Source organism: Leptosomus discolor, chromosome 22 (assembly GCF_034619465.1).
Source record: "Leptosomus discolor isolate bLepDis1 chromosome 22, bLepDis1.hap2, whole genome shotgun sequence".
Classification (NCBI taxonomy): Eukaryota; Metazoa; Chordata; class Aves; order Leptosomiformes; family Leptosomidae; genus Leptosomus; species Leptosomus discolor.
In genome coordinates, this window is record NC_141412.1 from 6,422,543 (window position 1) to 6,708,935 (window position 286,393).

The 286,393-nt window shown below is 45.7% G+C and overlaps 2 protein-coding genes across 4 annotated transcripts; one reads left to right on the top strand and one right to left on the bottom strand.

Annotated features, from left to right (window-relative positions):
* Nucleotides 1-49,598: 49,598 nt before the first annotated feature.
* On the top strand, nt 49,599-221,028 carry ARHGAP32 (Rho GTPase activating protein 32). Of its 3 annotated transcripts, XM_086476847.1 has the most exons (25): nt 49,599-49,702; nt 80,432-80,540; nt 97,504-97,595; nt 98,706-98,747; nt 99,106-99,190; nt 134,873-134,959; nt 151,986-152,123; nt 154,257-154,349; nt 155,700-155,822; nt 158,005-158,082; nt 167,532-167,613; nt 173,803-173,853; nt 176,383-176,457; nt 195,041-195,190; nt 205,157-205,259; nt 208,247-208,391; nt 208,688-208,770; nt 210,655-210,762; nt 211,706-211,851; nt 213,244-213,445; nt 213,878-214,023; nt 214,767-214,841; nt 215,416-216,276; nt 216,946-217,844; nt 218,773-221,028. In XM_086476847.1, the coding sequence occupies exons 1-25, from the start codon at nt 49,599-49,601 to the stop codon at nt 221,026-221,028; spliced, it is 6,333 nt and encodes a 2,110-aa protein (XP_086332973.1). The 3 variants fall into 3 exon arrangements, with proteins under 3 accessions (XP_086332973.1, XP_086332975.1, XP_086332974.1); XM_086476849.1 differs by lacking the exons at nt 49,599-49,702; nt 173,803-173,853; nt 176,383-176,457 and having other exon boundaries at nt 80,433-80,540; nt 216,946-217,673; nt 217,758-217,844; XM_086476848.1 differs by lacking the exons at nt 49,599-49,702; nt 173,803-173,853; nt 176,383-176,457 and having other exon boundaries at nt 80,433-80,540.
* A 45,426-nt stretch (nt 221,029-266,454) lies between these two features.
* On the bottom strand, nt 266,455-277,637 carry KCNJ5 (potassium inwardly rectifying channel subfamily J member 5). Its single transcript, XM_009950566.2, has 2 exons — nt 276,698-277,637; nt 266,455-266,810 (listed from the first exon to the last, which is right to left on the bottom strand). Exons 1-2 carry the CDS (start codon nt 277,635-277,637, stop codon nt 266,455-266,457), a joined length of 1,296 nt encoding a protein of 431 aa, XP_009948868.1.
* Between the last annotated feature and the right edge of the window lie 8,756 nt (nt 277,638-286,393).

Genomic DNA, 286,393 nt, shown 5'->3' on the forward strand with positions numbered 1-286,393 from the left:
GTTTCACGTCCTTTGATGTATGAGGATTTGGGATCTCTTCAAAATCACCGTTGCTTTAAATAGGCCCCAATATTACTTTGAAGCAAGATGAGCAGGGAAAGCAAATGACTGATGAGACAAATTTGCTTAAGAGCTTCCCATTTTGCCAAAAGATAAAACTGGTTTTCATCTGGCATTTCTAGTTTATAGTAAAACTGGTCAACAGGAGACCCACGTTAAGTGTGTCTGTACGCATGCTTCTGACCAAATAAATCACGTGCTTGTGGCTGTGGTTTGGTTTTTTTTCTCAATAAAGTTACAGATGCAGATTTCTAAAGCCCTTTTGTTGAAACAATTTTATTTTATAACAATGAAATACAGGGCTGTTGCTTTACAGTGTCGGCTTGTGGGGGGCATATCTACGGTGTGCAAGGGGATGTTTGCTGGTGGTTTTCTAACTGTTTTTCTGACTGTGCTCAAAGGAGAGCTTGAAGATAGGACAGTGTTGTCACCTGGTCTCTTTTGGTATTTCTGCGGTGCATGACATTGTCTTGTGTTTCACGTAGCCGTGGTTATAGTTCAGTTCTGGGAAATGACCTGTAAGTTGCTGGTTTCTCATGACCTAAGTATAATCTAGGTGGGATCTGCGTGTGTATATAAATAAAAAATATATGTAGCTTGAGTAATCAACTGAAAACAGCATGAAACATGTCCTTGATTCCTTACACACTTTGGATAGGCCTTAGGTGATGTGGCAATAATTGTGAAAATACTTGCATATTAATTTGCCTGCCGCTACTTACTTTAAGTGAGCGCGTGCCTTGCATTTTTTCAGAATGGTTTTCTGGGTCGGTGATTTCTTTGCTGAATTGCCAGAACCTCAGTCTGGGGAACGGACCCAAATATCAGGAAACTTTGGAGTATGACGTAGCTTTTTTTGATTGAGAGCAAAAGTGTGGTGATCTTCCGCTGTCAGAAGAAACCTAGAATATCTAGAAGCTAGTTGAGCTTTAGAGATACCAAACCCAGTGAACAGAACATGTCTCACCTGATTCCTTTTGGCTCTGCTGGAATTGATGTCTAAATGCAAGAAAAAAAGTAACTCTGGTACGTTTACTTTTTTAAAAAGTGCCATTTATCCTCGAGATTTCCGTTTTATTGAAGTGGTAAAGGTTGTAAAAAATGGAAGAAAAATACTTTATTCCGTCACCTGTATTTTTTTTGGTATATACTTGGCATTTGCTTTTCCTTTTTTTCCTCTCGTTTGTTTGTTCCTCCTTCTTTGATTGTAGAATCGAAGCAACTGTTTGTTTTTTCCCTTTTTTTTTTTTTTTTTTTTTTTTGGTGGAAATTTCTGCAGCTTTTTTGGTTAAACTGCCATTGAGTAGTCTTGTTGCTGTGGTCTTTGAAGAACTGGCCAGTGTGTTTTCATAGGTGACTGGAATGGGAGCGTATACTTTGGGTGCAGCAGGCCCGTCACGGTGCCTGACACGCTTGAAGTCTGGTCTGCAGCGCGACATCTGTGTGGTGTAGAATCCAATATTTTAAGTACAAAATCTGTTAAAGAATTTCTGTGGCTGGTCACTCGCCTACCAAGGTGAGTGGTGTTTCACTTTAAATCTGATTTGCCAATAGAAGGTATCTGTAATCTTAATTTTGTCAACATTATTTCTGAATGACAGAGTTTTAGGGAGTCTTTGAGTAAGTCCATGCTGTTCCTGACAGTTGAAATGTTATTGACCAAAAACATATTTGTGTTTGTTCAGCACGAATATACTCTTCTTGCAAGAGTTGCCATCTGTTTCATTTCATCTGCATCTGTGGAAACTCTTTTGGTTTTTCTTTTTTTCCTCTGGGTAGACTTATTATTTTCAAAATTCATAGTAGATGATTAGTAGTTGTGTGTTGTTTGGGTTTTTTCTTTCTTTTTTGTTTTAAATAGCTCATAGTCAATTCATCACTTAATATAATCATGTAATCGCACCGATACGCTCCTGGCAAGTCCAATTTAAAAGCAGCTTATGAGACTTCCTCTTGCATTTTTGGTTTTGACGGACACATTGAGTATTTGACTCACGTAGCTTTTTCCCAGCAGAGGGAATTTTTAACTCTTTCCTCCAGTGGGTTTGATACAATACACAATAGTAACCGTGCTCTGGCATAACTGATACTCAGCTCTGTTGTCATGTAACAAAGCTCCTCCTCGCCCTTAGTGTTTGGTTATTACATTAAGCTATAATCCATCAAGCTGTTTCAGCTGCAACTGATCTGCAGCAAGAGATTATCATCTTCTCGCTGCCTCTTGCTGTCCCCTCAGGTCTCCCAGTCCCTCTGCACATGTTGTCACTCCTTAACCCAGTTCTGCCAAAGCGCTCCAGGTTAGAAATGCCACCAGTCCGCTTCGGGAAGGCCAGGGGCGATGTCGCAGCTACTACCGTAACCTTGGCCCAGCAGTAATGCCAGGAGCAGTAGTATTAACTTCAGTGAGGATTACGTTTAATTTCTGGGTGTACCTTCCTGCAGCAGCGGCAGTTGTGCTCCTGCTGACTTCAGATGGATTTGAAATAGTTCAGCATTTAGGAGGAAGCAGGCATGGTCATGTAGAACCAGCACTGAAGTCAGCAACAGTGTAGGGGTTACGAGGTTCCCCAAGTGCTATAATTGAGGTCAACATGGGAAAACTTTTACAGGGAATTCCAGTCCCTGTAGTCTCTGAGAAAAACACTCCTAGTATGAGGGGAGATTTGCTAACAGCTAAAATCTTTGGTAGGATAGCCAAGACACTGCAGAAAGCTTTGTTTATTTGTTTGTTCCCTCTCCCAGGGAAATATACCTTTTGGAGATCATACTTAAAAAGGCATCTTCGTTTTTCAGGGGTGTTGATGATAGTTGATTACGTTTCTTTTTAGAACTGGCAAAGCACCGCTCTTGCACTTTTAAGTGCTTTTAAGTTTATTTTTTCCTTTGTTTGAGAAAAAAGTTCATTAGTTGACTTCTGATGTGAGGTTTGCAGAACTTAATGTAATGAACATGACAGGGCTTGAAATGGTACAGTGGAAAAAAAAATCCTTGCCTCAAGGTAGTTTTAAAAACAAATGAATTAATTTTCTGTGCCTCTGATGTTAATGTGGTGCTTTTTGTTACTCCCTGGAAAGCTTCAAGGAATGACCGGCTAACCTGTGGCCTTAGAAACACAGTGCCTTCATTTGTAGTTGAAATAATGTCCTAAATAAGATCTTTTCTGCCTTAAAAAAAAAAAAAAAAAAAAAAAGAGTGAGAAAGAGATGAGGCAGTTGTCAATAGTGGACTGTTTTAGTCACTGAATGGATTGTTTTTATGGCTCTTGTGTAAGTAAATAACGGTAACAGGTGACGGGAGGACTCTGGTACATGTTCTAGAATACTATTTGAGGTGATGGACCTGAATCAAGGAAGGATTTTTTTTAATGCACTGGCCGAATGAATCATTTTGTGACTGTGAGGATGTTTGAGCAATATGTAGCCTCTTGAAGCCAACATGTGTGGGTATTGTAAAGCTATTTGTGATTCACCTCTATTTCGTGTCATGTTAGTTATAATTCCTTCAGCCTTCATTAATGATCCTTGTGAATCCTTTAATTACGCTCTTTCACATAATTTGTACATTCACTAACTTTAAAATGCATCTCTGGGGCAAACAACGTATTTTACAGCACTTCAGAAAAAAAAATTATAATCCTTGTCATCAGAGTCTTGCATTTGAGTCCAACAGTACTTTAAAGCGATATTCTTCCTGACAAGGTTTTGTTTTGTGTTTTATTGTTTGCCCTGTTTTCTTGTCTTTGCTAATAAACCAGTTTGCTGTGTGTAAGTCAAATGATTTGAGCGTCAGATTTTTAAGAACCCTTTGCGTAGTTCGTCTGCAATAGAAGAGAAGCCAGCCAGCCACAGCGTGTGCTTACAGGCTCAGAGACCTGGGGCTGCCCGATGTGAGGACGGATTCTGCCGAGCTACAGCGACGACACGAGAAAGCGAACGCTCTGCAGTGTAGTAGGTTTTGCTACAGTTATATTTACAGCCCTTCACGCTTCTGGAGGTGCAGAAAACCGAACGTTTCAGCAACGATTTGCTTCATAAACCCTGTTCATTGAAGTTGCAGATGCACTTGGTTTAGGACTGTTCCAGCAGTTGCTGAACTCTCAACACTAGCAGCCCCATGGATGTCAAGGGAGCTGATGTATTTAACTTAAAGCATATGCTGAGCTGAAATGAGATGTAAACCGGAATGCTGTTGGATTTTGTGAGTTGTAACCTCTTCCTATGTACTTCTAGGAGTAAAAGGTCAATTTCTCCATGCTTGGTTTGCAGCTTGGTTATTGCTTTTTGTTAGCCTTTTGAGATTTAGATTTTTAATTTTTTTTTTCCTAAAAAAGAAACCTGGTAGTTCTTCCCCATCTCTGTCTGTAGTTGAACTACACAGAAATGACTTTACTAAGAGAAACACGAAAAAAAAACCCCAAACCTGTTTGGGAAACAATCTGAGCAGGCAAGACATCTCTCAGCAGACCATCCATACTTTGTGTGCTAAGTTCAGAGAGTATTTGGGTCAGAAACGTGCCATGTTTGTGTGACTCCACTGTGCTGACCTTTTGCTACTTTCTGTGGCCTTTGCTCTTTGCCTGCAAACCGAAGATGACTTTCTCCTCTCATCTTTTTGCCATAGCAGGCACTCCAGGGTATCCCCTCTTACCACCCATATTCTTGGACTTTATTCTGTCGTCTGCAAACTTTCCCCTTCCTAACCAAGTCAGAGCTCATTCTTTCCTCCCCAGCAAAGCTGTGATCTGCAGTGGCTCATGTTGTGATCCCTGTGATGGACAGGGAGTCTCGTGGACAGTGCTTGAGTCTTGTATTGTGCTGCTCAGACGTGGACCATGGAGCTCTTGCATAGGTGACAAATACAATTAGTCCCAATTTACAGATAGGCAGAATGATCTTCCATAAAATCACGTTGTTAGATCTGGGAAAATACTTTTACTCTGAGACCCTGTTCCAGCTCTTCAGAAATGCACCTGTTAGGCAACTGGGAGTACCTATGGCCGCCATCCTGATACGTTGCTGTGGAGTGTTACGCATATGAGTGCATTCAATAATCGATGCTGAAAATCTGCTTGAGTTTCTGTTCACTGAGCCTCAGACATTGGTCTGTCCTTGTCCTTCAGTTGCACCAAAGTTTAGGCCACAGCACTAGTTCCTTTATTTTCTTTCCCTTTTCTTTCTTGAAGCTGACGTTGCCTGACCATGCCTCTTTAAATGTAGATTATTTTATCTGACAAACCCTGGATTTTGGCTGCACCTTCTCTTCAGCGACTTGTGTATTTAAGAGGAGGTCACCACTTGAGCGTGAGAAAAAGTGGTTTATTGAATTGCAAAAGAGCATACTTGTCTCTTTGAATTCCTTTGAGAACAGCCGTACATTATGTGTACTGCTGTTTTGAATTGGCCCCGTGCATTTGGCAAGCACAAATGGAAGTGGGTAGTATAGCCGGAATATTGTACTTGCTCTTTGCAGTGCTGGATCCTGAAGGGTGGTGTGTCTTTAGGTTTCGTTGAAGTTACCGTATCATTAAATTAGTCAAATGTGTGTTTGGGTGTATTGGAAGTAGCTTTTAATAGACCGTGTTATTTCAGTGGTTTTAGCGATGCAGAATTTTTCACCCTATGTTCACCGTTGAATAAATCATGGCATTAAACCACTTCTGGTAAGGTAGAATAATTTATGCTCTGAAGCAAATTAAATATGAACTTTTTATGATTACCTTTGGAGACCTATCTCTGTTTAGCATGTTGGAATTGCGATCCCTGTTCACTAAGTGTTGCGATGGGGATGTTGGGCCAAAACAGTTGTGACTATTCGTGATATGCCAGTGCAAAGTTCTGGCCTCAATGACAGAGAAAAATACAAAATGTAAGAAAAGTATACATATTGAGGGGAGAATTCTCAGTATTGTTATAAAATTTAGCATTTATTTCGGCTTCCACTAAACATTCTAGGAAAACTTCATTTCAAAGACCACAAAGCAGCCCTGGGCACACAGAACTAATAGAAAATAATTTAAAATTATTGCTGAGAAAAACAAAATCTTTTCCTTTCTTTTCTGGCTTTCCTCCGGCTGCTGTTGGTGACATCAAAATAAACTCTGCCTTTTGGGCAGAGAGGGGATTTTGAGTTTGATCACGTGCTTGTTCCAGCTGCAAATATTTATTTACTCTGGGACTTGCAATCGTTTTTGTTTATTGCATGAAATTCCTTCTTCCTCGTTGATCTCCAGCATTCGCTATAAATGAGGTCTTCACACGTTCTCCTTCTCTACCTTTTCCGTGTGCACGTGTGTGTGTGCGCACAAACGTGCGTACGTGAAAGCTCTGCTCTGCACGTGATGGGAATCGGTAAGGCGTTGGAAGTACACGGATTCTCATCTGCTCGTAAAAGCCAGTGTATCTTGGTAAATGGGGCCTGGAGGCTTAGAAAGAAAATGTTTCTCTGCTTTAGTTCAAATCAGCTCATCTTTTATGATTTCTGTATGGCACACTTTCCATATTTAAAAGCTCCAGCAAATAGGGAAGCACTGTCGTTATTGGCAAACTAATCATGCCAAATTTATTTGGGCTTTCAAAGGCTTTCTCTGATGGAGCTGCTAAAGAAATTGGTCAGCCAGAAGATATGCAACAGGAAATAATAAAACTAATCTTTCGTTGGAGAGTGGTTTTAATTCATATGTTGTATATTTGATACTTAGAATTAAATAAAGGGGAGACTAGTAAGTGCAGCCTGTTCCAAAGGGAAGTATAAAAACAGGATAGGAATTTCCCTCCTGAAAAATACATTTCTGGGCTGGCAAGTAAGTCTTTTCTTTATTCCCAGGTTGATATTTAAGATCTATTCAACTGTGCAGCATCAGACTTGTTTTGAGGCATTTTCTGCCAAGTGCTGTCCAGGAGTTATTCTCTTGGCGTGCACGTTTATCTGAAACAGATATTTAACTGAAGTCAGGTACTCAAAATTATATAGACCCGTTTCAGTGAAATTTTGCTGAGGAAAGGTTAGAAAATGTCTCCCCAGCATAAAATAGTTGCTGGTCTCTTTCTCAGCTCCTTGTTCTTTGGTTTAAATACTAGTCTTTCATACCTGTATAAGCAGCTCAAGGAAAAACTACTTAATTGTAAGACAGATTTAAATCCTTTGAATGCCGCTTAACAGGGTGCTGCAGCTTCAAATTTTAAGATGATTTAACAACAACAAAAAAATCTGTGTTGGTTAAGCTGCAGAAGACACATGTATCGAATCTTTTTTCCAAAGTCTTTTTGTCATACTTGTTTGTAAATTGTTTCTTTCCTAGTGTTTGAGCTTCTGACTCTTCAACTACATCTTATCTTGTTCTTTTGCAAAGGGCATGCACAAAATATATAAAACTTGGCAGTTATGGCTTTAGTGCTGGAGCAGGAATTGGAACATGTTCCCAGCTTTCATGCAAAGGTTCTCCCTAGTGAAGTCTCAGTCCACTTCCCTCCCTTGAATCAGAATCCTGAAAGTAACCAGCTTGTATGTGATGGCTGGAAAAATAAATAGAATAAGTAGATAACCGGAAATTTGGGGTGGGGGTCAGGTTTGAAAGTTTTGTAGCCAGTGTGGGTTATCTTTCCCCCTTTCATTTAAATTAAGGTCTTTGACAGAGAATCCTTGCGTTTCACCGGTGGTACAGTCCTGAACATGCAGTTAAACTTTAGTAAATACTAATAAAAAGTAACAGCCCAAGGCGCTTTTTAATGGAAGATGTGTATTCCTTTCATTAAGACCATCTGTTTTTAAACACAGAAACAAATGACAGTGCTTTGTCTCAAAAACTTAGTCTGCAAAATATACCAACAAGAGTTAGTCTCTCTGCTTTATGATTTTGGGCAGCTCTTCTGTGAGTGGATGTCTTCATCTATAACAGGGAGACGGTAAGAGGGGGATCAGCAGAAAAAAAACCCAAACCAAACCCCAGGAAAGGATTTGTAAGGTTCAGTTGTGTAAAGTCTGTAAAATACTTGAAAGATCTTTAGATAGAAATATAAAACTCAGCTTCTGAAAAGGGAGCGTTTCAAAATGACTTTCACATATGGCTTTGAGGCCTGCACGTAATTTGTAGGGTTGAAGATGCCATTTGGAACTGAAGGTTGAAGTTACCGCTCTTTTTGATAACCGGTGCCAAGTACTTGGTAAAAATATGTCGGCAATGTCATGCAGCGTCTGCCCTTGTTGATGTTTTTGCCGCCACTTTTGATTCAAATGCAGTTTCCTTGTGTTTCCTTACCTTTGTGTCGTTCCTGTGGCTTTGGGAAGCAGTAGAGTTATGCAACAGGAGATACGTAGATTGCATTGAGAATATTCAGCATTCAGTGCACCATGTTTCAACAATTATTACGTGTTCACCACGCTGATGCAGATAGTTCCCAGCTTTCTGGTGGCTGCAGCTCTGTGTTTACGGGAGGAACTCCGTAGAGTCAGGCTGCAAGCACACCGGCACGTTTCCTAAAGATACAGGTATTACTTGAGTATGTTATTTATCTAGAATCCAGGTTGACTGTTTTCTTCTGAAATTGAACAGAATTTCTTCCTTTATTGCTTCCCAGCAATTAAGTTCCATCTTCCCACTAAAGAACAGCATAGAGTGGGATACAATGAGGTTAAAAGGTAGTAACAGGGGTGGAGGGATGACGCAGAATTTAGCTGAACGTGGTGCTGTCTCTTTTTCCTCAATTTACATTGAGTAACAGCAGAGTAGAAAGGACACCCGAAGGAAACAGATGCTTTCAAATGATAGCATTGTGAATTAGTACCTCCCAGTCACTGCACTGGAGGCACTGTGTCTCTGAGGCGTCAGTCCAAAAGCGTAGCTAGGTGATTATTTAATGCAAACTGCCTCTGAAGGTCTGGTCTTCTTCCCAGTCTATAAAGATGATTGAACCAGTGAATTTCACAGGCCAGTCAGCTTAAACTGTTGCATCTGTCTGGATTTTTAATGGAGCTGAAACCAGTTGAAGGTTTAGTCTTTTGTGGGTTTTGAAGAATTGTGTCACGATGGCACAGGACTGTAGGTATATGTTTATAACCTGTGAAGAACCACAAACCACATGCTATGAATACGCTACATAAAGCATCATTAAATGTTCTGTGATTTCTGTTAAATGTTCTGCTCTGACCTTTATAGTGTTGATGAGCATAGAAATTGTTTAATATATCAAAGTCTAAAAAAATGCCTAAATTAAAGGCAGCATAAGACCTTTCTGCTGAGTAGAGGTTTCATCCTAAGTGGCCATTATGCCTTGAAAGTACTAGGATTTCTTATTTTGGCATTAAATTCCGAGCTTTGGAAAACACTGCAGATGCTTTGGAGCTGTTTGCGAGGTACCATGTCTTTCAGACCTGGGAGGCAATGAATTGGAAGTTACCTGAAACAGATGTTGACCAGAACTCTGTTGCAAATTCTATCTTGAGCTCAGCGTGGATGTGGCAAAACAAAGAGAACTGTTCTTTAGCTGAATTTACTGAAGTTAAAATACATACCCATCGTTGCAAATTGCTGTGAGAGGGGTCAAATTTGCTTTTTAAGTGGGAAATCCTACTGGGCTAAGTCTGTTTGTTAAGGAAGATTAATGGGATGGGAGGGATGAAAACAGTATTTATTTTTTGAGCCTCAGAAGATGAGACACCTGTTTAAAAACCCAGCAGGGCCCGGAGGGCACTAATAAGCCTTAATGGCCCTGACCAGCCACACCTGGGGCCTCCACCCACACCCATGGGCCTTTTTAGGCCCTCCTCAGTCTCTACCTGGCCTGCACTGGGGGAGTGTTGGTCTTCTGCTGGGCTGCAGCCATGTCCGCGTCTGCCTCCAGAGCCCCTTGGTCTGGACCTCAGCCTTCTCCGGTCGCTGTGGTCCTGTCTGGTGTTGGCTGGCCGTGGCTCTGACCCTCCCCGGTGGGTTGCCTCAGCTTGACCTCAGACCTGCCTCGGCACCGGGATACCTCCTTGTGGTCTGGACTCTTGGTTGGACCTGGCCACCATCTCTGGGTCAGCCCTGCTCACCTCGCTTGGGTGCGGTGGGGCTGGGCCCTGCCCTGCGGTCTTGCTGCTCTCTGACAAGGCCAGAGGCACCTGAGCCAGGATAGAACTTATTTTAACTGTTTGTTTCTCAGAATCTGGGAGGAAGCTTATTTTACACGAGTAATTCTTAGAGGAATTCAACAATTTAACAGCTGAATTCAGCTTGGATATGTAACCGACCTATTGGAAACAGGTATGTTTCAAAAGGCTTTATTTTTAAGAGTCTTTCAGTAGTCAGCTTGCTTTCCCTTTTTCTTGGTCTTTTTTGTTAAGTCTAAATGCTTGGAATTAAGTATTTTTCACAGTTCAGCCTCACTGGTTCTAATGGTTGTGTTGAAAAAAGTGAAAAGCTTTCTGGAGAGCAATGTTCAAGCAGTGTATCTGTTAAGCCTCTTGCTCCCCCCCCCCCTCCACCCCAGCTTTAATTCCAAATCAGCATCTATCCAGATCTGCTACTGCATTTTTCTTAATCCTAAGAAGTTCAGGATTTTTTTTGTTCCTTCCAGAGGAATTTGAATTATTTTTGGTAGCACATGAGTGGAAAAGATGAATTCCTGTAGTGTAAATGCGAAGTCACTGCTATTGTCAACTCTCAGTGGGTTACTTGCATATAAATAAATTAAAGGGGGGGGAAGTAATCTTTTGTTAACGTTGCATTCTGTTGCTTGTGGGTGCTATGGTAACAGATGAGCGAGAGACAGTGCCTGCATGGTAAAGATTAATGGCAAAGCAGCAGAATATAACGACGAATTTAGACGAATTTAGCGGGAGGACGAAGGGAAGAGAGCACAAATCCTTTAGCAATGCTGTGAAATGAGTCACCAATTAAGCCCCAGATGAGGAAGGGCTTCCACATTTACTTACAAATTATTTAAATCAGATTTTGCTGATTATATTGAGAGCAGGAAGAGTGACAGACTGGAACTCTGGGGAGCAGTAAATCAGACTGAGTCTTTTTCAGGTGCTTCTTCCCCCTCCCCGCTCGAATCGGCTCCTTTGTGTAGCTTGGGAAGGTGGCATTCCTGTCCTGAATGACATTCCTGACCCTGGACCTTGCCAAGAAAAGTCAGGGGGGCAATTTCCCCTCCACTTCAGGGTTTTGGTCTGTAGAGGTGCGTTTTCCTGCTTCATCCAGTTAGGCTGAAAATAAAAGTTTTTAACCCTCTCTTTCTGAAGCAGATAAATGGTGAATGTTTTGACTTTGCGTTTTTCTTTTATTAGTATAAAGCACCTTTCGCACACCTCGGAGCTTGGCTGAAATAGCAGGCTGTGCCGTAAGTCGGGATTGAGTTGTGAAGGGAGGATTTTTTAGGAAAGACTGTGGAGTGTCATCCTGCGCTGTGCCTGGCTTTAGGTAATGCTTTGAACTTGATAAATGTGATGAGCCCGATTCTGTACTCAGCTGGGTAGTGGCCCCTAGTTCTTAAACTCACAACCTTAAACTTCTGTTGGGTGGCGGGATATTTTTCCCCCACGTGTATTCTGGCATGACTTCTATTATTCTGGATTATAGAGAGAGCTTTCTTTTTGCTCTTGGGGAGAGCACTTGTCATCTCAAGTTCTTCTTGGTGAAACATCAAGAGAGAATTCTAATTGCTGCTTCAGTGGGAGTGTTTGTGGCAAGTGGCAAGTCCTAGAGCACGGAATCTTTTCTGCAGAAACTTAACCCGAAGCTTTAGTGTTGTGGATGTTGTGTAATGGAAATGGTTCCAGAGGTTAGTAAACAGATGATTTACTGTCAGTAAATAGTGCCAGACAGTGTGAATTTCACAGCTGTAACGTTTCCAGCAATGCAGGGTTTTTAGAAGTGCTGGAGGGAAGGAATGGGACATGACAGGAAAGGCAAAGGGAGGGGTTTGCAAGAACAAGTGAAATGTGAGATGAAAAGCTGAAGTGAAAATGGTTGGAGTGGAGGCTATGTAGAAGGCTTGTCAGAGGAAGGGATAGAGGAGTGACAACAGGGTTATTTTTTGTTATTTTTTAACTTTGTTTTTATTTTGGTGGAGAGGTGAGAACACAAGATGAAGACTTTTTTTTGTTTGTTTTTGCTAGGAAAGTTAGGAGGTGGATGAAGGATCTTGTGTGAAGAGTATTTTGGCCAGACTAAAGGATCAAAAAAAAAAATGTAACTCAGCTGCACTAGTGAGAGTGAAAATCATTGGTACTGTGAGTGGTGTTTCCCTCTTAAAACTGAAGTGCTAGGAGAAGTAGTGAACAAACCGCAGAAGGCAGAAAAATAACTTGTTTATACTGCAGATACAAAGTGTGGAGAATAAAGTACCTCTGTGTACCCTGAAAGGGTGTCCTGCTATGACATGCTTTTGGAGATGGTGTTGGCACTATACAAAGCTTGCATCTATATTTTTTCCAGACTTCCATTTTGTTGATTAAGAAGTTAAAACAATATGGCATGACTCTTGTTAGAGCTGGGTGTGGGGTTTTCTGTGTTGCTTTGTGTGTTGGTATTACTCTTTCTGTCTGTAATGGGAAGCCCAGTAGCTGAGGCTGCTTCATGAGGGCGGAAATAGATGGTAGTTGGAACAGAAAGGGGGAAGAATTAACTGTGGTGAAAAACCCCATTTTTATGTATTCTCCAAAACTGACCAGAATTGTAGATACCGGGAAGTTAAATTTAGGCCTCCAGTATGTGCTGTGACCTTGGTGTAAAACGAGTACTCTGTCCCTCCTGGGCAGGGAACCTGTCCTTGCCATGGTCAGGAGTTTGTGGAAGGAATCTACTTTGACAAAGCAGGAGGCTTTGTGGGGCCTTATCTGTCCCGTTTGATGATCACAGCCTCTGGGGAGAGGTGGAGCAGGTCTATAAAGGACCGTTGATTTCTATTTCAGGACAGGCCTTGCAATAGGATGTGAGAGGGAAATACTCTTGGGTCTTTTACAGCCTAATTCTGGTTGCAGGAATAGCCTTATTTTGCAAGCTTCTGTGGTTTGAGATGTGCCCTGAAGGATAAGGCTGAAAGACTTCATTGTAGGATTAGTCCTGCCTGAGCTGAGGAAGGCAGGCCATCATCTTGCCTGCAACATCTTTGTTAGTCTTGGAAATAAATTTGTCGTTGTTTAAAGAAAAGTCTCATTAAATGATGTATTTTAAACAGTGCTGCTGTGCAAGTGATTAATAGTAACACCTTAGATTATTGCTTGACTTACTGTTTCCTTTCTCAGTTTCACTTGTATGAAGTATATTTCATCCCTAGGTGTGCTTTTTTTATTTTCTGCTCCATAAACCAGCATAGTGCTGCATAGCTGATTTGAGTAAGAAGCACCTTGTTAAAGGTGACTGTACTCTGAAGGTGAAGTTGAGGTAATTTCCTTGCCTTTGACAAAGTGGTCCCTTCTCTTGAGATCATTGTACCATTCCTGCTAAGGCTGGCTTTATTCCCTGGTAATGGCAAAGCAAAATTATTTCTGAAGCGTTGGATTTTTGCTTTGGAAATAATTTAAACTGAACCAAAGTGCAGACAGGGGTTTAGAAAGGAAAACTCTTTTTTAACATCTACAGATGATGACTCCTCAGCCTTTGTGTGCCGTGGATGGGGCATGCGGTGAGCTCTTGCAGTTCTCTTGGTGGACTGTGGTCACTTGCCAGTTTTGGCTGCCAGGGGAAGGAGTAAAACTGTGTATTGAGAGAGTTGAAGTGTTAGAGGAAGATCACACAGTTACTTATACCGTGGGTGCATGTGTTTTATTCGGTGAACTCCCTGTTTTATAATTACTGAGCTGCTAACAGTTCTGAAATAAGGGAGCTATCTCCATTCTGGACATGGAAAGGCAATAGCACAGAGGAGAAAAACTGTTAGTGTTTGAAGTCAATGGGGAACAAAGATGCTCAGCAAAGCCTTCCCTGGGTCAAACAACAAATGAGTGTAGAGCTTGAAATAGAACAGGGACGCTTGACTTGCAGACTGCTCTGCTGTGAAGTTACTCTCATTTTCTAGCAAGAATCCCGTTGGTGTTATTATAGTGCTGGTAATAAATTGAACCAGAAAGCGTTCATTTCCTGCTTTGCAGCGATTTCCACAGCATTTTCTCAGTTTTGAATGACTACTCCAAACAAAACATGCTGGTTTTTTTTAATCTGGCTCTGTGGGAAGTTCAGATTTTGACCCTTTGTACAGCACTTCAGGATGTTGATTGTTGGCTGGGTTGGTTTGGTTTTGGTTGGTTGTTCTTGGGTTGGTTTTTTTCCCATGATTGAGTGAAGGGACAGCGCACTGAAGGCGGCTGTTTTGCACGCTGTTCATTTTCACAGCTAACTGACAACGCTTCGGACTAAGAGAAATCTTCAGCCTTGGCTCTGCTTGTACTTGGGTTTGTAGGACTCCTGTTTGGTGGGGTTTACCTCTCGCTGCTGTGCTCGGGGCTGAAAGGCAGTGTATGCAGGGTGAAGCCTGGTCACAGCTGAGGAGATGGGTGTGGGTCAGATCAAGAGGCAAGTGAAATGAGTCAGGCAATGAAGCCGGGAGGGGTGGGTATGTTGAGGAGGGGCAGGCTTGTTGTCCTAATGATTAGGGGGGAATGCGACTTGATAAGCTAAATGAGCCAGTGTATGGGAGAAAGGGGCAAAGGATCTCCTGCTGGTTCTTACTGAAGGTGCTGAGTCCCTCCAGAGACCCTGGTGCTACCTGGAGTTCAGGGTGCTCAGTGCTCCTGGGGACCTGGCTGTGGAGACAGACAGAAGGCTGCCGCTGCCTGGCAGCTCCGAGGAGGTTTGACGAGATCAGCACAAAGTAATAGGCTCAATCTTTTCAAACTGCCTGAAATGTGGGTGGACAACTCGGTGCCTTTAATAGCCATTTGTTTTCTGTGGAAGGGGAACAGCTATTTTTGGCTCCTCGCTGTCATTGACCTTTAATGCTACGAGGGACAAACTGTAGAGAAAACTACTTTGAATGCCATAGTGTAAGCATTGTTCACTAAGGACAAAGAAAATTCCCTTTTACCTGGCGATTGCTTAATATATACAGGTATAGCAGCACACCTGGAAGGCTTGAAAAAGTTAGGCAAGATGAGACATGGCAAAAGCCATTTTGCCTGAACATGTTTCAAATTCCCTACTAAAGAGAAGCTGTATATGTGTTGCTCTCAAGAACCTCTTAACTGTTCCTGAGTCCTTTAACAGCCTCAGTCGGGCCGTGTTGCCAGCGCTCGGCTGGGCTTTGTACGCTCTCAGGAATGTTTTGTTACCAGTAAGAACGCGTTGTCTTCAGTCCCTGTGGTTTTGGTGTCCGACAGGGTCTGCAGGTAGTGAACTCGGGTTGTGCTGCTGAGGTGTACGTGGTTTCTGTATTGCTCTTGGCAAACCTTGTGCCCTTGTCAGGCGTGTTTGTGTGGTCAGAGTGGGCTTACAGCTGTGATGCCCTCGAGATTTGACATCACTCTTGGCAATTAACTAAAGGCCTCTACAGAGTCATTAACTATCTCAAAGTGCCAGCAATATCAGGATATAGGAGACAAACCTTCCCTTTCTTCCTGAATATAGCTCTAGAGTATGTCCTTTTAAAAAAAGGAAAGAAAAAAGATACAAGGATCGAATATGCAACCACTTCTAGCTTTTGCTGGTCTGAAGACATGGAGTTATAGATTATTTTAACTGCTTTACACTGCTTTTTATGTAATTTTATCTGTAAGAATCCGTTGTTGAAATTCTAGAATACCATATATCAAATTATCTAAAGCATTAATCAATTGTTGGGATTATTAGGCTTTTCTGGTGGCACATGTTCTCATGTAGGTCTGGTGCTTTCTCAGTTACCAGCCCTTAAGGGGTGTCTCTGATATTATTGATTCTTTATTTTTGATCAGAGAAAATTTCTAGCCAACATAGTTTTCAAGCTCTGAAGCTTTAAAAAAGGAGAGACCAGTGCTAATTGTTGCTGTCTTAGACATGGCTTTCCTGCAGTGCAGTTGCTTGGGGGTGTGTCGGAAGAATTCTGGAGATTCTAACAGGAGTCCAGAATGCTACAGGACAGGTTTTCAGAATGACTGAGTGACCCAGCCTCCTTTTTAAAAGGCAATTTCATTATTTAGTGTAAATTTCATGCTTTTTTTTTTTTGAGAAAACACCAGTGCCTTATTACATGTCTAATAAGGGCCAGATGCATTTCTCTGCTACAAAACTGAGGCCATGATGCAGAAGGGCACTCTGCAGTAGAGGTCTGTGCAACGTGAGGGAAGAGCAGATCTTCTGAGGTTAATATCTTAACTTCTATTAACAATTAGGGGGTGGGAGGGGATGTGTGGGGATTGGTGAGAGATCATGGGTAACGCTGCTTGGTACCACTACCAATGGGGCAACTGCAGAGTGCTCTATAACGAGCAGAAATGACAGTGCAACTGTCTAAAACCAATTACATTGCAAATAAACAATCTGTGTCATCTCAGTGGTGTTTATTGTCAGAATGGAAATGAATTTCAAAACCTTCAGGCAGAATGAGTGTAATGCAGCCGAGTGGTATGTCCCGCACCGGGCTGTTCCTGCTGCAGTTCCCAGCCCGTGCAGCTCAGTTTGTTCCCACAGAAATGGCGAGTGGTGTGCTTTTTCTGTCAGTTAGGTGACCCACTAACAGGTAATTTTGATCCATTAGTCTTTCTGCTGTTGTGCTTTGTTCAGTGGCGTGTTAAAAACACACCGAAGGAGACAGACTGTGATATTTTTAATTGCCGAGCTGTGTGCTGCCGTAAGGTGACATGGGCTGGGAGAGTGGCCCCGCGCTTCAGGTCAACGAGGCCTTAATTTTCATCCTGGTTTATTCCATTGCCCAAGTTACCTTTGTTGCCAGGATAAGAAACTACACTTATATGGATGTCCCTGTACAGCAGGGATGGGAACGTGTAGTGCCTGACTGGGATAAATGCAGTTAGAAGGCTGTGATACTCCCACACAACGTGGTGACACGGGAATTGTCAGGTTTCTCTTGTTTTTGTTCTCATTGACTGTTTACACACACTTGTATGTGGGCTGTCTGCCTGCCACCATGCTGAACTCCTAGCATGCGTGTTGCTGGTGCTGCTGCTGTGCTTTTTGAGATGCTGTTTCTACTGTAGTTATGGAAAACTTTCCCAGGTTGCATGGGTGAGACAGAAACTTGTGGTTCAAGGGAGCACCTCTGCATTAGTGCAAGGCCAGCATAGCTTTAATATAGAATGTGAATCCTCTAAGACCTGCTTTTGGGATTGTTGTGGACTTCCTAGCGTATCTGCCAGTTGTGAAGAAGTCAAAGTTGTCTTTTGAATATTAATCTTAAGTGATTTTGGGTTTGATTATTGCTGAAGCTAGCAGAAACTTTTCAAAAAAAACAGATCTGGTGTGTATAAGCCCTTCAATAGCAGAGGAAATTCAGAGCTTTCTGTTTCCTCAGGGGTCTGGCTTGATACATCACATCTGGGTCTTGAAATGTCATTCTGATGGTTTCTGCAGAGGGCTGTACAATGACTCTGTATTTCAGTTGTGCATTAAGCTTATTTTAGTCCTTGTAAAACCAAGGGAGGAACATACAGAATACCAGAACCAGCACGATGTCTTATTGAGACGCTTTCATCTGAGTGAGTAGGAGTTGCTCCCTTTTCTTCCTGTGATGCTGAGATTTGGCAACTTTAAACTGCAGCAGAGATTAGTGGCTGGGTCAGATGTATGTGGACAACAGTGTATCCTTTCAGAGCGAAGCAAACAGATGTGCAAGCAAAAATAATAAAAACTTAAAAATGACCCTTCCTCTGTGTTAGCCGCTGTTAGAAGAGGCGAAGCCTCCTGGGGGAGCTGGAGGGGAAGCCTACAGAAGTCAAGTTTTACTGTGCAGAGAGGCACTAGGGAAGTTCAGAGGTGTCCCGTTGCAGCAATAGCTCCCGTGATGGATTGACTGTTTCCTTGTTGTGTTTTCAGTGAGTCTTGAACCTTATATGAGCGTTTTTTTGGGAGGTGGTTTCTTTAATTGTCATCTTGGCTAGACATCCCCCGATGGTTTGTGTATTTTTGAATGAACACCAGGAATACCTTTACATGTAAGACTGTGGAGCGCTGAGGCATCCGTATTGTCATAGTAACTAGAACTGCAGCGCTGGCTTTCAGCCAGGAGCTGTGGTGATTCATGGCTTGAATGAAGGCGTCTGGAAATGAAATAAGTTTTGGTTCTGAGGTGAATCAATGAAGTAGTGTTTGCGTTTGTATTTCCCCCACCCCTCAGGAGGTATTTTGAACATCTTGCCCACCTATCCTTTTTTCCTTCTACGATTTTAAAAGACAGTAAGTGTTTTCTAACTGTGCTCAACATCTGAGCAGTAAACACAGCTCTGTGTGGTGAACGCTTACCTGTTTCTCTTTTTCATTTTAGCTGAGCTTTAAATTCAAAGAGTATGCAACCTGTAAGCTGGAATTTGGTAATCTAGCAATTTGATTTAATTATGGACGAGTTTGAGAACAGGTTTGTGTGCCATATGTGTGAATGTGGTCTCTGTGTAGGACACGAGAACGCGATAATTGCAGATCAGGGTTTCTAAATGCAACCTCAGTTTCTATAAATGTTGTTTGTGCCCACACTGAATCCTACGTTTTGTTGATATTTATTTATATAAAGTAATTGCAGCGCACGCATAGCAAATGTAGATGTGATCGGCAAGGCTATGTTACGGGCACACGGACTTTCGGTTGCTGCCGTTGCTGAGTACGACTGTCTCATCTTTGAGGAGTGCCAGAAGAATAGTTCCTCTTCCCGAAGTGGTGGATCCCTTCAGTGTGTTCACGTGATATGCTTCAGGAGCCTCATCAAATCCTGTAGTTGTGCTTAGTTATACAGGAATCGAGTATGAGTTTGCAATGAGAGGCTAAAATCACACTGAAGACCTGTCTGAAAAATGAAAGCCATTTATGAATGAAGATAATCCGTTGCTTATCTGCTTTGTTGTATTTGTTTGTTTTTAAGTTGCTGCTACTGTGGCCAAAGAATTGCGTTGCTCTGTTTTCTGGCCTTCATGGATTTGTGGGAGTGGATGGGTAGAAGATGCATTTACTTAAACTTTGGGAAAAACCTTGTGTCAGAATTTTTTACCGCTGTCTTTGAGTTAGGGTACTTTATCAATTCGTAAGAATCGCTCCTGTCAGTAATTTAAAACTACAGTGAACTAATTTAATAGGCTTTACAAATTTGAGTGCCATCTATTTTTAATGATTGCTTTTGTGTTTAAATCTTCTGTTAGTACAAGTAATATGGAACATGACCTTTTCCTCCATTTCTTCCTGCTCTTTTGCTTTAGTCAACTTTGAGGTTTAGGTGATCAATTTTTCTTTTAATCATTTTGGTTTCAGGGGGCTGTGCTAAGCTCTGGATATCTTTTCCCTACAATCAAAATTAGTTCATTTTGTTGCTGGAGCTGTGGTTTTGCCATCTGTCAGGAAAGTTACAAATTCCCATCCCGGTTGAACTCTGGAGTAGCTCTTCCACAGAGTATTTGTCAGTCAACAGGCTTTGATGTCTGGCATTTTGGGTTAGTTGCTGCTGAGTTCACTTATCCTGTGGAATTTTGTAACAGGTTTTTCAGTGCTGCTGTGAGTTCCACACCCGTGGTGTAATACTACTCTTGAAGTCTTAAGTCCGTTCTCCAGCTGTGCATAAATGGGAACGTTGACATCACGGGTTCAGCAGGGCAAAAGATTCAGCACGGGTGGATCTCCTACCCAGCTGCATGGCGGTACTGAGAACGTGTGGAGAAAGAAGAAACTGGCTACACGTTGCAGCAAAAATGTGCTGTCAGGAGGATCTGTTGGGACCAAATACTGCTTTGCTTTTCCATCTCAGAATCTGTTTCAAACCCTCCCCCTTCTGCCTTTTGAATAAAGCAAAAGAAGAAATTTGTTCCTTAACACAATTGTTCTATTATATTCCGAGGCTCATGTGTTTACAGCATGGACAACTGAGAGAGATTAGGTGTGGGGGAGAGGGGAAAAGGAAACCTCTGTGGCCCTTGTGTGCTTTTAAAAAGCATCTCTCTCTGTTCCTAAGGTGCCCTAAAATGACTCTTCTCTAATATGACTTGTTCTGTGTGGGTTTTTTTTCCCCACCCTCTATTAAATCACTGGGTCTGTTTTTGTTTGGGTTTTTTTTGGTTGTGTGTTTTTAAATATTTTGCTCTAGTGTAGATGCTTTTCAACAGGGGTTAAAAGCTGGGTGAGGGGTGTTGTCTTGCCAAAGTAGAGCGCGGTCCCTCTGTCTCCCTGCTTTTGCAGTGCTGTGTGCATACTGGCACTTCATTAGCCTGTGGTCTTTCATGGTGATTTGATATCATCATTCCAATTGGGAATGAATGTGGAGGAGGAGGATGAGGTAATCCTTCCTCAAAGGCATCTGTGGCTGCTAAATAACTTACTGCTGTGCTTCCTACCTCACCTGGTGAAACTGCTGTCTCATAGCTGCCATGGTAAATGTCTAGCTGTATAGCAAGGATTTAATTTGAGAGATCTTGGAGACATCATGGAATGCTGTTCTGTGGCTCTGTCTTACTCCAACTCACAAGGATGCCTGTCCTATCTAGAAAATATTTAAGAAGCCTGCATATAAATAGGTCTCAGTGTACCAGACAGCAACTAGAGGAGATGTGTCTAAAGCAGAGCAGTGTGCTGTTTTGACTCTCGAGGGAAGTGGCAGAGTAGCAAGCATTTGTGTGCTTTTATTATTTGCCCTTTAGTCAGATGGAGGCGAAACTAATCAATATTTTTAGTATGAAAGTAAATATTGGAATATAAAATAAACGAGAGACAAATTATGGCAATTATTGGTTCTTTCCTGAAAACTTTGGAGATATTTGATTAACATGTCTTATTATTTGCAAACAGACCATTAAACAGCAGAGCACATCATCGGTTAGGAGAAGAGATCGCTTTGACTTCACAATTAGGATAAAGGACAGTATTTCAAGGCAAAGAAGGAGCTGGGTTTTGTCTCTTGATAACCAAATTTGACAGAATAGCAGCTCTGCTGGAAATAACTTTATGCAGACCAATTCTTCTGTAAAGCTTTGTTTTCCTTTATCTCTAAGGCCACTGTTTGGAATCTACCCGATTCAGCTGTTCAGACTCCAAATGTGAAGTGCTTTATATGCTTTTATAATGTCAAACTGACAACAAAAACCCTGAAATGTAGGTTAGAGGTGGTTGTGACCTGATGGTACTATTTAAAATTAGAACTGTTGAGTTGTTTTGGTTGTGTTTTTTCCCCTACCCTGATGCTAGATTAAATTGCCTCCTTGATTTCGGCCAGGTCTGCACAAGGAACTGAGGTGACCTTTTTTCTTGTATTGAGTCCTGAAGTTTTTCTGAACAATTTTCCAGTCACTGGACCAGACTTCAAGGGGTTAGAAACCACCTCTGGCAGGATACATCTGCCCCAACTTGTACATTTAAAAATTGGGTGGCTGTGTCTGGGCTTCCTTTGTAGCTGATGCGGACAAATAAGCACCTCCCAAGGGTGACAAAGCTGACTTGTCTTGAATGCTTGCCTTAGGATAAGATTAATTCCCCCCCGAGCAGTGGTGTCAGGTTTTTTTTCCCTATTGACTATAAAAGTAATCTAGGGATGAGTAGCTTGCACTTAGATTTCTGACAGAAATAGTAATAAATGTGTAGCTCAGGAAAAAGAATCCCTGTATCTCTGAACACTGTTTGGAGGTGAAACATATTTTTTTAAACTCTATGCACAAAAACATTGAGTTTTGGAAGGGCTACAGGATTTCATAGCTAATCAATGCTTAATTTTCTTGCCTGTCTCTGAGGAGATCTTTTGCCTCTTATTGAGCTCTGGAAGTCTCTTTTGCCTCATGTGAGAAGAGTTGGTGAGACTGCAGGGACTGGGATGTGCTTGAAATAGTTGATGTAATTGCTCCTCATATACACTGAGGTTGTGTTTATAGTCCCAATCTATGTAGGTGAAGTGTGGCAACAACAGCAAGCTAGCGAGCAGAGACACGGGTTTCCTTTCCCGTCCTGCCCTTCGGTGTTGTGTTCCTGTGGGGTAGTCGGCATCTCTGAGCATCCTTGGGCTGCAGAGGAGAGCAGAAGGGGGTGGCGAGCGCAAGGCAGCTCGCAGCCTTCATGCAGGAGCAGCAGCAGGTCAGCAGGCAGGCTTGGCCCTGCTGGGGACAGCGTGGCAGAATTGGCCGTCTTTTCTCTTGAAAGAGATGAAATGCTTTTAAAATGGCTGCGCTCGGTTCTTTTCACTTCTCTGAATCCCGAATACTCATGAAGAAGCCATCACAGGGAAATACAGTGGAGGTTTCTCTTTATGGGCTGGGCCTGTTGAGGCAAGAACTGCCTTGAAACCTAATCCAAAGTTTAGCTAGAGCTGAAGATGAAAGGCAGTGAATTGTGCGCATTCAATAATTTCTGTTGTCTGTGACTTTATCCGAGGGGCCAAAGTGCAGTGCAGGTGACTTTGTAACTGTCTTGTGGTTCAGTGGTTGGTACTGGGCAAGTAGAACAAAGATTGATCACAGGATTGAACTTTTCTTGGGATTCATTTTCAATGCTGGGGTGGGATGAATTTGTAGTATCGGTGTTTGCTTGGTGTTTCCCCCTCAAATTCAAGGTAAAGTTGGACTTCTGGGAGAAGAGGCTCGTCTCATGTATTAGCCTTTTAAGCTGGTATAGCTGAATTCTCTGTGAGGATTGAGGTGATACATACCCTTACTGCTGTCAAGCCACCTCTCTCTGCTGTGTTTGACTCCATTGCTTTTACAATGTCTGTTCTAGAATTGGGAAGCTGCCTGTTTTCCTTTGGATTTGCAGCCTCCGTCTGAACAGCTCCTTTTATTCAAAGGAGCGAGTACATCGGAGTGCTTCGGCTGCTTTAGTTAGCAGGAAGGTATGGCGCTAAAAACATAACGGAGTCAGTGCGTAGCTACTGAGAGTTCAGCTGATAGATTTCATTCAGAAGGAAACTCTAAGCTGAGACAAGTCAAAACAGTTCTGAACAGTGCAATGTTGTTGTTGACATCTCTGTGTGTTTAATGGATGATTATTTCCTATGAGTACATTCATGAAGGCAAACGCTTTCTGTTTTCCAGCCAGAATTTCAGTTCTGCGGTCAGCGTGGCTTGCCTTTTGGTTGGGCAAAATATGAAGCACGATGCTTGTTGAAAACCACATGATCATTTTGGAGGCACATACTGCTTTTGTGATGTTCAAAAAGGAAGCCGTTCTGGTGACCTGCCTTATGTTGAAGAATTAATGGCACTTGCTCTTTTGCGTGTCTGTTGTCCGAGTTCTGCAGTGCCTCCACTGCGTGGGGTGTAAATCTCTAGTATAGAAAAATAGCTGAAAACTTGATTGGACTTTGATGAAAGGGCAGTTATGTGCGTATCAGTTGCGAATTTGTAGAGTTGGCAAGATAAAAATCATATATCTCAGTTGAGATAAGGGGGTGGCTATAATTCAAAACGGGCGGCGCTGGTTTGGTCAACTGTCAGAATGGGAAAACTGTGTAGTGATTCAAGCTGGGATGCTAGGGCTGCTTTTTTTAGTAGCTGCTGTCTTTAGCAGAAGCCTTTATCCTGATGTGGATGCTACTCAAGGCCAAAATCCCCAGTCTGTTCTCAATGGTGGTCCTTTTCAAGCATCACTATCCTTTACTAAACAAACCCTGTGTTTATGGGTGGTGGGGGGGAAGGACACAAATAAGAAAAGTCAGAAACAGGAGTGGTCCTTGTCACTTAGGGGTGCTCGTGGTAGGGAATAGCTGCTACCACAGCAGGGAAAACCAAAGAGAAGTAGTAGAAAATGGTGATGACAGCGATTGCTGCTCCTGCTTCTACTGCTGGTGTAAACAGTTAACACTTCATTTTGGATAAAGCCCAATCAGTAGCATTTTCCAGAAAAGGGATGACTCTGACCTACCATGCCTTAGATTAAGTGCTTCTACAAGCAACCACACAAAGTATGTTACGATGCACAATTTTTAGGGTGAGCAAGCAGGGAACTACCCTTCCATTGTTACTGTTGTGGTGGTGGTTTTTTCTTTTTTTAAAATCCTTGGTTCCTATCTCTATATCCTTTTCTCTTTCCTTGAGGCTCTTTCTTGCTCCAGTGCTGAACTACTTCTCTTGATGTTTTTGTGTTACTGCTCCCTGCTCCCCTTGTGTCCACATGCTCTTATTTCTTTGGGATGACACTTGATAGAAGCGGATGTGTCGGTGACACCATTCAGCCAGACCACGTTTACTACTGTGTCTGAGTGGCCTGACGTGGAAGCACAGAGCAGAAGCAGAACCAGATGGTGAACTGCTGCCAGAGCTCTCGGCGCCGCAGGAAAGATCCGCTCTCTGTCTGGCGGTGTTACAAGTTGCTGCGAGGGGGGCAAAGAAGTTGTCGACTGAGAAGTAGGGCACATCTGGGGTTATACAGCTGTTCCTGCCCTGCGTTGTCCCTCACTTGAATCTTCTTTTTTTCAGCTCGTCTGCGCTTGGAGCGTGTTGGGAGTTAACTCAAGGGTGTAAATGAACAGCTTTGTGCCTTTTTGTGCACGCTCACTGGCATTGTACAGCACGCCGTGGTGGTTTTTGGTGGCATGGGGTTCAGCTCAGAGCGAAGTAGGTGTGGATGCTTTGGAGCCCAGACCTCTTACAGTTCTGTAGTGCTGGTATCTTACACTTCACTGGTGGCTACCTGGACTGCATTTGTGTGCTCGTGTGTCCTCCTTCACTTCAGGGTTATTTTGACTGTGGTGCCTTCTCTCGTTTAAGTGCTGGAATCAATTCAAAGCCTTTCCTTTAAACACCCTGCACGCCGGAAGTTTCCTGTGCCTTGGCTGTATTTATTCATTCACTGTGGTGCTAGGAACTCGCTTTTCCTGTGAAAAAGACTATTTTCCTGAATTAGAACAAAATTTCTCGGAAGCCAAATGCAAAATGGGTGCAATTTAAAATGCAGAGAGGCAAAAAAGTTGTGTCTGGGCTGTAGGAAAGACAGCTACCCAAGGGAAGTCAATACTTGCAAGTACTACTAGCTCTGTTTTGACATGATCAGCAACTGTTTATGCTCTGTCAACTTGAAGTTATTTTATCTGAAGTTTGTCAAGTCAGAATGGTGTCTTACTGCTTTTACCGTATCTCCTCCACTTCAATGTCACCTCATCTACTACTTATTAATTCCGTTTCCAGCGCTCTTTCCATCCCTCATCTCTTTTCTGGCTTGCCAGACAGCACTGCAAAAGGATCAGACTCGCTTTCCATTGGAAGTCATTGCAGCTTAGTTCACAGCCAGGCTTTGCAGTATTAGTCAGGAAGACTTTTGGCAAAAGTCTGCTGCTGAATTTTGAAGCAGATGTGGCCATCTTCATCGAAGGGAGGTGTTGGAGTGATGAAATCCAGCGGGTGTTTTTAGGCAGATGCTGATACAGATAGGGGCACTGGGAGGCTTTTTTTTTTGCTATCCTTACTTACAAAACATTTTGTGGGCTTATTCTTCTTTGCTCCACAAACTGCTATCCGTTTGAAAAGTTACCAGAGAAATAACAACTTCAAACAAAGGAGGGATACGAAGCACAGAAATGTCATTTAAGTAACAAATTGGAAGTGTAGGACAGAAAGATGTATCCGTTTGGAAACGTATAGTGTTCCAAGTTCTGATTAAAACCCTTGTAGGTTTCTTCTGTTTCTCTTGGTCTGGTTGACTATAAAAGGGATTTTGGGACAACTCCCCTTCATGGACAGAGAAAATTTTGTAGCATAGATAAGAGTGTCTGGGAGGGAGAGGAAAGGGAGAAGGCCTGGATATAAATGAGTAAGAAGTTATTCTTGTGGCTTTTTCCCCCTCAGGGAATGTCTGCATGAGATTCTGAAACAGAGCTTTCTTCTATTTATCTTCACTCCTGGGATTTTCTGTGACACTGGGGGTGGCAGTGGAAGGGGAGGCTGGGAATGGTTGTGTTTTTCTCGAGTAGGGAAATAGGAGAGAAGAGGATGGAAGGTTGAAAAGAAGAACATGTCTCGCCAGGTTTGGGGATCTCGTTTGAACCTAAAGAAACTGCTGTTTTATGTAACAGCAAAATTCTGGTTTTAATCACGTGCTCATCATTCAAAGATTTCCAAGATAAGCATGTGAAGTAGGGAAGTCGTAATCAGCCCTCTTTGTAAGATGAAATGGGGACAAAGGAAAAAAGTGATATGCTGAATTTCACGTGAGCGTGTAATGGCAGTTAAGATTACAGGCAGGTCCTTCTGTCTCTGTCCCAGAGAGAACCTCATGAGCTCTGCACTCAATGTCATTTTTTTTTTGTTTTCCTCTGTAGGTGTCTCAGTAACTTGGAGTTAGTGGCCATAAGAGTACTGCTGTACCCAGAATCACTCCTTCAGCCCATAGCTCACTTTCTGTCCTGGTGAGCCTTTGTCAAATTACAGGTTTAAGGTCAAGTGCTTTTTTTTCTTTCAGTTACTGGGGTGTAGGGAAAGGGGGGCTACAGGAGACACTGTTTTGAGAGGAGTAATGTGCAGGGAGCTTACAGAGATGAAGCAGCTTAGAAGAGCAATGAAACGTGTAGCCACATAGGGTTTTGGCAATTGAATGTTTCAGTTTCTTCTTTATTACGCTTTTCCTTAGGTAACTCTATGCATCTGTTCTTGTAATGCTGTCTGCAAAAAGTTTTTAACATTTTTTTTAACTTTAGAATTTGCCCTCCTTTTAACTACTTTTTTTAATTGAAATCTGTACAAATTACAGTTAATTATAGTCAACTTGGAGTGAGGCCTAAAATAGGTCACATGCTGTTTGGAATAAAATGCACTGAAAACTGTGCACTATTAAATCTGTTTTCTTGGGCCTGAAATACGTTCTGAGGTGTTTCATCCTCCCCTGGCTGCTGTTCTTCCATTTTGTTCTTATCGGCCTGCTCGCTGGACAATAAAGCAACAAGGTTGGGAAAGAAAAAGTGTATGAAACTGTTGAACCTTCTGTCTTGAACATGAGAGGCTGAAATATTTTTTTGACTCCATCTATTTATTTGAGACCAACAGAAATTCTTCCTCAATGTTGTCCTATTATCCGATACCAAGGGGGAAGACATGCCATTTACTATCCCAGAACACAGCTAACATTGAACTTACTTCAGTCTTGTCTTTTTTTCCCCTGGACTTGCATTTTGGGTCCTGACTTTCAAGGGTCGTTTCTTCTCCCTCCTGTTTGGAGGGGATAATGACTGAGCTGCCTTGGTGAGTCGGCAGAATCCGGTTAACCCTCTCCCAGCACAGCTGATGCTGTCTACGGGTGTAGTATTTTATTGTGTAGAGGTGATGCACAGTCCTTGGCTTCTTGTTGTGCTTCATAGGAATTACTGCTTTATGCTAACTTTAGAAAAATTGTTCTAGATGCTGTTGAATTAATTGCATTGCAACAGCTTCACCAGTGACCTTGAGCAAAAGTTATTTCTAGCAGCATATCTTCTGCGTTCATGTACTGACTTAATGCCTGCACACTTCCGCAGGTTCAGCTCTTCTGCATCAGCTATTGTTTCACATAGCTGCACGTATGTCCTTTATGGGAACTAGTTATTATTTTAATTGTATGTGAGAATATGTATGCATCTACGTTGGGTTTTTTTTAGCATTATTGCAGTAGCTACTTGGAAAATTGTCTGCCAGTAAAAAGACAAGATCTAAAAAGCTGCATGTAAAGTAGAAGCTTACCTGCAGATATACCTAAGGAGTTGTTCTGAAGGCAGCTGCGCTCTGAAAATAGCTATGTGGACTTGGGTTAATTTGTTCTCTTTCCTGAGCAAGTGTATCTGCAGTGTAAGTAGAAGGGGGGTTTTGGGTTTTTTTTTCCTTGTCCAAACCTCTGTAGACCCAACTGTCTTTTCCTCTTGTTCTCTCCTCTGTCCCTAACCCCAATTTCTGCACCGTCATTTGTAACCGAGAGTCGTTGAGCCAACTTGCATGTTCAGGTAAGCCTGAGACTTAAAAATCTGTCCTCAGCCAGTACTGCAGCCCTCCCAGTGGATTAGCTGTTGGTAAGTAATTGAAGTAAGTAGGCAGTGCTGTTGACCTGGTTTTGTCACTAAAGGAAGGAGGCAAATCTGACCTTGTGCAGCTTTCAGGAGCTACGCTGTTGAGCCGAAGGCTGTTTACGTTGAGTTCTTTTTAAGGCTAAAGCTGTGGTTCAAAAATGGTCCTTTCCCAAGCAGTGCCGTTTAAATACGGTTCAAGATGCACACGCAGGCACCTAAAGAAGGTGCCCCGTGCAGCAGTCAGCCATTAACTTGCAGCTGACGATATGGTACAGGAGGCCTTGAGCATCCTGACTGCAGAGGGCTGAATTTCTCTCAGTTATGATCATCTGTCGGTGTTCTTTAGATTTGCACATACATGGCTAGCTGTACGTAGCAGGTTTTAATCTGTAGAGGTCGTTTTTCTTCAAATTTTATTGAAAACTCGCTAACTACAAAGTGCATTTGTTTTCCCTTGGCTGACATCACTGAAAATGGAGAAGGATTTACATATTCAACATGACTGTGGAGCATTAGTTCCTCAACAGTGCTGTCTCACACTTTAATGACCCCTGCTGATTGGGCTTCTATTGTTGTTTGCCTTGTCTTTCCAGTAGAGCTATTATGTTTCCTAATTGATCATAACTTAACAAGCTAAGCTTGGAGGAAAGAAAGAAGGCTGGAGCAGTTGTATTCTCCTTGCCATAGGAACCGGTTGACATAATGAGATGGTTGGTGATTTCATTCTGCTAAAGCTACAAAAAAGATTCATAATGATTTCCCATCCTTTACTAGTTCAGTCTGGGGCCTTTTTATTTTCAACTTGGGTATTTTGCAGCTGTGGTTTAGCAGGATCTCTGAGGAAACGAAAGCAATTAGAACACTTTAGATTTAAATTTCTAGCAGCATTAAGAATCTGTTAAGGTTCCCTTAGTCCAACAGGACTACGCTAGCGTGGGGTTGAGCTTTGCAAAGGCTGCTTGCGTGTGCCTCGCTGTGAACCCAGGAGCGATGCTCAGGGAAGTTGGTCAGGGGCTAAGTTATGGTTACGGTTAGCCCCATGTCCACATTCTTGCAAGAGGAGAGCAAAACATGTCTAGTCCCTGCTTACTTAATGGTAGGTCAAGAGGCCAGTCGTGCAAATCATTGCTCATTGTAGTCACTTCTGTATGGAAAATTTTGTAGGAGATTGTGTCCAGCTTTTTCTTCTCTTCATCTTTTCAGTTTCCTTGTGGTGTTCTTTGAACTTCTAACGCTGTAGGCCACAAAGACATTTTGTGGAGAACACAATCTTAGAAAAGAACACTTGATGGAAGCAACTTGTGCAAGAGAAATACTCTCTGTAAAAGGAAACCATTCATGGCTTTTAGCTCTTTAAACCCCCATCTTAACACTCCTGCTGGGTTCCTTTCACTGTAAAGTAATGCAGAGGATTAGTCAGCATCATCTAATTAGGCAGCAGGAAAGCAAAAATTTTGTTTAACCGACTCTGCCCTGATTCCCTTTCCATTCATAGGACTTGTCCATTGAAACCCAATGCAATAAGGACATCTTACTGACGGCATGTGAAATGTCAGAGCGGGCGTGAGGCGAGGCATACTTAAATGAGTTTTGCACCTGAGGAGGAAATTCAAGGTCGTCCTGTGCAGTTTGTATACCAGAACAGCCTTCCCGTGTTCTGTGCGAGTCTGCAGGTAGCTGAGTACCTCCTGGGTTCTTAATAGCTCTGGTGATTTGAGAGCTTTAATTCCACTGCATCCTTCTGAAAAGGATGGGAAGGAAAGAGTTGCTAGAGAGCCTTTCCTTCCCATTCCGGTAGATCTGGGCTGCTTCGGTGTCTGTATTGGATTTTGTGACATATCTGTGGCTGAGTACCCTTAAAAAAAACCCCCAAAAGCGATTAGCAACAGTACCTGGCAGGCCTGAAACAGGAGAGCACGTCCTGGATTCTTCTAGGGTAGGCTGATGGCGGAGTCTCAGGATCCAAGATAACTGTGTTTTAGAATATAACACACAGGGGCCAGGAGAAACAGCTTCTATTTGGGAGGTTTGTCTTGGCCCTTTGCTTCATAGAAGCACTTCAGCACATACTTAACTGCACGTAGGCCTACGCATTGTGTGCTGAACAGCTTTCTCTGGACCTCACTGAGGAATGCTGACACTTTGGTTCATGTTTGCATATGAGGACAAGATGGATTTTACTTCTTTCACAGTGGTTCACATAAGATTACTTACAGCTGAGGAATTTGGGAAGAACAACTCAGCCTTCTCTGAGTAGAGATTATTACTATTAAGTTTTGACAGTTGGGGCATTAGTTCTGCATAAAGGCAGAAATTGATCGTTTTGTAGTGAGCTTTAAAACAAAAAAGCAAAACATTTTTTCCTATTAGAAGACGGGATTTTTATGAGCAAAGAGTTGACACTGTCATTTTACATCGTCTACAGTGATGTCTTTTGTTTATCATCTGCAATTAACTGAAATAGCTTGGACATGTTAAGAGGACAGGGTAAAGGGAGTGTTCTGCCTTATTCTGTTGGAACCACTTACTGCTTTCTAGTGAGAAGTGACGTTGTTTATCAGATTCATCTTATTGCTGGTATTGATGACGAACCAGTAAATTGTTCCTAAGCCCTTATGACTTCTTGTGACTCCCAGTTTCAATGTAGTTCCTTGAAGCTGAGCCCACAAGCAGCCTTCTGGGGAAGGAAGCACCTGTCTCCAAAAAGCACTGGTTACTTGAACTGGAATGCCCATTTCGGTGGCTGTGAGTCTGTCTGGCTGTTCTGACCCTGTTACACAGGTGAGGAAACGGGTAAAATCCCCTCGGTGTTGTACAGTTGATGAGGAGCTCTTAGAGGAAAGAGCTGTCGGGAAGTGAAGAGTGGGTGACTTTGGTGACAAGGAGGCTGCAGCCTTGGAACAGTTTTGCTGAGCTGAGGGGATGATGTGTAGTGGAGAGGAGGAAGCCCGTGGGTGGGGTTCCAGGGAACCGAGAGCAGGAAGCAACCAGGAGTGAGCTAAATACAAATAAACCCCAAAAAAGTAGAATTTGAAGAAGTGAGAGAAATCCCTTTCCCTTTTACCTTTAGGCACTGTAGAAAGACATAATCTGGAGAAGTTATTTTTCCCTGCCTCCCACACCCCCTCAGGAACACCATCTGCAAAATATTTAACAGTCTATGGGAGTACCGGAGTAGATTAGAGCCTGTCTTTTCCCAGACTTTAGATGAGAGATCTCTAGGGACATGTCTACCTAACTTTCTAGTCAGCCTTCACTGCTTTCTTCCTTATTTTTCTTACTTTAAAGGAATGTCATCAATACAATAGTAAAAGCGACGTAACAATTCACTTAAGGGACTACAGTAAAAAAATAACTGTTTAACTAGTCTGACCATTGGAGACACCTTTGAAATGATGCTCTGCATGCGGATGAGGTCTTGGGTCTTCTTATTCTGACGCTGTTGCACTGCCAGGCATATGGCAGTGTCATGTGGAATCAGGATGACAGTTTCTGGTCTAGCAGTTCCCCTCTGCTCACCCGAGACCCCAGGACAGTGTTTAGCATTCTGAATCTTGAATATTGTATTGTCTTTACAGTCTTGTCAACGTTCTGGGACGAACTTTAGAAAGAGATCTTATTTTCACGATATTTTTCCTTCGTTATTATTTTTATTTTTTTGAGAGAAAGTGGAAGAGGTACCTTGTCTGAGGCAGTTCTGAGGTGAGTCACGTCTATATAAATAGAACTGCTGAGCACATCGGGTAAACTGCAGTGTGCAGAGGACAAAAATGCTTCAGAGGAAGGCAAGCCGCCTTGTTGAAATGATCACATAATTGTAAATGCCTGTCCTCTAGGACTGCTGCCAAGGGTACCTGCTACAGCATTTCTTCCTTCTCCCCCCCTTCCCTCCTTCAAGTGCAGGTTCGTTTTAAATTGTCATTAGCGCGTTCGTTAGCGCACTGAAGTTTCAGGTAAGGGGTGGAGACAGCTGCAATACAGACGTGGGTGCTGTACCTGTGCTTTTCTGTACCGTGAGTGAAAGCGTGCCCTTTCCTCGTCAGAGCTGATGCAGGGTTTGGAACCTCATTTCTTCCCTGTTCCTTCACTCGTGACAAATTTGAGAGTCCGTGTTTTTATTTTCTCCCATTTGCAATGATTTGCAGTGTAGGTAGAACTTGATGACAGTGCCTGTCTTCATTGGGAATGCTGTCTGCAGAACAGACACCTGGAGATGTTTGGTGCCAGTTCTGTTAGGGGTTGTTTGAGAAGAGAGCCTGTCCTCTTGCACTGACGTTCAGGATACTGGGAAGAACTCAGCACATCGGCTTTCTAGAGGCCTCAGTTTGGACTCTTCCAAAACAGAGGAAGCCCCTAGTTGTCATTGTGAAACTAAATTTGCCCCCAAATTAGGACATGGCCTGCTTTATATGCATAGTTCCTAACACAGTGTAGCTGAGCCTGCTAGTATCTAGCCGGGTGGAATCCCATGCTAATTCTTGATGAAATGCTTAAGGTTTTGTGTTCTCCTTTAATTTGTCACTCGGTCTTTATTTCAGTCATCTTGGACGTGTATTGGCGTAAAGCAAGCTAGTTCTTACGGAAAAAGTGAGGAAGATTGAGGACAGTGGAAATCTAGGCCGGAGTTAGATCTTGACTTATTTCTGGGGTAGGTTTTGCAGAAATACCCGGTGCGTACTGATGATGCATATAGAGTTCCTTTTCTCAAAGGCTTTACTTGCTCAAAGTCAGCTGCCTCCACATGACCTGTCAAGGTTTTGTTATCAGCCATTCATCCTTGGTCACTGGAAAAACTGATTGGTGCGACGTGAGTAACTAAGGACTCTGAAAAATCCTACTCTTGCCTTTGCAAACTGCTATTCGTGGACTTAATGAAGTGTGGGAATCTGACAGGTACGTGCTTGTTCAGGAAGTTGCACACAAAGAATTGAACCGAATCCAATGGAACTGAATTGGGCAGGAGTCCAGGAGTTTAGCCAAAAGAAAGGTGTCCCACCACCACTACCCCGGAGTGCGGTGGCTATGCTTGTGGTTTGATGTTGCCCCAAATCTATTGAAGCTGCAGGTTGCCTCTCTTTTTTTCCCCAGATGCTTTCCTTCCATACATTGTACCAGGCTGGGTGAATTGTTAACAGCTCTTGAAAGTCTGTAAGACTGTTTGCCTCAATCTGATCAAGGGAGGAACAGAGATACTGTTTCCTTTTACTTGCTTTCAAAAAGAGAGAAGCATGTCTTACTATTGCTGGGTTCCCTTTGTTTTTTTTTTTTTTTTAAGTAGGCCAGCACTAAAAATGGAAGTTATGATCCCAGAAATTTCTTTTGATTAGCTGCAAGTTTGAAGAACTGCGTGCAAAGGAGAAAGTGGGGGAACCGAGGAGACCGCAAAACACTGAAATAATATGTCTGTATACTCAGATGCCACATAATGCAAGAACTCGTGACTCCAAGGCAAATATGAAAATGGAATTAACGGTCTCTTGGTAATATGCAATGGGTTTTTTCTCTAAAACTTTATTGGATTTTTCTTTGTTTGTTTGCCTTTTGTTAAAAAGGCTTTTCAAGCTGCTGTTTGAATACATGGGTTGTATATATTTCTTAATTTCATCAGCCTTTCTGTAAAGAATTACTGGGAGAAAAGAAGCAATGTTTTCTCCTTTCTGGAAGTTCTTGGAGATTATTGTTTTGAAGCAAGCGTTCCTCTCCCCCTTCCTCCTTCATCTGTTTTGGGTTTTTTCTTCTGTAGGAGTGTCATGATACTCAACAATGATAAAAACATATGGAATTTTACAGAAACTAATTTAAAAATTTGTATCATTTTTGAAAGGTTCTCGCTTACATGCAGTGTGACACACCCAGGAGAAGTGTTTAAGGAGATCATTGCTGGCTTTAACATTCGATAGGATTCTTTAACGAAAAAATTAAAAATTACAAACCCTTTTCATCTTTTATATTTGTTCTAAATAGATCAAGTTACAAGGAAAAAACTGAACATTTCCAGCATCAAATACAGGTTTTGCTTTCCTTGTCGCCACAAGTAAGTTTGGCATGGAAAGCAAAGGGGCCAAGTTTACGTGGTAGCAGTAACTTCTGGAGGAGGAGAGCAGGAAGTCAGTCCACTTGATTATGGCCAGAAATAGGATAGAAAAAAATTCTCGAGAATGTTACTGAGTCTTGTAGTGTTCTCCTGTATAGCCTAGCTTAAAGGGCAAAATGAAGTACTGAACCACTGGGCAGGAAATCCTTAAAGGTTTTAATACGAGAACAAATCTGTGGATAAATCGCTGCTTATTCGGTGTTCTGTGCACAGAAATCCAGTCACGTCAAGGATAACATTTGCATTGGTCTGCTTTAAAAGCTTTAGGGAGGATAAAAGAAAAATGGGATCTGTAACATGAATGAAACCAACAAGGCTGATGGGTTGTTTTAGCTTGTGGACGTAGCTCTTTGTGCCTTTCTTTGTGCATCTTCTTCCTGAAGAAAAACACTGCCTGGCACAACTTGAGTGAAAAAGGTTTTCTTGCCAGCTCCAAGAATGCGGTGCTTTCATTGTGATCTGAAACGTGCTTTTGTGCATTGTTCTAGCAGGCATGCAGTTCAACTTCGGCGCTAAAGCCAGAACTGGAATAAAAGTTTTGTAGTGGCTTTGAAGTGAAGGAGCTATCTTTCCATCTCTGAAGTGGTGTCAAACATTATTTTTGTTGCCCTGGGAATGTTCTTGGAGTTGACGTTGTTACAGACAGGTTATATTACTGAAAGCATCGAATCTATCGCATATGTCTGTTGTGTACTAACTTAGATCGGGAATATTTGTAGCCATTTCCCTTCACTTTTCTTCCTCCTGTCTGTGGTAGTAAAATTATGCTAAGTGATTTTTATTTTACCACCTTTGGTATACATATTTCTGTGCTTTTTCTGCTTTGGAAGCAATATATTGGGAAAAACTAGGGGGTTTTTTGGGGCTTTATTCAGTTAGATTTGTTTATGAAAAGGAAAGGCTTCTGGCTGAATTAAGCATGACAGCAGCAGCAGGTTTACTGCTCTATTAAATTGAGAGGCGCCATTTAAAAGGCAGCAATTCAGGAGCTCTAACAAAAGGTCAATATGTTGGTCGATATATGCTGGGGGAGAGGTAACTTGCCACAGAAGCGACGAGGAAGGAAAAAGCGTTTGGATGTGCCGGTTTGTAAACCCGTGTGGGTTTTGCACTGTGTGAACCTGCCCAGTTGTGTTTTTTTCTGTAAATTCTGGTGTTTCAGCAGGCCAAAACTGTTCTTTCTGAAGAGTCTGCTCCATGTTTAGAGGCAGGTTTTTTCTTGTGTCTCTAACTTCAACTACGGTTTGGTTTGGTTTTTGGGTTGGCTTCTTCCCCTCCCTGGTACCTGCAGAATTCTCTGGAGCCTGGTGGCCGACCTGCCCAAACAGGGTTTCTCAAGGAGACGTTAATATTGTGGCTTGCTGAGTTCTGGTCTGTGTGCGCGCGGAGGAGTGATGGGAGGGCCAGCAGCCGAGGACGCAGCCGCTGTCCTCAAACACAAAGCCATTCTTACTAAAAACCTTTGTTTCTCAGTGTTTGGCATTTTCCTTTTTTCTGAGTGTTGTACGTTACCTTGTCGCAGGGGGAAAGGGGCAACAAGAAGAAAACTTGGCAATAACATCCTTTAAATCTTTATTAAAACCACTCCTAGTAAAACTATTAATATTTTTTAGACGTGCTTTCCCTGAGCAACTGTCGCTTTCAACACTCATTTTTCTAGTAAAAAGGCATTTCAAGTCTGTTTCATTTTCATAATCTTCATTTAAATGCAGTCCCTTGAACTATACAAGTGATAATTGGATACACAATTTACTAGTCCTGGAATGCTGGGTGTTTGGCACTAACAGAATTTGAATTAAATCAGCTCTGACTTCTTCTATTTGATCTGTAAAGACATGTCTGCAAGCTTTTCTTTAGTGATTTAAAATTGTGGGGATGGTCTTGATTTAATTTGCAAATACCAGGCTGTCTCATAGGTAAGCCTAGGTTGTATTTTTCAAGCAAATCCATAAACAAAAGCTTATCATCTGGACAGTGACCATTAGAAGCCTGAAAAAGTTACGTGTGTAACTGGTGCAATGCATCAGTAGATCTTTCATTTTCTTTATTTTAGAATATTTTGATTTCTGGAAAGCTTGAAAAATATTTTACAATAGGAAGTCCTTTTGTAAAATTATTCCGTGTTTTCCAGATAATAAAACATCGGGTGCGCAGAAAAGGATGCTGCTGCGAATTTGAGACCATTTGCAGAGGCATCAACTTTGGCACCAGCTCTGGTTTACTGTCACAGCTGTTATACCATGAAACTGTCAGAACCATCCCAGTAATAAACTTGTATGCTTAAAATCTATCTGATGCTTCCCAGAGATTCATCCCTAAGGAGTTCTTCACGGTGTTTATTTTCACGCTGGAAACAGGAACATATTTAACAGTTGCTAATAGTGCAGTAGTGTTTCCAAGACAGTTATAAACAAATTTCCTAATGCTTCCCTGATGGAGTGGTCACCTCTTGCTTACGGGGCACTGACGACAGCGGTTACGTTCTAGTGATTGCTTTTGATAGGCAGCTCTCTGCATCAGAGGCTGTCTTTGTGTGGTAGGGCACTTGGCACAGTAGGAGCTTCTAGCCAGTTCTGTAGTAGTATTGTAACATAATTACACTTGGTTCTCCAACTTGCTTTCTTCAGTTTGTCCTGCAACAAACACAAAAGGAGCATGTGACTCTTCCACTCTGAGTTTTTGTTGCGTGGCCTTTCAGTTTCATACAGTAAATGTCAATCTGCACGTTCAAGCTTTAAGATAGATTTGGTTTGGTTTGGTTTTGGGGGGGGGGAATGGGGATGTGACGTTTTTCAGCAGGTACTTTTATTTATATTCCAAAAGCAGTCTCCAAATCCTCCTTGTGGCAAACGTATGCTCTCTTTTTTTATAAAAATACTCATCTGTAAATATTGATTATGATAACTTCTTAGCACCAAATTACAGCCTGTCTATGCCAGGGCGTGATTCACCTCCTGCTGCATGGCAGTTGTCACCCAGGAGTCTGGCACTTGTTTCTTTTTATAGATTTGACTTGAACATAGTGATTTTTTTTTTTTTCCTCCCCTCTGTTCCTCTTACAGAAATTATGAGTCCCAAGACATCTTAAAGGCCACATGTGGATTGTTGAGACTTAAAAGTGACAGCCTGTTCCTCCTTGAAAGCAATCAGAGGTGGTGTGTCTGAACGTTCACCTGTGTGGTTGGGCAAACAGGCACAACAAGTGACTCCAAATTATCGGTGCCCTTTGAATTCCCCTGGGAACACACAGGCGTTCGCATCGCATGGCTGTAACCTGCTGTCCCGCGACCCTGGGCAGGCCCTGTGGGCCGGGGAGCCCTGCAGCGGGGGCTCCCGTTCGTCCTCCCCTCCCAAAGCTGTATGGCAGTACAGCCGCCTCGCTTCCCAAGCAGAATGCCCAGTCCTTAGGGTTCCACTGACAGGGGGACGTAGTTGACTTAACCTCCAGTTCTTGCACCATTGTCCCCCTTAAAATGGCATTGGAGGCGAGCTGATTGCTCGCTGTGGGGGATGTCAGTACAGGTACCTGCTGCTGGAGGTCTGCTCTTCATCTGCCCTGTGGGGCTCGCTGCATGAGGCTACGTGTTTCTCTGGCAATGCATCGTGCTATCCTGCTATCTAAAGTTATGTTATATTTGGGTTGAGTTGGGCACTCATGTCCTTTCGTAGTCTGTGAAAAAATCTACTCGTTGTTTGGTTACTGTTAGTCTTCAGAGGTGAGCTTAAAGGGCTTATTTTATCTTAACAAAATGTGCAGGAGGCTGCCAAGTCTGCCTTCCGTTCTGGCTCCACATGATGATTTTTCTCCTTGCTGCTTTATTGAGTGAGAGAGAGGAATCGGTAGGGGTGAACCAGCATGGGCTGAGAGAGATGGAGGAACAGAACTGGGACTTAGGAGGCCTGGACTGTCATCCCACAGTAATTCACTGTGTGCGCCCAGAGAAATCATTTAACGCCCCTTCCCTTTGTTTCTCTTCGGGCTTTTCTGTGCAACCTCTTCTGTTTTGTGAATGTTTCTGCTGGCACTATGGAGTTGGATCTGTGCTGGGACTCCGAGATACTATTGGGACTTTCATTGAATGAAAAAAGAAGTGATTTTATTTTGTTGTTCTCCTCAAGTGATAGCAAGAACTCAGGAAATCTTCTGTATTCTTTCTGATTTACTAATGTATCATTTGACACACCTGAAGTTTTGTAGCTGTTGAGCACTCGTGTTCATGGAATAGATGTTGGAAGACTGGAGATCTGTTTAAAATAAGTTGCAATGAATATTTAAGCAATTCTGTCCCTGTCACCCCAGAAGACTAGGGTGTAAGCCTTGAGCCGAGGTTGCACAGGTAGACTGTTTTTCAGGAAAATCTTGTATGCAGCAGGTTATGCTGGGTTCATTCTCTTTAATTTGTGAGGAATTTGATTTATGCCACCAGTGGTTCTTTACGAAATAAGGAAAGCACGTTTGTGAACCGAAAGAGAGGGCAGCCGATTCAGTGAGTTGGCTTTAGGGAAGATGTTTCTTGCCCACGTGTAGGATGTGACAAAGGACACAAACAGTGTTGTCCTCTTTTGCTCTTCTAGCTGAATTTATCTGCAGCCTTTTCTCTTTTCCCCAATAGCAGCATCCTTGCAGGCTCTGTTAACAAGCCCGTAATTGCAAACCAGGAATGAGATGGTTTTTTAACAAGCTGTGCAAGAATGCTTTTCTCTTCAGCTGGCACAAGGCAGGCTACAGGATAGCAGGCAGCACTGGAGCATCCTTATGTGTTCTTCATCTTGTAACTGTGTGAGGGTCTTGAAAAATCACTTGGGAACTTCAGGTGGTTGAAGGTGAAGTGGTTTAAGCAGTTGCCCATTATATCTGTGATGATAAACATCGGGGGGGGGAAGGAGTGGTAATAATTGTGAGCATTCCAGCTTGTTGCTGAATGAAGCCAGTCCGGTGTATGTTAGAGTATTGAGCATTGCATGTGTGTAAAATACTGGTTTTACCCATAACTAAGTAATCAACTACTACGTTGTGTGAACACGTACTATAAAAGGCTGTACTTAAAGTAAAAAGCAGCCCTGCTGCAGAAGTTTGAAGACAAAAAGCACATGAAATCCCCATTTTGTTCCAATTACTGAGAAAACGCTTTAAATCTATTTTCCAGTTTGCGTATAACTTGTTACCTGTGGATTTATGGATGTTTATAAGTGTTACCTTGTGGGGATGGGAGAGATTGGGTCTGTTTGCTTTTTAGCTGTGGGTTTTACACCTTGTGTGTTCTAGTGCATTCTTGAAACTTAATGAGGAAGCAACTTTTTAGCCTAGTGGGGGCAATTTCCAGTTCGTTTGTTTAAATCTTTACTATGGTGGTTCAGAGGCCCAGTGGCCGGGGCGTTAATGCTGTGCAGTGCAGCGCGTCAGTGGCTCTGCTCTCATAACGCTCTGCAAGAAATTACCACTGAACCACTTCCAAAATGTAATTATTTTTTTTTTTCCAGGGGAATTTTTAGTGCATCTTACAGCTCATTTTTCTAGCACATGTGCTTAACAGCTTCTCAAACTCCCTTTCCCACCAAACCAGTCCCCTGGTGCGTTAGGTGTTCTGGATGTTGGGCCTGGAAAGCGGGGCTGTAAGAGCCTTTTCTGTGTGTCCTTTTCCCCTGGACACAGCACTCTTGCGTTTCCTTGCTGCAACATGTACCCAAGCTTCTTGGATGATGTTCTCCATGCAAAACTAATGAAAAAATTTTCTAAAAGATTCCCCAAGCTCTTTCTCAATCTTCTTTTATTTTCTTGTGGTGCTTCATAGGTTTATTATAGTTTTAAACGTTTAGATTATACCCATAAGGAAAGCAATTAACCAAAATCTGTGCATCAATGGATTATAATGAGAGAAAATTAGATTTGTCTTTCATCTTCTTTTCGTTCCATCTGAGAAAAAGAAAAAAAAGTGTAATCTTTTCTTCATGTTCAAAACAGCCATTTTATTCTCATTTAACTGTACTGTGTTAAAAAGCTTTCAGTTTTTTTTTTTCTAAAAAAAATCCAGAAGCTGAACTTTGAGGAAAATACATTCTGTATTTTTAAACAGAAAACATTTGTTTCCAGTTTTTAATAAAACCAGTGATTTTTCATGAAAAGATGATTGTAAAAATGCATACTGGCTTTTGTTTGCATGTTCTTCTATCAGTAGTAGCCAGAATTAACCCTTACCTTCGAATGTCAGGAGACCAGCTAAAGCTTAGAGCTGCGGTGGCTTTCCTTGGGGGTAGGAGTAGGAGTAGCACTTCTTGCTTTGTGACATTTGTGTAGTGATGTGGGTGAGGTGCATTTCTGTGCCTTATCCGCTCCTACGTTTAAAAACCAAACCCTGGTGAGAGCGAAACGTTTTGTTGTCACTGGGATCTCAGTGATGTTGTCTTCCTAGATGTGGAGTCAATGTAGTGAATGAAAGACGTTGAATGACAGTTTCCACGAATATGGCTGTAAGCCTCACAAAACAGAATATTCATGTGTTTATAATGTGGGAATGTAGGAGAAGTTGCAGATAGAGAACTGGGACTGATCAAATAATCTCCCCGCAGGCAAAGATAAGCTCCTATCCCTGTGCAAGGAGAAGTTTCAGCCTTATTTTGAAAGATCGTGCATATTCTTTTTCTTTCATGTTGTTTGTTGCTTTCTGTCCTTCCCTTCCTGTTGAGCAGGCACCTTCTGCAAAGCACAGGCTGAAGCGTGGCCTCAGCCCTCGCTGTCACAGCTCGTACCACACCTCACATATTTGGAGTGTTCCAGCTAGTGATATTTGCAAGTAATTGAGTCCCACCAGTGCTGGGAGCAGAGCACAGCCTCTTCCAGAAGACTGAGCACTCCTATCCATACTGCTGTGTCTCCCCTCTCATTTTCTGCTTGACTTTTCTTTGCTACTCCAGCCCTGTACAAGGCTGTGATAGTGACGTCCTAGGTGTCAGGAGGCTCCTTAGCTGTTCCAAGTCATTCTTGAGCCTCTAACGTGGCTCCTTCATTGCTCGCTCTTTTTTTTTTTTACCTGCCAAAAGCATTATTAGCTTTAAGCAGTTGGGAAAAGCCTTGTGTAAAGGTGAGTGCCCGATCTGAGATGGCCTGCTTGATGCTCGTTAACCCACAAACTTTAAATACAGGTTTAATACCAACGATACTGAAGCGTTACCTCTGCCAGTCCTCGCTGCTGCCCTGTGGCGCAGAACTGTCTGGTGCTTGTGTGAGACTTCCAGCTGACTCCTTCCTCCTCTTCCTTCTGCAGCCGGGCTTGTTTCTCGCGCTGCCACAGTGCCATGTCTGCCGTTCGGCGGTCCCAGTTGATGTAACTGGATCTCTTTCACCTCTTAAGCTTCCAAACTTGCTGCAGAGCAGGGGAGAGACTGTGGGCCCGTGTTGTAGCTGGAGAAAGAATGCTTAGCATGTTTATTCTTTCCTCTGAAAATTAAGGGCTATCTCCAGCATGATAATGAGTCCCATGTCTGGATAAATTACCTGACTAAACTCCTCCCCTATTATGTGATCTGACACACGATATTTGCTGTGTCTTGTTAATGTTGGCAGTTGCAGGAGTCTGCAGGATTCTTAGTGATAAATGCTTGGTGGTGGCGGTGGATCAAGTCCCCTCTTGTAAGCAGCGAGCCTGGTGGGAGATCAAGTCCTGCACTTCTTCAAGCATTCTTGGTGAGGTTCTGTAATCAGGGAAGAAGGGCTTGTGTTTAAGAGCACTGGGTAATTGATTTAACCGTGGTTGGATGTTGTTAGCATTTCACTTGTCCATAAAGTTATTGGCATAAGATGTGGATTTAGGGACAGCACAAGGACGTGACTAAAAACTAAACCCAGACAGCACTTGTCAACTTTCTCTGACCCCTCTCTGTAAGTTTAACAATTGCAAGACTTGCTTGAAAAAGAGAGACTGAAATTTTTATTGTATCAGGGTAAAAGGGTTTCGTACAAAGCAACGTTTGGGAAAGGGAAAACAGGACATTTTATGATAATGAAAGAATGGAAAGAAGAATATGGATAAGAGGTTGTGGAGGGACTGGTATTTTAGGAAAAGGAAATGGAGGATGAATAAAATAACAGCAGGACAGCGATGTGGGAAAGCAGGGGGTAATAAGGAGGAGAGCAGGAAATATGAAAGGATGTGAACTTGAAAAAGAGAATGCAGTTGAGTAAGAACCTGGTAAAGGAAAGCCATGAAAAGAGATGTGAATAGAAGGGTAAAGTGAAAGTTTGGTGAGCTTCATGGTTTGGGTTATTTGATGTGGTTTAAGACAGACTTTTAACTGCAGTGGAGGAGGAATGATTCTGAAAGTGCCTTTTTACAGTATGAGAGCAAGGGAGAGGTTATGAAGAGTCACGGTAAAGATACCTTCATGCTGCAATAGTGTCCACACAGAATCCAGCTTCAGTCAATGAAAGCTTCATGAAGGCTCACACCTAAGATGCGGTGGCCTGACTTAATTATCACTCCTTAATCACTGATCTCTGAAGAAGTAGCCTACATTGTTTTCTGGATAAATATGTAGAACCTGGCATGACACTTAATCCAACCTCTGGGAGATTACACGGACATCTTTGATAATTTATGAGTAAGCATTCCTCTTCTGTCTTTTCCAGTTCCCTGCATTTCACAATGAGAATGTCAGCAATATCCTATACTAGGGAGGTGCTTGGGTGAAGTACTTGGATGTTAAATTGGAAAACAAAGGTGTAACTGCCTTCACATGATTTAAAAAAAAAAAAGAGTAGAACGGAGAGAACGTACAGATAGGGATACCTAAACCACGGTATTTGCAAACTTTAATGTCTGAACAGGCAAAACTGTAGGTCTGTTTCAGAGAGGGTCAGTCAGAATGAAAGGAGAATTATGACTGTGATAAGAACAGACAGTGCTAGAGAAGACAAAATTTCTCCTCTCTTTCTCTTCTTGCAGCTGTCTTGGGGGATATTTTAATTAAAAGCTTTCATCCAAGAGGGTACCGAGGTGAGATAGAGGCAGAATTATTACCAGAATGATTACAGTGTATTCCTGTGAGTCAAATCATGGTTGGCTAATCTAAGAAACAGAGCAGCATATTGCTAGCTTTGTGCCTGGGGGAAAAAGAAAACTGGAGTCCTTTGTAGGACTGTGTATTTAGATACTGGGTGCGTGACAGCTACATGATAGGTGCTTAATGGAATTCCCACCTCTCCGAGATGGGAAGCTTGCTGGTGGTACGCGAGCATGGAGTTAGATCGCTCCTGCTGCAGAGGACAGACTGCGTGATCCCATTAAGTACCTTTATGTAGCCTTTAGGTGAATGGGTCTGATGGCCTCGACTCTGACAGTGCTAACAGTTGACAGGCTTTTTTCAGCTCCTGTGATGAGAGAGGATCAGCCTGGGTGTGAAGAGCAGCTGGTTGAAACGGGACTTGAGGAAATGTGGAGTGATGCTCAGAAGTGAGAGGGATGGACAGGCCGGGGAAGCATTTGAAATTTTTCAGCTACGGTGCAACCTCTTCTGGTTATAGATAAATCACTTTCCGGATGTTCTTTCCATTTCCTTGTTACTGCTAGCCTCTTGTACCGGAGAAATAGTTGGTCCCTTCAGTGCTGTCCTTTGGGGGCTGAGAAGCATTATCTTTGAGGCCTTTGACCTGGTTGCAGTGAAACGTGCCTGTGCCGATTGCCGTTTGATCTGGTCCCCTATTACTCAAACTTTGATTCCAGACTTGGCCACCATCCACCACAGAGTGCCTCAAACAGTGCCTCTCCGTCACCGGCTAGGCACTCCAGTTGCATCATCAAACTTTAATGAAAAGACAGGGTTGCTGTCTCCCCCACGAGTTTTAAAGGTGGCAGAGTTCTTCACGGTAGTGTCAGGTGCCCAACCACCTTCTCTTCTCCCTGAGCCTGCCTCTGTTTCTCTCTGCTACTGAACCTGCTTCTGTTTTCTCCAGGTCTGAAGAAACCCCAAATGCGTGCGTGTGGTAATTACTGTACTTGCTTTCCTCTCTCGTGTCTCTGTTCACCATCCCTCAGGACTTTTTCTTGTCCTAGTAGCTTATCTTGCATTTTTTGTAGGCTCAGGAGAAACAGGTTTTCAAGTCCTGATCCAAAAATGAAGTGGAAACAAGTCCAAGGCATGAACTACTGAGCAGCTGTGAGGCTGCTGATCTGTTTCTACACAGCTAACTTCTGAAGCTGTAAATATTTAACAAAGCTTGCTGTTTCTTTTGTAGCGTGGACTTCTCTTTTTCCTTGTCCAAGACACGTTGGAGGGGAACACGTTTCAAGTACGCGCTCCCTCCCCTGCAGTGTTCCTCGTTCCCTGGCAGGCAGGCGGGCGGCTGGGGTACTGCCGGTGCTGAGTACGAGCAGGTGGATTGCAGACACAGCGTTGCAAAGCACCTCTGCAAGCGTGAACTTGTACTGAGCGGCAGCTTGCTCGGACTGTTTGACGGTGGAAGAGCAGCAGTGTGGGAATACTGAAATTAGTCACCTTGTTCAGCGTCTGCTTCACCAGGCTGGTTCCTCTGCACTTTGGAATAAAGTTTCACTAACAATAAGTTGCAGGGAGAACCTATTTTTTTTTTCTGCTCCTGGCAGGGATTCAACCAGTGAAGATTATGGTTCATGACTTAAAAGCACATGCCATGTGTCCCATGAAGGATTTAAAGTGAGGTAGCTGCTCCTTAGCTTCCTCTTCACGTGCTGTTTCTAGTCAAGCTGAGGTATAAGCATCCTATTGTAGTTTTACGCTTGTGCTTTTTATAGTACAGAATTCAGATACAGGTTTTAAAAGTTTTCAGTGTGGGTTTGACTGTGGATGTGTCAGTCTTTACTGCATTACTCTTGTGCAGAAGTGTCATAAAACATGTCATGCTGTGCGGATGCTACCGGTCTCTGCGCAGGTACCAGCACCTGCGCCGTGACTGGTGGCTCAGCCTGGCCTCGGGTTTGGGGGTAGGGGCAGGGCACTGTCCATTCTCTGTGCTTGCTTGGCATCTGTAGCAATAGCTGTGCTGATGAAGCTTCCTTGAATAGCCTGTGTTGTAATAAAAATTGCATTTGACACCTTTAAAAAAAAAAAAAAAAAAGGCTTGGTTGGGAGTTAGACACGTCCCCAGTGTGAGAGGAGTTGTCTGTCCATCTCAATCGCCCTCTTGCAGCCCTGCCCCGAGGTATTTATTTGCAGGGCTGGGTTTTTCATGGACATCCTGAATTTTTCTCCTTTTGATACCGTGTATACGTATACTCTGCAGTTTATTTATAAAGAAATCAGTAGTATACCTGGGGTAGATGAGTTGGCCATCAAAAGAAGAAGGTCTGTACCAAGGAATTCAGCACGGCAATACCCGTCATGGAGGTGTAATAATACATAGCTCTATAAATGGCCTTTGAAGATGATTAATTGTGGAGGTGTGCAGTAGTGGCAAGAGCCTTGTATTTTAAGTAGAGCCTTGAGCGTAGTGCTTGTACAGGAGAATGTGCAGGAATGCAAACTGCCTCTTGGACGGGGATTGGAAGGTGTCTGCTGCAGCCTGCCCAGCACTTAGGTTGCCTTCACAGGGAAGGCATGGCTTAAACCGACCCTTCAGAGACAAAAGGAGCGTCTGATGTGGTGAGGGGTTGAAAGACTTTTACATATGTCTTGTTAGTCAGAAATTGCAGACTGGTTTTCTCTTTCTTGCATTGTGATTCACCGAGTCGTTCCGGTGTTAAAAAAAAATAAATAACAAACCAACATCTTCTCATTTAACATGAGACTGAACAGGCTACGAATGACTGTGCTCGGTGGCTCACAGAAGGCAAATGTCCTGTCACATGCTTCAGTAGAGAGCAGTTTGTGACCTATGTCATCAATTAGCAATGAAATAGTTTTCATCTTGGGCTCGCAGCAAGATTTTTCTTTTAAATATTTCAGTTTCTTGGTTCCAGCTGTCCAGTTTGGTCTTCCTGTTTCCTGAACTTGCTTCAGTGCGTATTGAGCAATGCCTTAGCTAAAATTGTGGTTGCAATGGACGGCGTGAGCAAGGCGTTGCTTCAAGTCCTGGATTCAAAAATATATGTATCTCTCAACCTTGAAATACTTTCCCATTAAAATCATTTGCTTTTGGAATCAAAGCAGTCCTAGATTATCTTGTCATGCATACATTATTAATTGCAATCCATTTTTAATTGAATGAAAAATTATGCTAAAAGCAAGGGAGGGAGGCTGTCTCACAGCGTCCTTGCTCTCTCTTTGCCTAGATAACCTCAAGCAATCGAAGAGGTTAAACTTCAAATCCCCTCTTACTCGGCATTTTTGTCTTTTTAAATGGAGCGGTGTTTAAACTCTGAGAAGCTATCAAAGGAGGAATGAATGTGTTGGCAGAGGTGCCAAGTGGTATTGGAGCTGGATAATCTTATTCTTTAAGCGGTTGATGGAAGTTTCTGTTGGGAGAGAATTGCCTGAAGACAGAGTTGTTCTTGCAGTTTCCCAAAGTTTATTTAGGTAGTAGAAAGCTGAATTGTTATGTAAATCTAATTGTTGTTCTTGGGAGCTGTATCAACCTGGAAGTTAGTAAATTGGTCATGAGTGCCACTGTGTCATAAAACAGCTTTCCAGATTGGAGATTTGGCGTTCAATTTGATTCTGCACTACCCTCTGTTACCCCAAGGATTAGGAGATAAAATGTTTTCAAGCCCATTGCTAATTTAACAGCAAATGGAAGCTTGCAGTTAGTGATAGCATTCTTCTCTGTTCTCTTAATTAAGAAAAAAAAAAAAACCACCATACCCCAATTTGGGTCAAAGTTTTAATTTTGTTTTGCCATTATGATGACAAAGTGTAGCTGACTGGACACCAGATCCTGTCTGCATTAGAAAAATGATCCATTACTGGGAAAACTTTTCCAGCAGAAATGATCAAGCTCACGTGCAGTAAAGCTGTGTTAGTTTACCTCAAATCCTAGCGTGGTTCCGAGCCTGGTCTTCAAGGAGATGTCTTAAAGACCTTGTTAGAATGCGACACTTAGATGGACACAACGGTGTTTCTTAATAATTAGTGAATTCTTGTTAGCTGTGGAATAAAATACGTGCTGTTGTTTACCTATAGGGTCCAGAACCCCATAACAGTGATTGGCAGGAGCCTCTCTTGGAGCTGTACAGTAAATATGTTTGCTTCATTTTTTCCCCACAGCTACTTCTTGCTCTGCTGTTAAGCACAATAGTGGACCTTAAGCTGTAACAGATGCAGTGTGGACAGTATCTGTTGAGTTTTTATGCATTATGACGTTATAAAATGACAGCTTTGTTTTTGCTTTGTGTGGGTTACTGTTTCGTTCAGCTTGGATCGAACACTGATCGCTTGGACTAGGAGCTGCGGAGCTGGGTATTAGCTTCTCTCTGAAGCAGGGGGTTATCCTCTGTCTGTGGTTCCCTGAGGGCACAGCACAGTACTTTACTGTAGTGCAGCTGGGTGGTGAATTTCCACACGTTTCCTCACCTGGTGTTCTCATTCATGTCTCATTTGGGTCCTGGACCGCCGCGGAGTTCTGTTCCTGCCTCTGTCCCCGTCACCTTGTGCAGACATCTGCGCTTTCGCAGTGGGCTTCTGTTTTCTGCCTTTGTGACGTTTGCCTCCAGTTGCATTAACTTACCCACTCAAGTCAGAGAGGTCCAAATAGTGGTTTGGTGTTTTGTTGGGGTTTTTTTTGTTTTATTATGTGTTGGGTTGTTTTTTTTTTTTCCCCCTAGAGGGGCATGTTGTTTCCTATTCAGCTCTTCTATCTTTAGCTTGTCCCATTCCGGCACGTCTGTTTTGGTGAAACAAAGGAAAATTAGCATTGGGAGAAAGGGATTTAGAAACAATCATACGGCTTTCTAGGCACCGAGCACCGAGCGGGTATAACCTGTTTGACTTTGCTCAGGCTTTGCCAAGCTTGCATCTTCCCCTGCTCCTGTAACTGCTGAACTAATGCTTGGCACGACTGTGTCCTTATGCGTTAGGTCTAATTAACAAGGTTATTGTCACTGACTTATACAGCATTTGGCAAACAACATTGATCCGACCATTTAACACTTTAAAAAGAACCAACAAAAAAAAAGCCAACCCTAAACCCAACAGAGTTGTACTGACTGTTTTGTATAATTTGGGATTGTGTAGTCTCTTCTGTTCAATTTAGAACATAAGTGGTTTGGTTTTTTTCTCGAGTCTTTTGTCTTTCTAAACATGGTATCTCAAAGATACAAAGGTCCAAAGAGCGTACAGTATTTCCCACACCTGAAATCTTCACTTAGAGCTGATAACAGAGAACATTCTCAGCAGCCCTGCTGAGTTGAAAGGGACTAAGTGCAAAATTGGGTGTCTTTAGATTATACTTTGAGTTTCCGTGGGCTGTGTCCGGACAGACTCTAATATTGTTAGTTACAAATTACAGCTTGCGTGTTTGAGCTAGAGCTTCAGCAAAAAGTAGCGGTAATAATGATACCAGAAATTTGGGCTGTTTTACAGAAGTGAGACTAGCTGTACGTTTTGTACCAACACAGAAAGATTAAAATGACTTCATCAAGGTCATGCAGCAAGCTAATGGCAAAGCCAGGACTGAAAGCCAGTCATCCATCATCCGAGCTTTCCTCTTTTATTTGCTAGACCTTACTGCCTGTTCTGACCACCTAATCATCTCGACCGCTGCAGTGGTGGCCTGATGAAAGATTTCAGTCTTTTACTGGGATTTGAAAGTTGGGTAATAATACCGATTTCCTATGTATGGTTGAGTGTATAAACTAGAAAATGCGCTATCAGTTTTTACACGGCTCCTTTTAAAACCGGCTGCACAAACACAGGAATAAATGAAGCCTTGCAGGTCTCCTCTGGGAGCCCGGTAAACACTGTCCTGTTTTCAGAGAGGAGGCAGCAGAACGGCCCAGACCCTGGTGCGCTACAGCCAAGGCTGTACAGCCCGCGGGGCTGGGACCAGGCTCCTGCTCTGGTGCCTCCGGCTGGTCGCCTGCATCGGAGTTAGTGAAGTTTTCTGTCGGGCTGGGAACACCCGAGCAGGCGGGGGGGGGAGCCGCGGGCCGGGCTGGGAGGTGCGCAGGGGACAAAGGAATTCCTGTGCCGGCTCCAGCGCGGAAAGGGTTACAGCGGGGCGCCGGGAACGGCCTCGGGAAAGCGTGAGTCGGTGCGGGCGAGGGGAGGCGGAGGGGGAGCCCGGGGCTGCCGGGCGGCTGGTGCTTTTCCTGAGCGACCGCTCCGGCGGGGGCTGCGCCCGGACCGCGGCGGGTGCCCTGAGCGGGGGGCGGCGGGCGCCACCTCCGGCCTCGGCGCTTTCTCCCGGCCTCTTCCCCGCTCTCCTCGGCTGCCCCTGCAGAGCCGAACGAGTGTGAGCGAGTGTGAGTGTGAGCGTGAGCGAGTGTGCGTGTGCGCGCAACATGGAGGGAGGGACCGGAGCTGCCGCCGCCTTCCCCAGCATCCCCACGGCAGCTCTCACTGCGGGAACGGGAGGAGCTGGAAGCAATCTTGATGAATCTGAAAGGTCAGTACTATCAATAAATCACCCACAGATAAGCGCTCCTCCGCGGTGCTTGCTTTTTCCCTTTTTTTTCCCCCTTTTTTTTAACCCGTTTTCTCATAAATGGAGTGCTAAACCGGTACCGTACCTCTGAGCAACGCGATTGTTTCACAATTGGTCATAGCCAGCAAGGTCTAATAAAAATGTAGAGCATGATTTAAAAAGGCAAGCGTGTCCTTTTCGCGTAGCAAACGCAACTTCATTTTCATTTTTAGTGTATTTTTAAGCGTATGTGTATGACTGCGTCTCTTTTAAGTGGTTGAGTATTTGAATGGAGAAAGGTTGATTACCTCCTTCAATCGAATTACACTGTGTAGGTTATACTGGCATGTAGGAAGTATAATTTTGCATCCTGTTCTTCATGTGACAGGGGTCCTTGAGGCATTTTTGGGTAAAGTCTGTAGAATGTGGTTGTTAGCATGACTGAAACTGGCATTTTTTTTAAATCAAAAATGTAATACAGCCTGTCCGTAGCAGAGTAGACACATACTCTGTACTTTGGCTCTGTGAAAACAGCAATAGTCACCAGGGTTCCATGCTGAGCATATATATATATATTTTCTTTTTTTTTTTCCCCTCCTTTCTAATGGATGACTAAGTGCTGTTGATATGGTATGGGTTTAGGAGCAATACTTCTGGAGGGCCAGGTTATCGTGTAGTTAAAATTCTTGTGAAATGAGACAGTGCTGATTATCTTCACGGCAAATCATCTCCTTCACCCTAGGCTTGGATTTGTGCTGTGCCTGATATGAAATAAGCCTAGTGCTGTTGCAGTTCAATTGGGATTTTCTACTTCAGGGCTGAGAGTGCATGAATATTTACTGGTGGAAAAAGGGAAGGGAGTTGGGGAACCAGTATAATTAAAAACTCGCAGTCTCGGGCACGCTGTTACCACCTATCTGGTTTACGGATCGAGGCTGTTTCTGCCAAACTAAAAGTTATTTACGAACATAGCTGCCAGAAGCTGGAGATACAGGTTCTTATTTCACTGCATAATGCATTATCAACAAAGTCTTAGTAATTTATGCTAACTCCACCCTCTTCAGCTTACACTGCCAGAAACCGAAGGAGAGCAGCTCCTACCAGCACTGCAAAATTTCTCTGAATTTGTCTGTGTTTCCTTTCTTTCTCGAAGTATTTATCCTTAGGAAAGCTGCTACTGAATGTCTTGTCACTGTTGGTACTACATAGCGACTCGGGTACTGTGAGAAAGCTACCCTAGGTAATTTTGATTCCCTTTGCTTAGAAACAAAACTGCATTTAAAAATTAAATGTGTATAGTGTGCTAACGCTGAAGCCTTTGCGATCCCTGACTTCTTTTGTGGTGGAAGAAGCAGAATATGCAATATCGTGTCACCCCTGTGTACAGACGCACCGCATGCCATTGAGGATTTGGTAAATAGGAACTCCAAAGGATTTTGGTGTGAATCCCGTTGGGAATGTGTGGGGCTCCCTCCGAATGAAAGCTCTGATGTTTGTGAGTAGCTGGCAATGTCAGTGTGTGGAATACAAAGTCTGTGGCTAAAGACAGATGAAGGGTAGCAATGATTTGATACAACCTATGCAGTTTTTCTCCAAATGGGTCTTGTTTTTCAGGGAAGTCTGCAGATTAAATATGTTTTAGTTTTGGCAGTGATGGTCCCCTTCATTTTCACTGCTTGTGCAGATAGTCCTGAGCATGACAGAACTTGGTATTAGCTTGTTATGGTTGGTGCTCTGAAGGGGAGGTCTCTTACTCGTGTTCCCTTGGTGTCCTGCTTTTCAGCATAGAAATGAAAATTGTTATTGTTTCTTAGAAGCAAGACTTGCATTTAGTAGGATTAGAGAAGTATTTTTAACTTCCTACTCTGAGTCCAATGCTCCTGACTGATAGTTGGAGTGCAGGGAGTTTTCTGCTGATTGGTTTAAAAGGAAATCTAGACAGAATGAAATGTGCTGGTGCATATTTTCTGAGCGGTGTGTCCAAGGGTTGCAGAATCCTTGCCCTACCTGTAGCAGTAGCTTTGTGGCTGGAGGGCAAGAGGGACAGAAAAGAGCAACCCTCTGAGCTTGTGAAGGAGCGGCCGTTCCAGGGGCCAGCGGGGCCGGAACGCAGCCAGCGGAGCGGTGTGTGTGACGGGACAGATAGCATCTTCTGCCAGACGGTCTCTGGTGATGTACGTTACGTGTCACACCGGTTCTGGGTGACTTGGCGTGTCATGCTGTTCCCTCTGCTGGAGCTGCCCAGGGACTGCTGAACCGCCTGCGCTCCTCACCTCAGGGCACCCTCTGCACCCCCTTGCGCAGCCTTCCAGCGCTCCAGCAGCGAGGAGGGGGCTCTCGCCAGCCCCCCCCCCCCCGGATACTCTCCCTGCAAACAATCCCCGCATCATGTCTTACACAAGGAGGGGGAGATTTACCAGAGCATCAGTGAGCACGTCCTTTGCCTTCCCCAGGTCTTTTTGTAACAACCAGCCTATCGGATGTACTGTGTGACCTGTCTTCACTATTTATATCAAGAATACAAAAAATTGTTTAATCCCTCTTTGTCAAGCATTTTGGTCTAATCTTTTTGAACCATGTTTCTTCTTGTTTGTTGCTTTCTGAAAACTTCAGATGCTGGCAGCAGGGACGAGAATGTAATGTTTCAATATTCTGTTCCTGACAGTGGTCAATAAAGGAAAGTAAATCCCCTCTTTTTCACTGATGGTCCTATGTCATAAAAAGGAATGTTCTTCCGTTCAGTTGTTAGCCTGCAGAAATGGGGGGGGAGAGGGGGAACTCAGCCCAGAGAATGTGTGGTGGAGGAGAGAAGTAAGGTGACTTTGAAATGGTGCGTGTGATGGACAGGGAAAGCAGAACAACCGGGATGGGGTCTGAGCTTTCCAATCATGGGGGTAATGACCAAAGCTGTTGGGTCAGAACAGGGCAGGTTTCAATGTGTGTTCATGTAAAAGGGGGGAGAAAAAAAAAGGTAGATGCACACCTTTTGTGTGTTCCTCTGACTTTCCTGTGTTTTGGGAACTACACACAGCAGGAGGCAGTGGCAAGGGCTGAGAACTAGAGTAGGTATCTCCTCAGCTTCCTTCAAATTCTTAGAATGGCAACGTGCTGTTGTCATTAACTGTTTGTTGTTCTTGTGTATTTGAAGGAGCTTTCAGAGTGCTGTTCCTGGAGGAAAGAAAAACATTTGCAGACATGTTTGAAGTGTATATCTAGAAAGAACATTAAACTATAAACCCCACAACACTTGTGTGCATTTCACACTCGTGCTTGCTGCTTCGTTCTGGCCTGATGGCAGAGACCAGCGTGTGATTTCGAGCAGGGGTGATGGGAGGAAGTTGAACTGGGTACCCTTGCTTTGAAGCACCATTTGTATTCTCGCTTCTCTGTGTCCTGTGCTCATTCCTTCTGAAACTGTGAATGTGAAATCTGTTACCCCGGCACCTCTGGAGCCACCGCAGAGGTGATGTAATACCTGTTTTTCCGTCAGTTGCCTTTTCTTACACAATCCCTAATCTAATCTGGTTTTCTTCCTTCTTTGGGTAAAAGAGCAGTAAAAAGGCAGTACTTACTAAAAGATCTGTTAGTTTTCTTTCAAAACTGATAGCAACCAGTGTCTGGTCCGAGATGCTTTGTGGTGGCAAAGACCACGCTCGGTTCCAGGAGGTGGTGCTCACAGTTGGCAGCACAGCGTTCAGCAGAGCCAAGCGTGACCTCCGTCCAGCTTCCCGGGCCAGGAGCTGTGCGTATGTGCTGGATCATCTGTGTTAGATTATTGTCACGGCCTCCCCTTCCATTTATAAAGGGTTGCTGGGCCTTGTGTTCCCTTTCAGTAAGTCCCATGGCTGAATAAACTTCTGAAGCATCCAGAAGATGACAGTGCATTACTGCTTGTTGGGTTACATGCTTACAATTACTCCAGTTTCATTTTGAAGCTCCTTGGAGGTCTGAAGTCTCTGGTTAATCAAACTTGGGGAAAGACTTTTAACCTGACACTTCTCATAATGTTACAGACTAGAAAGCCCTTGTTACATTAGCATGCCAAGAGTTTAATGCAGCTCTTTGTTTTTTAATTCAGACAGTTCAAGCTGGGGGCAATTTTAGCTGGGTGATCACACGCATCCTATTGCTTCTGCTGAAATAAGATGACGGCTTTGTTGGACGTCGAGCTGATGCATAGGGGGGTGGTAGCAGCTTGCTTTCTCTTGGCGAAATAATTTATTGCAGTGCGTAGCCCTGATGGGAGTTAGCCACTCTTAGAGGGGGCAGTGGTGTTGTTACGACTCTCCACTTGATCTAAGTCTCTGGGTGCAGCTCGCTGTTGTAAACCAGATGTGACACACTAATGAACTCCAGCGATGTGTGTGTGTGTTTTTTTCTTTTCATTATGTATTACACAGCAATTTTCCTATTCGCAGCGCTGTTCAATAGTCAAGGATTTCTCAACGTTTTTTCCCCAGGGTTTATAAATTAGTGCTTCAAACCTTGTTCAGGATTGGAATGTAGCAGATGAGATTTCAGCCCTTAAGGAGTGTTTTAACCACACAAACACGCTTCAGTTTCTGGCCACATTTCTTCATTTGTGTATTACAGAAGGTTTTGTCCTTTTTAGAAGTGAAACGTAACAAGATACTGCGCAACCTTTTTTTCTGAAACATAAATACAAAATTTCCAGGCCTTTTCAGTCTGTTGTTCTCTGTATGTTTTCTTTTATTGACACTTTAATGGAATAACTTTACTTCCTGTGATAAATAAGTGTAATTTGTAAACGTACTCTGTATCTCTGTGCAGCTTGTTCACTGTCACTGTGGAACTCTTTTAGGACTGTGCCTGTGCTGATAAGTGCATGTCATGCTTTTTTAATACTTATTTACATAAAATACCCAACTGTTTCAGTGCATATGCCTAAAGTGACCATGTGAACATCTGTTTGTTTTTTTTTTTTAAATAAAGATGTGCTGGGAGAAAAGTTTTAAGAACCATATCTACGAAATCAAGAGTCAAAAGGTAAATAAAAAGAGTACTAGGCTCTGTGTTACTACTTTTTTTTTTTTTTGGTGGTTTCTGGGCAAATCTTGTAGTTCGGAGTGATGGGAAGAGGGACCACAACACAATATTCCCATGTTTTCTGTCAGAGATGCAACAGTAAGGCAAGAACTCTGCATGGCATCACACACCCAGCAAGCCCCTCGCTACCCTGGAAACAAGAGTGAGTTTTGACTTTGGGCCTGTGGCCTGGCACATTTGTTCATGTGTCTGAAACTCAAATTTTCTCGTGACAACGCTGCCACTGAGCCAACCCAGCTCCTGAAGGCTACCTTAGCAGGCCTTTGCATAAGCTAGACCTCCTTCCAACCCAACTCTTGGTAGCATTAGTCCAGGGGGACGTGCAAAGGGTAGGAGCAGATTTGAAGAATGTTCTGAAGTTAAATTGATCCCATGTGGTACACTGACAGAGAAGTGGGCTCGGTGGAGCGCTTTCCCAGCCAGAAGCAAGGCCTGGGTTGCAAAAAATAAAACAGGAAGAAGAAACTACAATGATGTCTTAATTTTGCAGTGTTTCATCTGATGCACAGTGTTGACAGCTTCCCTTTAAGTGGGGACTTTCCCAGCTTCTTACGCTACCGAGAGAGCTGCTTATGGGCACACATGAAAATACTTAGATTTTCATAGACTGAAAAGCTCCCTTCCCTATTAAGGATTAAGGGAAACAAGGCCAACGTTAGGTATCAGTTTCAGAAGACGGTTGTTCTTAAATCCTAGTATTTGTGGTCTCAGAGAGCCATTAAATTGATGCCCAGAAGGTTAACCAAATCTGTGTTGACTTTTTTTTCCCCTCTACAAACTAATTTGTTTAATACTGCCACGGTTGCTGGTAGCTTTTTGCAGGAGCAATATAATGAGATTAACAAGCCTCTGATCGCTTCCATATCTGATACTTAAATCCCCATGGGAAGCTGGGGAAGTGTCAGAGCTCTGTTGCTTTTGTATAGGGACTGAGCTGGCAGAGCTAGGAGTTGTTCTGTATGTGAGGTGTAGATTTGGTCGCTGGGATGATGGAGTAGCGAAGCTTCAAGCTGTAGCCTTGGAGCCAGCGTGCTTTTAAGAAGCAGAGAAGAGATGCTGAGGCTGCCAGTGTTCATTATTGGGAAGACAAACATACTGCTCCTTCCCCCTGTGATACTCTGCAGAGGGAAGCAAGTTTCATAGGGAGATAATTATGCTACTGGAAAAAGTGCTGTGACAGCTCCCAGTGCCACAAGTGGAGTTCTTGTGGGGAAAAAGCCATGGCAGATGTACCAATTTCTTCCCTTTTTCTCCCAGTTTGGGATGGTGTAGATGCATAGCGTTGGCTTGAAGCGCTTGGTACTTCCCTCCTTGACTTTGCTTGCCTGCTGCAGGCTCACAGGCACGGAGTTTGTGGTTTTCAAGTGCCACAGCCCACACCTGACTCGGGAATACAGATTGACACCAGAGTTGTGTTTTCCCCAGCTTATGAAAACACCCATGATTGATTGATTACGAGTGCAAAGTTAGAAACTTTTTCTTAAAAACAAAACCCAAATGAGGGAGAACTGTGGACAGCTTTAGTTAAAAACCAAAACAAACGAAAACTGCAACTCAGTATGAATTTTGAAGCAGCATTGTGCTCCTGTGCTTTCTTTACCCGGTGCCTTTAGTACTGTTGCTAAATTAACAGTTGCAATACACGTTTTGTGGAGATCTCTGCCAGTCTCCATGCTAGATCTCTCCTTGCACCTCCCCAGCTTACAGCCTCTGCGGTTTAACATGTATGTCTGACTTTTAATTAGTTACCCCCAGTTTCCCAGTGGTGTCTCTCCAGTTAGCTCAGTGGAGATGTTGCTTTTTGGCTCGTGTGTAGGACTGATTACTTGTAAGAATAATACCTCTTTTCTCCACGCTTCAATGTATATTAATAACCGCTAGAGACACCCGAATCACACAAAAACCTTTTCTCCAGCAACTGTCTCTGCTTTTGAATACATTCTCCTTTTCCAGGGCTTGACCACACATGGAACTTCTCAGGAACAGCTGCTCACAAATAATTCCAGATGCAGACAGACCCTGAACACAGTGTTATATTCTGTATTGGGCCTGTTCATGCTGACCTTTCCCAATCCCTTTTATTGCTTTTTAAGCTCAGGATTACCTCTTGGCTCATTTAAAATATAAATGCTAGATATTTCTAAATCTCAAAATTCACACACAAAAGCTGAAACTACTTTTATGCATTGCTCTATTCTTATCTCCATTTGTGGTTGGCAAATGGAAGGTGCTTTGCTGCTCGCTGTCCTGCTAACGCCTGTAGGATTGATTGATTGGGCTTAATGATCTTAGAGGTCTCTTCCAACCTAATGATTCTATGATTTGCAGGGTCTGCAGGGCCGTTGGGTGCACAGAAGCAATGAATACTGGACTTTGCTTTGTTGCTTATGAACTGCAGGAGAGAACTGTAGCCCCCTGAGAACTCGCTACTCAGTTACACGCTGAGGTCAGAACTGCTACTGTGATATGGCAAGGGAAAACCTGAACTTCTTGGCCACTTTGTGAATATAAAGATTTCCCTTGAAGGAATATTGAATTCAGCTTCTCGATTATGATTTTCCTTATTTCTCGTTGCTTTTTTTCTTTGGTGAGGAAATGTTAGAGCAAAGATAATTGTAAATCCTCTAAATTGTTTTTGGATGAGTCAACGTGCAGTCAGTGGAACGGTGGAATGTATACTTGACCACATATACACAGAAAACAGCCAGGAAAGCCACCAGAACGAGTAGGGCTGGAATTGCTTGAACCTTCTTGGCTGCTTGCTGTGCAAGGAAGAGCATGTGTAGCTATGCCAGCTGGAATGCAGCTGCTCCTTAAATCTGGCACCTAATGTTGAGTCCTGTCAAAGTACATAATGTTGAAGAATCTTGATCGGTTTGTTTGCAGACATAAAAGTATCAGTGAAGACTTGACTTGCAAGGGTGGATGGAAGCACTGGCGTGTCTCTCTGCAAGTCTTTCAGACTTGCCACTTTGAAGGTGAAATTTGAGTTCAAAAAGCTGTGATGGGTTAAAGTAGGGCCAACAGAAGAAGGGGAGGTATTCATGAGATGTCTAGTGGTTCCACAGATTATCGGTGGCTCTACTCCCATTCAAGCCTGTGCTCCATCAGCAATCTGCAGCTCTCCAGAATGACTCACACCGTCTGGAGTACAATCCTTTAAGAGAATTTGATACCACTTAGTGATTTGGCTATGCCCTTTTCCTCTGGATTCTGTGGAAATAGGTTTAGTGACACACGTGACTGAAAAGTGCTATATAAATGCAAATTCTAGTGTCCTTGAGAACAATAGCGTTAGCACGTGATGGTAGTTCATGGGGCAGAAACCTCCTTCTAGGCCTTTTCAGTACTTTCTGCTCCTTTGGTCCGTAGAGAGGATGTTAGAAACATTTGCTATGTTAGGGGTGCTAACACAACATAGCTGTGATGTTAAATTTCAGAAAAACATTACTAAAAGGAAAAAAGTTAAAGCTGGTTTAGTACATCTGATTTTTCTTTGACTCTTCTCATACCTTGTAAATTATGGCAGAAATGAACAACAGAAAACTTCGTTTTATTTTCAGCTATGTGTTTACTTTTGTGTTCAGTCCTGGGATCTACGTACAGTCGGGTTAATACATTTATTTTACTGGCAAATAGCACAGTCAGGCATCCATCGCAGATTAAATGATAAATGGGGAGAAGTGTCGGTAATATCATGAGGTAAATAATTGCCTATTTTCTCGTTTTCTTCCTTTACAACTGCTTTACTGGCAGATATGACTCGCTTTTTATGAGCCAATGTTAGATTGAGGAATGAGATGAAGTTGCGTGTAAGAGAAGGCCTGTCTTAAAACCGCCGTGCAGCTGCATTAGGAGCATGTCTCTACCTTCAGGAGACACCGGTGTTCTTAAAATCATGTGTATACACAATAGTAGAGTGAGAAAGGTAATATGCACTTGCACACGTTACACCTTTTTTTTCCTGTTCTCTCTCTCAAGAGAATGGAAAATAAGTTCCGTGGTGGAAATAGTATGGGTATCTTTTTGATGTTTGTGGCACTGTTTGGTGTCCTGATGCAGCAGACTGACATTTTAGAAGTTTGCAGCTGAGTCTGGTACTTGTTTGGTGAGAATATCTCCCTCTTGTCACATGTAGAGGGTTTTGATTTCTTCCCTGCCTGTTGGTGTTAAGATTTCTTTTGCGTGTGCTCGAGACCGGCCAGGACACGTGGCGATCCCGAGTGTGATGTGCTTCCCTTTCACCAGGGAGAGAAGCGAAGTCGTGGCCCAATGCTGACTCACAGTCCTGTGCTTGGACAGAGTGAGTATAACACTTAATTTAGAGAGATTGGAATAAAATTACCAGGGCTCCCGAAAGGATTTCTCCACCTTTTTAATTCTAGCCTCTCTTCCAGCTTCTTCCAGCCATTCATCATGTGACAATACCCCATCCTAGTGCTGGCCTGTGCTGCTTTGTACCGAAAGTGGTGGGTTTTGTCCTGCTTCGTTTTCTTGCAGGGGTCCCTACCTTAGTTAGGCTGTGTATGTTCGGTGGCTCTGGAGATTGAAAGACTCGTTTTAAAAAAATGCTGATCTACTAGAGTGGCTTTTTATCTATAATGACTGACCCCTCAAGCGTCTAAAAACAACCATCAAATTGCTGAAAAATCGCAAGATGGACTTTAAAAATTATGCCTTTTAAAGTGCGCTTTGAATATTTATTTTAAAAAAAATTTCCCTCCGGTTTGAGTTTTTAAGTGCAAGATGGGTCATATTGTTCACCTTTTCTCTGAAAGAAGCTTTAATAATTATAGTGAAAGCTGAGAATGTTTCTTCACTGTTTGACTCCATGACTGGGGCTTTGAAAATACAAAATTCTGAGACTGGCAGTGAAATGACAAGAAATTCCAGCATTGAGCCTTGCACGTTGTGTTCTGATGTACTTATAATTCAAGGTCACGTCCAGTCCCAACGACATTTATGCGGGTCCTAGTGGTTGGTCTGGCAATAAAAATATTTTCCCATTTCTCCTCAGCTCCATGGAAAACAGGAGGCAAGATGTTTTTTCTGTAGTTATAAATAAATGTTGCCTCTGAAGGGGCTCTTAAGAACAGGTTCACATAGAATGGTGTTGTACCGTGGCAGCATCTCCTGCTCTGTGCGAGGCTTTTGAAGTAAGAGGGTCAGCAGCTAACTTCATCGTCCCTTCTCGCGGGGTAAAGGTGGGGTTCCAGGTTCTGGGAGATGCACTCGGGTAACGCTGTCTGCCTTGTGGAGTTGTTCTTTGTCCCCTACAGGGAAATGACAGCAACATGTATGTGTATTTTTTCATTGTTCTTATACATCACCTTGAAGGACCCTGAAATATCGCTTTGACTTCCGAGTACCCGAGGCGTTTCGTGAGCTCCAGCCCCGCAGCAGCGAGGGGAGGACAAGGTGTTGATCTCGCTGGTGCAGCAGACTTTGCAAATGAGATTTTGTATCTGATTACGGCCAGCAATCTATCGACGTAGGATATGGCATTGCTAACAAATACCCATTGAGATGTAAAAATGTTGTTGAACACCAGCTGATGCCCACGCAGGCTTCTTAATTAGTACCTGGCCTCCTTTTGAATCAAGATATGCTTCTGTACAGGGAAAGTTTTTGCAAATCTCCAGTGGCTCATAAAAGAACAGAAGGTGACTTTTTCAGCCTATTCTCTCTTGTGCATACACAAAGTTTTCTTGGTGACTGCCAAGGAAAAAGTATTCTGGATGCAGCGAAGTTGAAAGGCTCATAGGAAAGAACTTCAGGCTGCTGCTTACTGGAAAAAAGGACTTGTGCAATTACAGATAGAACGTACGATGTGGTATTGCATGGAATTTTGAAAACAATACGTCTCTGGCAACTTACCCTGGTGTTACCTGCCAGAAGAAAACTGATTGTTGTTCAACTGTTGGGCCTCAAAGAGACAACAAATATTTCATACTGGGGGGATGCTATTGTGAGTGCCTGCCTGTTTGAAAACACTGGGACCTGTGTGAGACGATAGTATGTGGTAAAACTGCAGGATACATGGTGTTCCAGTACATGTTTTTCTAAAATGAGTCAAAAAGTTGAAGAAAACCGGCTACTAACTAAATAATACTGACTCAGAGCTGCCGTGGAGTCAGGGGGCACCAGGTTAACGCACCAGATGTGGCTTTCTGGAGAGTAGATTTATTTAGACCCTGTCACGTTAATGACAGGCGAGAGGTTGCAGTAACGCTGTGCTGCTCCCGCGGCTCAGTGCGCTCGCGGGAGGCGAGCGTCGAGCCCAGGAGAGGGAAAAGGTACTGGCAGGGTCACCCCCTTGCCAAATCCCAGGTGGCGGGTGAGCGTGACTGCCGTGCGCCGCGCCGGTGCTCAGCCCGACTGCGAGGTGATGTTACTGCTGAGGAGCTCTCGGCTGATGTTCCAGGCCCTTTGGCTACCAAGTCACGCGTGGGGAGCTCCAGCCTGAGCGTTGGGGTTGCTGGCAGTACAGTGCTCTGAGAGCTGCCTTTGTTTGGGGTTTTAAAGGTGTTTTGTTGTCACTCATCAGGTTATGGAAGTGCTGATTAGTAGGGAGAGCAGGGTCACGTGTGCAGCACTGGTAGCAAACAAGAAATACTGGTTTTGGAAATAACTTACGTCATCTTCAGGGCTGCTTAAAGAGGGGAAATAGGGAAATAGAAACTGCAGGTTCTTCTGATTATTTGTTCTATGCCCACTCTTGATAATGACTTCACCTTGGCATGGCTATTTCATAAAAATTGTGATGTAAGTATCTTTGGAAAAATATGTATTGGGGATTCCAAGGAAGCCAATAGACAGCGAATGTAACATAAAGCACGTTAGAACGTGTACAGATGTCACCTCTGATGAGGTGAAGTTTTGGTGCTTTTGCTGATTCCCTACGTATGTTATTCATATGCCTGCTGATCACCATGCCTTGTCTCTCAAACATCTTTTCCCAAACCTGGCCCAAACATTCCCCCTTTCCCACCTGTCCTAAAACACTCTGTAAGTTAATTAAATCAGAGAAGCAGTACCCATTAATGTTTGACATTTTCTGATGCTATGTACAAACAGAACAGGAAGGAGAAACACGCGCATCAAGGGATACCTCTTGCCACTATCACAAACCTCAGAACTTAATAAAAATGCTACTTTTTACTACCTATGTAGGCATCCTGAGCGTGCTAAAAGAAATTACTTCAACCTGACCAGCTCTCTGTGGCAGCACGCCGATGGGAAGTAAGACATCAAACCTGAGAAAGGGGTTGGTTCAGCGTTTTCTGTTATCGTTTCCGAGTGCCTTGCTTTGTGTGTAAGCGATGGGTGCTAGCTGTCTAGGGCGACCAAAAAAGCGGTGTCATGGTGTGAGCGCGGCCTAGCAGGAAGTTTCACATTTTGTGCGGTAGGAAATCGTCTTCTGTTCTAGCAGTGCCTTAGATCCGTGTGTACGTGCTGGGAAAACGAAACGATGTCGGTTTTGGAGAACATATTTAATTATTGCTGCATTTACAATGAAACAAGCGTGTGTTGAAAGCTTTAGGTATATCATGGGAGTTCAAGGTGATCTCGGTCTCCATCCAGGAACAGAAAGGGCTGTCGTTTTTGACTAATGGTGCTCCTGTTACATTTCCCAGAATGTAATGGGAGGCATCAGGTCTGGATGGTATTGCCTGTTCATTTACTACACGAAAAATAAAGCATAGCAAACTGGAAGAGGTTACTGATGTAGTTTAGGTATAATTTAGGTTTTGCTTGAAAGTTTTTTTTGTAGTTAACTGTGAGGATCTTAGGAGATTCATGGAAATGAGTACCAAGAGTTTTCCTGCAAAATCTTTGGCTAATTACCTGATTAATTTGATGTATTTCAGAGATAAGGACAGAGCAGCTGATTTCTTCTTTTATGTTCTGTTTGCCATAAAGAACAACTTGGGTAGCTATCACAAATGTTTTTCCAAGCAAGGAAAGAATATGTAAAAACCCCCTAATTTCTGAACAAAGTTCGCAAAAAAGCATTTCAGTGAGCTCATTTGTCTCTGGAAAGGAAAAACCTACGGAGGAGGGAGGGAGCTGTGGCTTGGGCTGTCACATGGAATCGGGTCTTCCTCTCTGAACTGCCCGTGAGCGTCAGGCTGGGGACGAAATCAGAGTGGAGAGGGAGATGCAGATAACCAAGGCATAACCCTTTGGGAAGCCACCAGCCTCCTGCTGCGTGAGAGCGGGGAGAGGAGCCTGGCTCGGAAATGACCCTTCTCATGAAGGAGAGAGAGATTCAGCTCCCGCATCAGACAGAAAGACTTCTAAAGCGCAAAAAGCGGCGATAGGAAATCCGTGTCCACATCCCGCTTAGGAACGCGGCTGACCTGAACCGCGAGTGAACTGCCGTCAGTTGGGAGCTCGCACCCGCGGCGTGGCTGAGGCAGGGTCATTCCTCACGTTGGGTTGAGTAGTTTGGGTTTCGGAAGCCTCGCTACCCTGCAAACAGGCCCTGAACCCGGGCTGCTAAGGGGCCTTGGCTTCTCTGTCAAGCTTGGTAGTTCAGTGCTATTTTTTTCTCCATTTTTTTCTGTTTCAGGCTCTTCAACTTTCCTTCTCTCCCTCTAGGAGCATTCTTCCTCTTTGGTACGGAGATTTAGTGGTGGTTACAGTCTCATTTTTGATGCACTGGCCTGGTGACAAGATGAACTTTCTTTCCTGAGCGTTAACAGTTGTGAGGAGCAAGGAGCGGGTGACTGGCGTTCCGGGACATTTTGGCTAGCTGTTCGGCTCCTGTGTAAGCCCAGTCTCAACAGGAGTCTTTTGGAAGTGCTGTCTGTCAGGCTGCTCTGTTCCCTGGAAGTTGTAGCATATCTTACAATTTTATTCCTTTGTTTGCTATGTTCTTACCTTCTTTAATTTTTTAACCTGTTCTCTCACGGCCTTCTCTTTTTGCTGAGTTTTATTTCATTATGCACTAAAAAAATCTCTTTTGCAGGTGTCAGTTCTAAAATCATCATGATTACTGAGAGGGGGGAAAAAGCTTGAAGAGCACTGTTCACTGCCACTTTCCTGGGCACTGAAATTAATGTGCACTGGTTTCAACAATATCTCATTTCTTTGGGAAGCCTAATAGCCCAGTCACTTCATTATCCTGCCTTTCTGCACAAGTGCCAACGTAATAGAAATGCTTTCATTTTCCAGACTACCCTTTGGGTGCTTGAGACAAATGATTTCAAAAGCTGATCCACACTTTCTTTTTTTTTTTCTCTCAAACTGAAAAAGCTATCAATCTGTTCATCACCTGTCCTTTTAGGTTAGCATATTGCACCTGCAACCCTTTTTAATGCCTTAAAAATAATCGGACAGTGTGCTTCCTCTGGTAGGTACTTTAACCAAATCGTTAAGGCTTTATTTGTCTATTTATGTATTTTACCAAGAGGGCATTTTATTACTGACAGCATGAGCCAGGACAATTACAGGTTGCAGTGAAATATTCCAACTTCTGATGTGATGCAATATGAACTGGAATGAAATGTTACTTTAGTCATACTGGAAAAAAAAAAAAAAAAAGCCAATTAATGTGCTGTTTGCTGTGTTACCTGTGAGGCACAAGTCTACCAGTTACCTCTTCCCAGTAACTTCTTCCCCCTCGTGTACATTGTTGTGTAGGGAGTGCCCTGGTAAGGAGGGATGTTGTGTTTGTGTGCAAACAGGTTGTCAGCGTGGAGTTAAACCAGTGTGTTGGCCATGGTCACGTTTTATGGAGAGAAGGCTATCACAAAGGAAAGAAGGCAGGCAGGACTCTTGGATTTTATTCCAGGCTTCACTGACTCAGCCAGTGCTGAGTCTTCTTGTGCATTATTTACACCATTTTTTTAAGCAAGGCTAATAAAAATACTTATTTTACAGGAACATTTTGATTTAATTGTGAAGAGCTGTGTGGCTCAAGTATAAAAATTTCTTCAGGGCAAAATTTTATTTTATTGCTGTTGGTCTTTTGAAACAGGATTGAAAGGTGGATTTAGTGGCTGCCTGTAATTTTCAGCAGGATTGTCCTTGGTCATTAGCTTCCCCTCCCAACCCCTTGAATGACAAGAATTCTGCACAAGGTGCTGGGGAGCGGTGGATGTTGACACGGGTGCCGGGAGGTGGTTGCTGATGTTGTGATTCTTGTCACTATGACTTCCTGGTTTTAACTGTAACTTACTTTGACGCAGCAGTCCAGGGTCCATCTTGATCCCTCGTTGCCAGCCATCCAGCTAGACAAATCCACGTGTTTTCATGTGCCACAAAGCCCCAGCTTTCCTTGCCTTGCAGGGTTTAATTTCCTCAGCAGTGGGAAGGGACAGCGTCCTGTGTTAGCCATAAAGGGGGGCGTGATGGCAGAGGAAAGCATTTAGAAAATCCTTCGAAGTACTGTTAGCTGTTCAGCTACCCCAGTCAAGTTTTCTGGCCTTTTCTCCCCTCCCCTCTGACTTTATAGTTCCTCGCTTTAGCCAACGTAGTACAGATGCATTCTGTGCATAGAGAAGGTGTTGGCATCCTCTCATCTTTTATTACCCTGATACATAAGCAAAATGGTGGCAGTGGTACAGAATTTATACTGGTGGAGCCATGCCAGGAGTCATTTTAAAGGCAGGGGAGGAGGAAGCAATGAAGTATGGTATTTTTCAGGTGATTGGGTTTGCGAGTGAAGAATGATACAAAGGAATTACGGTTACCTGATATATTTTTTTTTCCCGGCCTTGCAAAGCACGTAAGCATCTGCTTGAATTTCAGTGAACTTTACCATGTGGTTTGAGCCAGGCAGCTACCTGAATGCCTCGGTGTTTCTCCTCCAAACTGATGGGACAGTAATGCTTCAGTGGTAATTTAGGAGGGGAGAGGATTAAATGTTCTTGAAAAGCTATTTGCATAAAGGTTTGCAAAGGAGAGAATGAGTGCGAGAATGTGTTCAAACTGAGCAGTGAAATCTGCACAGCTTGACTTGCCTGATCCATCTGGTTGGACTACATTATCTATTTTAACAGATTACATTTAATCTTACCATTTCAGGGAGAGCTGTTGAGCCTCAACAGACATGGGAGAGCCGTCCTGTAAAGTTATGCAAGTAAAATGAGAGCTTAAATTTCATGCTAGTTTCTCAGGGGAACAACAGAGGAGGTGCAGAAATACCGTGTCATCTTTCTGTCCTGACCACGCTCGTTGGCTTGACAGGGGGTGACTTTGCCGCACTCCTGCTCCTTTCGGAGTTTGTGCTGGGTTCCCCAGGCTAGCATTTGCTGTCTGCTGGGTGCTTATCTGACTTCTGTCCCGGCTTTAGCTTTCTATCATGCAGCTCCCCGAGAAAAACACATTATCAGCCTACCCAGGCAGAGGTAGTGGCGAGGCAGGGGTTAAAGCCAGCTCAGTTTCCTGCTCCTCTGCTTGCTCAGGTGTGCTGCAACGGGTAATAAAGAATCGCTGGTCAGGAGAAACAACTTTCTGGGACTCGGCAAAATTCCAGGCTGGGAACTCTTCATGTTTTTCTTTATTTATTTTACTTATTTTTTTTAGGGTAGCTGTGATTTCTTACGGAAAAGCCTTTCCTATCTGCCGCGATATACTTTTTTTTTTTAAATTTTTCTTTTTTTTTTTTTTTTTCCTGCTGAGTCATTGCACAACTCAACAGTCGTTTGTGTGGCTTGCTTCCTGGAGTCTTGAATCGGTTTGTCACGTACCTTTCTTCTTTCCTCCTACATTTAATATAACTGCGCTCGTGTCAAGCACTTCTGCACAGTGGAGCCGCTTTCAGATGGTCCCGTGGTGTATCTCTGTGATCAGGGTGAGTGAGGCACGTGCTAATGGCAGAATTTCTCCTGTGCTCAGTAAGCTGTTATTCCTGTGATAACGTTAACGTTTTGAAATTGTTCATTTTCCTTACGCAGAGGCAGCCAGGGAATGCAGACGTATTATCTTGTAATTGAGGGGACAGAAAACCCTGTTTGCTTTTGCTTTTTCATACATCCCACTGCTGGCATCTGCTGAGGCAATTAAACACCTTTCATATTTTTCATCCCCTATAATGCATTAGAGGGCTCCTCTTTGTTATTCTTTGAATATCTTTTCAATCTTGACTTGTCTATGAATATGTAGTTTGTTTTTTTCCCCCTCTTTCTTTGTCCCCTCTTCCTTCTGCGTTTACAATTGGGTTGATGTTTCAGGGACTTTCTTGACCTGCCTGATGTAAAGCTAAAGAGGTTACCTAAAACCACGAAATAGTGAAACCGTGCAATTAATACATTTTGTTTTAAAAGGGTGAAAATTCCTAGCTGGTGTCTTTCAATTTTAAAATGTCCTTGTTCTCAGTCACAGATTGTTTCTGTAATGCTTATATTTTGTTACTCATAGTTTGCTTTTCAAATTAAAAAAAACCCACCCAGAAGCTTGCCCTTTTTTTTTTCCCGCAAAATGTTTGTATTTCAGATGCCCTCCCCCGCCCAGTTAATTAGAAATAACAACAACCAACAAAACTATTCTTTTTCCTGAGCTCTGTCGTTCCCAAAGGATTTGGGCGATGTTGCATGATGAAGCATTGCAGCACCTTTTCAACCTCAGGTCTTCAGCTCCAGCACTTGCAAAGCGAAGATAAATGTCCAAATTCTCTTCCCTCGGTATGAAGACACACACGTACCCATCAGGATGGGATGTGCACAAGCCCACGTGAGGCTTCACAGGACAGGAGGTGGCCAAAGTCAAAAGAAGGTGTCTGAGGAGTGTATTGGGATCTTGCTCATCCCCTCTTTGTGAAACGACATCCCGATGCAGGTGAACTAAACCGATGCTGTGGCTGAATGAGGCGTTTCCACCCCTGTCCCTTTTGTTAGGCCAACAGGAGCTCCTGTAGCCGTGTGCTTTGCTGCCGATCCGGTGGAAAGCTGGTCCTTTTTATTCGTTTTTCCTCCTGGTCAGCGCCTGTAGAGATGGGCAAGCACCTCTGCTGGCACCGGGAATAGACGTCATCGGACGGATGGGGGGAGATGGGGAGCTGCCCCTTTTGGAAGCAGCAGAGCCCTCGCTTGGCTGCTTAGGCTGTTGGGGAACCCTCATCGCTGGATTGAAGTGCTGTCTTGAAGCTGTGCTGCATAAGCACTTGGGTAACACTGGTCTCTGCAGCCCAGTCCTTCTGTGTTTAGTGGTCCTAGTAAGTCTTTCTGTACAGAGCTTTCTGCTTTCTCTTTTTTGGAAAGAAGTTCAGAAGGTAATGGGGAAAAGGAGAGGAGGAGGTATTGCACACAGCCGTAGCGGTCAGAGCCACGGGTTGGGAAACAGCAGACTTCAGCGCTCTCCTGAGCCTGTGCAACTGTGTTCTCGGAGAGAGCGCCCTAGTTATCTGTTGGTAAGCTGGGCTGGGCTCTTGTTCTCTTCTCATCAGACCAAAACATTTTGTGGCAAGGACTGGATGAGTGTGTGATCCTCGAGTCTGCACAGGAGGGTGTTCTTCTCCCCGAGTCTTGATTTTTTTCCTCCAGGCCCTGATAACGTGTTTGGTATTTACGTGCCTTGGGGTAAAAGCTGTGCTACTGTGAACAGTCTCTGTGGTTAGGAGCTGTGAAACTGAAGTTATTTCCTATTTTAGGCTCAGTCTTCCTCTGAAATGCTGGACAAGTTACTTGATCTGTCAGTTACTCTGGGCTTTTAGAAACAGGATGGAGTTTCTCTCTTTGCTCACCTCTTCTCTGCTTTGATGTAGACAGTCCTTGCCTTGATGTTTTATAGTCTCCTGGCATATCCAAGTACAGCATTTAGCATGATTGTGGTCACTAGGCACTAGACATTAGTGCTTATTATCAGAAGTCCTGATAATATGGGTTACACGTGGTATTTCAGTATTGTGCTCCTCTGAGTAGCCTTTAGAGTTAATGGTTTTGTTTTATGATGTGCCATCTCTCAGTCTCTCCTCCAAAAAGAAAAATAAATTTAAATTAGACTGAAGCCTTGGCTAATTGTTCTTTCTCTATTCATCTCCGTGGCAGCAGGAAACCTAGCAGCAGGGTTTCCATTCACAGCAGACATGCGTGCCAGCTCAAATGCTTCTGTACCGAAAATGCATGGGTGGGTGTTGAAGGTAAAAATGATTGGACAGTAGTGGTTGCAGCTGTATCCTTGAGGACTGGAGGCAAGGGAGATGGATGATCTCTTTCCTGTATGTTGGGGTTGTTTATTATTCACCGAAAAACACGTTTAACAATTGCAAATTCTGGGTTTTTTTGGTTGTTGAAGACTGCCTTAACAGTAGGTCTGTTTGGGGTGCTGACATCGGTTCTGCACCAGGTAAGAATGGAAACGTACTCTGAACCACCGCAAGGCGTTTTGACCCCGTAACACCTTTATCTTCTGGTCTGCATCCAGCTCTCCGGTACTGCTTCCCCTTGTCACCTCTACATCTTACTTACCCGCCCTGCCGCTGTCTCCATTTCCTCGTCCCGTGCGTCAGAAACGTGAGTGGCAGTTGGGTGGCCCAGGCAGGTTTGTCCTGGTTAGCGCTTTTCTTTTCCAGCCTCGTGTTCGCCTCAGAATGACCCGCTCTCTGCTGTCGAGAAATGATTACAGTATGGCTTTGCACATAGTATGCCCGGGTGACCCCCACCTAGTTAAATCTGCCCCTGATGTAGTTACAGGCCTCTGTTTACTTCTATTTAGCTGGTCAAGAACAAGCCAGTGGGACTCACAACGGTGAAATGTCTTAGTAGTGATCTCTAGACGTAGAAAGGACCGAGCAGCCTCTGATTTGCTGTTGATATCATTGAAATGGAGTGATGGTAGCACAGGTAGCAGGAGCGCTGTTGTAAATATGAGGTGAGGACCACCAGTCATTTAAGACTAGTTATTTAAGTCAGAGTAGCTGAAGCTACTCTTTATTTATTTGCTTGTGCTTATCTTTTATTATTTGTTCAGCTAATCAGGTTCTGGTGTCCCAGAGTTCGTTTCCATTCTTTTCGTGTGAGTATTCACTAGCAAGTCTACTTGGGATGGTTTTTTTGCCCTGGCTACTTCCCCAGGCCGTGCCGTAGCCACGCTGTGCAAACCTGCACGGGCACAGGCAGTTTTGTGCTGCGTTGGGGAGGTAGAAAGTGCAGCTCTAGGTAAGCGACTGGCTCCGTATGAGTGTGTTGGAGAAAGGATTTCCCTGCTAAGCAGCCAGCTGACTGGACAAGTTTTAAATGTTGGTTCATGTTACGAACAGTTGTCGCTTAATACTGTGTGAGGCTAATTGTAACTGATGAGATGATGGCGCTTGATCATTCCATGTGCTGAAAGCATCATTTTTCCAGTATATGCTTCTACGAGGCAAGATTAAATTTACCATGGCTTTGCGTTGGCGCTGAACTACAAACAAACAAGAGATCAGCCCAGATTAATGTCCTTGGATCTAGGTTAGGTCATTCTTTACAATTTTGGGGTATACTTTGATCTTCGCTGCATTCGGATCAGCTGTGAACAGATGGATTTTATTACTGCTTTGTGTTAGAGGAAGCATTTGAAGGCTCCAGCGAAAGTTGGAACTGCTTTGGCTGGGCAGTGGGGAAGACGTGAGAGGAAGGGCTGGCCCAGAAAAAAGCCATAGCTCTTAACAAACGAGACAGACAAACGAAGGAGATTGCAAAGGAAGCGCAGGGAGCATTAGTGCAGGGAACAGGCTTGCTGAGATGGTACCTGCCTTGCTGTCATTTGGATGAGAAAAGCGAGTGGCAGGAGTCTGAGCTGTGTTAGGCCAGGGTTGGAGATCATTCAGACCGTGGCCAGAGGGAGGGAGAGGGACACAAAGGCAGGACATCCTGCTGCCACTGGCCCACGAGGATTTTTTGTTGATGGTGCCCAAGTTTGGATTTCGCAGCGGAGCAGGAAGGGCAGGAGCAGCCATCGTTTCCCATCTCTCTTCTATGTTGAAACTTTGGAGCTGCTTTTAGCAATTTATTAATTGTAAATGAGAGGTTAGTACCGTTTTTCCCTAGAGGCGATTTTCTTTAATACTTTTATATTTGTTCCTGAATCAAACAAAAGAAATCCAAGCCAGGGCTCAGTGATCCTGATTTTTTCAGTGATTTCCTAATTCTTTTTCTTACACTGGGCAAAAGTGGTAAGAGAAAAACCTGTTTCTAAGGAATTTTTTTATTGACTGTCACTGTGTTCTTCTGAAATAAAATGCCAAGCACCTATTAAAACAATGTCTTTTATGTGTTGCCAAACGAAAAAGCGGGATTATTCAGTAATATATGTATGCAAAAGCATGAGGATTCTGTGATTATTTTTATAAAGCTTTTTAATAACTAAGAACATGTCTCAGAGCTTGTAAAAGCTGAATATTCCAAGAACTTATTCTTTTCATAAAGTGTTTAAAGAAATTCCAGTTATGCAAAACCTGAATGCAAATAATTGCAGCCTGGTTCAACGGAGCTCTTGGGTACCTGTTCCGGTCCCTTCTAGGCTATGAAGTACATATCTCTGTACCTATTTCCTTAGCTACTTTGAGATGGGTATTACTGATTTGAGACATAAAACACAACAGGATGAGACAAGAAGCAGTAAACCAAGCTGCCAAAACTGTGGCAGAAGAGCAGAACAAAAAGAAGGTGGGTCTGCTGACCCCCAGTTGCTGTTTGTCGCTTTCAAATATAGAGAAGATTTACCGGAGGTGGTTTGGGGTTGACCTTACAGTGTACCTGCAGAGCTGTGTTTTGAGGAGAAGCAGCAATAACAGGTTTTGGTTTATAGTGTGTTGGTGTTGGCTTCTCCTATCCCAGCATCGCTCCTTGGCCCTCGATGGAAGCGAAAAGCATCTCCTTCAGCGGTTAGCTGTTGGACACCTTGAAGGCACTTGCAACCTGAGCTGTGGTAGAACTGCCCTGGCTGGCTAAGGAGAGCGGGTCACCCTGGCAGCCAGCCCAAGGATGGCTGAGTGAAAGCGTAGGCAGTGCCCTCAAGCACTGGGATATTCTCCTGCGGGCTTGGGGGGCTTTGCTTTTGCAGCTGAGGGTCAGAAGGAGTTGTGCGATGAACAGTGCGTGCAGTGTCGGGGATACTGAGAAATCAGGTGGGGAAAAAAAAAAAGATGATGACCGAGACGAGAAGGGCTGCCTGTTGGACCTGAAGGTGTCTTTTTGCGAAAATGGGAACTGTCTGACCCAGACTTGCCCATTTGCCCACACATTTTAAATTCCAGGTGAGCTGATCTTGTTCGTGCAACTCTTCTTTGGCAGCTCAGAAAATGTTTGAATATTCTTGCAAATTAATAAACAAGGTGTGTATTTTGAAGTCTGAAAACTCAGGTAAACCCTGGAGCAAAGGTAGCTTAACTGTCTGACTATATTGGAGCTTGTATGAAAGCGTGTTCAGAGAGTTGGAACAGGGCAAGAAACCAATATGTTAATTAATCTCTGCAGTACTGTTGGCCTTCTCTGCGTCCCTCTGCAGAGAGCTAACGTGTCCACTCTGGCATTTTTAAAAATTAATCAAGTGATACTGCTCATTTTAAAAAGATCTTTATTTAAAGCTTCCTATCTTTCATTTAAAAAATGTTTTTCTAATGTCTTATATTCTTAAATGAAAGCTTAATGAAGAAAAGAAGGGTTTTTTCCTTCCTCAGAGAAAGATTTCTCTTCTGACAGATGGAAGAGGAAGGAATAGAAACCCCAGACCTAACAGTAGGCATGAAATGTTTTTTTGTGACCTTGTCAGTGGCCTTCTAGAGTTGAATAACAGTAATTAGTACTGGGGATCACACGATCCTTTCGGCTCTGTCGTAGCACATTGGTGATCTCTGACTTGGCTTCCCTGGGTGCAGGTATGGTTTTACCAGACTGAATTTGGAATTCGAAAATTAGAAAAGGAGGACATTCTGATACTGTAAAGTATTTTAAAACTATCTGTGTGGCTGCGATTTACGTGATTTGTTTTCGAAAACAATCACAATCAGCAAAATTGAATTAATCTGTAATAATGGTGATCCTGTTAAGACCTCTGTTCCCATAGCTTGGTGATTCCAGCCTTCTTTATTGGGGGACGCGTACCAATTTGCCCGTGAAGGATGGCAATCCTTCAAAGGTGCCTATGTGCTCCACAGCTGCGTAGCAGCAATGAGCTTTTTTTTTCTGTTTCAACTTCTACTCACCCATACTAGTAGTTCCCAGATGCCCGCAGATCCACAGGCCACGAGTTGAAAACCACTGATCTAAACTGCTGAAACTGGGCAGTAAATACATCCTGATTAGCACAGGGAGTGCGTGGGGTAATTCAGAGAAATTTAATTAGGTTTGTGCTTACTGATATTTGAAGGATATTTCATTCAAAATGTTTTAAAAATATTCTCTTATTGTAATATACTGTTACTCCATTAATTTTTCTTGTGCAGTGGCTTCCCAAACAATTGAATTTTGGCTCCCCGGCTATGAACTTCCATCAAAAGTAGCAATTACAGCTTCCAATGTTGTAGAATCCATCACAGTAAACCATTTAGTTATGCCAGGTTTTCATTTTGTGGTCGAGGATTGAATACAATCCATTTACCATTTGTTTATTTATGAGGTATGCTTTAAGCTGACCTTGTAAGTCTTCTCTGTCTTCGTGTGGTGTGATCCTTGAGACTGACTTCAGAAATCTTGTTTTATATAGTACAGATGGACATAATGTAATCAGTAAGGTGTTGACAAAGCTGATTTAAAACATGGGAAATTAAATCCTCTTTCAGGTCAGCACTGTCAGCCTTCAATTCCCATCTCTCGTTTCATTTTTCCTGGGGCTCTCGAGCTATCTCTGCTTTCCATATTGCATGATTATTTTCTTCCTTTCCACTGTATTAGTTTTAATTTCATGGACACGGAGTTTACTTGGAAAACTGGGTTGGGGGAGGGTATGTGCGTTTTGGGTTTTTTCCATCTCTCTCGTGACACTTCCTTTTATTTCTTTTTTTCTTCTCCTTTTTTTTCGAGGGGCTTGTGTGTGTGTGGATTGAGGTCAGAAATGAAGATTCATCGGTGTTTCTCACTTGATTCCAACTTCTTGCTCAAGTGTTTATAAGCTCCGGGCCACATCTCAGTTCATGTTTCCCAGTTTTTCCACCTTTCCTCGTGCAGATGAGGGGCAACCCGTGTGATGTGATGAGGCGTCTCAATTCCACTGTCACATTTCGTATGGTGACGTCCACAGTTCTTTACGTATTTTATTCTTTGCAGCACGGTGACTCCTCATCTTGCTGGAGTTATTTTTAAACCCTTCAAGCAGAGTTTTTTGAGGTATCTCTCTGTCGATGCTCCGTTGGCTTGCCTCTCTACGCTGTGATTGAGAGTTACGGGATTGAATCCTGGAAACTCTCTGCTTGATTACGTCGGGATGCTGCATCCAGGCTGTTACGCTGTGCCTTGAAGGGGCAATATGCTCAGCATTAGTTCGAGGTTTCCGCACTGTGGCTCACCTCTAGTGAAGCCCTGAAGCCTGAAGTAAACCCAAATCTATGAAATATCTTGTTCATTTTTGTGGTGGAGCCCAGGAGCACTGCTTCTGACTCTTGGACCTGCAGCACTGCATCACAATTCTGCTTTGATTGCTGCCTGCTGCTCTCCTCTTTCTTGAGCAGTATCTGTTAGCAGTGGTGGAGAGTGCTTACTGAAGACAAACATGGTTGCTAGGAGCAAGGAAGATGAGCCAAGTGGATGTACAGTTCCCTGCACATTGCATTTGCAAGCCATGCAGCGCTTGATCTGTAGTTCCTTTTTAGTGCCCTGGTAAAGTCTGTGTTATTTTGCCCTTTTGTGCAAATTATTTGAGCAGCATAAATACCAGTTTTTATCAGATAGTGTTTGAAGCTCGTTGGGTTTCAGTATAGATTTGTGTCAGCCCAGGCCTTATTTAAATCTGGCTTTTTGGGTAGAATTTTTATCTCAGAAAACATCACTTTCTGTGGAGCTCTAAATCCTCTTGAATTGTTGGTTCTGTAGGGCAGAGCTGTGCTTTTACGTTGGCTGAGAAATCTCCAGGCACAACAACAGTGCTGTATAAATAATACATAAACTAATAAATCAGTTATCATCGGCCCTCACCTCCTAAATTGAGGTCAGAAAGAAAAGTCATTTCAGGGAGAAGCAGCAAGGAAAGCTGAAATGCCTGATGTCCCCATGGGGGAGCACAACCTAAAGATCACACTTGGCATTTAATTTAAAAAATCTATAGCCAGTTCAAAATGAGTATCTGTCAAGCAGACAATTAACTATCTGCTATGAGGAGTCTGACATTCAAACTGCTTCATGCTTCCATGGTGGCACGTGGCTTTCAAACCGTCGGGCACCTTTGCAAGTAATTTGTCAACACCCTGGTGTCATCCCAGAGGAGTTCTGTTAATCTCCGTGTCATCAGCATCGAGATGACATCAAAGTCCATGACAATTGTGTTACTCCCGCTGCTGTGGTCTACCAGCGGGACCCGGTACGTGCCAAAGAACCTAAATAAGGGGAGTGAACGTTCTTGTTGGAATCCCACGATATTTTAAAAGTTTCTGTCCTTTCTCCTCCCAACCCACCTTTTGTGATTCCTTCTCTCTTGTGCAAACAGAAGGGTGGCAACCCAAACCCATAGGGGAAGTTACTCGTCTAGTGGAAGTAGTAGTTAATATTTACAGTATTATAAACAATCAGTAACTGCAGAGTTTATGGGCATCAAGCTGAATTATTCATTTACTCGTCCTATGAAGCACCCATGCTTGTCTGTTCCAGGTGCTTTCTGCTGTTGGGATACATCCCTCAGCGTGTGCAGGTAGGGCTTAGGGCTCGATGGGGAGCACGGGACTGTAGGGGAGCCCTGTCAGGGGAACAGCACCAAAAGGCTTCAATCCCTGATAAGCAGGTACGAAAACACCATAAATGGTGCAACCAGCAAATTGGATTTGAGAACGTGGCAAAGGGCGTGAGGTGTTCTCTTGATACAACTGTATCATGTACAGATGTACAAGCTCTGGCTTGAAATTCATCAACTTGACCTGCCGGAGAACTTTATAAAGAATGGGTGTGAATGCGGGCTGTGCCTTTTGTGAAATGTCCTGTAAACATTTGTTCCAGTACATTTGATTCTCAATTTACAATGAAGAGGGGTTCATTCATCTGAGGAGAGATTGTTTAATGGCCTCTGTACAGCCAGAACTTTTATTAATATGATAGTGTCAGATTTCATTTGAAGGGCATTCGGAGCTGCCGAGCAGTTGGAAGAAGTGGCATTTTAAATAAAACTGTACTTCTGTTCTTATGGCTGGTATTAAATTTTGCAGTGAATTTTCAGCCATTTACAACTCCCATGAAATAGCCAAATATAGGCTTCATAGACCAGAGCAGCCACTTTAATTTGTTTGGCCTTTAATGTTTACGAAAAAATATGTGTCAGTGTTTTGTGCAAGTGCTAGTGGTGTATTTTCCCCTCCTGTGAAAAAGAATCCGTGGCAGAAACAAGGTAATTAGTCTTGTTACAGCTTGACATGTGTGGTGAATCAGACATACGTATGTTGTGCTATTCATTTGCTCTATAAATTAAAATAATGTCAAATGTACATAATACACATGCATATAAAAACGTCTGTGTACGATTATACCTATGTGTAAGATTCCAAGCTCGTCTTAGGGTGAGGCCAGGAAAAATGGTGGCGTCTGACTGCTCGGAGCGCTTCTTCCCCTGGCTGTGTGGCTCTATGGTTTTACGTGCCCAAAGGACATTTTCTTTGGTGATCCTCTCGGGGATTGTGACCAGCGTGGCTCCTTCCCAGCCACACTGTCACCGGTTTCCTCATTTGGGGGCTTATAAAGGGGCCCCCCACAAAGTACGGGGCTGCATCTCTGAAAAGGAATGGCTGCGTTCCTACAGAAAGCCCAGGAGACGAGTGGAGGGTGTATGAAGAAATGATGCTGAGCCGTGTTGTTGCAGATGGATGCCAGTCCTGGGAGTCTTCTCATGGCAGCTTTTCCAGGGACCCCGGGCTTCGGCTGCATTCTCCGTGACATCCTTGAGAACGCAGAGTTCCTGCGAAGGCTGTTGAAGCAGCGTAACAACAGGAGTGTCTCGAGTAGCTGCTTCTCTTCCTCTTCTTCCCCCTTTCCAGCCCTGCTCCTGCCCCTGTCTCAGTGCTGCTAATTCACAAGGTTATTTTCCTTCATCTGGATCAGAGGCAGGGAGGAAAAAGCCACTAGACTTACTATATAGACTAATACTACCTGTGGCATCTGCAGCCTTCCTTGGGCTCTTGTCTCGGATGGCGTGGAATTAAATAGTTGCTATTAAAGATTAATAAGGGTTCAGACAGTTATCAAATGTTTGTGATTGTGTGGGAGAGAAAACCTTCAGTATCGTTTCCAAATGTTTTGTGGTACTATAACGAAGTATTTAATTTCCATCAGGAGTAGAATATTCTGTTAAACAAGTCTGGCAAATGCTCAAAGAATTGACTTGTTTTAAATATGCAATTTTACACGTGGAGCTTTTCTTGTTTCCAGTAAAAGTCCAGAACACCTTGAATAGGAAAAATAATAAGACTGTTTCAGGATCTCAGTGGGAAGGGTTTGGGAAGAGTTTATCACGGAGTTTTATAGATCTAATCAGTTTAAACAAATGTGAGTAATTAGATTGGAGTCTGGTGAAAAGGGCTGGGCACTGCGACATCTGTGTTTGTCCACTGTGAGGGTAGAGACCCGGAACGTGAGCCTGACTCCCAAGGTTATTTTAATATAGAGCATATTCTTCTCTCCACTCAGTCTTACCGCCGCAGCCAACACCGGTGTTGGAAGCATCTGCCCAGGGGTAACTGAAATAATGTCTGCTGTAACCAGGCTAAGCATAGTGTTTGTGGAATACATCCAGCGTGTTTGTGTGCGTCTATTTGATAATCTTAGTTACCCAGCTCTGCCCTCTCCTGTGTTGTAGGTTTTGTGGGGTATGTTTTCTAGAAAGTGGCGCCTGCCTTTCGTTGAACCTAAATGGCCTGTCAGGGACTGTGTGTGCATGCAGGTCAGTAGCTTGGAGGAGAGCGTAGTCAAATCTTGGGAACGTTACTCACCTTGTGGCAGGAGTTGTGTCCCTGGGCAGCCGTGTGCTAGTGGCAACGTTTTAGACATTCAGAACATTGGCTTCTGGAAGGGAAAGCAGATTTCTGAGGAGAAATCCAGGAGGAATTGCCATAAGCCTGAGGAGTTGTGTAACAAATTAATTTGTAATCCAAAGCGCTGATAAAGGTGTAAATTCAGTCTCATTGTTTTCAAGCCTTTAAACTGAGAAAGCGGGCGTTTTGATAAGGGGTTTGTTCTAACCGTGGTGCGGCAGGGCGGGTCTCGATCGCGTTACCCTTCCTTTCTTTCCGTCGCCCGATGGAATTGGACTAAACACTGTCCGATGGCGTTAAGCTAGAGCTGCTGTGGGATGATTTGTTCAGAATCCTTTTGTACCACTGCAGTCTTGCCAAACCCAAACACCTAGAAATCCTGAGGAAAGCCTTCTTGAGCCTTTTTCAAGATCGTGAGGTTGAGTTTAAAAAATACGGATTTATTTTTCAGTTTTTCTCTTGTTTTTGAGTTGCACAGTCTTGGATTTTCGTTGCAACCAGCAGGTTTCAGCTTTCACTTTCAGTTAAAATAAGCGGCAAAATTCTCACGTGCTGGAGCTGGGGTTGTGAGAAACAGGCTGAATCTTCTCACTCTTGATATGCAGAGAAGGAGAAATGAAAGAGCCACCACCCTGAGCAACAAATTTTCAGGTTTACAAAAATCAAATCTCTTTGAACACAAACGTTGCAAAGGTGCGAGTCTCCCGCCTGAGCTGGCATCGCACCTCTACCTTCTAAATCGTGGTGTTTGCATGCAGATTTTTTTCAGACATAGACAGCTTTCACCGTGTAGTCACATTTTTTCTTGCCTCGTTAGGGATGGCTTACTTTCGATGGGTGATGTTTCTGGTGGGAATGGCACGTGGAACCATTGAACAGCGTTAGCCTGAGGCGTTACAACTTTGGGTTTTGAGGCCCATCTTCTCTGGGATGTGTTTTTTACCAGAGCAGAAATGTGATCACAAAGCTAGGTATGAAATTCTAGGGGATATAATCTTGTAACCCAGCCATGCTATTACTGTGAGTGGTAATTACTTCATTCTTAACCCTCCTGTAGAGTACAAAGGAGAGTTAAATGCGTTGGCCCAGCCACTTATGTCACGGTGGCAAACAGCGTGTAGGGGTTTCAGAACTTCAGATCTTGGTCTGAAGCAAAGGGGTTTTCTTAAATGCCTTTTACTGTGCTTCTGGTAGTCAAACGGTACGTAAATCAGCATAGTGGTGTTTTAGTGAAACCAGCCCTGCTTTTCTTGTTTCCAGTAAAAGTCCAGAACACCTTGAATAGGAAAAATAATAAGACTGTTTCAGGATCTCAGTGGGAAGGGTTTGGGAAGAGTTTATCACGGAGTTTTATAGATCTAATCAGTTTAAACAAATAATGTGAGTAAATAGATTGGAGTCTGGTGAAAAGGGCTGGGCACTGCGACATCTGTGTTTGTCCACTGTGAGGGTAGAGACCCGGAACGTGAGCCTGACTCCCAAGGTTGTTTTAATATAGAGCATATTCTTCTCTCCACTCAGTCTTACCGCCGCAGCCAACACCGGTGTTGGAAGCATCTGCCCAGGGGTAACTGAAATAATGTCTGCTGTAACCAGGCTAAGCATAGTGTTTGTGGAATACATCCAGCGTGTTTGTGTGCGTTGAACGCGTGTATGCGCCGTTGATTATCAGAATGGCTACCCCACGTAAATAAATGGTGATCTGTTAATGAGATAATACCCCACCTGAATTCTACCGTTTAATGAAAGCAGAATGGGTAATACCAGACTTTTCAACAGGCCTTTCGTACTTCAGGTCTGCACCGTGATCCCCACAAAGGCACGTTTATACGGCCTGCAAGTGCAATATGTAACGACCGTCTGGCTGTAACAGCAGAGCTGTCGTAAGGGGAGGCTGAGAAGCTTTTAGGAATACTTTTTACATTTGGATTCAGAGTGTCTGATCTCTGTGCAGGCTCGAAACGTACTTCATAGGGTGTCTGAAAGACGGCTCCTTATCTGAAGGAGTTTACCTTGATAAAATGAGACTGATTTGAGCGTATCCCTGCAGAGTTGGGGCAGTTGAAGCTGCTCACCCTTCAGGTAGGATCAGTAAGAACGATGAGAGCTGATGGCTCGGGCCTTGGGACTTGAAATCAGGCTAAGACGTGGAAACCCCTATCTCCGTTTTAGGCAAGACATGCTTAGTGACAACTAAGGGACCAAACGCATGTATTTCTTCTTATAAGGCTGATGTTGTTTGCCTGGGCAATAGAAGCAATCTTTTTGAAATGGACTGAAAATTACTCCCCTGCATTCTTCTGTGTTTTAAAACTTGCAAATTGTGCAGTGATTAAACAAAATTATCCATTGATTGGTTAGGAAGTGCAGATTTCTCTCCACCAGACTTACACGCTTGTCCTGCTTTTATAATGAGGAAGTAAGAGAAACTTTAAAGTCTGGAAGGTTTCTGGATTTATAAAAGCAGATGAGCCACATAACTGAGCACCATCACAAACTGCATGTAAGCTTACCTAGGAATTGTACTGAGTATTGAACCTCTCTGTCCTCCTTTGCAGAATGATGAAGTCCTCTGTACATACAGAAGAAGATGACTTTGTGCCAGAGCTTCAGAGAAGCATCCATCCCAGAGAGAGGCCAGACTGGGAGGAGACTCTCAGCGCTATGGTAAAACACCTTGTCGCGTTTTCTGTGTGCATTCTTTTCGGTTCTGAACAATCTGCTCTTAGATTCCGGTTATATTCCCTGAGTTTCAGATTTTTAAATGGATTGCATAGTACTTTCAACAAGACCAAAATACTTTCCTTCCTCTGGCAGTTTTTCAAGGAGAGAGAGAAGGAGCATGCATAACGCTTCTGCCCTATTAATACGTGCCCCAGAGCAGGTCTAGTAACCAATTAAAAGGTCCATAATGTCACAGCGATTTTCAGTCTGCATTAACCTCTTTTTCAGCAAGACTTTTGAGCACGAAGGGAGCTTCTTGTAAAAACATGCTCTTTGAAGCGTGCGGCATTGTGGAAGAATGAGATTTTAGCAAAATGCTGGCTAAGTCTACAGAAATAAAACCTCTGCCTGAAAGCTAAGCTACCATCAGAGCGAATAGAATTGCGGAAAAGCAACCGCAAAGGTGCTGTTCTCATGCTTACAGAGGGCACTACAAGTGGGCCGTGGGCCACAGACAATTGTATTACCTTGATATATTTGTTTTCTTTTTTCAATGAGTGAGCAAAGTACCTGCAGTTCCACTTTCCCAGCTCCCTCTAGCATTGAGTTTGGAAGGTCAGATGTTATTTTATTAGCAGCCCAACAGGGCAATCTGATTAGGTGGTTATGTGGCATTGCCTTACCTCACAGAAGCTTGGCCTGCCTCGTTTCAATATAGGAGTGACTGGAAGTTGTATCTTGCTTGTTATTTTCAGACTTTCTAAATTGCCTCGTTAGTGTACCAAGCTGAAGGGGAAATTGCCTTTTGCAACAGCCCTTGAACAGGGGGAAGGTCTGAATATTCCAGGGCAGCAGTGGTGCTCTTGAGGGGCGGGCAGTCCAGCAGCATGGCTAAGATTACTTGCTGTGATGTGGCACCAGTGACAATTTTTCCGTCTCGTTGGATGAAGTGGCAGTGACGGAGCTTCAGCCTGGAAACGCCGTCTGTTCTCTGCTCCTGGGCTGCCAGCGGTGCAGCAGCAGCAGGGGAGACGGCTGCTGCAGGACAGTCAGACTCATCTGATGCATGTGGCTGAGGGGTATTCATCCCGGTGGATTATTTGAAGTTTAAAGCACTATTAATATCTGGTTGGGTCGTGTGAAATAGATTTGGGATTAGCTGTTCTTTATACAACGCTCAGAGAATGTGTAGGTAGTAAACTCCCTACGAGCCAGGTATTTATTTTAATTTTAAACAGGGGAACAAAGATAAGTGCTATGTTTTACTCTTTTAAAGGCGTCATCAAATCCCATATGATGATATTTTGTTCCAAACTTTATCTTCAAGCCAAAAAAAACCAACCCAAAACATGGGGGTTTTGTCTGCTGGAATTGTCTGTGCTTGGCGCTCTGCTTGCTTGTCCACTCTTAATTTTGACTTTTTGGACTTGTCACTTCCTAAGTATGGTTTTTCTCATACTCCTTTCTCTCCAGTTTGGCCAGCAGTTCATGCTGGTGCTGCCTGTTTGAGAGCACTGTCTGTTCTAATCAGCGCTATCCAGCCGGCAGTGCGCGCTCCCAGCCTCAGCACATGGTGCTTCTCAACACCCTAGAGCCAGGAGTCTTGTGTAAATCACTGTTTGACGCCACTGCCTGTAACCTCAAGGTGTGTCTCAGGAATGTGAGACTGTAATTCGGCATCTCCACCTGTAACACAAGGTAGCTGGCGTGCCTCATTTGTTATCGTTTGTGCCGTTGTTGATTTACAATGAAGGAAAGGTTCACCCGGTCTGGCGTGATACTTTCCCTGGTCTCATCAAGGCTGGTGTGCCCGTGGACATGGTTCAGCGCTCAGCTCCCTACTGCAGTCTCTGTGTATGCATAATGTCCCTCTCACTGTGCTGTTAATTCACTTCAGAGCATGTCCCCTTGGCACAGCTCTGTGCCGGCAATACAGAAACTGAACAGTCCAGGTGGCTGTAAAAAAAAGAGATTTAGAGGGTGATAAACAAGAAAATTCACATCTCAGGTTTGCAGCACAGTGATTTGGTGTGATGAAGCGCAGGGTGACATGTAAAGCTACCGAACCTGTATTTATAGTGGCTAGGATTTGTGCTTCCAGCGTTGTTTTGACCTCGTGGTCCTCTGAATATGGTGTAGATGGATAGAAAAACCTCACTTGCTCATATTTACTGTGTTGAGTGAATCAAATTTCCACTCTCAATCTCTGCCTTATGTCCAGTCAGAAGGTAGTATTTACAAGATGTAAATATTTACAGGACAGTGTTCAACACTGTCACTTTCTACTCACTGTTTAACCAGTGATCTACTATATTCTTTTTCCTGGTCATTTTAAGCCGCAGATTTTTTTTCCTTGCTCTTTTCCTTCATTTTGCATTTTTAGCAGCCTTTGGTTTAGCCTTTTCCTGGAGCCATGCTCCTGACATGGTATGTGAAGTTCTCATCGTGGCAGAATCCCTCTAATTTTTGGTTAGGATTTGCCTGAGTTGCAGACTTCAGGTTTTGTTGCTGCGTGCTAGTTCAGCCTCTGGGATTCGGAGGCTGCAGGGGCTTGGAGAAGCTGGACGTGGCTGTGTTGTTTCCTGCTCTCCATTGGCATTCCCGTGGCAGACAGCTGGAGACCCAACTGGGTGCAAGGCTTTGTCACTTTGAATGAATTTCACGTTCTGCCAGGTGAGCAAATGCCGAGGCTAGCGACACTATGGAGAGCTTGGGAAATTCCGACAGTCGACAGACCGGTGATGCTTATCCATTTGTCTCTTGAACTTTGCCTTTGTACATGTTTTCCTACTTTGGGAAAAGGCAATTTATGCATTCACAGTTAGATGAACATATGCAAGTTGTCCCTACTCTCCCTCACCCCTTTTATCCGCAATATATTTCGAAGTGCTTATTATTAATTTATATAAGTGCTTTGTTTCCAAAGCTTTTTCTTTAACAAGAAATAAACTAAAGGTCTTTTGAAATGCAGTGGAGGTTGAATGAAGTATAAGGTAGGGCAGAAACTCTATTTTTAATATTTCTGTCATTGCCAGTTTGTTCTGGGCGTCTGAGTAGCTTTAGTCCATTGTGTGTGATACTTCTTTTATCGTCTTTTTTTATGTTTATTATTTGTACTTTTTAAGACTGCTTGTTTCTTGTTGGTGGTTTAGCAGAAAGGCGAGTGATTTTGTGTTGGAGACCTGGTTTGTTTGGGTACTGAGGGTGGTTCTTGAAACTTCGTAGTAGGAAATCCTGTGCTGTAGGTTTTGAGAACCAGGCTGAATGAGATGCAACACTAGATGAACAGACTTCATGGGAGTTAGATAATAAGACAGCTGCCTGAATAGTCCTCAAGGACTGCTATATTTTGTATTCCCTCCCCGACTCATGTTCTGTATTTTTAGAATTTGGTCATATTAGATATAACGTTTTTCTCGCTGCCTCAGCCTCTTATTCCCACTGCGCTGCTGGCCTGCTGGGTAACCTTCACACATGCTGGTTTTTTCTTTCTCTGCTCCAGTTTGGAAAATGCAGTTGATGATATTGACTTTCTTTGCAGAACACTTCTGAGTTGTAGGGATGAAAAGCCATATTTGAGCCAAGTAATATTGCAGTATATGGATTTCCTACCGTTTTCTCTGAGATAGTGATGTTATTTTAAAGGAAAGGAGTATCTTTTCTTTGTAAGGTCCGAAAGGGTGCTCTTTGTCTGTGTTAGGAGAAGTGAAGTTGTGAAAGAGAGCCTTTATACAGTATTTCTCATAGGAGGCTACAAAACAGCTGTCCTCAGCCTGTCGTTAGCTTTAGCTTAAATTGATATTTGTACTCAATATTACGTTTACCTTGTATTATTGACCGTCTGACTGACTCTCAGCACCTCTTTATGAGTTCAGTAGTTGCAGTGTTTTAAAAGCAGTGTGCCAACAGCCTCTCCCCTCAGCAGGCTGGGGTGCTTGTGCATGCACCCTATTGCCTTTTTCTTCTATTTGTCTAAGTTTTCTGGGGAAACAGGATTAAAACAGTGAGACAAATATAAAAATCTTTATTTTTTGTGCTGTCACAGAAAGATGCCACCTGAAGCTGCATTAACACTGGAGATAAGGTGAATATATTCGCTCCAGAGCTAGAAACAGGATTTCGGGGTGTGTGTGTGTATATGTGTGTTTCTGAAAAGGTTGTTTTTTCTGCAGCGTCTGCCACTTCTTTCAGCTTTGGAAGCTTTCAAAATACGAGTCCCTAACGCTGCGGTAGGTTTATTTACTGGGAGATTTTTTTCCATAGCGCCCTGAGCTCAAGCATACAGGTGATCATCCGGGCACCTGGTCGCATCCTACAGCGCACATATTATTGAGACAAAAGCCATAGTATCCCTAAGTTTTACTAGTTTATAACCAGGTTGCCTAGAAAAGGTGTGATGAGGGAAGCTCTAAGTTACTGGAGGGAAACCATTATGAATCCTTGAATTTGGCGAAAGCATGCGAACGAAACAGCAGGTAGTTGGCAGTTAGTACACATCATCCTTTTTGGCTTATGTGAGTGGAATTTTCTTAGGAAAGATACAAACCTACAAATGTTTTAGAAAAGCCCAGGGGTTAGACCCTGTCCTGTGGATTCCCTGGAATAATCTTAGTTCTTGTATCAGGTCAGATGGATTCTGAGATTGGTAGTATTTTCAGCATCTGGTACTAGATGAGGTAAGGTGCTGTGGCTTGTGAAGGTAATAAAGGCTTTTTAATGAGACCTCAATATATCACTCTGTTAAATCTGGGACATGAGTGAGGAGGAAACTATTTTTAAATGCAATTTATAAAAGTATGTAGAGATTAGTGAATTGTAAAGGTATAAAGAAAGATTTCACTCTCCTTAGTGCAGGGTTTGTTTGTAGTTCTTTGTATAGCACTTTGCCCCTTGCTGCCCCAGATCTTGACTGTGGCTTCTGCAAGAATAGATGCAAATAATAAGAGTACACAGGGGTTTTTAAAAATTATTTTTGTTTGATTGGTTGGGTATTAATTCAAAAAACTTCAGGCACGTTTCTGAGTATGTCAGTCTCAACCCAAGCTAACATGAATGCTTCCAGGAACTGTGGCAAAACCTAAAGAACAAGGGAGCGTGGTAAATCCACTCGCTTAGCCCTGTCAACTATGGTGATTTCCAAAAAGGTGGTTTGCTGAAATGATCTCATTTCAGCAACTGAGATAGATCGGTGTAATACCCTTTAATGTGTAAAATTTGACATTTTGGATTTTTTCTTCCTGTGACTTACAGCTCTTCGTGCTTTGTATGCATGTAAACCAGGAGAGTTTTACAGCTGAGTATCTCGTGAGCTCTTAAGTAACTGTGCAGGCCGTGGTGTTAGGCTGATCCTGTTTTCAGATGGGGTTATGTGCCGTAGACATCTTTGGGAGAAAGAGTGCTTTTGAACTCCACATGCCTGCCTGCAGGTTCTTTGTAAAAGTCTGAGGTTTTAAGCTGTCAAGCGCCGGGGAAAGCTTTAGTAGATAGGAAGCTGAAATTCTGTTTTTACTGTTGTTTTTTGAACAACCCGGCCAATTCAGTGGAAATGGACTTTAGATATTTCTTCACCTAGATGCTCCAGCAGTTGGCTTTGTGTTTCTTAAATGCTGCGGGAAATGTTACCCCAAAGTTTGGAGGTTAGTTGTATGCTGATGAAGGCTCTCGGGCTTTTGGCTTGCCTGCGTTAGTAAGCCTTCTCTTCACCTTGCAGAACCTGTAGTCTGTCTTCTCTCTCCAGCCCTCAGCAGCATTTTTATGTGTATTGCTGCAGCTTCGACTGCCTAACAGATAGGTCACGTTTGTAACAGAGATAACGGTGGGATAGAAGTGGGATTTCGGATAGTGCAGACAGTACAGACATCGATACGAGACAAATGTTCCATACAGCACACCGAGCAGTCATCGGGCTGTAATAATATTTTGGTCAAAACAGTTCCGGTCTGGCATTGCACCAGTAACCTATATTTCATTTTCGATTCACGTACCTTGTTTTCCTTGTTGTTGCTGCGTGAACCAAGTATTTTTTCCCCTCGTTAAGCTTTTGGCAAGGTATTACATTGTTGTGTATGGTTCTTTCTCTCCCTCTCCCTCTTGGTTAGAGAGTCATTTTTCTACCTCCCAGCATGAAGCTTGTCCCTGAGAATCTTTGAAAATGGGGACAATCACTTAATTGGCACATTGGCTTCTATTTGGGTTTGCCAATTAAATGAGTTCAATTAAACCAGAATGGATACCGTGTTTTTGGCAGTAAGTATTAATTTACAGTAATAATTTAATTTTCATTGGCGATGCTATAGAAGCAATTGTTTCTAGTTACATTTACTGTCTTTACAGTGTGTGCAGGCTTGCAGTACAGTGCTGGTCCAGGAGGAAAAAAATGAAAATTTTCTGAATTTAAAATCTGTCCATGTGCAACATTTAGTAAAGAAGGAACGGTTTAGAACTTGCCTGGATCAGTGATGTTTGTTGTTCGCTGTGATAACCCCTTCTAACGCACCCTGCCTTTGCACACCTCTGATTCAAAGTGAATCCGATGCACATCAGTAAATTCAGCGTCGCGCTAAGTGAAGCGCTTGGGTTGTGTATTTACACGCCGCCACTAGTGTTTCTTCTGTTATGGTCATAGGGGATAAGGGCAATTAAAAAGACAAAGATGGCACTGGAGCGTAATCGCTAATTTTTTGAATGCTCCCAGTAGCCCTCTGCCGAACTACGTAAGCGTAGGTGGGCGTGAGCAGGCAGTAATGTACATGAGGCACTTAATGGGTTTACGGAGGCTTTAGGGAGCCTGGGTGCCTCTGTTCGTTATCCTGCGAGTAAACCACGGGGCTCCCTGGTGTGTGTGGCCTCAGCAGCAGCTGTGTGGCCGTGACTCAGTCTGTGAACGACCGGTCTGAATTTCTTGGGTTTGAAGTTACAGAGTTTTAGGTTCGTTTTCAGGCAGTTCCATATCCCAATTTCTTCTATAATTATCACCCGTTGCCTGTTGGTGACTGACAGCGCGGCGATGCTGTTCTGGTGGTTGGTGCTGGTGATGCTGTTGTAATGAGTCAAGTTTGTTTGCTGTTGTGGATTCTGAGAGGCAGGACGAGCTGTGCTCTGAAGACAGGCTTGCATTGTTATGACCCTCCGCCTCTTTTCTCCTCCTTCCCTATTCCAAAGGCGATCTCTTTTTACACATGTTTTGTTGTCCTAATATAAGAAATGCCACTTTTGTTTGAAATGGACTGATTTGGGAGATAAAACTTAGCATTTATTTACCTGTCAATCACTTTTCCCTAGTCTCAGCTGCTTAAAAATAAGATGGAACATCCAGGAAAGGACAGGAGTCTCTTATTTAAAAGTGGTTGGTTTTGTTTGTTTGTTTGTTTGGTTTTTTTCAAAATTGCTTCTTAGTTACCATAATGCAAAAAAAAAAGATGTAACGGTTTCTGAAGGGCTGTCAATAGTTTGCTCATCTATCCCCTTCCCTTCCCACCACCAAGTTAATCCAAAGAGACAAGCAAAACATGTCAGAGTGTATATCACCTTGCTGAAGGTTGTAGGCATTATTTTTTTTGGCCATAGTTCAGCCTCCTTCATTGTAAGGTGATGAATTATTCACTGAAAATATTGGTAATCTTTACACTGATTTTTGAATTTAAATTATTCCGTGCAGCTCTGCCTTGCTACATGTATGTTGGTCACGGCTGTGTCGGTGTAGGTCTGCGCGATGTTGGTTGGTATTTGATCAAACACCGTGGTTGCTAGGGCACAGCTGATTCTGACTGCGAAACGCAATGGTTTTGCACTGGGAGTCTTAACACTTCATCTTTGCTTTAGGGTTTTTCCATGAAAATTTGTGCTGGATGCTGCAGTAGCTTGCTACGAGGGCTTTTACCATTCAATAAGGCTTCAAGTTGTTTCTCACCCTAGAAGGCAGTATGTCTCAGTTAATTTTCCTCAGCTAGCGTAGGATCCATAGGGTTGTGGCTCTGACCTGATTATGTGAGGATGTGTGACCTCCTGTGAGGAGACATCGAGTTGGTTTGCACGGTTTCAAACTGAAAATCACTGCCGTTCTCAGTACCATCGGCAAGTTTATCGACTCCACCTTGTCCGTGTGGGACTGGATGTGGTCTTCTGTGGCTTCAAAGCACACCAGGCTTCTCTGTGGCAGAAATCTACTTTAAGAAGTTTCTCTCTTTGACTGTTCCTTCCCACTTCCCATGCGGCAGAGGACTGATTCAGGACAGTTAGGGTGAGAGAGCTTCTGGGATGAAGAGCTGGGAAGTGAATCACTGAGCTAATCTCATTTAAAAATGATCCCCCAAAAGAAGTTCAGCTTTCCTCTTTCTTTTTTTAATCTGTGTTGTTTCAGGGACTGGTGCTGTAGGCACCAAAACAGTTGCAGCTGCAATGAGAGGAAGTAGGAGAGAGTAGCCTGGGGCTGAAGGATTGGGGTGGGAGTTCAAAAAATTGGCTTTACCTCTTCAAGCCTGGCTATCATGAAACTATGCCCTCAGGCTAACAGTGCTCCTGATGTGCCTTCTGTTTCAGGGAGTGTAAAAGAAGTTTTAGGGTTTGCCTGTTCTTGATTTGCTCTGTGGCTTGTACTGCGAGCAAATATTTTCAGCTTGAAACCATCTGAAGTTGCTCTTCCGTATGGTTGCAGAAACCAAGGTTTTAACAGTTGTTCCCTGCTCTGTGGCACAACGTTTTTCCCTGTGTTTGTGTGTGGCTGCCTGAAAGCACTGGGTTTCTTAGCCTGAGTAGATAGTCCGGTGTGTTACAGCTGCACACTGTAGGAACGTCGTCTTAATTTGCTTTGATTTTTTTTCTCTGTGCATGTGGTTTTGTTTTTATGTCTCAGTCTGTTTTTTTTTTTTTCCTGAAATATTGACCTTTGGGGGAGGGAAATCGCTTGGGTTTAGCTAATAATTGTAAGAAGACATCCTTGGAGGATGAAGTTTCTCACCATCAGTTCCTGCAGAGTTCACGTTCCTGGTGATGTAAGGAAGAGGTCGTCATTCACCTTCCCAGTTCTGCACGGAAAGACCTTGGTGCGGGTCTTGCAGCGTCCATCCACACCTGAGTGACGCCAGGTCATCTCTGGAGAGCGATGTCACCTCAGATGTGTGTCAGCTTTGCTGACCCGGCTCAGAGACCTGAGCAGGGTCTTTGAGCAGTTGCTCGGGAAGGCAGGTTGAAGGAATCCTACCCGGTTATCGTGCCGTGCAGCTGGAAGCTGCTGCAGTGGCTCGGCCAGCGCAGGGTGTGTGATCACAGGCCAAGCCTTCCCGGATAACGCTTGAACAAAGTTAATGAACTGACTCTTTTGTTCCGTTGTTCAGAAGTTTATGGACAGCTTATGGTATAAATTGCATGTTAGAAGTAGACACGTTCTTCACGTTACTGTGTTATTATATGGGTTTGGAAAATGAGTGTATCGTATACCAGTTTTGTATTCTATGCCATTGGAAACAGCTCTTTTTATAAACAAATAGCTGAGTCCAGCTTGGCTTTTACATGCATAAATATAAATTCAGGTTAACTCTACTGACTCAGATATTGGGATTAAATGTCAGGCTGCTGGTTTTTCCACCTTCCCAATCTTTCTTCTACCGCATTGGGAAAATTCTTCAGTTTCTAAGCGGATTTATACCTATAACATACATAACATTGTTATTTGCATAATCACTGAATATGGCCAGGGGACTTAGCTGAGTGGTATTTGCTACTTTCAGGATGAATTCATCTCTCTATTTTTTTGTGTGATGAGAAATTGCTTTCTACCATAACAACCCAAAGCCCCACTTGTCCTTTTATAACTAAGCCACGACTAGGATCCCCTTCTCCCTCTGTGAAACAATAGACTGTAGAAATTGGGCATCAAACAGGCTCTGGGATTTTTGGGGTCTTTTTAGCCAACAAGGAACTGGAATGGAAGTAATTGTGCTCATTGGATGTTCTATTTTCTGTGGCTTTTTTCTAAAATTTATTTTGTAGGCTGTACAGAAGAGGGACTCTAACCCTGGCTGCCTTTCCCACGCGTATTTTATGTGGGATTTTTGTACTTAAAGAAAGTACATTCCTTAGCCAGTATGCTATTATGTGAGGCTGTGTACTGTACCGCTGCAGCTCCCTGGGCTGAGATCTTTGTGAATGGTAATGAGGCGATCTCACTGCTGCTTCACTATAGCGATGTCAAATCCAACCTTAAAGCTGTCAGGTAGTTATCATGCTAATGCTGTCCTCAGTAGCTAGCCATTCATTTTTTGCTTGGTGCATCCGTGTTTTGTCTCTACAACAAATGATAGCTATGAAAGAAAATACAAGCGTGAGGCCGCGTTGCTGGAAGTAACCACCATCCTTGGGGTGTGTTTGATTCATCCGCAGAGAAGCAGTGCGGGTCCGTGCATCTCTTTAAGCCTCGCTTAGGAAATCTTGTCGTGACATCACATCAACCTGCTTTACAGAGGTGGGTTTTGGTCACAATGACAGTAACGCTGCCAAAGTAGGTTCGTACAGCTGCCAAGCTGCTTATTCTGTCTTGGATTCCACTCACCAAGTTAGTTGTTTTACAGGCAAGCTGGAGGTGGTTTTACCCACGTAGCAGAGAGCTGGTGAGCTTTAGTTGAAAACGCAGTAGATGAATAGTTAAGAATTTGTTCTTTGTTCATTCCAGGCTGATCCTTTGAACTATGGTAAATGGATGCCCTGGACTAACTTCTCTATAATGCTAAGTCCCAGGAATGAGAGGTTTCCCTTAATTTGCCAGCTCATGGCAATGCTTAAAAGTTTTTTTTGTGTTTCTTATTTTTTCCCCTTTGGAGGGGAAAAGCTGGGAGTAGAAAAAACACATCCTGTGTGGTCTTTTGAAAGAGAAGAATTCGCTGTTAACCGTGCCATGCAATAAGTACTGGCTAGAACAGTTCAGCATTGACAGGGGATGTGGAAAATGGAATTAAAAGTCCTAAACTCAATGATATACATGAAAATACTTTCTTTATTGGATGCAGCTTTCTTAGACATGGGATTAAGGATGTGCACAGCCAGCAGTCAGAGTTTCCCTACTGGAAATGTGTCATTTTTTCACTGCCTTTCCTCTATCACATTTCTCCTTTACCATGAGATTTTAAAGACATCTCTGGTTGGGTGACTGTTTCCCCACATTCCCCAATCCCTGAACCGAGAGCTAAATTAAAAAGCCAGTCCTACCTCTAATTACTCCAGCCGTTGTGGCCGTGAGCGATGCCTGCACATAAAGCCAGCCCTACAGCTATCCTTTGGCACATCAGGAAGGATGTTCCTTTTGTCTTTGCAACAGGGATCAAGGTACTTGCAGTAGGTAAGGAGCTAAGTGACGACTTCGATTTAAAAAAGAAAAATGCTTTCCTAAAATTTAGAAGGTTCAGCTGTTTCTCGTTCTGAAAAACATCTTTGTTGGATCTCAAAGCTGTTTCTTTCCACACCGCGGCTTGGATCGCTGTAATCAGAGTACGCAGGACCCTCGCACTCTCCAAGGTAAAATTTATCTGCGGCCTTGCTCCTTTCTGAGTGAGGGTGCGTAGCCAGCTCCTGCAAATAGAGCTGGGTACACAGGCCTCCGGGGTGTGAGGGCAGGAGTTTGTCCTTGGTTGGCAGCCTTGCATAGGCTCTAGGTGGTTATTGAATGTGCCAGTGCTGCGCTCTGCTGCTCAGCCCGTGAATAGCACGGGTATTAATTCTTCAGGTGGCCAGTTGGGAAATGCAGACTTGGAGCTGGGGGTATTTATTTTTAATTTTACTCCTTCAGTAAAGCTCCTGTTGTATAATGAGCAGATATTTTTGTTTCAGCTGAGATTGTCGGACTGGGGTACACGAACCAGATGCAATTGCTTCTTTGTTTTAAATGTGTCCAAGTATCTTAAGCAGCTCTGGAAAAGGTAGCTGAGGTGTGTTACGCTGACACCATCATCCTGTATGAAAATACTTTGGAAACTCATTTGCATCCACTAAATGAAGCCGTGGAAAGTGGTAATATGAAGAACTTGGCAAATACTTGCATTTCCATCATATTGCCACTGTCCCTCTGACATTTTTAGATGAATGTTGTATCCTCATCAATCACATTTCTTCCATTCAAAAAAGTGACCTAGTTACAGCCTTGCAGTGCTCAGGTACATTTTAATCCTTTTAGGGATAGTGCTTGGACAGGTAGTGCTGCAGAATTGGCCCCTTTCGTTTGGAGTTGCTTGTAGTAGCTCGGGACATGGTGACTTTCAGTTCAGGGGAAGCATTTTTCGTTTGCTTCGATGATTTATTTATTGTGGAGAACGAGGATAGTTGCTACCACAGATAAAGTAAGAGTAGAGAGAGCTTTCATTCCCTGGAGGGTGTTAGTGGCTGTGGAGTATGAAGCTGAGATGAACCATATCTCTTCTTTCAGTGTGCTTCAGGCTAACTCTTGAGCAGTAATTGGTAAAAGCAGGACGGTGCTAATGGAGCCATCACCTTTTACGGGGGGGGGGGGGGGGGGGGGGGAGGTGGAGGTTTGGGAGGACAGTTTCTTTTTAAGGTTGCGTAGAAAGTTCTGCAAAGAAGTTGGTGCCGAGCCAGCTTTGCATAGCTAGTTGGTACCCGGGATTTGGAGCAGCTGTTGGTGTCCTTGTGCGTAAACACCCGCTTCAGATACTGAACTGTGTAGACTGGCCACTTCAGCTCATCCTCTCGCTCAGGTTAAGCGGGCTGTTACCTCAGAGTAATGGCCTTTACTGAAACAGCATTGCCCTTTCCTTCTGTTCTTCAGTGAAGAAGTAAAACTCTGACAAAGCTTTGTTTTTTTGGAAAGCTCGGGGGGGGGGGGGTTGTGGTGGTCTGTTGTGGGGTTTTTTCCCCCTTTTTTTTTGTTTGCTATTTTCTGCCCCCATCCAAGAAAATTGAAAGGAAGTGAAGATGATGTAAAGGAAAGACTGTCATGGAAACCAACTAGCGTTTTGAATCAGCTCGGCCATTTTTAGAAACAAGGCCATGTGCTGAAGGAATCCAGAGCAATCTGGTCCCTCCAAACCGGTTTTGGTGAGAGACTGATGGTAGGAAGATGCATAAATGTTGCTGCCTGTTCTAATAGTTGTTCATGCTTTGTGTCAACCTTGGATTTTGCCTTCAGAGATCCTACTTGAATTCAGAAGCCTGGGTAGATGCTGACCTGTCAATTCTTGTCTTGGATCTGTTCCTGTATATGGTACCTCCTCAGGGGTTTTATAGTAGTATTGTGGAAAACCAGTTTACCAGTTATGGGATTACTGGAGCTTGGTGGGATTCCACAGTTTCTTCTGTTCTTCTTGTATGTCCCAGTGTGAGTCTGTGGCAGCAGGAGGAGGGCTCGGGGTTTTGCATTGGTTCAATATTCTCCCCTGTTGAGGATACCAAGGTAGAAACTTTGCTACCTCGTGTTCACTGGACTGTTTTCTTCAATTTTATGTGTATTTTCAGATTGTGTTACGTTTCTGGATGTGAGGGAGACAGGTTGACATGTTTCCTGATAAATGCAATGAGACTTTTGGGGAGAAAATCCTTTCATATTATGCAGTGGAATCGTTAGATATAAATTATTTATGACTAAGGTTTTGTGTGCTGGAGAGCACAAAGCTGAAGTTTTCCAAATCGCGTCTATAAATACAAAGACCAGAAATTTCAAACTTGGATGCTTAAAGCTAGACACCCTGATTTGTGAGAGCTCTCAGATTCCCAGGGGGTTCAGCAGCGACGCTTGAAAACTGCACAAGGGATGTAGGTACTTCAGAGGCCCTCCCGATACCCGCCGTGCAAACGGCTGCGGTGATTTAAAACCAGAATGACCATCCGTGGGGGGGTGGGATGGACAGACGGGCGTTCTCCCAAAGTCGCTTAGAGCAGCCATTGGGGTGGGATCTACCTGCCTCACAAATTGATGGAGATACCTGTTATGAGATATGGAAGATCTCAAATCTTGCCCCAACTGCTGCTAACAGAAGTGCACTCGTCAGCGGGCTTTTGGTAGGAGCATAACGTGGCTCGGGGGAGACGGGTGAAGTGGTGCTGCTCAAAAGCCTGCCGCTGAAGTGACCGAGGATCCCGATAAAGCCAATTGACTGCGTTCTGGGTCGAGTCCTAATTTGTTTACCAAGTTTTAGGACCAAGGCAGATTGATGCAGCAGTGACACTAAGTTATGAAAACTGGACTAAATAATTTGCATAAATGGATTTGCTATGCAATTACTAGGTTTCCACAGAACAGCAATGCGTGGAAAATAGGGAAGCGAGGAGCACTTGATGAGGCTAGCGAGCTAATTTTCAAGTGTAAATAATCCAACTGTTTCAAAATAATTTTAAAAATTAAATTACCGTGACACAAAGCACAAAAGGTGACAAATCTCATTTGGAGTGTTTTGTTTGTGTTTTGGGAGGAGGGTAAGCTAGGGTGACATTTTGCGTGCAACATTTTGGATCAAAACAGGTGCAAACTACAGGTGAATAAATGTTATGTTTTGTAGCTATTTATCTTTGGTTTAAATGGAAAGTAGTTGCAGTTTATTGTGGAGCAATATGGTTTGTAAAATGGCAATAAGTTTCTTTTTTGCTAATTTATCTATTCACCAAGTTTTTTTCTGGTGTTAGGACCTCATACTAAAGGCTTTAGTTTGCGCAAAATCACCGTTCTGGCCTTTCGCCTCGACTTAGGAGAGAGTGTTCTTCTGCAGCAGAGTCCAGAGAGTTCAGATCTAATTGGAAAAGCAACCGAAGTCAGTTAATTACTGTGTTGCGTCTCGTTGTAGTCCACTTAAATGGGTACATGCTGTTGGAAGAGGGAGAGACAGATACCTCCTTCCAGCACGGTTTGGACATAACTCAACGGGGAAGAGGAGGATAATACAACTTTTTCCAAGAGAGATGCTGGCATTTAAGTCTCCTGGAGGTGTGAGTTTTGCCTACGCTGCTTTGAGTCAGATCCAGGGTAATCTCTACCCACTGCTGCAAGCTGGCTTGAAGCCCATGTTTTTCTGTCAGATTTGTTTATCCATTTTTATATCCCACCAGCTTCTAGTGCTGGTGGGGAAGAAAAAATCATTTTTCTTCCTACAGAAATTCTGTTCCTTGGAAAATTAAGGCAAGCACATCAGCTTTGCCTAAAAGCAGCTTACAGGAATGGCACATTTATTACTGTAATTAGTTGTTTTCTTATGTAAAAGATCTGTAAGGTTTATTAAATTGGTGATCCTCTTAATGTTAAAATTCACAATGAGGCTCTCAAGTGTCCTATTACATACTAAAGTAATTGTGTACTTAGTAACAGTCAGTCAGCCAAGGAAAGGTTTATTTAAGGGTATAAATATTGTCCCTGTTTTTCTTCAGTGACTGTGTGTGCACGTACAGCTGTGGGACAGCGGAGTGAAAGCATCACTTGTGTTCAGGGCTGTGAAAGGTGCAACTGGGAGAGTGAGTGTCCTGCCTTCGGATTTATTCAGTCCTGTTGAAAGGGGGGATTGGGAGCTCACTCTGATAGCTGCAGCATCTCTTTTCCAAAGGCAGTGCTGGAAGTAACAGGAACTTGTCTGGGTGCAGAGAAGAACGTGCTCTACTCGAGTCCTACGTAGGGCGCTGTGGCGTTGGCGGGGTGAATGCGTCTGTCTGCGGTGTGTGTCTGCCTCCGAGCCAAGGTCATCCTGGATTCCCTGTATCGAGGGAGAAGTGGACACTGCTGCAACGTGGCTGAAAGAAAGTTTCCCCCATTGTTCGTCCCGTAGGTGGGCTGCTAGCTCGAGTTGTCATGGTCTGACTCTCAGGTTTTGGGGGCGAGGACCATGTTGTTTGCATATTTTACACTGCAGCACACACGTGTATTCTGTCGTTCTATATAACAGCTCTTGGACTGATCATCTCTGTTCAGAGACCTTTTGGTCGACCAGCTTAGACACGTTGGTACTGATCTGGGTCAGGGAAGTCATCTGTTTACTCCTGGCGTTAGGAAATTGATTTGCTGTGATACTTTTTTGTTCCAGGCCTGTAAGAGAAGCAATACTGAAGTGGCTTTCTTCCTCTTGCTTGAGCATTCACTAGTTTGGACGTTATTCATGTTTTGTAGTGCATTGGATAAAGCAGAAAAACGCTCATTCAGCTGGTCTCACCCACATCACTAATGAGCTGTCTCTGGCCAACATCAGAGACCATGGTTTTTTCCTTCTGCTCGCTGAAGTCTGTGCTGATCTTCCTGTTTGATCGCTGCTGTCTTCATAAGAGCCTCACCTAAAACCCCTCCTTCCTCTAAGCTTGGGGCCTGGTACAACGAGAGAAGCACGTGGTGCTGAGGGTGTCAGAGCGCCCTGTGATGGCGAATGCTGCCCCAGCAGAGCTCATGGCTTATGAAAAAGCAGCAGGAGGAAGGAGAGGATGGGAAAGCAGGGCAGAACAGGTGAAAAGAGGGAGTTTGAGCTCTGGTGTTGCTAAAGTAAATGAATTTTGGTGTTTAAGGAGTTTTATTATGTTCATGCGCTTATACCAATAGCTTCAAATATCTTTTTTAAAAGCTCACCTCCCACATACAGACGGCTCTGTCATTAACTTGCTTTTCCACTGTGTGAGCTATCCAGCCTCTTCCACTGCCTCTGCCTGAATCTAAGTGCAAGGATGTGTGGAAAACCAGGTACTTAATGAGGAGGCCAAGTATGGAGTTCAGGAGTGTATGTTAGACTCCTACCTCTGAAAATCTCCAGTTTAGAAACCAGAAGCAGGTGGTTAGCTAAGAGTTAGCCAGGCTCTGCAGCATGGTTCAGGAAGAGATAATCACATACCAGATCGTAATGCTGAGGTTCAGTTTTCTGTGTTGAAAAGACAGAAGTACACCTTCCAGCACAGAGGAGATTTCAGCTGGTGTTTGTACATACATGTAAAAATACATGGGCTACTGCTTAGCTTAGTGTGCAGTCAAATGTTAAGTTCTTTGCTTTTTCTTTCTTCTTTTTTGCAGGCGAGAGGTGCAGATATCCCTGACATTCCCGGGGAGTTGCCGCTCCGGACCTGTGGCAGCACAGCAAGTATGAAAGTGAAGAATGTGAAAAAGTAAGAGCTGTGTTCTTTGATTTTTCCCCTCTTTGCTGGGCTTCTAGTTTTGCTATCTTGGGGTTTAGCTATTGTGCTGCAATACAGTTAGGGCACTCAGCAACCATTTTGGATAGTGACTTCATCAGAGCAACCAAAATCCGTGGGAAACAAAGTAAATGATAGCTGACGTAGTCTAAAACTGGGGACTTGAGAGGTTTTGTTGGCTCCTTCACCTGTTCCTGGCCATAGAAGCAAAGCTTGTTAGAGTTTTGAACCTCACTGTTACTGTATTCTTACATTTTTGTGACTTCTTCCTGAAACAGATTATTTTTTTTTAAAAAAAAAGAAGAGCATATATATGTATGTACGTATAAAAAAAACTAAAGAGAAGCCTGTATAAATGAGATAATTTTCCCTGTCTCCTTATGCTCTGGGAAGCTAAACCAGGACATGTGGGTGGCCTAGATATATTTTTTTATTTGATATTTTTTCACTTTTCCTTCCCTTGCATTCTGCGCTGTACCTCTTCTTCATTGGAATGGGTTTTGCACAATTTTTCTTTTTTACGGGTATTTCTTTCTTCTCTGATCTCCCAGATCTTTTTTTTTTTTTTCTGTGGGCTTACACTATCTTTTTCTCTCTCTTATTCTCTCCCAGAGAATGTAAACCAGCTTATTATGCTTGCAGCTAAGGTTTCAAACCTCTAACCTGCCCAGGGGATCACAAGTAATCAATATTACTTGACATGTCTTTGCTAAGACTGCTGACTCAAGGACCAGAGCTCCCCAATATGGATTGATCTGTGCATTCAGATCACCTCTCTGTAGTGCTCTGATGCTGTAAGGGAAATGGCTCTTTGTTCTAGTGCTGAGCAGCCAGATGCTGCATCTCACTTCCCACTTATATTCCCGTGGGAAGAGAGAGCTAGATAATGACAATCTCATTGGCTCACCACCAGAAATATCTATAGGAGTCTATAATAGCTTCAGCAGAAGCAAGAGCATGTTGCAGAGCCAGAGGATCTCCCCGTCAGCCATCATTGTAACTGGAGACACTTGGGAATAATTATGCCTCACTTTTGAATTTTAAAAAGGCAAAGGATAAATAGCGTTTGTTCTGCACCCTCAGATACATCAACCCGGGACTGATGGGCTGTGATGCCTTTCACAGGTAAAGTTCTCCTTTCCTCTGTGTCTCGTGTAAGGCTGTTGATTTGCACTGCAAAACTGCATTCGTACCGGTAGAGCGGCTTGTCCCCGCACCATTACTTAAAGATGTGGGCTTTGGTGGGGATGAAATGCCACGCAGTTCTTTAAGGATGCGATGCTAAAAGCCACTTTGTGATTTGGTTGTCCTTTCTCCACTGTTTTGGTGCACCACCTCAACGAATCCCTCTGTTCCCTTGGCTTTAGGATGAGAAAGTCGTTACTATTTTATATCAGCAACTGCGTTTTAAAACAGTGCTCGATGCTGAGCGTCGTTTCAGTGATTTGCAGCTATCTCACGGTGTGCTTTTGGTGTGCTTCAGGTTGTCCTTCACAAAGGGTCATTTCCCGAAGATGGCTGAATGTGCACATTTCCATTATGAAAACGTGGACTTTGGCAACATACAGGTGAGTTTCAGCTTTCTTTTGTGTACAGACCTCCACTGTGCTTGGGAGGCGGTAGAGCGACCTCCACTGAGGTTTGTGGAGTTTGTTGCAAAGTGTTCAGTGATAAGAAGTTAAAGCAATAGGGTCTCTTTGTCTGGAATTGCTTCTGTGTACTGGGCCAGAATCTGGCCTCAGCCATGTGGCCACCCCTTTCAGGTTGGAGTTGCTTTTATTTCCACTGGATTTGACTGATGTCACTGTTCTAAGGCTGCATCAAACATGCATTATTGAGTCATCCCTCATAACTGCGTGAATAGTTTTAGTTTGTGTGTGTGTGTGTTTCTTTAAACGATTGTGTGAACGTATTTATGTAAATATAAATCGTCAAAATTTATCCGTTTTCCTCACGTTATCTCAGCTCTGCATTGTGCGTTGCAGCAGCTGTGTCATCAGGATAGGAGAAATTGCTAGTCAGCTTGAGCTGCGTTTCTAGAAGTGTGCAGGCTTCGCTCCTTTGTGATCCATCCGTCAGAAATACCAGCAGAAGCATTTTCCATTGAGCAGGACCGGGGAGGGCTGAGAACTGGGAATCGCTGTTAGTTTCTCACAAACAGGGCACATCTTGTTCTGCGCTTAGAGAAGCAGGAATGCCTCCAGCATCTGCCAGCCTCGTAGCCAAAAAGAGGTTACAACCTTTTCATTTGTAAAACATTTCCTGTAATACAGAGTGAATTACTTACAGCCTTTCATGTTTCCGTACTTGACAGTTTTGCAAGCAGAATTATGCACCCGTTTTTTCCGTCTCTGTGAAATTCTGACTGAGACGGGGTTTGGGTCCTGTTCAGCGCTCGTATCTGCGATTATTCACACTTAGTAGGGCTGTTGCACGGGGTGTGTGTGCATTGGCAGACACACAGACACACGAAGGCAGAGCAGGTTAGACCAAACGGTGGGCTTAAGAGCACACCAGTGCAAAGAGCTCTGTCCGTAACGAGGTCCCTGGGAGCTGATGCAAGCAGGAGCAGTTCCCAGTCTTCTGAAGCAAACCCGTGCTGCTTTATTTTCAGTTTCTGTGTATAGGCACGGTGTGGCTAATTATGTCCCTGCTTTTTGACTCCTGGGAGTTTTCTGATTTGACACCACTAATTTCTCAGTCGTTTTGGAGAGAGGTTTTATGTTAGCGTAGGTGTTGAGCAGGTTTCTGTGCACACAGATGTTTTTTGCATTGTGCAGTCCTCCTGAGTTTTCCTTTCCATCATTCAGAGAAATTCAGCACAATGCACAAGCTGGAGAGAGGTATTACAGCCTCTGTTACATGGCACTAGTATTTAAAGCGTTTTGAAGACAAATAATTTAATTCTTTTGTGGGTTTAAGCATTTTTTTGGAGCGTTTTAAGGATGGCAGGGCATAACTTGTAGGGTTGATATGCTGAGATGTTTGTGCTTTTGAGAGGGAGAAGTCAAATCAGATAATACGTTCTTTACAGATTTTCTTCACGTTGTTCTGCCAACAAACCTGAAGCGTGTTCTGCTGGGAAGTTTCCACAAGCAGGAGCTGTCTAGCGCTCATTTTTGTGGTGTCATTGCTGTTTTCCATGCTCCTGCTCGCTTGTCCTCTGTGTTGTGCCCTCTGGCACTAGCAGAACACCAACTGCTGCGACCAGAGGAGTGGCCTGGCTGAAAAACAATAATTGGGGAAGGATAGCCCAGGAAGAAAAAGTAGTGTTGGTTGTTGAGCCACATCAGGCCCCTTGAGCTGTTTTCTCTCGCAGTGTCTGTGTGGTGAAGCTGGGAGGATGACGGCAGCACGGGAGGCCATAAAAGTGCGAATGTGTGTGTGTCAGGGGGCACAATTCTCTTGTTTCCACCACTGCTACCTCTGAAAAACCATACACGCTTAACTATTGGTGTACCTAGTGCAAAATGTGTGCTTAAAGAAGGTACATCAGGCCCTAAGCACCCTCTCTGTGCCTCTTGTCCCTTCCTTCTTCTGAGCGAGATTTCTGATAGATCCCCCCGGTGTAGTGACTTCTTTATACGGATAAAAATACCTGAAGAGCGGGGCTTTGCTCCTGAAATACAAAAGGGTAGGGCATGACAGTATTTCCTTGGTGGAAGACCAGTATTAATGGTGAAATAAATGCAAGCTATTAATACAACAGCAGTATTAGTTTACAGATTTAAAAATAGGCTCATATAGGACTCATACATTTTAATCAAGTGGCATTCATTGGTGGGTCCTTTGTGATAACAAGGTAGACGAGAGAATAGCAGTAGGCTGAAGTGACTTGAAAATGACAGCTTGGCACCTAATAGCGAATTACCAGGTTGCATCTGAGGGGTAGTGGGTGTAAACTCCTTTCAAAATCTATTCACTGTTAAAAATTTGCATAGTAGAAATGCAGTATTACTGTGCTGTGTCAGGAATTGTGTAATGCTGTCTATTAACAGCCTGGCCAAATTTCAGATTGTTTTGTAACGTTTATGTCACTTATAATATGGGCTCATGGTGCAATCGGTATTAATATCTTGGCATTTCACCTCATGAGATCATTTTAAACTAACTTTGTGAGATGTATAAAAAAGAATTTGTTCTCGTCTTAGCACCTTGCTAACAAAACTGGCTGCATTCTGGCATGCTTTTGCTCTTCAGAAGTGTTCTGCTGTACTGCTTTCAACAGCAATGTGTTTTAACCTTATCTGCGTCTGGCCAGCAAGACGTGTGTTGCATCAGCGGGGAAATTGCTGGTTGACCAGGCAAAGGTAGTTGATGTCAAAGCTGTGGTTACAGGATGGGCTTTACAGATTGCGTCAGTGCCAGAAATTCACTGGTATTTTGCTGAAATACCTTACATTCATCACTGCGTTTATTTTTGAAAGCACTGATTTTTGATTTTATGGTGAAAAGCTGGGTTCTGCATAATAGTCTAACATTGGCTCAATGTTTAGGAGCCTTGTTAGCAGGAGCAGAGCTGTGGTTCAGCCTCGCTGTGGTCAAGGTGTTATTAGGCCATGGCTAGATTGCGATTACCCTGCATCGGTTAGGTCGGTTCTGCTGGCTTCCTTCTCTCTTCAGCTCTGCTGCCTTTCCACAGGTCTTGGGTACTGTCTCCCTGTGATGCCTCTCCTCTCTCTAGAACGTCAAAACTCAATTCATGAGTCTACAAAGCAAACATTGCTTGCACACCTATCGCTGTACAGGGCGTCTTAGCCTTCAGTTAAGCGCTGAAGTGTGAAGCTGGAAGTCCTCAGCATCTCTTCCAGATCTCTCACCACGCATTTAACCTCAGAAGTGCCTAAATCATCCCAATGTAACCTAAAAGAAGTTCACAGTCGGTTTCTAAGGCAGCTTATTAAATTGAAGCATGATTGCAGGGTCTGCTGATTGGAAAAGCTTCCTCCTTAGGGGCCGTGTTGTTGCAGCACCGTGCGGTGTACTGCAGGCAGCTGAGTTGAAGAGTTGGTGTGTACGTGCTAAACAGTGCAGCATCTGCCAGGCACTCGCTTGAGTTGAAGTTCAATGCACAAGCGTGGTGCTCAGCCCAGGCTGATTTGACTGTGTGGTCCAGGTTTTGTGTTGGAGCTGTGGAGCTGCTCGGGGTAACTCATTGACGTGTCGTTTGGGTACCTCAGTGCAGGAGGTGTGTCACACGGTCTCACAGCCTCTTGAGCTTGTTCATGCACAGGAATGGAGCTATTTGAACAAAAACCTCTGTATCGCCAAGTTACACCAAAGTAGAATGACTCCTCCCCTAGCGTGGTGCAAATGTGATTTTACTTTACGTAGTGCTAGGTGCCGTTAATAGAACAGGAAAAGTAGCGATTAGGTATTCTGTAAATATCTTTACTTCCTGCCAGAAATACAGACTTTGTTCCCTGCTTGAAAGAACCAAGAAATTATCTTTAGTCGAGTAGGTTTTAGTAATGGAATGTGGAGAGCTGATCAGCTCTGCGGTTCCCAGTCCATATTCTTTCAGCTCCCTGAAAAACCCATTGCTAAAGGAGAGAAAGTGCTTTCAGGCGCGTTCATATCACTTCAGCGATCTCGTGCTTGACAGAGATTTACCCTTTCAGACAGCGCTTGCGTTTATGTCGCTGCCTTCTAAAAATAGCCCCTTCCCGTCGGAACAGGGTTGGATTACAGCGCATGGAAGATCCTCTCCTTATCTGTTAAGCTTTGGCATCGCAAGTGGTAGGAGCGTGTTATCAGTGGTGAAGGAAGTATTTGAACCAGAATCACTTCCGCCTGCGGAGGCATCAGCTGCCAGGAATTCTTGTTATGAACTCAGCAGTATTGTTTGCTCTTGGAGTGCCTTTGGCAAGCTGCAGCCTCCGAGCCGAGATGATAGGCTGCCGTGCAGCGGTGGCTGTGGTTTGTGCCTGTAATTGTATTTTCCTGATGGGCCTTAAGAGTTAGAAGCTTTGCAAAGAGCAGTTCAGTTCTTCTTGTGCCCTTTGTCACCAGAGCCCGATGAGAAGGTATTTTTCAAGGTCGTCTTCTTTTGGTTTGCCTTTTGTTCTTTTATTTAATAATATTCCAGGGAAGGGGGTGCAAAGGGGAAGTGTGCTCGTGAAGGTGTCTCTGTTAATCATACAGTAACGTTTTTTTCCTGAGATGGATTGCAGAGGAGGCAAAAATGGTAAAGCCTGACCAGATGCCCTCCTCTGGAGTTATCTGGGGGTAGTTTAAGGTGTTTCTGCCAGAGCTAAAAGCAATCCTCTACACAGGTCACCTAGATAGATACAACAGGAATGGAAGAGTGCTCCCTGATCTGTGTCCGTGTGAAGTCGGACAGCTTAGCTCAAATCTCCTTCCATCAGTGCCTTTAAACTAAGCGTGCTCACTGCCTTCAGTGTAGGAGGGCTTGTTCCTTCCCCCAGCTCTTCTGGGGGCATGAGAATTTTCAGTGTCTTGGCAGTCATGAGCAGCTACAGGCTGTAAAGTCTTCAGTTATTCCACTCATTTGCAAAGGGTTTAAAAAGAAAAAAATATTTTAAAAGTGAAATATGGAGCAGCAGTCCTCCCCACGCCAATCCCTTTGAAAAGATGGAAATACGTAGTAAAAATCACAAATCTGGCCTGAATTTTGCTGTGTATTGGTGCTATGAAAGACAATTTTGCTGGGTTTTGCTTTGTCGTTACGAATATATGAGTGGTTAGGACACGCGTGTAGCCCTAGTGCCTACAAAGCGGTGCTGCTTTTTAGCCTTTCATCTCTGGATGCTCTTGATCTCCCCCAAAAATGACTTTGCCATATTCTGATATGTTGTGTTGCCCTTCTTTAGACCGAGGCCTTCCCCTCCTGTTCCCCGTCCTTTCCATATGGTTTCTTTTCCTGTTGCCTTCTGAAGTGGTAGGGAGAGATGTTGCAAGGGCTGCTTTAAGGATGCGGGTATATAAACCCAGCTATGTTCACAGTGTAGGTGGAAACTGCTTCTATTAACTTAATAATTCCAGCCACAACTCCCTGAAAATTGGCACAGTCTCCTGCCAAGTTCAACAAATTTTTAAAATTTGGAGTCTCTAGGCCAAGCTTCTCGATGCCAAAAAAGTTAGGAAAATATTCGAGTAAGTTCACCTCGGTTTTTGGATTCTTTTATTTCCTGGTTGTGCATCCAACTTGCCACTAACTCCTCAGAAAAATTCTTCCCTGGAACAAGATCACACCTGTGAAATTCCAGCTTGCCTGCTTTTCTTCCAGCAAAATGGGGAGAAAGCCAACGTGGGCTTAGTAGTGGAAGTGTAACTTCAAGGACGGAGAATATCTCTCCGTGAAACTTCACTATTGCTGCTCGCACATTTACTACTTGTTTTACAGTTGTTGCTTGCGTAGAGAAAGCCAACAGCCTTGTGAGCGACCGGGCTTCGTGTAAATTGTCTGCCAGTCACTGAAGCCTGCTCAGAAACCTCATTTCAAGGCTACGCAGGTCCTTCCACTGCCCCCGTGGTCGTTGTTTTGCTGAAGGTGTTTGCGATCCCCCGAAGGAAGAGAGGGGATTGCTTCTGCTCAGAGGAGCTGGTGGGTGAGGAGAGCTGTCCCGCTGTCCCACCACCTGTCAGAGGAGCGTACGCGCTCGTGTGTTTGGAGGTGGAACTCGGCAATGTATGGGAACAGCCAGCTTCAGGCTTACGCTAATGGTCTCTTGTGGTTTTGGCTGCTAAATCATCCTTAAAATGTATTGTATGCTTTGCTGTCACCTTTCTCCCTTTGACTGACAGTTACTGAAATCGATAATTTAGAAATGTTTATATTTTTTTACAAAGTGAAAGGTAATTTGTCTGACGTGACTCAGCTGGCTGGCTATTGAATTGTCTGTCACAGGGAGGAAAGGGTTTTTTTCCTGTTAGTATTTAGTTGGATTAGCTCTGTCTGATTCCATGTACGTCCTTTATTTTGAGCCGATCATCTAGGTGTGTAAATGGAAGGGGAGTCTATAACCCACAAATAATTATTAAAAGCAAATGAGATTTTACCTGTTGATTCAGTTGAACAGGTAGTTTTGCACTTTTTTTTTTTTTTTTTCCCTTCTCCTGTTGCCTTTGGATGGTTTTATGAGTTTATCTGGGACGGTTCGATTCTCCACAAGGTGGGAGTCACTGGAGAGAAAGACCCAGCGCGGTGTTTCTGTGTCTGGGACAACATGGCAAACCTGGGAGCTCTGTTTATGATTATTCCCCACTTTGTGTGTCTCTTCTCTGCCTTATTAGTACGAGAAAGGTCACTGTGCAGATTTGGGTGAGCCTTTTCTCAGGTATCCTCTGTTACCTACGTGCTGAGTACTGGCAGGGCAAAACCGTTTCAGGGAAATCTGCGCGTACTCGGCTCTTCTTCAGTCACGAGTGACTGGGGACTTGTGACACTCCAATTTGAAAACGTTGACCTCCTGCAGGAATACAGCTTAGTTTTTCTTCCCCTGCATTTAACACTGAAAATATGCGAACTTGCTTGTGGATATTTAGTCTTTATTGGTGCGTAGTGGCTCTTTGATCGCATGAGTAAATCTTAAAATTGACTGTAATAAGCTCAGCTGTTAACTGTGGCGTTGACCTCCTGCTGTTTGCCACCATCATAAATCATCTTTAGCAGCGTGTCACAGAAACGTATAAAAATTGTTTTAATTAGTAACTGGAACAAAGTTGTGTTGGAAATTTTTTCTGCCCTGAGGTTTAATGACCTGAAAAAACCAGAAGGATGTATTCTATGTATAATTAAAATACATTAAAAATTTGAGAAGAATCTGCGGGCTCCAGAAAAATAATCCTCATTTCACTAGTGTTTCATAGTTGGCAAGAGGATTAAAACCCTTATGGTTTTATATGTAGTAAGCCATCCTGTTAACAGGAGTGGTGTTAAAATGCAGCATAATATTGTACTCCTAGATCTGCAAGCGTGCGAAGCTGGTGTGATTCTAATAACTAGCGAACTTCATGTTGATGTGATCCCTGAGATTTACAGAAGCAGGGATGTGTGTTTATTGTGCAGTGGAGGTTTGTCACACCAGTGGATGTATTAGCTGTTAAACCAAACATCATTGGGGACGTTTACATTTTGTGTTTACTGGACCTGCTTACAAAAAGGGTAGCTTGTTTAGTTCGTGCTTAGGTGCCAGAATTTTGAGGTTTGACAGAGTTGGCAGGTTAGGCTACAGATTTTTAAACTGTTCATTGATTAGCTTAGATTTTCAACTGTATGGGTGTACCTTTGTCCTGTAGTTCTACGTGTTTTCATTCATTTCCTGGTGAAGAAGCACGGATAAGATATAACCTGATCTTGGAAAATTTGTGTTTCTGACTGCCTTGGCTTTGAGATGTTTTGCTGGTTAAGGTGTGTTGGTTTGAGCAGACCAGGTATGCTCCATCCGTGTTGCCAGGTATCCTCTGTATCCTGGAACCTGCGGGGACTGTTTGCTCGTGATGGTCGCGGGATCTGCTTTACTGTTTGCTCGTGATGGTCGCGGGATCTGCTTTCCAGGTAGTTTGCAGACTTTGAAAGTCGACGCTGCTTTCCCACCCGCTTCACTCAGTAATATAATCTCACAAGAGGGCATGTGGTGTGGTGAACTCAAGCTTGTTCTCTCGTTGTAAAATCAGGGAAGAGTTGTCTTTCGGTGCTCAGGAAAAAGCTCGTACTATCATGATCTGTCCTGCCAGGCAAGAAAATGCAGAGGAAAGCACTTGAACTAATGGTATTTAGATACTACACGTGAAAATGTTTGCTGCTCTGTGGCAGGATTCTTGCTGCAGTGTGTGTAGCTGCACGTGTATCAGCCAGGATGTTTCCAGATCTGCTGAGACCCGAGTTTTGTTGTAACAGAGAGGATTGTGCGGAAGATTTCCTGTCAGTGTAGACTTCTACAAGGGTCTGGATTCAGATTTTTTTGGTTTAGAAGGGGAAGCATACACATAGGCACATATTCTCACCCGCACGTACTATATAACGTCTAGAAGGCATTCAAACATGTTGGTAGACTTTGATGGTTTTGTTGTTGTGTCCCTTGCTGTGGTGTGTGAGCAGAACACGGAGCCTTCTGCTGGCAAGGCTCTGACCTTCGGCTCTCCTGGGCGTCCATCCCAAAAAGCTGTTTGATCTCCACTGAGGATCCCAAAGATAGCGATTACTTGTTTCCTCTAACTTCTCATTTCTGGATGTTTTGCCAACAGAACCTGCAAATTCAGGTTGCTGTTTCCTGGAAAAGCAGAATAAAATTGAATGCTTCCATTGTATGTCATGTGGATGTATGGTTGTGGTTTTTTAAAATAAGCATGTGATGCTCTCGCTGCCTCTTCAAGACTCCCTCTCCTAAAGTGTAACTTCTTTCCTCTCTCTTGAAACTAACTGAACCAACTTTGATTCCACTCCGCAGTTCTTCTTTCCACCTTTCTACCGTATGAATGAAAGAAACAAATAAAAACTCAATTACTTGCTATGGGGCGTATTTTTAAGGTGCAAGACTTCCCCTACCACCATCCCAAATTTTTCTTTCACATGTTTTATCTCCCAGAAGGAGGAGGAGCTCGTTTAGGTTTGCATACGTATGTTTAAAGCCCCATCAAATGTTTTTCTGGACGATCAGGGATTGGTTTGTGAGTTGCAGTCAGAGGTGTCACCTCTAAGTACAGAGTGAGCTTTTGGCAGCATCACACTCAGAATTACATGAGTAGTAATTTAGAGGGAAGACTGTTGCTTAATAGATACCCACAAATCCAGTATTACAACAAGTTGGAAGTAAAAATATATAGTGCCATATACTTTATGTATGTTCAGGATCCATGAACCTGTCTTAAAATTAATTGTGTTCTATTGGAAGTCTGCTGCAGCTTATAAATATGGCTGTAAACCAAATTGCCTACTAGAAGATCTCCCTTTTTGGGTAGGTGATATTGTCTGGTCCTGCCAATTTATGTTTAGATACTAGCACAAATTCTTCTAAGTTACCTTGAAGTTCAGTGCAGCTCTGTAATTGCTCTTTGTGGTGCTTGAGTGTTAACCTTATTTCTTGCAAGTATGACATGTCAAAACATTCAGGCTTTAAAATAACAGATTTTGGACCAAGTTCCCATTTACCAGCTTGAAGCAGTGAAAAAAATCAAAACAACTTCTGTTATTTTTACAGCACGAGCCCAGGAGTTTACTTTGAAATGCTGTTACATTATTTAATAATTCTTTATCTGCTAAGTCCTGCAATAATTGTAGGTGTAGCAATCCTGGAGTGGGCAGGGAACCCGCTGGGAGCCTTGGGATAGAAAGGATTGGCATGAAAGGAAGGGAAGTGTCGTATCAGGACAAGCGTGCTGCCTTGCTCAGGTGAGGGGAACTCGGGATTATTTGGCTGAGTGAAGGTGTGAGGCCAGAGAAGACTCAGAGCCTGGTTCAGAGTCCCCTTGCCTGCACGTTCCCTTGTGGCTCGAGGTTTGATGTAGTGCCGTGCTTTGCCATTTGTTTTAAACCTAAATAAAAGCTAGATGGAGTTTGGAAACTCTTTTTGGAGAAGCGAGCTCTTAGGCTAGCGCATGCGTTTTGAATTATTAATGCGTTTTAGCAGTAACACTGGAGCTGTGAGGTGCACTTTGAATACACCCCAGACAAGCTGTGTTGGTTTTTATTTCCCCTGGTACCTGGTCCCTGCATTCCCTTGAACTTTTTTAAGCCTCCCTATATCCCTCAATTTCTAGCTACTTTAAGCTAAGTGGAGTTCAAAGTAAGCAGAAGCTCCTTTTAGAGTTGATGCTGAATCGGAGGGCACAGTGAAGCTTTTGTCCTGGAGTGCTGCTTTCCTCCTGCAACTGGCTTCAACTTTTCGTGCCTGTCGAATGGCATAAAGATGCAGAACTCGGGCCATTCATCGGCTCTCGTAGAGAGTCAGGCTGGAAAATAATGTTCCAATTTTCTCTTTTTATGGCTTTAAGATAAACAAGGAGAGAGGGAAGACTTGGGTTTTTAACAACAAAATAGCCACATCCTCTTACAATTCTTTGTTCTGTATCATACGGATGAATGTTTTATTTTCCCATTGAAAAACAATCAAGATGTGGATGACATATTATGTTGTCTGTTAGGATTCTGTGTGTATGCGTCTTGCAAGTTGCTATGGTCAGATTAAGGATAAAACAGACACTGTAAAACAAACTGTATCTGCAACAGCAGCAATACTACTAAATCTCACTGCTACCATAACATGCCTTTGAGTTAAAAAAACCAGTCCAGACCACAGCATGGGTTTCACATAGGCTGTGTGCTTGTACTCCAGCGTCCACGGAGAGAAGTTCTTTCGCATTCAGATGTGCTTGCTTCCACGGCTGAAGGTGGTTTGAGTCACGGAAAGGCCTGTAGCATTTTACGTCTTGTGGGTGCTTATTTAGACAAGTTATTGCATCAGTGCTTGCTGCAGAGGAGTGTTTACGCTACGCAGAATTGTTGGCAATTCATTGTTTTCTTTTGGAAAACTAGGAAGTTATTAGTACAAAACTTAACTGAAATACCAATATGAGAACGTAAAATAAGAATTGAAAATTTTCATTTGTCCACGATATGGAGCTGCTTGGGCCTCTTCTGGAAGCGTTGTGCTCTTTGCTCTCGTGTAAAATAGTGCATTCCTGTGTGAGGTCCCCAGTATGTCATTGTAACCACTAATCACCTGCCTAGTGACTTAAGGACTTGGCCGTTTAGCTTGAGTTAATGAGCATCGTTTCACCTGCCCGGAGAGGAACTGAGTCATACTCGTTGCTGTGACAGCAGTGGAGTCCAGGGTGGCTTCAGGGATGCTGCATCAGATTGGTTTATGCTATTACTCTTATCCTCATGGTTGTGTTTTACACATTGGTAATAGTTGAATCATAAAGACCCATTTCCTTTGAAGTCTGCAGAAATTTGGACCAAGTGAGGGCTGCGTGGAGAGCAGATGTGTTGGAGGAACAAGGTTCTTACCAGCTTCCAAAGGGTATGTTACACTGTGGCAGGATTGTACCAAAATCTTTTTTCTTTGGAGAGCACAATGAAATGGTTAAAAATGAAAAGCCTAACTCTGCAATTCCAAGGAGAAGTTCTCAGAGAGAGTCTGCAGGGTGTAGACCTGTTCCCAGTGTAACTCGAGTTGTTCAAAACCCACCTTTCCCACACTGCTGTATGGGAAATTTATAAAATATCCTTTTCAGACCTTTGCTATTTTGTCTTCTGCCTCTGGCATCTTAGCAGAATTCTCCAAATTAAAAATCAAAACAGAGTTTCAGATCTGTCTAGGACCCTTTATATAGTTTGCCCGTGTCCATACTCTGCAGACAGCCAATTAAGGTTTTGACACGTGGATCAAACAAGCAAGACACCGTTTATGAGCTACTTCACAAAAGTAAAAGTCATCCTGTTAATTAAGCTGTTCCAAGATAACGTCTTTGATACCGTGAATCTAAGGCACTTTGCTTTGCTGTTCTTGCTGCTCTTCACTGGGTCAGCGTAGAGAAGCTGCATTCTTTTGTCTGCAAAAGCATTTTTCTTCCTCCCTTGCAATTTTGGAAATACACGTGCTGTACTGCTTTTGCCACGTGAGAGGGGTAATCTGTGGCAGGCAAGTAATGGGGCAATTCCTCTGTGTACTTGTGTTCTGGAAAATACAGTTTCATGTTTTCCAGTTGGCCTTTCTGTGTCAGAGTTTGCAATATATTTGCATATAATCACTGGGAAAAACCAGGGTTAATGAAGGGCTCGTGGTCTCGAGTGACACGGAGTGTGGAAGGCTGGAAGGCCCGCTGCTGGTGTGCTTCAGGGGACGGTCTCTCCTGATGAGATCGCAGGCTCTTTTTCAGTTGGTGCCGTGTTGTGCGAGTCCTCTCCCGCCTGCCTCATCGCTGAGGTGCCTCGGTAGCGCTGGGGGCAACTTCAGGACACGAGGAGAATATTTCTGTTATTTTCCTGGCACCTCTCCCCTCGCTCAAGAAGATTGTCTGTTTGACCTCGCTGACTAGCCGTAAGCAGGCTCTTACTCGGGCTTATTTAGTGAACCAAGCCTTCACTTCTAGTCAGAATTTATCAGGAATCCATCTGTAGCGTCTTGTGACTGATGAGCCCAAAAAAGCTCTTTAAAAACCCACCTCCCTTCATTTTTTGGTAGTTATAAGGTTGCAGTTGGTATTTAAGAGCATGGGATGCTTTCCAGTGCAATGTAATGAGTTTGATGCTCCTGGACTGACAGCTCCCATCTTTCTAAGATAATGTCTTTAAGAAAATAATATCCCTGACGTATGGAATTAGATTTAAAATTGTGGGAATTTCAAAATAAGTTTCACTTTTCATTAGGGATTTTTCTGTGCAAGCCTTTAAGTGTACAAGTATCTTCAGGCTTTTCTCAACAAGAGTGAAGAAACTTGTTTGTTTAAAGAAACTTGAGTTTCTTGCATAATTGCTTAAGACTTAAGGTTTCAACATGATTATTTCAATCTTTTTTCCCAACTCATTTATTTTCAGAACGGAACATTGGCGACAGTGGTGTCAACTATTTCATTCTTAATGGCTGCATTATAGCAGCTTTGTGTTTGCTGAGTAGTGCCTTTCACCAGAATTACTGAGCCTAGAACCTTCTATATCAGCCTTTGAGGCACTTTCTGGGTTATGGAGGGCTCAGATGAAACATCTAATTTTCCGTCTCTTCTCAGAGATTTTCCTCATTAATTTGGTTGAGAGAAAACTAAAACAACTCACTTTAGGGCTTTGGGGTGTGTTGCTGGAATAATGGTATTTATGTACCGTATGGACCTCTCTCAAGGTTTTAGCATCTCTGTTTTGATAGGGAGGCTGTTAATACTGGTGATAAAGACATTAATCCTGTTTTCACTATCAGAATTGACAGATCCTGGAAGTTTCCTGGGATGTGGCAGAAACGGGCCTTGTTTCTGTCCTTTGTCTTCCTCCTCTTCATTACCCCCACCCCAATTACTGGGCAGTGTTATCCCCATTGCTGTGCTGGCACTAATGGGCGTGAGTGTAACCACGCGGTTGTAGTCCAGGAAACTTCTTTCACGGGTTGAGGATAATTTCTTCAAATCATTTAACTTTTGTAAATGTCATTGAATGTTTTCCTCATAAATACACTCAGTCCTTCCTACGCAAGGTCTGGTTGTGTCATGTAGCTGTATGATTGTAGCATAATGTAAAATCTCGTATAAAGTCATCATATGTGTGTGGGAGGGAGGGCTTTTACAGTGCCCTAACTGATTGGTGCTTGTTCTGCAACTAGTATAAACGCTTCTCTTCAATTTGGGCAATATTTACTTTTCAAAGCAGGTAAGCACCTGCAGTGTGTAGTCTTTTTTTTTTTTTTTCAATATGTAGAAAATATTTAGGCCTTAGACCTATTATGACTTGTCAGCTGTATTTTGAATTCCGCGTACTGGTCTGAGTTCTATATTGCCTAAAGCCTGCAGATACTTTGGGACACCCCTTTCTTCAAAGGAAAAGCAGTTGGTGATACTAGAGAAGCTGTCGGGGCACAGCATTGTCTCCCAGCGTGTTGGATGGTGAACCATGGTGTGGGAAGACACTCTGTAAGAGCTGTGAGAGTACAGGACGGGTGTGTGAGTAGCAGAACACCAGAACCATGCACATGCAGGTGTTTGTGCCCGTGAAGAGCAGGAAAGATGCAGTAAATAGAAGCATTGTGATACCCCCTTGGACTTCCAGGTTAAAACCAGGTAATTTTTAGTTCAGCTGAAGTTTTTATGCAACATCTGGCTAAGGGGGGAAGGTGTTGGTTTTTACTCCTAGAAAAACTTCGCTTTTTAGAAAATCAGTTTGACCGTATATACCTCTTCTGCTCATTTTCCAGCCCCCCTTTCCCAGAAGGGAGGAGCTGTGGGGAAGTGCTTCCATCTAGTCTATTCCGTGCTTTAGCACTTGCTCAAGTTTTTGTATAAAAATGCCTGTGGTGATATAAAACATATGTCAGTTTTGCCCTGTGCTTCTGAACCCAGCTGTGGAACAGGGACTTTTCGCTTTCTTTGTTTAAAGAAATAGGGGGGGGGGGGGGGGGGGTGTACGTTTGAGCTGTGAAATTTTAGAATGTTGTTTCTCAGACGTGTACATGCGTGTGCAGAATTGTGCTTGCACCTTCTTCCCTTCCTCCCCCCCCCGGCTGAAGTTTGGCAAAGTACTCGGCAAGTAGCTAAAGGTCGTAGGCTGCATGTGAAAGCCCTGGGAGCCCTACAGCTCTGTGCTGTGTCTGTATTGCATTAAAATGCATTCAGTGGTCAGTTTAGTCATAGACTAACCTTTATGTAAAACCAGGGGGTGGAGGCGTAGCTGAATGCCAAAAGCGCTGGGTTTCACACAGCCTGATTTGTAAAGATGAGTGGTTGTTGATCTTTCCCACTTCTGGGGTCATGGGAGGAAATGGAGTAAGCTTCCCCTCGGCTTTTATCACTTCCTCCTGCCAACTGAGGGGAGATTATTTTCCTTCATTTGCTGCTCCTCTTGTCAGCGAGAGAAGCTGGTATTTAGCCAGATAATAAATAACGCTTTTCCTGGGGAAGGAGTTCTCAGATGTGGTTGTAGTAACACTGATTCCCCACCCCTCCCCACCCCGCTTTCTATCTTGAGCCTTGTCCTGCAGATTCTTGCTCAGAAAGATGTGGTTTGCGTGTATGTGGTGTGCTTTTGCCTACAGTCTGTTTCTGAAGCTTTTTAAAAAGTTTTAATGGTGGCTGCTTATCTGCTGGATGCTGACAGGTTCATTCATCTTTGTTGTATAAGGCTTTTGAAAACCCTGCAGACTGGACTTGCAGTGGAAGTATGTACTTGTGCAAATTGGGTCAGCATTGTTTATTCTCATATATAGTGTCTACTTCATCATTTGCAAGGTAGACCTTGTCATCTGGTGGAGCTTATTCTCTTTATCCAAGTCTAGAAGGGCGCTGTGTATCTGCAGGCAGTAGCTTGAAGAAGATGGACCCTTCTATACTTGGTGACAGAGAGGTACAATGGGGAACGTCAGGAAAGGCCAGGTTTTCCAGTGTTCCTGGAAGGTAACGATGTCCAATGACTTCAGGAACACATCAGGATAAGCTGAAATGCTTTCCTGAACCTGTGGAATTACTGGACAGACGGGTCTGTGGAAGGGAGGATGTTAGGAGGAGGTTGTGTATCGCCCATGGGTAGCGTTGTTTTGCAGTTTCATGAATGCTGGGTTTGCTTCCTCTAACCTCCCTTCCTTGCTGAGCAACGGGTCCCGCTTGTTCAAAGGGGTAGGGGTTGGGCTGCACACCAGCAGACCTGCTTACATGAAAGCCAGGAGGTACAGTTCCTAATGAGATTTCAGATTTATTCATGTCTTGCACCTCCAAATACGATACAACCAGGCTACTGCCTTCAAGGCTCTTCAGGGGATGTTTGTTTTTCCCTTGTGTGCATTACTAAGTTTTGTTTACTGCCTTTGCTCCTAGGAGCTCGGTTCCTGGTTGCTGGTTCTCCATAAATGCAAAATAATAAATGTTACTCAGCACAGCACGGTTCTTGATTTGGCCAGTGCATTAAAAATAACATGAATACCTCTCTTGGGATGACATGACGGTGAGAAATCAGAGCGTAAACCTGTCTGCACTCAGAGTAAGAAAAGGTGCTTAGAAAATGTGACGGTGAGCCAGGATCACGACTACCTTAAGCAAATTAAGCTTCTCATGGCCACAATGCTCTACCCCCCCAACAAAATTATTGTTTCTGGGTTTTTTTTTGTTGTTCTTTCTCCTCCCTTGGAACTCCTGTTGATATTTCAGGTATATAAGGCATTTTTTCCAGTGACTTTGATTCTTATCAGTGTGGAAAAAAAGTTAATATTGATTTAGTGGGGGAGAAAGCAGAAAAAGTGAGTAAGAGGCTAATAGCCTGGAATGACAGGGCTGTATCAATTTTCAGTTCTCTCAGAGGAATAATATGCTTGTTTCCAGCAAATGGAAAAGTAGACTATGACTAAAACTGTCACTGACCTCCCACAGAATTTAATGGATTTTGGAGCTCAGAGAAGAAAAGGCAGTCATAACTAACTCGGTGATTTTAATGCACTTTCCTTGAAAGTCAGCAGTTTTATGAAATGCCATATGCAGGAAGATAAAAAGTATATATATCTTCTGTAGCCATAAAAAAATTTATATTCACTGGCTTGGTCTTTTTTTTGACTATGGATGAATGCATTTCTCAATAAGCTTCAACAATAACGTGTTATAGGTTCTAGGTGGTTTATATCCTTAACATGTGTTGCCAGCATATAAAACGAACCTGTTTAAAAATGATGGACAAAACCTGTAAAGCAGTCTCATTCTTGGCCCGTTCGAGTGGCTTTTCTGTGCGAGTGGTTCCCGAACGGACTAACTATGAAATAAGTCGTCCCTTTCCTACGGTGAAAGGCGACGCTGCGTTGGTGCATGGTGATTGGCACCAGCTAAAGTAAGGATCCTGTTTTGTCCGGCGGTAGACGGTGAGAGAAAGGACGCTTTGTTTTGTGGCAAAGCCACTTCTCTTTTAAATAAATAAATAAATAAATAACCCAGCTCCTTTACTTTAAACTGCCTCTTTGTTTTTGCCTGAAGTCACCAAGTGGCTGGTTCCTCTTACAGAGCCGTCTCCATTGTTTAGCCACTGTAAGTATTCACACAGTTGCACCGAGCCTTACTTTCGTGGAGGAACGGAGACTACATGAGCAGGAAGATAATTTTGCTGGTGTTTTCCTTAGGAACCAGAACCGGTGCCTAATCCCTGCGATAATTTGTGGTGCGATGCCATCTAGTGTGCAAAGGGCTGTCGGGCTTCTCGTTCTCTGCAGATTCATGACAACAGTGGTCTTCTCCGTGCGGCTAATTCCAGGCTGCTCCGACCAGCTGCACCTTTCGGCGGAGATGGTTGTAATTAAATTATAGCACGAAGAACTTCCGATTTTCAAAAATCTCATCTTGATGATTGCTCGGGGGTTTTTTTTTGGAGTGAGGATGGGGAGTAGAAAAGGGCAGGAGAAACAATGATGGTTTGCCCAGCCTGAGGAGGAGTTTTCTGTGGTCGTGGGCTGCTTTTGTGTCCTGTATGTGTGTGTCAGAAATCAGTTTCGGGGGTTCAGAGCATGTCCTGGGGTTGGTAGCTGCTTATATCCAGTTTGTTGTTACTGTTGTGCTTTCATGGCTTATGAAATACAGTTCTGAATCTCTCCTGAGTTCAAATCCCTAACCTTACCAAATTGAATCTGACTCTGCTGTTCTTTGGACCTGTTGTTGAATAGATTGGGTGCGGGAGAAACACTGCTTCATCGCTCACGCTGTCTGTCTTCATTGGTACTTTGATCTCTGAGCCGTCTCTTAAATTCTGCACGTGACAGAATATAGTTTTTCCTGTCGGTAGGACAGAAGAATCCTTCCCTCTCTTGTTCTGAAGAGTGTGTAATAGAAATGATTTGGTTGCAGGTTTGCTTCCTTTTCCAACACTGTTTTTGGTATCACTGTGTGATACCCAAAATGTTCAGCTCTAAATGCTGCCAGGAGAGGGGCTCTGTCTCCCCAGGTAGTGACTAGACTTCAGCATGGCGAAGGCTGCCGGAGAGGCTTCATTTCTGAATAATCCCGTTTTGGTTTCAACTAATTGTGAAATCAGACTTTAATAGGGTGTGAAATGGAAATAGAGAGAGGTAGCACCAGCTGCATTTATTTACATGTGTTAATCAACACAGACCCAAACAACAAAAACAAACGGAACTGGAGCCCTTAGTAGAGTCTGAAATGCTCCGCGTTTGGCTGGGAACTTCGAAAAATGCGCTACTTTGCGGGTAGGTGGAAGGCCAGCAGCATTTTAAAAAAAAAAGTACCACCACACATGCCAGGATCCTATCAGAACCCTGAAGTTACTGTATTTCAGAAATAACCAAATGTGGCTATGGAACCCCATCATTACGTTGAATTAGCTTCGCTTTGAACAGTAACGTGGGGGATATTTACTTTTCCCTTTTTGAGCATAAAACGTTGTTGTGTAACGAATAACACACAAGAGTGGGCATGTGTGCTTCGTATATCAAAGTGCCTCTTTCCAAATGTCTGGTATTATATTCACTTGGGCAAATTACTAGTGACTAAAGGTGGTTTCCTCTGGAGACAGACTGGGTTTTTCGTTTTGGCTGCTACTTCTGAACTGGTAGGCATCGCAGTTTTATGGGAATTTATGTCGGAAGCAAAGCTTGGTTGGCAGCCAGAAAGATTTCTTAGTTAACTGTTTAATTCAGCTCAGTGGGGCGAGGGGGAGAGCCAATATCATATCCTATGATGATATACCTGGTGTTGATCATGCCATAGATAGTCTCTGGCAAAACACATTATGTCACTTCTGGCTGATTCTCTCCATTGTTCAACAGAGTGGTTTGATTTGGGCACCTGGGAAACGTGGATTTTGATGGTTGGGTTTGTTGGAATGAGGAAGATGATTGCTCTAGGAAAGAGTTGAGGCAGGTTCAGGGAAGCTTTTGCATTATTCCTCTGGAGAAGTTTACAATGGAGAGATGAACACGATGGATGGTAAGGCATGCTGGCTGCTGCGCTCACCAGAAAGTAAATTGACGCCTGCCTGGTGCCAAGCGTAGAGATTCAGCCTGTGACAAGGGGGGCATATTTCTCTGATTGTAGGTGTGCAGCAAAAAGAAAAAAGGTAACTTTCTCAGAAGCACCATTTCTTCTGGCAGTGAAGGGTGTTAACCGTTTGTTGAAGCACAAAACCAGGCGTCTGATGCAGGCTGCCTGTGAGAGCAGAAGCAGCCTCCCTGGCTTCGGCTCCTGCCATTTACCCGTCTGTTCCGTGAGCAGTTTCTCCCACCTCCCAAACTGTTCCAGCTATGGCCATTGCTCATGGCCGGTTCCAGGAATACCCACATAACCAAGGGAATGGAAGAGCAGAGCCCTGTCCTGGGAATTGCTTCCTCCTCGTCCCTGCTCCTTGCGTTTTGCGCTCCCTCGGGGCAGCACAGGTCACTGCAGAGATCCCCAGCTCCGTCTGCGGTCGGGAACAGAAGGGTTCAGCTTAATAACCTGTTCAAAGGAGTGGTAGGTGGGGACAGGGAGAGCTGTGGCTACGTGGCGTGGGGCTCTCTGCCTACTCTTGGGTGCACATGCCACAGTAGACCAGACAGGCTGTAAAGAGCTGTTCCTCAGAGTTCTCTAGAGATGTGGTTAAACCTAAGGTGTACTTGAGCTTGTTTCAGCATCGGTACTCTCCATTAAAACCACGGTGTGTGAAGTGTTGCTGCTGTTTTTCGTAAACCAGAAAATTATTTCAGAGTTTGATACTCAACCAGGCTTCTTATCTGCTTGCGCAAATGAGAACTGAATGTTGCTGTTCGTGAGGATGCGAGCAACGGTTTCACTTAATAAAGTCAATTTAGAGAATAGTCAACACCGCAGCTGGTTAGGATGTAATTTGCCAGTTGAGGGAGTAAGAGCTTTTTTGGTTATTTGCTGGTGTTTGCTTTCCCTCTTAGGAGGAAATTAGTTATCTGGTAGAAATAATGTGAGCAAGTGGCGTAACTAGTTTAAAAGAGGGAGCAGAATTTATAACCAGGCTTGTCTTATGCTGGTAAGATCCTTTTCGGCTCCATGAAAGTACTTATGAATAGTGTATGCCACTACTTAGCAGAATACAGGCAAGTTAGTGGTCCAGACCACCGTTCAGGCATTCCTCTCCTGCCTTTTACAGGTCATTTCAGGATGCAAACGTGCTTCCATCCTCAGAAGAGATTTTCTTCATTGTCACTTTCTATAAGCTCTCTGTGCCAGTGACAGGCCAGTCTACACATCATTAGCGGCACCAAGTCTGCGTCAGGAATTGCTTTCTAATTTTATCAGGGAAGACCAGGTGCAAGAGGAAATTGGGAATCAGCTTTCAGATGGGCCGAGGGGTGGCAGAGAGAGAGCAGGACGCGGAAGGCTGCTGCTTACTGCTTACTACCCTGTTTTGCACAAAATAAGGCTGCTCTGGAGGTGGCTTAGGCTATATAAGGCACTGACTTCCTTCATTCACTGGTGTTTGTTCTCTTTGTGCCATTACAGCACTCCAGTCTCATTTTCTTTATGTGTATGAGAAGCAAGTTTTGCCAACTTGTTGTACCTGAAAGCAGAGCAACCAGGGGCACCTTCTGATAAGTCTTAGCTGATGAAGAGGGCTTCAAAAGTGTATGTTCCTATACTATGCTGTACTGTAACGTGTTATATTGTACCTGTGTGAGAAATGAAGACTGATTGCATTCACATTCGTGTGAAGATGCTTTTCAGGCATCAAAGATGTATGTGTTACACTACCATGTAGGATATGGACAGGTGAGCGTGTAAAATAGATCAACGTTTGTTGTCAGCATAGGCAACAAACGGGGAAACTTGGGAGAACGGTGCATAGGCAGGAGAAGGAGTGTAAGGACTGGAATGAGCATAGTTCTCTGTCACCTCACCGCGTCTTAGGCTCCACTCGTTAGAGAAATAAATACGAAAAGTGTGCAAGAAGAGACTGTGTTTAAAGTCTGTACTCTGCGGGTTTAGACTTAAACCATGAACTTATGGGAAATTCCTAATGTGTGATGTTAATGGAACCAGCCGCTCTGCTAACGCCGCTGGATGCTTATGTGATAATTTGCTGACAGTTTTTGTGCTGGCCAGCCCATCTCAGAGACTGGCTGTAGTGTCTCAAGCAAAGCAGATACTTCAAACAGAGCACCATCTAGAGTAAAATAATAAGAAATTAAATACAAGGCAGACTTCTGAAATATTCTGGGTAAAAGCTCTATTGGCTCTTGAAGGATGAAAGCACTGGCAGTAACCTCCAGCTTCAGAGACTTTGTCTTAGGTGTTCTACAACTTCCCTGAGTTACACTGCAAAATTAAACTAGGAGTTGGCCAGGGAGCTTTTTGGCCAAAGATTATAATAAAGGCATGAGGTTGTGCTAAGGAACTGTCAGATATAAGATTTCCATTTTAACCTGTAAGTTCAGAAACATAGCTGTGAGAAGAGGGAGCTAATTGTGTTCCCGCCTTTCAGTGGTGAAATAAACGCCAGGCAGGGATAGGCTGGCTAGAACTAGAGCCGCTGCCATGGTCCCTCATTTGCAAAATGCCTCTTTCTGAATAGAAATGACCAGACCTCAGTATTCTGGACTAGCAGAAGTGCGGTGAAATTGCAGTAGTGCATGGTGTGGTGTTCGTTAGAACTGATAGTTCTGTGAAAGCTTAAATTACCTTGCACGCTCAAAATTTGGGGCTGAGGGGAAGGGGTGATCCCCTTGTGAGTGATTATCGGTGCTCAGGGGCTGAATGATAAAATCCTGCCAGTGAATATCAATCTGCAAAATTTGATTTTGCAGATGCCCAAGTGTCATTCGTTCCCTGGTCATAGTACAGACCCCTTGGAGAAGCTAACGCGTTTAGGCTGTGAGCTGAACGGGGAAGATTTTGACAGCAAACTTTTCATCATTTAAATACTTGTTTTCTTAAGGGAGTATGTACAGTGAACAGAGAACCGTTGTACCTAGGCATTAGGGCACACATCCTGCATTGATTTGCAGTTTGCACAGCACCAGGGACTGGAGAGGAATTTCATGGAGCTTTAGCTCTGAGCAGTTTGATACCAGTGGAAAAGAAGGAACGATGAGGAATCAGCTTGCCTTAATCTGCGCTGGGTTTCAGGCATGTGATGGCAGTTTGCTGTCTTTTTTTTTTTTTTTCCTCTTTTGAGCTGTAGCAGCAGACTTCTGTGCCGCGCCTGAACACAATCCCTGCATGCATTCCCTCCCTCTCTGTTTCTCTTGGCTCTTGTTAAACTCTACGGCTTGTCTTGTGGGACCTTTCCAATGAGAGAGCGAGCGAGAGAGAAAGGAACACCACTGATTTCTCTACAGTGCAAATTGAGCATGAAATGGGCAGTGTGGAAACGGCTAACAGGGCTATGGAGGCAGATCTTAAACGCTATTCATAGGCACGTTCATCTGAAGAAGCAGCGGCACCAGGAAGAGAGGAGAGCGAGCGAACCGAACGTGGGGAGTTTGATTTGATTTTTCCTAGCCTGGAGTCGGTGCGTTTCGGAGCTGATGCCTGGAAGGTTTTTTCAATTAGCTGCTGGGAAGCTACGGAGAGACCTGGAACTGTTAGGCCTTGGCTAGGGATCCCATCCATGGAAAGAATAGATCATTGTAGCAGGGGTAAGTAGTGCACAGCCTTTCAGAGATCCTCTATACTTGATATAAGATCCTTTTTGTTTACTGGCACAATATAATAATAATGCTAAAATAAAACCAGCTGGAAGAACGCCTTAAGGATGGCACCAAATGCTAATGTGGCAATAAAGAATGATTCAGATTACAATTTAACAGGCAGTGTTTTCTTTGCAGAATGATCAGATGTAGTTTAAAGGGGGAGTTTGTTGCATTTTTGTGTAGACTGTCTTACATTACAGATTTTAAAGCTCAGGATAATGCAGGCTCCCCCTTGGCTTTCCTTCGAGAGATTAACCTGTGGCCTTTTGAAAGATTTTTTGCACTGAGGAGGTCAGGCTGAAAGCCATATTAATGAGGTATAAGGAATTAACTGGAGTGGGGCTGGGGAACACCCTGCAGTGGTTTCCTACCTCAACAGAAGTGAATGGCTGTTCAGGTACATGTTTGTAAACTTCTAGTGCATCTTCGACTAACTAGAGAAGTGAGGGGCCAGTAAAAAACAGAGTGTGTTGCATTTTATGGTGCTAGATGTGTTCCAAACTGCTGCTGGTAGTGCCTAGAACACTTATTTTGTTGTGAGGGTAGGTTTAGCAAAGGTTGCTTTTTAAAATGAGAAGATTTTATAATTGATTTCCTTTTCTTTGATCTTTCATGCATCTTCAAAAACAATCCTTGGGATATAAAGCAGTATCTATTGATACAGAGAATGCATGTTGACTCTGAACTTGTGTCTGGATAATTTTGTAAACCTTTGTTATGTGTTTCTTTTTGATGCAGCTATGTATGTGTGTGGAACATTGATTGGGATAAATCTTTAATCAGGTGCAGGGACACATGGTACTCAGATCCATGCTGACAGGAACCGTAGAAAAATACGCAGCAGACACAGAAGTTTTACAGGATTACACGCATTTTTTCATTCATAGCCAGTAAATTATTAACTGGACCAAATCAGCATCTGGGCTTTCTAGGAATGACTTTGCCCACGTGCCTACCTCTGAAACTCCTGCCACAGGCAGCTTAGTCCTTATTGCAAACTCTCAACGAGCAGTGCAAATCCGTGCGAAGCATCTACGAAATACTGATGAGAATTACCATTGCTCCTGCGTTTGGAAATCGTAAGTCAGTGTCAGCTTTTGGGATGTGGCGTAACTTCGCCCTTTGTGCTGGCTCAGCTCTCCTTGTCTTTTGTGTAGGAGAGTTGGACTTAAACCACTTCCTATTTCCTGGCTGGCTTTGCTCATTGCCTTTCATATGGCCCACTAAGCCTTTTCTCCCTTGCACCCAGATTTGCATATGTGAATAAAGGGAATCTCTTTACATACCTTTTCTTTTCCTCTGTTAGTTGCGTCAAGCTGAGTGACACCTTTCATTTGAGTTCTTGGTTAGTGTGACAAGTAAGAGCTGGTGATACAGAACCCACGTGACTCAAAAATAGCAGTTTAATATTTGCCGTAAGTCAAAGAAACAGAGAGCTTTTTTGTGTTTTATTTATGTGTTTGTGTTTGGCTGGGCAGTCAGAGTAGAGTAAGGAGGACTGTTTGGACTAGCTGCTTTCAAAACACCGCGCTGTTTGTATGGCAGCGCTTCTCAGACACAAAATTCAGCAGCTGTGAGATTTAAAGTAATTATTTGGAATCTATTTGTTTGACTTGTGGCTTATTTCTTGCGCTGATTCCTTGCAACACACTTCTGTGAGTAGCTGGGTTTTCTGTTTGTTTCTCTCTTTTTTGTCTTTCACATTGTTAAAGCTAGGCATTCATAGGAAACAAGTCCATGTGCTCTGGAGATCTAGGGAACAACTCCTCACAAGTACTGTGCAGCTTAATATAAGAGTCAAATCTCAGAAGTTTGAAACAGAACGAGAAGTTCAAAATCCTCTGCTTGGTCCAGAAATGCTGTTTGCATGATGCACTCTAAAAGGGACTTTCTGTAAAGACACTCAAATATGTGTTCAAACTCTTTTTACATCAAAACCAAATCAAACCCCTCTGCTTGGGGCCTGGTTTATCATACCTGGAGGTGTCTGTGCCAGGAAGTGCTGCAATGTTTGTCGTTGTGTTTTGGCAGAGTGAAATATTAATGGGAACCCACACTCTTAGCCATTTAACTTGCAATTGCTTTTATTAAGGAAATGTTTCATTTTCACAATATTGTTTTATGGAAAGTTAATTTGACAGAGATAACTTGGGTACCTGAAGATTATTTTAATTCCCTTACGCCTGCACTATGCTTACTGCTTTCTTTCCTTTCCTCGTGAGCCCTGACATCTGCAGGGCAAGCCAGACGGGGGGTTGGGGTATAGCCAATGCTGATCATTGCTCTCCGCCAGCAGGGGTGGCCAGGTACGCTTGGACGGGGTGTCAGTGCTTCAGCGTGCTCTGGGAAAACACTGAGGCTGCGGAGCAAGACATCACACATCCTCCTCCTGTGTCGGTCAAAGAGGAATGCTCTGTTTTCTCCAAACAACAAAACAATCGTTTAATCAACAACATGCCGTAACAGAGGCTCTGTGTTTACTGGAACCAGATGCCTTCATGTCTCTGAGGCCGGGCTTACCCTGGAGGCTTTCTGTGGAATAGCTGTGGTTTGGATTTCCATCGTAGGTGTGCGAGCTCATCTGTCTTTCTCCGTGGTGTTTCGTCCCACGGTATGTCTCTTGGTGGTCAGAAGGAATAGGTTGAGAACAAGTTCTGTTCGGTTCTCGTCTGGTTCTTAATCCCTGAAGCACACGTCTATGCAGCACAGTGCATGGACGTTTACTCCGGCGCTTCAGGGCTGCTCTAGCCCTGGAGCCTGGGTAGCGTGGTGTTGGGTACGGCCTAATAAGCTCTCTTGAGGATGAGTTTGCAGAAGGAACACAATTGCCTGCCCCCATCCGTACTCTGAGAAACACTCTGGCAGTGATTCCCCAACTGTGGCCACAGTTACTGAAGGCAGGGACTTTCCATGCTGTCGCCATGTGTAACTTATTACCCCGTCGTATGTCTGGCAACGTGCAGCCACCCATGTCTGTGGTAAACATTTGTTTGAGAGCCACTGCTAGTGTCATGTTTCATTGTCGTCTTCTGAAACCCCGGAGACTGGAAGTACTTTCCCCCATGAGAAAAGGAGAAGAAACGGAGGTCATCATGGAAGCACAAAACCATGCAGGAAAGAAAAGCTAGTCGTAGTTCTGTATGTCTCCCACGTCTTCCCAAATTTCATTACAAATGAAATAGATTCTGCTTCTGATGAAGGAGCTAGAAAATCCAGGTTTTGCCCAGCGAAGGTGAAAAGCGGTGTTCAGCCTAGTGACTTTAAGAAGTTCTCTCACTAGCAAAGTTTTGGGTCTAATTTATCTTATGGCCATTATTTCTATAGCCTGGAATGCATGGGGTAAGGAAGTTTCTTAATGAACAGTCAGTTCATATAGAGCTTTAAAGGCGAAAGACAAACCCACTGAATTCCAACCAGAAAACCCACAGGTGGCAAATTCAGTTTGTGGAGCATTCCAGGATGTTCTGTCCTCTTTGGCAGTCGCTGAGTGCCCGAGGCACTGCTCTGCATGCAGCCACGTGGAGGGGGTGTTTGTTAGTTTGTTTTTAATAACACCATATATTTTAACTTCATGAAAACATTCTGTTTTCAGACCTTAAGAAGTTGGCTTTGCCTAATGGAGTCCCTAATGGCTGCATCTAAGAAGTTTTTATGAATATTTCATTGCTTATGAAGATTGACCTTCTTACACATTTAGAGGAAATAAAAGGGTGAGACCACATGAGGAAACATTTGCAACATAATACAGGAAAATCTGGGAAAAGTATCCCTGATACAACTCTCTGAGATTTTATGTCTCAACAAGCTTAGGCATCAAATACTCTTGGCTTAAGAATTAAAACAAACAAACTCCAGCAGCATCTACATAAGCTGCCTGTGTTGGCAGCTCGACCTGGAATCAGGGACTGAAAGCAAGGTCTTTCCAAGTCGCGCGTTTCTGGCTGCAGTAAGAGTCAAATTCTGTCAGGGTTCCTCCTGATTTCGTCTTCAGAGAGGCACGAACTAGATCCCACTGTGCTTTGCATCAGAGAGCAGCGTTGCAATAGTAGTCTAGCGTGGATGGTGTGGCGTGGGGAGGATCCACCTCTCCAAAGCTGCATGTGAGATTGGGAAGGGTAGAAGTCGTGAGGAATTGCCTTCTGTCTCCTCTTGCTGCGTGCAGCTGGAATGTGGCACTGGGCTAAGTGTTTTGCCTGGTTCCACATGTATTTTGTGCTGCTGGTGTACTTGATTAATATTCCTGAACACGCCTTCTCTTTTACCATTTGTCTGATTGACCACCTTTAATACTCCGTGTGGAACTGTCCTGCGCCGGTCACTGTGGTAAACTTAAAAACATCAGGCCAGAAGGTGCCGTGTTTGCAGCAGAGTCTTCCTGGCATGTAGCTACAGGAGCACCCCATCCCCAGTACCGTGTCTTGTGGCACCTATACGAATTCTTCCTGACAAGGGGGATGCTTCTGGACCTGCGTCCAAGCACCCAGTGAGCAATGTGTCGGAACCCACGGTGGTATTCGCCACCAAGGAACCAAAATCATCGTTCTCAGCAAGAGCAGCGTACTGGAAATCGACACCCGTCAGACCGGTGCTGATAACTTCAGTCAGCGCTCAAAGCTACTGTTGAATTTCAGTCTGAAGTTGGCCGCTGCTTGCACGTAGGTGCCGTGTTTTTCTGTCCCCTGCCTGTCAGGGCAGTTGCCTGCTCTGAAGCAATGTGGGAGCAGCCTTAGTAACCTTTGTCCAGCGTCACGTTCTGGAGTTAACCTCTGAATCAGATGCTAAATCCGGGAGGAACTAAATCCCAGGAGATGCCCTTCTTTTCCGCTATCTCAAAGCGATGCCAGCCCCCTGTGAGAGGGTTCAGGTGGATCTGTATTTTACCCGTTGCAGCAGCTAGTTGCACCACAGGAGCTCTGTTTTTCGCACGTCCTAGTCAGCATGGGTGCCCAGCATACTCTCCGCTGCCCTTAAAGTTATCCTCTGCAATCGTTTCGATTGTGCAGGAACTCAAGGGGTGTCACAGCTGTTACAGCCTCTCTCAGAAGTCCCGAGATGCACAGCATGCATGCATGACCTCATTGGAAACTTATATTAAAAACAAAATAACAAAATAACCCAAAGGAGAACCGATCTTGTGCATTCAAGGCACGTATGGAACTACAATTGCATCCCGTATGATTAAAGCACCTCAAGGATCCTGCTGCGGAGTTGGTATCTGCCCTTTTCTCTGGCTGTGCGTATTTGTAAACGACGGTAGGATTTATTAGTCTTGAAGGTGAAGCTCAGTTGAAGGGATGCTGACTGCTGAATAATCATGCTTCCATAGGAAAAAAAATTCTCTCATGTGATTTGCAAGCTTAAAATAGTTCTGAAAGTATAACTACAAGCAAAATACACATCCCACAACCTTTTAAATTTACTTAGTGCCTGTACTTGCATAAAAGTCAACCTTCTGAGCACACCTGCGATTTGATGTCAACTTGTGTCTGCTAGGAAGAGAGTCTGAGCCAGCATTTAATTTCACCCCACTGCTGGTAATCTCCTTACGTGTTCCAGCGCTGTTTTCTGTTGTACTCTGCTGAATTCTTGGGGGAAAACCAGGATATCTTCACGGGAACATTGTGCCTTTTTACTGCCGAGGTGCATTTGAGTTTTAATTTCAGCATCCAAATACAAAGTCGAACCTCACCGCTGATACTAGCAGCCTTACGTGGCCAGAATTAATCTCTGCGAGGCTTCTACACAGTTGTATCGTACGGCCTTTACAAAACCCACGTGAAAATTCAGGCACCCTGGGAGAGTTTCGCTTCGTGCCTCTCGCCCTGGCGCTGGTTGGGGCTGCGTGCGGCGGGCCTGCGGTGTTGTATTGATCGTCTGCAGGTAACGCGGAATAGACGTGCGGCGAGTGAGTTGGTCGCCCTATGGTGAGCTTGGAGCCCTAATCCGTGTGGTGTTGGACGAGACATGGTTTCTTTTTTGTCCTGTCGAGCTCTGATTTTTTTTATTGCTGCTCTTGGGTGCTGCTTTTGAGCTTTCAGAGGGGTGATTTCAAGTAGCAGTGAAGAAGTGGAGTTTCAGATATAAAAATATTCTTTAAACGTGTTTTTCTTGTCTTTACTTTCATCATTACTTCAGGATATTTGCGCTTGGGTAAAGAAGCTGCCCTGTCAGAAATATTCTTTTCCTGCTCTGAAGCCCCGGTTTGGTATGAAAAGGAGAAAAGCGGGAGAAGATGGGGAACTGTGTGGGAGTATAATTAGTGCATTTAGCAGGATAAATCTGGAGAGGGGAAAAATAGGCCAGATAAATACATTTATGCTGGCAGAGTAATTAGTGAGAAAACGCTTCCTTGTTTGAAAAGATTTGCCAACGTAAAATTCCAAATGTAATAAAATAATATCTTCAAATATATAAAAAGACAGGTTTTGAAGGTGCCCCATTACAAGACAAACTGTTCTAAGTAATGGACTCGGCTAAGTGAAGATGAAGTGGTGTTTCAATCACCAGGGTAATTTAGGAGATAGTGGAAGGGTTGTCTGTTAGGAGACTCGAGCTAAGTGAGGTGCTGAAAGGTTTTGCTTATAATGAGTCTGCATCTCTGAGTACGATCAGTGTTAAGGCTTTTAATTTCTTCAGGATTTGTCCCAGGGATAGTTGGGCCCTAGAAAACTTTTTTAAAATAAAACATAGCAATATTTCACAGGAAAATTAGCCTCATATTTCTAACTCTTGGCCATCAGACATACTTTTCACCCAATACATACATTCCAAAGTGATGCATAAAGGTGGCGTTTGTCCTGTGGTTTTTCCCTCGTCTGATTTGCTAAATTGCACAAACATAGTAAATTAACGAGAGGACGGACATCAAGGAGACGTTAGAAGTGTGGTGGTTTAGAAAGGGAAAAAAGAAAAGTCCGTTCCTAATACTGTCAGAAAAAAATTATCCGATGGTTTGGAACCTTAATGAGCTTTTGCTATGGCTGAGTTTGAGCGGCAGAAATTTCAGATGCATGTGTCTGGCGGCTTTTGCCAGGGTGTTAACCTTAAATTCCATCTCGGAAAAACATAAAAAGATTACCAGGTTTCCTTGGAACAATGACACATCCTCTGCCAGGAAAAGCATCAGCCTTTCCACTGACTTAAACCTCCTGGCGAAAGACGCTCCTTCAGCATTCTTGCCATCTCCTCTCTCCTCGAGATTTCTACAGATGTGCGCTGTGTTGGAGACGAAACCTGTTGAAGCTCCTGCCTGCCCGTGAGGCTGGTTCCTTGCCATCTGCCCCAGCACATCCTTCCGTGCCGGAGAGCTCGAATCTCCCATGACCTCTTCGTCCTGCCTGGGCCACCGTGCCAGCTGCTTCCAGTCGGTTGTGCGGGGTCACAGGTGGACAGGGGGTGGCGTGGAGTGAAAGGAATGCGTCTGCTGCTGAGGCTTACCTTGCTTGTACTTGGTAGCAAACTTCTCCTAATTTTAATATGACGAAGCGTTGTGGTTTCTCTTAATCTACAGAGAGCAGCTGTATTTGGTTTATGCACTTAATTTGGCCAGGAAATGCATTTTTCACGTGAGAACGTGCATTTGCATCACATCGTGCACAGGCAGGTGCAATTTGTCCGTTGCTTCGCAGCAGGTTTTATGGTGGTAACGCGTGTATTGCACCTCATGCATGCAGGGCAAACCAAATCCGAGGCAGGACCGTACGTTCAGCAATGCCTCAAGGTCGAGGACAGCCTGTTCCTGGTTGTGGGTTGTTTTTTTTTTCCTTTAAAAACTTCTTTAGCTGCAGGTAGGATTTTAAGCTTTAGATACCAACACTGTGCAAAATGAGTTATGTCACTGGAAGCAAGACAAGTTCATGGCGTTAGTTACCAATCCCGTAGGATAGCTTTGCCAAAGCGCTTGTAACCTTTTCTTTAAGTATGTGCTGTTCTGCCGGCTTCTCTGCCAGCGGCTCCGCATTACTCACTTGCCGAGATACGTGTGTGCGAGCAAGACCGGCGTGTTCAGGGCTTCGTGAAGCAGAAGTTGAAATAAATAAGTATCATAGATGAATCAAACCTATCTTCACAAGCTTTTCCCCAATTATCCTTTCATCCGGAGAGGGGGATGATGGAGTTAACATCACTCAGCAAACGAGGGAAAACAAGGAAAGTAAAGCCAAAGCTGTCTAAATGAGCTTACTCTGACATCTGGGGGTCAGAGGCACAGCTAGGAGGAGCAGACACAGCCCCATTGACCTTGCAAGACAAAGCCAGCTCTTACCTGGTAAGGATTTGGCACTTTGATTTTGTAGCCAACAATCCTAGTCTTGGCAACAGATCTATGTAGTGCTTTTCCTTGAGGTAATGACTCAATTATTATTTTTAGTTTATAAGAGGACTACACAAGAATGATTGCGTGAATCTCAAAAGTTGTGTTTTAATTCTTCTTCTGCCTGTGGTCACGCTGACGAGTGAAACATGCTCGTGAAACAGGACCGCTGAAAAGCTGCCTCTGCTCTAACTGAAGTCCTCTCCGCAGTCACCAGCCCTCGCTTTTTGGACCTCTGTGCGGAGAACGCGGCAGGTCCCGCGCGCCTTTCGGGCAGGTTCGCGGTAGTCGTGGAATTGTGGAGCTGCAGACGGACAGACGGGTTTTTAACACGCCTGCTGCTTTGCTGCAAGCACAGATCTGCCAGAGTTTGATGCGAGGATTATTCTTGGAGGGAGAGCAGAAGGGAGCTTCCAAAGCCACTTCAGAGAGGAGAGATGAGAGTGTTTGGTTTGTTCTTGCAACCCCTGTTCTGGAAAAGAACTGCACGGAAACGTGCCCTGTAAGCGTGCCGTATCATGACTTACCCGCCTGTGTACTTCGTTGCTGTTTGTCTCTGCAACAGGAGCAACCAATAAATTATCCTCTGCGGGAGACTCCTGTAATCACTGTCTTTATCTGCTAGCTTACTGGAGATGAGCTGCTGCTTCTCAGACAGTGGGAAGACCCCATGAACTAGGAGCATTTTTAAGCTGGTCCTGCCTGTATGTAAATATGATCAATAACTTCGTGGCTAGCAAGCGCTGCTCTTTTTGGCAAAATTGTGTATGAGCCAGGGACGTGACTTCATTTTGTCTTGCAAGACACCAAGGTGAAGCTGTTACTGTTGATACCATGAGATCCTGATTGCTGCTTCTGCTGGCCTCCTGCTGCTGGAGGTCATTGCTGCTGTTTGGTTCGTTATCGTTACCCGTCGTTTGGCAGATCGTTGTATTGGGAACCTCAGCTCTTAGTAGTCAGCTGCGCAAAGCGGCGTAGCGTGACTTGGCTGGCAGAGGAAAAGTTGCCTGCCTGCTCCGGGATTTGATACCCTGATCAGTTCTTTGTGGGTGCGTGCAGCAAGGCAGAGTGGAGACTCACAAACTTGTCTCTGAAGCTGTGTAAGGACAAATTCGAACGATGACGTTTACAGCCTCTGCGTTACCCCCACACGCTTGAAGTGTGGTGTGTTCATAGGACCAGCTTTAAGGCTTTCTTTGAGTATCATAAAACGCTACCGCTGAGAAGTTTAGGGTACCATAAACCTAATTTATGAAGCCAGTCGTGCTAGCTAAGCGTACGTATTCTCGTAGTAAATGAACCTTAACAGAACCTCGGGCTCGTAATTGTTTATCAGGTTCAGGAAGCCTGACAGCCGTTTTGAATATGAAAAATGAACATTGCAGATTATGTATCGAGCCACATAGATAAAGTCTGTGGTTTAGTGCTTTGATCGGTTACCATTAATGCTATTTACAGATTATTTCGGCTATCTCGTGTGATACACATTGAAACTCTACAGGGGTATCCTCGAGACCCTGCTGTCTTTGGCCTGTCCTTTAAGAAGATGAAAATCAATTTCCCACTTTGGATTCCACCAGATTCTTCCTGTGAGTCATGTTCAGAGTCCACTAAGTTCAGGAGAGGCCTTTGCTTTGTGCTCCCTGGATTTCCAATCGGGCCTCGCTGTGCCCGCGCTTTCTAGGATGTTTTGTTTATAAGGGATGCTGCAGGAGGAAAGGCTTTTAAACGTCGTGACACCCAGGATTTTTGGAAGAGCATTAACGCATGTCTGTTAACAGAGCAAAACAAAATTATGCCACATGGGGAACAGGGAACGTAGGGGAATATTTGTCTTCCAGGGTATTTTGCTGCGAGGGCAGTTACGTTACAGGATAACACCAAGAGATCTCCCTGTGTAAACCATTCTACTCTCTCTGTCTGTCAGCAGGCAGGAGCCTGGCTGCAGGAGAAGGAACAGTCATTCAGTTAGTTTTTTACAGCTTTACTCTGGAATAAGACAGTTGCATGTACGTAGGGTGACACAATGGATTTAAAATGTCACTTCTCACTACAGTGAGTTTGTCTAAACGGGGGCATTCAGAAGCACTCAAGCGGAAGCTGGCTCTGTGGGCGTAAAGTCAGTCTAACTCAGTAGGTTGATCCTCAGGTGGGTGTGCTCTGTCCTGTGAAAAGTTTGCTGTAACAGAGTCGTTCTACACACGTGGACCTCACGCCTACAGGTGATTCACTTGCTCTTTCTAGGGAGCTCGTGCTTAGACGTGGCTGGATCTAAGTCCAACCTGGTGTAAGTTGCAGTATATGTGAGAGGAAAGGTGACGCAATTCAACCTCTGTCTTAACGTGACCCGTACCTTTTCCTACCCCGTGTTGTGTTGCACAGAATCAGGCCTTGAGTGTGTTTGCGGAGCTGCTGCATTTGTGCAGAAAACTCACTCTTACGAATCTTCAAAATTGCCACTTTCTGCAGCACAATTTTTTTAGTGGATTTAAGCCTGCCCTGCGAAAGATGCTCTGCAGCAGTTAGGAAGATTTATCGCTGGGGCTGTGCTGCTCACCAGCCTTGTGATGAGGATGTGAGCGTGCGTAAAAATCTTTCAAGTCCTCGCTGGAAAGCTTTACAGAAGAAAGGTGGCTTTGGAGGCAGAATTTATAGGTGCAACGAGAGGCTGTCCAGAAGCCGAAAAAGAGAGATTGCTGAGAAAGTGGTGCAGGAGAAGCTGCAACAGTGGCCGAGGGAGACATTTCGTGGGGTTCCTTAAGATGTGATTTATGATGGAGTAACCATAGTATCCAAACGGGGGGGAACCACTGAGTGGATTTCATCTGCAAGAACTTGCAGAGCGTTTTAAGAGTTTCGATGTCCTTCTGCTTATGTAAAGAGCAGCCTCCGAGAAAGGCTCTCAGGTGGCCCCAGTTGGGTACGGTATTTTTTTAAACTGCTCTACATTAGGCAACAGTGAAGACCAAAAGTGCAAAACTGATTTCTGATACAAATCCTCTGATGGAAAATTTGTGTTTTGCTCACCAAAAAGGACTGCCACAAAGCAGGAGAAAGTTTTATTTGCATGACCACCAAGAGAGAGTGGTGAGCGTTTGCACGCGTTCTCTCTCTTCCTCTAAATACACTTAAAGCTGTAAAAATATCATAAATTATGGAAATACAAAGACTTTCTTTGGTCCAGAAACCTTTTTAATTATCTGCAATCCTGTATGCAACCATCAGAAGAGAAATTAGTATTCAGGAAGTCGGGTCTGCTGAAGGAAGAGTGCTGAATTTGTGTGCTCTGCAGCTTCCTTACAAAGAGGAGAGGGAGCCTGGCAAAATGCAAAGTTAAATTCGTGCTGGGTATCAGCGGTCATTTATATGTCAGTGAATTTTGCCTTGCATCTCCCTCTTTCTCAGGAGGTATGTGCTTCTAATCACCTGGTTCTGATCTTCTCCTGCTTACATTCATGAAAATACAGCAGTTTGTGATTTTTCTCCTCAGTCTTATGCTTGTTTCTGCTTTCATTTGTTGTTGTTTGTCTTGGCTAATTATGATATTTTTTAGACCTAAATTTTTTTGGTGCACATTTTCCAAGAGGGGAAGTGTTGTTCTGGAAGCCCTTTGTGTAAGAAGTCCTGGACTACTCTTCAGCGCTTTCTATTTTTAAACTGGCATCTTTTCTGTTTAAGAAAGAAAGGGAATAACTCCTCTGGCAAGTACAGCAGTGCTTTCACTGGACAATTTAACATCTATCATATAAGGAGTGAAGATAGCAACGATGGCTGTGTGTGTGCGGAGAGGCTGAGATACCTGTGCACCTTTAAGGGGGTGTTTCGTGGTTTTCTCTTCCTGGGGCTGTGCAGTAGATAAAGATCTCTTTTTCTTTCATAAAAGAGCTTTTTGGAAGACATTTGGGGTTTTTTATTTGCCTTGCAAACAGTCTTAATTGCTTATGGTTGGTTTGTAACGTCTGTTTTCAGAGAAGATCATTAAATGTAAGCCATTTTAGGTACAGGTAGGACTGTAGCAGGACTGGCAGTAGGACTGGTCATGGCACTCAGTACATGCACAGGAATGACACGGTTAAATCTCTCTTCATGGCTCTGAAAAAAAGCACGTGCTGATGTTGTATTTAATGACTCTGTATGTGATGAATGGTGCCATAAAGCGCTCTGTTGTGGTAAATCGCTCGACAACACTGAAATTAGGAGATATGTTTTATTATCTAATGTCTGCCTGAACGTATAAAATAAAAAATGAATAAAATTGGAGGGGGATTCACTGTTATCTGATCCATGAATATTTATAGAGATATTTTCAGCGAACAATGAGTTTTGCAGACTTCTAAGCTAGAGGTTTAATCCTCTACAGTTTGCCTGCCTATGGTTGTTTTATTTTTGAACCGTATTTTCATTTTCAAACCCTCAGGTGAGATGCCAAAATCCAGTGGCACGTGAGGGTCTGTGTAAGCCACGAACGCTGAATATTTTCTATCTGACAACTCCAGACAGACAAGCGCTTCCCTCATTCCCTGATACTCAGCATGTCTTGGAGCAAGTTGATGTGAATGTTGTGCTTCATGCATTATTACATGCCTGGCTTATCCCTGCTCACTGACCTGGTCTTTCTCTCTTCTCTCCACCCCCTCCCCGCTCCCTTGGTGTAGCTTTCGCTCCCGGAGGAACAGAATGAAGTAACGAGAAACGGCTGTGAATCCAAGGAACTGGTCTACCTTGTGCAGATCTCTTGTCAGGTAAATGCCGTGTTTTCTCCCCACACCTCATTTTCCAGACTCTATTCCGTTATGTTTGGCCACACAGCCTCGTAATATTTTGATACGACGCTTTTCTGTGGCGTGTGGTGGTTTTTTCCTCTTCTTCACTAGCTCGGCCCTCAAAGGGATGCTGTCTGTGGTGCTGCGACCGGCTAATTTTAAGGAAAGGAAAGGAGCATCGAGGGGAGAAAAAACATTTGTCTGTTAAGCAAATAATCCTCACTACAGTGAGCAGAGCTGCACAACGATTAGCCTAGAGACACAAGCGGGCATGCTTAGGCTGTGCGTATGCCTGTCGTCGTGGGGGGAGCGTACACTGACACACGGACGCACCAGAAGACACAAACAGAAGAAATACGTGAGGGGGGGAATGCCGGCCGGTGGTTTTGTGGATCGAGGTGTGCTGCTGGCAGTCAGGGGATGGGGATTCTTGATCTGGTCCCAGTTATGCCTCCAGACATCTGGTATGAAATTCTTTCACTGCCTTTGCTACCGTGGTGGCAAAATGCTTTGGGCAGGTAAATCTGCTGCTTTGTACTGCAGATTCCCCGTCTGCTGGTATGAGGGTACTGACTTTGTAAAATGCTGCCTAATAGGTTATTGTATTTTAATGTGCTGAATGGGATTGTTGTGGGTGGGAGACACGTTGCATTGAGAAATGCAGTTGAGAGTTAGTGCCTGTGTTCGGTCATTTTTCTGGTCTTAGCATAGCAGTTCTTTTCATGATTCATCTCGGCGCTTCTTGAGCATCCATCTTATCGATTTATGCTGAACGTTACTGGGAATTAAAGCTCTTTACGTGATTCTGCTGACATTTGAGGTACTAAAACGAAGTCTGGGGGTAGGCACAGCTGTGTTGGCTGCATTTGAATTGTGTGCGCCGGGGAAGTGCTTGCTCTCAGACTGTACCAGCGTAGTGGCATTAGTACGCACAGAAACATGAATTTGCAGTGAACTTGCCCTTCTGCACTAACTCTGTGAGCACACTGGTGTAGGGTGTTCTGAGAGCGCCGAGGAGCAACGCATCTTACGGTGTAAGCACACACCTGCACAATGTACATCTATATACAGGTATATATAAATAGTGCTCTTGAGAGAGGGGAGGGAGGCGAAAAGTGAACATCTCTCAAAATTGCCTGTGTTTGGGCATTTTGCTAGCACTGTTCTAACTCAGCTGTAGCCAGCTTCATCCGCAGCAATCGCTTTTCAGAAAAGCAATACGAGCGGACAGGCAGCACTGCGAAATTTAACGGTGGACACATGTCTGCGTCCCAGCCAGGAGCAGCCCGGTGACAGAGAGTGAGGTTTTTCAGGAGACTTAGGGAAACTGGAATTTTGATACATTTTGAGTCCTCAAGTTTGGGACCTCATTCACAGTGCTTAATGCAGAGATGAACCTTGTATTCTGTCCTGGCTGTTTCAGATGGGCCTGTAGAAATGCCAACAGAACAGTTTTTCTCTAACCCAGAAGCATAGCACTTCTGATCTTTCTATCCACCTTGCTGACACCTCTGCAGATTAACAGGGCACGCTTGGGTATACCTGTGTCCTTAAACCCTTCAGAACATGTTTCGTGCAGGAGCGAGCCCCAGGAGCAGGAACAGCCAGCGCGAGGCACGCAGAGCGGCGATGGTTCGCTGGTCGAAGTGAGCCAGCTGTCCAGCAGCTTGTCTGACGCCTCAGGCAGGCTCTGCGATGCTTTGCAGGGCTGTTTCTGAGGACACAGTGCAGGGACGTCATTTGCGCGGGGACAACGTGGTGAATTCTGTGCCTTGGCTACGGAAGATGCTGCTTTGCAGCGAGACTTCACTGAGCTGCTGTCCCGTAGATCCAGAGGCTGTGAGCTGTGGCCAGCAGCTGAGAAGTTGTTACCTTCTTTTTCAGTGTAACTGAGCTCAAATGAGAGCGCTGGGAGTTGGCCTCATCCCGTTAAAGGAAGGGCATAGAACCAGTCACCTTCTCTCTTTATTTTTTTTTAAGTGATCTTCCTGGCTAGCTAGACTTTCTCCCCGCCCCCAGTCTGTGATTCACCTCTCGCGTGTCAGTCGTGTGTGCCTGTCTCTCAGATACTTACAAAGCTGAGAAACTCGGGGCATCTGGATTCGATGAACAGAAAGGCATGGAAGGAGCTGCACAGCTGAGCAGCATTTCTACCACGGAGATACTTCACCCCTGACATCTCGTGGCCTCTCCTAATGTCCAGGGAAAGATTCCGTTCTGTCACGCGTTGGATACCAGCGGTGTCTGGATGGATTTGGCTCTGCAGTAGAATGGAATGGGAGGTGTGAAATAGCTCATGGAATGATAGTGCAGAGGGGAGGGATTTTGGCAGGACGCGTCCATATCGGGCCAAAAATATTGAAGGAGGGAGAACGAGGAGACTATAAAACAAATTTCACGTTGCTCACCTTTTGGATCCGCTGCTAGCATCGGTGTTCATCCTGCTGCAGCAGAAATCTCTTTGGTTTCTCAGATGGACACAAGAAAACGAAATCTGTTAATTAAGGCGAAACCCATATAAATTTGAAAGCTTTAAGATATTTGTGATTTATTGCAAAAACAGATAGCATGGGAAGGGCAAGGGCATTTGGCCGTCTTGGCAATCTTAGGTTACGAACCTTAGAGAAATAAACTAAAAAAACCTGGCTTTGGGGTTGAATGTGGTCCACTGCTGCGCTTTGCCCAGTTTGGACGGAGCAGATACAATCCGTGTGTTGTGTGGTCCGTAAAAAGACATTTATTTTGTCGTTTCATTCTGTAGCAGACAACAAACCAAAGCTTTTGAACATTGGACTCATAAAACATCCAGCTCAGTCGTAGCTGTGTTTGGCAGACTACAGTCCAGCATTTACACTAAGGAAATTCTATCCCGCTCTTTCCCATCTGTAAGTATAATTTTAGTGGTGTAAAGAGAATTATTGTTTGGTTTGCAAAACCTTCCCAGATAAGGTCTGGGAAAAAAAAATAGTTTTTGGAGTTGTATTTGTGACACATTTCTGCTGCAAGTCAGCTTGTGAAATACAAGCTTTGTGTGAGGTTCAGAGGGGTTTTTTAAGTCTCTATTCAGCTTTTCTTCTACTTAGAGACCTCAAAAAATTAATCCAGTTTATTAGCTCTTAAGAAGTGGGAATATGGAGAGAGCTGATCCAAGTGTTTCTGAAAAGTGAAAGAGAGGATTCTTTTGACTGCTTTGAACAAATTTAAACATGAAAACTAGCAAATGACAAAGGTAGGGGTTTAAATTTCATTGGAAAGAGCTGATGATAGGGGGATTTGGTTTGGTTTTGTTTTTTAGAGCAATGTAGGTGGATTTTCATTTTTTCTAAGGGAGATTTCACTGTTTAACTTTCACTCATTTCCAGAACATTGCTTTCAGGACATGTACAGTCGCTACTGTTGACAGATTGCTCTTATTAAAATAAATGTAACCAAAATCTCCTTCTGTCATAAAAGAAGGGATGGATGAATGGAAGGAAGACTTTGTAAAACAATCTCCAAATGCTTGCAATCAGGGGAAAGATTTTTTGGGGAAGAGGAATGGATGCTTTGAGTGCCCGCTTTCCCAGAGCGCAGACCGTATGCCACGTGCGTTTGCGCTAGGGAGGAAAATGGCTTTAAAAAATGTTAGAGACTGTGTCTTGTGCCGGAGATGGAGAAGCCTAAAATCCTGGGAAGGGTGGTGTTGAGGACTGTACCTGTGAACCTTCTGAACTCTGTAGACGGTAATGGCAAGCCTTAATGATAGCCGTGGTCCTTAAAGGACCACTGGGAATGTCTGAGACCTTTATGAGTTTATGCTGTACCTGTCGGCTGTGAAGGTCCACTGCCAGGGTTGGCAATCCTTGCTGAGTTCCACGGGGATAAGCAAAGAATTTACAAGGTCTGCAACACATTTAAAAGGGCTTTACTATGTGTGTTGAGAATAAATCAACAAAAGTAAGAGCCTGCAAAAAGGTTGAAATTGGTTAATCCGGCCAGCGTGTTTTGTCGAGTTGTAAAGCAGGCTGAAAACACGCCTTTTAAATGGTTTTGGATTTGTGTACCTGCATACGTATCGGAATATTACGCCATAAGCATGGCCAATCTAAGCTTTTGTTCTGAAAACAGAAAGAAAAATAAAAAGCATGCAGTACTACTTGCACCGTGAGATTTGTGGAATTTCAGCCCTTCAAGCATCATTTTTTTGGGGTGAAATTTTGAACGGAAAGGAGAGAACAAGAGACCGGTTGTGAAAATGTTCGGGTTCTAAGGGAGACCTTAAACTCCAGCCATCTCTTGTGCTTTTTATCGTTCATTTTCATTACCACAGGTAGATTGTTGAGCAGAAATGACAGGCACTGGAAACCAGAAATGTCAGACTGTGCAAGCGCGAGTCCTGTTTAAAATAATCTTAGGACTAGATCTCAGGGTAGACCCTTAAACACAGACTGACTGTTGTCATCTCAGAACCGAGCCACACTACCTTCTCTGTTCCCTGCTTTTCATGGGATAGGGCCAACGTCCTGCAAAGGAAGCCTCTTTCTGCTGCGACTGAGGTTGGATTTCTAAGGCTGTTCTCAAAAGCAGGAAGCTCTCGTGGTCCAAGCGTGGGTTTTCTCCGTTTTTCTGCTCACATTCGCAGACCCCGCGCTGGCAGTGAGTTGAGCCACGTGGCTTTGTTGTACAGGATGCACAGCACTTTGCCCTGTTCCTGTTTTTTGTCCGAGGCAGCCCTTGCTGTCTGTGCTCTGTTCCTTTTGATTGATAGAATAAGGTCTCTGATGTACTAGATGAAGGCATTTACGCAGATACACGCCACTTGCACCTCCCAGCTCTGCCTCGCAGGAGATTCAAGCTGGGGTCTTCTGTTTGCAGACCGGTATTTGCAAAGCTCTGAAGGCCACCCCATCCAGTGTTCCATGGCTGAGAGTGTGGTTGCAATAATAAGTGCTTCGAGGGCAGCGGTGTGAATGCCAGGAAAAAAATGGGACCCAAATAGGCAGAGCAGACAGGACTCCCCATCCTGGGTGGTTTGTGGGGAGAGGAGAGTGGAATATATTTTCACAGAAGCAAATGTCTTACTCAGGCTCCTAACATCTAAAGTATGCTTTGCTGGTACTGTCTGCCTGTGATGGCCCATGCTAAAAACCACAAATTGCTTGCAGTAGGATCCTTGAGTTGAACATTCGAAAACCTCTTGAATGATGGTTTTTGGTCTTAAAGGCCCGTTCTTTAATATATTAATAGTTTCGTCGTGTGTGGTGGAAGCTCAAACACCTAGAGAACAGTTACTGAGTAAGTGCTACTAACATTCCTCTTGTGAAAAGCAACAGTTCTTTAAACAGGTGACTCTAAGGGCCACATTCTAACACACACGTACATCCTTGTGTGTGTTTTATACAGGTACAAAACCAGGAAGAAAAGCTGGTCTCATCTTTGTCGATGGGATATATCTGTGTGGGGCGTGCAAGCTGGATGCCACCCAACGCAAAATCGGTTTTCAGAATGCATGTTAGCCGCCTTCTCCTTTCTTAATATAGTTTTCTGGCTTGTTTAAAGGAGGTGCAGCTAAAGAAAAGCAGTTGCTGTGTCCTTTTATTGAAGCGCAAAATCAGGTGAAGTTTCGCATTATGCCTGTTGCAGTCAGACTGCAGTCTCCTGCCCCTGCCCGTGAATTCTCCCACCCCTCTTCCACCTGAGGTGCTGGGTGAGCCCTACCAAGGAGGAGAACCAAACCCACCCCGTGGGTGCTGGAATACTTCAGCGGTGGTGCAGCTAAACCGGAGCAGGTGTGAGATGAAGGCGCGCTGAACCGCAAGGGTACGCTCTGATTTCAGAGCGCGCCACCTGCTTGGTACAGACCGCGGTGTGTCGTACAGCTCTCTGCTCAGAGGGGCTCACGAGAGTCACTCTGGTTTAAAATGCATTAAAATGCTGGTCACCGTCGTGGCCTTTCCCCTCCCGCTTGTTTTCTGTGCTTCTTTTCTGACGCTTGGTACCCAATGCCTAGAGAAGCGTTATCTTCCTCCAACAAGTTTGCCCCTGAGAGTTAGGCACCTCACAGGCTTGCAAGTGTTTGAAAATCCCTGTTGTGATACTGGGTATTTCTTTGTAAGTCCCCCAAAACCTTTTAAAGCCTGACCTTTATATGGGTTGAATATTTTTAGCCTATGCTTCCAGATGTTCACAAACATTAAAACCTCTGTCCTAAGCATTTCTTGGGTGAGGAGGGCTGTTTTACGTTAGGCAAAAGAAAGCAACTAAAATCCTTGTTTCCACAATGCTAATCCATCACTTGATGTTCTGTGCTCGAATGGTTGATCTTAGGTCGTAATACTACATGCCTTCTGCTCTCAACAGTGATAAATAAAAATGAAGTGACAGTCGTAATGTGGATTAATAAAGAATGTATGAAGCTGGCAAGCAGCCTGAAAAGGGCTGTTGGGCCGTGTTCAAAGCTCAGGCAATGCCAAAGCGCTGCCAAGGTGTAGTGTCTTTGAAAAACTTGGGGCTGTTCCAGGCTTTTTGAAAGTAAACTAGCATCTGTAGGGAAGAGAGGGAAGGTATTGAATTGCATTCAAAGCCTCCAAGAACCGCATAATTAACATCTATTACTCTGTAGCTGTTATGATAATACTAAAGGATAAATTCGTTCATTAATTGGGGCAATAATCATTAAAGACAAGGATATGACGGATTGTTTTTTTGGAGTTTTGCCACAGGACACTGATTTGGGTAGGGGGGCGCTCACATCAAACAGGATTAACCCTGTGGTGTGCCGTGTCTTTCTCCTGTGTTAAAAGCATGTTACACCGCAGCCTCTGTTCGTCGTGGGGGTTGTACGTAGCTCGGTGATCGTTAAATTCACACGAGCGGTTTCGGGGTAAAGAGGATTTTTATCCTGTTGTCTTTGCTGCCTTTTGTTCTGAAGCGTGCGGTCAGTGGGATGTCTGCGTTGGGATCGAGGAGGAAGAGTCCCAAGAGTTGTGCCGTTTGCTTGCTTTGGCCATTTGCATTGTGTTTGTGCGCTTTGGGGCTACGGGGTGGGAACGCAGAAGTGAGCTGTTGTCTTCTGTGCGGCGCAGGAGGGTGTCCTGTGAAGGAAACGGGGTCAGCGTGGTTCTTGTTCCCAACTCTGGATGCTTGAGATGCGACAACAGGGTTCTAGCTGGGCATGGATGTTGAGTTGAATGATTTATTTATTGAGGGACACTGCAGAGATAAATGCTGTCGTGGAACTGTTTGTGCTAAAGCGCATTCCTTCAGCGGGAGCAAATTTAGATGCATTTCAGGCTGTGCCAAAGGCAGAGCCTTACTGAGCTCAGCGTTAATGTCTTCTACTGTAATCTCTAGTAGAGAAATGGTCTGGTGAATTTATTTGAGGGTGGTTCTTCCCGGGGAGAGAGGGCATCTGAAAATGATCACCACAAGGCAGCAGCCGACCAGTTCGTCCGGCTGAGCTGCCGTGCAGTTGGTTATTTGTGAAGGGGGACGATGAGGGATATACGGCAACAGCTGCTTTCATGTGCTCTCCAGATGGTTTGCTGTGCTGGAAACCTACCAGCTGACGTGAGTGGTCCGTGTGGCCCTGGTCTAGGAAGGGATGATGAGCAAGAAGGAAAATGATTTCTCAGAATAAAACGCAATATCACATGAATGTGCTGCCATGAAAGGGTTTTTTTGAAGCAACAGAAGCTTTTACAATTACATGGTAGTTTGTTAATGTTGTGTCCTTTGGGCATTTTGCCTTCAGAAGGCAAGCTCTGAATTAGAGAGATCAATCTTCTTCCATCCAAATCGTATTCTGCTTAGCTCTGAAGCAAAAGTGAAAATCACTGTTGAAATCTAAGAGGACAGGGTAGCGATTATGGTTTCTTTCTGCAAGTGATGCATTTTGGCAGGGCTTCTGATTGTCATGCGGTGCTTTGTAGACGAGGCTGGGCCCGGCCACAAATTGAAGAGGACAGTTGGCTTTATTCTGAAGAGACACTGAATCCTGCCCCATAACTAAGCAAGTGTAAATGCATTGCAGAGGAGCAGTTTGTCTACCATTTAACTTGTTTTACAACTTCTCCAAGAGCTGGGCTTGGTTCAGATCCAAACTAAGAGGAGGATCGTGGTGAATGTTCCTGTTTTTTTCTTAGCTGCCTTGATGTTTATTCCTTATAGAGAAGCTTAACATGCATTTTTAATAGCATATTACAGCGCCTGTTTACTTGGGAACGTTGACAGCCCTTTGGGACAGATAGTCCAGAGCAGGATCATCCTCTGCAGGCTGCAAAGTTGCTTTGATCAACAAGTAATGTTAGATGAGAGGTGGCTAAGCAGGCATCAGGAGAATGGTGCGCAGTTACGATGCCTCAAACTGGAATAACTTGCGCATAGATAGAGGCCATAGGCCTTGGAAGAGCATCTGTCCTTCCAAACAGCGGGTTCATTGGACATAAAATGCAGGACAAGCAGGTTAGTAAAGAATATTTTTTTTTAAAAAAGCACTCAGGGCACAGAAACCACATTGGAGTAAATACCATGCGCATAAAGATGCTTTAGCAATAGATCAAAGACGTGTCATTTTCATGGTTTGTAGCAAATATTTACCGTCGCTGAGGAAAGTGGCAAAAGACACAACTGGGCGGGGGGGGGAACGTTTTCCAAAGCGACATCCTAGCAGTTACACCAAGTGCACCTTGTCTGATATTCTAAAGAAAATTTGTAATTGAGTTGCTTGGTAACAAAACCACTGAAGTGTTAAATGCCATGGTCTTCCTCAGTACCGAGAGGTGCTTTGCCCAACTGGATTTGTAACTGACTGTGTGTTAAATTAAAAAGTCAGTTTTGCTTTAGAGGAATCGGGAGCAGAATCCTCAGGGGGAACGTGAATTGAGCTTGTTCCTTAAGACTTTGTATTCATTAGGGCTTTCCTAGAGCTACCGAGCAGGTTTGTGCCCGAGTTTGTTAAAAACCATCAAGCAGGTGTTTCTTGTCACTCTGGGTTGTGTAACCTGGGATAAACTGACCTAGTTCGGGGAACGCCGAGGTCCCAACTCGTTACGCTTGAAGTGTGAAACAGCTCGGAAGCAGTTCGTGTAGCCCTGCTGTGTGAATTCCTGCGCTCCCCGCTTCCGTGGCAGGGGCTGGTAGCCCCCAAACTCCAGAAGCTGCGAACGTGGGGACAGGCTGGGGGGTGCAGACGTGAGGCGTAACTGGGCACTGGTATTGGTAGAGACCGTAGAGCAAGTTTGCAATCAAGGGCTCGGGCTTTGACAGATAAGAAGGAACTGACTTTCTGGTTTCCTAATGGTGCATTTTTTTGACTGTTCTGTGGTTTTAAAATACCGTATTTATTTCAGACTTTGAGATTTACCTTTTTAAAAGACCCCGTTAGGGATATTAGATATTAAAGATGACCTGTCTTAAACGTTTCATCTCCTGGGTCTTGGCACTGCTTTTCAATGTTTCTTCTTAAAACTGATGCATGCAGCTACCAAAAAAGCAGCTATTTTTCCACTTTGGCTACAGCCCCAGCTCTGTTCACAAAACTTCTCCAAAGCTGCTTCTGTTTTTTGTGCTTTCTAAATAGCGTTTCACCCTTCTAACCTCTTCCCTTGAGTTTTGGTCAGCTACATCATTAATGTACCTGCTTCCTAGACATGTTGATGTGTTTTAATCTCTATAACCCCACCCAAAGGAGGAGGAGTAGGCAGGGAGGTTCCTTCAGGCATCCTGTGAGAAATGTGCAGAGGACACCAGGGGAATGGGCGGCAGGAGCGGCCGAGCTCGTACGTACTCATGGGAAAGAGCATTTCTGACTGCGGAGCACAGGGATAGAAGGGCCACTGGCTTGGCCCAGCAGGGCTTTTCTTATGGCCATAGTGAGATTTTTCCAGACGCTGTTAAGTTTTTTTGCTTCGTTCTGGAGTGTCAAGATAAATGGGTTTGTGGTGGAAGCAGGAATACAGCATGTTTTTAATCATCTCCGTGCTTCTGTTCGTCAGTGCTGTGATGGCTGCGTGTCCGGTTGCGTCGCAGCCCTAACTGGGGTGATGGGGTTGTTTTTTTCTTTTCACACAAAGTTTCTTGGATTTGGACCTACCCAATCGAAGTGCTCTTCCTGGCACTTAGTTTTTAACAAAACCATGCTGGTGTGCTTTGGTCGCTTAAAACCAAATAATTAAAAAAAAATCAGCTGTCCGCTTCAGTGATGTGCCCAAGAAATGAGACTTCAGAAAATTGAGATCTATATCTGCCTAAGCTCCTGTTCCTGCAGCTAACCTCAGGCAAGTCATTTGGAAAGTAGGTTTTTTTTTGTTTTCTTTTACTAACCTCAGGCAAGCAATTTTCAAAGGGGGTTTTTGTTTGGTTTGCTTTAAAGGATAGTGGTGGTTGCTTACTTTGATGAAACGTTCTTTTTTCTCTGTGGTTAAGTGCTGAGTAGATTATAGCACATTTGAGGCACTGGGTAAGGAGGGTGGTGTATTTAAGTATGTGCAATGTCCATATAATCACTTGTAAATATATATACATTCACTCCTTGCCTTGCTACCTGTAGGATGGTAGAATTTCAGTTCCCATTCCTTAGCAGTTGATCTGTGAGTGGTTCTGAAGTGTTTCTTGTGTGGCTGTAAGCTCACGTTGGGTTATTATTTTAATTTTCTGAGGTGTAGAAAAGCAGTCTCCCGTGCTGTGGCTGCCCTCCCCTTCGCCCCTATGTACTCTCTGTGACCTGCTGCTCCTACGGGTTAATTTTACTAAAGAGATGATTGATATTGAATTGTTTAAATTATAAGATGTCAGGAGAGCAGGGGATTATTTCATTCGCATGTTGAGAGTTGTAAATCTTGTTTCAAGTTCATTAGGTGTCTGTCAGCCTGCCATTCAGAAATAGGCTTTTTGTGGGAGGAAAAAGGGTTGTTACAATTTCAAATGCCACACAACGTGGTATGTTTGCCTTAAGTCTTCTCTGTACCGGTACAAAACCAGTTGCCGCCAAAGCCTGAGCTGAATGTTTACCCGCTGTCTGAATGCTTCTGGCAAATCTGCTCTTCTGAGTAGCAGAGGAACCCCTGGAAGGTCATGGCACCAGAAAGCTGCATAGACCTGCTGGTGAGTTTCCAAAATCGGTGAGAACAAGCAGGGATAATACTGCTGTCTTTCAGACCAGGTCTTGGGCAGCCTTGTGTTCCCACGTGTGTTTTTAGTGTTCCTATCTGTAATTGGAATCAGGGAGCTCAAGGAAGTATAATTTTTAGGGGAGAAAAGCTGCAGTGCTTTCCATTAAAATAGCTTTTTTTTTCTTGCTGATTGCAATTAATTGATAATAAACCGATAATTAATGCTGAAAGAGATTAATTTCTTCTGTGGAATAAGGCTATTAGGGATTCACCACATAGATATATTAAACTGTCTCTTCTGCCTTGCGGTCTGGCCATATGTATGTTCCCTTCATCTTGTGACAGTTGGTCTCTCTCAGATGTCCCTTTCCTGTGGTTCCAGGCGGAGTGCTGAAGTTTTAGCGTTTCCATCATTTTCACCTTAGTTAAAGCTCCCTCCTGCCTGTATTTTAGTTTCTTCTAATCATAAGTATGTGCAGCTGCCTGACAGCAGAAAGGCTGCCGCGCTGGAAGCTGCGGGTGGTGGCTTCGAAGCCAGGTCAGCTCCTGATGTAGCTGTGACTGCTGAGGGCTCACCGCTGCCCAGCTCTGCCAGCTGAAAGGGTCACGGGAGCAAGCGCTCGTGTTTGCTAAGTCCAATTCGTGCTTCATCGCTGGGGTTGAGCTCGTGCAAATGTCTTCCAGCTTCAGGAAAAGCCCTAACGCGGGTGTTCCCTACCCTGTGGCGGGAAGGAGTAGACTCCAGGAGCAATGAAAGCGAGCGTCCATCCGTGGCCTCAAGGTGCGACCTGGAAGTGTGCTGGCCAAAAAGCCTTACGCTGTGGAGTGTGCGCTTCCATTCAGAAATGAAGCAGCTTTGTGTTGTTGCCTTAGCGCAAACTCCCTTTAAGTTTTAAAGATTTGTGATTTCCCTAAAGTTATAATAACACACCAGAAGTCACAAAGTCATCCAGGACGTTTTGGTAAACAAGCTTCGATAAAGCCACCTACAGCACCAGCTAAAAACACTTCCTGGGCAAACTCGTAAGTGACGGATTTTTATCAGTCTTGTTTTCTGTTTTGACTAGATTTCGAAGCCGTTTTCCAGTGTGACTTGCAATAGAAAAAGGGCTGAAGGGTCATGCTGGAATAACATACAGAACCCAAGACCCAGACAGCTGTAAAAGTCACCCACATGGCAGAGTTAAACTCTGCTGGTGGATGCTGGCATTTTCCCAGCTATTTAATATGTGGTGTTTTCTTACTGTAGGGTCAGAGTGAAGTGACTTTTGCCATATACTTTCATCTCATTTTCTGGTCTCGATCTCCTTGTGGACTGGTAAGGTTCAGGAGAGCATCCATGTGATTTCTCTCAGGAAATAAGCATTTGAACCAGAAAAGAAAGGTCTGTCCCTGCCTTTAAAATAAATCTTAGGTGGTATAGAGAAAACATACTCAGACCGTGGGACAGGAAAGTCATGCGTGCTGGAACTCAATAGCACCCTGTCCGGCTTGAAGAGGCATTGATGGACAAAAAGGAGGCGTATCTGCACAGATGTAGACAGATTCAGCTGGAAACATTTCATTTATTCTTATATAGTGGGGAGAGAAGATCTGTACATTATTTTTTTTTTAATAATTTGGGCATATCTGTTTTGTAAATGGATCGTATCACAAATATTGACAACAGACAGACTTGTTTTGTGTTAGCTGCGTGCCTCTGAGTGAGCCATTGATTGATTGTTCAGCGCCCAACAGGGCAAGAGTTGCTTCTTGCCAGATCCCAAGTGAAAATAGTTAAGTCTACGTAAAAAATATTCCTGTGTGGAACTGGCCTTGGGCTTGAGGGTGCCCCTCATAGAAATAAGTAAGGTTTCTGTAGTAGTCAGTCAAAGGGGGATGTAAACTTCTCCTGGCTGCGGCTGCGTGTCATCCTCCCTAGGCCATTTGACCAGTGGAGCTAAAAATATTGCTTGTGGAGCCGGGGTTCTGAATCCTTGTCCTTCTGAATCTTGTCTCGTGCGACGTGAAGCCTGGGTGGCTTGTGATGATCTGGGTATATTGGTTTTACTAATGGAAGGTTCACATCTCTGGCTCAGTGGAAATTAAATCATCAGTTCAGTAATCCCTAATCATTTTTTTAGCATGACATTTCTTCTTGCTTTGATAGTCGGAAAAAAATAAGAAGCTCTGTGCAGTGTGCTGAAGTCTCACCAGGCTTTCATCATACATTTCATCCTACACAGCATGCAAGAGTAAAGGAGAACAGATCAAACTGTAATAAGAGTAGGAATGAACCCAGATTTTCCATTTAGTGAGAAATTCCATAATTGTCATGACGCTTTTATTGTGAACGGTTCTGTAAAATGAAATTCAAAAAAATACTTTGGTTTTATTCAAGAGGGTTTGGTTTTTTTTAAGTCACTGGTCAGTTTGTCCTTTTAAAGATCATGAAGCTTTTTTTTGGCATTATTGAAATCTTCCTTTGAGACTTTATTTGTTGTTTTTATTAAATTTGTCATACTCAGGTTTGTAACTGAATGTTTGAATCCGGGAAATCCAGGAAAACGGTTAAGCTGTGTGCTTACCTTTATCTCTGTTCCTATGTCCCAATGAAATTAATGGGATTTAAGCACGTGCTTCTCTAAACCAGGATCATCAATAATTAAAGAATAGAAAAGTAATTATTGAATTGGAAAATTAGAGGGTGATCAAAAATTTATTTGAGCAACAATTTATGGAAATTGTTAAAAATGTGACGAAGGCGTTCTGGCCTTATGGATGTTATGTGCCTGAAGCACCAGTAACGTTTAGCTTTGCTATAAAACACAGCTGACAGCATGAGACCAACTTAACAGTCACTTACTTGTTTCTACTATTTTATTGACTCTAAACTAACAAAAGAACCCTTTTGCAAAACCCTTCTGGTACTTTAGAGTTTGCAGGAAATGGGAGCGAGATGTACAATTTTTATATTGCTATAGTGAAACTTTGTAGGTTTTGATATCGAATGAGGTCACTGTTGTTTCTGCTGCTTTGGCTCTGCAACTGTGGGAGTCCGGCTGCGAGAATTTAGGCGTGACTTTCTTGTGATTTGTACTGAAGATCTGAGGGGAAGCCCTAAATGTTGTCCAGTTCCTTCCTCGATTGCTGCAATGATTCCTTCCTGTGAAGTTAACTGCACCCCTTGTAAATATGGCTGTCTCATTTTAGGTTAAAAATTTGTCACTCAGGCTCCAAATCTGCAAAAACTTGGCTGGATACCACTTTCAGAACCACCTAAAGCATGTCTGCCTTTTGACTTTAGTTACAGCAGGCTGAAAACTGTAGGGTATTAGGAAATACTGACATTCAGGGTGTTGGAATAACTTTCTGCTGGGTGAAGATTTGTATCCTTGCTCCTGAAACTGTGGTCTGTGTTAACACAGTCGCTCCGAACGTGACTGAAGAAGGGGCGCTCCCGTTCCCCCGGGTATCCTGCCATCCTTTTGCCCAAGAGCCTGATCCCCAGGGCTGTGATTGCAGGCGTGGGGCTGCCTTACCTAGGAGCGGAGATGGCGGTTCTGGCCTCCGGGCATGTGCAACCACCCCTCTGCTGCTGCTTCTGCAGGGATGGCTCGGCTGGTTGCTTAGCAGCTGCCGACCTGCTGCAGTTTTAAGGTACGGAGCGGTGGTTCTGGGTTACCTTTCTGCTCCGCGAGATGGTGTGCAGCGCAGGAAGAACCTCCCAGGGAGATGGTGGGGCAAGAAACACCGCTGCTGCCGTGAGGTAAGGCTGGCCCTGCTCGTTAGTCAGCTTCCTTGCTAGCTGTTAGTAGCCTCGTTACTGTGATGGTGTGGAATGGGTCTCATCAGAAGCAAGGAGAAGGCTGTTGTGTCGTCCCTTCTCTCCACAGCTCATCCTGTACACCCTGTGTCACGTGGACCAGTAGTTTGCTGACCCCGACTATTCCTCTAAATTTAACCCTTACTGTCTTAATTCATGGTAAAAAGAGACTGTCAGTCTGCAGTCTGACATTTAAAATCAAAGTATCGTGGGATTAATGACAAATATACGATCACTTGACAAAGAGGTTAGTTATTTGCGTGGGTAGCGTACGAGGTTGTATGGAAATGTCCTGTTAAGCGCAGCGGGCAGAGGCAAGTAAAGGTTTGCAGCGATTTCTCGGTCTGACGTTTCTTACATTGGTGACTAAACCTTGCTCAGCTGAAGGTCATACTGGCAACTTAGCAAGAGAGCAAGAACAGCTTGATTGCACAAAGATGGAGAAATTGGAAAGGCTTGTCGTCTTTTTGAAGATAATTAGACTTGCACTGCTGTGGTTGTTTTTCTCCTTTAGATGAAAAATAAAATGACACAACTTAGGGAAATTACAAAGCATTTATGTCCTATATAGATTCCCTCTCTCTAGGCTTGTGAAATATGGGTGATTTCTTGCGATAGGAAAGCAGAGCTTATGGGCACAGTACACAGTCTGGAGTTGTCTTAAATAAATTTGACAGAAAATAGCTAGTACGCTGGGTTGTAGGTTTTACAGCTACCATTGCCTTGCAGGCTTTGGGTATTAATGTAAGAAGTGATGCTTGTACCTTTCCAGATAAACCAGTGAATGTAGCCCAGCCGTGGCTGGGAAGTCGGAGTAGACCGTGCTTTCTCGTGTCCCAGGTGAAGAGGGCGTCAGGGGTAGTTGGGGTCTGGGGTCACGCCGTACAGCTGCTTTCCCTGGCGGCGTGTCCCCTCCTGTACCCTGCCTTTCCCTGCGTTCTGCACTGGTTGCCAGGCATCCCTTTGTCACTTGTAATGCTTGGCCCTGCCTTTGAGCGGCCCGTGTCACCTGGAGCAATTGGATTCCTTCCTCTGACATCTCCCGAGGCCCTGCACGGCCAGCATTGCTACGCTCTGGGAGCGCCCGGGCTTGCGCAGCGTGGCTGACATCTGTTGCGTGCGTTGGGGTTTTTCTCATCCTTTCTCAAGGGAGACAACTGCATGGGGAGCGTGTAATGCTGCAAGATTTTTATTTTTTTTTTCTTTTTAACTATGGCCGTACTGTTGATTTTAGGAAAGAAAGACTAAAAAGGCGCTCTGCCCTTGCGATAGCAGGTGGGGCGGCTTTGTGAAGGTCCTCGGTCACTGAGTCGGTGTTCACATCTGTAAAACAGGAGGAGTCTCGTTTTAGGGGCTGCGTGGGAGCGTTGAGAGGATTCATGACTGCTCATAAAGTGCTTTGACCTGTAAACTGCTGCATTATTACAACATTTTTTATTGATCATAATAGGCCGTGAAGCATTTAGAAGGAGTCATTAGGTATTAAAAGCTTCACGAAGCAAATTCTGCTGTGCTGCCATGGTCCTTTCCTTGTCCCCTGAAGCAGTATGTATCTTGTCAATATTTTAATTGGGGAAATGATATGCGCTCAGGAGTAAACCTTCAGCTAGTGTTATTCATCACGGATGTTTTTTTTAATCCAGCTGAGGATTTGCCTGGGGCGTCTGACAGAAATTTTGCAAGCTTCAATTCTGCCTTCAGATCCCTGATTGTATATTCTTCTATCTATGTACAATCTAATTTCACGCTATTTATACAGCCGTTTTGTAATTTACATTTCTGGAAAGACACCTTGTGTACGAAAACGCTATGAAATCCTTGTAAGACAGGTGGAAGTTAAAAGCTTTGGATCGGTCTCACGGTGCTGGGCCGCATCCAAACCCACGGTTAAATAATTAAACTAGGAACACTTCGTCTGGTTTGAGCATGAATGGCTGTCTGCAGATTAAAACATGAAAATATTACTAAGGCTTTTCCATCGCTTTCAACTGTTTTGAGAAGAAATATGGCCAGACCTGTCTGCCACTTCTGCGCAAATTTTCATTTCCTGCATCTGACCCGAATGGGTGAGGAGCTTCTAAAAGCGTGAGTCTCTTTTCTGTTTGTGCAGGGGAGGAGCTGGATCGTGAAGCGGAGTTATGAAGATTTCAGAGTACTCGATAAACATCTTCACCTATGTATTTATGACCGGCGCTTCTCCCAGCTCTCAGAGCTACCCCGCTCCGATGCCCTGAAGGACAGTCCGGAGGTAAATCATCTGCTCTGTAAACATTGAAAGCACACTCACCAGCAAAGGGGTTGGAACATATTTTCAAGTATGTACAGAGTAGTTTCGATGCAGCCTGAGTTAGGTTGGAAATTGATTACCAGCAATAAGATCAGTATGTGTTTTCTACCCTTAATTTTGGTGATCTAAAGGGAAATGCCCTGCAAGTTCACGTGAATTAATGTGCTGCTGAATGGGGAATGGTAATAGAGAGTGTCAAGAAAGCAGCTGTCCTTTTAGTACCTTAGATAAGAGTTTTGTTATGTCTTTGGCAGCTTTTTCAATGATGTGGCTCTTTCTGACTGAATTTCAGCAGCTCAACGTTCCTAGGAAATCGTGCTGCTCTAGGGCTGCAGCACTGCAAGACAAATACCAGTTGGAATGCTGGGCTTATATTTATAAACTGAAAATTACCGAAGCTGGTTTTTAAGAGCATTTGCATTAGTGCATTATGTACATGGTCTTTAAAAAGCTTAAAGTAGTGGGGTTTTTCCTAAATGAGTGAGAGGTATTTTGCATTTCTTGACTTTACTGTCTTCACCTGGAATGTAGTGAGCTGGAATTCCTTCAGCTTCTTCCCTGTTGATAATTTAGAGATTTATTCATGTCCAAAATAATCTTCTGGAAAGTAGCAGGTGCATCTTGACTGCATCATTTTGGAAGATGTGGAGAAGGAGACGATGTAATGCGTGGCCACAGAGGTTATTTGAGCCAGTAGAGCGTAACAAAACCGTTCGGCCTCAGCCTGTCTGCGGGACGAGCGTGTGTCCTGGTGAGGGCCAGCGCCCAGCGCTTCATCTCACAGGTCACTTATCTCTGGGACCCGTAGTTGGATGTCTGCACCGTACCATCAAGCACAAGTGCGGAAAAATCTTACCATGCTGTGTGGGAAGGCTCATGTTGCCTGCCCACGAGATGTGTAGCTGGAAAGGGAGATGAAATTGAGGCCGTTCCAAGCGTTCAAAGAAGAATCCATCCAGGATCTATAAATCAGAAACTGTGTTCATTCAGCGCTGAGCGGGCGAGGATTGATTGCTCCTGAGCAGCACACAGTGGCCGACAGCAGCGCCCCGCTGAAGTCCACAGGGCTTTTGCCATTGAATGTAGGAAGCTGATAGTGCGGTCCCGTCAGAGAATCTGACTTATCAGTTGCTTTGGCTTGATGCAGGCTGGTTCTGAAGAGAATTTAAAAGCTTCTAGTCTCTTAAATTCAGCAGAAGCAGCAATACTAGGGATAATGAATTCCTGGGTTTATGTTTTTGAATTATATTTTAGGCATTCCCATCTCTCGCATCTTTATTTGTACAACTGATTTAATGTGGACTTTGTAGCACGAGCCTGAAAATCTGCGTTGTAGCTCTAAGCACAGAAGATGTAAAGATGTTGAACAGCTCTGCTGCTCTGTGAAATGTAATTCTGCAGCTGTGTGGTGTCTCATGCTGTATTTTTTATTTTGAATTGACCACATTTGAACAGATGTTTGAGGAGAACCGTGTTTTAAACAGTCCTACAAACTCTGGGCTACAATACTGCTTTATAACACTGTCACTGTGAAGCTTTGGAAAGACCTCCCTGGCTTCTCTTTAATAAAAGCAAGTTTGCTGTTATAGGAGGGACATTGCTAAGTGTATTTTTAAATCCCTCTTCTGCTGTTTGAAATATCACTCTTTCGCCAAGGGGTCGGTCTGAGTTGCCACGTTCTTAAGGGTTAGCAAGTGGGTGGAAATGGCAGCCAGTGTTTTGTTTCGCTAAACAGTTCTGATGTGTTTGGTGGCCGCAATGCAAATGATTTGTTTGTACGTGAAACTCGTGACGAGAGGAAGGCTTTAGATTTAAGGTAGCTTAAGAAGGGAAGTTAAGAAAATCTACATATCTTATAAAAAAATAACATTATTGCTTTCTCAGGGAGCTGCTTCTTTACAGATTTTTTTTGTGTAATCCTTGTAACGTTGTGTGTAGTTTGCTCTCCTTCTCCAAATGACAGATTTCCTTGCAAAAGGGAGTCTATTTCTATAACGCTTGCCTTTGCCAGTTAATGGTCTCTCCAAGTCTGAAGAAATCTCTCCAAACTATGGTGTATTAATAGAAAAACACGTCTCTTTCTTTCTGTTCCAGCTTGTCACCCAGATGCTGATGGCTTACCTGTCACGCCTCTCAGCCATCGCAGGCAACAAGATAAACTGTGGGCCTGCTCTCACGTGGATGGAGGTATGGTATGAAGCTTAGATTGTTTCCTGACCTTAGCAGCAGAGCAAGCCACAAATGTGCTCTCTTGCCTTCCCAGGAAGAGGTTTAATCCTTCCAGACCTATTGGTGTCACTGAAATGCTATCCTAAAAGCTTTATTCCCCTGTCACCAGCGTACAGGTGGCCACAAAAGGCATAGAACAGAGTCAGACCCCATGTTAAGAATATAGGAGCTTTTTTTTTCCCTTGCCACAGCCACAGAAACAATAAATCTGCTCCTGTTTGCCATCGCTGTCGGTTAAACGGCTCAACAGAGCCTGCGTTGTGCTTGCAGTGGCACTGTCTGTACATTGTGACTTGCAGCTGCAGCTTTGGTTTCTCTGTTAATGGTCTTCTGCCATCTTAAACAATAGACCTCGTTGGGCAACGAGTGCAGGCAAGAATGGGGCCGAGTGATCAGGGCCACCTGTCTGTGTCAGCGGCGCTGTGGCTGATTAGCTCGGGTAGAGATACGCGTGTCTTTCCATTGCCCGATGCTGCTGCTGCACCCCAGGAATAGAAACAGCTATTATTAGACTGTTGCAATTCAGTTTTAAATGCTTGTGATAAGGATTGAGTGCATTTTCCTGCAATTTTCCCCGCTGATATCCTCCTCACCCTGAAATCCTTTGGGATGAGAAAAATCTTGGAAACCTTCTCAGCACAAAGGGAGGAAGGAAGTTGTAGAGAAAAACAGAACTGCAGAATTTACAGCGACACAGTGGACCGAGAGATTAGAGCAATACAGAATAACCTTTCTGACTAACTGAGAATCTTAGAAAATTCTACATGAGCACAAAAAATCTAGGAATTTTGAAAGTAGGCTGATGGTTGTGGCAAGGGGTGGGAGCCATGTTGTCTTAAAAGAAGAAATAAAAAGGTGGGAGAAAGTTGAAAGTGATGCCAGTTTTCAGTTTGACAGCATTTCCTCTTCCCGAGCATTAATTCCACTTGCAGAGAATTTTTGCAGTCAGTTTTGTGTTGCCATTTTCAGTACTTCAGGAAAAACAAAACGGTTTGGTGTTAAAGGGGGGTGTAAACATTCACTGTCATGTTACTGTTTGTACACAAAGATGCGCAAATACAGCGTTTTTCCTGTTAGTTGGATGGGGGACATACGACCTTCTGAAATACTCTTTATGAGTTGTTCTTCAGCTTCCTTTCTGCCTGCGCTGTGCCCTACGCTGTCTCTCCATGCCGCTCTCCTCGGGGGCCCCCCAAGCTGTGCTGTCTCTGTGAATCAGCTTGAAGTCTCTGCCATGTATGAGCACCAATAAAATGCCTCCTCGCTTGTCCTCAGCTGCCTCACAGTCTCCTGTGCTCTTTGTTTCAGATTGATAACAAGGGGAATCACCTGCTAGTCCATGAGGAATCATCCATTAACGTTCCTGCTATTGCTGCTGCCCATGTTATTAAGAGATATATTGCTCAAGCAGCAGACGAACTGTCCTTTGAGGTAAATAATTAAAGGCACTTACATTCCTTGTTGTCATATATGGAAGAGCGTAATGTGTGTGTGTGTGCATCGGGGATATATTCAGACACTTTCTGAATGTTTTGTGAGGTAAAGCTTAGGGGATTCAGTTAAATACTCGGTTTGCAATGGGTTGGATACAGGGAGGAGTTCAGTCATCTTTAAAATACAGCTTTACTTGGCATCAGTATCTTCTGATTAAACAGATACTGCCAAGTACTCTAGCCTGGTCTCTGAGCAGCAGCAGCAGCGGACCCTGCGTGGTTCTTACTGTACGGTGTACAGAAGTGTGTGGTATCTGTTCAGGAAGACTATCCACGTCTCTGCGTGTGGACACATGCCAGTTTAATTACTCATTGGCCACTTTACACAACCTGTGTTCCTGTTAGCAAGTCTGTGTCCAAAACAGTTTTTAAGAGCTTCTGCTCCCATGAAAAGTAAGAACCAGACTGTCAAAGAATTTGGTACTTAAAGGGCAGGTGATAATCTAAAACTGTTCTGAAAATCTTACTTGATGCAGAATAGGAGCTGCTGTGGAGCACAGATGTGGAAGATCAGACCCTGAAAGTCTTTGGGTATCTGGCTCCTGTCGGTTTTAGCCAGAAAGTGGCATTTTACGCCCTGATTGTTTCTGTACCATCAATGGAATATTCACAGTGTTCTGCAAAAAAGTGTAAAGAAAAACAGTTAGTGCCCGAAGGACTTTTTGCGATCACGTTCTTAGCATGCAGCGCAGGAAGTAAATGTAATAGCCGTCGTCTAGTGCTGCCAGGGTTTTGTTCATACTCAAAACCGAGGCAATTATTAGTGTTCACCAAAGAAGGGCGCTGATCAGACAGACAGATCTTCCGAGTTCCTAGGCAGGCAGCACAGGGTGCAGTGCAGGCTGTTGGTCAGTGTCTCAGCGTTAATAAAAGCGCTGAGGTGGCACTGCCTGCCTGTAAAGCTTACGGCTCTGCGCCAGCAGGCTGACTTGGCCTTGCAACTTGGCCGTCCAACAAGTTGTTACGAGGCATAGCAGTGGGGAAACCAAGGCACATGTGAGTTCATGCGGTGAGAAACCTTGGCAGAACAGAGGTGGAATAGGATCAGTCATTTTTACACCGCTGCTGCGTTCTGTTCCCTAACCCAAACTATCTCTTTGTGTTTAGGCTATTGTTACTTCCTCATAGGCAGTTGCAAAAGTAGCTGACTGGCATTTGCTCCCCAATACTGAGGAAAATACCTCGTTTCTCTGCTCGTTGTGGTGACAGCAGTTTCCTTAACAGAAATTTGCTTTGCTCTTGGTTAGCTGTTCCCTTGAGGAGATCACTTCACTTCCCTGTGTCTCAGTTATCCCTATCTGAAAAACGGGAATGTGTTACCTTCTTTGTAAAGCACTTTGAGATATGTTTTGTAAAACATCTGGTTGAAGTTGGGCCTTACTGTTAACAATTTGGGCCATACCTAGCTGCAGTATTTGTTTAGGTTCTGCCCCTTCTGCTCTGGCCTATCTCATTTTCTGTTACAGAGAGCACACAGATCTTAATTCCCACCAAGCCCAGTTTCATACCGGTTATACGGATTTCCTCCTGCACTATTGCAGTATTACATTTTTTATGGGAACGAGCAAAGCTTCAGAAAACCTGTTTGGTCTCCGTGGTCGTTTGCCTTCCTGTTGCTGTAACACCACGCCACCTCTCCTCTGTTCGTTTGCTGATTAAGAAAAGCACGTCTTGGTTAGTTTATGAACCACAAAGGGAGCTCTTAGCTTTTTGCAGTGAAAGGAAACAAGGCGACATCTGTCAGCGCCCGCGTACACATACATTGGACATGTAGTAAAAATTAGTTCAGATATTTGAGAATATTTTCCAGAGCGTTTCACACCACCACGGCTTACTTGTGTCTGCAGTTCGATCAGAGCGCTTCTGTACCCCTTGGCAGAGAGCCTGCTGTGTTTGTGAGTTGGTTCCTCAGGAGCAGCTGTATCCTGCGTGTCGTGCATTGCAGTAGCTCTTCTGCCTCACGGTTGGGTTTTCCAAAGGCAGACGGCTCAGGATCGGCATCGGTGCCGTCGCTCGCAAGCTGTACAGTTCGTTGCAGCGCTGAAGAATGCTTTTACTGGAATTGTGCTTTCCTCCTAGCCCCGTTGCAAGCTGCCACTGATGTTGCCACTCTTTTGCAGGTGGGAGACATAGTGTCTGTTATTGATATGCCACCAAAGGAGCTGACCACGTGGTGGAGAGGCAAACATGGATTTCAGGTAGGCGCAAGCATCACACGTGACAGTGCAACTTAAATAAAAGCAGGGGACTCAGCAGGGTGGTTATAGAGCTGCTGTGCCTGCACAGGGTTGCTCATGGATAGAAGCAGAGTGTCCCTGCGTTGGTGTAAGAGGGCTTCCCCTTTCTCTCTGGACTTGGGCTAGAGCAGATGTGTGGTCTTCATAGGAAGGTTTCTCCCTGCCTAACTGTGAGCTGGGGATAGCCATGACCCTTTGATGGACAGCTGGCCTGATGTTAGTGGAAGCTTATGTTGCCCCCACTCCAAGGCAGCTGACGCTGTCCCTCAGATCATCCCATTCCTTCCACTGCCTAAAACCTGATCAGGCAGAACATAGCGGATTCAGAGAAAGCCGGTTGATAAGACACTGCCACTGACTTGGACAAGCCACCCGACTAACCTGTGCTTTCGTGCCCGCGTGTATTGTGTCGTGGTGGTACTACTGGTCGCTGTAAATGTTAAGGCAGAGAGATTGAGGCTGAATATTCAGAAGATTCTAAACATACCTGGGAATTAGGTACCAAAACTTTTGTGTTTAAATGGCAGTTCCCTTCCAAAGGAGTTGTTACGCCCTAGCTTGGATTTTCTCATTAGGAAATTTAATTTTAAAAAAGCCTCTATTTACAAAACAGAACCCAAAAGCTACTGAGGGTTGGGGTAACTGACTTTCTGCCTTCTCACACGGTAGTGTCTCACGTTTCAGCTCCTTTTGAGTAGGAGGGATTTTCGTACTGCAGTTGCTGTCTGTGAGTAGGTGGAATTACGAGTTTGCTCTGGAGAGGATCAGAATTGACCAGACACTTGTATATTTTGGCCTGGAAAGTCTTCTCAAAGTACCTCAGATTTTCCCTGACAGACCTTTCTGGGCCAGATCCAGGTTGTGGTTCTGCTGTCATTAGTGCCAGGGCTGTGTGCAATTGGATCTCCAAACACTACAAATCCCATCTGAATGGAGTGTTAGTTACACGATTCCATTTCTGTCTGATTAACCAGAGCACGTGAGATACAGCTTTTGTTGGCTTCATGTCAGATGTGGGAGTTCAGATAATATCTCATTTATAAAAGCAGAGCAGTGTGGCCATACGATACCTGCTCTGAAATTAAGTTTTTTTTTCCGGAGTTAAAACATGGATATTTCTTGAACAAACCTGACTGCTGTTCTTCTAGTTTTGAACTGTGTTATGTCTTTGTGGGACTTTTGTTCTGACCTCAGAAGCCCTAAAGCTGTATTTGCTGTCCTATCAAAAATTAATGAAATGCTTGGTACTGCTTGGAATGATCAGGCTCCGTCGCATTTCACTTAGGAGTGAAACAGTAAAGCAAAACTGCTTTGGGATCTGTGCAGCTGATTCCAGGTGTGTGGTATCCCCATGCAGGATGCAGATTCCTTTATTCCGTGCAAGCTCCCTGCTTGCCGTCAGGCTGGCTGAAATTGTGACTAGCTCTGAGAAGCGTCACTGGTGATTAAAGACACGAGAAGCCAGGGAGCTCTTCTGCAGTTTGTCACTGCCTTCTGTCTCTCGGATCAGAGCAACCCTGTTGTGCTTTCCCAGCATAAAGATACGTTGATGAGCAAACTGCTTGGAGAGGGGTTTGTCTGCAGCCGCGCACAGTCAGTCTGCTGACACAATAGATCTGAACAGCTGCAGAAACAGAGCACCGTATTTGTGCTTAACAGAAAATTAGGGGTGGGATAATCTTGTGTCTTAAATTGTAAGCGAGAGCCCTTCACAGTGTGGATCAGATTGCGGCCGCCGAACCACCCTGTTGGCAGCGCGGCAGCCCCAAGAGGTGTTTCAGTAGCTTTCAGGATGTGTTTGCCCAAATGCTGTAAATGAAGTTAGTGTGTTTGAAGAAGTTCCTGCCTCTCAGCTGAGCCAGGGTAGCAGGCCAGCTGTAGGCTTTCTGCTCCTGCGGACTGCGGAGTAGAGCTGGTTAGCTCAGAGGTGGTTCTCAGCAGCTGCATCTCAGTTGCCAGGCAGTAATTTCATAAGCAGTGCTCGCTCAGTTATTGCTGCATGAACGTATCTCCTCACACAGCCACGGATCTGATCTGCGTTTTTCCTGTGAAGTGACAGTTTTCGTCATTTCTTTGAACTGTACTTACAAGAGCTTTTCATTCCCGTGAAACACCGTCAGCTACCAAGATTCTAGCCTTGTACAAAGAGGGAGAGGGGTTTTTAACCTGCGTTTCAAGCTTAAGGCCCACAAGCCGTGAGTGTGCACAAAAAGTGCATTTCCTGATGTAACGGGAGTTTTTTGACCATTCTAACTGCTGCAGCGAGACAAGAATCCGGAGAAAGGAGATTTATCTCTGGTGTTGGTACAGCAAACCTAGAGATGTGTTACGGTTCGGGATAGAAGTGTACCAGCATGTACGGGTGAAAAATGTTGTTGCAGTAATATGTGTTAAGTACGGATGAAGCTGTGCAGCCTTTAAAGCGTTTATTATAGGCAAAGAATTCTGTTGTCGTTTAGGAAGAACAGCCGTTGTAAACATGATAGCAATCTGTTGGTCCAGTCATTTTAATTAACAAAATAAATCAACAAAGACAGTCTTGCCAGATAGTTGTGATTCTGAGAGCAGGTAAGAGGAGGAGATCCAAAGACGACGTGCTTGGCCAGTTTGTTCGTGGTACTTCTCAGGTTTTTGCTTTGTGCTAGGAAAGGAGCAAGGTTTTATCAAGTGGACCACAGCTTACGTTGTAAATCACGTCTTGACAGGAGGAGAGCGAGGTTTTGCCGAAGGTGGAAAAAAAATCACTTCTTGACTTAAAAGAACTTCCCTGGTTTTGTGCATTTAAAGCAGCCGTGACTGTGTACGTGTGGGCAGAAGCGCGTTCATTTCTGCGTGTGCCCCATCTATTAGGATAAATAAAGGGTTTCTCTGTGTTGTGCAAACAGAGGCAGGTCTGCAGATGTCACCAGAAAAGCGGACCTGCCAGGTTGCAAGCATGTTCAGTTTGAACTGCAGCTCTGATTCAGTGTGGAAGTCAAGTTATTCTTTGCCAGCCAGAGCTGTCCTTCAGGAGTGAATCACCATTTTTGTTATCCTTCGGGTTTCTGTGTCTTACAGTTGCGGGTGCCTCTCTCCCAGTACCTGATCTAATGTCTGCGTTGCAAGATGCTTAATCCTGTGCAGAACAGAACATCCCGCTAGGCTTCTTATCATTTTCTCTGGTTAAAGTAAAATGATTTTAGGGATATTTTTCCTCCAGCCTTTTTCTTTTTAAATGCCCTTAGTGAGTCACTGCTTTCATTGTTAAGATTGTTACCTAAATTACAGCCACCTCCACACTAACAGCCTTCCAGCCCTCTTTGTTCTCCTCTTCTTTTTCTTCATGCTTTGTCTTTTCAATCAGTAGCTCTGTTTCAGAGAGCTGAATCACTAGGGACAGGCCCTTTTTTGGATGCACAACTGCCTTTAGATGTTCTGAATAATTCTGTCTTTTGGGTATAGCTTCATTAGTGACACTGCTGCACGGCTGCTAGAGGTGACACAACACAATGCACGGGAGTGTGCGTAGCCAGAGGTGGACTGGGCTTTTTTTTCCATCAGCCTGTGCTTCCATGAGCTTGAACTGGTGGTGAAACTGGAGGCCTTTCCCTGCTGAACCTGAATGCAAGCTTTAGGGGTAAAACGAGCTGTTAGTTGAGGGCTTTTTTTTTTTCTTGCGCATCGTTCTCTAATCCATGACGTGTTTGTGATGTGAATGTTGCAAACCTGCCGTGGGCAAGAAAAACTTACCTACAGAAAGTTAGATCATAGAGACGGTGCGCACCGGGGACATGGGATCCTTCCCAAAGATGTCCGCCTGCACGTGGCAGTCAACAAATATATTGTATATTAAATTCATACCTCTTCAGTCTATACAATGCATATTTAATTTCACGCTCTCGATGATTGGTTCTTCTTCTTTTGCTTCTGATACAAATTAGCGCGCAGCCTCTGTTGTAGTCTTCTACTTTCCCTTGTGAGTAGGGGGTATGATTTGGGTAGGTGGTCTGTGAGTCGGAGGTCTTGACCACTCCTCGAATTGACCATGTTTGGTCAAGGAACACGTCCTTGGCTCGCAGGCTCTTGGCTCGTACCTACCTTGGTCATGATTCAAAGATTATACAGAACGGGCACCATCACAAATCCTGTCTTGCAGACATCTTGGACTGCAACACGCTGTCCTTGTTTCTAACCACTAACAGATCATGGGTTAATGAATACCTTAGGTCTGGAATTTTACAGCAGTATGCTGGCAGCATGGGCAATACAGATTGTATTTTATATTTGATCATTTATTCCATTTGAGACTTATTTTCCCAATATAATCATTAGTCTCTCCTATTAATATCTACTAATTAGAATTCTTGATATTTACATCAAGATGGGAAAAGTAAGGGGATTTCTAAGCAGTATCCTAAAATCTTAAATCTGGTGCTTTCTGCAACACGAACATAGGGTACCGATAAGTAAAAACAGCCCGGGAAGGCAGGGCACGTTTTTGTGGTTGGTGTCGCTTTGGAAACACCAGCTCTTAACTGAGAAGCCAAAGTTTGTTTTCTGGTTCACGTTGCCTTGATTTGGGAACTCGGTGCGAGAGACAGCCATCCGGGTGGTGAATGGTATCACCTGCAAACCGGGCGACGTGCAAGAGCCCGGCGGACGTGTCACCAGTGACGTCACTCCTCGGCCAGATGGCCACTTCCATTTGTAGAGCAGTGCCAACTGCAGGAACAGATTGGGCAAAAGGACATCTGAACCGATTTGCCACGAGTTTCCCGCTCTGCCCCTTTTTTCCCGCAGGCACGTAGCAGGAGCTCGCGTGGGCAGAGGCGCTCGTGCTGGCGTTCCCCTCGCCGTCCCCGCGGCTGCACTGCCCGAGCTGAGCAGCAGAGGTTTCTCCCACCTCGCTGCAGGAGCGCCCGTGACCTTCGGTGGTACCGTTCGGCGTTCAGCTGCTCCGGCAGCCGGGAATGCTGAGGGAAGAGCCTTCGCCCAGCCGCCCCTAGTTTGCCACAGTGCAGCTGTACCCGTCAGGAATGGGTGATTAACATGTTTCATCCCACACAGACGTTTCTTTTTTGGTGAATAAAAGAAATTAGAAGGGGTTTGCGGCCAAGACATTCAGCTGTCTTTTACAGGAGTTCAGCATAAGAGGACTAACAGTCCCATTCCTCCTGTAACTGGTGCCCCTCTGAAGTGGGTGAGTACTTTTGACAGGAGCTGCACTGCAACCCCAGTTTGGGAAACTGGGTGAGGGTGCTCTGCCCTAGCCCCTGCTATGAAGTTACTTGGCAGTGACAATTCTGCTCGTGAAAACCAAACAAGCAATAAAAAGTCGATGTTTCACCGTTAGGTTTTGCTAGCCTATCATGATCTAAAACTAAAAGAGAAAAGCTTTTTGAATTAAATTTAACCCGTACTTTAGCCTGTGTCAAGACCAAAAAAACATCGAAATGTCTCAAACATCGTTTCATTTGCTGTTTCTGTTGCTGCCGCTTTGTCATTTGTTTGAGTTCCCTCCTCCTCCAATGAAAATTGTTACTGTTACTTTGACTTTTCCCCTCAAAGCCTCATGTATCTTCTAGTTTTAGCAGATGCTGGCATAAAAGTGGAAAAAAAAAAAGATATAGTAGCTGTTGCAGAAATGTTTGCGTACGACAGTAGCCTGTGCTTTCCCCCTTTGGTTAAGGTGTGTAGTGATTTTTTTAACCTTTAGATGACCTTGTATTTATCTAAATATATACAACCCTCGCTATTAATTTTTGTACGTTGCCAAATCCTTTAATCCTGGCTCAAGCTCTAATAGTGCCTTGCTACATCTGTTGAGATTAACTCTTGGACTAAACTCATTTATTTATACAAAATCATGGAAAACTTTCCATGGGAGGAAAAGCAGCGTCTTTTAAGTGGGTGGGAATGAGGCACAAGTTATGACCCTGAAGATGATCTCTTGGGGATCTTGCAAGAAAAGTTAGAATAAATAAGTCAGAAAATGTAAACCATCAAAACTATTACTAGTAAGTTAACGTCAGGGAGCTTGTCAACACGAGCACATGTAAAAAAATCTCTTTCCCTAAAAATTCTGTTACAGTTATTGGTTGTGAGCGTGGCAAAAGTGATACATTGAGAACAGGTACAGTGTTTTGTTTGGGAAAGGTTCCGAGATACCTAGAAACAGTGACGTAACCATCTTGGGTCTTTCCTTTCTAAATTCGTGTTTATTACACCCAGAAACAGGAGAAACGTGATGTTAACGATCAAAGGCAAATGAGCTTTTGACAACCGTATGGGATTTTGGGTTGGATTCAGATCCACCATTTTTCATTAAGATTAATGGAAGGTGGTGTCCAAGCACTTCAGGTTTCTTTACACATCTCAGGCACAGATGTTGTGGGCAATTAAAAACAGTTCTCAAAGCGTTGAGAAAAAGAAACTATAATGCTTCGGCTGTGGAGTCTCCCAAGTGTGTTGTTTGTGTGATGGCGCGGAGACTTTCGGTGGATGTCGTACATTTTTCCTGACTGAAAAATGGTCTCCTGCATCTCTTGCACAGGAAATGTCCAAGAGAGACTCTTAGCTGTGGTCAAGTATTCAAAAACCATATAATGTATTTTGTTTGAACAGCAGTACTTTTTGAGTATGTACCAATCAGCCCGTGTCTCAACATCTCCTCGCAAAGCAGCATCCCTGAGCTCTGAGCTGCCTGATGAAGGGCCGCTGTCCGTGATGCCAGTATTCCTACTGGTTTTCTGGTGCTAATCGGCGTATTTCTGTCTATAAACTGCACAAAAATCACCACTGTGTTGTATAACTCCAGGATATCACCTCCTCGCAAAACCGGCACACCCAGCTGAGCGAGTGGTTGGGTGAAGCCATACGTTACCTTGGTTTTTTGGATGGGTTCTGCAGTTCCGTGAGTCACTTGAGCAGCAGTGTAACGCACAGGCCCGTCTCGATTACGGGGAACCATCGATCAGAGAAGCACTGTCTACTGATCCATAATGCTGCTGGTGGAAGGTCTGTTCCCGTGCTGTCACTGTCTTAACAAAGAGCATATTCTGAGTCTTTAATGTTAAGTATGATGGATTACAGTTTGTCCTCTTACTTGGACAAACATCACCTTGCTGGGTTGTCGGGGTGGAGGAAGGAGAAGTTACCTGGTATTACTGTTAACTGTGGCTTCCCTTAGGGAATCTGGGATGGTTTCAATGTCTGGAGTGTTTACCTGGACACACCATGACACTGCTACTAAATTGGTTGGAGGTTTATGGGTGAAAATCAACTTGGAGTAGGAAGGAGATAATTTTTTTTCCCTTGGAGACAAAAGGGGAGTTGTGCAAGATGAATTAAATGGAGAAGGGACTGTTTGCCAGACTCGCGGAGCTGCCTGCCTCGTGGCTCCCCATGGATTCCATAGATGTGCTAACATGACTGGCAGCAGTCCTGGCCCAGTTCTCCTGTTTGGATGAGCTTGGGGCCCACCTGCTGGCTCTTTGCCGTGCATTGTTGCGGCGCTTGACCAAACCGTGGCTGCGTGAAGTGACTTGATCCTTTCAGCTGTCCAAATCACATGCCTGACATGGGACAGGAAATCCTGCTGCTGGCTTAGACGGGCTGTCTCAGAAGGCTGGTGGTGCTTGAATTACATGTCACAACACAGAAGCTGTGTTGGGTGAGGAGGTGGGATATGAGAGAGAGGAAAAAGGTCTGGAAATACGGATGAAGGATAAAAATTGCCAAAGGCTCTGGTCTGGCTTGACTTTGACCTGGGACGAGAGTAAGAAGGAACATGAGGAGAGAAGGCTGGGATGCCGGGAAGCGTAAAGCTCCTATCTGGTCAATCTTAGCCTGAATCCTTAAACTGTGAAAGGGAAATAATTCCACTTCTCCCCAGATACTCCGAGTGGCGTGTGAATTTCTGCGGGCACGTCCTGTTCCAACAAAACATGACGATCCTCCCCGTGCTCTACTCTTTAACCCTTACGCTAGTTTAGACAGCCTCTCCAGCGTTCCTGAGTTAGAGGGGATGCAGGGGAAACGCCGTGTTAGAGGTCAGGTCAGGACCGCTGCAGAGTAGCCTTTGAAAGCACTGGGTCACCAGACCTTGCTGTGAATTGGGGCTTGGAGATGTCTTCATTGTCAGTGGTGCTGGCAGCAGAGAAGCAGCTGCGTTCAGGGGTTGTCAGAATTTTTTTGCCTAGCGCTGCGATGTGGTAGCCCAGGGCTGGGTCATTGCTTTTGAAGCGTCTTCAGATATTTGGGTCTTGCCTCTGGGGTTTGTTTCTGGAATATTCTTTCGGTTTCAGCTTGATTAGCAGATAAATCATGAGGGTTAAACAGCCTGTGCAGTAGGTTTGTCAGCTGTTCTCTCACATCAGGTTTCAGTAACGGATATGTGGCACTGTTCTCCCTCGTCCTTTGCTGATAGGGAAACTGAGGCACAACGGTTGCGCTGCCTCGTCCATTTCAGAAGCAGATGCGAGAGGACGCACGAGTTCTGGCTCTTGTTAGAGATTTTTTTGCTACATCATGCTGTTTCTTCTAAAAATACTTGTGTGTATTTCTAGTCAAGTTGCTGGCTTCTTACTTACAAGCGTAGAACTCATTTTACTCGGTGTATATTTTATTAAACCTCTTCTCAGTTCTAAGGTTGAATTGAATTCAGTTTGGCTAAAACCACATCGAATGTTTTTAGCAAGGTCTTTAAACACACTTAATTTGAATGCTTCAGGAGTATCACTTATTGCCCCCGCTCGTCAGATCAGGTGCATGCAGCAGGGCTAGGACACAGTAGAGGGCTTTGTGCATTCAAAGGGTCTTCACCTCGCTTGTCGTACGAGAATAGGCAGTTTTTTTCTGTCATGGGGCTATACAGACCTGCAAATATATTGACCCATATTTGATTTCAGTTTTCTAAAGGAATAAAATGTTAAAGTGCTTTGAATATAGTATTTTGACAGTGAAGAAAGGTCAAGTGTCGGTGAGATTTGAGTACAGATGATTGAGATGCTAAGAGCTGAAACATCTTGCTCTCTTCATTAGATTTCTTGTTACGTACATGCAGCCAGGTGCAGGAACCCAGCTAAAGTCTTTCTGACTCTCTCGAGTTCCACTTGAGATAGAAGGGTGTGTGCCACACTTATCCTCTCCCGTCTCTGTTGCAAGTTGAATCTCTCTGTCCTCTGTACCAAGCTTAGAAAACAGTCTTAGAATTGTATTTTAAAGAACTAATTGTTTGGTTTGTAGAATTTTTGCCTGCATAATTTTGAAAAATTATTTCTGTTATGCTGGTGATTTTAAGTTGGATAATGTTATCGAGCATCAGGCAAGCAGAGTTCGAGGAAAATGTTTAACAGTTGCTGGTTTAACAGTTCAGATCTTAAAACCACTGCATTCAATATTCTGCCTCTCTCTCTCTGTTTTTACTACAGGTTGGGTTTTTTCCTAGCGAGTGCGTTGAACTAATTAACGACAAAGTTCCTCAGTCCGTGACCAACTCTGTGCCAAAACCAGGTATGTATAGTAACTTTTATGATGCAGTGAAAGAGAATGGAGATAATCTTTTTGGTGTTCCATGTTTAATACCTCCTTTATGCGTACCGTGTTACACTCTGTGTGTTGATCATCCTTTATATGTACCACGTGATCCTTTCTATGTGTCGATCATCCACACATTACCTCTCTCTGAATAGTTGCCACTGTTGAATGTCTTTCATCTGCGGTGTTTTGTAAGCTCGTATCAACATCCGTCTCCTGCGTGATTTGAAAGACTTTGAGCTTGTAAGAATTTAAGATACCTTCAGCAATCTGTAACTGGCGATTCCGTGCAACATCCCCGTTCTCGGTGTCCAGAGAGCGTTGCATGTTAGGGGTTTTTTCGTAGAGAACATACAGGTGGCCCAAAAAATGTTTATGCTGACTTAGATGGAGTAGATTGATTAGGTACTGGAAGCTTCCTTCTGTTTGAGGATTGATGGAGAAAATCGGGCATAACTGAAATTGGAATCCTAATTGCTTCAGCGCTGGGTGCGTGACTCCATCTACTTCCTGCTGCCTTCTGCACAGTTCTGTATTGTGTGAAACACAGGCGAGTTAATACCAAGCTCTTCTGAGGAAAGGAAAAATAAATAGAAAAGGAGGCCTGAGATCTGATTCTGCTGTCATCCTAGTATGCACTGGAAGTGATGGCAGTTAGTTAGATGTGCTGGTGTGACTGAGATCTCTGCAGAATTTGCTGGTGGTGAAGCTTTTGTTTAACTCTTCAGATCTTTTAAAAAGAAATCTTTATATTCCCGTATATTATGTGTATCTTTTGTGTCAAGAGAAGCAGTTTGAAATTGCTGATCTTTCTTAAAACACTATGCAGCCGGCAAGTTGAGTTGGAAGCTGGTTAACTGGTGTTCTTTCCATCTGTTTTGTTGGGGTTTTTTTAATGATGTTCCTTATCTTACAAGATTGCTGACTTGATACTTTAAAACAAATAGATGTGATTCAACAGTTTGACTTCTACTGAGGGAGATGCATTTTATCAGATCTTGTGTTACAGCTTGGAACTTTTGGTTCAGTGGTAGAGTCATGAACACCCTCGGCTATCGGCGCGCTGCATTAATCTGCATGCTTCAAAGAGCTGACAGTTCAGGGAAATAGTTTTCCCAGCCACTGGTATCTCCAGCCTTTGTTATTCCTGGGAACATGCAAATGTATTTGCTAGAATCAGTGTCCCAGAGCTCACTGGCAATTCAAAGCACTGCAGCAGGTGGTCATTCCATAAATCCAGTAGCTGCCTTTTGTTGTTTGAAGTCGATCGCTAAACACTGCCGTCAGTCGCTTCTCTGTACTCCATCAGCTAAAGCATGGAGACAAGGGCAGCTTTAAATCTGAATGCAGGCCAGGATGATAGATAGAATCATAAGCAAGTGTTTATTATTAAATACGTCTTTGGCAATTAAATGGCATGAGCTGCTAGTGAGTAGTTTCTTGCTCTGCTTTAATGAGAGATAATGAAGCCGCATAGATTAATAGATTCTATTTGGCTTTAACAACACACTAGGGGGTGGATTTCCTCTTTCAGTCCTGGGAAATGTTTGTTATGAAGTTGATACCAAAAGCCCAAGTCCTATTAAAAGTAATAAGTTGAAAGATACTGCCAAGTCATGAGGCTGCCCCTGTTGACCTTCCCTGATAGTTGTTCTGTGCGTACAATTACGGGCGAAAGGCTGCTCTAGAAGAACGCTAATGAGCTTTCAGACGTAAGGATTGCTAGAACGACTGTTGCAGCTGTTTCTGTAATCCTTCCCTGCCCTTCCTTTGCACGCAGCAGTTATGATACCATAAAGCATTATGCTTTCTATTTTTTCCACCTTGGGAAGTTAACAGTACTTGTAAGGTGGAGGCAGAAGCCTGGAAGACTCTTCCTCGGTTGCTGCAGAAGTTGTGACTTGGCAGGAGCTCGCAGGAGTCGGGGAGGAGGTTCCCATAGTTAAGGCATGTTGAATGTGATGCTGGAGAACTCGAAGAACCTATCTGCCTGGAGGGAGAAATAATGTCTGAAATACAGCAGGGGGGAGAAGGTGAAGAGGGGGAGGAAGGAGTTCCAGTTTCCTGGGCTGGGTTCCCGCGCAGCTGCACCAGCCGAGTGCCTTGTCAGCACCGTCCAGGAAGGTGGCACAGGGGGCAGACGGGCGTTGTGGAGCACCCCGGGCGGCTTGGGTAGCCCTGCTGCCAAATGTGAAATCGGATCGTTCTCAGTGGCTCCTCCGGAGCCTCGCTGGGAATTGCGTTGCTGGGGTAATGCAGAAGAGCCTGCGTTTTCCTCACCCCTGTCCCCTGTGGTGAGCGTATTCTAATCTGTGGCTCAGAGGGCATTTCTCTTACACTTAAATAGCCACACCAGTTAATTTTCTCCCTTTACCTGTATTTGGAGCATCGGATTGCCTTTCCCCAAGGAACAGACTTCTAAAAGGAACCACTTGGACCTTTTGCCCTTACTCTACAGCTAGAATTAACATGAAGTTTTAGATTTGGGCTTGCTAAGACGTACTTATCGACATGCAAACTTTATTTTCTTTGATCGAAATGATGTGTAGAGAGAGCATCTAGGACATTTTGTATCTGCAGCGTAAAGCTCTTTGCCATGAAGGAATTTACAAACATAGAACTCCTCGTGTTGATAGTCCCTAGACTTGGCTGAGTTGAGTAATCGAATGAAAAGCAGATGGAAAGCAAAGAACTTCCTGCCCTGCGTTTTTATTATTATTTATAATTAGAGGGTTTGATTTGCAGAAGTGATGGGGATAGCGTTTTAATAGAGCCATAAAATATTGCCGTGGTCTGTAATGCAGTACAAATAATGACTGGAGTTCAAATGTGAGTGAAACACAGGGAATGGGAGAGGAGGGTTGGGTTTAAGTGCAGACTCTGCTTTTAGAAGCAGTATTTTTCTTTGACTGTGGCAGCACATGCTTACACCAGCGATAACACAGCCAGTGCCTGAGATGAATGAAAGAAAATGGACCGTACAGGAAAACCATCCATTTGATGGATTTCAATTCTGAAAATTCAAAGTAAGAATTGGTTTTGCCTTCAGTCACCCCTGAAATACATTTGGGAGATGAAGTCTGGATTGTCAAAGCCATCATCTCCCAAAATACTGCTGGGGGTGGAGATGCTTGCAGAGATATGTATCCGCCTGTGCACGCGGGCACACACCCGCTATCACCGGGGAGTTACAGGGAGTTTCAGCACTGCTTAACAAAGTTTTCAAACTTTGTACACGTGAGAAAGTCGTACCAGGAGAAGAGGGATGCTCAGGAGGTCTTGGAAGGTTACCTGCTGAGTGGTGTTTTCCCTTCAGTGTTGTACTAAGCCCGTGCCCCATTTTTTTCATGTTCAGTGCAGTAAGGAAAGGCTTTGGTTTTGAGGCAGGGTGCAAACTGGTAGCCTGTTTCTGTTTGTGTAAAAACCACTGCGAAGATCTAGGAAGGTCGTGTGGGCTCACCAAATCCCAATTTGCTTGGGCACTTGCCTTTTTTCTAACTTCTTCCTGCGTTGTTACTCGGATACAACACTCTTAATGATAAATTCGTCGCCTGAGTTATTATATTGAGTTGATAGCAGATACTTCATCCCTCGTACCATTTGCTGACAAGTTAGCTGAATTTCAGTGCCACACTAAGTGGAATCAGCTCGTATTTATGAAGATTTTTAAAGAGACACGGGATGAAAGGTCGCATTTGAATTTCAGATATTCAGCGAATCTTTTAAATATCCATTGAGCTGCTTCAGAGTACAAAGTTAATAACTTTTGTTTTGGTTTTTTTTCATTCTAAGTGAACGTTTAGGAATTGCCTGTTGCTTGTGGCTGTGTTGACTCTTCTCATTCACTTCTGTCCATCTGTGGTTGGTCTTTTCTGGGAGCAGGGTGCATGTGTGTGTGTGTGCGTGTTCCTGTTGTCCCACTCATCGTTTCGGCATAGTTAGCAGCCACAGGCAGCGTGTCCCAGCTATCTGTTTCAGTCCATTCTTTCTCATAATTCTGGATATTTGTAGTTTAACAATATTTAAAATCACGTCTCACACTTCACCTCATACGTGCAATTTGTGTCATGTCTTTTGCTAACGAGCAGCATCTCGCTGCGTACCGAATCTTTGCTGCAGCGTGCCTTGGCGTGGTCATTTGTTCGAAGGTTTCTAAATGTGGTGGCTGCTGGGGAGCCTCTGGTTTCAGTGGGGAAACAACAAATAAAGATGCAGTTTGCAGTGGGACAGGTAGAGGTGTAAGATAATGTTTCCCTTGTTGTGTTTTTTTTTTTTTCCTCAAAACAATGAGCATTTTTAAAACTTCAGGGGTCATTCTCACCAGTTCCTCAGTGTTGCTTAGGACAAAAGAATGAGTAAGCCCAGCAGCTCTGCCCAACTTTCTGGAGGATTTTTCGAATTCCTGTCTCATCCGTTCATTTAATTTAGATTTAACAGGTAAACGCACTCTTCTGATACGTAACTAAAAGGACGCATTAAAGGGTCCTTGTTAGTATTACAAGCTGTTGTAAACCAATAATTTTTTTTTTAAAACGTAAATAACAGATTAATCTGGGTCAACAGGCCAAACACAGATAATCCACTGAACTTCAGGAGGATTGAAATTTAGGTCTGGGTCAGGCAACAGACTCTGTTCTTATCTCCTGAAGGCTCTGGTACAGCGCTGAATGAATTAATTTGAACTGCAAAAAATGCAAACTGAGCTACATTCATCGCGTTGGGGCGATTGCAATCGTAACGGACTCTTAAGAGGTCATGCCTGGTTTGAAACAGGCCAGTTGCTAATCCTTGGACAAAACAAAAAAAAAAAAGATTGTGGGTGTTTTTTTTTTAAAAATAAAAATAAAAATCAGGTGCAAATAGGACTTACATGCTGCAGATGCCTGGGTTGAACAGCTGCTGAGTGCATAATGTCTTCATTAGTGTTTTTATAAAGAAAATATGAAAAGATAAAATGTCTGTAATTACTACCTGTCTCGTTAATCTTATGTAAACAAACCAGTTGTTTGGTGTTCAACATGCAACTGTCTCGTTAAAGCTGAAGGAAATCAAAGTTTTACTGAGCCAAGACAGGTCATCGGTTTCCAGCGTGGAAGCAAACAGGGAATAAGCGCACTAACATGCTCGGGACCGCCAAGTCCTTGAGGCAGAAAATGTGCTTTCAGTATTGACAGACCCAAGGACCAATCCTTCAAGAAATCCTGTTCTCTCAGCTCCAGCCGCGAGTGGACAAAGATTTGGGGACGAAAGGTCAATGCTGCGAGTGTAAAAACAGCTTCTTTAGGGGACTCGCACGTGTCTGTGAAATGCGCTGCGGGTGTTTCTCCCAGGCTCTGAAAGCCGCCGTGGTTCAGCCTAGTGGGCTGCGTGTTCAGAGACTTCAGCAGGACAATGCCAACTTGCTTAAACCCCAGGTTTGAGGTGGTCTGATCTGTGGGGAAGTTATTTCCTGGACTTTGTGTTTTCTCTCTTCCATCCAGAAAAAAAAAACCTAACACATGGGACTAAGGCAGCAAGAGCTAAGTCTCTGCCTTCTCTGCAATTAATGGTTTGAGGAAGAACACCTTTTGTCGCTAGAAAAGCAGCTCTGAGGCTTTTTGTTTCCTTTTTGCATAGAGAAAGATATGATGAAGCGGTTGTCTGCTTCAGCACCGTTAGAATTGGAGGAAAGCGAAACGTGTGAGGAACCGAATTACGCAAAATGTAAATTTACGAATCTGGGAGTTGTTTTCTTTTGTAAGTGGTTGGCATTGTCCATCTATATGAAGAAATGTTACATCTTCCAGCCCTGTTTCGGACTCAACAAAGTACTTAAACATGGGCTTAACCGTAAACACATGCCTCGCAGACGTTGGAAGTAATGCAAACAAATCCTGTGCTTCGCTGCCTGGCTCAGCAGGGATGGGCCCTGTGCTAAAAGTTCAAACGTGCAAAATGTTTGGGGTTTTTTGAGCTGGGACACACTGGGTGGGGAACTCTTGGATCCTAATGAGGTTAATCCAAAGTGTTCACCAAACAGCTTGAAGGATTGGGTCTGTGGTTCTGTTTTGTGCCGTGTGTAGCCTAGCTGAGCTTTGTATGAAGTTAACCCATTTTCAATGGGTGCGTGTTTTAACCAACTTCTTTTTGTTTGTTTGTTTTCTTTTTTTAATTATACCTTCCCAGTCTCCCCTGCCCACGGAGCCCGTCCAGCGTCCTGGAGCTACTTCCCCCCTTGTACGTTTTTGTTTATGCCTTTTTTCTGCTTTCGCTGTCGCTCCCCTCTGTCTCTCTGTGTCTCTCTTTTTCTTCTTCTGTACATACATGTCAGTAGCACTGATGCTTTGAAGGACACTCAGGGAAATCAAAACAAACCTCTAGTCTAACATGCCTTTTTAAAAGCTCTTTGCACATAAAACAGTACAGCAGGAAAACAAAGAAACTGATTCTGACTCTGATGACAGAATAACTTTGAATCAATAAACCCATAAGTGAAAGAAGTGCCAGGCAACCAAATACAAATGCAATTTGGAAGAGAGAGATGTTAAGAATGGGTGATGGAATTAAACATGGCTGGAAGTTTGCTAGAACTTGAAAATCTTGAGAAGCAAAGATTCTTTTTTTTTTTTCTTTTTAAGATTAGAAAATGCTGTTTGTGCTTAGCACCTCACAGTGCCCACAGTGAAACTGTCAAGTTATGTGGGAGCGGCTTACTTATCCAGAGAAGCCTGCTTCATGTCGCCATCATCTTTTTTAGATCCTGCTGGTGCTAGTCTGAAGCTCACAGCAATAACCTAGCGTCCGTGAAATTGGAGACTTTTCCCATCGATTTAGCATTTTTTACAGAAAAGGTCTCATTTGGGCATATTGACTCCCAGGATGTTGTTTGGATTTCATAGATCACTCTTAAAACTGGGTATACAAATCCTGTAGATCGCTGTATATAACAAAATATATAATATATGTGTGTGTGTATGTACATTTATAGATACCCTTTCTGCAAGCACATACACACTTCCAGCCTGTTGGCATAGAGACTGTGCACCGATACCCTCGTAACATGGGAAACAGGCGTGTGGTTCCTATTCATGACGCTTCCTCCAGGAGAAGAACGTTATTTGACAGCAAACTTCTCGTTTCTGGTGTGAAGACTCAACTTCCTGAGCATGTGCCAACATTCTCAAGGGCTCCCTGGGCAGAAAGGTAGAGACTTCAGAGAGGGCGGGGAGAGCAGGGTTTGTATTTCAGGTATGATCACGGAGAGTGCGTATGGTGAGGCTTCTTCCCCTGCACGCAGCCAAACCAACAGCAAGAGCCAGGGAATATTTAACCTGAGGTAGAATTTTTAAGAATGAGGGTGAAATTTATTGCTCTGACTGGTTATATCCACGGATAAATCAATGACCTGCCAAAAAAGTTTGGGAGGAGGCAGAATAGCGAATGCTCGTGAGATCCAAGGAGTTTCCTTTGGACCCGCAGGTGCAGAAAGAAGATTTTTCTTATTTTTTTCCTCTCTTATAGTCAAGTTCCTTGAATCCGTGAGCCCTTCAAAGGTGCCATTCCTGCTAAGGGTCAGTAGCAGTTAACTTCAGATAATAATCTTGGTGAGATGGACGAGTTCAACACTAGAGCAGCTATTTCTGCTCAAAGGTATAAGGCTTATTAGTGGTTCTGCTTGTTTTTCACGTGAAATTAATTCCTTTTGGGAGCCACGTCCCTTTGTGAGTCATGCAGTTGCAACAGACACTAGGAACTTGGCTATGGCTGCACACAGAGAGACCATGTGCCCCATCCCTCACGTGCCTGAGCCCTCCTCTGTGGTCTGCACTGGTGGTTCTTATTTATCATCTTTCTGAGCACCAAAGATCATGGTTGCACGTCTGTTGCTAGTAATTTAGGAAGAGATTGATGTATTTTTGAAGTATGGAAGCTTTGAGGTCCTGGTCAGGCTCTGCTGGTGTTAGAGGGAAGTTACTTTCTGGGCTCACGAAGCCGTTTTTAGACACTGAAGTTCCCTTTGGGCCCTCGGCTTCCCCGGATAAAACGAGCTGAGACGTGAATAGGGAGGCAAGGGCTGAAAGAAGTTTTTGAAACTGGGACAGAGTGCCTCTGAAAATGAGCTGTAACTCTTGAGTCTCCCAGCCATACCAAAGACGTTATTGGGTGAGTGGCAGCTGTATTTAAAATCACTGATTCTTCCACTAGCATTTGCCAACCTGAATTGAGATCTATTTTATAGAATTTTTTTAAACTCTTTTTACAGTTAAAACTCTGTTTCTGGTGGTATGTGCACGTAATACGTGCGTTTGCACTGGAATTGAGAAGTGGGCTGCATACACTGTGGTCACACCTGAGCCAGCTTTAAGCCCAGTTGTTCAGGTACCAGTAGCATCCACCTTCATCCTCAGCAGCTCAAGTTTTCTTGGGGTTTGGGTGTTTGCTCAGCTTATTTCATCTCACCTCATCTTTTTTTGCTATTCATCCTATGGGCTTGGCATAATCACTTCACTCGGACTTCTTTGCGCACATTGTGGGTTCAGAATTTCACTTCAGGTCTAGAACGTGCCAGAGACACAACACCTCAGAATGCATAACAACTGAAATCTCAATTTCTCTAGCACTGTTTCTCTAATTGCTGTCTCTACAAATTAAATTGTTAGTCTCCTGCAGTTTGTTCCAGGAGAGGCTTTAATTTAACCTTGTCCTTTCTCTTGCCTTCTGTCTGCCCCTCTGCCCTCTTCCCCCCTGCCCTTTAACGATGTGCAGATTTGGAGATGGATAGTGTAAAGCCAGGTTCTGCATATGTTTCAGAGGCTCTGAACCAGTCCCAGCTGAGCTCAGGTAGAGCCTGTTCCGTACAATTAGTCTCTCCGTGTCCTAACCAAGTCTAATCCTGTACGTGGTAGCAATAACCATTACTAACACCCTAGGTTTGGTTACAGAAGCTAGACGTAGTTGAAATAGTTTACTGTTCTTTTTTTGGTTTGTTTTGATGTCTGGTGACTAGAAAAGCCAATGCCTGATTCTAAGAATCCGCCTTCTCGCAGGCAAATTTTCTGCAAGTGATTTCATTCAGGTCAGTGAGTCCAAATCTGAAGATTTGGGTCTTGCAGTGTGAATGTTACGTGGCTATTAGTCTGCCTATCATAAATTAGCTGCTTTTTTTTTCCCCCTGACTTTTGAATTTCTAAATATAAAGTGTTCTTCTTTTCCCAGGCTTTCAATTTGTGCCTCAGAAAGGTAATATCCAAAGAGTGTGCCAAACCCTATTCGACCATGTTCTGGAGGAAAGAACTTGCTTGAATAAGAGAGAAAAGAAATGTGGTTAAAATACTGTAGTTTTATGGCAACGTAAATGACCCTGGTGTGTCCCCAGTTGCCCAGTGATAGCAGAAAACAGCTGTCATGACAACGTCGCTATAGCTTTTCAAAACTAACATCAAGTAAAGTTTAAAGTGTTCCAGCAGAACTAAGGAACTGAGAGGTGTCTCTGGTACATTTTACGTGCTTAAACAAGTTGATCGTCAGTTACTGAGAGGTGTTTGATAACAGTCGTTTCAAATTTATTTTTTTTTATTTGGTTAAATCGTATCTCGACTTTTGTTTTCCTGGATCTCCTAAATGCTTTGAAAGAAAATGTGAGTGGAAATTTAGCAGAGACTGAGTAGCAAACTGGGTAAGTTCTGTTTTCCAGCAGGCTAGATCGGGGCTTTACAGCGAGGCAGGCGACATGCCCTATTTCTTGCAAAGCGTTCAGACGACGTGTTGTTCTCTTACGTCCCTCTGTTTCGTCTAGTCCCTTTGTATGCAGGTTGAAAGGAATTTGCAGGGTAACCGTACCTTTCAGGGAGATCATCCCGATCCATTCTGTGGGCAAAATGAATAGGTTAATGGATATTTGCTATTGAAGGGACGCTAATAAATAGAGCCGGTCGGAGCTCACTCAGTCCCGCTGCCCACAGCGCTGGCATTATGTTTCAGTTTATTAAGGAGGCTAATGTTTGTGCCATTCAGTGATTTTTAAGCGCTTGGTAAGTGGCAGGCATCTTTTCTAATTGTATTTCGACTGATTGCAAATCTTCTTGTGGTTGTGTAAAGCTCTGCCTCTGCGGAAATCCTTGTCTGTATTTCCATTGTTGCCTTCTAAAGTCATCAAGGCGGATTTATTTTTTAGCTAGGCTTTAAGGCTTTATTTTACTCCTGTAATAAGTGTTGTGTGCTTCCTTTAAAAAAAAAAAAAAAAAAGACTTTTTTAGCAGTATTATTTTGCTGGTAGTTTGCATCTCGGGTACGTTAGGAATGCCAAACTTGGTCTTCCGTAATTATGTTGCGTTGCTTTCAATGCAGTGGATTCTGATAAAGTGCTTATTTAATCTGAATTGTTCCAGTAATTACCTGTTTTTAGGAGAAGGGGATTTATTGCGGTGACTGCCCAGGACTGTGCACAGCTACAAGACATGCCATTGCAGCGCTTAGTCTTTTTAGGTCTTTAAATTCGTGTACAGAAGGTAGCACAAATCAGAACTGCCGCAGCATTTTCCTGTGAGTTTTTTATTCCCTTGGAGTCTTCCTTTCTCTTTGCTCTCCCTCCCTTGTTTCAAGTGATTCTTCCCCCTTCCCATTTTTTGGCAGAAATAGAAAGGGACGAGAACCGTGGGCTGATCTGTGGAAATGCTGCTATATACAGGATTCATCTGGTCTTCCATGAAAGTCGCACCATAAAATCTGTGATTCTGTTGGAAAAGTACGAGTTTGAGAGAACAGCTCCCTAGAGCCTGCGTGCTAGGAACAGATCCCGACAGAAACTCTGAACTGTAGGTTCTGGGTTCATTGGGCAGATAGGCACGAGCATCCCAACAGCAGCAATGTGTGTCCTGCTCGTGCAGTGAACCTCTGGCTATAGGAGCGTGTTTTCAGCTGCGCCTTGCTTTTGAATTCAGCCTTCAGTGGCAAATCTGAAATACTTTTCCTGCCCACCTGAATGAAGTCTGTACATCTTGGCTAGCTCATAAGTGAGAAACAAGCAAGAATTACAAGTATTTCAAATGAGTTCCTAAGGGTACGTAGCATTAGGAAGTCAATGTATTTTTTTTCTTCCTTCCTAATCCTTTAATCCTTTAACAGTGCAACTGTTTTCTGACAGTAGTAAGAACCAAGCATGCATTTTGGCAGTATTTTTTAAGCACCCCTGGTTGTGTTTCTTACCCAGAGACTCTGTGGAGTTTTGGGCAGTTTTTGTCGTCGGTGGCAGTATTTGCAATCTGAAGAACTAGATATTTTTGTAACATTTCCTAGGTGCTATGGAAACACGTCTTGATGGATGTTGGGTATTTGTGAGTAAATTGGTTGACGTTTTCCTCCAGAGGCTTGGGTTTGAAAGCATGGACTTTTCCCTGTAGAAGAGAAGGGATTTGGATATTACTGCAGTGTCTGAAGGGTCCAGGGAGGAGGCGGAGGAAGCTTGGCAGGGCAGGAGTTTGGGGGAAGACCAGGAGAGAAGTCTGGACTGAACCAAAGGGTGTCTGCAGGCTCTAGGAGGAGAAGGGTGGATACGGTTTGGTTCTGCTGTTCCACTTATTTCTCTTCTTTTTTAGCTGAAGTAAAAAGAGAGTTTTTCAGTCTGTTGCAAGGACCTGTTTGTCTAAGACCTCCCGACCCCCCAAAAGGGGGGGAGTCTTTGTATTTTCAGGAACAAATGTCTAAGTTATTGCACCTGAGCGTTGCCTTGTACCCTGCCTAAGCATTCGCACAAGTGCAAACCGTTTAGCAGGGCAGCAGCAGCACAGGTGCAGGGCGTCAGTAAATGAGGCCTCTGGCTCCAGCCTTGGGACAGATTTGCACTCGTGTTTTCCCTGGCGTAGGGAAAAGATCGCACCCAGAGCTGACACAGCTTATCTGCCCCAAAAAACACCCAAAAGACGCAACAAAACCACCCGAAACACGCAGTCGGGGTGTAGGCACAGCTGTCCTGGCAGAAGAGCCCTTTTGTCAGCTCGGGTTATGTCGAGGGGAGCAGCAGATCTCGGCCGGTTGCGAACCATCTTCTATCAACAAATCCTGCATCTCCACTGGGAGGCACTACTGGTGGAATGGCCGCGGTGGGAACCAGCCTGGAGCCTCCTGGAGTCACAAGGAAATGCCTGTAACGTGGGTAGAAGGAAGAGACAGATTAATGTCTGGATTCCCCGTAGTGCAATTTCTTCCGTGTGTGTGGTCGCTCGCAGCCTCTGAGGCTTTTGGAAGAAGTCGAACCCATAGGCAGCAGCTTCAGGCTTCCAGCATTTTAACAGGTAATTTTGTGGCAAGTCTTGGCCTCGTTTCCTGGGGAATTGTAATTGGAAAAGAAACTGAACAAGCGTGGTGTGTGGATCGGTGTACAGTCTGTACGTATCAGTCCAGGAATGATTGCGTAGATCTGTGCATTGGGTAGGTAAGAATTAGTGTTTCTGTTCGGGCAACGTTCACGGCATTTGGGGCTGGCATGTTTCACCTTTCCTGAGAGGTTGAACCCACCGAAATGGGATGCTTACTCGTGAAATAAAGTGGTAAATCTTGGCTGAGTGCAGGGGTGTTGGAGGCATCGGTGTGCTATTAATAAGGCCAGGGTTTTTTTCACATGTTCTGTGCTTCTTTCTCACTCTGCCTGCTCTCCACTTACTCAGGTTGGGGGGGGGGGTGTTATTTTTAAACTGGATATTTTTTCCGTTCTCACAAGCTCTGTGGAAATGGGACTTAACTCTAATAATAGTTGGCTTGAGCAAAACTCCACAGCTATGCTAAGAGCTTTGAGATCATGGCAAAAGGTAGTTTGTTCTGCTCTGCTTTTCCTCTTTTCTCCTGAATAATTCTGTAAATTAGTGTGGGAGCCAAGGTGTGGCTTAGAAATATTTTCAGGCAGCTTTGAGCTTAGGTGATAGCACACCGCTCTGATCTCTTCTTGCATTGGCAGATGGATTTATCAAAGGTCATGCAAGTGCATATCTCAAATCTCCAATTAAAACCTGGTCCTGTTAAGTTCCCAAAGGCTGAGCGGCCGCACCATCTCCTCTCTGTGTGCCAAGGAGCGGTGCTTGGGCTCTGACTCCCATCTGGCTGTCGCTCTGGGGCCTGGAGGGATCAGTGATGTTGCTACATCTGCAAGAAAGTGTGTGTGTGAAATTAATGTTAAAAGTGAGTGGAGCTGGGGAACATACACTGGCCAACCCATAACGTGTGTGTGGCTTTCTCAGGAGGTCTTGGTGTGGGCACAGCTGTGGTGTGTGTTTGGGGGCATCCTACCTTTAAGTGAACACGTAGAGAGGCGTATTGTCCCCTGCTTGGACGAGATCGGCGGCGTGTTTCCACCCGAAATCCTACACAAGCAGCCAAGGCAAGATTATTCCTCTGCCTCCCTCTCTCTCTCCCTCCTCTTTTCTCCCCCCCCCCCCCCCCCCCCAGCAGTGGATTTAGCTGCTGCAACCTGCAGATCCTAACATTCCTCTGGCCTTTAGGACCTGCTTCGCTAGCTCATGAATCAGCCTGTGCCTGTGATTAATTCAGAAGACTTTGCTGAGCTGAAGTTTCATCTGCTGGATTTCATTTGAGAGCTCGTGTCAGTGCCGCGCTCATTCTTCTTCAGCATTTAATCCTGTAACTGCAGTGGGAAGCTTGCATCGGATTCTTGCCTTGTTCTCATGGGAACATGCTTTTGCTAAAGGAAAGGCAAGGCAAAGTCCTCTGTGACCCCCTTGGCTTTTTTTTTTTTTTAAAAAGGGGGTTTTGTTTATTTAGGGGCTTCTTTTTTTGTGTTTTGAGAGTATGTCATTGCAGGATAAATCTAGCTGAGTAAGAAGCAGCGTTGAAAAAAGACTGGCTGCCTAACTTCTAATAATGGCTTGAAGCTTCCTTCAGCGGTTACATTTGCAAAACCAGAAAATGGAAGAAGCTGCAGGGTATATTAATAACATTTTTTAGGTTACTCTGCCTTCCCGATACTTCTGTCCAGCACAACTTTTGGAGCATAGGTTGAACTTGAGAATGCTTTAAGGACTGGATTTGTGATACACGCGTGTGGATAGAGCCGTTTTGGCCGTGATTTCAAACGCTTGGGCTTGTTAGCCGTGTTTAAAAGGTAAATGTTCATTATCTACCGCTTCTGCCCCGCTGCAAGCTGATGAACGCGTAAAGAGCGCAGAATGCATCTCTGGCTTGCTCTTGGTCCTTAAAACTGTCTGGCAAAAGCAATGAGGGACAGAAAATGAGACTCGTGAAGATTGTTTTATTATTTGCAGTCAGATATTTAGAAGAAGCAAGAGCCCATCCCAGCACGGCTCGGTACAGCAGGGGGCAAAGATCCCCTGCCTAGGGCAGAGCCGGTAAGCTGGAGCCGGGGGAGTTACGTCCCTGAGGTGGTGTGAACAAGCTCTCCGGCTGCGATGCAGTGCTGTCCCACACGCAGACTTCTTGATTCCGGGTGCAGGAGAGCCACATCCCTGGTTGCTCGGGTTTGGTTCCTACAAGAAAGGCGTTTTGCAACAAGCATTAAGTATTTCTCTTTGCGGGAAACAACGTGCAGGTGGGGAGAAGGTGTGCCATCCTACACCATGTAGTAAAATATCTCCTCAAGCGCTATTGATCATCAATTTTCAGAGGCAGTACCCAAATCTGCGGTTGGGGGAGCTCTGTATTACTGGCGATGCAGTGGTTACCTTCCTGCTCTGATTCGCAAAACCAGGATGGTGCGATCTCTGGCCCGAGTTTGGAACCGTGCACCAGCGAAGTGTGCGCGCCGGAACGGTTTGTCGCAGCGTGGTTAATCAGCCTTGTAGGATTCCGCCTGCCCTAGCCTGCTCTGTCTTAAAAAGCAAAAAAAAAAAACCCACCCTGATGTAGGGACCATATAAAACCTGGCGGGTTTGGGGTAGCTCTGCAGTCCTGTATGCTGGTTTGCTGCTTCGAATTGTTGTATGTGCGGTTTGCGTGGAAATTTCGAATAGCATGGCTTCTGTTGTGGTCGTTCCCCATTCCTGTTGGGATTTTTACCAACTTTTATCAGTGGGTTTGGTAGTAAGAGCATTCCCGGCATGGTGAGTTGGTATCAGGAAGAAGGTTTTGTGTTCAGAATTGTACATAAGCACATAGAGAACCGGATTGAGGAGTCGTGCTTGGCTGGTAAGGGAAGAAGTAATGGGATAGTGTGATGGTTGTCCAAGCAAAACAATTCCAGTAACAAATACCAAGTATAATAAGTAGCTGGAGAACAAGCATTATTTGGAGATACGAGTCAGCAGACAATTTTGAAAATAACACAATTGCTTGAGGAGAAACCGTGAGCACCAAAAGAAATGAGTGTTACCCTCGTGATCATCAAGGTGTCTGCATAAACAGAAGCACATTCCTCTTTAATCCTTCTGACCCTGAGGCTTTGAAACAGCAGAACTCCCGGAGAATTTTCGATTGAGTTTGTTTTCGGTGAGCTGATCAATGCGGCCACAAACGGTGCTGGTTAACAGCCGCTCGGAGTGGGAGGGGGCATAATTTCTTTAGCGCTGTAAGTGGATTAGCTGAATGGACACCCTAGGTGCAAAGTGCCTCTGCCGTCCCCAGAGCTCGGGGGCAGATGGGCTCCTGTGTGCGTGGCCCAGCCCGTGTCCAGTCTGCAAGTCTGGACATGCTTCCATGGAAGCATTGGGGTGTGCTCAGCTTTTTGGACATGCTGAGAGAGCCTTTTAGGATGGAATTGAGGATTTGCGGCGCGAGCGGTGAGTGAGAGACCTGCGCTTCAGCCATGGCGCTGACATAGCCCCAACCTCCTCAGTCTTTCAGACTTCGGCCCTTGCTGCGGGGTTCCTCTAGTTTTCGGGGCGTGAAGGTGCAGCGCAGCTCTGCGCCAGGAGCGAGAAAGCCGTGGATGAACTCGAGGGGAGGCTCTCCGGGGATGGAAGAGGATGACAAGCCAGGGCCCACCCTGCTAACAGAGGTCAACCAGAGGTCGTGGGTTATGTTGAGAGAAACCAGGGGTCTGCCGCGATGTGCTTTCCCTCCCCTTCTGCTCCTCTGCCCGCTGATGGACCGAGGGCTATTGCCCAGCCGAGGTCGAGAGGGCACCGGGGAGGGAGGGAAGGGGCCGGCGGTGCCCCTCTCCCCTCCCCAAGCGCCATCGCTGCCGGCTCAAGCGGAGCATCCCGGGGGTGGGGGGGGGGGGGGGGAGGCGGGGGACGGACGCGGGCTCCGGCAGCCGCCGTGGAAGGAGGCACCTGCGGGAGGTGGAGCCGGGCCGGCGGGGCTGGTTTCGCCGGGGAGGGGCCTGGCGGGAGCCGCAGAGGCGGCGGGCACCCACCGCGCACCGCCCGCGCTCAGCCGCGCTGCCGCCGCCGCCGCACCGTGCGGGGCCGGACCCAGCCGCCGCCGCCCGCAGCTCGTCCCCGAGCCGAGCCGGAGCCCCCCGGGCTTGGGGAGCGGGTGGGACAGCCGGCGGAGAGCTGCTCCGGCCCGAGGCGAGCGCAGGAAGGTAAGAGAGGGCTGCTCTTGGCTTTTTTCCCTTCCACCCCCCCCCCCCCCCCTCCATTAGCGTCTGCCTTATGTAAGGCTTGCGGCGTGTTTTTAGGCTCCTGCGCCCACTTGTTGCTTAGTAACTTGCCAGCTACTTAATTGGCGGGTTTGGGGAATTAATATCTTTGAGTGAAGGTTTTTGCGGGTTCTGGTAACGTTGCATTGGAAAGAGGCGGGTTGGCACGTACTGGGGTTAAGGCCCCCCCCCAGTTGGGCACAGCGGTGCCAGGCTGGGCTGGAAAAGGTGGCCGTGACCGCAGGAGGTTGTGCCTGGAGCAGAACTGGTCTTAGCACGGGGGTGCGACGCACTCGAGGCTCCCAAATGACTTCGGCTGCGAAGGAGTAGCCTGGGATCACGTTTTTAGCCGGATCACCAGGATCACGTTTTCAGCTAGGTGAAAAAGTACCTGGTAGTCGATAATTTCCAAGCGGCGTGCTCTTACCCTGGCTGCGGGGTGTAGACCTGTTTGTTTCTGGTGAGAGAGAAGATCCTCGGGGATCGGAGCCCTTGGGCAGTCTGCCTGGCTTGGTGGTTGGCTGCTTTTGCCAACCGAGGGCTGATTAATGCCGCATAATTCCCCCCCTCCTTGCTAATTGTTTTACTTCTGCTTCCCTTTTACTAATCTCTGACTCCGGGTTTCTATTGCGCGTTCCCTGCTCACGAGGTCCGTAGTTGTAAACTGTTTTATTGGACTTAGTCTAGGGTCATGGGTGTGTAGCAAGCCGGAGCTGTTAAAGGAAGCCTCTTTGATCTCTGGGGTGATTTGTGTGAGGATTGCCACCCAGATCCCAGGGGAGAAGGAATTTCAGCTTGCAGGCCCCCTCCGGCACTGTCATATGGGTCCTTGGGGCTGCAGAGATGTGAGAGCAGTGCTTGCTGCTCAGATTTATACCTAGCTCCCAAAGAGGCAGCTGACAGATGGGAATGTCTAGAATTTGAATTTCAATAGATTTTTGCATATCGCTTTATCTTTTTGTTTCCCCTCCCTCCCCAGACTGGCACTTGGAGGACATAGGATGCATTCCTAAGCATTAATATTATTGATGCTGCTGTTCAGGAGAAGGGGGCTTCCTGTTTAAAAACGCTAGTCCTTTGTTTGCCCGAGCCCCTGGGGCAGAGAATGCACACTCTGAAAAATAAAATTCCCAGGGAAAGTAGTTACTGTGATCACAGTAGACACTTTGCAAGTAGCCGCGGCTCGTCTGTTCGTATTTGTTCAGAAAGCCTCCTAGAAGCCGTAGTTCGTTCTAAGGACTAAATGCCCTGCAGGATCTTATTATTTATGACAGCGAAGACAGGAGGCCTTCCCTTTCCACTCTCCCCCGACCTCCTTTGTTCTGGGCACCACACAGGCATGATAAAAGACTCTCATTTGAAATCAGAGCTCTGGACTGGTAAGATAAAGGAGAAGAATAAAGCAGGCAAAACAATGCAATATCTGCATTCCTAGGTCTTAGAAAGGAGATTTAGTTCACCGCAAATCCCCAAACGTATTGGGCCCAATTTTCATTTTCAGTAAAGCTTTCTTACACTCCTTTAGCTGTGGAAGGATGTGTGGGAAGGTGGCATTTTGATCCCCTTCAAAGCTATTGTATCCTGCCCGTGCTGTATAAAGTGACTGTAATGTGAATGAAGCTCCTGTCGGTTGTCTCCGATGCTGTTTCCACTCCATGACAGTGGGAATTCTGCTCCCAGAGGCAGAATCATCTCAGGGTTTAATGCAGGTGTTCATAGCTGAAGTATAAACTATTTAGAAAGTCAGAGTTGTAAATAGAAAACGAACCAGAACGATACCGATCTTGGAAAAGTAGGTCACTGTCATTTGAAAGTAGCTGGGCTGGGCTGGAAAGAGCTGCCCTGTGGCTAGTGAAAATGGAGATGGGCATCTTCTGTGAAGGGATGCCACCGGCAGCGGCGTCTTTTGTGAAGGGGTTGGGAGAGCAGCAGTGACGTTACTTGTCGTACTGGGAGTACTGCGTACTTCAAGAGAGTCTGTACACGGCTGTGCCGTGTGCTTTAAGGAAAGGGAGGGAGTGTGCTTTGACCCGAGTCTCTTCCTTGCTCCGGATGGATTGCTCGTGTCCCTTCCTGATGGAATAAAAAGGTTCCTTCCCAGTGGCTTCCCAAGGCCTTGCATAAGAGCAACACCCTCTCGCTCCAGGTTTGAGCTCCATCTGCCAAACTCCCAGTTACTCAACTTCCGTGTTTGTTGATTCGCGTCAGGTCTTTTTGCACCGCTTGCCTCCTCCCACCACCCAAGCTGGAGCGTGCTGCCATGCCAAACTGGAGTGACTTGACGGCTGCAGTCACTTTGGTTATCCTGGTTTAGCTGAGGTCAGGATGCGGCTGAAGCGTGATTTGTGTTTGAATGACTAGTGAAAGCTCTGGGCTGCATGCATGTGTCCAAAGTACTTGATGTTATTCAGGATTGGCTTGGGTTCCTGTCAAGTTTTTGGAATATCCCCTGCAGCACTGCTTCCCTTTGTAGCAGAAGTGGAAACAGTGTGAGTGAAGCTTGAGCAGCCGGGCTGCAGCTCCATTTCGACTGTTGGAAGCCTTTTGGCCAAGGAAGGGCTCTGCGTGCAGCCCGCAGCCAGTGTTTGAGTAAGGGAGGGCAAAGGCACTTTGCCTTTGAGTGTGAGTCTGAGAAGAGTCGATCTGGACTTCTCTGGAGCTGTGTAGACAGGACCAAATAAACATTTGGTGTAGATTATATTAGGGGGAGGATGAGGTCAGCCATGAAGAAAGCCCATCTGTAAGGGTAGGTAGCAGCTCGAGTAATTACTGACAGGGAATGTGTGGCATTTTCATCACTGGAGACTGTCTAGTTGGAGAAGCTTCTGGCAGAGCTGGCTGAGGTACAGTTGGACCTGCTCTGGTGGCGTCTCATGGATTAGTGGCATCTTGGCTCTTGATTGTTCTCCCCCCTCTTCCTTACTCGTGAGTATCTGGAGAGTTATCTAATACAAAATTACCCGGTGCCTTACTTGTTGTTGATGTTGATGCTTACCTGGTTGTCCTTAATGCTACGGCACCACTTGAGGTTCAGGATAAGAAATCTGCTAACCAGTAACACCTTTCGTGGGACAGTCACCTTTGGGGTTGTTCTAAAATAGGGTCTCTTCTCAAACTACGCAAGTTGTGTAAGGATTAGAGATAAATTCAAGTTATGGTATCACATTCTCTTTAGTGTTACACAAAGGCTTCAGTACATCTGGATGTCGAGATCTCCCATACGTATGGGTGTAGCATGGGCTGGGCGGGCAAGGTCATGATATCCCAAAGTGAACAAAGTCCCAAAGTCTCCCTCACGGGCAGATCTGATGTTTAGTTCTGCTCACGATAGTTACCTGAGATAGAACGTTATTTTTCAAGAGGACCCTTAATCCTCAAGGTGAGCGAGATGAGCAAAAGCACTGCATTAAACCCTGATGGAACACATCGAGGTTTAGCAAAATGGGAGTCTGAACGAAAGAGGAAAAAAAGAGATTTCAAGTGCCTCTCTTGCTATTTTTCTCCTGGCTCTAGCATTCCCAGTCTGCTACCCTTGTCTCCCAGTCCCGCTGCTGGCCTCGTGACCTCTTTGTGTCACCTGAGCTGCTGACGCTGCGGCCTTGCGTGCTGAATGCCCTCACCTCTATCGTTTTGTTTTCAACTCCCGCTTGTTTTCTGGTTTTGGCCTCTGATAAGTTGTTCCCTTTGAACTGCAGCCCCATCTGTTTTTATTTCCTCACCTCCAGTTGCAAGCCCTCGAGGCCCGTGCGTTACCTCACCGAAGCCCATCCCTGCCGCATCCTCACTCAGACTGTATTAGTCAGCGCTGCTTTTTTTTTTTCCCAGATACAATTCAAACACGTTAATAGAATTAGTAGATTGTCAGCCCTGGTGCCTTTGAAACCCCTCTCCTTTCTCAGCCTTCAGCTAACTGATCTGTATCTCCTACCCACACGCTGCTCCCCTCAGGGTGGGTCCGCTGGGCTTCAGGGAATGGACTGAGAGATGCTCTGCTTGGTCAGGAGGATTGTCTTAGTGCTCCCTTAGGGCCTTAGAGCCGATGGAAAGATCAGGCATCTCTCTAACCTGGAAAGTACCGCAGATTTCTTGGTGTCAGGCTTTCCTATCGATACGTAGGTGACAGACTTATTTATGCATCTAGCTAACCTTGTGCTCCTCATTCTTATCCCGTTATAAATACTCGACGAATTTGGCGATGAAGAGTGTGGAAAGAGTTTTTTCCCCCTGTACGTAGTTCCTGGTTCTCGTACGCGTTTTCTCGTTGACATAAAGAAACCTTCTCCAGACTGTTCACGTGTAGATTATCCTTATGCATATCGTGTGATTTTTAGTTAAATAAATAACGTTGAAAGCAGTCAGTGCTGCTGGTCAGATGTGCTGTTAGCTTTTGGATTTGCAGGCTCTGGAAGAGGACTAATTAGACCCAACTGCAGCAGAAGCTGACAGAGGTGGTTGTATAATCTGGGCATGAAAAAGCGGCGGGCGTGTTGCCAAGCTGGTTGCTCTCTGGTGCCAGAGGTTCCTATGCTAACCAAAATAAGCCAGTACTCCAGGCTGAGGTTGGCAAGGACGAGGAAGAGTTGGGAGTTTTGCTGAGATTATTGCTTACAGATGCTGCCCAGTGATGGCTCCAGAAGCCTGGGCAGACACAAGAATAAATGCGGCTTCCTTATTGCTAGACTTTGTAAATGAGAAACAGCAACATCACTTATCAGTTTTAATGACCTACTTGACTCTCCGAGTGTATGGTGCTCTCGTGATAGCTGGAAGTACGTGCTTATTCTTGGCTGGTTCTTGACAACATAGTTAATTTTAATGGGTTTTATCTAATGGCACTGAAATTAATCACCTTTAACATATTTCGTGGCTTCTTACAGCGCAGAGGCCAGCCTTAACCGATGTCAGCCTGGCACGAGATAAATGGTGCGGCGTCAAAAAGCACACAGCATTTTTATTTTGTGTTTCTTTTCTTTAGAGAGCAAATCACTAAGTACACATTTGTGAAGGTTATCGGAGACAGAAGGATATTTTTTAACTCTCCCATCTATGGAATTTTCAAATCTCTTTCTAAAAATCTTTATGACCGAGGAGGGAGCGCAGTGCAGCGATCAATGCAATTCTTGGTCTGGTGTTGGTTGGTCCTTCTTCAAAACCAGCGTCCTGTTCAAGGACTAAAGGACGGGGCTTGGTGGTGCGTGGTTCCAGACTCTGGTTGGGTTTTTAGGGCTGTATAAATTAGCTTCCAAAATAGAATCTGCTGTGGCAGGAGGAAAGGAGTAAAATGTCTTGTTGCTAAGGAACATGACAGAGAACTGGGAGATGTGACTCAGTTCTTGGCTTCGTTTAATTTCTCTTCGGTAAGATGTGAGTCCACAGAGCATGTCTTTCGAAGTGTGAAGGGATGGATATTAAAAATATTTACTGAGCTTTTAAGGAAGGGCCGAGATAACCGGTGCTGTGCGGGGAACCGGCTGAACCCGGTCCACTCACACAGCTAAAGGCGTTCCTGAGCGTCGGCAGAACCAGGAGCGCAGGAAATACGTGGCAAAACCAAACCTGGCTTCTCATCTCCCTGCTCTTTCTTCACGAGGGGCTGTTGCTGCTCTGTCTCTCCCTGCGGTAGAGTTTAATTTTAGAGGAGAATGGGTCTTGAGGGGCTCATAGCCTGGAAAAATTTTAGCTTGACTTGCTGTAAATCTCTCTTCAGAGAGGATGGGGTTTGCTTTTGTTTTGTAATACCTAGCTGTGCTTTTTTGAACAGCATTTCCCCACCTTTTTCCATCTTTGATGTTTGTGGCTGGATATTGCAGTTTGTTTATGTATTTTAAACTATGCAGCCACATGTGTTCTTGCTTTTGACCTTAGCACCCCGCTCTCCTCGCTCTCTCGCAGCAGGGGACAGCTGTAGCCTGTAAAATCGCTGTTAATAATAAGAGAAACAAACACGCTGGCCATGTGCTGGGAATGTGGGTCAGCGTACACCCTCCAAGATTTTCTCTTCCAGTCAGCGTTTACCGACCCTGTGTTAGAAAAGACGCTGCTGCCAACGATCCTGCACGTAAAGGTGCAAGACGTGAAATCCGCCCTTTGCGTTTCGGTTGTTTGTTTCCCCTGATCTTTGAAAAGAGGCTGGGTGTGCAAGATGGGAGATGCTGCAAGGTTGACTGTGTTGTATTTTGTTCTCGGAGCTTTTGCATCGTGGGGTTTTCCGGGATGAGTATTGGGGGCGCAGTAAGGCTGCGTTTGTTAAGACTCTCCTGTTTGGTCAGCGTGATTCGAAGCCAAGGAGTCAGGAGCTGTTTTTCGTCCTACCTTTCCTTTCGTGGCCAACAGTTTGGGCAACTGTAATTAGACGTTACGTTTCAGAAGTGGTCTCAGGAAGAGTTTTATGGCCCAGGCGTGATACTTCCGCAGCGTGGGCTGAGGCACGTCGTATCGTTGGACTGTGCTCTGTTACGGGTGTAAATCCAAAGTAATTGCATCCCTGTCAAATCGACGGGGGCGCGGGAGGGATCAGGAGCCGGCGCTCCGTGGCGTGGTTGTGCCTCAGCGAAGTGGGCTGGCTCGCCAGCAGGCCGAGGGCGCAGTTGGGCGGCGTGTTGGCTTTGGCAAGGGAGCTCGGCCCGAAGATGGTCTCCGCTTCCCCGCGCTTTGCTCCGCCGCCCCCTCCCTTGGGCTGCCACAACTGCTCACGCTCTTCGGCTCTTAAGAGCATCCAGTTCAGCAGATTTATTTTTCATCTGGGTCGCTGGCGGTGACTTGGCTCACGGCGCAGCCTCACGGAAGGGTGTAGGGACGCTACGGCAGCGCCACGGCGGCCCGTGAGGGCAGCGGGTCGGGGAAGATGCAGGAAACCTCAGTGTATCCCACGAGATCCCCATGAGCTTGCAGCGGGTTCCCAGAGTAACCCGGGAAGAGCACGTTGTGCTGAACGACAGCCGTGAAACTGCTTTGGATCGGCTGATGGCTGACACGTTGCTCCGGTAAACAAGCGGCATAAAGCATATCCCAAAGTGCCTTTTCCGTCGGCGGCACTGGGGTGAGCAAGCCCTGCTTTTAGTGAAGTAATTATTATTTAATAGTTTTTATCGATGACCGGGGAGTTTCGGGCCTTGCTGTTGCTACGAAAGCTTGGTGGTATAGCAACGGCGGCGTGGTTTGACTGATAAATGTTCCTCGGGGAGGTACAGACTCTGGCGGTTTCCCAAAACCACAATAAAGTACCTGGCACAAGTATTCCTTTTTCTTCCCTCCCTTCCCACCGTACGAAGGCTTTGGCCAGCGTAGTTACGTCAGCTGAGGGTGTGATATTTTTTTCTCGCTCCTAATTGACACATTCCTGCCAGCAAAAGTTCAGGAGTAGTCCAGCCTCAGGTGGGGTTTTCTTTTATTTGGGTTTTGATTGGGGTTTTTTTTTTTTTTTTCAGCCAGCCTCACTATGCTAGATGGAGAATTTGTCTTTGCTTGTTCCGGCCAGGATACGTAGCCAAACCTGCCTTTCTGAGGAAAATCAGCTCCTGCTCCTTCTAGGAAAGCCTCTGTTTCTCTGTTTATAGCGGTTAAATCTGAGGTGGAAAGTAACGTGGATAAACGTGCCTCCACCTCACATGGAGACGCAAACAGAATGGTTCAGATTTATCATATCCCCGCCTTACTGGTGGGACAGTAAAAGTATAAAAGGGCTAATTATTTTATCCACATCTCCTTCATTTGTGACAGTTTATCATCTAAACCCCGTGCCTTGATTCCATAGCTTCCGTGTGAGACCAGCAAGTGGGTGTAGGACCACTGGGTGTGCTGCTGCAGCAGGGCACCGCTTGCTGTCGAGGTACTGTCACCAGCGGGACAGCATTTTGGAGCAGAAAACCTTGATTCTGCAGGATTCTTGGTGGCGGCCTTGGCACTGGTGCTTATCCAGAAACCGGGACTGCTGTGGTAGCTTCACCTAAACCGAAAGGCGTCAGAAATTAAACCTCTCTTAGGTTGTGTCGCTGGTTTGAGGGTCAAATGACGCTCGAGGGGTGGGAAGCGGGACAGTCAGCATTTCACCTTCCCTTGCTGCTGTCAGAAAGACAGCATACCTGACAGCCTCCTGAGCTCTTACAGCTTCTAAGGAGAGCTTATCCTTATCAGACACCTACTCGCTTTTCTGTTCTCTTTTACAACCTGTCAGCAAAGAGATGGATTTTCTCGCTGTTGTGTTTTTCTTCCCCACCCAGGAGAAGCCAAACTCCGCTCAGTGAATCATTCTCGCATGGGCACAGAACTCTGAAGTCAGTTTAGCCTGAGAAGCTCTTGTACAGAGCGGGCAGGGATCTGTGTTTCCCCAAGGATCCGTGCAAATGTTTCACCGGGCGGTTGATAAGTGAATTCCTGGTCACTGAACCTGCTCGGGCATTGCCCGGGCAGTCTCTTGGGCTCTCGCACTCGTACCCATGGGGCTGTGTTTGTGGGAGTCGACTTAATGACGCGGAAAGCAAGACATTTATTTTAACCTGTACTGAGTGGCTTAAAGACAGAGCAGATATATTGTGTTTTAAAAACTCGGGTCTCCTTTCTGGTTAGGGATGTAAACAGGTGTCACTACCAAGCCAAGTACATCTTTGGATCATGGAAGTGTATCCATGGCACCTTTTTCCGTTTTTAATGCCGGAGGTGACGCCCAAAAGTCACTGGTCACCAGCATGAGTAGAATTTCTGCAGTGCTGGAATTAGGGGTGCTTTAAATCCATGATCTGACGGACTCATTTTTCACGAAGCGCAGCAGGGTACTTCATGAAGAACCGTGCGCGGTCTGTGAGCTGATCCAGATGAATACCTACCGATTAGTAATGGCTTCGTTTGTCTGTTGATTTGACTGTTGTAAAAGCGTCTGTCTCGGCTCTGTCGCCTCCCAGAGCATTAGCACACGAGCCCGAGGGTGCTAACCCTCTGAAACAGCCAGGATGACACCCCGTCTCCATTTATTCTCGAGCAGGGCTGATAGGGGATGATAAATGAGCTGTTGCTTTGCTGTGATGATAGATAGAACCAAATCTATCCTAACTTTGTTTAGCATGTCAGCGCAATCTGTTCGTTTATTGTGTGTAATTAAAAACCCCCCGTCAAACTGAAAACATTCCTTTAATTAAGGCCCCCGTAGCCACAGTTTGTCATGCTCGGTGCTTCTGTGTTTTGTTAAATGATTCGGGTTTCAGTGTTGAGAACACAGACATGGGTTTTGTAGGAGCTTTTAGGATTTTGGGTGTTGGGATGTATTTGGCTCCTGCGGGTCAGTGTGGTGTCATGCTGCTAAAAGGGTTTTTCACCCCAAAGCAGAGCTCTGCTCTGCTCACATCGACAGAAAAGCATAAAGGTCATTGGAATCAGGTTTATTATAAATAGAGGGACTGTGTTAGTACCTGGTAAAATGGAAGGAAAAATACTCAGCTGTTGAAAAGGATTAAAACATCGTGAAGCGTAGTGTGGTGTAACCCTGTTTATGAGACAAGGTTTTTCATGTTGTTTGGTTGAAGAGTAGCCAGCCTGCCTGCATGAATCTCCCTTTTGCTGAGTCCCAACTTCCCAAGCCGCTCGCAGAGTTTCGGGGTGCCCACGCTGCCAGCAGTAGGGACGCTGGAGAGAGGCGCCTTTGTCACCAGGGGTCTTCGCTGCTTTTCTGTCTTGTTTGCAGTAGCGTTACTCTGCTGGAATTTGGTTAGAGTACTTTGGGGTGTCACGCAGGTGGAACACACGGTTGTCTTTCCTCCCTGGCATCCGAGACAGGAGCAGGGAGAGGGGCGGCTGGTTGTTGCTGCAGAGGCCTCCCCGCAAAGCACGGCCTGTCAGACCTACTGACGTGTGCTTTTCGGCAGAGCTCTTCTGGTGAAGTTCAACTGCTTGTAAGTCAGGGGCACAATGGCGCTTTTGTTGGGGAGGCCGGAGCCCTCTCTCGCTTCCAGAGCGGGCCTCAGGAAGAAAAGTTGACACTCAAGGGCATTGTCCTGCTTCCCACTGAAACCTGCCTCAGCCTCTCCGCCCGATTTGCGTGAGCGTATGTGTGTCACCCGCTTCTGCCCTGCGTGACTCTCCATTTCCTTCAGCTGTGGATTATGCTCCGTAGTGGGACTGGATGGTTTTAACAGAGTGACCGGTTCCACCCGCGGGAGGTGTGGAGGGATGGCCCCCGAGCTACGTCCTCTTTGTAGGCTTCTTGTGTTTATTCTGGAAGGGATAAACCGCACCCCTTCAAATCAGCTGCCTTAGTTTTTCTCTTCAATAAACCCAAGTCAGGCGTGTTTTTTATCTTGCAAAAGCTCGAGAAGGCTCAGGGAGCTGGGCTGTACCTCCGCAGCTCCAGCGGGGTTGGCTCGACTTGCAGGTGTGCTGGAAGGGCAGCCGGCGGCACCTGGAGCTGCGCGTCCTCCGCGTTCAGACACTGTTAGTCATTCCTTTGTTCTAGAGGTGACTACCAGAATGAGAGCCGGTTACAAAGCCTTTATGGCTGCTTGTAGATGCTGTACCTGGAGCACACAAGACTGTTTGCTTCGTTAGTTCCTCCAGAGCTGAAACTTGTCGCTCTGAGGTGCCGCCCATCAGCCAGTACCCGTGACAGGCCCGTAGCGCGCTCCCAGCTGAAGCTGCTTTGCAGATGAATGTGTCTTTGTGTGGAATTCTTCCATTACAGCTGTCTCCTGTTGTTTCTTCCCTAGCCAAGAATTAGAACAAAAGCCAAGTCTCTGTTTAGTATCAGACCTTGGAAAAACTGTTTCTGTAAATAATTGATATTAAAGTTGCTGCGGTTCTTATGTGCCCCGTAGAATGTGTTATGCTTGGCCTTGCCCGACGAAGCCAAGTCTAAAATTAAGTGGGGTTTTTTTTTTTAATTTTGTTGTGCAGTGTCAAAAAAACACGGCAAGCTCATCACCTTCCTCCGTACATTCATGAAGTCGCGCCCAACGAAACAGAAACTGAAACAGCGGGGGATCCTGAAGGAACGGGTGTTCGGCTGTGACCTGGGAGAGCATCTTCTCAACTCTGGCCATGACGGTAAGAAACAATCCGTTCTTGAGTCCTTCCTCTGTTGGGAATCTTATTTCGGGGTGATTGTATCTAGCAAAGGGTACTAGCTGAGAAACGCGTAACAGAAGTCGATGGCTGAGGGATAAATTGAGGCTAAGGCCGATAAGGAGCATCGTGGTTCAACGTGGGAGCGCTGAAGATGGATGGAACTGCTGAAGATGAGTTCTCAACTTCTTGAAGTCTTCGAATAAATATTACGGGTTTTTTTTTGCAGGGAAATAAACTTTATTTATGTGTCGGTGTCAGTGAATAATTAACTGATATGTTAAACCCATACCTTTCTCTAACCCGGTACCTTTGTATGATTCTAGCACAATTTGTGATGTAATCCTTCATCTGCCTTTTCTCTTGATTTCACAACCTTTACAGGAATTATCTGGATGTGACATTTTGTCACAGCTTGCTTTTCTCTCAGTTTGTTACGGTAAGTTTTCTGTAGCTCTTCCTGGTCCCTTTCGCCTTCCCACCAGCAGCTCAGGGAGGTAGCAGGGAAGAGCTGTGCATTCCAAGAAAAAACTTACGCAATCGTTCCTGGTCTTCCTTGGCTGAACTCCCCTTTCACATGCTCTTTCCTACCCTCTCACTGGGACGTCTCCAGTCCAGGGTGTGGAGTCGGGGAGGTACCTGCATTGCCAAGGAGCAAACCAAGGACTCAAATTCTTTTGCAGTTCACTAGCCAAGGTCGTTCCCGTACGTGGCCCGTGCTGGGGGTTATTTAGAAGAGCAGCGTGGAGCAGCCGTGGGCTGCAGCCCATTTGCCCAGGAGTTGAAGACACCAGGAAATTAGTGATGGGTGTAGCATCGCTCTGCCCCGTGGTTTTGCTCCTTGCCAACGGGGTAGGTTCTGCGGCAGACCTCGTATGCCAGAGCTGTTCGTCCGGTGTCTCCCGGCTGCGGCGTGCGGGCTGGAGGAGAAGTGACGGGCCGTGTCGGGTAGGACGGGAGTTCCTCTGTTGGGTTTGTTTTCAGTGGTACTTTGGGCTCCTTGTTGCTACGAGCGCCTTTTGGAAAAGGGGTGGGGAGGTGTTTGGTCCATGTTTTCCAACTGATCCAGCTGGTAACAGCAGCGTGCGCTCCCTTGCCTGACATGAAGTGTTTTACTACCGGTTGGTGAATAATATGAGCTTGTTCTTACGGAATCAGGACTGTGGCAAGGCTCATTGGCTTGTTAATTGGAACCAGTAGAGGTCTTTGTTGCTGGGGCTTGAAAAGCAGCAGAGAGCCAGCAACTGGATGGTTTGGAGACAGAAACAGACAGGAACCCATGGAAGAACTGCATCAGGAGTAGGTAATTTACACCGCCGGGTAGCTATAGAGCTGGTTTTATATTCATGCTGTGGGAGCAATCTTGGAGGGCAGGAGACGTGCCAGCAGAGTGAGCTCATTAATGGGAAAGAGAGAATTCTCTTTTATCCCCAGCCCTCCTCCTGTCCATTTTAGTTAGGCACAAGTCAGCAGTAATTAAAGCTTTTCCCTGCCCTCTGCGCTGACTTCTTCCCCTGGCTTTAAGGGGTGCGCATTTTATTTAGCATTAAAAGACACCTCCTGAGCCTGAACTAAACCATTCTGCCTCCACTGGAGGCTCCTGTTTGGCAGTCTGTGGGAGCTCCCTTCTTGTCCTAGACACTCCCCTACCCTCGCAGAGTGACTGTGACTGAGCTGTGCTAATGAGGTCTCTTCATCTGAGAACGTGCCAGTTGCTTTACCCTTGGTTTAAGAAATCTTTCCCAACTCCCTGGAGGGAAGCAGATCCAATTGGAATGTTGCTAACAGGGGCATGTCTCCTTTTCACACAGCAGGATTGGGTTTTTACTGTGTGATTCAGCTCCCTGACCCTGTATTCCAAGTGACGTAATTCCCTGGGATTGGTTTTGCGGAGACGTTTCTGGGTTCCTGTGAATCAAGCTCCGTGCATGCACGGCATTTTAAGATCCCCTCATTCTGTGGCATTAACGTTCCTCAGAACTTGGAGCCAACTGCAGCGCTGAGCTGCTGAAAGGGGGCTGAGCTGTCCCAGGAGACCCTCAGGTGAGCAGAGTTAGAGCAAAGATGCAGTCCTGCTCCTTCACCTCGCAACCAGAATGTGAACAGGTATTGCTGTGGGAGCACAGAGCACTGCAGCTGAAGCGTGTGCATGGTACCTACTGGTAGTGCTTTGGGCTTGCAACCATGAAACAGCTCCGTTCAGAAAAAAAAAAACAAAGAAAGAAACGAGAACCCAAGACTTTCATAGGTTGGTTTAGGTAAATGCTAGTTTTGATGCTGCTGTCCAATACCCAAAAGATTTAGCGAGTCTGAAGGACCAAATGACACCCTACGGTGTTTGAACTGAGTGGCGAGGCATTCGTGTGCTCCTCGGAAAGGCCATATTGAACCAAGCTGGCGTTAGGTTAAGAATTTTATTAATTACCGGTTTTGGGAAGCTGACAAAGCCTAAATTCTCAAGAATTCGCTGTGAAACCCCACAAGCACTCCCAGTTTTGCAGTCGTGAACATCTGAAACTTTGTCTTTTGGGTAGGAAATGGTGAGAGAGGAGCAGACCGAGAGAATAAAAGGGGTAAGGAAGGGACCTGGCCTGAAATAGGCCTGATGTTTTTTACTGGGCGCTCTGTGAGGCAGCTGGCTCAGATGGCTTAGCCAGGAGAGGAGCGGGTTTGCTGTCGTGCCTCTGCGTGCCCCGAAGGGAATTCCAAACACCGAGGGAGTGTTGTACCTACGGCAGCGCGTTGCCTTTCCGCGGGCTCAGCGAGTCCTCACTCTCGTTCCGCATCCGTTGCGCCCCTTTCAAAAGGAGAATAAATTGGCCTGCGGTGTACGGGAGGGGAGCGGTACAGGAGCGGGACCTGTCGTGCTGCTACGGAGCCAGAGCCCGGGCGATGCCCTCCTGAGCCAGCCGAGCATTTCTCTTCGGTTACCCGAGTTGTTGAGATCAGATTTGTTGGCTCCTTCGGCGTTCCGAACGCTTCCCCTGCCGATGAGCGTCGTCTGGAAGCAGACCAAGTAGGGAGTAGCTGTTTCTTCATCGCCCCGAGAGATGTTCCCAGTTGGTTTGGTGCTGTTGACACCCACCGTGCTGGTTTGTTTTATGGAGCCGTGAGGTGCAGCAAATTCAGCATAATCCCCGGCTCGTGAAGGGACCTTGTTCCCTTTGTAGGTAGAGAGGAGGCTTTTTTCCCCCCCCTCCGATTTCTTTCCCTCAAAGGAAACCAAAGAGAATGTAGCTCGACCCCAATTAGAAAGAGCCGTGCTTGCTGAGGGTGTGTTTGTTTAGCGTGGGAGCTGGTTAAATGCTGCATTGCAGCATCTGCACCGCATCCTCCTTTGCGCCTCGAACGGGAGCTCTCCGCAGCTTCTGACCGTGGGGCGAGCGTGGGAGTCCGCGGCAGCGTGGTGAGCGGGAAACCCGCTGCCCGGAGGGGCCGCTGGATTGGAAAGCGGGTGCGGGATCTTGATCCTGTTTTATACGGGGAGCTGTTTGCACGGGATGGTTTTAGGCTCTTGCGCTGGTTGTTAGGCTCTGCAGCTAAGCTCCTTAACAGCACCTGGGGATTTCTGGTGGCGTCACAGCTTGTTCTGGGTCCTCCGGTGCCGTCCTTCCCTTCGGGCCATCCCCTGGCTGCAGCTGGGTGATGGAGTTGCCTTGGATGCTGCTTTATTGCAGAGTTATTGTGGGGAGAACGCTGTTCCCTGAACAGCGTAACACAAGGGATGAGATCTCGGGCAGCATCTTGGCAGGGATCTGTCAAAATCTGGTTCCCCTTAGCTCGAGCGTAAGTTTGGGAATCTATATGTCATCTCTTTGGTTCCCGGTATAATGCGAGGAGTCCCTTTTACTAGCTCATAATTTTCATGATAATAAAAGTCTGCCTGGCTGGCTTCGGCTCTCTGCCGTCCCTGAAGGAGGCTTTGATTTGAATTCAGGACAGCTGAGTCTTACATATTTATTAATTTTAGTTTCTCGTGATGTTTTAACTCTTAGAGGGTGAATTCAACCAGTTTCCCCTCTCTCTCTTACTGCTAGAGAATGAAACTGGACATGACAAAGTAAAGCAACCTTTACTGCAAAGTAGGAAGTTACAAATACTTACAACGTTGTTGCTGTCTCTGCTTCCATCTCCCACGCTCGGAGAGCCAGACTTAATAGTCCCTGTCCGCCCCCGGGGTGCCCCAAGGGTAGGTTTCTGACCCTTGTGAAGTACTTGGAAGGTCGAGAGCTTGCCGTGGACATTAAATGGTATTTATTTGGGCGGTAACGCAGGTTGGCCCGCGAGATCCAGAGGAGCCTGTGAGGGTCTGTAGGAAGTGAGTAAACGTACCTGTATTTATTCTTTTATTTATTTTTATTTATTATATATTACCTATATCCCCTGTATTTATTTTGTTCCTGGGTTGGGTTTGTGTCATTTGTTATGCAAACCCCTGTAACGTAGAAGACGGATCGAGCAGCCCGGACAAAAGTGCAATAGCTGACCCAGATCGCAGATGAGCAGGGAATATCCCGCTTCCTGCAGATGCGCCCTCTGCCACACGGACTCGTTGAACACAAGTTGATGCTTCTAAAGGCCACGAGTTTTGAGCTGTTTCGGGCAAATTTCCAAACATAACAGGCACTGTTATTGCTTCACCATCTGCCCTCTGAATTGCTGGAACTCGAGATTATTGGGTACGGGGTTAGCATTACAAAGAGGTACACGGGGTCCCCGTGGAGAATTGCTTGTTTGGGGGAAGTACTTGCAGAAAGGGAGAGCTGAGCAAGCGTGCGAGCTTTTGCAGATAAGAAAAGAGACGTTTTCTCTCTCTCCTCTTCTTTTTTAACCCGGCCTGCAGCTGTGAGAAGAGAAATTCTTTATGCCTGAGTGACCCAGAGGACAGCAGGGAGTTGAAAATTAATTTGCATTTTGAAACACTACAGCTGTAGGGGGAACAAACCTGAGGAAAAACGTTGCGGTCCGTACAGGAATTGCTTGGGCTCTTATCCCTCCGCTCTGGACGAGGTGGGTACTTTTTACCCCCCTCAACTTACTGTGGTAAGTGATCTAAACAGAAAACACTGGCACACGGTTCAGATATGAGTATCAGTAATATCTTTATTCCGTTGGTGGGTATTTTATATCAAAGAAGCCGGCCCCAGAGAGCTACAGCGCGGGAGATGGACGCACTGTACAGAGGCTCCGAGCTTTGGTCCGAGCGCAGTGAGGCACCACTCGCGCTCCTCAGGCGCAAAACTGCCCTAGCGTAGACGTACCCCCCGCCTCGAGCGTGTTGCCGATCTCACGGGGCTTGAAAAACACGGTTCTCTACCTTCCCAGCCTGATGCAAGGTTTGTGTTTCTCGGGCTCGAACTTTGCACTTTGGTTTTACACGGTGCCTGAGTAAGTTGCCATAAAAAATAAAAAAAAGCAGCCCAGCCTTAAAAACGCAGAGCGGCCGAGTCCACAGACGGGCGCTGCTCTCGGAACCCGCTCCTGGTTTACGGCCCCTCTCCCACTATTGCACTTCCCCAAGTGCAAAAGTCACATTTCACATAAAAACGTTGCCTAATAAACCCAGCGCGGCTGGTGAGAGCAGGCTCGGACTTTACGCAACTGCTCCACAGCAGAAATAATTTAAACGTGGGTCACTTGTTGGAAGAGAGCTGCTTGAGGGAGGTTTGCTGTTTGGCTGGTCTTGTACTTACTTCTCGCTTACTCCTGGTGATCCAAACGTGAGGAGTTGCATTTAGGAGTGAGACGAAAGTCCATCCTTTAAAACTTTGGGGGGTTTCTGGCCGTGCAGGGGATGGTGCTTCTAAAATGGCACCTGCAGGCGACTCGCCGGGTGGCAGGGAGCCCCTTACAGGGCCGTAAAAGGGAAATCTTTAACCTCTCTGCCCCGCGCCGCTTCACTCCTTCTGTGTAACTTTTACTGTAAAAGAGTTTCAGAAATGAGTAGTTTGAAATGATGAAGTTCCTGGGAAAAGTTAGTCTGAATTATTATGCGGGGTTTTTTAATGTTTTTGGGTTTTTTTTTAGGAAATATTTGGACAGGTTTTTGCAAAATTGAGCTAAAAATAGGAAAAATGATTGGGATAAAAGCAACTGTATTGCTTTGGGTGAGGATATTCATTGTTAGGTTTTTAGGTAACCGCGTGTTAATACGGCAAGGGAGACAGGATTTATTTGGCTAATTTCAGATGGCCAGAAGTTTGTCAGAGTCTCAGGTGATCACCACACCTCAGGAAAGAAAAAAAGTTCACACCGTTTGTGTTGTACCTTATGAAAGATTAAAAAGGAAAAAAACCCACAAACCAACCCCAAGATGATAGGAAAGGAAAGGTGCCTGATTTCAAGATCAATCAAAACATTCTTGGGAATGAAAGCCATAAAACTTCTGCGCCCTCTTAATGGCGAGGAATTAACCGGCTAACGAGCCCTAGGGGATGCAATAAACCTTGCCAAGCAGCTGAGAGATGCTCAGGAATGAGCGGAATAAATTCCTTGAGCTGCGAGGGCGATGAGGTACGCTAGGGTCTCCTTTGTGGATGCGCCCACACTTCCACCGTTTGCCCTTGGTAGCCTGGAACTACCTGTTACTGGAGACAGGGGACGAGGGGAGGGAATTGATTTTGGAATGGGAGACAGGATTCCTGAAAAGAGGTGGGTGATCACACGTAGCACCCGCCAGCGGGTTTTGGCAGCTGCGTGAGTGACGTGGTGGCGCAGGGATCACCTGGAGTCCGTGGCTGAAGGCGGCGTGGCTCAGAAAAGGCATCAAAGCAGCAGTGAGCGTTCGTCCCCTTGCCTGGGAACGTGGAGCTGGCGGGGGCTCTGTGCTGGGTTTAATAAGCACAGGTTCTGGGCACAGGGGATCGGTGGGGCTGGAGGAACGCGGCGTGTGTGTCCCCGCGCTCGTCCCCTCCTCGCGCCTCTCCCGGAGCGGCTGGCAGAGCTAGAGGTAGGTACCTGAAAAGGTCACGACGCGGTGTCAGAAGCCACCGTCGGGGTTGGTCTTGGCGCACTTCACGCTGGCACAATTAAGCCTTGGCGTGTGCCGCCGTTTCACTCTGGTGGCCGTAGGCGCACGTCCCTCCCTGCGTGTGTGTATGCACCTACGTGTAAGTGTGCGTGTAGCTGAAGGGGAGGGGGAGGTTAAATGCGCGTGTAACTGCCAGGTGTCATCTCTGCTGAAAAATCAAGTCGCCGTTCCGGCAAAGGGCCTTCAAGTATAATTATAGCCCTACTTGAATTTCAGTCACTTCTCCAACCGTGCAGATTTCCCCCAAAATATCTGTGGTGCTGGCGTGATATATTTAGCTTAAAGAACAGATCGTCCCGGTAACCAGATTAGGAAATGCGTAGAACAAACCTGCTGGAATTTTTTCAGTGTATATTAATTATTGTAACCCAGGATCTTCCGTGACAAAGTCCCACTTTGGGAAGCGCACTGTTGGTGCTGCCTCCCTCACCTTCCCTCTGTTTTCCCCGGACCCGATTCCCCTTGTCACAACAGGTTGCTGAACCAGTAAATGCCGCTCTCGCCGAGCTGTTTGTTTACCCAGCTCGCTGAACCCCAGAGGGAGGAGGCCTCGGGAACACGCGGAGCTCGCTCCCCGTGGCACAGGCCTTCAGTTAGGAAGCGCGGGCGGGTGTCGGCCGTGTTCGTGGCGTGCAGATAAACAGCAGAGCTGGCTGTGTCAGCCTCCCTGGGAGGAATTAGGGAATGTCCTAGTTATTTATTTGCCGGTTTATTTATTTCAACGGGTGCTACTCGTTTGAAGGGGACCCCTACTGAGGTGCCGGTACAGACCATTAAAGTCTTGGGGATTTTGGAGCTAAGCATTAAAAGATCTTGCCACGACACTTAAAAACTTGGGTTAAACTCCTTTACCCAACCCTGCGCGGCTCTTGTAGTTGGGCAGCTGGCAGACAGAAACGCCGCTGACGCAGCGCGGAGCCCGGCATCCTCGCTCGGTTCCCTGATGAGGTTTGTGGCCTCTCACCTTTCTGTCTTGGGTGGCGGTGGGGAGGGACACGCCTGTGGACATCTCACATAGTCGCGCTTGGTTCTCGGTGAACCCTTTTTGGCAGCTGCTTGAGTATGGTACAACTCCTTCCCTGTCCGCTTAAAGCCTTAAAAGCTTCCTTCTTCGAGAGGTGTGGAATCCCGTTGGCGTAAAGGGGTAAGTCTTGTCCTCCCAAAACGGTTTTTGAAACACTATTAGAACGGGGGGCCACCTGCTCTGGTGTCAGACGTGTCGTTTACGGCGCTGGGGACGACCACACGTTTTACCAACGCCCTCTCCAATGGTCTGTTCATGCGGCGGCGAGTCCTTGTTGCTTGTCCTGGCTCAGATGCCTCAGCGTGTGTCTGGTTGGTTCCTAATGTTGCTCCAAGCTCCCAAGGCTGCGAGGGGCACCTTTAGCTTCAGAGCGGGTGCTGAGGTTTCCTCCTGCAGATGTCTTCTGGCCCCGTTGGTGGCAGTTGAAGTTCCCATTGTCCCTACAAGGGGAGAGCAGAAGGTGGTCACCTCCGCGGGTTCTCCTTCCCCCAAAAAGCAGCGCTTGGTTTCCCAAGGCTCTTTCTGTGCCGTTGCTTCGTGTGCGAGGGCTCCGCGTGCCCCAAAGCCTGCGCCTCGCTCTGGAAAACAGGGAGAGACGCTGTAAGTGCCTAATGGCGCAGTCCCAGAGCCGGACTGATGGCGGTTTGACTGGTTCTTGGGGTGTCCAGGGCCCCGTCAGCCATCACTGAGCCTGCGTGAGGGGCGCACCACGCGGCTTGGTCGGGTTTGTTCTGTCCTGTGCTGCGGCGCGGAGCAGATGTGCCCCTGGCCCGGGGTGCACCTGCTGATTTCCAGGGAACCTCGTAAAACGCGTCTTTCCTGTAGTCGTGCGAGTGTTTGCTGCGAGCTGGGAAAACAGCCGTGAAGCGGCTGGGGAGGGGAAAGCACAGAGCATCTAAGTTCAGTAGCACTTAGGAGACCTGACTGGCAGATGGTATTTGCTGCTTGATATAAGGGGATTTGCCACGTGACCTATTCGGAATCTGTGTCACGTGGCAAATTGATCAGACCTGGCATTTAATGTGAAAGAATAAATCTAGATCGTCATAGGAGCTGTAGCAAAAAGGTGGCTTGCAGGGGAGTCCGCGAGGATCTCGGCTTTTTCCACAAGAGCTCAGTCCTCACTTGCTTCCTGTGTTAGGGCAGTTTTATTTCCCTTTTATAAATAAAGTAATTTGCTCCTCCTTAAGCTTGGAAGGGTGGACAGATAGCTCCAGCAGTGGATGCTGCGTGAGGCTGAGAAGTCAGCTGGAAGGAATCGGTTGGCGAAGCGGCTTGAATATTAACTTGACACCTAATTACACCCTCCAGGCTTATTTTTTTCCATTCTGTCATGCCCCGGTCTGTCTGCAGTTTCTGCGAGCGTGGTATGCTGCGTAGCTCTCTAAAGCCAGTCACGCTCCGGTAGGCATTGGGGGTGAAGTTATCGGGTGTAAAAACTCTCCTGGCCCTGGCGCAGAAAGTAGCATCTCCTTAATGTTTGTATTTGCTTAAACCCCAAGCAGTATAGGTCAGTCCTGTATAGACTGGAAAACAAAGGAAGTCTTTGGCCGAAGAGGGTGTATTTACTCCCGTTTTCTAGCTCTTCAGTAATGGAATTTAACACCCCAGTTCTTGGGGGAGTTGTGATGGGACCTGCACTGTCTCTGCTTGACCAGAATTGACTTTTTTCAACCTGATTCATATCCTGGCATTTCTTTAAAGCAAAGAACACCTCTGACCGGTTTCCACGCCGACTCCTAAAGTTAAATCTCTTGCAGGCTTTCCCCTCTAAGGAGGAACTAAAGCAGTAAGTATCCCAGCCGGGCTCGGTTTATGACGTCTGACAGGACCACAGCCTGAACGGGGACTTTATTTAAACAGGCTCGACTCACCAGCACCGCTTGTTCTTTAGTCCCCCAGGTCCTCAAGAGCTGCACTGAATTCATCGAGAAGCACGGCATCGTGGATGGGATCTACCGGCTCTCGGGGATCGCCTCCAACATCCAGAAACTACGGTAAGGGCCGCGTTGGCCAAACGCGTTCGCCGGGGACGGAGGCGGCACGTGCCGCGTTCGGAGGCCGCGCGCTTGCAGAAGCCTGCGCTGGGGCAGCCTGTGCTCGGTGCCTGCTGGGTTTGTCGCCGGTTTGGAGCAACACGCTTCGTTCTGCGGGAGGTTTCCCTTCGGGATAGAGTTGTCGGAAGGCTCTGGGATCGTGGTGTGGCTGTGCTGCCGCGTGCATTCCTGTCTCCTCTTGCCCAGAGCCCTTTTGAGCAGCTGATGCTTCTCCTCGCTGCTTTGGACTCCTGGCGTGTTCGCAATTAATTGGCACCGCGCAAAGAAGGCTTGGATAAGTCTCGGTGGGCGGCGCTGCCCCGCTGCGGGGCTGTGCGGGGCAAGGCTGGGTGCGCGCCCTCCCCGGCTGGGAGCTGTTCTCGTCACCTTTTGTGGTCTTTATCCTTTTGTGAGGCTGTTCTTCCGCCCGTCGTTTTTCTGTCGCGAAGGGACTGAGAGAACCTAGCGGGGTGTGACTGAATCCCAGTGCTGATCCTAGGCCCGCGGCCTCGCAGAGGCAGCAGAGGGGTGTTTCCCGTAGGAAGGACAGCCTTGAGTGCCAGCTGTCCCCGAGTTCCCTGGACAGGTTTGAGCAGTGCGGTTACTGTACGAACCCCGGTATGGACGGGCTTATTCTGGTTCAGCTTAATCCTGTTGCTCATCACAGCAAGTTCCAGTTTAAAATTGGGCTCCCGAGGCTTTGATGCGCAGGCTCCAAAGACTCTGATTGTCGCTGTTGCCCACAGCAGTCTTGGCTGAAGAAAATGTTTGCCCTTGCTGCGGTTACATCCCTGTAATTCCCCATTTTGACTTGTGCTGGACCATCTTTCTAATCGCTGCCCTAGTCTGTTTTTTTCCCGTTGTGTTGCCAAGACCGTTTGCTCCTTCGCTGTTTTCCAAAGGTGCTTTAAATCCAATTTTCTAGAACTTTAACGGCGTAATGCCCTGGTGTAGTGCAGAGAACGAAGCCACAGCCTGTTCTTCAGTTTTCTGAGACGTTCCAAAGACAAAAGGAAAGGGAGCACACGGCATAACTGGTAGACACTGTCCCTGTTCAACTAAATCACTAGAGATTTTCGTAATTGTTCGATTAATGTAGGACACGTTGCATTGCTGTAGTTTCCAGCAACATAAACAGATCATTAGGCTGGTTTCAAAGCTAGGGCTGCAGGATCCTTATGGATGACTCACTGTTCTTAAGTTTCACAGAGAAGAATTGGATCTCCCGGCTTTAAAGGGCTTTTTGGTTGGAGGGAAAGTTAGAGAATGTATTCCACATGGGAGATGTTCTCCAGGACCGAGGCTGGCTCTTTAGCAGCGCAGTAGCCGCCTTTACTTGGCTGGTGGGCAAAACGGAGTGTTGAGTTGTATGTTTATCCCTGTATCCTGGCTCTGGCTGTTTCTGAGACACCGAAGTTGTATTCTTCTGCTACCAAAATCCTCCTTTGGGGTCAAAAGAAGTGAGTAGTTCTTGAAACGGCCAGCGCAGAGAGAAGGAAGGCTGAACGTAGTGGGGCTTCCCGTTCTTTGCTCCATAGTCTGCTTCTGCGGGGGTACATCTCTGACACGGCGTGAGATTTATTCCTAGGAAAATACCCAGGAGCACCAGGATACAGCCAGGGAACTTCAGCCAAGGCTGAGTGTATGTGTGTGGGGCGGGCTGTGCCTTTCCCTGCTCTCCCTTCTGAGCTCTGTCGTCTTCTGTGGAGCCAAGGGCAGGAAATGAGTTTCTCTCCCAGATATGAGTAAGTGATGAGTCAGAAGGTGCCGTGGGAGCGGTATATACTGGACGCTGAGGACTCTGGCGACAGGCAGGCCGTCAGTTGGGGAAAATCAAACCTTTCTTTCCTTCTGCGCTGTCCTTGGGCTGAGAGGAACCGGGGTGGTGACCGCCCTGGTTACAGAACGCCTGGTGCCTCGGGCGCGGGTGCAGACTGGTTCCGTTCTGCAGGCAGAGGGAGGCGAGCTCCGTGTTTGGGCTGTGCTGCAGGCGTGTGCCACCCTCTGCGTTACAAGTGGCCTGGCTGGGACGGGGGAGGAGAGGCCGGGGACGGTGCCACCAAGCCCCCGACGTCGCTGTGGTTGTCGCGTAGGCAGGGTGACTCCCCACGTCGATGATAAGCCGTTGTGGTTTACAGCTTAAAGACCCTGGTGGGGAAACAGAGCTTCAGCGAGAGCAGCCGTGTTCTCGCAGCTCCCTGTGGCCTGAGTCACCAGCCTGGTCCCTGCGAATCTGTCCTGCTAATTCGAACCAGCACTTTCCATGCACATATTCTAGCAGTGAGCCAGCCCTTGGCCTTCTCAGCTCGGCTTTTATTTCATAAATGTGTGTGATTTGGGTTTTTTTCTCCCTGAAAACCAAGGGAATGCTCAGGGAGTTACTTCATGTGGTTCCTGGCTCTCTTCGCCCTGTAGCAGAGTCGGCTCACCAGCTTGTCCCCGGGGGCATTTCAGCGCACGCTGGTTCCCATGTGCGGCAGCTGCCGACGGCACCGCCGGTCCGTTCCCCGCTGCTTCGTCGTCTCAGTTTCCAGGCCTTTGAAATGCACAGGGACAGCAGCTTTCGGTGGGACCGGCGGGCACCCCTCCTCCGGGCAGCTCCCAGTCCCAGCCCCGGGGAGTTAAACATTCGGACAGTCTCCGTGGGCTTGGAAGACATCCTCAGGGGAGTGGGTGAAGAGCCCTGTTGCAGTTGAAGGGATTGCAGACTGGCTGATCGGTTGTTAAACTAACTGAAAATGCCTTATTAGAAGGAAAAAAAAGGTCTCATTTGTGGAAGAATCCACTGTAGCAGCAACACAACCCTGGCTTTGGTGACGAAGTATTTATTTTTTCCTGTAAATCAGGAAGCCCTTGCTTTTCTTGATGGTCGTTCGCGCTGGGTTTTCTTTTCATTCCTCCTTTTCAAACCCCTTTGCTCATTTTTTTTTTTTTTTTCTCATTTCCAGGCACGAGTTTGACTCTGAGCAGATTCCTGACTTGACAAAGGATATCTACATCCAAGACATTCACTGCGTGGGCTCCCTCTGCAAACTGTACTTCCGCGAACTCCCGAACCCTCTGCTGACCTATCAACTCTACGAGAAGTTCTCGGTAAGTACCAGCCAAGGCCTTTCTTTCCCTTTCCGCTTCGCCGTGACTTCGCCTACCCGGGTTGAACAGAGGAGCAGCGAAAAGGCTCCAGCAGCGAGCCGAGCCTGCGTTCCCCACGCCTTTTTGTCTTCTGCTTAAGTTGGGGTTTTTAAGAGAGCTCGGAAGCGCCGCTCTCCGAAATGACCAGCCGGAGGCCAACCTGGTGCTGCCGGCGCACCAAGCGCGGCGGTGCCCCGCTCTTGAGGTCCCTCTTCTCGTCTCGTTTGCCGCTAAATCCCGTCCTGCCTTGTTTCCAGGACGCCGTTTCTGCTGCTACAGATGAAGAACGGCTGGTTAAAATCCACGATGTCATCCAGCAGCTGCCCCCGCCTCACTACAGGTTAGTGCAGCCTTTGGGCGCAGCTCGGGAGCGAAATGGTACGATTCCAGTTTGCCCGCTCAAGATACCGAGTGCATTAAAATGGTTTATGGCTGTGTAAAGTTGATTTATATTTTAATTAGCTCGTTACCAGACACACAGAGTCACACGTGACCTCCTTGGAAACTACGTAGAGGAGGCAAAGACAAGCTTGTTCAGGCAGAAGTGGCTGATGGCACCAAGGAAATGGTGGTTTTGGGGGGCACAATACCAGCTCTAGGAACCACAGTTAAAAAAAAGTGAAATGTAGCCCAAAAAATGGGCTCAGGCCTTCAGTTTCATTTGGCCAAAGTGTATTTTTTTGCCGCTTCCCCGCCCCCAGCAATAATAGTAACAAATTATAACAATGCTGTAGTAGAATAACTAATTATAATACAGTGTTTAAAAATCAGCAACTAATTATAATACTATATTCAAACTAATTAGTATTAATTGATGATATATGATAATGAGTCTTGATGAAATAGAACAACATGTCAATGCTCTTTAGCAGTAAAACTGATGGCAGGGTATGGTAAAAAGGCATCAGACAAAACCATGTGGTGACTGGTATTACCTACTAAATATAACACCGCGCGTTAATGATTCTTTGAATATTATTAATGGCTAATTATTGTCACGCTGAATGGTAAGCAGCCTTCACGAGTAATGGGGAGAAATAGCTAATGACAATGTTGAAAGTTGCTGACATTCGAGTAAGTGTTGTGATGAGCTGGACCAGTTGTGGTGCTGCGTGCTCTGGGCGACCAGCGGTGGCGTCTGCGCCTGGACGTTATCGAACTGTACTACGGTAATTAGCATGTTAATTTGTTACTGTAACCTGAAGCAGTTAGGATTCTGTACCCCCTCGAGTGGTATCGATGCCCGGTTGTAGCACGTGAAGATAATTATTTGGATGTTGAGAGCCATTTACAATAATTTGTGCTAATAAGTATTTAAATTTTAATTATTGTAAGGTATGGTGATGAGGTAGACAATTGCAGTGCTGGACCTGAGTGGTGTAGTTAACTAATTATAAGCTGTGTTACTTGAATATCAATAACTCGTTATATGGTCATTAGCCTTACCCAAGGATAACGGTTAACTCACGCGGTGCAGGCTATAACTGTGTGCTCCTCGCTCTTGAAATAGCGTTAACTAAGCAGTGTTGCAGCAGGTAGTTTGTATTAGTTAATTGTAATATTTTATTTATGTTAATTAAGGGATGACCTCTCTCAATGATCTCATTTTCTCTGGTGCATCCCACCTTTTCCCCAAAATGACTCTTATTTTATGGGGCAAACAAACAGACCCGTTTAACTTGTGTCTTAGTTTTAGCCCAGGGAGACCCCTGGATGCACAACGATGTCGATGGCCAGGGCTGCTGCTCTCCTCCTTTCCTGCGGTTTGCTTGAAAAAGGGAAAAAACCAAACCAAACCAAACCATAAAACCCACACTTTATTTTTCTGCTACTCTGGGAGAAGAAGTTCTGCGCAGGTACCGGGCCTTGGGCGGCGTACGCTGGAGCTGGCCCTTCCGTTTCCACCCGAAGCATCCGCTGCTCTCCCGCCTCTGCTGCTGCCACTTACCTTCTTCCCGACCACCTCCGTGTTTGCAGGATCCAGCCCCTGGACCGAGAGCAGATGCTTGGAGCATCTTTTCATCGAGCGTGGACAACCCAGGAGAGACTCCCCTCACCCCACCCCGCTGTCGTTATTTGCTAAAGACAACTTTACCGTAGTTCAACGTTCTTTTTTCTGTGAGCTGTCAAACCAAAAGGAAATAATGAACCGAGGTTTGTTTTGTAAATCGCAGCAGGGCTTTGCTCAGTGGTGCTGAACATTTGCCTATCTCCTGTTTTCCAGGACACTGGAGTTCTTAATGAGACACTTAGCTCGTCTAGCTGATTACTGCTCCATCACGAATATGCACACTAAGAACTTAGCAATCGTCTGGGCTCCAAACCTCCTAAGGTACTCTCTTTTTTTTTGTTTGTTTCTTTTTTTTATTTTCCCCCATTTCAATACAGGATAAGTTTTTATATATAACCCATACCTGTTCCCCGGAAAAATCAGCTGGAAGGATCTTCCTTTCTTCCATCCCCTGTGCTCTTCTCCTGTAAAATTTCTAGTGGGAAGTCACTGCAAAAGCAGGGGCTTGAGACCAACTGGCCAGCCCTGGGACTAGTGACGTAAAACAGCTCCCGCTCTTGCCAGCGGAACCACGCGGCGAGAACACCCCAGTACGGAAACCATCTTGGATAAACCTGTCCCCTAAAATGTGTTTTGAACGTGTGTAATAAGGTAGTTCAGAAATTAGTGGTGTCATTTAAAAATTTTGCCTTAAAAGAAAAAGAAAACCAATTAATCACCCTGGACTGCTTTTGTTACCAACGTGAGAAATCCGAGCCGGAGATCCCCCTGCGTGCGGTTACCGAGGGTGAGCCCTTTCCTCCATCCGGGCCCTTCACCCACAAGCAGCCCCATGCCCTCTTGTTGGGGGTGCGTGCCGAGCCAGATCGGCTGGAGACACCCCTGCCAGAGGGGGAGGCACGTGCGGCTTCGTGCGGTGCCGCTGCCCCTCACCGTGTCTGGAAGGAAGCGAAAACGCTCCCCGCTTCGTGGACGCAGTTTTATTTACCTCGGCCCCCACCTGCCACGCACCCCTTTACCTCCTGGGCCCAGCATTCCTCTTGCCATCTCAGTAAGACTCCAGCCTGAACCCAAAATCTGGGGATGTCAGTACGACCGTTTGGGTGACACCGTGACGAGATTTACTCTCTCAGCTGCCCCTAAAGTCTTGCCTGCCCGAGCAACCCTAGCTGGACGCCTGCCGCGCAGCCTTACCCAAGAGGAGTCCGCCTTCCCCCGTCCTTCTGTCTGGTTGCATTTCGTTTAATTTGCCTTTTTTTTTCAGGTCGAAGCAGATAGAGTCTGCCTGCTTCAGCGGAACAGCCGCCTTCATGGAGGTGCGAATCCAGTCCGTGGTCGTGGAATTCATCTTGAACCACGTGGACGTCCTCTTCAGTTCCAAACTCAGCTCAGTCATACGAGATGGAGCAGGTACGTGTCTTCCACGGGCTTTACCTGGATCAAAAAAAAAGTAGCAGACACTTCATAGGTATCTGAGCCTCCCCTGGGACATTGGAAGTATGTTTTTACTGTATCCTAGAGGATGAATTTCTGGGGTTACAATCGTAGAACCTGGCAAATACAGCCTGGTTTTAGCAACTGCCATCAGTAACTTTCTCAGAAGTCAAAAAGTGGCTCTACAGTCTATGTCTGAACGCTTGGCTGCTACTTCTGTGTCCGAGCACTGAGGAGCTGTAAGGAATCCCTTAACGCCCCCTCCCCTGGTCTGCCCTTACCAGCACCTCGGAGCAGAAACGAAGCGATTTAAAGAACGCTCTCTGTACTCAGGCGTGTTGACACCAAGAAACTTAGTTTTGCTCTTAACAGGGAGCGTTTTTACCCCGGTCAGTGCCCTGCGCAGCCCAGGTTAGTCCGCAGGGCTCCCTCGGCGTTGGGCCCAGTTCTCCGCTCGTGTTGCTGATTTGTGGCTTTAGGCTGAGGAATGAGCTGCTCCACGTTTGTGCCCAACCCCGGAGCACTTGAAACGGCATCCAGCCTTGGAGCCCGCAGCTTCCCTGGAGTAACTGCTGAGACCACCAGTACCCCTGTTCCGTTGGAAACGAGCAGAGTTGCACCAGGAGGGTGGTTTACTCCGTACGGTAGATCAACAACCGTGGCTACCACAAGCTATTATTACTCCTAAGCAGCATTAAGTGTGCACCATCTGCTTTGATAGCCTGCCCCTCCCACGGAACGTGCACAGCCAGCGCAGTCACCACCACGTGTGGCGTACAGACAGGGGTTTTCCCAGCGCATTTGCTGCTCCCCACTTTGACACAAGCCCTACCTCTACTTCGGATAGCAGAGTTGCTCCGAGTCCAGCTTGCGTTCCTGGTGGAAGGCAATTCTAAGTCAGCAGGAGCCAGAGGTTAGCTTGGCTGAACAGGGACAGCCCACAGCAGGCTGAGCTCTGCCAGGGGAAGATAAGCACGCTAAGAGTCTGAGCCAAATGATTATCCAGGCTTAGAATGGACCATGTAAATTCGGCTAATTGTTTAATGACTTGGTCGTTCGCATGCAGCGTGCTTCCACACCAAACCGGCCGCGAGGGAGGAGGGTTCAGGCTGTTTCGCCGCCTGGCAGCGCGGTGCAGGGGCAGCATCCTCTGGGGTGCTTCCGAGAGCCTCTGGTTTTGAGCGCGGCTTCTTGCCTGGACCCACCCATGAGAGGCGAAAGCCCTTTACCTGGAAGGGCTTGGGGAGCTGACCTCACCTTTCAGGTGTAGGAAAACATGGCACCTCCCTCGTCACGCGGACCCAGAGCTTTCATCTCTGCACCGCTCTTTTCTGATTCTCCCTGGTTGCCTGTGGTTTTCCCTTACAGGGCACAGTTCGTTATCGCGGCCCAAATCCCTGCTGGTGTCGTCCCCTTCCACCAAGCTGCTCACGCTGGAGGAGGCGCAGGCACGGACACAAGCCCAGATCAACTCTCCCATCGTGGCAGACAGCAAATACATCGAAGTGGGAGAAGGCCCTGCAGCTTTACAGGGGAAATTCCACACGGTCATAGACTTTCCATCTGAAAGGTAGAGACGAGTTTCCTTTCCAGTGTGTGTCATAACTGGGGTGTGGTGGTGGTGGTTTTTTTTTTTATTATTACAGCAAAAACTTGCCAATATTGACTGGCACTAGTCATACATAAAGCATCGTAGCCGGTTTTCCACCTGCTTCGGACTCTGTGAGGATTCAGCTTACAGCAGTTGTCGGGTGGGCTTAGTTTAGCCGTGTAACTGCTGCGCCACTCCCTCCTTTTTAGCAGGGTTATGGTCCTGTGTACAAAGCAGCGTTGTCTGGGATGCAGAGAGATGCCTGCGCTCCTCGTAAAACATCCTCAGCTGTTTTTAAGTTTCTAAGCTTTGTTGCAGCAGAAACCAGACACTGGTTGCTTGTTACTGGCACTAACGGGAACGAAATGCAGCTTCCCCCTCTAACTATTTGCTCTCTTTCCCTCACGCCAGGAAAAGACCGCCCAGCAAGATGAAGAAGTCGCCGGTTGGCAGCTGGCGTTCCTTCTTCAACCTGGGAAAGTCATCGTCCGTGTCCAAACGCAAACTACAGCGCAATCCCAGCGAGCCCTCGGAAATGAAAGCCATAGCCCTGGCGGGTAAGGGTGCGAATCCGGCTTCCAAAAACCCGGGCTTTTTAGCCATGCAGAATTCAGCTTTAGGGTGTGCTTCTACCTCCTTCTAGCGTTCAGGCCACGCATAACACCGTCACTTGACCGCGCTCTTCCCTCAGCGGGTCTCGCGTTAGCTCGGAGCCGAACCTGCCAGAGCGCACACCTCTGAGGAGCTTTTGAAAGGCCACGTGTGGGCACCGCTCTAAGAATCTTAGAATAACTCCTTCTGACACGTACTGTGAAATAAGAATACCCTTCTGGCGCCCTTTGCCGCTCTCAAAAGACACGCAGCTAGGTAAAAGGCACTATTCCTCCAACCCACACGCCACAGAAGGCATCCAACAACCTGCTGTAGCCCCGGCCGTAGATGGAATTCTCAGCCCTTCCCCTCTCAAGTTTTCTGTCCCTTTCCAAATTCCAAAATCACGGGTCAGAAGGGGCCTCCTGGGCAGGAGGAGTCTGCAGGCTCCTGTGCAAAACGGGACCGCAGCAGTCTTGGACAGCAAAGCGCGTTAACAGTGGAGCAGGATAAAGGTTTTCTTTAAGGGCTTTGGAGTGAAAACAAAACCAAAAAAACCCAACCCCAAGAGAAGAAAGCACAACTGTTACTCTCAGGACAGTAGTGTTGCTAGAAACTCTCTTTGGTTTTTCCCCTGCCACCGTTACACAGCCAAATATAAACTGCTTTGATAATCCAGCTTTTCACTGTCGCGGTTGCATTCCCGTAGGTGGACGAGGAGACAGCGGGACTCTTCGCTCAGCTAAAAGCGAGGAATCGCTTACCTCTCTGCACGCTGTCGACGGTAAGACAAAACCGTGCCTGCACTTTTACCATGCGGGGATTAAAAAAGGGCGGTTTGACATTAAAAGACTGCAGGGACTCAACAGGGCAGGTTTTCCACCCCTCCAGCAAAGGCTGGGCTTGCTAATTAACGAAGGAGCTTACCCCTGCCCAGCACAGATGGGTATCGCAGAGAAATGCTCTTCACGTTTTCCTTCTGAGGTAGAAAAAAAGCAAGCCTTTTGTGTAGCCGTCACCGCTAACATTCATTCCTTGCCATCTGCCCTTTCTGTTCGAAGGTGGAAAAGACGGCATTGGGAAGGAAAACGCCTTCTGCGAAAGCCTTAGGTCTACGGCACGCTTCAACTAGTTATTTGGTTTTGCACACAGCTTAGTTTCAGCCTAAATCAGACCCGACAACTGCTGTAAAAAGAGTTTGAGCAAAAGTAATAACCAGCTGCTGCATTACTCTTGTGTCTAGAGCTCACCAGGTGACCTCCTTGCACGCTGTCTTAGGACTCCTTTAAGAACACCACCGCACCATCACCCGGCAGCCAGGCTCTGACACTAACCCGTGTGTTTCTGCTCCTTCCTAGGCGAGTCTAAACTGTTTCGACCCAGAAGACCCAGGTCCAGCAGCGACGCGCTGTCTGCTTCCTTCAACGGAGAGCTCTTGGGCAACATGAATCGCTGCAATTCTTACGACAACCTCCCCCACGAGAACGACAGCGACGGGGACGAGGGGCTCATCCACGTTCCCGCCCTGATTTCTCCTCGATCTGCTGAAGACGTTGACCTGAGCCCGCCGGATATCGGAGTCGCCAGCCTGGATTTTGACCCCATGTCTTTCCAGTGCAGCCCGCCCCAGGCGGAGTCCGAGTGCCTGGACAGCAGTACCTCCCTGCTGGAGTCAGTCGGCATAAACAAGGAGAGGCCGAGCCTCCTAAAGAAGGATTTAGAGTCAGGCAGCCAGTCCCAGACACCAGGCAGTGCCACGAGCTCTGAGCCCGTCTCCCCGTTCCAAGAGAAGATGAGTCCCTTCTTTACTCTGGATCTGAGCCCAACCGAAGAGAAGGCCTGCAAACCCCCCACCTTCTCGCCCAAGGCGGGGCGAAAGCCCATCAAATCTCCGCCGCTGATGACACCGGACCCCGTCTCCTTCGCCCTGCCCAGCCGCCCGTCGGAAGCGACGGGAGTCGGAGCGCCCGTCGCGTCCAGAAACTCCTCCGCTTCCAGCTGGAGCAAAGGGATGGGCATCACTGAAATCCCAAACAGGTCCCCAACCCAGATGTCCTTGCCCCTGAAAAACAGTGAAGCAGGAGCAGGGGAAGGAGCCCAGCAGGAGCTGCAGCATGCCCAGCTAGTGGCTGCTGGCAAACCAGAGTTGCCAGAAGAAGGGGAGAGACCCATGTCAAGCAGTCAGACTAAGACTGTACCCACTGGACACACACAGCCAGGTACAGTGCATTTTCCTCCATTCTTTCTTTAAGTTCCCGAGGGGACCTGCTCTCAAAACCATCCTCCTCTGCGTGCCTTTTTAGGAGAGGGGATTGCCCGTCAGTTCTGATCACAAGTGTCTCGCAGGGCTGTGCAGATCAGTAAGGTCTTAACCTCTGCCTTCTCCCTACATCACACAAATCTCGGATAATTTTCCATAATGCTTTGTGTACCACTTCCACCCCCCCCACCCCCCCGCATCCACTCATACATGAGAATCTCCAGCATGTCCTTCTAAATCATTTCAGCTGATAAGACCATCTAAGACTTTTCTTTTTTAAATTAAAAATCTGCCAACACTTGAAGAAGGGACCTTTTCGCCTAAAACCTTATGATCAAAATTGTGTAAGGGTATCTCATTCTCTGCTGCCTACTTCCTACCTCTCTAGAAATGCAAGAGGAGCCTTTAGACAATCTCTTGTGTTTTTTTCCTTCTTGTCATGAACTGCTGGGCTACGGCGCAGCGTTTGCATGTGAGACAGAAGATGGTTTCACAGCAGAAGGAATTGCCACTGTGAAAGTGTGGAAAGCATCTATTATTTTTTTTTTTATAATAGTCATTAAGGTTAGGTCACACTCCTTATTGGGTAACATAAAATCACTCTCTCTCTCGATTTTCCCCCCATTAGGAGCAGTTGCCCTCGACTCCCCCCAGGATCCTGTTCCCGTCAGTTCTGTGTCTCTTATCCCTCCTCCTCCTCCGAAAAACGCAGCGCGCATGCTAGCCCTAGCGTTAGCCGAGTCCGCACAGCAAGCGTCCGCTCAGTCTCAGAAAAGGCCAGGAGATGCTCATTCTGAAAGCACCAATTATGGAGAGACTGAAGCTGGCACAGCTCTAGAAAAGCTCCATCTCTCTGCTGGTGCTCCAGACAAGCTCCACCTGTATACCGGTCTGCCCGAGAACCGACTTCACTTCCAGACTGGTGCACCAGTAGAGCAGGATTTCCAAGGTAGCAGCACACCCGGGGAGCAGAACCACCCGCCAGGTGCACCTGGAAACCGGGACCCCCCACCTCTCCACACGGGCATGCCTGGGGACATGCCCGATAGCAGAGATGCAGAGCAGGAGCAGTCCAGCCTCCATCCGGGTAAAGCGGGGGACAAAGAGCACTTCCCTTCCCACGCTGGGGACTGGGAGCACACACACCACCCCGCTCCAGGCGCGCTGCCTGACTGGGAGCCGCCCACGGCAGACGTGTCCGTAGATAAGCCCCACCTCCGTGCATGCATGTCTGGGGACAAGCACCACATCCCTGCCTGCACAGCCGATGACAAACCTCAGTCTCCTCCTGTAACTGCCGGGGAGAAAAGCACCCCGGCTGCCGTGCCGTATCTAACCACCATCCAGCCAACAGCAGCCGAGCCCGGCCGCGGGCCCGCGGGTCCGGCCCCGGCAGACGCCGCCGGTCCAGCTGCGCAGCGCACGCTCGCCACCGGCCAGCCCACCCCGGCGCCGAGGCCAGAGCACCAGTCAGCCACGGGACAAGTGCCGGCAGCCTCCGCGAAAGCCTCGAGTAGTTCCAACCAGGTGGGTGGACGCGCCCCCCCCCCCGCCGCCCTCCCCGGCCTCGCACATACTTTTCCGCGCGCCCAGTCTGTAAGCGTGGGAGGCCGAGCTCTGGGAGAGTCGGTCCAAATCCAGATGGCCAGAGGCAGGGGGTTCACGGGGTGCTGGAAGTCACGCCTGTACGACACGGACACAGCCTTACAGGAGAGCAGCGCAGAATCTCCTAAGGGAACATCCCAATGTACCTGCTCTGCTTGGTTTTAAGGAAAAAAAAAAGAGTATATATGGGGTGGCCGATACAGGGACTGCTAGTTCAGAGGTGCTAAGGAACAAGAGTTTTTGCATCCCCTTTGCTGAGGCTGACACCGGGCTCTTTAACAAAGCAGGGCAGATTCCTTGTGGGAGAGTTAGATATGGAAATGTTCACTCAGGCATCCAAACCCCCCTCAGCCCCCCGAGAAGCGCACGCGCCCTGCAGCCCATCTTAAGCACCGTAGCCCCGTTTAAGGGAGGGATTGCTGCTGTATTGCGCTACTTGATCTGCTCACCAGGGCGTGAGGAGGTTAAATCCAGGTACATTTTCACGAAGGCGAGTACATTTAGAAGCAGACCACCTACCAAAACACTGTGGGCACTGCGGTAGAGTTTTAACCAGTTGCTACAACGAGCCACCTCCTCCCCTTTCCAGTCTGACACTGGCAGAAAAAGTGCCATTTGTGACGGGTCCCAAAATCTCCCAGAGGCTCCACGCTGCCCTCGCTGAGGAAGGGAACCCGAACATCGCCTCTTGTACAGCAAGCAGCACTAGCTCTTCTCCACAGCAAACAGAAACCAGGCACAGAAAACCTTAAATTGAACTAATCCGTACGAGCATCTGTGGTATTTTAACAACAGAATAGGAGGGGGGGAAGCTACTTGCCTCTAACTTCCACTGGTTTCTTCTCTGTAGGTTTGGGGCGCAACCACCCCTGAAAAGCCACCGGAGCCCGCCCCTGGTTTTGTCCCAGAAAGCAGTTCTACCACCCGCTGCTCCTCTTCTGTGCCCGCGGGCCACCAGAGCCATTTGGAGAAGCCTCGGGAGACTACCAGGGCTCCCCCGCTGCACCTGCGCTCCGAATCCGTCCCTACTCACTCCTCCTACAGCTTTACGCCCCCGGTCCCGCCTGTGAGGACGCTGGAGAGCAAAATTGCCGCCGCCATGCACTCGAACAACGCGGACGCCATCAACAACTCCAATTACCACACCTTCCTGTCTTCCTCCATGCTGGCCTCCTCCGTAGAGGAAGCCCTGCTGCCACCGCCGCCACCGCCTCCCCCGCCCAAGCACGCTTCCCTGCAGTCCGTGTACGTGCCGCATCCCAAGCCGGAGAGCATCCCCGAGCCCCCCGGGCCAGACAGCTACCTGCACCACAAGCCACCTTCCCTCCACCAGTACAGGCCCGAGAGCGTTCCTCCTCACGTCTCCTACCACGGCAAGCCCGACCAGCACCAAGCCTACCCTCCTCGCTCGGAGACGCCCACTGCCGCGGGCTCTCGCTACAACACCTACGCGAACCAAGGGAAGAGCGCCTCGGCTCTCCACTCCAAGCCTCGCAGCCGCGCGGAGTTCGTGTCCTCCGTGAGCCCCACGGGCCTGCGTAACGCCAGCTACGCCGAGGACGCGCCACCCTACCCCACCATCCGAAGGGTTCAGTCGCTGCACGTCCCCACCCCCGCCGCCTCCGCCATCCGCTCCGTTCCCATTTCACGGACCGAGGTCCCTCCGGACGACGAGCCCGTGTACTGCCCGCGGCCCCTCTACCAGTACAAGCCATATCAGCCCCACTCCGACTACCACGTCACGCAGCTGCAGCCTTACTTTGAGAACGGGCGGGTGCATTACCGGTACAGCCCTTACTCCAGCTCTTCCGGATCCTCTTACTACACCACTGCTGACGGGAGCTTTTACGACCTGGACCCCTACAGCACTGTGCGGGTCAGGCCTTTCCACCCCCTGCCCAGCCGAGACTTTGCGTCCTACGCCTCCCGGCTGCAAAGCAAAGGCCTGTACCGCTACCCCAGCTTGGCTGCCTACCCTCGGGGTGGCCTCATCAGCCACCTGGCAGGCAAAGAGCACAGCTTCATCAGCAGAGACGTGCCTCCTGCCCCGGACATCAAGCACATGTACATGTCGTGGGACCTCGAGGACATGGAGAAGTACCGCATGCAGTCCATTCGCCGGGAGAGCCGCACGCGCCAGAAAGTGAAAGGGCCGGTGATGTCCCAGTACGATAACGTGGCCCCGCTGCTGCAGGAGGAACTGGGAGGACTGGATGTGATCCACTTGCGCAGCAAATCGGATCCTGGGAAAACTGGCCTCCTCACCGTGGCAGAGGGGAAGGAGGGGAGGTACCCGGCCAAAGCAGCCACGCCGGAGGGGGACGAACGTTACTACATGCAGCACCCCGAGCCAGAGCTGGACAGAGCCCACTACCACGGGGCCTACGGGAACGGGCAGTCGGAGAAGCCGTCCCTTCCCCAGAAGCAGAGCAGCGTCCGGAACAGGAAGCTGCACGAGCCGGGCTGCAACGCGACCGAACACAGGACGCACTTGCAGCAAGAAGCGAGCCACAGGCAGCCTCCCGAAGCCAAAAACGGGCCCCCTTATCCCGACTACAGGCCCAAAGGTGGCCCAGAGCCCTCCGAGCCCATCGGTTACCAGCACTCGGGCGGGAAGTACATCCCGGCGAACCAGGAGACCCTGAGACTGAACCACAAGGAGGTGAGGTTGGCGGAGGACAGGCCGGATTTAGAGAGGTCTCGAGCCAGACCGACCCCATCCATGGAGAAACACTCCAGAGACTGCTATAAAGAGGAGGAGCACGCCGCCTCTCCCATGGCGCCGCCCCCCAAGCCTGAACGGAGCCACAGCCTCAGAATGCAGCACCCCGAAACCATGGAGAGGGACTCTGCCCTCCTCTACCCGTACCAAACCCTTGGGAAACGCCAAAGCACTATGACTGTGGTGTCCCAGTACGATAATTTGGAGGATTACCATACCATGCCTCAGCACCAAAGAGGGGGCTATGTTGGAGGAGGGGGGTTTGTACCCCCCAGTTTTACCCACGTGCACAGTAGAACTTATGCCACGGCCCTCGGCCAGGGAGCCTTCCTCCCGACGGAGCTGTGTTTGCAGAGGCCCGAAACAGAGGTCCACGTTGAGTGAGCCAGCGTGGGGGGAAGGAGGGATAGAGTCTAAGCAGCCTCTGCTGGACAGCGGACTGTTTTATTTTTTCAGAGACAGGAAAAACAAAGAAAAAAAAAAAACAAAACAAAACAACACCCCCCCCCAACCTTGCCCCGATGAGCAAAGCAAACCCACCTTCAGCCCCACCCCTACCAGCCCACCCCTCACTGGTTTTATGTCGTAGAGATAGAGCTTTTTCATGTAGTTTTGAGACAACTGGAACGACAGGGCAGGCTGTCGGCACACAGATGTTGCCAGAAAGGCCGGGCAGAGCTGAAAGAGATGCTGTCGGGGCAGGGGGGCGGGAAGGAAAAGGTTTTTTTCCTTCCCCAGATTCGACATGGGCAGTTCCCACCGCTTCCTCACCGCGCATGATGGGCTGCACGTGCGGCTGTTCTCCCCGCGGGCACCAAGGTGCCCGTCCCACCTCTAGGTTCCCAGAAAGGGTCTCCGTGACGCGCCGTGGAAGAACCACTGCTCTGCCCCCTCTGAGGTTACGCAGCGAGAGCGGGCGAAAAGCTGGGCAGGGGGGGAAGAGACTTTCCGAGTATTTTCTTCTCCATAAATGCCAAGGTCCTGCCTCTCCCTTCAAAAATCGCTGCTTAGGCGTAGCGGCTCCGCTTCGAAGCGGGTGGGAGCCTATTTTGACCTCAAGCCTGTGGAATGGGCTCCGAAGCGAGTTCAAAAGCCAGCGCGCTTTTTAAATCGCTTGCCTAACAAGCCGCTTCTGACTACAGCCAATCAAATCGACCGCAAGAAATTGATTACAAGAAATCAAATTAAATTGGTTTCTTCAAAATTTCTCTGCTGTAAGCAGAGGCCGGCTGCGGGAGCCAAGTAGGGCAGGTTTGCACCTCCCGCACCCAAAGAAACAAAACGCAAAAAGGCACCGAACCGCACGCGCGCAGCTGGGAACCGCGCACTCATTTCACGCCAGTTCCTCTTTACTGCTAGGCTGCCTCCAGTCCACATGACTGAATACCACGACACTGTCTTGCCAGCCACAACATCTCTCTACAAAAAAAATTTAAAAATACTGTAAAAAATAAGATCTCTATAGCATTAGGTCCAGCTTGTAAATCAGAGCCCAGCTTAGCCAGCTGGGCATGACTGTAAGCGCCAAGTTCTCTGCATGACCAGCTGTTTGCCCCAGGCCAGATCCCGCAGCTCTTCGATCAGGGAATCGAAGCTCCTGCTGACCTTAAACCGCGGGTCTACAGGACACAGCTTTCTGTACCCTTTGAGTACCCCGTGTTGGCAAGGAGATCCCTGCAAAGTTGTGGCACGTACAGAGTAGTTCCGTGCTGTCTGTGCGCTGTGACATAGTATCGCCTCCCGTAGCGCAAGCGTAGCTCGTACCGGTGTTAGCAGCAGGGACAGAAGGCCAGTGCGCTCTGTAACATGCCGATCACCTTGTCCTGAAAGCTTTCCGTGTTGTAAAAGAAGCTGCGGAGCCTCTCGGGCTTCCCAGCGCTCGCCACAACCCCACCTTATAAATAAAGCACATTCATTTGACGGGGCTTGCAAGCAATACTTGAGATTTAGGAGTTTTTCAATGTTCGCTGATCAATTCCAAGGCCATTCCTGTTCCGCGCGGCTGAACAACTTCTCTACCCATTTTGAATCTATTAAGCTTTATTAAAAACCCGGAGGTCCTGCCGTTAGCACACAGCTGGGAAAGTTACAGGGGACCTTAGATGGTTTTTTGAACAAGAGTTTCATGGCTATTTTGGGGCTTTTAAATCATAAGGAAAACCTGCTTCTAGTAGCTAACTAGTCTTTAGCTATTTGCTTCCTTCAGTCTTGCAGCCTTGTCCGGGGCTGCCTCAGTAACAGTACCTTATGGTCCTAGTTTGTTGTGCAATGCTGTTGTTTTAAGCGTTTCGTTTAGAAGAGCTGTTCTTACACGTTATGGAAGTAAGTCTGGCAGTCAGAAAAAAGGAGAAAAAAAAAAAAAAAAGCAGCACTGTGATCCAGGTTACCCCAATCTCCTTGTGAGTAATTACCAGGTAGAGGGGGTGGGTTTTTTGTGAGGGAGTGCTTTCTGTAATGTTTTCTTTTAAGGAAAACTAACAAAAAATTACCCATAAAAAAAGGGGCCATTAGGTGAGCCACGTTGTGGGCCACCCCGTCTACGCTGCGAGCTGACTCCCTGGGAAAGGCTGCCCCGTCCAGATTCCTCGGTGCAGGCTCGCCAAGGGAGTCCGGTTTAAGGACGTGCTCTCTCGGGAGAGCCGTGTGTCGTGTTAGGACCAGCACCGGTCCTAAGTCCTTGTAGCGCCGTCTCCCCACAGCTGCCAGTTACCTGCCGAAGTCTCCGGTTGAAGCAGGGACAGCGCGTTTTTTGGTTCAGGCTATTTGGGATTCAGGTCATGAGAGCTGTAGGTCAAACCTCTCTCTCCACGAAAGCCTTAACTCCCCACTCCCGCCCCCGCCCCCCGCAGCAACTCTCCTAACCTCCATTTTTGGCCTTACGTTAACCAGGACTATCCTACTCTGAGGGGGCTGAACCCAGCTCCCACCAAGTGTAGGCGCCTCTGGATTTTCCTGCTCAAAGCCACCGTCTCCCTGTAGAGATCAAGTGCCATCCCTGGACAACTTCTGTTCCTCTCAGTCTCGTGCTGCTACTGCCTGAGCCTGTATGAAGTGCCAGGTGCCAAGCGCCCCCGTCCCGTGGGACGCAGCAGCTTTCAGCACCTTTCAGAAAGAGCTCCTAGAAGCGCACACCCCGGCACCTGGGGGGCTGCCACAAGCAGCCTTCCCCTCGAGAGCGAGAAGGTCTCCATTAGGAAAAAAAAAAAGACACACTAGGAAATACCATCCCGAGCCGTCCGCCCGCCCCTCCGCACACAGCCGCATCGGTGTGTCCTCCGAGGGCTGGAAGCTCTCGGAGAACCCAAACTGACTTCTGCACCCCGGTGCTGAGCCCCAAGTACACCCAAAGCAGCAGGGTTAAGGCACCAGCCTTGCCCACCCAGCCGGTACCGCAGGCGAGCGCCTCTCTCGTGGTGTCGCCGCTGCCCGGGGCTTAAACATCGAGCACGGTTCCGCCTCATCCCCGCGTCCACCCCGCGCCAAGCCATATAGTGAACTATGCAGCTCTGCTCTCGCACTGTGGTTAAGCTGATGGTCCTTAGGAAGAGTTTTACATCCTCGTTAATCGATTCACGATAAAACATCCAGCTCTATCTTTCCAAAAAAAAAAAAAAAAAAAAATCATAGCCGGGGTTAAAGAGGGCATTGTGCACCAGAGCGAGGAGGGGAGGTTACAGCAGACGCGTAAGGAAGGTAAGTCCTTAGGGTCCTAGCGGAGAGATGGGAGAGGGCGAGGGGGCAGCAACGCGAACGCTGTTCTATTGTGAGCCCAGGTCTGCTCAGATGAAGGAATTCATTGCCTAACCGTGTCACCAGCAAGGTGACAAGCAGCTACGGTCTTAAATATTTCTCTTTTACTTGCCACAAGCTACCTGCATCTTAAATTGCTGCTTCCTGAGTTTTCAGCCGAGTTTCTCCCTAGCGCACGCAAGAGTTAGGGTGCCGGGGCGTACTCCAGCTCTGCTCTGGAGCGGAGCGTGCGACCCGTTCCTTGGCCAGGGGGGAGCGCAGATGTTCGGCGAGTAATGAGGACCAAGCCCCCTAGGAAGTCTTAAGCAAAAGCATTAATTTCTGATTTTTAAGAAGTCTTATCAGGTGAAATCTATATGCATACATGACAAAACACCCACGACTTTGTGCCTATGTCTTCACAGCGATCCTCGTTTTACGCTCGTCATTTGAAGGGGGGGGGGGGGGTGTCAGTAAGGATTGCACAGCGGTAGTTAAGTCGCTACACAAAACCAAAACCAACTTGAAAGCACCCCGTTCCTCTTTAACCCCAGAAAGGGACAGAACCTCGTGTGTACTCCGCCATCCATCAGTATGTTGACAGGGCATCGGCCGGAGTGACGTGTTACGTGTTAGGAAATCTGGATGAGAAACTCTTTTTTTTATTTTTCCTCACTTTCGTTCAAGGCGGCTTAGGCATGCACCTCTTTCCCCAGAGCCTCGTGCTACGGATACCCGGTGTTGAAAGGCATGGTCTGGTTTAAACAGACGTCCAGCGTAATACCCTTGTGTGCAGAGTCTTGCCTCGTCCAGTTGGGGGGAGGGAGGGGGGGGGGGGGGAGAAAAGGGTTGTTTTGCAGTTCATTTTCCTGCTGTAGAAGACTTGATTTTTCTTTCCCTGAGCCGCATGAGAGAAACATCCCAGAAAGTCTTGGGTTACCTTTGGAGTTCCCTTCACTTTAATTTATATAGTGTCTTTTTTTGTGAACTGGTGTAAAATGTATATGCCGACAAGCTCATGTATTTTTATGTAAATATTTTTTGTGGTTTCCCCACTTGCCCTTCTCTGTAAATATTTAGAATTCTCATATTCTTCTCACCTTGTATGATGCAGATGTGGTTTTGTTTCTGTTTTTTATTTGTACTGTAATGCAACAATCCAGACTGAGGTGTCTTGTGGTATTAAAAGCAACAGTCCCACTGAGCTCACACTCAGATGTACAACTTGACAGCATTAATCAAGCCAGGTTAAAAACTATTCCGTTGTGTTTGTGTGTATTTTTGCCTCTGCCTCGTTAATTAACAGTCTGCTTTAAAAAAAAAAGTGGGGAAAGCCAGTTGAGAGCCCTGCTTTGGAGGGATGCTGGCAGGTATCTCAAAGACAAAGCAGGAGGTGGCATTGTATTCCCGTGGCAAGGCTCACCATAAGCCCATGCTGCTGCTTGTCCCCTCAGTTACCCCTGGGGCCACAACTGCTTCCTAACACAAAATAAACCAGCCTGGGCTTTTTTAGTCTCCCTTTTCTGTCGCCCAGCACGACAGCGCAAGGAGGAACAGCTTGGTGCTTGCACAGAGGGCACGGGGAGGATTAAGTTAGGACAAACAGACGGCAAGGCCACCTTGGCCCTTGGAGCTGGCCGGGAGGGACCCTGGGCACCGCAGTAATAACACTTCATAGCTAATTAATAGCAAAAAGACAATTAAAGGAAGCTAATTTCATAGGTGATTTAACACTGTAAGGAGGACTTCTAGCAGTCTCTTGCTCCCGTAAGTGCAGTGCTCTGTAGAACCGCTGCCAGTAATAAAACCAACCCAGTGCTCCTCTCTTGGCGGGGCAGGCCAGGCCAGCCCCACGCTCCACACCGAGCCTGTCGGACACAGCCTTGCCACGGGGTTATCGCTGCTGCGAACATCCACCCGGCGGGGCTGCTGGGTGTTGGAGCTGGCTTTTGATCATCTTTGCTCCCAAATCCTCACTGTACAGTCCAGGTCTACTCACTCACACACATTCAGCCTCTCCAGCTAAACACTCGTGTCCCAGTAAGAAAGGTCCCCCCAGCAACCCACCCCTGCGGCGGGTCTGACGTCCGCTTGGCACCAGGAATTCCTGCTCTCCCAGAGCCACGCGGGCAGGACAGGGGGGCCTTGCACAGGCTGCCGTGCAAACCCAGTACATCCCAGTACAAGATGCACTAACAGCGGCAAGCTTGTCCCCTGCTGAGCGCCGTCACAGACTGCTGCCACGAATTAATCGGCCAGGCTTTTGCACGCCTCCCTAGGAACCCCCGTGCTCATTTCCCACCCCCTGCTCGTAGGTGCCCGACAAAGTCATCTGTTAGGGCCACCAACGCTGAAGCTGTCCCTGAGGCCAAAGGCAGAACACATCTAGGATGACTTGGCAAAAGTCTGAAGTCCAGTAGACAAATCCACACGTTAACAGGCTCCCTGCACAGTACACTGATTGTCAAAAGGACAATCGTCGGGGATTATCCCAAAAGACTCAGTTTGGTGGGTAAGGGGATAGCAGAGACGCAAACCCCTTTGCCTCAAGGAGCACCCGGGAGCTGACATGCCACCTCCCCACCTTGGTTTGGCCTAAAATGCTTCAAAAGCAGCGCTCTGCCTTCCCCACCAACCAGGGCTTTTCCTTTACTGATGCTCTTAACACCTCAGCGAGCGCAGAAGTTGTCAGCTGGGTGTTCCGCCGCACATCGAAACAGGACTCGGTGTGTACAAGCATTGCTGACAGCGTTTCTCAACTGCACACCCCTGCTTCTCCTCCCACCGCTTTAAGATTTAAAAAAAAAAAAAATTAAAAAAATAAAAAAATTAAACCACTCAATTCTTCCCTGACAGCTCATCCCGAGTACCACCCTCGGGGCTGAGATCTACATACAGAGCAGATTGGGGAGAGGGGAGTAGGACAGATTTAAACTCCAGAGTGCTCAAGGACTGGTGAAATCCCAGGCATAAAATTGCTTTTTCTTAAAGCGTGCTTCCACCAGGTAGCGCTGTTAAACCACATTTGCCTCCAAAAGCCAACTTTCTAGACCATTTAAAAGGCTTCTGTTCCATTCTAGCAGTTTCTGTTCAGGTTTCCAACTCCTGACATCTCGGGGTGGATTTTTTTTGTCGTTTTATTTTTCATTTTAGCAAAGCTACACGGAGCACCCGGTGCTCCTGCAGCATTCACGCGGTCTCCTAAGGAGCTCTGCTCGTCTCCCTCAAGCAACGCCAGCCCGCAAGTGCCAGGCAGAGCGCCCACCTGCCTTACCACCGACGCTGAAGCACCCACACCGAAAAGCCAAGTGCAGACCGAGGCAGATCACTGCTGCTTTTCAAAGCTGTTCAAGGACCCCAGCCCTACAGAAACGCTTCAACACATTCGCTCCTAGAAAAGTCATCCAGAAGCAGCGACTGATGCTGGAAATGCCAGGGAGACGCAAGGCTGCTCAGTCCCTCCCTTGTCTTCCTCCAGTTGGCAAGGGCACCCTGCTAAGATTAATTATCAGCCCACGCACCCAGAATACACCCCACCCCAGTCACAACCACCAAGCCCAGCATCTGTCAGAGCAAAGCTTACGCAAACACAAGAGTCTCAGCCCCTCCCTCAGCACGCAGGGTGAGACTCGCCAAACCTCACTTCGCTGGCCACCAGCCGGCGTTTGGCTTCTCACCTTCGCATTAATCAGGGGCTGAGCATCTGCTCCGGGCAGCCTCCTTCCCCCTGGGTCCAAGCAGGGCAGCAGGACGGCCAAAACCTTTCTGCCCCCTGTGAAGAAGGGACCTGCAGGCAGAAAGCCCTCCAAATGGGGAGGCTTCTGGTGCCCTTCTCCAGCAGGACTTGACAGAAGTTTGGCAGCGCGTCACAGGAACGAGGGAGGGATGCGGGGATGGGGGTCACGCAAATGCCCTAGATTAGCATTCCTGGTGCCAAAGCAGCGCTCGGTTTCCAGACCAGCCTGCCATCACCTCAAACAACAGCCTGTCACGGACGGCAAAGCACCCTGCCCATGGCCTGGGTCACAGCCCAGGACAGCCAGACCGGCCGCTTGTAAGGGAGCGTTGGTGGTGCAACAACCAGAATGGAGGGGGGAAATAACCCTCTCTGCTCCTCTCATCCTCCCAGGGACAGCAGGAGCAAGCTCCCTGCTCCAATGCTGTCCAGCCCCCCTCTCACTCACGGGAAAAGCGGAGAGGTCACGGTCCTGCCCCTTCGCCTTACCTGTACAAAAGCTTTGAGCCAGCTCTGCCCCAGCAACTGTCGCAACAACACCCACCCACCCCCCTGCAATCACTTCATCTCCCTTTCTTGAAGGGTTTGGGGGTTTTTGTCCTATCAGTTGGGTGCACACCTGCAGGGGGACAAAGCCTTCAGGTCAATTCAGGGGCACAGATGCCACCAAAAGATACCCATCAAAACAAGGTTCTTCTGCCTGCAACGTAGCTCTTCTTCCAAGTTATAACTTTGGCTCTTGGAGTCTCACCACAAGCCCAAACAATTCAACTTCCCCAGCTCTCAGCCAGCCCCATCTTCCCACCCAGTCACAGTTTATCCATCTACGGTCCTGCTGCGGGCAATGCCTCTTCAGCCCAACTGCAGCACACCCAGCGCAGGCTTTTCACACCGCGGATCCATGCCTCTGGCGCATCAACACCACACTTCAAGGTGCACATTGCCCAGCATCTACTGGTTGAAAGCATCTACTAATTGCCAGGATTGGTTGAATCGGCAGAAAGCATCCACTAAATACAGGATGCTTGTCCTGTAGCGAGAAGGGGAAGGCTCGATGCAACGCACAGTGAAATTAAAGTTGCCTCAACTCTGCCATGCGCATCTTGATCCTTTGAGTTCAGGGCCCTTGATCCCTCCTTTCCCCAGTGAAATTATCAGCCTCCAGACAGACACCCTTGACTTCAGACATTATGTCTGCACTTTATGGTTCAAATTGGCAGTCAGGACAGGCTCCCTTACAGTATCTGCCTTATCACCTGCCTGGAAAGGTTTCACTGCCCAACACGGGCCTCCTCCAGACTCCTCGCAGAGCTGACATCCAACCTGGCTTGTCTTTACATCTCTCCCTGCGAATTTCCCTCCCTGCAAGAGCTCAAAGTTATCAGGCCTCTGCCAGCAATGCTGCAACATCAGCTCCTGGTTCAAGGAGGTCACTGTACCACAAAGGGACGAGAGTTCTCCCCAGCTTGCGACAAGAGAAGCCCATCAAGCACCTGATCCACACACGAGCCTCCTGCTTTACCACGTAACTGAATTTATTAATTGCAGGCAGATACAGTCAATGAGGCTGCCACCTTTCTGGACATCACAAAGTTATTCTTTTAAATACCAAGGGCATCAGGAAAGACTGAGATCCCTGTACCGAAGTGCAGTTAACCCCAGGGGCAACGGTATATTTAGAAAGATGCAAGGCCTGTAGGAAGTGTGACAGGTTAGAAAGGGGAAAACAGGCTGCGTAAGAAGCGAGGGGAAGGTTTTCAAGTGAAAATGTATTCATCCATTTTTCAGAGACCTAAGATGCTAGAGAAGAATATTTTACTCCAGCAAGTGCTGGAACTTTATGCATTATTCAAACTGCGTGAACGTTTGAAGACCGGAGACCTGGAAAGCTTCAATGAGAACAAGTCACCTGGCACGTTCCCAGCGAGGAAGCGTGGGTGATCCGTGTCATCCCAACGGAGGCGGCGGCTGCGGTGGCGTTCCTGGCTGCCACCTACGCTCGGTACCTCAGCGGCACACAGCCACACCATCCCTCTCTAGCGCTAGGCTACACAGACAACCCCAGTCAGATGCTCTCAGGATGCACCTACGGGGAAACCGCTCCTGACCCACCAGTGCCCAACAGAACTCAAACCCGCACACAGAAATGCCGTGGTAAAGCACAGCCCAGAGGAACGAAGCGCAGCAAGAAGGGTAACACAGTGAGCCCACGATTCACACGCAAGTAAAAACCAAGCCTCCCCTCCTCCAAATCCACACTCGCCCTCTAGGGCAGACAAGCTCATCAATAGTAATGTTCGAGGAGAACCTCGTTCTGCTGCACTTCCAGTTATAAATTCAAACACAAGGATTAAAAAAAAAAAAAAAAGAAGTGCCAGACAGGGCCAGGTTTTCAGACAGGCAGGCAGGCAGCCAGCAGAAACACACACACAGACCAGGCCTTGCTGCTGAGGATGGGAAGACATCTGCCTTGCCCCTCTGCCTCCTATCAGTGCTTGCTTTTCCACAAGTTTCATTTACTTTATTAGCATCTTTTCTTTTTCTTCAGATCTCCTCTAGTTGCTTTTTTGAGAGGGAGCTTAATCACCTCGCTTGAAGGATTTTTGGTTTGTTTGTTTCACGCCTTTCGTTTCTTTTCTCTGAATCCCATTCAAGCCCTGCAAGCCAATCTCCTTTTATCTAGCCCCAAAAGGGTGGGAACTGGAGCATGATCGGTCTCATCTTCTACCACAAAAGACAGGGATGTTCAGAAGGGACGGCTGCACCAGTAAAACGCGTGACTGCACCCCACCCCAAACACGAAAACCACACTGTGCTGGCCATTAACGTTTCACCAACACAGAGAAAGTGGAAGTTTGTTGAGAACATAGCATTATAAGTCCATATAATAACAGAACACGATGCATAGCGCAACAACTTCCCAATTAACATTTGCCAAGTAGCACAGTCGGGTACAGAAGGTCCATTAACTTGCTACAGAGCAGTCACCGCTTTCTGCCACAGGGCAAGAGAAAGAGAGGCTGGTCTAAACTATTTCCCTGGTGTGAAAGACTCTCTTGGAAAAGAAAACAACGTTAAGGACAGACCACTTCTTAAAGTGGGAAATATTTTCCTCAATCAGCAACAACTTCAAAAGCAAAACACTTCCACTAAAAACCCCAATCCACAAACCTTGCCCTTCCACCTCAGCGATTATCTTAAGCTTCAGGACGAGCGCAGTGGGCAGCATCTCCCCTCAACAGCGAGCTCTGCCGCCTGGGAGGGAGGCAGAGGTCTCTGATCCCCACTGCCAAGCCAGCTTCCGTAAGAACTGAGCACTGCCTCAAACCACCGCTACTTGGAGCGACAGGCGGGGAGAAACGACCCTGACATTCGCTCAGATGCATTTTCTGGAGACTTCGTGGTCTGGTCTGGTCTGCAGAAGCGCTGAGCACCTGGAATGGCCACCCGGGGCAGGAGGAGCCGCGTTCTGAATACCTGAAGGGCCGAGGCTGTGTACTGGATCGAGCCAGACCCCCCAATCTGCAGCTTCGCTGAGTAATTGTCACATTAGGTTTTGAGGGACAGCTAGGCCACCAGCCAAACGGGGCAATGCCCCTTCCTGAGGGCCAGAGGGGTCCTCTGCTGCTCGTGGAGCCTACAGACCCGATAGCAATCGATGCCGTAAAAGCCCACGAGGCTTTGAGTTCACCATTCTTTTTTCCAGAGCAGGATTTGAATAAGTAATACAGGGACAGACATGACATCATAGAGGAAAAATTATTGAACAGAGGCTGAGCAAGCAAACACAACCCATTCTGCACGCCGAGCGAGACGGGTTGGGAGCTTTGGAAAAGGATAACGTAGCTGCACAGTTAAAAACCATCGTAATGCATAAACACAGAGGTGCAAATTGAGATTCACCAGAAACCCCTTTTCTGGCAACTCCCAGCTTTTAAGTACATCGCTTTGTAACCTTAGGATTAAGCTTTTTTGGTGGGTTTGTATTTTAGATGCAACCTCTGCTCTCTGCATCTGCACACACGTTGGCGTTTTTCCACAGAGCGTGGCTCTGCTCCCACCCTGCCACGGAGCAGCCGAAGCGTCCTTGTTCTGTCTTTCTTTCACCTTACCTCCTGGAGGATGAATCATGGAGCAGCAGAAGGAAAAGAAGGGAGCAGACATGCCCGTTTGGAGTTTCAGACCAGGCAGTGAGAAGCTTAAAACACGACCTGGCCCAATTAGAAGGAAGCTCTGTTGATTTGCATCTACCCACAATACCACCACGGGGAAAGAGGCTCTGTCAAAGACTGATTTAAAGCCCCCAGCATGAAAAGGAAGAAAGAAAAACAAGGAATTAGGGTTACATTCTCTTTTTCCCCACAGATATTGTGGTTTTCTGGGTGGACCGCAGATCCAGAGCTTGGGATGAAGGCCTGCACGTTTCAAGGTGAAGCTGGAGAGAGGCCAAGTGCAGGTGAAGCATCAGCGCCAAGAGCGCGCGCCAGTCCCGTGCCACCGGGCAAGCTCGGCATGACCGCAGGACTCCAAGGCTACTGCCCAAGACATCAGTGACCCCCAGGGCACTACCCCACAAGCGACTAATTTTACATTCCTGGCTTCACACTAGGTTTATGATTTATTCTTGTGTGCCGATGTGAAACAGGTCAAACCCAAAGCCCCTGCGGAAGCTCCCCAGTGCTCAGCGAAGCCCGATTCAAGGGGCTGAACATCAGCTTAGCTCTGATGGCACGAACAACTAAGGCAGCGTCTTCAGAGGTAATTAAGCAGCTAATCAATTTGGAGAAGCTAAGCCTCTAATCGCTAGCTGGAAATACGAAGCAGACTTCTTTCTTGTTTGTTTTAGCAGGTAGAAGAGTAGGATGGAGAGCTGGAGGTTTGCTTTTGTACACTCCCAGGACACGCACAGCGAAGCATCCTGAACACAGGCTTGCTACTCTACAATTGTATCGGCACTTGAGGAATAGAAATGTCAAAGCAATTAAGTTTGAAGAGGTTCTTTTTCTCTCTACCTATTCAAATTCTGCAGAACATTTCCTAGCTTAAGCTTTTCTGCAAAAAAAAAAAAAAACCACCAACCAAACCCTGTCAATATAAAGTCCTTATTTTTTCCTAAAGAATATGGAAAGAGGAAAAGGAAAAGCTGAAAGCAAGACATCAGAGAGATGGGACAGAAAAACCTCCCCTAAACCTGCCAAGTTTTCCATTCCAAATCAAAACGCTGGCCTTTTTCTAATACACAGGCTTGAATACACCAGCATTTTCCAATGGAATGACAAAAGTCTTAATAAAAATTAAAAAAAATTAAACCCAGCTGCTGAGCGACCTCAGCCCATCCCTTTGCCTGCTTGCCCCCCCCCCAGTTTTGCCAACGGCAAGACAGAGATAACAAAACCCTATGAACGACAAGGACTGTGCGGGAGCCTGTTTGCTGTTCAGCCACAGGCTCCACCTGGCAGCTGTGAATCGCCTCCTGTGTACACAAAACATTTTCCATTTAAACAATCATTAAAGTGTTTTCTCTGAACCATAATCAAGAGATGAGGCTACGCTCTCCCCTTCTGCAAACGAACTTCTATCAGGTGCCTGGAAACCACCGGCGTGCCGCCCTGCATACCTAAAACAAGCGGCAAGAAGTCAAATTACTGAGCACCGAAGCTTCAGCAAGCAAAGCTCTTAACAAGAGTCACTTGGCCCAGGGCCACCTCCCAGTCAGCAGCCATGCTGGAAAACAACTCCTGACTCCCAGGTCTTGCTGCTCTACCCTCTAGAACGAAGCTCTAAATGGTTCGGTTACACTTTCTGCTCTGGCCTTTCAAGGGTGAAGTCAACGGTGAGTGTTTTCTGCAAAGGGAAAAATCCATCATGGGTATTTCCCGGGATAAGAGGCAACTCAGTGTCCGTGTGGAAAGGAACAGGAGAGAGACTGCGCAAGGAAAAAGCTGACATCGTCTTTCTGTAGCCTTTTAAGTTGCTGTCGCCCCAGCCGCCTCGGCCACATCAAATCCCACCCCGTCCCCCTGCCACGACCTCTGCTGTGGCTCTTCTTTTTCTGCTGAGCCTGACTGTCTCGTCGCAAGGCAGAAGCGGCCTTCTGAAACTGAGTTATGATGGAATAAGTGCACTGTGCACTTATCAACCCACTGCTGAAACTTCAAGGGAAAACTGCAAGAAAAGGACATTTCCTCCAAGGCCTCTAGGCAGCGATAAACCTTTCTGCTGTCTTCCAAGCTGGTTCTAGGCTGCCTTAAGGCCACAGAGCGGGTGAGCTGTGCCTTGCTTCTAGGACAAGGTAGATTAAGGGAATCACCTTTCCACTCCCCTTTCCTACTAGGGGACTGCCGAGAGAGTAAGAGTAATCCAGCTCCGACCACCTGATGCCGAGAGGATAAGCAGCTGCCTGGCCATCACGCAGGCAGCAGCTACACAGAAGATAAAATAGCCTAATTTCTTCAGTCAGTCTCCAAAAGAGGAAAGGAAGAGCAGAAGCTCAGGAGCTGAGACCGGCTGGATACCACCGCAGACCCCTCTGCAGGTCCCTGCCGCTGTACCCCACAGATCACCTGCCAGGTCTCCTTCTTGATCCCTTTTCACAAAAAACAAGCGGATTCCTTTTCTGCAGCACATTGGCTTTTTTTTCCCTGAAATTCACATACACGAGGACACTCAAAGATTAAGTTTCCTTCACTGGCACAACAGGGCACGGCTCTCTGGTCCTGTCATCTGCTACACGAGTATAAAACTTCTTATGTCAGCTAAAAGTACACCGTGGAGAACCCAAAGCACGCGGAGTGAGGAAGCAAACATCACTAACAGACACCTAAACGCAGACCAGATTCTTCTTTCCACCAGTTAAAGCTTGCAGCAAAGAGCTCCGGTACAGCGGGCGCTTTCCCCAAACCCAGTTACTCACAAAAGCTATTCCCCCGTCAAACAGGGCTCAGCTTTCAGAGCTACGCCCCCCAAAAATACTGTTTAAGCACAGGACTCGCCATCAAACAGCAGAAAGATGATCTGCTCTAGTATCAGCTGATCAGGAGGCAAGTACTTGGTTGAGCTTGTGCTACAGTTTCTGCTTTTAGTATCAGTTTAGACTAAAAGTTTCACAATATAAAAGTATAGCACCAATAACAAAAGGGTCCTCTCAGCTAAGACGCTATCACACTGCATATCCATAAGTCTAAATGCAGGCAGAGCGCTTTCTTTTGCTCCACAGTTGGTTCTAGCAGGGAGTTCCACAGACTTTGGGATTAATAAACACTTCGATCTGTTCAAAATTAGCTTTTTCTTTTTAAATGTTGTGCCATTCGTGTTTTGCTTTTGTATTCTACTCGCTCTGGCTGGCTCAGGGACATGACATTTCCATAATACGCTTGGTTCCACTGAAATTAGGATCACTTCCAGGCTGAGGCCTTTCAGAAGGTAGAAGTCATGACTACCCTTCTTACATCTCAATATCTATATGCCCTCTAGTCTTTCCCGAGACAACCGCAGAGCTGCTGCCAGCCCAGGGAGGAAAGGGCAGGAGCTATGGCATGCACATGCTGCTACGCTTTCATTATCACAGTTGCAACACGCTGCCAAGTTGGAAGAGTATTTTTAGACTAGAGAAAAAAAAAAACCTGGGGATTTATCACAGAATTATTAATACAAAAGTGACACTAGTACTAGCAACGCTCTGTTTTCCCTATACATACACAAATTGGGTGCATTTCCTTCCCTTCTCCAGCTTTTCTAGACAGGTGAATTGGTGTTTATCCAACCACTGCAAGGTCCTGGGCAAAGTTACCAAGACAGGAGAGCACGGATGCGGGTCTCTGCTAGGCTTTAAGAGGATACAAGGTCGTCTTCAAAAAGTCTGCTTTCACCCCCGCACGGACAGCAAGGCTGTCACAAACCACCAGGTCAGACAGCGAGCCTTGGTGCGAGCACAGGGCGAACACACACACTGAGGATCGGTGATTCACAGACCAAACGTTCATATTCTCTGGAATACCCTGCTCTGCAGAGACTTGTTGACACATGGACGATCAAGGCAGCTAATCTGAATAAGATTTGCATAGGTAAACTGGGTTAAACCCCCGTGTGGACACATTTAACCAGAATTAGAAGCAGGCTTCATCTACTTTAGCTTTGAAGTGAACAAATTAAGGCCGCTATTATTCTGAATAAGAGCATCCATGCTATAGGCCAGAGTAGTGGAAGTAGTCCACTTTGAACTGGTGCTGTTAGTTAATTTGGACTAATTTTCACCCAAGTAGCCCTGTTTAAACGAGCTTGAAGCAAGACTACAGGATGGCCTCCTCGAGCTAGCGCCAGGAGCCGACTTGGAGGCAGCCAGTACAAACCCAACATCAACAAGCTGTGGGATCAGGCAATTTCGGCTCCTTCTGTGATGGAGCGTCAGTGATCTGAAGGCACAGCAGAGCCAAGCTGGTAAAACAATTGCTCAGGATTTGCTACTCCAAGTTAGTGACCAGGCAGCATTTGGGCTTTCAGCCCATTTTTTTTTCCTACGAGAGCCGTTTTTGGCTTGGCCGTGCAGACAGATTATTTAACAGAAGGACAGGGGAGAAGAGGGAGGGAAGGAAGGATTTAGTTTCTCCAGAGAAAGCTGCTCCTGACAGCAAGCAAATTAAAATACCCTGGAGAGAAAGCGCTTGACAAGAGACTAAGCCATAGGAATTGTGCTGTTGGCATCGGAGGAGCAAACCTGGATGGAGTTACTGGCTGACACTGGAAAAAACGAAAGAGCTGGACAGACGGCGCCGCGCTAGTAAACCAGCGAAGGAAAAGCGAAGGTGTGCAGGCAGGGAGGAGCAGGCAGGGTCTCCTACGTGGCTGGGCAGGCAGTGGCGGCTGGGATATCTGACCGTTACCCCTCTTTCCCCTCGCATGCTTCTGCACCCCCGTTGTTTCACGCAGAAGTTTATTCCACCAGGCCTGGTTTCAATACAAGCCTATTGCAGCAGCAATAGCAAATATTGACCCTATTACAAAGCAATTCATGGAGCTGCAAAGACACATTATGGAGGGAATTTTATAACAATAAGATAAGCAGCAACTTGGCTGCAGAGCCAGAAACTGATCAGAACGTACGATTCGGTTTTCCCCTTTGAGATAATTTGTATTTGATGAAAGAACAAATACAAACGCACAGAAATAGCCAAGACAGATGCTCTCCTAGCCTCTAAAAGGAAAAACACGCCTCCTAGAAACATTAGCAGTTATCATGCTTTAAGCTTCACTGTGTTCCCCTACACATGTAAAAAAAAAAAAGTATATATATACACACACCAGCCAAGTTTCGCTAGAAAGCCAGATCCAAAAGTTAGTTGGAGGCATAATTTTGGAGGGCTGAAGCCCCGAAGATAATTAAGTTCTGACCAGTTTTGTGCAAAGAGCAGCTGGGCAGGCAGAGGGAAAGAAACCCTGGTAGCATCCCTGTTGCACAAAAGGCTTTCAGAGGCAAATGTTATTAAGCTTCAGAGACCCTGCCTTGAAGCAGAACAGCACAAGAAGCTGGGGTTCACTGCTCCTGTCACTCATTGCGTGTAAATCCTTACTACAGATGCAATCAGTTCATAAACAGCAATTAAGTCTGAACTTACACTAGAAACTTACAGTTAATGAACTAGCTCAACTTTTGAACCAATTTAGTTAAAGATCAGGTTTTCCCAGCATAACCAAGGCCATGGGTTAAGTGCAGCTATTCCATCAAGTACAACCAGGAGCAAAGAAAAAGTGCCTATTAGTATCCGAGCTAAGAAAATAATTAGTTTTACCTCTTTCTGTTCACAAATGGGTTGGAGCAACTTACACTGCTCTTGAATCTTATTTCATGATGGGAAATTCGCAAGATTATTCCTGCAAATAATTAGTTATTGATCTCCAAGTTTGCTTCGGGAAAAGCACTCATAAGCAAGTCAATCTATTATTCAAGCAACATTTGTTGTTTAGGGATTTGTGTCACTGGAACCACAGTTTTGGTCGACTACTGACTAAGCGCAGCTCCAGGTTTCACTGGGGTGGGGAGGGAGGTGTTTGAAGTCCCATTTTTCAGAGTGTCAGACTGTTTTGGTTTTTTTTTTTCTTCTTCCAATAAATGTTTTTCACCAGTATTTGCTTAAAAGGTTTTGAACATTTCTTGGCAAAAAAAAAATACAGCTATTTTATTAATATTCTAGGAACATTTTCCCAGCATTTAGATGTTCTAACTAACAACAGCAGCATTAAGCAAGACCTTGAATTCCTCCTAAACCTGCAGAGCACAGGGACAATGTCAGATGCCCACAACTGGGGCCAGACCTTTACTTTCTGCTCAGCTTCCCGCTTCTTACCATGACAGACAAAGCTCTGACCACCACTAACACCCACCCAGCACACTTTTGTCACAAAAATCACTCGACTTTCACGCACCACCCCCCTTTCCCAGCGTCAGGGCCTGGCATACTATGCGTAGCTGGGATTCTTCAGCCCAGAAGCCAGCCAAGCCTCTCAAGGTCAGTAGTTTCAGCAAGGAAGCGCAAGCCCCCACCACAGAGTCTTTCCTGTCAGCCTCTGCTCCCTTCCCCCAGAGATCCATGAATTAGCACTTTTCTCCCATCCGTTTGTGATGTCAGTTCAGGTTGTATTTAGCCACTCCCAGAAAAGCAGAGCAGACTTTCAGTCTGCAGTAATTAAAGAGAGGCGAGAACTAAGCAAATTAGCTATCAGACTTCAACAACTCTGCTTCGTGCTTCCCTGGGCTTTGTCAAAACAAGCTGCCAGTGCCTGATATTAGAATTTTACAGGGAAAAAAAAAAAAAAAAAAAAGGTGTGCAAGGGGGTAAAGCAGCCCCTGATGGACTGCTACACTAAGGCAGCTCTCCACACGCGTGTGCACACGTGGGAGACCGACAGGACTCAGGCAGTGGCCAAGCACGCACCGGGGAACGGCTGCAAGGTGTAACCAAGGGAAGGAATTGGGACTGCCGGAATTGCTAGTGCCAGAACAGGCTGGAAACGTCGCATCCTGCCCGGCACCCAACAGGAGCACAAGCAGCCCAGCGCGAAGCCTGCCAGGCAGATCTCTCTCCAAGTCCAGGGAGAATCCCAAGCAAGCTCTTGGGTCTCCAAGCATCCGTGCTGGGCTTGCACTGGGGAAATGGGGGGCACGCACACCTACTGTAAGCATTTGCTGTTCTGAAGGAGCAAACCAACTCAGCAGCTTGCTAAGCTTTGCTTCCACCCGTGTTTAACCACACCGGGGCTGATGTGGCGCAGCAGTCCTACCCTGACCCACGGCGGTGCAAGGAAGAGGCGGGCAGGAGGCAAGCGCCTTGCTCCTGTCACGTTTTAATAGCAACGAGCTCTGCGATGAGGGCCCTGCAAAGCAGCCCGCAGCCTGCCCCACGCTCTACGAGATAATGTTATCACGTAGCTTTCCTTACCACATAAATGTAAAGATTCCTCTGGACACGTGTCCTGCGTGAGCAGCAGAGACTCTGGCCCAACTGCACTGTCTGTCCCTCACCAGCTGCTTTTAGAGACTTTATAAAACTACCTGGTACAGCTCCCTCCTGCCTGTCTGGACTGTCATGATTTTAAAGTGCTACTTGAGCTCCTTCACATCCCATTTCCCTGCTCATCCCCCAGCTATACGACAGCAATTCTTCAAATTGTATGCAACAAAAACCTCTCGAAGTATTACTTCATCCTGCTGCAATCAGAGACGTTAGTGCGAAACGTACTGTTTGAAATTATCAGGTCCGAGCCCAGCAGTGTTTGTTAATGCAAATACCTTGAACTGTCCTTAAGCCTTCAACTTCCCTCCTTCCCCCCAACTGCAATGCCACTCGCAGCATCAAGAGCAGCTTTAGCGCTTACTCCTGTTAACAGTCCATGCAAAACAGCATTGCCACGCGATGAGGTGTTCAACAGAAATCGGCGCTTCCTGGGCAAAGGAATTAAATTTCTGTTTGGTTTAGGTTTGGGTGGTTTTGGGTTGGTTTTTTTGGTTTTGTTTTTCCTAAAGGCTTGTTGTGAAAAATAAAAGCTTCTTTTGGAGAGGCAAGAGATAAATATGCCTTTAAAGGAACTTCTTCCTTCGCAAGCCAAATAAGAAGTCTGTTTCAATGCACAACAGCCCCCTTTGATTGTGCAGGATGGGATTAACAGCTTCCACGGTCATTGCTACCCAGACTCACACCGTGTGATTCGGTCCCTCCAACACCGACTTTCCCTTCCAACACTAAACACGAGAGAATCTACTTGCACAACCCGGCCACCAGTGGGATTCACCCTTCGATCAGTGCCAGGGCACTACAGGGCCCAGGCTGTGGGTTTGCTAATGGCAGTCACAGCACAGCTCTGCCCTTTCCCCCACGCCACCCTCACACCGTGTGTTACCCTTGGCCGAGTCACGGCGCCTTTGTGACTTTGCTTACTATCAGGGTATAGATCAACACGTACAAGCACGTTCCTAAAACCCAACAGGCTCTTATCTCTGCTGGAAGTTTCAGGAGTATGTAAAAAAGCTCGGCTTTAGCACAGACTTTGAGAGCAGAGAGCATGAAGCCAAAATCTGTATTTCACAAATCTAAATTGCATTTCACAAGTAATTTATCTTCACGTTAGGATGAACACAGAAACTGAACATCAGAGAATGGGAAATATAGAACTAGTGCCTTAATAGGAACATACGAACTTCTATACAGAACTAGTGTCTTACGTCTTGTAAGGTGCCTTTACACAGTTAAGTACCACTGGTTCCATTACAGAAGTGGGGAAACTGGGATACAGACATCCCCAAGACCACAAAAAGGCCACTAGAAGAGGACAGTAACGCTCAGGGCTCAAGATTCGCCCTAATTTACAAGCTACATCTGCTCTTACAGGAGTGATGCTTTATTTCAGTATCAATTGATCAAGAAAAAAAAACCCCAACGCTTTGCACAGAGGTTTATGAATTACCCATTAATTCTCACCACAGCTGTAGAAAGGTCCAGTAACTGTAAAAATCTCACTACGACCTTAAGCACTGTGACAACTACCTGTTAGAAGCTCCTGTGCTGAGCAAGGTAATCCCATTGTCCGTCACCAGCAGCTCACAGAGCCCATCAGAAGACCAAGTGTAGAGGTCCAGAGTTCCCTACACGGTCAGTGAGAACCAGCTACCACAGCCCTTTAACGCTATGACTCGCACTTCCCATACTCAAAGACTACGAAGAGGAAATCAAGTGCTCAGTTTTTAAACGCTCATAATAAGAAACTCTTTAAAAAAAAAAAAATCTGTATGCAAAGCACCACTGTGCTACAAATGTAAAGTCACAGAACAAACTGAATGAGTAATGAACATCTCAGCCTGAAGTTAAGTAGCATCCTGGATGCTATTTAGTGAGGTGACGCTTTATAATCTTTAATACACTTCTAAAACACGACCTACTGAAGTCCCTGCTAAATTAAATGGGCTCATTGCCTTGCAATGAAGTAGATAGCTGGAACTGCTACAAAATCACACTGCTTCTCTGCCCCAGATAAGCTTGTCACCAGTGAATTCTTCCACCCGCTTTTATTCTTCCCATATTAATGCCCTCCATCATAATAAGGATTCCTACCCACTGCCAAAACTCAATTTACACTATTTACTTTAATGACCTCATTTGTCATCCTAGCATGTGCGTCTACCTCTGGGACTGCAGCCCCGTCAGTCTGCCAGAAGGTCTCATTTACAGTTTGCTCTTTCATTATTATTTTTAAAGATTAAATTGTTTCCATTTCAAGGCAAACAGACCGGGAGCTCCCACAGCCCAGAGGACACCGAGATCCATTCATACATTTGATCAATGTACTTTCGGGTTACATACATCTCAATCCCACCTGCCTCTCCCCCTCTGCAAGACCCATCATCCATCTATTTCCACCACCCTTCACTCCATTATTCCTTTTAATCTTTGCAAAAGATACACACAGGTTATGACATTTGAATATTGCCATCGCATTTCAAGCTGGGGGAGGAATTTTGACATTTTTCTTATTTTTGGGGGGAGAGGGAAAGAAAAGAGTGTGATAATTTCCTTCCCTGACGCATCAGTTTATTTGTTCTAAACCAGGGGGTTTTTATCTCTCAGCTTGACTACTCCAGAAAGGTACATTCCTTCCTATTAGATTATATTTCTCTCTTATGGTGTGTCTCCAATCCTGACATGCTCAGTAAAATTCAATGTTAATTAAGTCATTTAAATAGGTTAGGGAAGAGCACAATACTTCATGTGTCGTTATACCGCGCCTTTTGTGCAAACAGCACTACACAAACTGCCAGAACCACAGCTAAAGCCTCCAAAACAGCATCATGCCCAAAGCAACACAACACTCTGCCGTTCAAAGCAAGGCGGGGAGGGACTGGGTGGTTGAGAAATTACTGATGTCCGTCTGCGGTGTCTCCAAAACCCATTCCTCAGCACGTCTGCAACACCTTTAACAGGAGATATTCTAAGCCATTTTCTTGCCTACAAGTAACGGCTCCAGCCATTTGCCTCCTCCCAACTCAGCCTCCAATTGACCAACTGGGACACAACGGTCTCTTACCAACGCAACACTCGCCACTTGCCGTGGCCATCCCTCCCAGTTTCCAGTTTACACAGAAACGTTTGCAAGGCAGACCGGACATTGACTAGACAACATTTGCAAATCCGGTATAAAGCTCAGCCAAAACAAACAGATTAATTCCTAGGAAAGTGAAGCGAGATAGGTGCCAAACTCAGAATCACAATGTCACCAGTTCCTTCAATATTTCAAAGTGCTTTTCCCAGGCTAACAGAAACCTTTTAAACAATACAAACCTTTTAACCAAAAAAAGAGAACAAGAACTCCAAGTTATTTCAAAGCTACTGAGCACCTACGCCCTTCTCTTCAGCTCAGGCAAGTACATGACTTCTTTCCCGTTTTCCTTCCATTGCAAACATTTGTCTTAAGTCCCAATAAACATTAGCAAAACCCTTTACAACTCCCATTAGTGATTTCCAATATGCCAACAGGTTTCTTCAGAAGCCTTTCCAGTGAATAAATTGGTCCCAAACTAATAGTACTTGTTATTTAGACAGATTCCCTCACTTGGGATGTCTTCTAAATAGACTTCAGCAGCAGCATAAGGAATACCATCTTTTCCAGATAAATTTGAGTCCGATATAAACGCAGTATTTTCTACACAAAAACATGCTTCAGGTTTCTCATCAATACTTATATATAAAGCTAAACCAAAATTTTTAAGTTGCTTCTAGATCATGGTAACTTGGCAATAAAACAATTTATGTATAATGTATAAAAGCATAGAAATATTACTCACTGTTAGAAGATCGCGTTTCTGGTACGTAGGGAGAAGATGGAAGATGTTACAGCAGAGTCTTCCCTGGATTCCTTCAAGTCTTGCTCTGGATGATCACACGCAGACAAGAGCGGCAGCAAGGCTGAGGGAAAACAAACAAGAATTGACAACGTTAGACCAGCAAAAGCATTACTAGTGTGGTCCACAATAATTTGCTGAGGCAGAAGCAATAAGGCATCATCAAAGGACCAGCAGGTTGTACAAACATTTTAGAGACTGTGCACTAGAACCCTGAAAAATAGCTTTCAGACTCAAGATTTATTCCCCCCCCCCCCCCCCCCCCCCCATTTTCGTTTGTACCCTTTTTTACTTCACCCATGGAGGACGTGTGTCAGTAGCATACTCTGTCTGCTGCACCACAGAACGGCTGATGCCTGTGTAGCCAACTCAAACCTGAGACTGAAAAGCCTGTTGACTATTTCTGTGGTAGCTGCTTTCCAAAGAAACACAGGGGGAATTTTAATAAAAACAGTAAATTTGAAACCCCACAGAATTTGCACGCAAAGCAGGGACTAATCCCTATCGTTCCTATTTTACAGGTAGGGAAAACTGAGGCACAGACCACTGAACTCATTCCAGCAAAGCTCTAAAAAGAGAGATGGAGAGCTTGAAAGAGACCCAGAGCTGCGGTTTACAAGGAAAGCCCATCTCACACAACCTGAATCTTCCTACGATCTAAGAACCCCAGATGAAAATGTTTGCCTAAGCAGGTATATTCCTGTGAAAAGTGTCATGTTTAACAAACCAGACTTTTCTGGTACCCTCTGTCAAAAGAGTCTCTGATCCATTTAACAAGGGGGTAAAGGCTCTTTCCGATAGACACGGACCTCTCACGCTTGGCATATTCTGACACCTGCTCTAACTGTATAGAGGAATATTTGTAGTCACAGCAGGTAAACGAGCTGTGGACAGGGAACACAACTAATTTAATAGCATGAATTATTTACACATACATTCAGGAAAGCCATCTTGGTACACAGCAGTCCCAGCAGCAGGGATTATTAATTTATAACTCAACTACAGCTACATTAAACAGAACGAGGCTTCCATAAAAACTTAACTGTGAAGACAGAAAATATTGCTTAGCCCATCCAGCAAGTACAACAGGGTTCCCTAACAAAGCCTCAGCCGTTAGCCAAAAATCGATCACATCTCTTGGGCAATGAAACAACAGCCACCAGCTTCCAATTTGCATCCAGACATGCCTGCTCGTCTGCGGCGCCCGTACAAAGCAATGCATCTTGAAGCAGGATTTGCCTTTAAGCTTTCATTAGCTCCCAAAATAGCATCAAATTCCTCCCTTTCAGAAGAGCAATGCCAACACACCTTCCCCCTCAGCGAGCAAAACCCTTGAAAAGATAACAGGGAGCCCCCCCCCACTCCTGCAACGTCCCCACTGGGCCCCACTCAGCGTAGATCTGATCCAAGGCAGAGGGAAAAAGAGATCCCCCCCCAAAGGGAAAACAGGAGAAGCATTGGGGAGCGGGATGCTAGGAATAACAAGACTTGATGAGAAAGTGGAAATACCCGAGCAGAGAGTCAAGGAGAAGGACACAGAGCACAACTTCAGCAGGAGCCTACAGAGAGAGTCTGAGCAGAGACTGCGACCACGGGGAATTCGGGCAAGATGAGCAAGGGAAACTAGGGAGAGAAACTGGTACAGTTCCCTCTGGGAAAAGAAACGTAGATGATAAATCCGGAGGGAGAAACCTGGTCAGCAATGAGAAGTCTGCAAACAAGGAAGAGGCAAGACTGGGCACGGGACAACAAGAGGAGCTTCACGCTTCGTAGCGCCACTCGGCAGCGTTAACCATAGCATTTTAGAGCTAGGTGTTTACATGACAGCAACCCACATCGTGCTGTGCAACCCCAAGACATGGTTTTAGAGAGACATATTTTTTTCCATAGTTTAGCTCCCAGCCAGATGATTCATATCCTTCGATCCTGCTTCTGTGTTTTGTACCATCTGCAGAGAAATAGAAGCCGCCACTCTTCGCATGGTCCCAGCCCGCTATTTATCCTGATAAACATGCTAACGGCTGGACTGCCTGCATCCTCACGTGCTTTTTCACCCAATAGATGGCTGACACAGCAAATTAATCTTCCTACCGTAGGAGCTCGGTTCCCATTAATGACTAGAAACCCTCCGTAATGCACCATGATCAACATGACATAATTTCATCAAGCACAACCTCGTGGCCGAGCAGACTCTGCTGTTAACTCTTTGCTGAGGACCAAAGGACTGAAAAGGGCAGGTTGGATCACCTGTTCTTGGAGATTTTGAGCGCTGCTGTTTTCGGGAAAGGTGTTTGGTGCTTCCTGAACGTACATAAATGGTTTCACATTGGGACCAGAAGAAGAGGCACCCGAATGCACTTCAGCCCGACTGAACAGCAAGGAGAAAGCGTGCGATCAGCCCAGTAAATGAGCTCTTCCCCTGCCTTGCACGTATATTTCTGGCACTTCCAAGAAGCCTGTGCTTGACCTACTTAGAAATCACTCTGTGGCACTGCACCAATCACCAGCCAGTGCCATATCTTGGGTCAATCCTCTGAAATCCCAAGCTTCCCTACACCTGGGCTGAAGAAGCATCCTACAATGCCAGCACCTCGCAGCCTCCCTGTCCCTTCTCCCCGTGGAAAAAAAAAGAGAGGTGGGGAACCTCTTCACTGCTTGTCCTGAATTAGGACGATCATATTTTAATTGCATGCAAGTTACTAACGAAGAGCACTCAGTGTCACTGTGGTGATCTCCATGGTGGTGATATCTGATGCTGTCACCAGGCCCCTGCTGAGGCTACGTGGAAGGCCGTGCCTATGGACCACCACAGTTAGAGAGCTGTCACAGAGCCTCGATAAATAAATAAGAAAAACCACAACACCAGAACAACAACAAAGAAACCACCTATTAATTGCGCAATCTGGAAAAGCAGAAAGGTTAATGATCCCAGCAGGGTGGAAATTCTCCTGTGTCAGGGATTTCAGGCAGCATGAAAGGCAGCTTTGTACTGAATTTGGGACGGAAAAGAAGAGATCACTCCTGCTGAGTGTCTAGCAAAAGACAATGGGACAGATGCAAAGAGGAGACAAAGCCTTTGAAAGCTGCTGCCTGTTTGGTACCAAAGAAGAGAAACCCCACAAGCCACTTGAACACCAGCAATGCCAAGGCATGAGCGGGGATCTAAAAATCTTTCACTAAAACGCTGCACCGTTTCCAACAGGCAGATATCGACCTGACGCTTGCACAAGCGGGGATTTTGCAAGCCGTGAGGAGAGGACCCAGTGGCTCTGTGCCTCAGCTCCCCCTCACGCAGGCTGATCATGGAGGGCAACCAGGCCAAGGTGGCCGCTGGGGGCCTCAGAGCAGGTGTGGGTGAGATCTCATTAGCCATTTGGGCCAGGCACTCATTTATTGGCTGCAGGTGCTGCAGAAACAAGTACTCTTTTTTTTTTTTTTTTTTTTTTTTTTTTTTTTTTTTTTTTGGTGCTATCACAGCTGAGGAAGAGGTCAGAGAGCTTAGTAGGGCAGCACAGGACTTCCAGAAAGTTCTCAGACTCAGAGCAAGTTCCCCTGCAGACTTGTTTTGAAACCTTCATCACGTTATCTGCCTGCTCTGTGCTTCGGTTTCTCTCTCTTTACAAATGCTGACAGTGACACGAGACACTCACATGAAATAGTTTGAAACACAAAGTCAAAAAACCCAAGCCACAGGTCATATTATTGCTGCATGCTGCGACCAACGCGTACTCCAAAGAATATACAGGAGGGGAAGAGGCAAAAGGGGCTTTTGGGCCAGCAAGTCAGTACTGTTAGCCAGAACCACAGGCAGGGAGCAGAATAGCCGCTTTAAACTCCTACATATTTCAGTGCAAGGAACAGGAATCACCTAGCAAAGCAAAAAGCACCTATTAGCAAAGACACAACACGCATTTGATCATTGCCTGGTGCTAACGCAAACATTGTTCACACCATCGGAGCGTAGCACAATCAGCCTCTAAACACAGCAAGTGATTTCAAGCACCCACTCCAAGCACGAAACCTACTGGTTACCCACACCACAGCACGGGACATGGACAAATCCTGGCTCAAGAAAAGCACCATTACTGGGTACCCTAAGGACAAATCACTTCTGTCTCCTTTAAGACCTCAGAAAGCTTAAGACTTCAGAAAAAAAACCAACTTTCTGAATACAAAAATACAAGCAGCACGCAAATTCCATCCAGATTTCCTTACCTCCTTTGTCCTCCCTGGCTGTTGTTCTTTTTCCTCAGGGAAGCAAGGTGGAAAGCAGCATTAGTCTCCCTTGCAAGCACACAGAAAGCTCAAAGCAGCAAGCTGAGCCGCAGAGAAGTCGAGGAGAAGCCCACCATGAATCACTAGACTTCATCACCGCAGAGCTCCAGTAAAACCAAACTCAACCCATACTTTTCATCACAGAAGAACAAACCAAAAATAACCCAACTACCTCTCCAACCTCTACTCTCTCAGGAGCAATCAGCAGCTAAGAAGAGCCCTCCTGAGTGCCCGGGAAGGGTAACAAGGTCCACCTGTGAACACAGCCACTTGCCTCTTATTGGCCAGCCTGTGGTGGTGGGGGGTTAGAGCTGAAATCCCCCCAAAATAACACAATGGGGGGGTTTTGAGGACTTATGAAAATACCAACTTTATTCCTAGCAGCTCAAAAAAGTGAGTTTTTACATGTTTCTTGTTTGTCCACAAAAATATGTGTTGAGAATTCACGTTTTCTCTCTTTTTTTTTTCCTCCTATTTTTTTCCATTTTGCAGGATGCCAGGGGAGGAAACAAGCATATTTTACTTCTGAGTTCTCGTTCAAGAAGGTAATGAAAACTTGGAAATGATTTTTTCATTAAAATGTCCACTTAGCAAAAAGGCAATTCTCTTCTCTTTCAGGAAGCAATGGTTTCATTAGAAAAGAATTAAAAGGTACTTTCTAATGAGAAGCTGGAGCCTCTTCTTAATTTATAGAGTAGCAATCCCAGCCACACAAACATACTTTGTTATTCTCCCCGGTGTCCACACTCGCAGCAGGAAAGATTCCTGACAGTACTTTTGAGTTACCAGCAGTACTTCAGTTAGAAAAAAGAAGAAAAAAAAAAAAATCTGTCTGGCACGTAATCTGTATTTCTGATTTACAGTCAGACTTCCAAGGCTTAGCCCAGGTCAGAACTCAGCTCTGTCTTTTTGCCTTATTCAGCAAAGGATGCTGAACTGTGGTCCTGCCTATTGTGATTCCATCAGAGCCAAGGAGGAATTTGGCTTGGGGAAGGTATTCAGCGCGTTTCTGTTCTCATGGCAGCTCTGCAGAAGGTAACCACTATCAGGCAAAGTTTTTTGGTCTAGACAGATGCTAGGAGACGGTAAGCAAACCCTTCACCATCACATAACTCACAGAATTCCTCTGACAAGCTTGTGCCATTACAGCCAGGTCACGTTGCCTCCAGACTGCGGGATTTGCAAACGGCGGGATACTTTACTGTACCCGTTGGCCCCGGGGATAAATGGCAGCGGGAGAATTTACGGGAGAGATGAAGGATGGGAAGGGTCAGTTTAAATATCAGGAAGTGGCTAATGCATCCGCTCTCGAGCTGCAGTGGGTGATGCATCCAGGGGGGTAGTGCTGGCTGCCCCTGCTCGTCTCCAGCTGTGGAACAGATGAGACTCGATCCCTAAAACAGCGTTGCCGCGCAAGTCCTCGCAGGAACAGGCACAGAGGTGGCATGGGATGGGCAACACAAGGATGGTAAAGCTGGATGTTAATAAGCAGGACCTGGAAACAATCTCTATCTGCAATCTACAGATCTAGTTCATCACTTCTTTAGCTTAAATAAGTCCTTAGTTAATGCGGTTGGGCAGAAAGCCATTTCACCAGCGAGTTCTGTCACTAGCATTGTATTTATAACCCTGATATCAATATGCTCCACCCAAGACTGAAAAGCCTTTCTATTTTGAGCTGTGCAAGAAGAGAAGGACAGAGTTCCTGCCCCAAAGAATTTACCATTTAAACAGGCTGCGGACAGGGAGAAAGGCAGTATACCAGCACGGGAGTCAGGTGGACAGAAGAATAACGTCTGCTAATTGAATGCCTGTTTGCTCCCTCAGCTGCTGACCAAAAAAAAAGCATTTCTACAAAGTTGCAAGTCCAGAAATTTGTCCAGAGCCATGTCCCTAAAGCACTAAAGTCGGGGGCGTCCGTAAGCTTTTAATCAGCCATTTCCTTACCCTTTCGGTTTGTCAGTGCAGAGCTGACAGCACGATGGTCCTTGCGATGTGCTGCTCTGTCAGCTTCAACAATGCTGATCTCCCTCACTAGCGACTGAAGTTCTCCCAGCACCTCATTACCATCTCTCCCAGTTCTCTGCCCCACATCAAAGGGGTTTCCTGAGGCTTTGACAACAATCTTCCTGCTTCTGAGGGAAAGCTGTTGCAAGCTTTTTTTGTACGAAATGATTTAAGGGAGCTGAAATAGGATTTACCCGTAGATGGAAGAAGCCCCAGTTTTGCCTCCTACAGTAGAAGACAATCCCCACAGTCAATGGGGAAGAGAAGGCCTGCACAAGTCAGCACTTTCAGCCTGAAGAGCTGCCTCTCAGGAGACGTTGCATCAAGACGGTGATGCAGACACAGGCTCTAACCACACTTCAGCAAGAGGTTAAGCTGCAACATGTGTAAACGTACGGGAGCTCTAATCCTGCTTGCAAAGATGGAAGTGCTGCTCCCGGTGCGAAGCTGCTCATGCTTCGGTGCCGACTGCTCAGACAATTATTTACCCAGGATCTCGAGTGAGATGGAAGTACATGCTGCCGCACTGCCTCAGAGCCTGCCCTCCTCGGCCTCACACACGGACATGGCAATCCCTCCTTTGACTGCAAGACAATCAGAGCCTTACAGAGCAGCTTCAGACGGGGAAAGCTGGGCACCCAGACCAAAACTGGACTTCAGGGTGCTTGCAAAACCAGCGCCAAGCGTGAATGGGCGCAGACCTGCCTGCGCCGTGACAGACTTTCATCACGGCTATTCATCTTTGAGCACAAATTCTAAAGGCAATAAGCGAGCCCTTATTTCCCAGCGCTGAAAACGCCTTTAGGCATCACATCCACAGCAATTTCCCTCACTGGGAAATTTTGAGTCTAATGTGCCCCTTGTAACAGTCGCTCTGGTGCACTGGCTACGGAGCCAGAGAGAAAACGTGCACAAGCCGGAGCCTGCGTGCATGCACAAGCAGCTCCGAACGCGTTCATACCCCAACTAGCACGGCAGCAGGAAACTGTGCCCTTCACACTGTGTATTAATGGTCATTCCACACAGCATGTTGCTATGCAAAACCCAGGAGGGCTGCACGCTGCATCTGTCTAACTCCTAGTGAGCGTTGCTTCAGGCAGCTGTTCAAGGGAGATAATTAAAGATGGTCTCCAAATCCATAAATCAAAGAGAGAAAGACCTTGAAAAGGAAGACAAAAGGAAGAAAAAACGACTTAAAAATATGCCCTGTGCTGTATAATACTCAGGTTCTTTCCAGGCACAGTTGTGTTTCAGAAACAGAGTGCTGAGACTCTGCGAGTTACTCGGAAATCCAGGTGGGGGGGGAGGCATTTAATCTCTGGGTGTTTGTGTGGCTTTGAGTGCTTTGCTCTGCTGTTGAATCGTAGCCCTTCCCTCCTGCATGGCCTGCCAGGGAAAAAGCAGACGACGGGAATTCCCCAAGGAAAAGCTGTCGAGCTGAGGGGACGTGACTGGCTATGAAAAAATACCAAGGGACAGCAACAGGGAGATTTTTCTCCACAGTCCAGATACACAAGGAGAAATCTTCACCAATAGCAAAGCTCCGTTAACGCCTCCCGTACGAGCATTAACATTTTACCAGCATCAGCAAAGTCACCAAATGGTGGAGAGGGAGATAACCCGTTTCACAGCAAAGGGGAAACCGAGGCACGGTTCAGGAGGGCGAAGGTCCATAGGTATGAAAATTTTTCCCAACAAACACCACGAATGGACACTTATCTGCTACGCAGCAGCACTATGTTAGTTTGTAAGCGGCATCTTCCTGGCTGCAGCACAGGCCTGTGGCCTCTCTGCTGCTTTTCAGCCCCACGCACCAACTGCTCGGTGGATCAGACCGAAAAGCTGCAGCAGGCAGCTGGTGTCCAGCGCAAGGAAAGCCCCTGATTTTGCAGAAATCTCAGATTAAATGGGGGTGGCCTGGGCTCCGAACAGTCCTGGAATTGATCGCTTTTAAAATGGGAAGGCACAGAGGTTTCTTGTTTGGGGTACTGCAGATGGATGGGCGCTTTTGCAAGCTTTAGCCCAAATCATTTCCCAAGGTCAGTCCGAGCTCCTTGGGCAAAGGATTTTCAGCCTGAGTGTGTGAGAAAGGTCCGTGAAGCCTAAGGCTCTGGAGCGCAGACAGTGAAACCAACTGACCCAGGAACACAGGTCTGGAGAACACTGTCCCCGTCTGCTTCTAAGAATGATGCTCTAATTCACTTTTTTGGTTTGGTTTGGTTCAGTTTTTTTTTTCCCCAAACCTCTTAACCTGCTCTTTCACACTGCAGAGCTGAGAAGCTTTCCATTAACTATTTCCTCCTCTGGTTTCCATGGAAAAGAGAGAGTCACATGCACCATCTCCCAAGAGATGACAAAAGTGCCTCTGGTCTAACAATCCTCCTCGCCCTTAACAAACGAGGCCAGAAAGAAAAACTATCAAGATGCATAACAGGGATTTCAAGTCCATCTGCTCAAGTGATACAAAATCTCAGCCTTTTAAAACAATAAAGTGCTAAAAAATTTCCTAGGTGTTTAGACAGGACCACACTGAGGTACACTGAAGTATAATATATTGTTATTTAAAGCATTTAATCTTGCTTTTCCCTAGCGCAAGCCCTAGAACGACACACTTCTCTGTTTCCATTATTTCCAAAGTTTGGGCCAAGGTCCCTGCTGTGACACTAGTACCTGTCTCTTCTAGTGTTTAACCTTGTTTCCCCCAGAGGCTTCTGCTGGCTCTCGTACAGCTTATGATCCACCAGAACGACACTTGAGAGCGTCTGAAGTCCCAGATGGTCGGTGCCCCAAGGTGGGGTGAAGTGGTTCGGAAGCGGGACGCCTGGTTTGCACTCTTAGCAGTACAGTTTATTCGCAGGCTGTGATCTTCAGCATCTTCACGTCTCGGCTTCCCCATCTATGAGAAACACGTGAGCACATCGAACTGCTCGTTCAAAGATGACAGAGAAGGGAAATTCAAATGTAAGTAAAGTTTGCAAACTAGCGTGTGTTTCTTTTTTGTGCAGACATCCGTACAAGGCTTCACAGTTCTGCCTTAGGCTCTTTTTAGTGGTTTCAGCTGAGCATCGTTTGCCCCGTGACATATAGAGGGTAGCAGAGGTTCAAGTTCCAAGAATGAGAACGAATGTGGAAAAGACACCAAGTTCTGAGCAGCTGCGGGTGAGATGAGGCCATTTTAAAAATAAAAGATCCTGCTATGCTGTGCGTCAGGCGGAACCGCGCGTGGGTCTTTTTACTCCAGATTCTGTGGAGTAAATCTGGAACTAAAGCAGAATTCATAATGCAACAGAAGTGCGGCGCTCTAAATGTCGATGCACTATTAATGCTTTCCAAAGCATGTGCATCTATAGCCCAGGAACGTCTGAAATGTCATTCACGGTGCTCGTTCCCATCAGGCCAAATCTGAAACCCGCTGAAGCCAGTGGCCAAAATCCCATCGGTTTCAACACATCCAGTGCTTGGCTCGCTTTTCCTGTCCCTCCCCATCTTTGGGTGCAGCTGTTGATACGTGCAATACTCTTTTACGCTTTAGCCTTCCTGGCAGCAAAGCAGCAACGTTAGAGCTTGCACAGTATCTGGTGGAGTGAGACAGCAAAATAAACGGCAAGACCAAGTGGTTGAAATCCAAAGGAGATATCTATCTTTTCAATATCAGAGCTGGTAGTCGAATGCTCTTTGTTTGTGGCGCAAAACAGGCTCCTCTATTGCGCTCCAGCTACCTCCACATCAGATGTGCCATGTATCATACCATAACACAGGCAGGAACTGTGACTTGTCTGGTAAATCGCTTTCTGCTTGTAATATGCTGATCTCTGTGGGACGCGAATGTATGAGATCCGTGGATTGAAGGCAGCCTTGCAATCCGTAGTACGACGGTTATACATGAGGGATGTTCACATCAAACCCATACTGCAATTTATTGTTTAGTCAAAAAAAAAAACCCAAACACCTTGATTTCTAAATATTTCACCTGAGAAGAACATTCACGCTAAAACCAAGCACACAGACAAGCCTTCTGGTGCCAAAGGATGATGGAAGAGGATTGTCGGGTTGGATGCTGGGGACTCAAGAGCTGCAGCTGCTCTGCAATAAAGCCCACCAAAATCAAACGGGAATAGAGGTCATGCTTTTTAAGGGGGTCATTAATAGCTGGTAATCCCTCATTTATTCTCTGTTCCAATTAAGCACGTTATGTGATGAGCTGGGGTTAAAAACTGGTATTAGCTGTTCTGTATAGAATCAGGAGAGGGGCATTTCTTTCAGTGCTAAAGGCAAATTACAAACTCTGTCCTTCCTCCTAAGGTCAAGAAACTAGACTGCTGCATTAATAAAACAAAAAGGCAACTCCTGTCAATCACTGCTGGGCTTATCTGGTAGAGTCACCTCTTTCTGCCAACAGCCTGGTTCTATTTTTACTGAGCAAATGCTTTCACACCTCAGCTTCCATGTGTGTGCCCACTTCATGCGTTGTTCACACCTAGTTCACTCTTAGCACCTCTCAAGGACCTTGCAGATAGGTGCGAAAGGATTCCTCCTTTGGACAGCCATGTGCTCTGATAGGAAGGGGGGAAACAAATGGGAACCAGAGTTGCTGTCAGCACGTAGGGCTATCCAGGGGGGACAGGAGGGAAAAGGGGCAAGAGAGTGTGTCTTCACTCCTTCACGACCGCTGCCCTGTTTCTCCTTTCTCTCTTTGTAACCAGGGTGGAGTTAAAGCCATACAAGAAGAGCATCTTCTCGGCAAGGGCCTGTGTCTTTGGGGCTCATTTCACCCAAGCTATAACTTTCCTGCCATTTTCCATGTGCGACACTAGTGGGAGCACAACCTTCCAGCAAGGGGTCCAATGCGTCCCCTGATACATGACCAACCATCTGAGGAAGTTCAAGGCTCGCAGTCCCAAACTAGTGATTTAATTACTGAACAAACTTTCCCGCAGTGCCAGACGTGCTAAAGAGTCACTGTGTAATCACTAGGAGCACAGGGGGCTCATCCTAGAGTCTTTAGGATTGCCATGCAGGACATAACGTCACCCCTGTCCTTCACCAGTTGCTACGACTTCAGTAAGATGTGTTCAAAGCGCGGCTACTAACCCAAGCGGAGTCTTGGAGCTATTCCCAAAGCATCCATCTCAGTGACAATTAGGTAAGAAATATGGATCCCCTTGATACCAGTTTACAGTTTTTCCAGTAACTTCCTACTTAATCTTTGGAACATGCACTATTTAAAGCAAGAGGACCACAAATTTAATTGGGACGGAAATAAATGTATATGCCAACTACAGTTTGACTTCAACGAATGATCCTAGTATTTAAAACCTATCAGTTTCCCCTTCCACCTCAGTTATTAATAGCACAGGTGCAAAAGAAATCAGCCACTTTTTCCTGGGATGAACCAAGCGACCGGAGGGTTGGCCAACCTGCACCCTGGATGTTGGGCTCTTGAAGGGTATCTGGACGCCTGCATATCAGAACATTGTGTACAAATGCTTTGCTGAATCCAGCTTGGCTGCGATTTACCACTGCTAAGAATAAACCCTTCCTAAAAATAAACCTGTACTTTCCTGGCTTTCTTCCTTTCTTTGTTTTCGTTCTCTCTTTCCTTCTACCTGCCTATCTAGCTATCTTCTTTGCTGTGCTTTGTGTGGATCCAATGTTCAAGAAGACCTCTCTTTTTCAGCCCTACCAGGCTAGAGGCCTCCCAACACGCTACAGTAAAGTTAAGTTCATTCACTAAAATTACTGATACACGAATAAAACTTTTTTGAGCCAGGCCTCTGTTTTACAACCATTTCCCAAAGACTATAATTTCATCCTTGTCACGATCAGTGAACTATGTAAGAAGTGAAACACTGATTTGGATCAGGAAAAGGCTGCAACAGGATGAATTTAGAACCTATCTTCAATTGAAAAACAAATAAAAACCCCAGTGGCTCAGAGACTACGGGCTACTCGCAGGTAGATGAGGGACAACTACCATAACAGCACAAAGTTCAACATCGTAAACTGCTTTCCTCATTGTTACTTCAAGTCAGATGTCTCTACATCCCTCATCCTCCCCGAAAAGAAGAGTAAGATTGGCACAAAAGGCATGAGACATTTCTAAGACTATTGGTTCTTGAACTCCCTCTTCCCATTGCTCCTAAAGGAAAGTTAGAAGTCCAAGGGAAAGCTGCCAACCCCCAACACGGCAGAAGTAAACGTTGCTAGTTCTTTCCTCTACCATGCAGAGTGGGGCCAAAATTTTCATTTGTGACTGGCTCGTCATCTTGGAAATCCAATTTGGCATGCCTCAGGAGAACCTGAGTTTCATAAGACATCAGAGCAGTCTTTCCTAGCTCACTAGAGCGTGAATCTCACTCATAATTATTGAGCCCATTTTGTATTCAGCTTCTACTCTCCCTCATGCAGAGCGACATCAACTTAAGTGTTCTCGTCTCATTTTTTTCTTTTCCCACAATTCAACTCTTTCACATTAGCAGTGATGGGGGGGGGAACCCTCTCTGAAATGTATTCTTTCATCGAATGTTTCCAACCAGGCTACATTTTTCATGGTCTTTATTTGGATCAATCATGTTAAAGGCTGATGCTGCACTATTTAATCTCTGACAGGCATAGAATTAAGATGCAGGTTTATCCACTTACAGAAAATGTCAGACTAGAATTAGATGCTCACTTTAGGGATTGAACTTAACTACTAAGATAGCTGCTTTTTTTAAGCAGAATATGTTAACTTTCCTGCCATATTCCTTCCCTGGGTTCTAGTGACACCAGAATGGGATTTATTAGAACCTGGCGTAAGTTGGTGGGAAAATTATTCTGTTCTTTTCTTCAGTAACCAAATATTCAGTACCAAACTGCACTGTACCAGGTTTGGTACTAACATGACAGAAAGCACCCTAGGACTTACGCCTCAGGGCAAGGCAGTTTGTCTGCTGCAGACTACCCTCTTGTCTGGCTTCTGACAGTTCTATAAAGCTACGCTGGTTTACAATAGCCAGGACATTTCCTCCTGCCTCTTCAGTTTTCCACACGCAGAGCACGGTGCTCTCAAAGCGTAGTTACCAAAAGAACAGAATTCAACACCACGTGCTCCAAGGAGATTGTTATTTCAGGGCAGAGCCCAGGATATCAACGAAACTTTCCTCCTCTTGATACACTCACCTGGCTCAGGGAGTCCACGGCAAGTGTTAGGCCATATCCTCAAATACCATCTAAACACCTCAGGCACGAAAAAAACAACTATCTACCTCGTGGTCCTGCGCTGAATTTCCACTTTACTAGATGAAACACTCGACCGCTGAAATTTTCACGACCTTATGCATTGCAGACCAGCTCATTCTGTGTCCCAGAAGCACAACACCCCTCAGAGAGCGGGAGTTGTGATGGGGAACGACAGCAGCTCTCCAGGAGCCCCATCGGTTCATTTTTAACCGGGTCTGAGCAGCCTGGCCGCTGCTTACCTGTCCTCCTGGAGATGCATTTTGTAAGCACCAAGGTGCTCTGGTAACGAGTGCGTTAATAAGCAGCTATACGGACTTTTCTCCTCCGTAGCTGAGCTACCCCCCCCCCTCAATCAAAGCAACAGCCTGTTTTTCAGCATGGATCTTACCTTCCTACTCAAGAGGTCACAGATTGCCAGCCTTGTTTTAATGAGCTGTGTCCTGCAAATTTCACAGTCACTTCAAGTCTAATAAGGGAACCCACAGGGGTAGTGTTTTCAATTTGCTCCTCTTTCCTGGCGAGCCTGTACCATACATCACACGTAGCAGTTCACAGCTGGTGAGAAAAGAATTGGCTTGTATTCCCTACACAGGGATTTTATAATTCAATATTTATTAAGATTGGGGTCCTCTCATTTGAAAGGCCAAACAGTTTGTTTTACTATGTGTGGGATATATTACGTTAATACAGTGAACGACGGCTTCCAAGAGCTAATTTAGTGACGGCGTTGAAAAGCCCTGCACACTATAGAAATATTATGAACTAAGAATCCTTAATACTTCGTCTAACCAAGCCTTGTGCATACAAATTAAACGTAATTGGAATCCCTGTTCCCACCAGCAGAACTAAGGGCTACTTTACAACTGAAACGACACCTAAACGTCTCATTTTAATTTCAAATTCACTCTATAAAAGCATAGCCTGATTGTTTTCTTCCCTTCTTTAGAAGACTTCTGAAAAATGAGCAAATGTAAGCTTTACTTAAATGTATACCAAGGAACGCAGCCATCAGCTGAAGATCATTGCAGAGCAGTACTCCTTGAATATTCATTAATTCTTCCAGGCATCTGATATTCCCTTCTACGCACAGTAGCAAAATACTATTGCTCAGTAAATAACACCACTGTCCCGTGAGACATTCAGAGATCTGGTTTCAACTTTTAATCTAAAAGGAACGTGAAATATTCCATTGTTTTGGAATACAGAATATACCAATATTCACACAGAAAACTTTTTGAGATGCCTCCTCTTGGCATTTGGAAATTTAGTTGCTCTGTTGAACAGAAACTATTTAATTTCAGTGAGATTTGGCATTACCTTATGCTTCTCTACTGTCCATTAGTGTCAGAAACGAGCTGTATACCTATTTTCAATAAATGTTTGTATAAACATGCTTGTATACAGAATAATAAATTCAATGTAAGGCACTTCACAGTGAAACATGCACAATGAGTCACCAAAAAGATGGAGAGAATTTTTATCTTTCTGAGGCAAGGATTTGTTAATTAGCCAGTGAAGTACAGGAGACAACACACGATTTCACAAGAGTGAAAAAAGGCTTCTGCTGATTAGTAAGAACCTCCCAAATAAAGAGGAGCTAACGGAAGTGGTTCTGCATCCCTCTCTCACAAATATTCCTGTTTTGGATGTTGTTGTGAATAGTCCCTTCACTTGCTTTTCTGCTTAAATTGGTTGAGTTAATGTGATTTTTCAGCTAAATGAGTAACAACAAGAGATTCCTCATCAAAGGGTGTGGCAAACACGTTCAGCACGGCTGGAAAACCTCAACATGTGTCTCTCCATCATACCCAAAGGCTTAATCATATGCTCCCACTTTTTGCACAAAAGGGAAAGCGTGCCAGCCACGCAAGAAGTAGAAGGTGCAGAAGGGTTTTCCAGTGACCAGTGGATACCTTCTGGTGTGCTACAAGGTACCGAGGAACATGCCTGAACCCTACCCCGCAGGTCAGCAATGAGGCTCATTTTCATGTACCCGCTCTATAACTCCCATCAGCTCACAGTGACGTTATTAACCTTAACCCCAGTTTTAACTTTCCAGGTCCTGCTGGAAAATCTCAAGAAAGAAAATCCTCTCTTGTGCTTCTGGAATGACAGTTTCTATTGCCTAGAGAGCAGGTGAAGAACACAGCGTGGAAAACAAAGAAAAACAGCTTTACCTACACCACAGTTAATAAAAATTAAATGTCAAACAGGACAAGAGAAACTGATGTGGTACCACACAGAGGACAGGATCCATGAGAGGCTCTGTGTAATGAAAAGGTCAGGGGAGCCTATAAATAAAGCCTGCAGCAGACAAGACCCAGGGAGGCAGAAGGCTCATCAGAAGGGTGCAACCGCTCAGGCAACTTAACGAATACATTTTATGTAAATGGAACAATTACTGTTGCTGGTGCTGTCCTTACCGAACACCCCACGTCACCCATCCAAACGAGGCATAAGCTGACGGCATTCCTTGTACGGACTGCACCGTGCAGGGAGACAGCCCAGCCGTGGGGATGAAGAGCAATCCCCACCTCTGTCAGGCTGCCCCATGGAAACCGGTGGTTTTCTTGGGGACTTGGTTTGTAGACCCCACCTTCTCCATGTAAAAGCACGTGGGTCTGCAGGTTTTGAAGGTCAGAAATGTCCCGTCTTAGAGTTTGCATGATCGCACGGTCTGGCATGCAGCTTTACTCTTGCCTGTTTGAGTCTCCCCTCCAAAACGGTCCCCCCTATCTGGCCACAGTTTTTGCCAGACGAGCCTGGTTCTTACCCACGTGAGTGACCACGCTGATCAGGGTGAAATCACAGGGAAGACGACCTACCCTTCTTTTAAGGGCTACACGATGCCCTGTGACAGCGCCCCACTTCGCTGTTTGTTGCACAAACCCAGAGTAAGAAATAGCTCCAGCCTCGATAAAATTGCAGTTATAAAGCCCCAGCTCAAAAAATCAACCAGCTTAAAATTCCAGAGACGCTCGTGGGCCTTCCTGGACCGGAGTCTAAACAGCGACGACAAACAAAGCAACACGTGTAAGCACTGAATCGCACAGAATTGTATGGGGGGGGGGGTGTCAGTGGAAGTCAGGGATAAACCGCAAGTTCTCTGCGTCACGGCCCATTGCCTTGGCCATCAATTATGCCGCCTTCTGCAATATGGTACGTAATGAAGCACAGCGCTCTGGTCTAGGCTAGCTGTCCTCTTACACCAGCTAGGAGCAGTTATTCATGCAGCTCATTACGATGATTGCCTGACATTGCAGGAATAACAACAAACCTCAGCCCCGCTGTGCTGGCCACCCTGCAGACACAAACAGGGGCAGCAATGCACCCGGGGGCTTGCAATCCCGCTGCAAGAAGGCTGAAAGCAGATGGGTAGTGAGAACAGGCAGGGGAAGCCCTGGGCAGCAAGGCAGCTACGACTCAATAAAACCTGACGTTGTGAAATTAAATGTGAAAACAATTTCTTTTCTCCGCTATCGGAGAGTTGTTCCAGCTGCCCCACAGGATCTGGGGGCCCGGTCCTACTCCCTCGCCTTCTCCAGTTGCGGTCTGTCTCTTTATTCAGCTTGGCAGCGGAACGGAGTTTCGTTCTGGGAAGGACAAACCCCTCATGGCCTTCCTTCAAGGGTCCATCAGGCAACGACTCTCTCTGCCTGCACCTGGCATCTGTCTCTCCTCTTTCTATTCTGGGAGGAAGAGAAACAGCTGAGCTCTGCGACCGTATGCGAGGGCGGCAGATGGGGCGTGAATTCAGTAGTGATTGTGCTGCTCATTTGTTTGGCATAAAAATGACGGACACACGAGAGAACAACCCGGAACAAACATGGGGGGAGGTGTGTGTGAATACTGAATAGCTTTTACCATCATTAATTTTCCTGTTCCTGTGAGTTTTTCTTCTCATTCAGTGATAAATCCGCATAAACACGGAGGGTTATAGTTGTCACCCCGATGCTCATCAGGTATTCTATCTGACAGGCTGCTCTGTTTCTATGATTTCCTACAGAGCACTTCGCTCACTTTTCAGCAATGGGACTAGACATTTCAGTTTCACTGCTTAGTTAACTGCACACACGTAAGCACTACTGGATATTTGGGTAATAAAGGCAGAAAGGGGGAAGCATTTGCTTCCTCTCTGGGCTAGAAACACAGATTCATAGCATTTTTTTATTAACCTTTGGCTTTATCTGCATTTAGTTCTGTGAGCTCTAAATCCAGGCAGGATTTGAAGAGCATGGTAAAATTAAAAAAGAACCGATTTTAAGATTAGGATTTTTTTACATGACACCCCCCCCCCCAAAACCTTCATCGACCAGGACAGCGAGTTCAGTGGTTTCTCAGCCTGACCCCTAGCTGCTGTCGGTGCACACTATAAAACCATAATTTCATTCAACCTGATGAAAAGTCCCTTAAAGGAAAATACCTGGAAAGAGCAACGGGTCAAAAAGATGAGCACCCAGAAAATGCAGGCTAGCGTCGCCGAATTTGCACGCTGTAACTGCAAAAAGCACGAAAGCCTTCAAGTATTCCCGCAATGGTCTTAGGCTGAATGAGGAGCTTTATGAATATTTCAATTACAAGATGAGGCTTGAAAGAACAGAGTTGTTTCAACTTCAAATCACCCTTCCTTAAATAACTTGTCCGATTTGGTATTAAATTAGACGCGGCTAAGTCCAACAGCTGCTCCACAGGCACTGATGGGACCTCATGAGCTAGAACCACCTCGCTGCCCCTCCTGCTATGGCTTTGAACAGACCAACCATGGCTTCACCCAGGAGGCGCCGAGCTCTGCCATCCTCTTTGGCAAACAACCCCCTGTTTAGATGGCTCGGCCAAGGCGCTTCCCCTCCTCCTTGCCCACTGTTATTTCCAGTATTTGAGTGTTAATTTAAGGGCTCAGCTTTTTGCTGTGGAGCGTCACACCTGCCCCCTCTCTGTGTCGGAGGCACTGACAGTGGCTTTACATTAGACAAGCACAGAGCCAGCCTTGTTCTTGTTGGGCCGAAGAGATGCCTAGAGAGCAGTAAACGATACTGTGCCACGCTGGTCATCTCATTTCTACACCCAGGTAAGGAATAGTCATTGATTTTCTTCGCTGTCCTACTTAGAGAGGGACTCTGATTCAAATACTCTGTGAATGAAAGCAAAGCTTTACAACCTTTTTACCACTTCATGTCCTGGCTCTGATCTCCCTAAACCAACCGAAACACAGCGTTAATTCTGAGGAGCTACTCCTGATTTTACTGGAGTTAATTAAACCAGGCTGGGTTTTTTCACTCATTCAGATCACCCCACTGAGCTTAACTCTGCTTATAGCAGTGACCTTCAGTGCTTGCTGAACCAGTGGCATCACCAAAGTCAATCTAGAAGTGCATCCGCATCGGCATGTAAACCCCAGATTTCAGTGGGACTTCAGAATTCCCGCTCCTTGGAAAAGTAGTTGCATGTTCACGCTACCTGCAGCTTCAGCAGGATGCCCAGAGAGTCCTGCAAGGCGAATAACAACCTTCCTCCAGCAAAACTGCAGAATCAGGCCACGCGTTTTAGCAGAAGCGATTCCACCAGCACCAGTTGCTCAACACAAGCCACCTTTGTATGCATTTTCTTACACACAATACAGCCTGAAAATGCAACCCTCCCCTCCGCTCCCTGAAAGCACAACTGCTAGTACTTAAGAACAGAGTCCTGGTCTGCTAAGTGTTGGCAAAGCGGAGGGACCCACGGGGCTCCACTGCAACGTCTCCCCATTCCCCCAAGAGAGAACGATGGCCCTAAATGAAATTAGAAACAGGCCTTGACGTCTTCGTATCATAAAATGCCAACAGTTAGATGCTCCCGCTTCTCACACCCACCTAAATGACCAGGCATCCCTGAAAATGCAGTCCTGACTAGTGTCAGTCAAAGCATCGAGATCAGACTTTCAGCAGTTATCGCTGTTTCACTAGCCTTGAAATGGAAACTGCTGCTGCTTTTACGCAGGGACGGAAAGCTTGCCTAGTTTCCCTGTAACTTAATTAAGTATCTTCTCCATCATCCTTCACTAAACTGCTGCTTAACACATACTGGCAACGTGCCTCTCATATATTGCAGCAGATACGGCTGGCAATGCACGGAGCTTATCACGGGGTATTAATTACGTGAGCATAAATAACATTCCCTCTTATCTCAGCTTCATGATCCACCGTTTCTGATGGAAATATATTCATAATAACAAGTGAGAGAAAACAATGAGAGGGTAAATTTAAGCCTAAAAATGAGTGACAGGTCTTGCAACAAGTGAAAGTTAAAGCCAGGCAAATTAAAACTAAAAGTAAAGGTACATGTCTAACAGTCACGTTGGTTAACGTCCAGAACCAACAACCAAGGCAAGAGCTGGATTCTTCACGTCTAGATTATCCCCGTATCAGTCTAAGAAACATACTTTAGTCAAAACAAATAGTCTTAATAAGCGCAAGTACAGAAACTCAGGAGAGTGGCTGAGTGGCACACGTGGCAGGAGAGCTAGCTAGTGCACGTACACGACACTTACACGAGCATATGCTACTGTGGATGGCCGCTGCTGAGAATTTTGCTTATCAGTGATACATTTCTAAGGCAGATGTAATTATTCAGTGTTTTGAAGATGTATTTTTAGCTTGTTTACTGGGCACATTATATAAATATGAATGGTTATTTGTGCATGAATAGTGTGTTTATAGGCTATAAATGTTTCTTGGGGAGTATTAGTTAATATTTTTCAAAGCACAGAGGCTGATGAGTGTATCGTATGTATCGGATATTTATGTGGGTGGACATATCTACGTGAGCTATTTCAACTCCCATAAGAGAGGCAGACTTGCATTTAAATGGTCATTGCAGCAACGAGTGGCTCTATTATGCCTTTATTCCCATGGCTTATTGTCCTGCACATGCCTGGGGAATGGCAGGGAAACAGATATAATTTTCACAAGCGACAATTTGGGTAGAGGCTCTCTCCCTTACTTTCAGAAAAGTTCAATCTGCTCACTAAGTTAAATCTCTCTTTGGGATGCATTTCAGGAAAAGGAGAACACAGGACAAGCCTGGAAAGGGCACGACTCGACTGCACCACCAAAACCCACGTAACTGATTGCCAGGCTACACAACCTGAAAATACGGTTCCCCACCTTTGGGGTATCAAGTGCCAGGTGCGCTCAGCTCTCGAGGAGATCCTCCTCCAGATCTGCTCAGCTTATTAAAAACCACAGGAGGGTGTTTCTCCTGTTCTATGGACATCAGGGAAGTTTTTTGCTACTGCTGGCGCTGTTTGAAGCACGGGTTCAACACGGTACTTCGGCATATTTGCAAATTTCAAACAGCAAAACAGTCCATGAAGCCAACAGAGTACATAGCTGCTTAAGGGCTGTGCTCAAGAGGGGAGAAACACGCTCCTCGTCTTATTTCCTGTGTAATAAATTTGCACCCTGCCCCACTACGCACCACTCGGCAATCACTCTGCAGCCACCCCTGATGTGCAACGACAAAAATCCCCGACGCCTAGGACATAGGGTTTCTCAGACTGGGAAAAGCAGTTTTGCGCGATGAAATCTCGCGGGCAACGAGCGGATGAAATAACTTCTGGACTCTTTGAAGCTGGCCAGCTTCTCCCTGGAGGGTAACGGCCATGCAGGAGAAGAAAGGTGCTGATTCACTCCACTGCCATCTTCCAGGCTCGCTCTCTGGCATTACGTAAGGGACCCAGCAAGCCCTCTCTCATGGTGAATTGAGCTGGACAAGTCAGCTCGTCGGGTAGAGCTTATGTAACAGCTCTCCGAGGGGCTGAAATTGCCTCTGACTTGCACAGACCAGTGACAGTTCCACTGTCCATTACTACCCCCTGCATTAGGAGTTCAGCTGCAGAACAAAAAGTTCCGAAAAATAATTCTGACACATAGTTATTTCGCAGAGGTGGGGTGAGAAGTGAGAGTTTTGGGAAAAGAACAAACCTCTCCCATTTTTCTCCCTGTTTTCCCCCCTCTGTTCCTCTCAGGTTTAGTACGGAAAAAGAGGAAGCTGAGCAGAAAGACGAAAATGAGACCTTTTTGAAAAATACTGCTCTCCCCAAGTCTGCAAGGTGCTTTCCAGAGCCGACGAGCATCTCAAATGAAGTTACTTCACTTCAAAACTTACTGTATAACATCAGGTTAATTCCTATATCCTGGAGGCCAAGCTGACTGCTGGCTCTAATGTGGTATTAAGCACAACAGAGTCATGCCACGTTCATTTCTCCACCCCCTTCAGAAAGAAAGAAAAATGTCTCTCTTATCTATATTGTAATATTAGGTCTCTAATTAAATGTACCTCTGACCCCTATAGACAGTATTCTCCTCTTTGTTTGCATGGCAATAACACCGTTGCTTTCTATTTCCAGTTTATCTTGTCGTTGGTATTAACAGCAAGAGCCAAACCCATATTTATGATCCCTAGTGTGCAGCTCGGTCCATCCCTACTGCAGTGTATCTCACAGATATACATACAGTCCTTCCTATATGCAAAATAACTCTTGCATATCATATAGTCTTCAAGAAATAAAGTTCCATTTTGATAAAGCAGCAATCTGCAGGTATCTTTTTTTCTTTTTCCATCAAATTTTGGCAGGTAAGGAAAGAGATTTTCCCCAACAAGGCTACTTTTTTTCCTGTGTTGTTCAAATTTCTGGATATTTTTCATCTCACAGACTAGTTTTCTTCACCCCTTTTCCAGATACGACAATCCTAACTTTCTCCCATTACAGATAGCCTATGAAATGTGTCAGAGAGTCCATGAAAAGAGTAAACAAAGGTAGCATTTCAGAGGGAGAAGACAGTCAAAAATACAGGATAAACATGCTAAAAGTCTGCAGGGAAAGTTGTCCTGTTAATATCAGACATTTTGCAGGAAATAAATCACGACGACTGCGACCCTGGAGGAAAATGCTAAAATCTGTTTGTAAAAATCACGAGGGCAAAACACATCACTACATACCAGAGACGGTTTTTTCCTCTTCCTTTAATTTAGCAGTAACGATGTCTACAATACATTGACTCACAAATTAAGTGAAGGTATGAAACCACATTCTTCGTACTGAGATGGGACATTCTGGACTTTTACTTTTTAAATACCCTCTCAAGGGGGAAGAGTTCTGAACATCCAAAGAACATCTTTTGAAACAACCAGTGGTGGGAATCTCAATTTCAACAGTGACCCCATCTAGTGAGCCTTGTCCATAGAGATCATCAAAACGCTTTGCAAACAAGTGCAAAGCTCAGAACCTCACTGTACAGATAAAAGGGGAGGGAAACTGAGGCACAGTGCTGTGCAGTGACTTCGCCAGGAACAAGCAGCAGGCAGCAGAGATCTGGGCATAAATCCCAGCTCTCTGACTCCCAGTCAATTCCTGACTCGCCAGGCCACAGTCTCCCAGTAAGTGTACGTGGGTAGCTACCGTCCAGCAGTTCGTGCGTTATACAGGCATATCTTCTTTCACCTCTGCTGCTGTCCCGTTGGCTCCATTCAATCCTGCCGGCTCCCTACCACCTTCCTCTTCCTCTTCTTCTTCTTCTTCCCCTTTTGCTGGCTCTGCTTCTTTGCCTCCGCTCAGGAGGGTGGCACTGGAGAGGTGGCCGAGGAGCTGGCCCTCCCGGCGAGACTCGGCCAGCTCTTTGGCGCAGCACACAGGAGTGTTGGTCTCGTAAGTGCTATGGAAGCTGTTATAGTCGACTTCGTAAAAATCCTTCTCCAGGGTGAGGACAGGAGTGAAGCGATGTCCCCACAGCACCTCGGTGTCCATGTAGGAGCTGCGAGCCTGGCAAGTCATCCCTGGATAGAAACAGAGGGATGTTAAACGCAGTTTCCCTACGTGCTCACCCAACCACTTCTTTCATTTAAAAGCACTTTCATGTTATCTCCATACCTGATTGCTCTGGGACAGAGAAAACGTCTTCGCTTAATAAGCCTCACAAAAGCCTCTATCATGACAAAGCTGAGCACTCAAAGGAAAATGGATGGATTCATCGCCGCCTCTTCAGACTGTTCCCTGAACCTTGTGCTTACGGGTCTGAAGTCTCGTACCACTAAGCAGCTTCTCTCTGTTCTCTCATGTCTCTGTTGAGGTGTTGCTTGCGTGTCTGATACCACCAGCACTCCTGGTGAATCGTGCTAGAACGACAGCCAACCCTGCCAACGCACCTCCAAATCCTGACCCACACGGCCCCCGAGCAGAATGATCCACTGCTCTGCTCTCCCACTGCGTCCAACCCCAGCCCTCCTCATCTACAGCAGCATCAGCCGTTCCCTCCTGCACTTAGGTTCACACACCAAGACATATAGCCCAAAAGGTGGAGAGGGCCACAACTCCTAGTGTTTTACATGGCAAGCTGGCGTTTCAGTGCCTCTGGAAGGTTCAATCCCACTGTACTGGGATGGCAGAACCAAACCCCACACCACCACACAGTCAAGAGCATTGAATTCCATCTATTAATGGATCATGGATTGAATGAGCAGTGGGCGATATGAAACTGATGCTTGTCAAGCTGCTTCTCAGGCCCAAGGATCAGAGTTTATTTATCTACTTTGAAAAAGTGTGAAGAGAAGCTTTGCAGAGCAGGGATAAGCATTCAGCAGTGGCGTAACTGCCAACAAGTTTCTCTTGGAATCACCTGCCAGCGTCAAGGCTGACTTCTCTTCCAAATAGTAGTCTTCTGTTTGTCTGTCTGTATGTTACTATTTTGGAGATAATTCTGGTGAAATTTTGAAAACCTGACCTTACAAAGTCCTCCCACTGCTTTCTTTTGGAGGGTGAGAGATAGGCCTGGCTGGAATACATTCAAAACATGCGCTTGGTCCAGTTCCTGCCCAATACTTCCAAGTCTAACTCCTGCAGCTCAAAGTACACAGACAGGAATCTAAAGCAATGCACAGGGGGAAAAACATCAGTGTCAGATGCTTCAGGGAAGAGCATATCATGTCTTCTCACCATGTGAGCTCAAATCTCAGAGTAATCAGGAAAAAAAAAGGCACCTTTGCAAAAATATGAATATTTTGTTCTCGTTATTGCTACAGTCCATTAAAGACACCCACACAAGCAAGTTCTCTGGAAAGCTTTGCTTGGCTCTTACCACGTTCTTTAGTTTAAAGCTATCAGGCCAGGAGTGTATTAGTTGCTTTTGGTTCTTGAAAGGGGAAAAGAGGGATGGTGACACATACAGCACTGAGAAATTTCCAGTTCTGTATCACAGACTGAAAAGCCAATTTTTCCCCCCAAGAAGATCTGCAGGAGTATTTGCTTCTGGGCAGGAACAACAAGTACAGAGTTAGTCATAGCGTTCTAGTATGCCTGCTTCCTGGACTGGAAGGAACCGGGAAGTGCAGAGGCTGCTATGAAAAATACAATAATGGAAGAAGAAAATTACCCCAAGTAGTTTTGCCTTTAGGAGAAGCTCTGTTGAGGTACAGCATCTGTTCAGGGAAAGACCAGGTTTTGCCTCACAAGTGAAAAAACAGCGTGGAGCATCACCTGCCCTGGACTCCTCCGTCCTCGAGGTGAAGGCTGGTTGGTCTTCGCTGCCTTTTATCAGCTGGCAACGAGCAGCTCAGCGTGCAGGCAGCTCCCGGAGTCCTGCTAATTTCGGAGTCCTGCTATAGTTTTTCTCAGGAGAGCTGTGTCGCTGACACTTATCATACTGTTGACCTCCCTGGGCCAGGGCTTTTATTACAGGCTGTTTCGAGGGTCAGTAATGCAGGGCTGCAGGGCTAATCCCATTTTCTGCTGCTCCCTCACGCTGGGAGGCCAGAACGCTGGACGACCAGCAGCATGTGCGTGTATGGTAAGGAGGCAGTTAATATAATCAAACCCTTTTTCCTTTAGACAGAGCCCGGTTTGCACCTTCAAGTGCCTCCTCCAAGCTCTGAGCGCTTTCAAAGCCCAGCAAAGAGAGCAGGCGAGGAGAGCGCTCAGGCTCACAGGATTAGGTCCTGTGAATGAACCGCCTGATTCTTACCACGGCCTTCCAAGTGCTGCAGAAAGGTATCACGCAGAAGTCCCCAAGGCCAAGACGGGGTGTCCCTGCGAAATGTGGGGGCCTGCGGCATCCTAAGGGAACTCCTGCCTTATAATCAGGGCCCAAAATAGCTCCTTCCCTGAGGGGAGTACCTGACAGTGAACCTGAACTCCAGAGACACAATCACAGTTATCTCCTGCTCTAAGTATTCAATTAAGGAGGGAACAATAGAAAGCTTTCAGCAACCAAATACTGCACACTGCCAGCTTCCAGCGGTAGCTGCTTTCTGCAACCCCAGGGGTACACGGAGCCAGCACAATAAGACAACTTGTAATTGCTCCATAATCCCATTCAAATATTCCTTTCTCACACATGTGCAGTGGTGGTTTTAATCGCGTGGGGACTGACTGCTTGGCAACTCCTACATTACCCAGCAAACAGCAGCATTGTCTCTGCTTCAAATTCCATTAAGTGCCTGCTTTGCAGCCTGCCCTGTGCTCTCCAGCCTGGTTAATTAATGCATCTGTAATGTCCCTAGCTAATTATCGCCTCTCGAACTGCAAAAAGATGACAGAAGAGGTGTGGAAACAATAAACCTTACTTTTATTAAGAGCACATGGGTGCAGCCACTTCCCACTTGCACACAATGTGCACTGTGCTCTGAACATCCAAGTTTCAGCTCGCGGTGGGGCGGAGTAATCCCCCAGACTAAGGTCTTTCCTACGTGGCTGCGGGCTTTCTGCAAAAATCAGCGGTTTCATTCCAGAAGCCTTGTTTATCGAAGTCCCTGGGACGTCTTGGGGGTAGTGAACCATCAGGTCGTGGCTCCTGTCCACCAAGTACCACATCAGCTTTGCCACCGCTGTCCCACTTCAGTGCAGCAGCACTGTCTTGTGCAACCCTCAAGGACTGACGTTTCAGAGAGCACAAGAAATTGAGGGAGGTTTCAAACTTCCAGAATTTCTCGCAAAAAATGATCATAGTATTTATGGCCCTGGCAAAGGCTGTTAATCTTTTTCTTAAAGTACGTACAACTACACATTTTGGGTTTAAATGGTACAGATATCTGGTACAGTAATAGAGCGGTAATATTTGGTGACCTGGGCATTTCACTTCAAAAAGCTCCATGCCAAAAGAATATCCTCACTTCCCCTTTGTCAGTCTAAGTAGATGCGCTTCAAAACTTATTTAAAAATAAAAACATAGAGATTTTTATTTTTCAAGCGTATCGTATTTTCTGGATAGTAAGACCATTAGAAGTTTAATTTTCTCCTAAACAATCTGGTTAAAAATGAAAAAGTATGTTTAATACAAATTTGTACAATCTGTCAGTTGTGGAAAATGTGAAATGATATGTGAAATCCTCAGCTTTCAAGATTTAGTTACAGCTTTCTCATCTCTTAATTCAGCAGCTTAGCTTTCAGTTGCAAACAAACCTCAAATTAAATTGAAACCAGAAAAAAGTTGGTACGAAGTTACAAGCAGATGCACCAAGTTTTCAATAAAGCTGGAACCAGTTCCAGGCTTTTTAGAAAAGTGGAGACCAGAGGACTGTCTCCTGGTTTCAAGTTCTGCAATAAACATTTCATAGAGTTTTAACGATAATTTCATTACAGCAGAATCCTAAGAAGTGGATTTTTTTTTTGTCTGTTGGCTGCAGTCACTACATCACAGATCAATAACAGAGTTTGTGCGTGTTCCTGCTTAAGGCAGCCAGAGATGCCTACCTAAACGGCTTGTTTCTGGTTCCCAGTAGATGAAAAGATACAAAATATATTGCTGTGTGTATTAAACCAGGTGTTTCATTACTTTGGAGAACAGAGAGAGTCACGGAGGAAAGACTGCTGCGTAAAATAGGTGTCAGGCAACCCTACCAATAAGGCACTTTCCTGTCATCAAAATCAGTTGGGATCAAGCCGCTTACATTTTATCAAAGACAAAGGAATGGCAATACCTGCTGACAAAAAGCAGTTATTTGACGGCTCGCTCAGTCGGGAGCCTGTTTTTTTCTGCAGCGTACTCGATGGGAGCTGCAGATTTCCCAACGTTTCCCTGCTCGCAATGCCCCCGATTATGCAAGTGGAGCAGAGGCTTCTGGCTCCGCCACACTGCTAGGGAAAGCAGAGATTGCTCCTGATTTCCAGGTCTTGTATACCCTTAGGTTACGGGTTAAAATCAAACCTCATTATCACAGGCCAAACCTAACTGCGTTTGCAGCCGTTGGTTACCCAGAGATGAACCGGCAGCCTCCCTGCAACTCTTGGAGGATGCACGTTTTCGTCAAACACGCCATCACAACCAGTACCTTTACTGGCAGTTGCACGGGAGAGGGCAAGGGGACCACAGAGCACGATCTACCAACCCAAGAAATTGCCACAGGCTTCAATTTGATCACATCAGCAGTACAGCTGAACCTCTCAGTACTGCTACACAGCCTGAACTTTCTCAGTGGGCAGAGATATTCCAACCCCTGGGGCTGTCAAGACAACATTTTTCATCAGCCTAAAATTAACTCTCCTCATTTAAATGCCACAGAGCTCAGTGATTATCTGCTGGTAAAATGTCATGTGGATGCTGACTGTATGTTTGCCATATTTGCTGGGCTCTCTCTGCAGCTCAGACACAGATATTGCTGGAAGTGATTTCACTTCTCTGCCCTTGTTTTCATACACTGTTTTATGCAGGGTGACTTTTCCCCTTGGACTGGATGCACCACAGCTGCACAAGACGTACTCCGCTCCTTGAGCTGAGCTCCACCCACACTGCAAGAGCAGAGAAAAGAACTGATGGACTCAGGTACAGGGACAGATCGACGTCACTTGGGATGGCAAGGAGTAGTTATCAAAATTTTAAGTTCTATCACTCTAATTAAGCAATACATGTCTTTAGATTAGCATCAGCATTTGGATAGTTATAAAATTTATTACTTCCTCTGCATTAATTAGACCAAAGAACACTGTCATCTCCAAAAAGTCAATATTCTTCCAACTTGAAAAGGAATATTAGAAGGTAGGAGCATGGTCCTCCAATTATTTGTGCCTGTCTCCTTTAGAGGAGGACATGCCTCGGCTTGATTCACTTTGATTCTTACGCCAGAGGACAGTAATAGGATTTTAATTTATTTGAATGCTCTCCAGGCATGCAAAAGCTCCTAGGCACTGGAAATGAGAGGAAAAAAAAAAAAAAAAGGACCTTATGATTTGAAGATCTTCAATTCAGTTGCCATGTCTCTACCAGGGAGGACCTGAGCACCAAGCTCACACCATGTAACCTCAGGCCCCTCACAAAGGCATTTACAGTGGCTGCAGAGGCACCTAAGCTGATCAGCCTGCCAACATCTACTTCTGGAGGAAGTTTGGCTCATGAGAAGAATGACTTGAGATGTCTCTCTTCCCTGTAATTACACAAGCAGTTTCTCTAACAGTTCTGCAAGGTCCTTCTGGCGGAAAAGAAAACTTATTTATATGCAAAATGCAAAACAAAACAACAAGACAACCCAAACCAGATGATGAATGCATGAAAACTGTTTAGTAATTTCACCCTTCCTTTGTTCTCCCATGAAAATCATGATTAATTTCAGGATATCTTATGCCCTCTAATTATAGCCAGGGAATTTTACTGCGTCCTCTGTAAAGGTGGATAAATTGGGGTGCAAAAAAATGCTGCTGTTTGCCTACACTCTCACCGGGATAGGATGAGGTAAATTACTTCTAATCATTAAACCACTTTTTATCACACAAACTCTAAGCCAGAAATATAAATGCCTGTCCTTTCCTAAGAGTTTATTAAACCTTCATTTAGTGACTGGCCTAATCAGGTATCTGGACTGTCTCTTGTGGCTTATTTAATGGTGGTGGGGAAAAGAGGTAATGAAAACCAGTGAGGACCAAGAGTTAAGCAGCAAGCACTGCCGTCTCTGTGCCCAGAAAATAGCCATGCTGGACACAGTAGACAGGGAATGAGGTGTGCGGGACAGCTACTGATAAATCAGGTTTTGGTTAATTGTCAGTAAACAGCAGCAGAAGGGTAAAGCTGGAAGAGAAGAGAGTCTCTTCAAATTATCTGCCACAAAGTCTTGTAGGAAACGCAGACTGCGTCATCACATAGAGTGGTGGTTCACAGGAAAAAAAAAAGAAGGGGACTCTCCAATGTTCTCTCATTGAGCCAGCCAAATTCTTCATCATAGCCCAGCTGACTCTGCATGCACATGGAGGGGGGCTCTGAATCTCCTCTGCTCTTCTACTTTATATGCTGCGTTCAACCAGGGTCAGGAAGGTAAGGGCAAGGGGTTTGGCCACCAACCGCCTAGACCTGTTCTGTCAACAGGCTCTAATTCTTTGTGGCCACCGTGGGAAGCAGAAAGGCAGCGAAAGCAAAAATGTAGTCACTGGGCAAGCAGGTTTTCCACCTTGACTTTCTTCCCTTTTATGGCAGGTCAAATTTGGGCCAGCGGATCTTCAGAAGTGTCCCTTTCAGATAAGGCAAAACAGAATTAATTCCCTAAAGTAATCTCTGTGACCGATTCATTAAGGGGGCGCTGCGAGTGATGCTGCTGCTTTCACGATGCCCACGAAGCAGCAGTGGAAGTCAGAACACTTGTCATCTACATTGATTTTGTCTTGGCAGTGGTCGTTTCACTCAGCAACGACCACAACAGATCTGCCCAGAAACTTAGGCCTCTTTTGGCCTTTTTTGACCTCTCATGGAGTGCCTCAACCACATCAAAATACTGGTTGGAAAGGCCCATGTCAGTGGGCTTTCTGCCGCAGCTGGCTTTGTGGGTTAGATAACAGAACAGCCGTGGGTCCCTGGGGAGCTCTGTCTAGAATAATACAATGTTTATTTTCTTTTTTGGCAAAATAAAACCATTTTAGGCTGGCTGGTAAGTTTCTCATGTGTTGCTATTCTTCAGTGTGTTGTTATTTATCCTTTGAAAAATACAAGTCAAATTGAAAACAAAAACATGGGTTTAAACCACAATGTTTCACTTTGTAAAGACAAAACAAACAACGAATCAACTTGAAGTGTTTAGGAAATTCAAGTCAACTTGAAAACAAAAACATTGTTTTAAGCCACAATGTTGTATTTTGTAAAAAAAAAGCCAACCCAAACAATGACTTGAAGTGTTGCAACTCTTCAGAATTTACACTTTTGATTTGAAACATTGTTTCACCATGAACAGAACTGTCTGTGCTGACCAGTGGTTTTTCACAGGGGTTACTAAGGGAATAAATGCTCTGTTGCATGTTTATACCGCCCTGAACCTGACCAGGCTGTAACAGTGTCGTGATTTAATAGAGGTCACACCGCAAGTAAATTATATCACTCCCGAAAGCAGATGAGGCTTGAGCAATATGATAGGAAGGAAAGAACCTAAAGAATTTGCTTGGACCAGATTTTAAGGCATGGAGGTAGGGATTAATTTCCCCAAACTGCTTTATCAACATTACGAAGTGTGAGGACAAAGCAGGAAAGCGCAAACATTGTGCTTCTGCAAGCCACTCTCACCGTGGCAAAATATCACACACCCCCCCCCCCCCCCCAGTTACCATATGTCATTCAGAAAACCATCCCAGCCTCTGAATCTGATAACGGCATCATCTGAGGTCCACACGCTCAATGCAAACTGGCTCTTCTAGCTCCAGTTTGGGGATTTCACAGCCTGTCTTCCGAGACCAGGATAATTCATTTCCACAGACGTATGCTCCTTAATATCATTACACGCTGGCCTGTACAATCCCTCTGGGAGAGGAGCCCATTTGTAAAGCAATATTATTCCTATGCCATGCTTTTAATTTTGAGGTTGTTATTGATAATGACTTCCTCTCACACATATCTAGCAGAGGCTGAGCTTTCAGAAGAGGAAGCCAGTGCAGGAGCTGTTCGAACAGAATTTGATAGTGTCACTGTGCGATGAGGAAAGAGGCTTTGGACAAACAAGGAACTGCACTCCGTGCTCAGATTAGGAGGTTCTAGCATCTAGTAAACGTTTAGGCTACAAAATAAGCTTCCATTACAAATCTCTGCCTTTGCTAGTCTTTTCCACCCACCCCTTCTTTTGCCACATCTCTACAATACTTTGCTGGGAAAGAGTATTTGCCTAGTAACACCAAATGAATTTAACTTCTACAATACAGTGTTCCAGCCTAGGTACCGTGCAGCCTATGCATAACCTCCCCTAGCTCTGTTTGGAAAAGTCAGCTATTGCTGTTCACCTAAGGACTAAAGGGAGCTGCTGGGAAACTGAATTAGCTCTCTAGAGAGCTGTCTTTAAGAGCGAAGGGATGCAGGAATTTGAGAGACTATTTCCCCTTATGTTTGGTTGTTTGGAGACTAACCAGGACAAATCTCAAGCATGGGACAATATCAATAGTAAGCGAGAGCCAGAATCTGTGAGACACGGTGCTGATATCACCGAGTAGCGTTTCAGAGAGAACCCATGCCTCATCAAGATGGAAAAAAAAAAACAAACCCAACCACCACCAACAGAAAATACTTGGGTTCATAGTGCCATCTCAAAACTACTCACAAAAGCTTTTCTCCATCTCTGATTCTTTCTGTTTCCACATCCCTAGACAGCAATTCTCTCCTCGGTGCTGCCTGTAGCCCATTCCCCTTGAAGGCCCCGACTCGACCAAGGCATGCTGCCAACCCCAGACTCAGAAAGCCTGCCTGAAGGGAGCGTCAGCATCTCAGCGTGCTTAAACACGCTTGCTGTGCTAAAAGTGCAGCAGACAGAGCCTGCCAGCTCCTCCTCAAAGCCCAGAATAAATGAATTAGCTGCAAGTGGTAAAATGATCCCATGGTGCCATGACTTTTAGGTGACTCCGGAGTAAAAGCATCCTCCTCCCTAGCCAGACCCCCAGGGGATACCCTGCATCCCACCTGTGGAAAGGCCTTTGGGGCCCTCCCTTCGCTCAGGTTGAGAGGCACACTGCCACCTCCCTCTTCCACACTTCGGAAAGCCGAGGCACACAACTCTTCCAGATTTATTATATACGGATGCCGACTTCTTTCATCGCCTGCCACAAATATCCCCATAGGAGGAAATCGGGAATCAGCTGAGTGTATCTCCTCATCGACCCATTACACAGCATTGTTTTAAGCTGTTAAACAGCTGCTGGGTTGCAAGAGTTTCTGTATTTTTCCTCTTTGAGCTCCTTTTGAAAATACATGTCCTACATCATGTGCAAGTCATTCGGTTTCAGCACATGCTGTTTTATGGGATATAGTAATACTTGGGCACTTCCTTCATAGCCTCCATTAAAAAGCAGCACTACAGCAATACCTAAAATAGCACAGTTACAGCCAATTTTTAATACAGAGGAGAAATGGAAAAAGATTTGCACCATGAATTTTGATCACAGGAAACGGGACCATAAGAGACCTCATGAATTCCTTTATTTAGTCCATTCCTTTTTTCCCATGGATCAGTTCTAAGTGATTATGGACAGCTCCTCGACTAACCCCTTCGTCTGAAGCCTGGACTTATAAAAAGACTGTGAAACAGTACAACACGGCTAAGGACCCATCTTTTAACTGCCAGTTATCTCAGACCACAATATCCCACCTGAATCACTAGAGAAGGGCAAATCCCAACACGTTCCCAGTCCAGGTGACGTTGACGGTAAAATCTTAATGCCAAACTGCACTCCATCTGTCCCCTTCCCCCCTCAAAATTGTGACAGATTTTTGACAAGTCCTTACCTGTTGCTTCCACCATGCCTTCCAGGATGACCACAATTTCAAACTCCTCCTTCTCCAGTTGAGTGCGGGACATCTCCCAGAAGGGGCTTTTCTCATTGATTTCGTGCGAGATGATAAGAGGTGACACCAGGAACAATCTGTCGTCTCCAGTGTCAAATCCCACGTTGATGTCTGTTTGGTTCAAGGGGATAAACTCTCCTTCTTTGGTCTGTTTGGACTTAATCAGTTTGGCTCTAATGGAAGCCTCGACAATGTGGGAATTGCGGAGGTCTCCGACCCGGAACATGAGACAGAGCTTCTCATCCCTCATGGAAATCACTGCGTTGTTAGAGAACATGAGGGTTTCGGCCCTCTTCTTTGGTTGGCTGATCTTGACAAACATGCATCCCACCATGAACGCATTGACAATGGAGCCCAGAATAGCCTGGATCAGGAGCAGCACGATGCCCTCTGGGCACTTCTCCGTTATGACTCTATAGCCGTACCCAATTGTTGTCTCAGTCTCGATAGAAAACAGAAATGCCGAAACAAATCCACTGAGATTTTCAACACAGGGGATCCAGTTCTCATCTTCAAGATGGTCCAGGTCTCCCCGGATATAGGCAATGAGCCACCATATGAACCCAAAAAACAACCAAGTGATGGTATAGACCATAGTGAAGACAAGAAGATTAAAACGCCACTTGAGGTCCACCAGCGTAGTGAAGAGGTCGCTAAGGTACCGATAGGTTTCTTGGACATTTCCATGGTGCACATTGCACTTGCCACTTTTCTCCATGTAACGCTGACGTGGCTTCTTACCTTCTGCTGATATGAGGCGGGTTCGGTCAGTGGCAATGGGGACATCATCCCGAGCCTGTTTGGGAATCTTCTTAGGCTCTCTGGATGTAACTCCGATGTCCATGTCCTGGTTCATGAAGATCCTAGAATCTCCGGCCATGGCTGGGCTGCAGGAGAACAAAGAAATAAAGTTTGGGATAAGAGGAAAAGAGCCGAGACAAAAGCCATTTCATTTTACTGTCTGAACCATTGCGACGGATGAGGACAACAAACATTGCAAATATTAATGCTACGCTGACAAACTTTGCCCCACGCTGGTAGAGGGCTGGACACGGGATGGTTCTACATCAGCAAAGCTTTTCGCTAAGGCCGTGCCTTTCCTTCTAGCACTGTCCTGGGAAACACTTTGAAAGCTTTCAGCTCACAACAGCCACTTGCTAAATACAATGCTGCAGTTAATGTTAGATACTGATTCATAACACACAGTCTCTTCAAGCATGGAACCTCAAACTACAGTGATAAGCAGTCTGGGAGGTAATACAGGTTTTTGGTCCTCAGATTTTTTTACACCTAAAATTTGCTTGAGATTACAACTAGGAGCAAAGTAAAGATACATTGACACGAGTTTTTTGATGCCTCAGGTTTTGGATGCATATCAAGAGAAACCTTAGAAATTAATAGAAAAAGCTGAGCACCACTGGCTACCTATATCTCACGTAAGTCTAAATTATGCATGAAGGCTTCCCTTAAAGTCAGCAGAGAAAGGCACCTCCAGCGATAACTCAGAACTCAGGAGTGCTGAATCACCTGCTGGAAGTACCCAGCCCCTCCACAAATTATTCTGGGAGCCTGGGCTCCAAGTATGAAACGGGCTTTTAATTTACACCTTGAATTACGTGTCTGAAGGTGTGATGAATCCAGGCCTACCGTTGATCAGATGTATCAGAACCCACCCCTTTACTTCATCTGACATTAGACAAAACCACCAGACACTTGTAGCAACAGACAGCTATTAAAAAGCCCACAGTCTACACGCAAAACCATGCTTAACAAGATACAAATAAATAATCCAAAATGATGGCTGCCACGAGTTTTCCAGGTTACAGTGTAACATCCTGTTTACTGAGATGATTAGATACTCCCTTAAAAAAAAACCCCACACATGCTCTGTGGAAGAATGAGAGGCTTGACTCTGAATGCAGGGCACAGACAAAATCTCTGTGAAAGCCTACCTAAGAAGCCTTAGGGATATCAAAGATAGAGTAGCAATATTCTCTATGGCGTTCATTCTCTGCATTGTCCTCTGCAAATCCTATTAAAACCTAACTAAATCTATTACTGCTCCCTCTATCTTTAATCTTCTTATGCGCCCGTGAATGAGAAAAGGTGTAGAGATACAATTAAGAGTATCTTGGGAGAGACAATTTTAAGATTGAGCAAAGTAGCTTCATCTTTTCAGTATTAAAAAGCACAAAGGGTGGGCGGGAAGGAAGCAGAGGCAGGATGAATAAATGAAGCAACAAATTTCCACTTCCATTCTGCTGTAGCCAAGTCTGGTTAACAGCAAAAAACCTACTCTTAGCCCTTGTATAAGTCACCATCAATCATTACTCCAACGAAGCAGCCAGAGCCTGTTGCTGGAACCATACCCGCTGGCTCTGTTCACCAGGGAGCCCAGCCATCTGTCCACAGCCCGGTCCCAAAGATGCTTCGTGCCGGCAAATTTGCCTGGTTTGGAGGGTCTGGGCCAGGGCTGAGCCAGTGCAGCTACAGGAAGGGGTAAATATTAGCGATTAAAGACGCTGGGATGGTAAGTTAGGAGGAATCAGGTTTGCTACCCCCACTGGATATGATCCTCAACGTGGGACAGGTAAGCCCAGCACAGTGCTGTCCCCTTCCTCAAGCAGCAACACCGAGGATTTTGGCAGCATATTAATCCCTACCACTATTTCTTTCGCTTCTGAAGGTAGGACACTCCCGAGAGCTGGCTCATGGTATATTTACATACATCTTCAACCATTTTCTACTACCTGTTGCCCAATTCAAATCTCCTGGACCACTGGACACATGCCCTACGGCGTCTGTCTGTTTACGTGCTGCACAGTGCCTGCTAGGTGCTGTCCAATTGTAAGGGTACATACTGAGTCTCACCTCACAACTTGTGAAAGCATATGCCAAGGGCACGTCAGAACAATCACACACTTCCCCTACCCCCCTCTTTAATAGGAAAAGAAGCATCCCATACACTGACTTAAAGAGAATTAGGTACAGAGGAGAACCTCTTCACTTTCTTCTTATGAATATTACTTTTAACCTCTGCATTGTTGGATTAATCCAAAATTACTCCATTTGGACTACAAAGCTTTTGATCAATCTATGCGTAGAAATGTAAAAACAGGCAAGCGTTGCATGTTTTCAACTCAAAAAGAACTGTTTCAAAGGTAATTTTGTTATAAAAGTTATGTTTGAGGCCGAGTTTCACTTACACTGACGCTATGTGAGAGCGAACAATCAATTTCAATACATTAATCTATAGCGTTAAGGTTTCATATTTTAGATTCACACCAAAGAGACCAAAAGGATCTTGAAACATATTAAAAAGAACAGGACAGAAGAAAAACAATCAAAAAGCCTAAATCCCTAGAAATATCACTCTGGCGAAGCAGGCTACAGGGACTGTCCATTAATGAAAGTACAGAGAAACCTGCTTTAACTGAAACACTCAAGGGACTGGCAGCATCACTTTTCTAATGCTACTGATCTTTAACAATAGGTCAAGTGAAAGCTTTCTGGAAACCTTCAGGAACTCCTTACAAGTGGTCCATTAAAGCAGAAAAATTCCTGCTGTATATGGACTTTACTGACAGCTTCAGTGGCATGACAGTTTTTCCTAACATTTCATCGCAAACTCTCCCATCGTAGCACAAGCTTAACCTCAGAACGTGGTTATTGAAAATAAGCAGATGAATCTTTGCATTAGTTTCTTTAAAAGGAATCACACTGGTTAGCAGTTTGAGCACAGTTTGGACGTCTGAAGACCAGCCAGCTTTCTGTTCCAAATGATTTCAGTATTTTTTCCTCTAATTCTGAGCAAATCACTGCTTTTCCCTCTGCCTTAACTCCCCACCTGTAGAATCTGTGACAGAGGCACAAGAATTTTCTACCATTCCCTTATTATTTTAACTGCTCTGGGAAACTTTAGCACGAATGACAAGATACTATAAAAGGAGCACTGCACCTATGTAAGGATTTGCTTAACTCCTTCAGTGTATAATATACTGTCACTGCTATCAAGCATCCACATCTTTTCCAGAGAACGGTAATTACGTGCAAGCAACTCACAGAGATTTGGGCTTCAGTTTGTAAATCACTGCTCCCTCCAGCAAAGAGATCTGCGAGATGAAATTGCCTCTTATAGTCACACGCACCGTCCCGTTCCGCTGGCATTTACCATCTTTGGTTAAATGAGGCCAGGATAATAAAAATGTCACTTTTGTACAAAGCTGCTTTCCTTTTGGACAGGCTACTGCAAAAGGAGAAGTGAGTCAGTGTATTATCAACCTGGCGAAGAGGCTTTTTATCAGACTTGCTGTTGCTCAGCTTTTGCCCCGACAGACTCGGGGCAGGCGGTGACACTTAGGGCTCTTAGATTTGCTGAAGAAGAGTCAAGCTGGGGTTAGCTAAGTATCTTCAGGAGGCATTGTGTTGCAGAGCTGGCTACAAGCCCTGCCTGACAGAGCTGATGTACCTCCTGATAGCTCCAAGTCTTCAAGACAGACATTTGCTGAAGACATCGCAGAAGGTAAAACGGTAAAAACCAGCAAGAAACTTTTTTCCCCTGCTGAACCATGGTGACTTTTTCAATTTAAATAATCGCTGATCTTAAGAAAAGGCAAGTTTCAGTGGGGATAGGATTTGCTTCTGGAGAGGTCTAAACTGGCAGGCAGGAGGAGTTTGAAGACATGAATTTGTCATCGAGTTTATTGGTGTAAAAAAATACTTCTTTTTGTTTGTTTTAAAGTTGATGCCCATGTTCTCTTGCATTATGAGAATAAATGAACAACTGTTCTTTAGTGAGCCCTCCACACCTTCTCAAATCAGGATGCTACTTAATTCTGTCTCTTTTATCCCCAGAGCGTCCTATACTACTCAACAAGCAAGTAAATATAGCAGTAACCACTAAACAGATCATTCCTGAAACACTTGACCTGGTTCTTTAGCTGCCTGTTGGCCTACACCACGTAAACCAGAGCCGAGATTCCTCTGGGGGACTTTTATTCTTCTTTGGGTTACACCGCTTCAAGGCAATGAAATGCGTACCTGACAGACACTAGCAGCGTGGGGAAGCTGGTAAAGGAATACAGCAGATTAAAGCAGTAGCACCCAAAGAGAATAAAAGCATTGATTGCTGAACGCTGAGTGCTAGTGGAAGGGTGGAGGAAGAACTATTAGGAAAAGGTGGCCTTTGACAACCTGCAGAAAAAAAAAAAGGCCGGTAGATTTTGTGCAAGTCATGTCATCAGTTTTCTGACTTACAAATAGAGACTGTGGTGGCTGCCTCTTTGGAAAGTGCTTGGGGATCCACAGGTGGAGGGAATGATGCAAAAGAGTCGGGCTGTTCAAAACCAGGGCACAACACTGACGGAAACGACCCAAAAAATGAGACCCGTGGCACCTCACTAATAAACCCGTGGTTCAAAAGCTCCCTCATCCAAATAATTACTTTTCAAAGTGCAATCTCACTCAGCACTGAAGTAGGAAGCTGCCTCTCGTTTCCTCTGAGTTTTCATCAAGTCACAGCGCTGCTTTTCTGACATGCTGACAGGCATGATTTTACAGCGGCGTTCCTCTGGGACTCGAGGAGAGACCCACCCACCGGTACACAAAAAGGGGTGACTGACAATTAACTAGGCAGCTACTAACGAAGCAGGATGACTTTGTGCTTGTTACAGAGCTGGGCTGGTGACGATGCCTGTCTGCCTAAGAGTTCATTAGGCTCAGAAATACCGAAACAGAAGCTGTGTTCAGGCTTTCAAAAGAAAATACCTTGCAAGAAGGTATCTCTTGGTAGGAGGCTAATATGACACCAAGACAGACAGAGCTTACAGACATTTGCATCTTTATCTGCTAATTACCTCCCAATCTATCCTTCTCCCCAGCAATGCTGGATAATCACAGTTCTAATATCCCTGAGCCCTTTCATCATCACTTGTGAGGCAGCAACTTGGCCTCCCCATCCCCAGAGCATCCAAATGTATGACAGTGTTCAACGCAGGTATCACGTGCTTTAAGATTTTATTGATTTATTTATTAAGATCTGTGGAACAAGGAGGTGCTCTCCCTATTTCAAGATGGGGAAGTGAGTCACAAAGACACTTCCTTCTTCCACACTCACACTGGGAGTCTGTGGTAAGGCAGGGAATTAAATCTAGAGTTTCCAAAATCCTAAATGAGTGCCTGTAATCCCTGCACCACTCCTCCTCCCTTCCACCAATCCAGCAGCAGTGAATACAGTCCCTAACAAGATTATTTCTAGGGCCAAGAAATAATGTTTCTGTTCTTTCAAGTAGCTACAGGTTTCAAAGAGATTCCCCCCCGCCCCCCAACTAAGGATTAAAGTATAGAAAAATCCTGTAAATAGCACAAGTTTGCAGTTACGTTATATATATTGACTTCAGACCAATGCAGAAAAGAGTGGAGAAACTAAACTATAATAAGAATATTTTTTCATTGTTTGGAACAGTCAAATGATATTTTCTTTACCAACAAATAGAGCCTGAAACTCAACCAATTCGATCCTTCTACCTCCAAGGAAGTGACTCTGCCTGAGGCACTCTGCAGCCTCTGTCTCTGTCCTTTTACCCCTGACTCTATTTTTAGGGGGACCTTATGGCGTCATCGAAAATTTGACCATTATCTTTCAACCAACATGAGTGAACAAAGAAAAGGAGATGCTTTTGTCCTGATAAGACACTCCTGTTTCTCCTGCTACTGGCTGTTTATACACAGCTCACACTGAATACTGGGGAAAGCAGAACCTCAATTCTAAGAGAAAATCCCGCCCGAAGAGCACTGCCATTCCTGTTCTCCATTATTTAGATATTGCACCATTATAGCCACTGAGAATCTGCAGCTGGCTTAAAAAAAATAAAACCAAAGGACATTAATACCACTTCACACTTCTCCAGTATTTTGCATCCAAAGAGCTCAAAGATGAACTGACCAAACGCGGGCTCTTTCTGCCCCAAGATGTACTGAACCCGCTGTGCAGCCAAGAGAAGATGGGTCACAGAGACAGACAAACGGACCTACTCGACACCAATGCTCACCCCAACGTCTGGGTGGTTCTCCTGACCTCAAACTGAATAGAAAGTGCGTGACTCATCTAAGAGAGTCCGGAGGTTTGTCTCAGAACATGACTCCAAAACTCTGTTTGCCTCTTCCAGAGTCCGTAAATAATTGGGCTGGAACCTTCCAGAGATGGAGAATTTTCTCTCATGGGAAGCAGAAATGATCCTGATCCTTTATCTCCAACTGAATAGGAACAGTAGGGGAAAGAAGTGAACCCCAGAAGTGAAATAACTCCCTCAACACAAACACTGCCAGACACACCTCCCACGCACTGTGGAAGATACTAGTTGCTTGGATTGGTCAGAGAACTAGGGAGAGAAGCCAGTTTTGTTTTCCTCCGAGCTACTCTACTATAAATCCAAGGTAGTTTACTTACAAGGAGGAAGGACCTGCTTGATTACAGAATCCCCAAAATTCAGATAGTAAGCTTTTTGGGATGGGAATAGTTTCTGCCAATTCTCGACTGGTTCCTGGAAAACTCAGGTCGAAACCAAATGAGAGATGCTGTGTAAAAGTTAGCATGTTACTCCCAACCAGCATGTGCTGATAGAAAAAGGAGGACTCCAGGCGCCTTTCTGACTGATGTGGCAGGACACCGGTAAAAAAATGAGTCACACTTTTACCTCCCAGAGCAGTAAACACCCCTACGGGTTCCCAATGCATTAAATTGCCTGTCCCCTCCGAGGGCTGAACACGCCACTTCATTGTCTGGAGACTGCAAGAGCTCTTTAAACTGACTAGTAAGTATCCTAATCATAAAAGAATTTATCTTTGACTCTAGGTGAGGATTATGGAGTCCACGCATTTCAGGGCTGCTTACTGCTCAGTCTCTTCCTGCCCATTGTATTCCAGTGATTTCCACTAATCTGGTATTTGAGCAGTTCATAATTTTTAATGTCTCTTCCTGCACAACGCTTTTATGAGACCTGACAGTGCTTTTGCCCAAGATCAACATCTAATCCCTGGCTGACCAAAGAGTTCACTAGCAGCTGGTGAGTTTGACAACAGCACATCTCTAGCTCACACCGGGGCAGCTTTGGGCATAGAAACCTGGTGTTCAGCTGACCTAATGCCTCAGCCGCTTGTCCTCCTGTCTTCTGGGCTCCTGATCCTTTGCAACCAGAGAAGAAAAGAAGTGAACTGGAAAAAACCAAACCCGACAAACAAAATGAGGTAACTTACTTGCTACGAGCGGCTCTGCATCAGTCCTGTGCCTTGGCGCTTCGGGGACACTGGACGGTGAGAGGACTGAGAGGTAGGTAAAACAGCTGCTGGAAAAGTGTCTGATCCATGCCATCACCAGAGAGCTGGGGTCGTCTTCTGATCCCTGGGCTGCCTCCTTCCTTCTTCCCTCTGCCTGTTATAGGAGAACATTTATGTGGCACCGGAGATTGAAGCGCACACGCCCCTGTCTGTAGGTATCCCTGATTTCCCCTGCTCTGTCAGAGCTGACACAGGGTGCTCCAAACCCTCACCCCTCCACCGCTGCGGTGCTACTTTTGCCTGTCAGACGCTGCCTTTCCTGCTCTCTCCTGGACAAACGAATTCTTGGTGGTACGAAGCTTTTTAAAGGGCTGGGGCAGAGGGGAGGGAGAGGAGCGGACTGCGTGTGATGGGGAGCATCATCTGTTCTGAATGAGCAGCAAATGGAAAGGTGGCGAGAGTGAAAGCGAAGAGGGGAGGGGTTTAAGCCGCTGCCTTGCACAGCAAGGGCTGTGAGGAGGGGGAAGAGAGGCGGATTCGGTGCCTTGAGAAAATGCGAGGCATCGCGCTCCCCTGTCACCGCATGGGCTGTGCCCTCCTTGCCAGTTCCCCCAGTGCTGTGTGTTTCCTTCTCCTCGCTCTCCCCTCGCCTGCGTTCTCCTTCCCCTGGTTACTGGATGGGCTTTCATTTGTTTTAGGGGTGGGGGCTGCGTTCTTGTTTTAAAATCACACAAACAGAAAGCAGTTGCTGAAAAAAAGGAGGGCATGGAGAATGCAAAAGCTGCACGTTTAACAGGGAGCACACGCGTACACGTTCACTGGCATGGTGGAAACTCTCTCTTCTAGGCTGGAGCAAGGAATTTGGGAAAAGTGGGGAGAAGGAGGGACAGCATGGTTCCCTTGCCTGTCAACCTCCAAGCTGCTCAAATGGTGTTTGCTGACTGAGCTGTGGTGTTTGCCTGTGATCCAGCTAGTCCCGGGGAATGCTCTCGAAGCTCTTCAGCAGTTTGCTGTATTTTCTTTCGCTTTTTTCTACTTTTTTCTACTTTTTTTTTTTTTAAAATCGTTGATAATACCACACTGTCTCCCTAGCTTAGTAAAATATTTCCTCTTCTGAAAAGCAAATGTCAGGCCAGCTGCATATATGAGACAGATCTGCCTGGTGACTACAGGTTACCTTCAGGCTTTGTCGCCCTGACCCCTGTCCCCCCCAGTTCTCTATTCCAGGACTGCATGCAGTACAGCCCTTTAGAAATGCTTTCATAGAAGACCTTCTGGTCAGGAAAAAAAGAACTTGTCAGAACTAAAGCACTGTACAGGAATGTGTCAGTATTGCTGGAATCTGAAAGCTAGTTTTTCCGT

Coding starts and splice junctions, on each gene's coding strand:
- ARHGAP32 (XM_086476847.1), top strand. CDS start 49,599: ATGGAGGGAGGGACCGGAGCTGCCGCCGCCTTCCCCAGCATCCCCACG. Junction 158,083..167,531: donor GAGGCAAACATGGATTTCAG/GTAGGCGCAAGC, acceptor TTTTTACTACAG/GTTGGGTTTTTTCCTAGCGA. Junction 217,845..218,772: donor CCTCGAGTAGTTCCAACCAG/GTGGGTGGACGC, acceptor TCTTCTCTGTAG/GTTTGGGGCGCAACCACCCC.
- KCNJ5 (XM_009950566.2), bottom strand. CDS start 277,637: ATGGCCGGAGATTCTAGGATCTTCATGAACCAGGACATGGACATCGGA. Junction 266,811..276,697: donor AGGCATGGTGGAAGCAACAG/GTAAGGACTTGT, acceptor GTTTCTATCCAG/GGATGACTTGCCAGGCTCGC.